This window comes from Vombatus ursinus, unplaced genomic scaffold (assembly GCF_900497805.2).
Source record: "Vombatus ursinus unplaced genomic scaffold, bare-nosed wombat genome assembly UNPS02007284.1, whole genome shotgun sequence".
Taxonomy (NCBI): Eukaryota; Metazoa; Chordata; class Mammalia; order Diprotodontia; family Vombatidae; genus Vombatus; species Vombatus ursinus.
In genome coordinates, this window is record NW_020947062.1 from 28,386,108 (window position 1) to 28,632,585 (window position 246,478).

A 246,478-nucleotide genomic window follows, 5' to 3' on the forward strand; every position below is an offset into this window, starting at 1 on the left:
GAGGCAAAAATATCATGAATCCATTGAGGTGGTTGTTGGACTGGATATTGATGAGAAAACATTAACACGGGAGCATTTATAGGTTACATACAGGTACTGGAGACTATATAGACCCTAGGGAGAGACCTTTAACTATTACCTTATATCATGGTTCTGTGGTGGAAAAAAATTCTTGCCTCCTTGGATTTGATTTGATAACACCCAAAGAACTAATAGAACATCTAGAAGCCAAAGAGTTGTTCCAGTTCCCAGAAGTAATATTTAAATTTTTCTCTCCAACCACAATTATTATCAGCACACCGAATTCCAAATTTAATCCCTTATTTTCAGAAATGACACTATTACTACACACAGATCACAAGTTTGAAAGTGACAGAACACAATTTCAGAGCTGGGCTTTAAATGCAACAAGACACTATGGTTATTAAATGGAGTTTACTGGATTAGGGGACCTCCACCTGGTGCTGAGGCTGTTTGGTTCTATACTCAGATACAGGTCTTTGTGAAAAATATGCCAAACACTGTTGAATCTCTGCACAATGAAAAAATTATAGCAGGTACTCATACAATAGTTGGTACACTGATATACTCAAGCCTGAAGGAAGGAAAGTACCTTTGGAAGGCAGTATCCAATGAAGTTTATTCTCGAATCTTAAAAATGAAGAGAGTTCTACTAGTCTCAAGATGAAGAATGACAGTGATGGTGATGATGAGCTTGCATTTGTTAAGCCTGAATGTGATGAGTCTAAAAATGACCCCACTGAGGAGACCTCAAGCCACTCTGTATTGAAAATGTATTTATGTACCTCTGGAAAGGTTTTTCTTTTTCCCTAAAATAAAATACCTATGTAGTGACCTTGAGATGTTAAAAATGCTAATTGCTGATGAAGTAACACTAGGAAGTGATAGTTCTTCTGTCATGATTAACATTTTAAAAAATTTATTTATTTTTAGTTTTCAACATTCACTTTCATAAGCTTTTGAGTTTTTAATTTTCTCTCCCTCCCTCTCCTATCCCTCCCCAACTCAGTGTGCAATCTGATATAGGTTCTCTCTATATATTCATATTAAACATATTTTCACATTAGTCATGTTATAAAGTATTAGAACCAATTGAAGGAACCACTAGAAAAAAGAAACAAAACAAAACAACAAAAGAAAAAAAGAGATCAAATAGTATGCTTCAATCTGCAATCAGACTGCATAGTTCTTTCTCTGGATGTGGATAGCATTTTCCATCATGAGTCTTTTGGAGTGGTCTTAGATCCTGGCATTGCTGAGAAGAGCCAAGTCTATGAAAGTTAGTCATTGCACAATGTAGCTGTTACTGTACACAGTAACAATGTTCTTCTGGTTCTGCTCACTTCGCTCAGCATCAGTTCACGTAAGTCTTTCCAGGTTTTTCTGAAGTCTGCCTGTTCATCATTTCTTACAGCACAATAGTATTCCATTACATTCATATATCACAACTTGTTCAGCCATTGCCCAATTGATGGACATCCCCTCAATTTCCAATTCTTGGCCACCACAAAAAGAGCTGCTATAAATATTTTTGTACATGTGGGTCCTTTTCCAATTTTTATGATCTCTTTGGTATATAGCCTAGAAGTGGTATTGCTGGGCCAAAGAGTATGCACAGTTTTATAGCCCTTTGGGCATAGTTTCAAATTGCTCTCCAGAATGATTGGATCAGTTCACAACTCCACCAACAATGCATTAGTGTTTCAATTTTCCCACATCTTCTCTAACATTTATCCTTTTCCTGTTTTGTCATGTTAGCCAATCTGATAGATGTGATATGGTACCTCAGAGTTGTTTTGATTTGCATTTCTCTAGTTGCCCCTGTTTGATTGATTCTTGATGTTTCATAGAGTCATTAACTTCCACTTGCCCAATTCTAATTTTTAACCAATTGTTTTCTTCAATTAGATTTTGTACTTCCTTTTCCATTTGGCCCATTTTACTTTTTAAAGAGTTCTTCTCTTCAGTGAGTTTTTGTGCCTCCTTTTCTATTTTGCCAGTTCTACTTTTTAAGGAGTTGTTTTCTTCAGTGTACTTCCATTTGGCCAATTGTATTTTTTTATGGACTTGTTTTCTTTTTTTTCTTTTCTTTTCTTTTTTTTTTAGGCAATTGGAGTTAAGTGACTTGCCCAGGGTCAACTAGGTATACTGTAAATGTGCATAAGGCCTGGCAGGCTCACTGGCTCATCCCAGTTACCTGTTACATAAGTATATATAGAAAAAACTATAAAGAGAATAAATACAAAATAGTTAGGGAGAGAAGGTACTAGCATCGGGGAATGAAATGTTTTTAAAGGAAAAGATGGGATATGATGTAGGGGAAGGGAAATTTGACCCTGTCAGGTTGTTGGTGGATGGGCAAGCATTGCACAGAAAAGAAAGGCAAGGAAAAAGACAGCTGTATAATTAGAGCTTATAAACAGATTTCAGGCTCTTTCTGAACAACAGAGAGCTGGATGATCTGAGAAGGAAGAATCTGCTTGCCATCCTAAGAATGAGAGGATAGAGTCACAGTTAAGACATCATCTAGAGAAAAGAGAGAAGCATAGTAGTAGTTGATATTACCCTGCTCAGCAATTTGAAGCAGCTTTTTTTTTTAACCTGATAACAACAATAGAGAGGTCTGTTTTCTTCCAGGAGCACTATAAGACATAGAGAACTTTCCAAGACTTATGAAATAGAGAACAATCACCTAATTCTGGCAATTCATGTGAACACAAATGATACTGCCAGAAGGGACTTGAAAAGTACTGCCAACAATTGGGAAGACTTGGGCAAAAAACTTAAGACCATAGGAATACAAATTATTTTTCCTCTTTGTTGCCCATTGAAAGCAAGGGATGTAGAAGAGAAAAATTAATTTTGGAAATGAACAGCCAGAAAGAAGGCAGTATGTGAGAATGGGATTTGGACTTCAGAATTGTGACTTAAAATTTAAGTATGACAAATGCCTGGCCAGAGATGGAGTTCCTCTAACAAAGGCAATTAAGAATGTATTTGTTTGGTGTTTTATCAATCCAATAAAAAGGACTTTAGAGTAAAAAGAACAATAGCTCTGGCATATAATTATAATGGAATATTATTGTGCTAAAAGAAATGACAAGCAGGGGGCAGGTACATGGCACAGTGGATAGAGCACTGGCCCTGAAGTCAAGAGGACCTGAGCCCAAATTCGGCCTCAGATACATAAAACTCACTAACTGTGTGACTCTGGGCAAGTCACTTAACCCCAATTGCCTCACCAAAAAAAAGAAAGAAAGAAAGAAAGAAAGAAATAACAAGCAGGATGATTTCAGAAAAACCTATAAAGACTTACATGAACTGATACAAAGTGAAGTGAGCAGAATGAGGTGAACACTGTACATAGTAACAGCAATATTATACAATATTGCTGTTACTATATACAACTGTGAATGACTTAGCTATTCTCAATAATACAATGATCCAAGACAATCTCAAAGGAGTCATGATGAAAAATGCTATCCTCCTGCAGAGAAAGAACTAATATTGTCTGAATACAGACTGAAGCATTCTATTTTTCTCTTTCTTTCTTCCTTTCTTCCTTCCTTCCTTCCTTCTTTCCTTTCTTGTTCAAGCTTTCTTTCTTAAAATGGAAATGTTTTTCATGATTGAACATCATATATCAGATTATTTCAGATCTGTATCAGAAAGAGGTGGGGAGAGGAGGAAGGAAAGGATAGAATTTTGAACTCAAAACTTAGAAAAAGCAAATATTAAATATTATTTTTAGAAAATAAATTTTTACAAAAATGTATAATTGGGGAAAATATAAAATACTATTTTTTAAAAATGGTAAGGAAAAAATAAAGAAAAGAAAAAGAATAGCTACCTATGTATGTTTCTCAAGGTAACTAGCATAGAGCAGTGGTTCCCATTTAGTGAGTCACAGACCCCCTTGGAGGTCTGTGATGATGGACGAAGGCATTTGTGCTAAAAATTCTTTAACAGTACTGTTAGTAAAATAATTGCCCAATTATGTTACAGATATATTTTTCCTCTGTGACAATAAGCATGTGCATATTTAAAGCATTATAGGTTTGTTTTTACAGCAATTAAAAATCATTATGATTATGTACACAGCTATTTCAGTGTTCATGTAGTAATTACATGAAACTCTACTTCTGAGTAAGCTCAACATATTCTTGTATTTTTTTCAACTAGTCATCAAATTGTCTCCAAACCACATTTGTATTTGTGAATGTAGGACTCTACATTGAATGTAGAGTCCTACGTTCAAATGTAAAACAATTCCTAATGGATGATCAAATGCCTGTGGGTAGCTTCTTTTGTGTTTTGTTCACTGCAACAAAGGAATTCCTTCATTTCCCTCTGTTATTCTATAATTGTACCTCAATCACTGCATAATCATGCAATCAAGAGGTTACAAATGTTTGTGTTTTTGCAATCCAGATTCAGACTGTCTGAAAACCATGATCATGTGGATTACAAGCCATCTTGATGCCGTTATGGACCATCATAAACGTTCTACAGGAACAAATCTTATATTGTCTCTGTTGCAGTATTAAGGTTGTTTTCCAATTTAAACAGCCTCTGCTTATGTTACTATTCTTGTGTTGGGTAGATTTTTAAGTTAATTGATTGACAATGGTCAAACAAAATTTAATGAAGTTTCTGTGAGATTATAGCCAGTGCGCCAGTGATAAAAGAGAATATCACATCTGAAGAGATTCTTTCCTTACAAAAGGTACTTTATATATAAACATTGTTTAACAACAACAACAAAACAATATGCAATTGGACTTGTCATTAGCCAATAGAAAAGTAAATATTCTGTATTGAAACTAACTGTTCATTTTAACTGATTGGTTAGTTGACTGAAAATTAAAAATGAATTTCCATCTCTCAGCAAGAGAGCTTATAAAATTTTCCTACTACATATTCAAATTACTGAGTGTTTTTACTGTATTCTTGTTTTAAATCAAAATTCAGAAATAAACTTGATGTGGAACCAAATTTAAGACTGTCTAGTATTGAGCCAAATGTTGAAACCTTTGTATAAATAAAAAAATTCTAATATCAAAATTAAGTTTATATATGATTGTTATGTTAAACATCTTTGAAGTTATAACTTATTTAATTTAAAATGTTATTTGTCTACATTAAAATTAGCAAAATAAAAGAATTTAACATGAAGTCTTACAAATAATAATGAGGCCTGTCTGGACTACTTATTTTAATTCTTATAGAATGTCCCACTAAATATTAATAAATGTTTGATAATTAACTGTATTATAATCATAACATTTAGAACAATAATTATTATATAAACATATTATAACTAGAATTGTATAATTATGTATTTATAATTTTGATAATTATACATAGAATAAAATTATGTGCTGTTATTATAACTATATAATATAAACATTAATTTGTAGTTTGGGGGCAACAGTTATCATTGTAGTTATTACATGCCCTTAATGAATAATTATCAAATTATATTATAAAATGTATTTTACAAAAATGTTTCATAATACTTTATGAATATTATGAGTAGTACATTAAATTATTCTGGTTACCCACAATATTTTTTTGTTGTTGTTGAAAGGAGTTTGTAGAATAACAAAAAAGTTAGGAACTATTGCCATGGAGAATAACTAAAAAGAAAGAAAAATAGCAGCTGAGACCCAGAACTTCACAGGACACATAATCAAAGAAAGGAGTCAGTAGGGCTTCAAATATCTATCTATATACAAGTGCCCAGAGTTTAAGCAATAAACAAGAAAAACAAGAGTTCCTAATGTAGGAGACAAATCTGGCCTTATAGATACCACTGAGATGTAGCCCTGGAAGGGTCTACCTTTTCCAAAATAAGCAAAGGGAAATAATTCCAATGAGGAGAAAAAATGGAATTTGACTAAAAAGACTGATGTGGATGCTTTATGTAGGACATGTGTGTGTGTGTGTGTGTGTGTGTGTGTGTGTGTGTGTGTATAGTCCATGTATGTGTGTTCATATAGGTTTGTCTATATGTGGCCCGGTGGGAGACATGAATAGAATACTCTAGTCTCCTTTACCTACCCTCTCCAAAGGAGACTTTGATTCCTACAAGGTGGAGAACAAAAGCTAAAGCCAAAAGATTGGTGTTGAATGCAGCTGACCTTACCTAATCCCAGAGCTGAGAACAAATTAAACCAGTTAAAAGAGAATTATCAAAACCAATTAAAAAAAGAAAAGAGATCATTCTGATCAGATGTCACCACTCCCCCAGTCTCCCCCATTCTTCTCTCTGTAGTTTTGGTTGTTATACAAAACAACTTACAAAACTACTTCTCAAGGCTGTGTCTCTCATGAGACTACCTCCCTGTTGAAATATATTTAACCCTTCCCCCCCATACCCCTCTTGGGTACTCCTGCACCCTGAGCTGCATGGTGGTCCCAGATTGCAATTTCCTTGCTTCTGTTAGAAGACCTTAGTTTTTGCTATTTTGGCAATCTTCTTTATTTCAGTTTGATATATCTGGTGTCAGAAGTGGGATTTGAAGACTCCTGTCCAACTGCTGCTTTCAAACCCAGATGCCCAGTTCCATCAGGGACCCCTTGTGTTCCATTCCAGATTCAACTCAGCAGTTTGGCCTGAGTAAGTGAGTCTCTCAAATTTTCTGAACTCCCATCTCTTTTTGGTCAAGTTCTTGATTCTTTAACTAAGGATTTGTTAAAATACCCATGGACAATTTTGGGTCCATTCCAACAGATACCCTTGGAAAAGCATGACTTTTGTAATTATTGACCATATGCTGCCACTCCATTGGGTCCCTCTAAAAGGATGATTGCAATGATCCAAGATAATTCCAAAAGACTCATGATGGAAAATGCTATACACGTCCAGAGAAAGAACTATGGAGTCTGGATGCAGATTGAAGGATACTATTTTCACTTTTTTTTTTTGCTTTTTTTTTGTCTTTCATGGTTTTTCTCTTTTGTTGTTTCTGCATTCACAACATGACTAATGTGGAAGCACATTTAACATGATTGCACATGTATAATCTATATCAGATTGCTTGCTGTCTTGGGGAGGGAGGAGGTGAGACAGGGAAGGAGAAAAATTTGAAACTCAAAATTTTATTAAAATAAATGTTAAAAAAACAAATAAAATAAAAATAAAAATTGAATGTTGAAAACTATCTTTACATGTAATTGGAAAAAATAAAATACTATATACAAATAAATAAACAAATAAAAGAATGGCTGCCAGGCATGTAATTTTATTTTTGTTTGTCTTTGTGGAGTGCCACTTGTGTGCTCTGTGTGTGTGTGTGTGTGTGTGTGTGTGCGCACAACCCACCTATTCCAGAATTCCTAGGAAGGGAGATTTCTGGAACACCAGACAATTGCAATAGCAGATGGTCTCAGAAATCAGACAGCTTAACACAAAACAAACCAAAAAAACTGAGTTCAAATCCAGCCTCAGACCAACACTTGACACTAGCTGTGTGACCTTGGGCAAATCACTTAACCCCAAATGTCTAAAAAAAAAAAAGAAACCAGACAGCTTCATGAGACATCTGAGCCCTAAGATATGATGGACTGATGAAATAGACAGGAATGGGTTACCCTTTTCTTTCACTTCTTTCCTATGTGCCAAAGGAACTGCCCGCAAGTGCTCCTGTCAATGCAACAGTCACTTCAATGTCTCCCTTGGTCCGCAACTGAATTCTTGACCAAGAGGAGCGAATGTTGAATGCAGCTGACTTGCCTGATCCCCAGGCTTTGAGCTATCTGTAGGTGATCTAAACTAGTTAAAAGAGAACTATCAAAAACAATTTAAAAAAGAAAAGTGCTTTTTTGACCAGATATCACTACTCCCAGCCTCCCCAAGTCTTCTCTGTTGATTTTCAGTTATTAAGCAAAACAGCTTACACAACTGCTTCTCATAGTTGTGCATCCCATGAGACTCTCTCCCTGTAGAACTATATTTAACCCTACCCCTCCTCCATTTTCTCCCTCTTGGGCACTCCTGCACTCTGAGCTGCATGGTGGCCCCAGATTGCAATTCTCCCAGATTGCAATGCCTCTGTTAAAAGACCCTAGTTGCTGTTTCCCTTGCTGTTTTGGCAGTCTTCTTTATTTGAGCTTAACTACTCTGCTGTCCTCAGAGAAGGGATACTGGTCTAGAATTATATCTGTCTAACTCTCTAAATATTGTTAGTCTAGGGGAAATAATTTTTAGGTTCAAACTATGTCCATGATAACTATCCCTTAATGGGGAAGGAGTACTCCAAGGTATATAGTCAAAGGCTTGACTTCCCTTCCCACCAAATGCCAGTTACTCAAAAACCACCCACAGTGAATAGCAAATAAACCCATTTATTCAAGTTGATAGCAAACAGATACCAAAGTTATAGATTTGATAATACACATAGTGAATGAGATCTTCCTCTGGTAGCAAGATACCTCAGCTCAACCAAGAGAATCCCAGATCTCACCCAAAGGAAATCTCCCAGTCTCTAGTATGGTAAGCAGGGGATAGTGTCATGATCAAGGCCCTGGCTCCTCTACATGTTAGCTTCTTTCCAGTCTTGCTGTCCCCCAGGGATCCTTCCTTGAAGAGGATCTGGAAACATATGTGTTTACTCCTGGAGCTCGAAACCTGAAGAACAAGAGTTCTCCTCTCCAAACTCTCGCCAATTTCACCACCCTCCCATACAGGCACAAAGCATTAAGTTATTCATCTCACCAATGAGAAGAGTCTTGTGCAAATAGGCTTGGTTATACTTCCTGATGATGGAATAAAGGCCAGGGAACAAAGGTCACAATTAAGAGGTTAGCACAGTAGTACAAAAATAGTGTTGAGGAGAGATACAGCTCAAAATGAGAAGAAAGAAAAAAAGCCAGTCCTTGAGAAATGTTATCTTTTTAAGCAGAATTTTTAGGCTTTCTCATTACTAAAAACTTTGTAGCTATTTGAGTCCGTGCCATTTCTGCTTTAAATTTCTGCAGATAAGGAAGGAAGGGGAGAAAACTCGAAGGGTAGCAGATTTAAATTACTGAGGATCAGTAAATCCAAGGCAGAGCTGCCAATGTAATCTGGCTGGGAGCTCAAGAGTCACATATTTTTACTAGATACTTGTCTATATCTATATCTATATCTAAAGATATGTGTATCTTTATCTACATATGTATCACCTACGTTCCCCCATATCCCCCTTTCAAAGAATTTTTTAAAAAGAGAAAGGAGACAATGATATAGCAAAAATAATCAATACATTGATATGACATTATATGCAATATTCCATTCCTATGGACCACTACCTCCGTAATGGAATAAGGGCAGGTATCATCTCTTACATTTTCTTTGTAGAGCCACATATTTAACTGAGATTAGAGGTGTATTAAACATAAAGAATAATCCTGAAGACCAGATTTACATGAGCCAATAAAAACCCTAGAGGTGACTGAACAAGCAAGCAAGAGACTTTCCCATATTCCAGAACACCCAGTGACAAAACCAGTGCTAGTCCTGAAAGGAAAGCCATGCTTCTGTGAGGGGAGGAGGAGTGAACTGCTGTACAAGGGAAAACTGTGCCCCTGAGCTGGAGTAAAGTACTAAGGAAGCTCCTTCTGCCCACATGAAGGGAAGAGAGTATTGAGTTCCCTGGGCATGTATAAGCAGCTCAAGGCTCAGGAAAATATTGACTTCTCTGCCCTATTTGCCAGTGCCATCTGGTGGTTATGAACAAATAAAACTTGAGCAAGGTAAATTCACAACAGTAAGGAAGTAAAGAGAATGGTGAGGAATACTAAATACAATTATACCAGAAAAACAGAATTCTAAGAAAGTTAATGTGTATCTACGATGATATAAAATACCCAGACCAACAAAGCAAGGAAAATAGCTTCTAAACAAATCAATCTCAAAAAAAAAAGAAATTGAGCAAAATAAAAACAAACAGCGATTGTAAGAGAGCCAAAATCCTGGGCCAGATGAATTTTCAAGTGAATGAATAAAATGAATGAAAATGCACTCTTTTAAAATGATTATTGTGTGCAAAGCAATGTGCTAAGCACGAAGGATACAAAAAGAAAAGTGAGACAGCCCTCATCCTTTTAAGGCTAGACATTCCATACAGGCTAGACAATCCATACAGACCATTTAGATGCAGGGCAAATGAAAAGACCCATTGGCAAGTTAGATGGTAACACATCTTCATTAGTGCCATTTTAATTGATAAAAGTGTATATGTTTCTGATGTGGAATCATTTGACAATGCCAAGGACTTTGGTGGTAAGAACTTTCTTTTCTGGGTCTTCAGTTAGCTATGCCTACAGAGGAAATAGGCGCCATAGCTCCTACAGAGTCATTAGCCAGGCTTTTTCTCCACAGGGCTTTCTCCCTTGGATGAGGGCTATGGATATTAGACTGAAAGTTGTAGCCTGGGGGGTTGCCACTTCTCTCCAGGTCCTTGGGTGCATAGTCCTAGGCTTCCTCCACAAAGATCTGAATTCAAAATAAATATTTAGAGTAATTAATGCCAATGCTACAAAAGTCATCCTAATAAGTAATGACAGAAGGCATCCTACCAAACTTTCTTGTATGCGATGACTGTATCCAAACCAAGGAAAGACAAAATATAAAGAACCATAGGTTGTTTTGTTAATGAATAATGATACAAAATTTGACATAAAATCATTCTTCCGAAGAGACTACAGAGATGTATGCTGTTGTGGTTGTTCTGTCATTTCAGTTGTATCTGACTCTTCATAACCCTTTTTGGGGCTTCCTTGGCAAAGACATTAGAGTGGTTTGCCATTTCCCTCTCCAACTCATTTTACTGATGAGGAAACCAAGGCAAATAGGGTTAAGTGACTTGCCCAGGATCCTTCAGTCAGTTGTTATCTTTTGTTCTGGAAGAGGACCAAAATGACATCACTATTTTGAGGTCAAGGTACAATGTGTCTGACTGTGGCTGATTAGACCAACATAAGCTCAGAAGACTCTACCACAAATCAGGCACCAATAGTCCATATGAAGATTTGGAGTGGAGATGTCTCTAAATTTGCACATCACATGTTTCCTTTGAGCTACTACAATTCTGTTTTGTTCGTAGAGTACAGCACTTTCTTTGATGTAAGTACACCACCTGGGCAGTCTTGTGCGAGTGTCTCCCATGTCTCACAATCAATTCCAAAGTTCTTCAGAGAGACCTTCAGAGTGTCTTTTTATTGCTTTTTCTGATCTACAAGTGAGCTTTGGCCTTGTGTGAGTTCTCCATAAAATAGTCTTTTAGGCAAACATATGTTTGGCATTCAAACAACATGGCCAGCCCATCAGAGTTGCACTCTGCAATAGTGTTTAAATGCTTGACAGCTAGAGAAAGGACCTCAGTGTCAGCTACCTTATCTTGCTAGGTGATCTTCAGAATCTTCCTAAGACAATTCAAATGGAAGCAATTCAGTTTCCTGGCACTGTGCTTGTATAGCATCCAGGTTTCACAGGCATACAACAAAGAGGTCATCACAACAGTATTGTAGATCTTCAGTTTGGTAAGCAGTCTAATAGTTCTTCCCTCCCACACTTTCCTTTGGTGTTTTCCAAACACTGAGCTAGCTCTGTCAATGCATGCCTCAACCTCATCATGTATGTGTAGATCCCTAGAAAGATATACTGTCAAAGCAAGTGAACTTATGTGTAGCATTCAAAATTTCTCCATTTGCTGTAACTGATGATTCCATGTATGGATGATGTGGTGGCTGGTGGAGAACTTCTGTCTTCTTGGTGTTAATTGTTAGGCCAAAATTAGCACAAGCAGCAGAGAAGTGATCCATACTTTGTTGCATCTCAGCCTTGGAGGCTACATTGAGTGCACAATCATCTGAGAACAAAAAGTCATGTACCAGCTCTTCCTCCACTTTAGTCTTGGCTTGTAGCCTTTTCAAGTTAAATAATTTGCCATCAGTGTGGTAGTTGACCTTGATGTCATTTTCATCCTTGTTGAAGGCATGCAACAACATGGCTGAAAATATCATGCTAAAAAGCATGGAAGCAAGCACATGTCCCTGCTTCACTCCGTTGGTGACTGTTTGCCCTGAGTCACACAGCTAGTATCTGAGGCTGAATTTGAACTCAGGTCTTCCTGACTCCAGGCCCAGCACTCCATCCATTGAGTACCTAGTTGCCCACAGAAATATATCCAGAAAATAATTCACATGTCCAAGTTGGATATGATCATATTAGGATATAAGGATGGTCCAACACTAGGAAAACAATAAGTATAATTAGTCACATAAGTAAAATAACAAAAACTGCATGATTATTTTAATAGATAATATGTTTGATAAAATATAGTATTCATCCATTTTTTAAAAATATGTAAATGATAGAGACATACAAGGGCTCTGCGATAATGTGATCAAAAGCACATATTTAAAACCAAGAGTTAACATGTTTGTAATGAAGAAATACTAGACATTTTCCTAAGATTAAACCCCAACTATCATTTGAAATAGTTCTAGAAGTACTAGTGTCAAGTCTTGAAATGAATCAAAGCCATGAGTTGAGGAATAAAGCATTTTCATTGAGATAACAGAGTAGCAAACCAGCTACCCTAGGGGATGTCCCATGAGTGCAGAGTGCAATGAATTTCCCAACCAAGAGATCCATGAAAGGTTCTTTATACTTTTTTGGAGGGAAAAGGGAGGAGGTAATATGAGGCAGCAAAGGCTGGTCATGAGATTGCGGTTGTTCTTGGCAATCCAAGCAAGTGAAACCAATTCATTCTGGACGTTTTGCTCTTCATTCCATGAATCTCACTGGAAGGGAGCAAGGACATTAGAAACTGAGATCCAGCTTAAGCTAGGTTCTTTTACAAGGTAAAATCTCTTGGTGGAGACTTAGCATCCGGTTCAGCTCAGCCTAATTGACATTATCTTAGGGGTAGGAATGTAAGGACACTACTGGAATTCATGACATTGCTAGGATGATTAAGGGACATGGCATGTGGCATGTAATATTACATTTGGTATTAACAATTTCTGTCATTATGTTAACAATTGTTCTGTCAACTAGCAATAGCAATAATACAAAAGAACAAAATTAAAGGTATAAACAACAGCAAGGAGGAGATGGAATTACCCTTATTTGCAGATGGTATGCTGGTGTACATAAAAAACCTCAGAATTTACCCAAATAACTGACCAAAATAATAATAAATAACTATCATTTGTGTGGTAGCTTCAGGTTTGCAAAGCACTTTATATACATTATCTATATACATTGATCCTTACAACAACTTTTTAAGGTAGGTACTTTTATTATCTACATTTTACAGATGAAGACACTAAGATCTAGAAAGATGATAAATCAATTTAAACTCAGATCTTCTTGATGCCATATCCACTGTTTTATCAACCCTGCTACCTAGAAAGCAACAAGGTGGCTCAGTGGATAGAACAATGTGCCTAGAGTCAAGAAGATCCGAGTTCAAATCCAGCTACGGACACTTACTAGCCCACAAACACTTACTAGCCATGTGACCCTGAGTAAGCCAATTAACCTCTATTTGCTTCAATCCATTGGAGAATGAAATGGCAGATCACTCAATTATCTTTGCCAAGAAAACCCCATAGACAATCTTGGCATGCTAGGGTCTAAGTGATCACAAATAGTTGGATATGACTGATCAACAACAACAACCTAGTAAAGTGGCAGGATACAAAATAAATTCACAACAATCATCAATAATTTTATATAGTAATGATTAAAAAGAGAAAAAACCAACAAGAACAATTCCATTCAAAGTAACCACAAATGTCATAAAATATTTGAGTTAACATATCAATACATATGTAAGTTATGCCTAAACAAAATCAATCAATCAACAAGTATTTATTAAGCATCTATTATGTGCTAGGTGCTGGGGATATAAAGGCAAAAAAGAAGTAGGCCCTACCATCATATTATGTTGGAGGAAACAACATGTAAGAGAACTGTACAAAAACAAGATTATATAAATCAAATACAAGGTATTTTTTGAGAGGAGGCATCATAATGGAGAAGTATCTGGAAAAGCTTCCTATAGAAAGTAATGTTTGAATTCAGCTTTAAGGGAAACAAGGAAGGTGAGAAAGGAATATATTCTAGGCAAGAGAGACAGTTTGTGCAAAAGCACAAAAATGAAAGAATGTTGTGTATGAGAAAGACTAAAAAAGGCCAGTTTGACTGGATCAAAGAGTCCATGAAACAGTAATAAGCCTGGAAATGTAGCTGACAGCAAGATTGTGAAGGGTTTACATGTCAAACAGAGGCGTTTAGAGGGGTTGCTGCAGGTAATAGTCATTGGACATTGTTAAGCTGGGGAGTGATCAGATCTGTGCTTTAGGAATATCATTTTGGCAACTGTGTGAAAGATAGATTATAGAGAAGAGAACAATTAGAAGTTTATTTCAATAATTTAGGCAAGAAGTTACGAGGGCCTGAACTAGAGTGGTAGGCATTTGAGTGGAGAAAAAGAGACAGGAGAGATATTGTTGAAGTAAAATCAACAAGACTTGGTAACTACATGGATACGTGGGGTGAGGGGGAATGAGGATTTCAGCACGACTCCAAGGTCCCAAAACTGGGTGTCAAGAAGGATGGTGGAATCCCCAGTGGGAAAGCAAGGAGGGGGGTAGAAATGGGTTGTGAAAACAGAAAGGTAAGTTCCATTTAAAATAGCTAAAATTGAAAAGAAAAACTTTTGCAGAAATAAAATCAATACAGTTAAAATAAAAAGAGATAAAATGAAAAATGCTATCCACCTCAGAGAAAGAATTGATGGAGTTTTAAAGCAGATCAAATCATACTGTTTCTTTATTTTTTTTATTTTGTTTCTTTTTTCTTTTTTTTCTTTCTTTTTTTTTCTTTATTTTATTCATGTTCCACCCCCCCCACCCCGTGGGCTGTCTGTGTTTTGTTTTTTTTTTTCACAACATGACTAATATGGAAATGTTTTGCATGGCTGCATATGTATAATCTAAATAAAATTGCTTGCTGTCGCAGAAAAGGGAATGGGAGGAAGGTAAGGAAAGAATTTGGAACTCAAAAATTTTTTAAAATGAATGTTAAAAAAATTTTTTTACATGTAATTAGAAAAAAAATTAAATAAAGAAACACTTAAATGGGGGGGGATCTTTGTAGCAACTTTATATATTAAATGTCTGATTCCAAAATATAAAAGGGAATGGATTCAAATATATATAAAACAAGAATATTTCTTCAATAATCAAATAGTCAAAGGATATAAACAGACAGTTCTCAAAAGAAAAAATGCAAACTATTAGCATCCGTATGAAAAATGCTCCACCGCAAGAGAAATGCAAATTAAAACAACACTAATCTTCCATCTCATACCCAATCTGATGACTGGCAAAGATAACAAAAAAGGAAAATGAAAATTGTAGGAAGGGATACAAGACAACAGGCAAACCATCATGCTGATGGTTGAACCTTGAGTTTGTACCGGTATTCAAGAAAAAAATTTGGAATTCTACCCAAAAAGTCATGAAATTGTATATCTTCCAGTTGCAATGCTACTAAGCATATATCCCCCAGAGAGATCAAAGACAGGAGGAAAAACTCACATGCACAAAAACATTCAAAGTAATTTTGTTATGGCAAACAGCTGGAAACTAAGAGGATGTCCATCAATTGTGGAACGACTAAATAAATGATGGCATCTAAATGTAATGAAATATTACTGCTCTGTAAGAAATGATGAATATGATGGGTTTAGAGAAACCTAGGAAATCTACATTAACCAATACAGATTGGAGTGAGCAGAACCAAGAGAATAATTTATACAATGACTACAATAGTGTAAAGAAAAATAATTTTGAAAGACTTAAGAACTCTGATAGATACAATAACCATCATGACTCCAAAAGACTAATCATGAAATACGTTTCTCACAATTTTTGTATTCTGAAATGGCTCCTCCTCTTTTTATAAAATTCTTTAAGAAAACCAAGTCTTTCACACGTTGGCTTTGACTGATTCAAAGAAGTTTACAGGCTCTGTTTCCACCTAGTTCTGACATTCTTTTAATCAAGAAGTATTCTTACCTAACAAAGGTAATTACTTTTAAGTGAAGTGATATAATAAATGGAAACCCACCTTTACACAGTTGTGGCCAATGTGTGGATTTGTTACACTTGACTTGTTACAAAGGAGGGCTGGTGTTGAGAGTGAGTAGGGGAGTGGTAATGATGTCCCCTTTTCCTTCTCAAAAAAAATTAGAAGAAAGACAGGATCATCAAGAAGCATTTTTTAAATGCATAGAAAAGAATGATGCTCAGAGGGAGACAGTCAAGCAAGACAGCTTTGGAACTAATTCCTATATTTGCCCTTCCAGCTCAGGTTAAAGTAAAGACCTGTGTTATTCTAAGATTTACAGAAAATTGACGCTCAGGAAGCTAGTACAAGCATGAGCTTTATTAGTATGTGGGTGCAGCAAGCAGGCAAAACCCAAAATATATACACACATGTGTGCACAAACACATATACGCACACATATACATACACACATGTACACACACACTATGGCAATAGAAACAGAAATCTGGCAACAGAGGACCCATAATTCACTTGAGGGAGGGAGACTGGTACAGTGGCAAAGATTGGTGAGAGTATACACTTCTCCAAGTGGGGTCTGGGCAGGGAAGTTTTATACCTTAAAGATGGGCTTGGTTGAGAACAAGTAATCAATGCCGAATGTAGGAAGAAGCATTCCTAATCAGACCCATATGTGCCCATATGTGGTAAGGAAATTCCTCTGCTCACTTATCAATACCAAATGGGAGGGAGAATTTCCTAATCAGAACCAAAAATTGAGTGATGATTTGAGTTATTAATCAGAGATCCCAGGTATGAGAGTTGGCTTGCAGCCACTGAAGTAGGCCAGGATCACCTTGTTTAATCAGGAGCATGAATTATTTACATGTTTGACAAAGGGTCTGAATGAGTCAGGACAGTAGAAAGTACAAGCTATCTGTTATTGCTTATATTTTTATGGTCATTAGGACCACATAGCCTAAGTGACCACATATTGGACTTATATCATTTATAACTACAATATCAAGCAGCACGCTTTTAAAATCAAAATTATCATAATAATGTGTTGAATTTGCTATTTTTTTTAAATAAGCTGCATATAGTAGAGATTTTTTGGTTTCACATATAATCCTTTTTTTTTTCTGTTTTGTGTGTATGTGTGTGTGTATGGAAATATACCTGTTAGGTGGTTTGTCAAGTTCAAATTTTTTTTAAATTAAAATCCTGAAAAAAAGAAAGAATAGATTATGAGAAAAGATAATTAGACCTGTTTTAGACATGCTGAGTATGAGATGCCTATAGGATATTAGTTGGAAATATCCAGTGAGTAGTTGGTTATGTCAGACTGGAGCTCTGGAGATACATCCACACACATGTATTTACATTGTTGTGGTCATTGTACATATACATACATACATACATATATACCTGTGTGTATACATATATATGGATTGTGTGTGTGTATATATACATACATGCACATATATACGTGTGTGTGTATGTAAGAGAGAGAGAGAGAGATCTGGAAGTCATCTACATTTAGATGATAATTAAATCCATAGCAGCTGTTGAAGTCACTGAGAGAGATTGTAAAGAGAGAGCAGAGTGCCCAGGACAGACCTTTAGGATGTCCATAGTTGGGGAGTGGAATACGGATGATGATATCTGAAAGGAAACTGAGGAGAATCAGAATATTTCTATTTGTGTCTGACATTATGCTGTTTTCCACCAAGCCCCAAAAGACAGAAGCTTCCCAAATGAAATTCACAGCCCTCCAAATGTTTGTTCTAACAATCCTCACTAGAAAAACAAGTAATTGAAGAATGCGTATTGTTCTGGCTATTCTATATAGCTTAATAGACATAACAGATAGACAAGGATTTGGGTTCAAAACTGAACAGGGGGAAGAAAATATATTGTTTTCCTTTAGGGAAATTCTTTCAACAACACTGAATGATTCCCTGTGAAGCAAAACCACATCTGTTTGGCAATAATACTCTTCCACTGACGCTATAAAGCATTAAAGCATGGAACGTTGCAATCTCTAAATAATCAAAACTGCAGGGCCCCAAAGTTCCAAAGAGAGACTTAATGGTAACTGAAAGTAGATTGCAGCATATTAACAATAATGACTTACTTGTAAGAAGCATTGTAAAGCATACCATGCCAAGAGAGGTATGATCAAAAAAGAGGACAGAAAGGTTGAGGTCTGTATTGGAGTACACATAATATTAAAAAACATAACGGAAAGCCAACAACATGACTCTCTATTGAGAATTTCTAGGAAGATATGGGATGTTCTAAGGTACCTAGATGGCACAGTGGATAGAGTGTCAGGCCTAGAGTCCATTAGACTCATCTTCTCCAGTTCAAATCTGGCCTCAGACACTTACTAACTGTCTGTTGTTGGGCAAGTCACGTAACTGTTTGCCTCAGTTTCCTCATCTGTAAAATAAGCTGGAGAATAGCAAACCATTTCAGTATATTGGCCAAGAAAACCTCAAATGTAGTCACAAAGAGTCGGACACAACTGAAAAAATGACTGAACAACAACAAATGGGATGTTCAATGTAGTGCCCACATTGAAAAAGATCACAGCTCCACTGAAATGTTAAAAGTATGCCCAGCAATATATGTTATTTCCTTTTCTTATAATTATAAATCACTCCTTCAAGAACAATAAAAACTACATTTTCCTGCAATTCATTGTAGTTCTTTTCATAGAGCATTATTGGTCCCTATGCATTGGTAATGGTGTTCTGTACATAGTAATGGCTATTTAATAAATACTTTATAATGGTGTCAATAATAATGAAGTACACTTCTTGCACATACCCATATTTTTGTCTTTTTTCAAATTATTTCCTCTGTCTAGAATGCCAGTCCCATGATGATCCTATTCATTCTTCAAGTCCCAGGTCAAAAATTTCTTCCTATATGAATCCTTCCCTAATCACATCCCCGTTCTCCCAAAGCTAAATACCTTGGAATTAGTGGGTTCCTTCAGCTTCACTGCCCATGCCAACAAAATTCCCAAATGTTGAAATTTCTTCCTGTGAAATATCTTATGAGTTCTAAAGAAGTTGTAAAAAATAAGCAGAAATTTTTATTTCTACTGTGTTAAAATCAATATACAGATCTTTTGTTTAGGGGTTAGCAACTGGTAAACTTTAAAAATTTATAGACTCATTTACAATCTCCATTTGTATGTTTCTTTTTTGTTTTACCCATTTCTTTTCTTATGTTCTTCTTATATTCAAATGGGTCTGTATTTGATTATTCCATCAAACAATGCATGTCTCTCTACCCATCCTTGCTATCCATCTAGTATGACTCTTGCACATGTCAATACAGAAAAAAAAAAAGAATTCTTCAATCTGCACTCAGAGTTCATCAGTTCTCTCTCTGGATATAGAAAGGGTTCTTTGAGTTCTTTGAAATTGTCTTAGATCATTGTATGGATAGAGAAATAGAGTCTTTCGACTTTGTTTCTATAGAATGAAGAAACCTAGTAGTTATAGACAAGGATTTATTTAACAATGCATGTGGTTGCAGAAACAAACTGTTTCCAAGGCTCTTGGACTCCAAGGACTGACCATTGGCTTCAACGCAGCTAATACACAATTTGGAAGGAATGAAAAACAGAAAAAACAGGAGTATGAGGATTGAGACACGTGTTTGTATTTTTTTTATTGAAGAAGAGAATTGGGAGACACTGAGGTGGGAAAAAGAGGAGAAGTTTTGTGACATTTTTAAGTTAGGTGACAGTTGGGAGGGGCAATAATCTTGTGACTTCTCCAAAATCAGGTGACAACCAAGAAGTCGAAACTTAATTTCACAAAATGGTGGATAAGGACAAAATGGAGTCACTAATGCTATTTTAATGTAATATTCCATTCTATATCCTAGGGGTCTTGACCCTTATGATCACTTATTTAAATGCTTCATCTATTAGGGATTTCTAGGCTGAGTGATAGTCTACCTTATGGGGCATCAAAGGGGTGAGGTGAGAAGTACAAAAAGTACAAGTGATGAGGTATGGGAGGGACCTGAACCTCTAAGAAGGGTCCTTGAGTTTTCCCACAAATTTCTGGAACCCAGCCTCTGAACCCAGATTCCCGGTGTTCGAGTGAGGCACCCTGCCCATCCTAGTCAATAATCCTTTTAACTGCTCTTTCACTGTGGCTCTCTGGCAACTTCACTGTTTCCACTGTCTGCATCTGGCCCACCCCAGCCCACTTTGATTATTCAATCAGCTTACTTGCCACTCCTAGATCCCATGCAGATCTTCCCACAGTCTTTCTTGAGTTAAGTTGCCAGACTCATTAGGAGTCTGGCCTGATTTTATTAGTATTACAATAAACTCCCTACTTGGACTGAAAGAAGTCTTGAGTGGCTGAATTCTTTCAAGTCAGAGCCGTGCCCTATACCCTTGCATTTCAGGGTTTCCATAAGCCCTAGACCACAGCACAGGCAGAGTCATAATCTCATATATCCCATAAGGAGAAAAACTTTGTTAAATAGTCTCTACAAGTACACAAAGTCAGGCTACAGGTCAAACTACTTAGAAGACTCACCATGGACTAATTTGAGAAAAAAGATTTACATGTCATGGTCAACCTAAAATAAAGAACACTACCAAAGCAGCAAAAACTAGGATCTATAATGGAGGCAAAGGGATCATGATATGATCTGGGGCCACCATGAAGCACCAGAGGACTGGAGTGCCCCAGATGGCTGGAGTGGAGGGCAGGGTTAAATACATTTCTCATTAGAAAGTCCATAGAGAAGGCAGAGGGATACTCTGGAGTGGCAGCAACAGGGAAGGTCAAATAAAGTTTGTTTTACAAAATAATCAGAACTAGGGGGGCTCCTTCTTTCTTCAACTGATTTCAATAGCCCTCCTTTTAACTGGTTTCAATTGCCCTCAGGCAATTTGCAGCTCTGGGATCAGGCGAGGTCAGTTCATAGCTGCATTTAAGATCACCAAGGTAACCAAGAGACATAGAAAACATAAACACCATGAAACAAAAAACTAAAGTAATATAACAGCAATCATCAATATTAAATAACATCAAGTCTCCTTATAACCTGGTAACCCATTCCAATGTTCATTTAATCAGCATATTTCATTGTGAGTCCAAAATGTCCCAGATAGTTGTCTGGTCCCTGGAAACATCTTCCCTTGGACATTCTGGAAAAGGTCTCATTCTCAGGGCAGCTCTGAAGGGAGCTCCTCCTAATAGATCTATTTCTCTGGTTCCAAGTCATTTGCAGAGATTCCTAGGAAATCCTGCCAAAATCTGCCAGTAATAAGACTCAATACAATTTAGTACAATCTTTAAAGAAGACAGCTAAGTAGCTTAGGGGACAGAGCACTGGACTGAGTCAGGCTCAGAATTAACCAGGTAGGAAAATTTCCTGTTCAGAAAGGAAAATAGTACAACAGGGAAAGTGAACCAAAGGATCCTATCTTAGCCTACACCAACGTTGTCCCCTCAACTTTTCCCAGGCACAGATATCCACTTGCAGAAGTTCTCAGTTTGCACTCCCTTTGGGCAGCATATGGCATTCCCTTTGAATGGTAGATTATTGGCTTCATGATAATTCAGACAATCATATCTGAAATAAAAACCTTGAACAATATAAAATTATGGTCCCAAGAGATTTTGATTGCATTCATTTTGTTTGTGCAAAACCTTTTTTAATTTCATGTAATCAGAATAATCTGTTTTACTTCCTGTGATCTTCTCTATCTCTTTTTGGTCATAAACTCTTTCCTTATTCATAAATCTAACAGATAAAATTTTGTATGCTTCCCTAATCTGTTTATGATATCACTCTTTATGTTTAAATCATGTCCTCATTTTGACCTTGTGAGATGTTGTTCTATACCTCATTTCTGCCAAACTACTTTCTAGTTTTCCCAGCAGTTTTTGTCAAATAGTAAGCTCTTGTCCCAAGAGCTTGAATTTTGGAGTTTATCAAACACTAAGTTATTGGGGTCATTTATAACTGCATATTGTGTAAGTAATCTATTCCACTGATCCATTACTTTATTCTTAATCACTACCAGATTGCTTTGATGATTGTCACTTTGTAACATAGTTTGAAATCTGGTATTGCTAGGCCAACTTCTCTTATATTTTTAACTAATTTCCCTGATATTCTTAACCTTTTGTTCTTCCAAATGAATTTGTTATTATTTTTTCCTAGCTCTACAAAATAATTCTTTGGTAGTTTGATTGGTATGGCACAGAGCAAGTGAATTAATGCAGAATTGTCATTTTTTATTATGTTAACTTGGTGTACCCATCTACAATTAAGATTTCTCCAATTATTTGGATCTGTCTTTATTTGTGTGAAGAGTATTTTGTAATCATGATCATATAGTTCCTGGGTTTGTCTTGGCAAGTCAAAGTCTTTAGTGACTTGGGCCCCCTTGCAAGGTAGTCAGTTCAAACCTTAATAGAAGGACTGTTACATTAATAACAGATTAAAATAATCAATTTTAAAGGGTATGTAGTCTCACTTACACCCAGCAGGCATTGGGAATCAAGGTACATGTTAGGGGTTCTGTCTTTCCCACCTGCTCAAGGCTACAAGGGCTCATTTTAGCTATGCAAAACCTGGATTTGTCTGTTTTCCTAACCCCACCGCTTCCTCTACTTGCCCCTTATAGCTAAAGTCTCTCAGACAATTCAAAGTCACTCCATCTCATGAGAATAAGGAGTCACAAGATTGTCCTTCTGGTAACTGCCTAAGGCCCACTTGGGCAAGGATGAAGATAAAGATATAAAATCAAATTAAAGTACTACTATCCTGCTGTAGGATCTTGATCTGTGGACATAGAATATAGACACCTGGAAGGACTTTGAGAGGCCAGGTGTATTGAACATACCCAATTCCCAGACTCCCTTTACATACTCCAAGCTGACATGGACAGGACCATTCAATGGCAGTACAAATGTGGGATGAACAAAATTATATCAACAATGAGTCCTTTGAAGACAAATAGATGCTCCTAGAGCTATACGTTTTAAGGAAAGGGCTAGACCAGTCATACTTCACTGTCTGGCCTTTATCACCATTCTTCAACTGCTTTCTTTTTTTGCCCCAGTGCTCCTTCTCCCATTGTTTAGTTCTTCCCAGAACCTCCATATTGAGTAAGGGCCCAGAGTAGTTATCCTTCATTCTCTGGACTTCACCACCATGCCCCTAGTGGGTACTCCCCCCACTCCCTTTTCAGTTCCTTTTATTTTTTATCTCCCCTTGCCTGGGGGGCAAGGACTATCTTTCTTTCACTCATACTTGGATCCTTAGAACTTAGCTCAGAGGTTGCCACATAATAAGTTGCTTAATAAATGATCCTTGACTTGACTGCCATAAAGTCAAGGGAAGAAGAGGGAATATAGAAAAGCCTCAGACAGACAGCTAGCTAGCTGTACAATCTACTCTTCACTTGTACAGTGATCATCAACAATTTAAGAACCCAGATTGAGAACTTGGCCTCTGCCTTATGAAGGAATAGGAGTGTCTTTTGTCCCAACTTCACTGAGATCAGAGGCCATTTCCACACATTACTGTACTATACGGTACTGTACTGTAGGACCCCCTTGTTACATTGGGAGCTTATGAAAGGCGGATAACTAAAGGAGTGATGATGACAATCAACTTCATTGTAGGGCTAGTGACCTCCAGTTTGCACTGGAGCATTGTCATCTGTTCCTTAAAAGATATCGGCCATAATGCAGATCAAAAGAGTAGTGAATACACCTCTCCCCCATTCATACCCACTTTGGCAGCACAAGCAGGAAGCATACGTGCTTGGACTGTAAGAAGAATTTCTGCATTTCCTGCTTGGGCCAAGTAGGAAACAGTGCTCACCTCTACTATCTCTGCCAGTGTTTCCTCACCACAACCTTTCATCAAGAAGAACTGATGAAAATGAAGGCTAATTGCCATGTGCCACAGAACCAAGAAGAAGTAAAATGCCTGGAGAATGTAGCAAGCACTCTTACGGAGGATGAAATGTAGTGCAGTCTATTGACTCTGAGGACAACTTTGTGCTAGTTTATTGTATGAATGTGGAAGACATTGAGACCCTCACTGTATGGCAGCTCAAAGAGATTGTGGCTCAGGATTTTGTGAATTGCAAAGGCTGCTGTGAGAAGTGGGAGCTGATGGAGAGGGTGACCCAGCTGTACAGGGAGTAGAAGGTCCTCTAGCATTTGGTGTCTGGAGATGCAGATCAAAATGGGGAGCCAGCACCATCTAGTACAGAGGAAAATATATGTAAGATTTGCATGGACTCACCTATCAGCTGTGTCCTATTGGAGTGTTGCCACATGGTCACTTGAACCAAGTGTGGGAAACTGATGAATGAGTGCCCCATCTGCCACCAGTATGTGATCCAAGCTGTGCATATCTTCAGATCCTGATGGCTGGAACTAGGTACCTCCTTGCCTTATGGGGCAGATCGGTTCTCTCGTGGATTGACTGAGAGATTTGCAAAGTATCACCTCAAGGCCATGGCCAGCAAAAACAGGAAGAAACCTTGGGAGCTTCCTGCTTGTCTATCAGTCACGCCCTTTTCACCACAACATTTTCCACCTCAGTGTTGGGATCTGATAGGGTTCCCTTCAGGGATAGGGAACCTGTAGCCTCAAGGCCACATGTGGCCTTCTAGGTTCTGGGTGTGACTTTTTGACTGAGTCCAAGTTTTACAGAACAAATCCTTTTATTAAGGGGATTTGCTCTACAAAGTTTGTGTTCAGTCAAAGGGTTGCACTTGAGGACCTAAAAGGCCACATGTGACCTCAAGGCCACATTTCCTCACCCATGCTAGCCAATGGGAACTTAATTAGCTCAGCTTGGGCAGAAATCAAATGGGCTCAGTCCCTATTTCATATGATCATTTGGTAAAAATAAATTTGTGATAAACACAAACTTCCTAGCATTCAGAACATATTGGAATGCTTTTTTCTCCCTTCAATACAAACCATAGTTTTTAAGGATCTTTCTCTGCAAAATTATCTCTGAGTATCTATTGTAATTCATCCTTCTGTGGAGACAACTCAGTGCTGATTTTTTTATCATTTAGAAATCCTGGGGTTTTTTCCATTTATACACATGGCTGTTTTTTCTGTCTGGTTTCTTGGGTTTAATTCAGTTACTGGTAATTTTCTCTCTCCTCACGTCTTTCTTTGACTTCTTCAGCTCAAAAGGCATCAATTATTCTCAAGGGTGAGTAACTGGCTATCAATGCTCTCACTAAACCTAAAAGGATGGGGTGGTATTAAACAAAAGCCATGATGTCTTTTTCTGTCCCATCTGTCATGTTGTGGGGAGGCAGGGGGAGGCCCTGTGACCATGGGATCCAACTATCCCCCATGGATTTTGGCTGGCTCCTGTTTTGTCGTTGAGCCCCTTGTTTGGCGCCTTAGACTAACAAGAAAACAGAATTTTTATGCCAGTGAATCTTTTGCTCATTGAAAAGAAATCTTTGAAGGTTGTTGAGAAATCTCAACATAAGAGTTGATTACTTGAGTGTGTGATGGGAAGGTATTTGTCCTTATAAAGGCATACCTGATTAAGCAGGTGATTTTTTTATCCAGGGAAATCCCAATCTGTTAATTTTTTATTTTTACAGAGATTGGGGGTCTAAGACCATGTGTGTCACCCAAGTGAGAAATTACCTCCTGCTTCCCTCCCCACATCCCTCCCTAAAAAGCAGAATTGACCAAGTAGAAAAAGAGGTACAAAAGCTCACTGAAGAAAATAATTCCCTAAAAATTAGAATTGGGCAAGCAGAAGCTAATGACTTGATAAGACACCAAGAAACAATAAAACAAAATCAAAAGAATGAAAAAAAAAAACAGAAGAAAATGTGAAATATCTCATTGGAAAAACAACTGACCTAGAAAATAGATTAAGGTAATTTAAGAATTATTTGACATTTTTTCTCTGAGGCTATACCTTTACTTGTGGGGTCACTATCCTCTTCATGGTTTACACTCTGAGTGTCTCTCAAACCAAGGTATTTCCACATAGTTTTCCTTACCTTGTTCATCTTATCCATCTCAGTATCTATGTGGGAGGTAGGGGTGCTGTGCTTGGGTCAAGCTCCAAAACTGAATGCAGTGGACAAAGCCTCCCTGGTCTTGTCTATAGTAAGCCATACTAAGTCCTTCCTTCAAGAGAATCTAGGGTTGCTCCTGTTCTGGGCTCTGCCTGAGATCTCCCCCTATTTTAGGCGCCACTTGGGGTCCTTTGTCCCTGCTGCTGGCTTAGAAGCTACTCCCATGCTAGGTTCCTGCCACTAGACTTAAGGGAGTGCTCCGACTGGATTTTGGCTATGGCCTTTCTCCCACAAGTAGCCTCAGCCTACTAATACTGAACTGGACTGCCCCCAAAACCCCAGTGCTTCTCTCTCCCTTCCTCCTTCCTTCTCTCTCTCCCTCTCTCTCTCTCTGTTTCTCTCTCTCTCTCTCTCTCTCTTTCACCCTGTCTCTATTTCACTCCCATCAGGAGGGATAGGGCTGCATTTGGATATTGTGTGACTCAGTGTCTCAATGAACCAACCCAGAAACTTCCAAAATTGCTCTCCTAAAGCTACAGACTTTAGGGAAGGTTCAGGCTGGGAGCTTCCAACTTCATGTAGAGATGATTCTCCATCTGTACTTTGCTCTCTACTTGTCCTGGAGGCTTGTCTCTCACTTTTGCAGGAATCTAGGGGTTCATTTGTGTTATTTTGAGTTGGGTTAGGGAATATGGAAATGATTCTTTCTATATACTATTAGAGTGGTGAATTTCTAAGCCCCAGTGCACTGTTTGTAGAGAATTTGGAATATTCTGTGTCCTAGACCTTCCCACAATCCTCTAGACTGACATTTAAAAATATGTAATATTTAATTTTGTAAGAGAATTTTAACAATACTTCCAGATACCTAAATAGGGGAAGAAGAATAAGAATTTATATAGCACCTACTATGTTCCAGGCACTGTGGAAAATATTTTTTATAAATATTATCTCATTTTACAAATATTGTCTCATGACAACCCTACAAGGTAGGTGCTAGTATTATCCCCATTTTCTAGTTAAGAAAACTGAAGCAAACAGAGGTTAAGTGGCTTGCCTTGGGTCACTAGTATGTCTGTATGACTAATGTATTTGAGGCTGGATTTAAACTCAGGACTTCCTGACTCTAGTCCTTGGGCTCGATCCACTCTGCCACTATCTGCCTTACTTCTAAAGCCAGTTTCTAAAATTTAATATTAGCTATAATCCAACAGCAGTTGAAACTCTAGTGGAATGAGGTGCAATTTCAGTCAATAACTATATTGTTAAGTGCATTCTTTTCTTGTAATAATATTATACTGCTTGGTATTTATATACATATACATACTTATTTAGAGCAATAAAATGCAAATTGAGGCAAAATACTTGCATATTTGAAAATTTGTTTATTTAAAATGTTTAAAAATCTAATTAACTGTCTAGTTTCCAAATGAACATATTGGATTTCTCCCAATAACTTTCTAGTATTCTAAATATTTGTCGTAATTCAACATCAAATGGAACTCTGTAGCAGGACTTATGTCTTATTTCCAAATATTAATATTTTACTCCATTAATTTGAAACAGGTATTTAGCTATTTATTGCATCATAAAACAATTGGAGCTAACTAAGTGTACTTTGGAGAATGTATTATACATAAGTAGATGATTTCTAGCTAGCTGTCTAGCTTCCCAATAGTAATATTGAATTTCTCCAGCTGTTTTCTGTATTCCAGCTATTTTCAACAATCCAACACCAGTTGGAGCTTTCAAAATGGTCTTAGCACAATGTCGTTATATAAGTATATGGTCCTGAACTATCTTATTTCCTAGTAATAATTTTTAATTGATTATTCAATAATAGCTCTAAATAACTTGTACTACCTAGTTATTTAGGGAAACACAAAATGAATTAGAATAAAATATTTCAATATTTAAAAATTATGATATTTAAGTTATATACAGGATTTCTAGATAGTTGTAAAGCTTTCTAATGCTAATATATATTTTATTCTACTAGGTTTCCAGTATTTTAGCTTTTTGTAGTGATCTGAAATCACTTGTAACTTTCTAATGGGAATAGGTACAATGTAATAAGAAAACTGTATTTAAACAAGATATCATGTTTCCAACTTATAATATTTTAATAGTACTTTATTTTTCCCCAGTTACATATCAAGACAATTTTTAGCATTCATTTTTACAAAACTTTGAATTCTAAATTTTTCTCCCTCCCTTCCCCTCTTCCAAAAATAGTAGGCCCTTTGATAGAAGTTATACATATGCTATCATGTAAAACATAGTTACATATTAGTCACAGTTGTGAAAGAAGAAACAGATTAAAAGGAGGGAAAAACCATAAAAAAGAATAAAGTAAGTGGAAAAAATATGCTTTGATCTGCATTAAGAGTCCATCAGTTCTTTATCTGGAAGTGGATAGCACTTTCAATCATGAGTCCTTTGGAATTGTCTTGGATCATTGTGTGACTGAGAAGAGCTGAGTCATTCATAGTTGGTCATCACACAGTGTTGCTGATACTGGGTACAATGTTTTCCTGGTTCTGCTCATTTCACTTTAAATCAGTTTGTACAAGTCTTTCCAGGTTTTCCTGAAATCTGCCTGTTCATCATTTCTTATTGCACAGTAATAGTATTCCATTACATTCATATACCACACCTTGTTCAGCCATTCCCCAACTGATGGACATCCCTTCAGTTTCCAATTTTTTGCCACCACAAAAAGGGCTGCTATAAATATTTTTGCACATGTAGGTCCTTTTCCCTTTTTTAATGATCTCTTTGGGATATAGACCTAGTAGTGGTATTGCTGGCTCAAAGGGTATGCACAGTTTGATTGCCCTTTGGGCATAATTCCAAATTGTTCTCCAGAATGGTTGGATCAGTTCACAACTCCACCAACAGTGTCCCAATTTTCCCACATCCTCTCCAACATTTATCATTTTCCTTTTCTATCATATTAGCTGATCTGATAGGTATGAGATGATACTTCAGAGTTGTTTTTATTTGCATTTCTCTAATAAAAAGTGATTTAGAGTACTTCTTCATATGTCTATAGATAGTTTTGATTTCCTCATCTGAAAACTGCCAGTTCATGTCTTTTGACCATTGATCAATTGGAGGAATGGTTTGTATTCTTATAAACTTGACTCAGTTCTCTATATATTTGTGATATATTGCTGTAATCACCTTGCTAGTATTTTGTTCAAAATTTTTGCATCGATATTCATTAGGAAAATTGTTCTATAATTTTCTTTCTCTGTTTTAGCTCTTCCTGGTTTAGGTATCAGCACCATATTTGTGTCATAAAAGGAGTTTGGTAGGATTTCTTCTTTGCCTATTTTTCCCGATAGTTTATATAGTATTGGAATTAATTGTTCTTTAAATGTTTGGTAGAATTCATTTGTGAACCCATTTGGCCCTGGGGATTTTTTGGGGGTAGTTCATAAATTGCTTGTTCAATTCCTTTTTCTAAGATACAGTTATTTAGGCATTCTGTTTCCTGATCTACTAATCTGGGTAATTTATATTTTTGTAAATATTCATAGATTTCACTCAGATTGTAAGATTTAATGGTATATAATTGGGCGAAACATTTCCTAATGATTGCTTTAATTTCTTCTCCTTTGGTGGTGATTTCATCCTTTTCATTTTTGATGTTGGATATTTGGTTTTCTTCTTTCTTTTAAATTAACCAATGGCTTATCTATCTTATTGGTTTTTTAATAAAACCAGCTCCTAGATTTATTTATTAGCTCAATAGTTTTTTACTTTCAATTTTATTACTCTCACCTTTGATTTTCAGGATTTCCAATTGCTTAATTGGGGATTTTTAATTTGTTCTTTTTCTAGGTTTTTTTTTTTTAGTTCCATGCCCAATTCATTGATCTGTTCTTTTCCTATTTCGTTGATGTAAGAATTTAGAGAATTAAATTTTCCCCTAAGTACTGGTTTGGCTGCATCCCATAAATTTTAGTATGTTGTATCATTGTTGTCATTTTTTTGTTTTGTTTTTTCAGTGATGTAATTGGAGTTAAGTGACTTGCCCAGAGTCACACAGTTAGTGAGGATCACAGGTCTGAGTCCTCCTGACTTCAGGATCAGTGCTCTATCCACTTCATTACCTAGCTGCCCCAAAATGTAAGTGGGGTTTCTTTTTCTTTTTTTTTTGGCTAGGCAATTGGGGTTAAGTGACTTGCCCAGGGTCACACAGCTAGTAAGTGTCACGTATCTGAGGCCAAATTTAAAGTCAGGTTCTCCTGACTCCAGGGCTGGTGCTCTATCCACTGAGCCACCTAGCTACCCCACATTGTTGTCATTCTTGAAATTGTTGATTGTTTCTATGATTTGTTCTTTTAGGATTAGATTACTAGTTTCCAATTAATTTTTTTTGGTCTAGGCAACTGGATTAAGTGACTTGCCCAGGGTCACACAGCTAGTAAGTGTTATGTGTCTGAGGCCGGATTTAAACTCAGGTCCTCCTGAATCCAGGGCTGGTGCTCTATCCACTGCACCACCTAGCTGCCCCTCCAATTAATGTTTAATCTATCTTTCCACTACCCTTTGTCGAATGTCACTTTTATTGCTTTATGATCTGAAAAGTAAACATTTAATATTTCTGCCTTTCTACATCTGAATTTGAGGTTTTTATGACTTAATACATGGTCAATTTTTGTGTAGGTGCTATGTGCTGCTGAGAAAAAGGTATATTCCTTTCTGTTCCCATCCAATTTTCTCCAAAGGTTTGCTATATCTGACTTCTCTAATATTCTATTTACTTCTTTTGTTGTTGTTGTTGTTGAATTTATAGAATTCTGCGAGGGTGCAGTTGAGGTCCTCCACTAGTATAGTTTTGCTGTCTATTTCTTCCAGTAATTCACTTAACTTCTTTAAAAATTTGGATGCTACAAAAGACTCATGATGGCTCCACTGGAGGCTAGAGTGGTCTGACAGATTACCTGGTGCTGAGCCAGGGTCCTACTGCTGGTATCTGGGGCGTGCTGAGGTTGGTAGGGTGTTTCTGTGTTTCCCTGGGGCTACACTGAACCACTCGGCACTCTGGCTGCTGGAGGTTGCCTATTTGCCTGGGGTTACGCTGCAGTAGTGGTTCTCATAGCTGGATTCTGCCCATTCCCTTGTCTGGGCTGAGGCAGGTGGTGGGTTCTGGTGTTGGTGTTTACCTGCTCTAGATCTCTAACTGGTTTGCTGAGGTGGGGGCTTGCTGCTGGCTTGTTGGGAGACTTCCTGTGCTGGACTGCACTCCCCTTTTACCCGAGTAACATATATGACCTTTCCTTCTGATCTTCCAAGTTTCTTGGGCTCAAAGATTGTTTCATTCCATCTTTTTTGCCGGTTTTTCTGTTCTAGGATTTATTTTGGAGCACTATTTTATGGTTGTTTGGAGGTGAATGGGGGAGAGTTACAACAATTTACTGCATATTTTGCCATCTTGGCTCTTGGAAGTCCTCCAACTTATAACATTTCAATTTGTTGCCTTGAATTAGAACTAGCCAGCTCTTTAGATTACAAAACAAGGGGCAGCTGGGTGGCGCAGTGGATAGAACACTGGTCTGGAGGACCTGAGTCCAAATCTAGCCTCAGACTAAATACTTGACACTGGGCAAGTCACTTAACTTAACCCCAATTGCCTAAAAAGAGAGAGAAAGAGGAAAGAGAGAGAGAGAGATTACAAAACAAATTGAGAGCAAGTTAGTTAAACATTTAGCTATATATAATAATTAGGTTCTTAACATGATTTCTAGATCTCTGTCTAGGTTCCTAATGATGTTGGTTTTCTATGTTTTCATCATTCCACCTATTTTCAACAATCCAAAATCAACTGGGACTCTCTAATTGGTATAGTGCCATTGAATAACTTTATTGAAGTGTCTTGTTTGATAATAATAGTATTTTAACCTCACAATGAGAAAGACATCTTTCTATATGCAGAAATACGAACTAAGTACTATAAGCCCCTTTTACATTTAACAAAGGAATTGTACTCCATGTATGTGTATACTTTCTAATTATTTATCTGGCTATCTAATGATAATACTGAGTTACTATATCTAGGTTTCCAATATTCTAGTTATTTTTAGCAATCCAACATCAGTTGGAATATTATAATGGACTAAGTGCAAAGGCATTGTAAGAGACTATTGTACTTAATTGTCTTATTACCAGGCAATAATATTTTACTGAATTACTTTGAAATAGAGGTATCTCACTATTTAGTGAAATACAAATTAAGTAGATTTTTGATACACATTATTCTAAAGACAAATACATGATTTCTAATTAGTTACCTCATTCCCCAATTGCAATATCAGGCTTCTCCATCTTGGTTTCCAGGATTCTAGCTATTTGCACCAATCCAACATACTAGGGGTTGGCAAACTATGGCTAATAAGCCAAATCCAACCTACCACTTGCTCTTATACATCCACAAAATTAGAATGGTTTTTCATCTTTACAGTTGTATTGTATTTTAAAATGTAAAAAATTTCTTAACTCATAGGCAATGAAAAAACAGATAGCAGGCCAGTTTGGGCCCTCACACCATAGTTTACCAATTCCTGCAATATACAATATAGGGTTGAAAAATTCCTGGTCAGACCAGGGGTGGAGCTAAGATGGTGGAGGGAAAGCAGTGACTGTCTTGAGCTCTCCCCCCCAAACCCCTCCAAATACCTAAAAAAATGACTCTAAACAAATTCTAAAGCAGCAGAACCCACAAAAAGACAGAGTGAAACAAATTTCCAGCCAAAGACACCCTGGATTGTTGATCGGAAAGGTATATCGCACTGGGCGGGGAGAGGAACCCAGTTTAGCGTGGGCCCACAGGCCGCAGCAACCCTGGAGCAGGCCTCAGAGGACTGAATCACGGGCAGTTGTGGTGGTTTCCAGACTTCTCAACCCCCGAACACCAAAGACAACTTAGAAGATCATTGGGAAAAGTCTGTGACTGCAGTGAGAGAGGAGCTAGGTCTCAGCCTCAAGTCTTGAGTGCAACCCAGGGCCATGGCTTTTTCCTGAGCTTCTGGCCCGCAGACTGAGGGGGAATCAAGTGGCTGATCAGAAGGGGATTGCAGCAATCTCTTTGCCAGTGCTGAGGCAGGAATCTTTTGCTTTGCCCATGCTTGGATCTGGGTCACAGTTCTGAGGGGCGGTCCTGGGGTGAGGAGGAATGCTGGTGTGGTGGAGCTTGTTGTGGCAGTGGAGAGAAAACACCTCGCCCCTTATCATACCACGTTGGAAGAACTGAAAATTTACAGGTCCCTAGAAGTACCTCTGAAAACATCTGTACAAACCCCCGAAGCTTGGGACAGTACATTCTACACATTGGAAGCAGACTTTTACCTTAACAAAGAGTTTAAAACTCAAGTAATTGGCTGAGATCATGAGTAAGCAACACAAAAAGAGTCAGACTATAGAATCTTACTTTGGTGACAAAGAAGATCAAAACATACAATCAGAAGAAGACAACAAAGCCAAAGCTCCTACATCCAAAGCCTCCAAGAAAAATATGAATCAGTCCCAGGTCTTGGAAGAGCTCAAAAGGGATTTTGAGAAGCAAGTAAGAGAAGTAGAGGATAAACTGAGAGTGATGCAAGAAAATCATGAAAAACAAGTCAACAGCTTACTAAAGGAGACCCAAAAAAATACTGAAGAAAATAACACCTTAAAAAATAGCCTAACCCAAATGTCAAAAGAGGGCCAAAAAGCCAATGAGGAGAAGAATGCCCTAAAAAGCAAAATTAGCCAAATAGAAAAGGATGTCCAAAAGGTTACTGAAGAAAATACTTCCTTAAAAATTAGAATAGAGCAATTGGAAGCTAGTGACTTTATGAGAAATCACCACACTGTAAAACAAATTCAAAAGAATGAAAAATTAGAAAACAATGTGAAATATCTCATTGGAAAAACAACTGACTTGGAAAATAGATCCAGGAGAAAGAATTTAAAAATTAGTGGACTATCTGAAAGCCATGATCAAAAAAAGAGCCTAGACATTATCTTTCAAGAAATTATCAGGGAAAACTGTCCTGATATTTTAGAACCAGAGGGCAAAATAGAAATTGAAAGAATCCACCGATCTCCTCCTGAAAGAGATCCCCAAAGGAAAACTCCTAGGAATATTGTAGCCAAATTCCAGAGTTCCCAGGTCAAGGAGAAAATATTACAAGCAGCCAGAAAGAAACAATTCAAGTATTGTGGAAACACAAGCAGGATAACACAAGATTTAGCTGCTTCTCCATTAAGGGACTGCAGGGCATGGAATATAATATTCCGGAGAGCAAAGGAGAGAGGATTACAACCAAGAATCACCTACCCAGCAAAACTGAGTATAATCCTGCAGGGGAAAAAATGATCATTCAGTGAAATAGAGGACTTTCAAGCATTCTTGATGAAAAGGCCAGAGTTGAATAGAAAATTTGATTTTCAAACACAAGACTCGAGTGGAACATGAAGAGGTAAACAGGAAAGAGAAAATCATAAGAGACTTATTAATGTTGAACTGTTTACATTCCTGCATGGAAATATGATATTTGTAACTCATGAGACCTTTGTTAGTATTAGGGTAGTTGGAGGGGAAAAAATTATATGTATGTATATATAGATATAGATAGATAGATAAAGGGCACAGGGTGAGTTGAAAACGAAGGGGTCATATCTGGAGAATAAAATTAAGGGGTGAGAGAGGAATATACTAGGAGAAGGAGAAAGGGAGAGGTAGAATGGGGTAAATTATCCCACAAAAAAAAAAACAGAAAAGAAAAGGCTCTTACAGTGGAGGGGAAACAGGAGAAGGTAAGAGGGAATGAGTGGATCTTATTCTCATAGGATTTGAGTTAAGGAGGGAATAACATACACACTCAATTGGGTGTGGAAATCTGTCTTACCCTACAGGAAAATGGGGGGTGAAGGGGACAAGAGAGTAGGGAAATGATAGAGAGGAGGGCAGATTGGGAAAGGGGGTAATCAGAAGCAAATACTTCTGAGGAGGGACAGGGTCAAAAGAAAGAATAGAATAAATGGGTGGGCAGGATAGGATTAAGGGAAATAGAGTTAGTTTTTCACAGAATGTCTACTATGGAAGTGTTTTGCATAACTGCACATATATAACCTATATTTAGTTGCTTGCCTTATCAATGAGGGTGGGTGGGGAGGGAGAAAGGGAGAAAATTTGGAACCCAAAGTTTTAAAAACACATGTTTAAAAAAAATGTTTTCACATGCAAATGGGAAACAAGAAATACACGAAATGAGGTGTAGAAATCCATCCTGCCCTACAGGAAAACTGAAGGGGAAGGGGATAAGAGAAGGGGGGGAGAGATAGAAGGGAAGGCAGACCAGGGGAAAGGGTATTTAGAATGCATGCCATCTTGGGGTGGGAGGAGGGGTGAGATGGGGTGAAAATTTGGAACTCAAAATCAAAAAAAAAAAAGAAAAAAAAGAAAAGGGATGGGTATAAGTTGACTTTGATGTAATGATTAAAAAAAAAAACTAATCAAGCGGGTTAAATAGATCCAGGTAAGTGGATTAATCTGATCTAACTAAGAAAATGTACTAAGAGAAAAGGAAAGGAAGAGGCGGGCAAGGTGAAATTATATTACAGGAAAAGGCACAAAAACCTATTACAACGGAGGGAAATAAGAGAGGGAGATGGGCATTGTTTGAACATTACTCTCATCAGATTTGGCTCAAGAAGGGAATAACATAATCAGTTAGATACTAATATTGATAGACTTAACCCTTCTCAGCAATACAAGGATCTAAGACATCTCCAAAGGCCTCATGATAGAAAATGCTTTCCACATCCAAAGAAAGAACTATGGAGTTTGAATGCAGATCGAAGCATACTATTTGCCATTTTTTTTCTTCTGTTGTGTTTTGTTTCCTCTTTTTGGTGGTTCCTCCTATTGGCTCTAATTCTTACTTACAACATGACTAATGTGAAAATATGCTTAATAGGAATGTATATGTATAGCCTATATCAGATTAAATGCCATCTTGGGAGGGAAGTGGGGAGGGAGGGGGAAAAATTTAAAACTCAAAAGCTTATGAAAGTGATTGTTGATAAATCAAAATAAATTAATTAAAAAAGAAATGAAAAAAAAAAATTCCTGGTCAGAAATGGAGTATACCCAACAAAAGCTGACAACATTGTATTTTGAAAATCTAATCATAAGGGCTTTAAACTAAAAAGGATAAAAGAAAAAGAAGATTGCCTGTGTATCTTCCCAGTGTTAGATACTATAGCCACCAAAAAAGGAAGAACAACTGAGACATTAACAAGAGAAAAAATCCAAGAAAGGAATCAGTAGTAAAAAGCCATGGCCTCATATTCATATACAAATGCTCAAAGTGTAGGCAACCAAAAACAAAACAAAACAAAATAAAACTAGAGGTCCTAACTGAAGGGGCCAATTTGACCTCATAGGCATCACTGAGACATGATGGATTTCAATCCAATACATGACTGGATTAATGCTCTGGATGGGTACACTGTGAGGACTGGCCTATTCCTAGGCCCTAGATGACAGAAGTCACTTCGTGTTTGATCACTGACTGACCAGCCCATGTACTAGGAAGCTCCTATGTACTCAATATTGGTTTAGTCAACTTCATTTAGGCAAAGAATGCAAATCTCTCCTGATTATAATCAGCTTAGCAAACTTCATCTAATCCATGTATTCAATATTAAAAATAAAAAACTTTCCTAACCATAATGCCCTTGTGGTCAATAAGGGGAGGGGGGAAGTCACAGGCTAGACCACTCACTTATTAGCCTTCCCTAAAGTCCCCCTCCTATTTAGTCCCTGTTAATTTGTCCAGGAACAACAACCAGATGCAATTGCAGGGTCCCAGAAATATGGGTTCTGAAGTGCATTGCACTGTATGCCTGAGATACCATTCACTTGTCTGCCCATGAGACTGTAGGGTTGAGGAGCCATACACTTGAGTGGTTGTGAGTAATAAACTACCTGACTCATGATCCTTTGAGGACTCATGTTCTTTCTCAGTCACTTACTCACCATCTCTCCGAAATATTTTATTCAAAAGAAAAAGAATAGCTAAAGGGAATGGAGAGGGGAGAGAGAAATAGTATTGTATATTAAGAAGTTATATAAAATTGGGAGAGCATGGAATAGTTTGTTTGTCAGATCTATAAATAAGGGAAGAATTTAGGACCAAAGAAAATATAGAGAGCATTACAAAATGTAAAATAGAAAATTTTGATATATAAAATTTAAAAGTTTTTGCACAAACAAAACCAATGCAACCAAAATTAAAAGGAAAGCAGAAAATTCAGGGGGAAAGTGTCTTTGTATAAGAATCTCTGATAAAGGCCTCATTTCTCAAATATATAGAAAACTGAGTCAAATTTATAAAAATACACATCATTCCTCAATTGATAAATGCTCAAAGGATATGAACAGGCAGTTTTCAGATGAAGAAATCAAAGTTATCTAATCATATAAAAATGCTCTAAATCACTATTGATCAGAAAAATGCAAATTAAAACAACTCTGAAGTACCACGTCACACCTATCAGATAGGCTAATATGACAGAAAAGGAAAATGATAAATGTTGGAAGGGATATGGGAAAACTGGGATACCAAGCCATAGTAGATGGAGCTGTGAACTGATCCAACCATTCTGTTTTGTTTTGTTTTTTAGGCAATTGGGGTTAAGTGACTTGCCCAGGGTCACACAGCTAGTAAGTATCAACTGTTTGGCTCTATTTGAACTGAGCTCCTCTTGACTTCAGGGCCGGTGCTCTATCCACTGTGCCACCTAGCTGTCCCTGATCCAACCATTCTGGAGAGCAATTTGGAACTATGCCCAAAAGGCTATAAAACTATTTGATCCAGGATTACCACTTCTAGGTCTATATCCCAAAGATAGCAAAAAAAGAGGGGTGGGACCTATTTGTACAAAAATATTTATAACAGCTCTTTTGGGGATACTAAGATTTGGAAATCAAAGGGATGCCCATCAATTGAGGAATGGTTGAACAAGTTGTGGTATATGAATGTAATGGAATACTATTACACTATAAGAAATAACAAGCAGGCCGATTTCAGAAAAACCTGGAAAGACTTACATGAACTGATGCAAAGTGAACAGAACCAGTAGGATGTTGTACACAGCAACAGCAATATTGTAGGATGAAGAACTGTGAATGACGTAGCTCTTCTCAACAACTGCAATGTTTCAAGACAATCCCAAAGGACTAATGAAGAAGGATACCATCTCCCTCCAGAGAAAGAACTGATATTATTTGAATATAGGCTGAAGCGTACTATTTTTCACTTCCTTTCTTTCATCCTTTTTTCTTTTATTCCAGTCTTCTTTTACAAAATGACTAATCTGAAAATGTTTGACATGATTGCACATATGTAACCTATATCTGATTGCTTACCATTTGGGGGGAGGGGGAAGGAGAAAAGGACGGATAGAATTTGGAACTCAAAACTTTAAACAAAAAATATTTAAAAATTGTTTGAACATGTAATTGGAAAAAATAAAATATTATATATGTATATATGTACACATATATATTTTAAAGAAGTAGAGAAGTTATATGAGTAAATCCAAGAACCGGAGGTAGGAAGTATGATAGAGAGTATTTGGGTGAATGTTAACAGAGAGAGAAATTGAAGTGATTTAGTCATTAGAATATACTACAGATCATCTGGACAGAAAGAAGAAATAAATAAGGAGTTTGGGAAAGAGATCACAAGCCTGGTACAGAAGCATGATATAGTAGTGATGGGGGACCTCATTTATTGAGACAACTGCTAAAAGGTTTTTTTTTTCTGTGCTAAAAGCAGATCAGCTAATAGCTTCTTCACTTGCCTTAATGATAATTTTATCCTTCAAAAGGTGGAGAAAACAGAAGAGAGAAAGTCTATTCTTGATCTGATTCTAATTAACAGGAAGGAACTGGTTGCTTGGGGTGGAAATGATAGAACTCCTGAGGGGAAATGACCAAACTCTCTCAGAGTTTGGGAGAGAGGAAAGGAAACCTGGGAGTGGTCTGACATTCACCCTAAATTTCAGAAAGCAGATTTTCAAGAAGTTTAGAGGAAAGATAGGCAGGATGCCATGGACTAAAACACTTTGGAGGAGTCAGCTCAGGAGAGATGAGAGATGCTCAGTAATGAAATTCTAAAGACATAAAGGGAAACAATTCCAGGGAGGAAGAAAAAAAGGGATTTCCTGAAGATAGCAATCTGGACATATAAAAACTGACCAAACAGAATATGAAAGCAAGAGCAAGTAAGAGAAGATAAATGTAAGACCTTGGCCCAGTACCATAAAAATAGTGTTAGGAATGCTGACGTTTAGAATGAGCTAGGGGCAAGTGGTTGAAACTAATAATAAAGCTTCAAAATCAAGTCCAAGAAAAAGGAGTTTTATTTTTAGCTATAGTAGGGATAAAAGAAGGATCAAAGAAGGAACAAGACCCTGATTTGGAGCTGATGATATATTGTGATAACTGGAAAGAAAGAGAAAACAAAGCTGTTTAACTCTCATTTTGTTTCTGCTTTACATTTGAAATGACAGAACAAAAATGACTAAAAGAGCTGATACCCAGGACAAGGAAGAAGGCAGTAAGTGAATAGCTACGTATCCTTGCTATCAAATAAAAAATTTTTGAGCACAATCAAAAAAGTTGAGAGACCACTGATCTAAACTGGCATGGGGCCTTTGGAAATTATAAAAACAATTATTTCTGTGTTTTTGAAGAGACTCTGGCCTCTTGTAGTGGGAATGAATATATTATTTTTAGGATGAGGAGTTGCTCGGTTTGCTTTAAGCTTCCATTTTGTGTCCCCTAAGAACAGTAAACAGAGAAGAAACATTTGCTAATATTGTTAGCTTTGATTGATAGTTTCCTTTCATCATAAGCTTAGGTAACCACTCACCAATCAGAATGTAGATATAACTTATAAAAGCTCTTAGCCAGAACCATAAAAAAGAAAAAATTGGAGGATCATACTCCTGCATTCCTTGTCCTTGGAAATGCAAGTATCCTGTGTGTTTATTTGAGAACAATGCTGATTCATGGAGACTTGCCAAGAGGCCAAACTGGAGGAGACACATAGTTTATGACTGGGGAAAGAAGGAACCTTGTCATGAGGACAAGACACACCAGGATATTTTAAAAATCAAGTTGGTGTTTTGATCTTAGAGGTTTTGATGTTTTCATTGTTGAATAGGCAATTTAATTTTTTATTTCATGCACTAATAAATGTAAGTTTTATTAGTGTATAGTCAGTGCTAATAGGCATATGCAACAGTAAATCAGTTTTACACATGCCCTCCACCATTTCCCAAAATCTGAACTAAAAGCTCTATCTGTTGACAAAAAAGATTCCTGAATTCTAGGCTTAAATTCCTTTTTCCTCTTATCCCTCCATTCCACAAACATTAATTAAGTTCCTCTGACAACATATACAAAGCTAGAGCATGAATCTTACCAGAACCTTTATTAAAGTGATAAAAATGTCATCCAAATGCACAGTGAAGAGGGAATCAAGTCGTTTCTCAGGTAGTCTCAAGGGAGATGTTTTCAGGGATTTAGATCTCATATGGGTTGTGGAAATATAAAGCTAAAGCTTTAATTGTTTTGTGAAATATTGAGGAATTACATTTTGGTTAATGTCCTTTGGTATCACCTGAATGAAAAACCTTATCAAGCTTAATCAATGCTAATGAGACAATGTCTTTCTCTGAAGTCCTTTGGCTTCATCTTGAATCAAAGGCCTAAGTTTTTAAAGGAAAATTTAATCAAGTTCAAGAATCTGATTCCCTGGAACTAAGATTAAAATGTGTCTTGTTTATGGTGACAGGGATGTGCTGATAAATGTTTAACAACAAGCTCTCCAAAAAAAAAAAATTGTGCTTGTGACACTTTTAAATTTAATTTGTATGTAATCTGGGGCATATGGGCACTTCCACTTCATGTAACATGGAAGCTCCCTCGAGGGGCCCTTGGAGCATGTCCAGACTGCCTAACATTGAAGCTACTACATTCCTTACCATGAGGGTGAAGGTAGCCTCCTTTGATTGGCTGCCTTCATTTTTAAAGCTGGCAAGATTGCCATCTTTCTGACTTTCTTTGGGCCACTCTTATCTGCTGTGTCCAGAGGGTAAAGATCACGTATGGCCCACAGCATAGGCAACATGAATCGAACCAGTGACAGGAAGAAGACTTTCCTTCCCCTCCTTCCTCTTTTAACTCAGCTCAAAGAAATGGACCTGGAGGTATTGATTTCTGTTCTATGTTGTTTGTCTGCCTCAGTTTCAGATGTTGGAGGTGATCCCCATGGGACTAGGAACAAGAGCCACGACAACTTTGGAGCCAGGATTGCAAGCACGGTGGTGCAGTCAGCCAGATCTGCAAAGAAGCCCAGGACTCCAGTCTGAGCGGAGCTTTGGATTTAGAACTGGGACTGTGCTCTGTGGGAATCTAACTCAACTGTTACCCTAATCCCCTTCCTCTCCCTGGAGACTGAGCTGGAAAGCGGGGTGTGGGAGGGTGGATTATGTCTCCCAATTGTTAGGGTAAATTTTTATGTATGTGATTATACTTTTTTCAAGTAAATATTCTTTTATAAAAGTGAATCCAATTGTTAATAACTAATAGACTTGTGATGCAGAGAAAGGAAAGTCCTTCCTTTGGGTCGTTAGTGGAGACTAGACTATTTGCAAAGAGCCTACACACCTCCTCGTCCCCCTTAATGGTATCAGAAAACGCTGGGGGGAAAGTGAAAGGTAACACACCTGACTTAAGGCTTTGGGGGCCAGAGTAGTCTGTGTTATATGTATAATTGATATTTTCTCCAGCACTTTCCTAGGTCTAAACCAGGGGTTTGGCAAACTACTACCAAGGACAAATTCTGCTGCCACAGCCTAGCCTGCTAGCTAAGAATTTTTACATGTTTAAATACAATAAAGCTTTAATTTAAGTGGTATTTTATTTTTTCCAATTACGTTTAGAAAATTTTTAACATTCATTTTTTAAAAATGTTGAGTTCTGAATTTTCTCCTTCCTTTCCTCCCCTCCCCTTCCCTAAAACAGTAGGCAATTTTCTATAGGGTATATATGTACCATCATGTAAAACATATTTCCATATTAGTCGTGCTGTAAAACAAGAAACAGACCAAAGAGGGGGGAACAGGAAAAAAAAGTGAAAATAATATGCTTCTAGCTGCACTCTAATAGTTCTTTCTCTGGATGTGGATAGGATTTTTCATCATGAGTCCTTTGGAAATGACTTGGATCATTGTATTTCCCAAGCTACATTTTTGCAACCAAAGGGTTGCAGTCTAGAGCCACAATGATCCTCAGAAGCTGTCTGGACCAGTTCCCTCATTTTACAGATGATTAAACTTAGGTAAAATAATAATCATACTAGCTAACTGTGATATGGCGCTTTAAATTTTGCAACCAAAAAAAAAAACCACCCTGGAAATTTAGGGAGTGTCCACCTATTGGGAAATGCCTAAAAGAATTATGGTGTATGAATGTAATGGAAATAAGAAATGACAAAATGGACAGTGTCTGGAAATGGAGACAACCACGGTGAACTAATTCAGACTTAAGTGAGCAGAGCCAGAACAATTTATATAATGACAGCATTATAAAGAAAAAAATAATTTTGAAAGACTTTGAAACTGATCAATGTAAAAAACACGATTCCAGAGGAGCAGAGACAAACCACATGGCTTGATTTGGACTTAAAATGCAAATAAGACGTGTATTTTTACTCGCGGCCAATGTGGAAATTCGTTTTGTCTATCTATATTCTTGGCAAGGTTTTCTTTCCCTTTTTTCTTTTTATTCAATAGGGGAAAGTGGGAAGGAAAGAATGAATGCTTGTTAACGGAAAAAAGAGAATATTATTATTCCAAACTAGGGTTGGAAGGAGCCCTCATTTTAGACATGAAGTAAACTAGGTCTAGAGAAGTTTCACAGTGGATTAAGCATCCGGGATGGAATTTGAACCTAGGTCCTCTTCCCATACAGTGAATTACGATTTTCTTTTTCCCAATTTCTCAAGTATGTTTATCAGGTGGGAAATCACCCTCTCCCTCTCCCGTTTTGCTGCAAACATTCTCAAACTTCACGACACTTCACGCGCTGGGGCTGGGAGGCTGCAGCCACAGCCTCCCCTTGTAAGCTCAAAGAGCACTGTGGTTGCGGGGGACCGAGAAGCGACCAAAGCGAAGGAAAACCACTTCCAACAGGCAGCACTACGAAGCCGGACTCCACCCACCCGCAGAGGTTAGCCGCCCCCTTCGGACAGTTTCTTCCAGCCCCGCCCCAAGAGAAGGGGGCGGAGCGGGGCGGGAAGCGCCCCGCGTCTCTTTCGTACGTAATCAGTCACGTGCCTCTTCTCAGTGCTTACCCAGAATCTACCCTCCCCCCTTTCCGGAAGTCTCCAAAGTCTGGCCGAGCTCCTCCCACTTCGGTCGACGTCAAACTCGGTATCTACCACTGCTCCACTCCCACCTCTTGCCTCAGGGGAGGGGCTCTTTTTCATCGTGCTTCTGTTTGGCGTCTCTAGCTCCCCGTGGGTGAGAAGGAGGGTCAGTGATTAAATTATCTATAAGGCTGCTAGTGGTCTGAGTGGCTTAAGTGGTGGAGAGAAGTTGTTGGAGCCCAAGCCCTACTCTTTCTCCTCTCCCCCCCTCCTCACGGAATTGCTCTGGTTAGTTCCGCCGGGACTCACGGCGGCCCCGCCCCCCTCTCCCTTGTCATTGATGTTGTTGTTCTTGTCAGTGCCGGAGCCGCGACAGCAGCCGGGAGCCCGAGCCAGAACCGCCTGGGCAGCGCGGCGGCTGCGGGGGCGGGAGAAGAAGGATCCGGGTGCCGGCGGTCGGCGGCGGGTCTGGATGGCTCTGTGTGGGCAAGCGGCGGGCGCTTCGTCGCTGCCCAGCGAGCTCATCGTGCACATTTTCTCCTTCCTGCCGGCGCCCGACAGGCTGCGGGCCTCGGCCTCCTGCTCACACTGGCGCGAGTGCCTCTTCTACCCGGCGCTCTGGCCCCAGCTCCGCCTCAGCCTCCGCGTCTCGCCGGCCGAGCGTCCCCGACTCGACTTCCTCATGCGCAAGTGCGGCTGGTTCGTACGGGAGCTGCGCGTCGAGTTCGCCGCGGAGAACTACCTGAGCAGCGGCGGCGGGGGAGCTGCTGGAGGCGGCGGCGGCGGCGGGGGTGGAGGCGGCGGCGGAGGCGGCGCGGGGAGCGAGCCGGTGGCTGGCGCCGGCGGGGAGGAGGCTGAGGCTGTGCAACTCTCCACCGGCTGGCTGGACGTGCTGCGCACCTACCTGGAGCTGGTGCTGTGCGTCCTGAGCAGCATCCGGAACAACAGGTAAGGGTCCCTCCTTGTCTTCCCACCCCCAGCCTTGGGGAGCCCCGGGACACCCTCGTGCCCGGCTCACTTCCCGGCCCCACGCCGTCCGGCCCCCTCACCCCCACCTCCGGGCGGCCTCTTTCTGCGCTGCCCCTTTTGGCAGAAGCTGGGCTGGGGGTTCCTCCAAAGCCGCGGACTTCTCCCAGCGACGGCGGGGTGGAGAAGGGGCGCACCGACCGCAAGCCCACTCCAGAACATTTATATGCAGGGCCGGGGGGGAAGTCTCCCCACTTCCCCGTAACTCCAAACCTCCAACCGGGGGACGGCGCCAGCCTGGGCTTTTAGCTTTTAAATGAGGGCTCTCCAAGACTGTTTACTTTTCGGCCGGACTAGGGAGGGATGGACGGGCTGACAGGTGGTGGTGTCCCTCGTTTTGCAGATGGGGAAGTTGAGGCACAGAAGATGGGAGGGAGAGGCCCACAACCAGGGGGAGGCTTGGGAGAAGCAGGGAATATTACTGGAGTCTCCAGATTCTCAGCTCCTGCACTGCGCAATTGCTGGAGGGAAGGTGGGGGTGGGGGTGGGGGAGGCCAGAGGTGTCTACAGGTGTCTCCTGGAAATGAGGTGTCGAATTGGATTAAGTGTTGGACTTGGAATTTGGAAGACCGACTTAACTGTGTGACCTTAGGTTGCTTAATCTTAGTCTCAGTTTCCTTATCTGTAAAAAAAAAAGGGGGGGGGGGGGGATAATGATAGCCCCTACTTCACAGAGTTATAAGGATAAATAAGATAATTTTATGTAAATGTGGGGTTAACAAGTCAGTTTTTGGCTCTTTGGACCAAACCTGAAAAAGGATACTTTTGTGGGAAAAGCGAAGGATGGGAAGGAATTAAGGGCATGATGTACGTACCAATTTCGTCTTACCTCATCCCCATTTGTTTCATCTAGAAGTTGTGTCGGGGGCAGGTTGATGGGCCAGATGTTAGTACAGGAGTGAGTTGGTAACTGGCCTGATTTAGGACACACCTTCACCTCCCCTGCCCCCAGCATCTCTGAAATCCCTTCCATATATAAGTTGCCCAGTCTAAAGTTAGGCAATGGGAACACTAGGGGTTGGGAAAAGTTCGTGTTTGATACTAAGACATTCATACCTTCCTGTCAAGGGTCAATCTCTAGGTAAAGAGCTCTGATTTAAATTCAGGTCATGCTTGGCCATGGCCTTAACATCTCTCCAAGTATGTCCATGCCAGAAAAAACAACTTAAAAGCATAGGTTCAGGGCACAATTATAAAGATACACTTTTTAAAAAATTATTATTTCATTCAATCTCTCTCCTCTCCCCTTGAAATAAAGAACAGAAAAAAAAACTTTTTAAAGCCATGGTAAAAATGAGTGACTCATTTTGTATCTTGAGTTTATCCCTGTCAGAGGTGGGTGGCATTCATCATCATTAGTTTTCTTGGAACTGTGGTTCTGATCAGAGTCGTTCAGAGTTTTGTCTTTAAGGTGTTGCAGAAATTATTCTTCTGATTCTTCTCACTTCACTCTGTCAGTGCATGCAAACCTTTCCAGGTTTTTTATGTCTTAAAGTTCGGTAGTAATCCATTATATTCATATACCATAATTTGTTCATCCATTCCCTAATTGATGGGCAAGCCCCCCCCCCCCCTTTTTCCAGTTCTTTGAAGCTGTTAAAAAGAGCTGCTACAAATATTTTTGCACATATGAATCCTTTTTTCTCTTTCTTTGGTCTCTGGGTTATATTGGCCTAGTAGTGATATCACTGTGTCAAAGAACATTATGCTTAGTTTATCAATTTTGGGGGCATAGTTCCAAATTGCTTTCCGGAATGGCTGGACAATTTCATAGCTCTACCGAACAGTGCATTAATGTGCCAGTTTTTTAGAAGCTCTCTGGCCCTCCCCGCAACATTTATGTATTTTCCTTTTTCCTTTTTTTTTTTTTAAATCAACTTTGCCAATCAGAACAGTGTAAGATGGGGACTCAGTTACTTTACTGTGCATTTCTCTCATTTTTAGTGATTTAGAACATTTTTTCATGGCTATTTGTAGCTTGGATTTCTTCCTTTGAAAACTTCCTGTTCATATACTTTTGATAATTTATTAATTGGAGAATGGCTGTTACTCTCACAAATTTGAATCCATTCCTTATATATCTTAGAAATGAGACCTTTTGTCAGTGAAACTTATGGCAAAGATTTTTTCCCCCAGTTAACTGTTTACCCTCTAATCTTAGCCACATTCATCATACAACAATGTTTTAAAAAAAACTTTTTATTTTTCTCAGTTGATGAAAATCCTCCTTCTCTCCCTCTTACTCCTCCCGTTTTCCCCCTCCCCAGATGAAAAAGAGAAAACCAAAGTGATGATAAACCTTTAATCCCATCTCTTTCCCCTTTTTTTGAGTAGTTTGGGAAATGGAAAAGCCATACCCATGTCCCACTATCAGATAGCATCGTCTTTTATACAGATGTACCCCATTAGTTGTACACAGGTTTCATATCACCTATTTAATTTTGTTATAGAGCTGATCTCATCTGCTTCTAAGCTTTCTGCTAGCTTACTTTTGTTTTTTAAATGTAATGCATATAGGCATTATTTTCTACTAGTAGTATTGATTTTTGAAATAAATTGAAATGGGCAGAATGAAATACATCTAAAAAGCAAAATTTTTAATTCTTTATTTTTAAAGTGTGGATCAAAAACCACAAAAAATAAAGGAAGGAATTTTATATTTAAGCTTTACTCTTTGAAAGTATCGTGAAATGTTATTCACTTAATAGTCAACTTTATTGGCAGATATGGTTTAAATTAAGCTGTTTATTTTATAGCTTTGGTATTTATATTTAATCACTTGAAATGCTGACTTCAGATCAGCTTCAGAGCCAAAACATTATATCTCAAAACTTCTCTTATTAAAATCTTTGTTTTGGTTTTTAAACAGGAAGTAAAATTCATTAGTAACCAGTGGTAGGAGCAAACTGTACAGAATTCTTTACACTTGAGTTAGTTTTATGGCATTTTAAAATAGATCACTGACCCAGTGGAAGGCAAAAAAAGGAAAAAGATCAGATTATAAACTTTGAGGTTTCAAGAATTTCTCTTGAACTCTCTATACAACGCAGATTGTTACTTTTTGTGCCAGTTATTTTCATCTCTTAGAGGCAAAGTGTTAAAACTTGAAGGACACTATTCTTCACAAAGGATAATTTACTTTTTTGGCTTTGTTTTCTGGTTTTCAGACAGACAGTGCCTGACTTATCCCATTTGTATTTAGTTAAATAAATGTCTTACTGAATTCCTTTCCTCTGTATACTTGGCCAGCTAAAGGAGTGGGGCATGGGGATCTGGGCCTTACTGGGTTACCAGAAATATGTTACCCAAGTTGCTGGGTTTCTTGTGGAAGTTAGGGATTCCCTTCCGGTTGAATAGCAAGGATTGAAATATAGTACTGTTTCAGCTATGTTATGGATTAACTAGCTTGGGAATCTACCATTTAGAAGGGCATTGAGGTACAGTTGAAAGATAATTGAACTTAAATTCCAAAGATTTGAAGTTAAGACTCCAAATGGTTTTCATAAACTCTACTTTGATTTATTTGTGTCATTTATGTCATTTATAGAGAGAATAACAAAACAGTGCTCAGTATTCTCTCCACAGGATAGCCTTCCTTGTTATCAGATTGTTGACTTTATTAAGACCATATGCTATGTTTTTTAGAACATTACATCTTGTGATTCCTTTTAGTAGAGGTTAAGATTAGGAGTTATTTCTGACTGTTTTTATTAAATCAGACAAAAGCATAACTGGTAAAGCGGAGAGATCAGAGAGCCTTTTACTTCATATTATTTTCTCTGTGATATGATTGAATCCAAAAAACCTTCAAGGGTTATTTTTGTTAAGGTTTCATAATAAACTAGGATAGGAAAAACTTTTTCGTGTGGGATTTCCATTGAAATTGTAGGTGATGACTTGGAGATATTTGCTATCTTCATATTAAACATTTATTTTGCTGAATGATTTTTCTTCACTATTGTGTACTCAAAAATAAGTGTTTTGCCCTTTCAATACTTCTTTAAAGAAATATGTTTAAGGATTAAATGTCTTGGAAGAATAAGGACTGGCCTATCCATGCAAAAAGGAAGATGTTACCTAGGGAAAGAGAGAGGTTAATAACTCCCAACAGCAGAGAATCTGTGAATATAATCAGTTAAAATTGATAAACCAATTATTTTTCCTTCAAGGTAGCATAAAGGAGATCATCTCATAGTGGAAAGAGAGATCTCTTGAAATCTACCCTCTTGACAGCCTCTGTTTTAGAGGGACCACAGACACGATACTGGTCTGCTACATAAATGAGAAACTGTCTTTTGGTCCTTTTGAGAATCTAAACTAGGCAGCTGGAGTAGTTCAAGAATAATAGGCAAATACCATAGGAATGATTTTACATATATACACATTTGTGTCTAATGGTAGCCATCCTTAGGGTGGAAGGGGAGGAGGGAAGAAAAAAAAGGAAAAAAAGAGTTACATGATCACTATATATTTAAAAAGAATAGCAAGTTGTACATAATAAATTTGCAGTTTCATGTGTGATCATCTTTTTTCTTTTCTGTGTTATGGAAATGTTTGTTTTATTTCTTAAGTTCAGAATAAAATAAATAATAAAAATGGAGAAAAAAGAATATATGTTATGAGGGTGGAATTTACTGAAAGACCATCAGTTTATATGTAATGTTAATAAACAATTATTTTTCCTGAGTAGCAACTGAATTTAAGTTGCTGGGAATTCTCTTGGGCTTCAGTTGAAAGCAAAATTAAATAATTTAATAATTGCACTATTAACTGAATAATGAAATATTATTTAATGCAGTTGATAGTGTAATCCCAACATAAAAATGTAAATTAAAGAAATTCTATATCTTAACTTTTCCACATTTTGAATTTTCATCCATACAGCTGTCCAAGTGAGATTTTAATGTAATTTTAAATGTGTCCATATATATATTCACATATATATTAAAATCTCATATAAGTATTTCTGCTTAGACCTAACCTCTGGATCTAGGGAGTTGGTGCTTTTTCTTAAGGAAAGTAACCAAACCAAGAAAAAAATGGGGGAAAGACACTTAGCTAAGGCCAGTAAGGAATATTATTTTAGGACAACAAAAATTTTGCTGACGTTATTGTTAGTGAATGAGATACCAGGTACCACTACCAAAGGCTGAGTGAACTTAAAACACACTTAATACTTAGATCAACATTGACATTAATTTCCTAATAGTTGTTGTTCAGTTATTTCCGTCATGTCCAACTCTTCATCAACCCATTTGGGTTTTTTTTTTTGGCAGATACTTGAGTGGTTTGCCATTTTCTTCTCCAGCTCATTTTACAGATGAGAAAACTGAGGCAAACAGGGTCATGTGACTTGCCCAGGGTCACACAGCCTATAGATATGAAGTCAGATTCTAATTTAAGAGGAAGATGAGTCTTCCTGACTCCAGGCCCAGCACTTTATCCAGTGCCCCACCTAGCTGGTCCATTCCTAGTAGTAATTTGTCCTAAAAGTTTTATAAACACTGTATTTCAGCTTATATTCTTCCGCAGTAGAAAAGTAATGGGAAGCCTTTCCTCTGTTTCCTCTGTTATTTCCTATTCATCCTGTATAAGAATGAGTCAAGGGATGGCCCCATCAATTAAAAAAAAAAATCATACTGGGAGGGGAAGACCCTTAGGGTTGCTGGCCAAAAGAGAAACAGTTACTGTTGACATTCACTTTGAGCCAGGAGGGCCTATGCACTGAATGGGCATTGCTTCACTCAAAGAGAACTTGAAAAGACCTTAGCTTAAAAAGGCCAGGGTTTCCCACTATATCCTGGGCCATCTGCAGTCATCCTAATCCATATCTGGCCACTGGACCCAGTGGGTCTGGAGGAGAAAGTGAGGCTGGTGACTTTGCACAGTCCTTCCTCAAATCAAGTTCAGTTGCAAGTCATGTCATCATCTCCCTAATGTCATGGTCCTCTTCCAGGATGAAGGACAAACCACAACAATCCTGTATATAGCTTGCTTTGTATATATTTGTTGTCTCCTGATTAGATTACAAACTCCTTGAGGGCAGACTATTTTTGCCTCTTTATAATCCTAACACTTAGCACAATACCTAACTAGTAGTAATGCCTTAAGTACCCTATAAATTCTTGAGGTAAATTTAAAGTTTTTTGAAATATTAAATATTCTATTCCCTGTGTACTTTAACCACCCACCAATAGGGACCTCATTTGTCTTCAAGATCTCAAAATTCAAATTATTTTCTCTGACTTGCTATCCTTCTGTCTATGCAAATACCCCTGAACCTGTTCTTAGCTTTCATCAAGATCCCTACTTTATGCAAATTTTTAATGCTACGATCTTTATTATTGCCTATTCTAGTGATATATGTATGTGTCAGCAATCCCTTGCTGGTTTGTAAAGCTCTATAAGGTCTGGTACTGTTGTTTTAATCTTTTTTAATCACCTCATTCTTTTCATGATCGGTGTTTAATAAATGTTGAAATTTAAATAATATTAAAATCCTATCTCTACCTTACTTATTAGCACATAGCTGTATTTTATGGAGGTGAAGTTATTAGAATTGAAATACCTCAGTGTTTCTTTTAGATCTTCAGAAGTCTCAGCAGAGACTTATCACCTCATCCATCCTTTCTATCTGGAGAAAGAAGTGGTTTTCATCCTTGCCAAGGCTAATAATACTTTCATCTTCATCCCTTCCAATTCCATCATGTTCACTTCCTTTGTGACCCTCATATATCACTTATCTATCTTCGTGCTCTCCCTTTATACTAGGGTCTTCCTCCTCTAGCAATAAACATACTCATAGAGTAGATCTATAAACATACTTACTGAGGTCTCATTTCACCCTACCCCTTAACTCTAAGTGCCCTCCCATCTTTTTCTTGCTTTTCATTGTCAGACTTCCAGAAAAAGTAGCCTATAATTGCTCCTTCTACTTAACACCCACTCACTCCTCAGCTCTTTGCAATCTCGCTTCAGTTTCTGCCCCCAAATTGAAATGATTCTTTTAATCACATCCCCTAATGATTTTCTAAGCCCTCATCTTTCTTGACCTCTTTTCCGACATTTTATGCTCTTGACCACCCTAATCTTCCTAATACTGTCTTCATCTTCCATAACATGTATTTACATAGTCTTCTTCTTTCTCTCTTTGATTGGCTCTTCTTCCTTTTTCCATTCCCTTTAATTCAGACATTCTTTAGGGTTTTTTCCTTGGCATTCTCACTTCAGTATTCTCTTAACAATCTCATTGACATCCAAAACTTCAACTATTAAATTCTACGCTGGTGATTCCCAAATCTGTGTCTTCTGTCCTGAACATTCTTCTGAGTTTTAGAGCCACATTTCCAACAACCCCCTGAAATACACACCTGGGTATCAGCAAAATACTGGTACCCGAGGCTTAATGTATTCAAACTAAACTTATGTCATCTGTGTTTTCTGTTGTTGGCACAAATATTCTTCCTTTTACCTAAGCTGAAAATCTTGGAGTTATCTTTACTGACTCTTTTAACCCATCTCTTGCCTGTTATTTCCATGACTTACCACATCATTTGTTAATTCCACTTATCTCTCATATTTAATTCTGTTCTTACTGCTTCCACTTTAGTTTAGTTTCATGTCTGACCTAGTGCAATATTTCCCTCGACTGGTCTCTCCTCTCTTATTTCTCTTCAATTTATCTTGTAAACTACAAGATTAATCTTCCTAATTCAACTGCTGATAACATCATTTTCCTCCTCAAAAAATCATTAGCGGCTTCCCATTGCATAAAGACTACTAGACTTCTTATATTGGCATTTTAGGTCCTCTACAACATCCTGATTCTAATCTGCCATTTCTCTTTTGACACACTTTCCCTTCCCGTATCTTAAAATCAAGTCAAATAGGCCTATTTGCATTTTTGCTAGAATATGTCTCACTTTCTTGCCTCATTGTCCCTGTTCATAATTTTCCATAATCATTCCTAGATTGCCATCCCTGTTTAAATGTCACCCATCCTTGAGGGTCCGGATCAAATACCATCTTTTCTTTCTCTATTTCTTTCTTTTTCAGAACATAAAAAGTTTAATTTAGCATCAGTCAGCTAATGGGCAGTTGCCATATGGATAGGAATGGAGAAGAGTAAATAGTCAATAAATATTAAGCCAGGCACTGTGCTAAGTGCTGGGGATAAAAATATGAAGAAAGATAGTCCCTGCCCTCAAGGAGTTTACAGTCTAATACAGAGGAGACAACACTAAAGGAAGCTGAAAAAAAGAAGGAAGGGGAGGTACCTAGAGGCATCTTTAGTTCAGAAAACTGTCCCAAAGCAGTGTAGCCAGGTGAGAAAGGTATCTTGAGCAAAAGTCTCCTTAAATGGGGGTTTTGAGTTCATGGCCCCACCCTCCAATCAGAGAGGCAGAGGGAGTGGATGAGGTGTAGTATCAAGGCTGATGAAATCTTACAGGATGATGAGGTTATCCAAATAATGAGCTTTTTGGGGCTTGTTAGAAAAGTGAGTCAGAGAAGGAAGACAGACAGAAAGACACACACACATACACACACATGTGTGGTTTTGAATAGCCGCAGGACCAGCTATGTGTGTACTTTTCTCTCCTTTGACAACCTCCTCCTCTCTGTATAGATTTCTACTTATGGATCTTAATTATGTGAAATAATTTCTCCTAACTTTCCTTCCATTCCCCTCTGGTGTATTCATCTTCCCTCAACATAATAGCACCACTGCCAGCCTTGGAATTAGATTCTCTCTCTGACCATGATGATGATAGGTTTCAGTGGAGGCATATGAATCATCTCCCTATATTTGAATGTAAAAAATTTATCCTTGTTTAGTCCCTTACTGTTTTTCATCCAGGTTTACCTTTTGTTGTTTCTTTTAACTCCTGTGTTTGAACTTCAGCATTGTTATGCAGCTCTGATCTTTTCATCAGGAATGCTTAGAAGTTCACTATTTCATTAAAGATCCATTTTTTTCCCCCTGTAGCATTATACTCAGTTTTACTGGATAAGTTATTCTTGGCAGTAAGCCTGTATGTTTGGTCTTCAGGAATATGTTCTAAGTTCTCCACTCATATAGAAGTAACTGCTAAATCACAAGTAATATTTGGTATTTGTATTCTTTCTTTCTGGCTGCATGAAATGTTTTTCCTTTGGCTAGAAGCTCTGGATTTTGACTATCATATGCTTGGGAGTTTTCATTTGGAGGTTTCTTTCAGGAAATGAGCAGTGGATTCTTCTTCTTCTTCTTCTTCTTCTTATTATTATTTTGGTGAGGCAGTTGGGGTTAAGTGACTTGCCTAGGGTCACACAGCTAGTATCAAGTGTCTAAGGCTGGATTTGAACTCAGGTCTTTCTAACTCCATGGCCAGTGTTCTGTCCACTGCGCCACCAGCTGCCCCTAGTAGAGTCTTTCTGTTTCTACTTTACCCTCTGATTCTAAGAGATCTGGACAATTTTCTTTTTAAGATTTCTTGAAATACGATGTCTAAGCTGTTTTTTTTTGTTTGGTCATGTCATTCAGTTAGTCCTATGATTCTTAATTTATTTCTCCTTAATCTATTTTCCAGGTCACTTCTTTTTACTATGAGATCTTACATTTTCTTATATATTTTTTCACTCTTAATCCTCATAGATTATCCACTTCCTTCAGTGTAGGAACATGACACTTTGTATCACTTGTATTCCTGGCCCAATGCGTCATATTTATTAGGAACTCAGATTTTTGAAAGAAATGTAAAGAGGATGGCAGCAAGGCAAGGTGTAAGAAGATGAATATAAGAATATGGCACAGAATTGTAAAAATGGTGTTAGGAATGCTAATGAGGTGAGAAATCTAGGGGCAATAAAAAGAGTTTTCTTTTTTAATGTATTGCAAGAAAAAAGGTTTGTTTGATGTGGGTGAGAGATGGTACCTAACAAAAGAAAGAAAGCACAGTTGTTCAGCTCTGATTTTGTTAAGTTTTCTTTGCAGAAGAGAGTAAATATCCTTTGCGTTGAAACTGACAGAACATAAATGACTTAATGTGTTTGATAACCAAAATAATAAGACAACAGTAGAAAACACTCAGCTGCCCTTGATGATTTCATGTCACCTGGTTTAGATGAACTGCATCCTTGGCTCAGTGATATTTGAAAGATCATGAAAAAGAGGAGAGGTACCACAAGATTAGAGAAGAGAAAGTGTTGACCTTATTTTCAAAAAAGGAAATAGTCTGCAAACTCTAAGCCCATTAGCTTAACTTTGATTCCTGGGAAAATTCTAGGACAGATCAATTAAAGCAATGGATACTAAACTACAAAAAAGAGAAGCAATGATTACAAAAAGCTAGCAGGGGTTCATGAAGATCAGGTCATGGCAGACTGACCTCATTTCCTTTTTGTGATAAGATGAATAAACTAGTAGTAGATGAGGGGGAAGCTATGGATATGGTTTACCTAAATTTAGCAGAGCATTTGATAAAATACTACACACTATTCTTACAGAGATGATGGAGAGATTAGGTGATAACACAGCCATATGGATTCATAACTAATTGGATAGTGGGATAATTAGGCTATTGTTCATTGTCTGGGTGACAGGAAGTCTCTAATAGATCTCCTAGAGATCTGTGGTTGGCCTTTTTATCAGTGACTTAGAGAAAGGCCTAGATGTTCTGTCTATCAAATTTGCAGATGACACAAAGCTGGGAAGGAGCACTAACACAGTGGTTAACTGAGCCAGGATCCAAAAGGATCTTAACAGTCTATAGCATTCATTGGGATGAATCTGTTAAGATGAAATTCAAAAGAGTTAAATGTAGAGTCTTACACTTGAGTATAAAAAAATCATCCTTATTGTTGTGGTTGTTGTGGTTTGTCCTTTTTGAAAAGGATCATGACATTAGGGAGATGATGACATGACTTGCAATTGAATTGGATTTGAGTGACAGATGAAGCATGGATAAATAGCAGCTCTTCTGAAAAACTGGAGGTTTTAATAGACTTTAAGTTCAGTATGAGTCAAGTATGTTGTGGCAGCCAAAAAAGCTAGTGTGATCTTGGCCAACTTTAAGAGGAGCATAACTTATAGGAATAGGGAGGTGGTAAACTGTACTTCGACCTCAGCAGAATTCACCTGGAGTGTTGAGTTCACTTTTAACTAGGCACATAATTAAAGAAGAACATCAATAACCTGGAGAGTAGAGGACAGTGAAGATAGTAAAGGGCCTTGAATCTATGTCATATTAAGATTAGTTGAAAGAACTAGGGATGTTTTAGCCTGGAGAAGAGAAGATTCAGGAGATGAATGAGTTGTCTTCAATTATTTGAAAGGATGTCATGAAGAGGAATGTTTAGATTTGTTCTGTTTGGTACACTCGAGGGTAAAATGAGGGGCAGTGAATGAAAGTAGCAAAGAGTAGGGCAGCTCATTGGCCCAGTGGATAGAGTGCCAGCCCTGAAGTCAGGAAGATTCATCTTTCTGAGTTCAAATCTGACCTCAGACACTTACTAGACGTGTGACTGTAGACAACTGTTTGCCTCAGTTCCTCATTTGTAAAATGAGCTGGAAGAAAACTGCAAACCACTCAAGTATCTTTGCTAAGAAAACCCCAAATGGGGTCACAAAGACTAAGACACGACTGAACAACAATCAAAAGCAAAGAGGTAAATTTTAGTTTCGTGTGTTGGGAAAAGCTTCCTAATGATTAGAGCCATCCATAAGTGGCCTATCTCCTCTGTCTTTTAAAGCTCTTCATAGCTCTCATAAAGTATGAGGAAGGGAATAAAGTGCAAGAAGACTGAAAAGGCCCCTTCCTACCTTTACAGTCTTCTTTTACCTTATTCCCTATCTCGTACTTTAAGATCCAGTGACTATGGCAGCCTCCTTGTTGTCCCTCACAAAAGATACTTCATTTCCCTACTTGTGCATTTCCACTGCCTGTTCTCATGTCTGGAATTCTCTCCCTCCTCATTTCTGCCTCTTGCCTTCCCTGGCATTTCTTCAGATCTCAAACTAAAATCCCACCTTCTGCAAGAAACCTTTCTAGGAGGCAGCTAGGTGGCGCAGTGGATAGAGCACCAGTCTTGAAGTCAGGAGGACCCAAGTTCAAATCTGGCCTCAGACTAAACACTTGACACTTACTAGCTTTGTGACCCAGGGCAAGTCACTTGACCCCAATTGCCTTAAAAAAAAAAAAAAAGCCTTTCCTAGGTCTTGTTAATGCTTCCCTCTGAGAGTATTTTTAATTTATCCAATCTGTATGTTATTTGTACAGAGTTGTTTGTATCTTGTCTCCTCTCATTAGATTGTGGGCTTCTTGTGGGTAGGGGACTGTTTTTTCCTTTGTAATATCCCCTCACTTAATATAGGTAGTAGTAGGTACTTAATAGATGATTCTTGACTTGAGAGAGTTCGTTGCCTTACCTTTGAGGTCTTCCGAGCATATGCTGGATCTCCAATTTTCAGGTATGTCATTTTAGGATTAACTTTTTATTTTTTTCTTTTTGCCATCCAAGAAGTGCATTGAAAGCAATTTCTTTCACTGTTTTATTGCCCTAGCTTCTCTTTTATGATCTCTCTTTAGGGGCAAACCTACATAATGGATTTCAGCAATTCTAGGGACAGGCATTCTGATAGGCTATCTCTAAGAGCTTATTATGTCCCCTAATAGATTATAAATTCCAGGAGAGCCGGTATGATTTCTTATTAATTCTCCCTTAGCACCTAGCTTTTTACATAGTAGGTAGTAGGCCCCCAATAAATCTTGAATGGTTGGTTTCTTAAATTATTTGTGGGCATCATTTCTTATTGTGTCAACAATATCACAAATTTGTAGGGCCTTTTTTTTTTTTTAAATGGAGGGAATGCTTTTTGGTCAAGTATAGTGGTTTTACAAGATAAATTTTTTACTTCATGCCTTTTAAGCCAAGGATCTGGAAATTCTTCAGCTAAGAACATGTGGTAAGTTTTCTATTTTGGTGGATCCATGATTCTTATCACTATGGTTAGTGCTTTCTTCGGCACTATAGATTACACCTCTCCATGCTTTCTCATTGTGTAAAATCATGTTTAATTTTTATCCATGTCTTTCTCTAAATCTTTAATGGGGTAGTCCCTCCAATGCAATGAAAGATTGACTTTAATTATTTTAGTATCTTCAGGGTACAGGTCATGCCTTTGGGCTCTTTCTTGCTATGTTGACTAGCTATATACATATATACATGTACACATACATACATAGATATAGATATATAGTCTCCTGAGGCACAGGCATCATGATATAAAGGATAGTAGTTAGCCTCCTGAGTCAGGAAGACTTTGGGTTCAAGTTCTATCTCTTGATCATTACTACCTCTGTAACATGTCACATCTGACCATTTCTCTCTATTCCAAACCTTATGTCAGGTCCTCATCACTTCTCCCCTGGATTATTGTGCCAACCTCCCAATTGGTCTCATTATGTCAAATCTTTCACTATCCCCAACACAGCTGCCAGACTGATTTTCCTTACTTAATAAATTCCAGTGGCTCCCTTTTCCCTCTAGGATAAAATGTAAACCTTTTAGCTCACAACCCGGTCCTAACATATTTCCAGCCTACCTTTTTTTAACCTCTTAATCGTTCAACTCCTATGACCTACTCCATTGCACCTCAGCTACACACAAGGATGGTCATTCCCTTGCTCACCCACAAGTTTCCCTCTTCTCATGTTCAGAGTCTCAGAATTTCTTTTATCTTTATCTTTTATCATTTCTTATGCCTTCCTTTCTCTTCCTAAACTAGGGGTTCTTAACCTGGGGGATTACATCTTTATTTCTTAATAATTGGTTTTCTTTGTAATCTTATGTATTTTATGTTGTGCATTTGAAAACATTGTTCTGAGAAGGAATCCTTAGGGTTTTATCATGCCTAAAGGTTCCGTGACGCAAAAAAAACTGCTTTAAGCCTATACCTTATCCCACTGTGACTTCCAGTCCTACCATCTCTCACTGAGCCCTCACTTTAGCAAGATAATTCTACTTCTCTCTAATTGATTCCCTATCCCACTCACCATAGCAGTTGTCCCAAACCTTTTCATCTCTCCTCAAGCCTCACATGCCATTCTCTCCTGCCATCCTTTCTACTAAGGACCTTACCTCCTGTTTTACCAAAAAAAATTGAGGCCTTTACTGAGACTTCCCTCTTCTCCTTCATTTCATATCTATTTGATATCTTCTTATTTACTCCAGTGTCTGATGAGGTAGCCTTTAACCCCTTTATGTATATCTTTGATCCCGGGTCTTCCCACTTTCTTCAGCAGATTGCCCCCACCATCATCTTGAGCTCTTTTTCTAATCTTAAGTCTCTCCCATCCTTAAAAAAAACACTCACTGTATTAGACTTCCAACCGAATCACTCAGCTGAAATTAGACTTCCCCCAAAGTTAACCAAAAAAAAAATCAATATTTTTACATCACCATAATTTCTCCCAATATTCCTCTATGCTCAGAGAGCCATCCCATATAACAAATAATATTTTAAAGACAAAAAAGAAAAGGAAAAAATCAATATGACTGATTAATCAATATTCACTAATTAACACATCAAAAAAGTTTGAAAATGTCACAGTGCTGAACCTCTGGCTTCTACAAAAGAGTAGGGAAATCTTCTCGTATCCTTTCTTTTAAGCCATGCTTTTTCTTTTTAATTTTGCACATTTCACTTCCTTTACATATTTTTGTGGTTCTTTTTGTTTACATGGTTGTAGTCATTATGTATATTTCTTGACTCTACTTACTTCACTCTGTAGTGGTTCATATATAGATGTTTCCATGATTCTCTGTGTTCATCATAGTTATCATTTCTTACTGCACAGTAACATTCATGTGCCATAATTTGTTTAGCCATTCCCCAGTTAATGGGCATCTGCTTTATTTCCAGTTCTTTACTATCACCATTTCCTGCCCTTATTGATCTTTACCAGTGAAACCTCTTTATTTTTATTTCTCTTATTAATGATGTTAAAGTTCTTTCATATATTTATTAGTAGTTTGCAGTTCTTTTGAGAGCTGTTCATATTGTTTGACCACCTATCTATTGAAAAATGGTTTTAGGGGTGTGTGTGTGTATATCTGTTAATTGTTTATATATCTTGAATACCAGACTGTTGTCAACTAATCAGTTTCTTGCCTTGATCCTCACTCATGTTATGCCCAATAACTCTTTAGATGTCCCCTGATACTTGGTCCTGAGCCCTCTTACTTTCTCTTTCTACATTTTCTCACTGGGTGATCTCATCAACTCTCATGGGTTCAATTATCGTCTCTCTGAAGATGGTTCCCAGACCTATTTATCCAGACCTAGTCTCTCTCCTGAGCTCCAGTTCCACTTCACTTACTATCTGTTGGACATTCTTAACTTGCTGTCCTTATAGGGATCTCAAACACAACATGTCCAAAGCAGAGCTTATTATTTAGGTGGCGTAGTGGATATAGACTTAGACTTGGAGTCAGGAAGACCTGAGTTTGAATCCTGCCTCATATTTACTAGTTCTATGACCCTGGGCAAATCACTTAACCTCAGTTTGCCTCAATTTCCTCATTTATAAAATGGAGATAATGAATAGCACCTGCCTTCCCCAGTTGTTTGAGAATCAAATGAGATCTTGCTAAAACACTTTGCAAATCTTAAATTGTTATATAAAACCTAATTGTTACTTTTTTTCTCTTTCAGACATCTATTATTGCTGTCTAATAATATAGATTTGCAACTTTGGTATCATCCTTGATTCTTTTTTCTCTCACTCCAACATATGTAACGATTTGTCAAATTTTATAATTTTTTTAAATCTTGTGCATATATTCTCCTAGTTCTATTCAAACAGCCACCATACCAGTTCAGACTCTGTCCATTTCCTCAGTCTCCTAATTAGTCTGCCTGCTGGAAATCTTTCTCCACTCCTTTTTGTCCTCAAACTGCTGCCAAAGACTAAATTGCAGATCTGACCCCTTTCCCAGTAAACACCAATGGGTTCCTCTTACCTCGAATCAAATATAAACACCTCTGTTTAGCGTTTAGAGTGATCCACAATCTGGCCCCTTCTCATTTTTTAGCCTTTTAAATATATTAATCTTCCTGTTAGTCTTCAAGATTCCAGTCATACTAGTCTACTCGCTGTTCTTCACACGTGACTCTCCATCTCTTCTATTTCTGTGCCTTTGCAGTGGCTGTCCCCCATGCCTAGAATGCTCTCCTTCCCAGCCTTCTACTCTTAATTCCTGTCATCCTTTGGAATTCAACTCAGTTGCCACCTCCAGCAGGCATAGTTCCCATTCCTATTGCTACTAGTGCCTTCCATCTATTCTGCATTTTTCTTATGTATTGATTTATGTATGTTGTTTTTCTTCCCCCCCCATTAGAATGTAAATTCTTTTGAGAGTAGGAATTATTTCTTTGCATCCCTAGCCTTTAGCACAGTGCTTGGCATATAGTAAGCAGTTAATAAATGTTTATTGATTGCCTCCTGTTGAACATTGTGTGACCTTGGGCAAGTCACTTAATCCCAATTGCCTCACACACACAAAAAAACAAAACAAAACAAAACAAAAAAAAACCCAAATAAAGAAATATTTTGGTAGTTTAATTGGCATGGTGCTGAATAAGTAAATTAATTTAGGTATTATTTTTTATTACAATGGGTTCTCCTACCCATGAGCAATTACTATTTCTCTAGTTACTTAGGTCTGTCTCTGAGTGAAGTGTTTTATAATTGTGTTCATATAGTTTTTGTGTATGTCTTGACAGGTAGAATCCCAAGTATTTTATAATGTCTGTGGTTATTTGAAATGAAATTTTTCTTTCTGTCTTCTCCTTCTGAATTTTATTGGTAATATAGTTGTCCCTTCCACATCACAGGGATAAAAATTTTTTGCCTTCCCTTTGTACCACAGTAGAACTCTGATTTTTTTCTTTTTCTTTTATGTCAGCTGTACCTTATTGTAAAATTTGGGTTAAGTATTTGGCCATAGGCTCTGCGTTATCTGCTGGCCTCCTGCCTGTCTTCTGCAGCTTCCTCAAAACTCCCTAAAAATTCTCATGTTCCTGGTATAAATCCAGCCTGGTCATAAGGGCATGATCTCTATAATATGTTTATGCTGTAGTCTCCTTGCTGATATTTAAAAATTTTGCATCAATATTCTTAGGAGAAATTAGTCTATAGTTTTCTTTCTCTCTTTTGTTTGTCCTTCATTTAGGTATGGAGATCATGTATGTGTCATAGAAGGAATTTGGTAGGATCTCTTCTTTACCTATTTTTTTAAACAGTATATGTAATATTTTTTAATATTTAAACTTTTTTAAATGTTTGGTAGAATTCACTTGTAAATCCCTCTCATCCTGGAGTTTTTTTCTTTGGGAGTTCATTTATGGCTTGTTCATTTTTTTCTAACATAAGGTTATTTAAATATTTTATTTCCTGTTCTGTTAAATTGGACACTTTATATTTTTGTAAATATGTATCATTTTCATTTAGATTATTAGTTTTTGGCATATAGTTGGGCAAAATAGCTCCTAATTGCTTTTATTTCATTTTCATTGGTTGTGAATTGACCTTTTTAATTTAACACTAGTAGTAATTTGATTCTCTCTCTTTTTTTAAATCAAATTAGCTAATGGTTTATCTATTTGTTATTGTTGGGTTTGTAAAAAAAATTCCCCTTTTTATTAATTCAACAATATTTTTAATTTTCAGTTTTGTTAAGCCCTCCTTTGATTTTTCAGAATTTGCATTTGAGTGATTTGGAGTTTTTAATTTGTTGGTTTTCTAATTTTTGTTGTTGTTGCATGCCAGATTTTGTTGATCAACTTTTTCTCTCTTTTATTAATGAAAAGAGTTTAGAGATATAAATTTCCCTCTTAAGTACTACTTTGGCTGCATCCCACAAATTTTGGTATGTTGCCTCATTGTTATCATTATCTTGGAAATTGTTTCTGTGATGTGTTCTTTGATTTATACATTGTTTAGGATTAAGTTATTTAGTTTCCATTTAAGTTTTCATCTTTGCTTCAAAGGCCCTTTATTGAATATAATTTTTATTGCATTATGGTTGGTAAAAGATGCTTTTTTTGCCCTATTCCAATTGTGTGTGTATGTGTGTGTGAGAAGGTATCATGCACAGTTGAAATAGGTGTATTCCTTTCTGTTCTCACTTAATATTCTTCAGAGGTCTAAAATATCCTAACTTTTCTAAAATTCTATTAATCTCCTTAAATTCTTGTTTATTTTTTGGTTCAGTTTATCTAGGTCTGAGAGGGGTAAATTGAGAGGTTCCCCCCCCACTATTATAGTTTTACTGTCTTCATGTAAATCACTTAATTTTTCCTTACGCCATTTGGTGCATATATGCTCAGTATTGGTATTAATTCAGTTTATATGGTACTTTTTAGCAAAACGGAGTTTCCCTGATTATCTCCTTTAATTAGGTCTGTTTTTACTTTTCCTTTGAAATCATGATTACTACCTCTGTCTTTTATTTCAGCTGAAACATAATAGATTCTACTCCAGCCCTTCTCTGTATCTTTGTTTCAAACCTGTTTCTTGTAAACAACATATGGTTAGATTCTGTTTTCTAATCTATTCTGCTTTCCTCTTCTGGATGAGTTCATTCCGTTTGCATTCAGTTATGATTGATGTGTTATTTCCTAACATCCTATTCTCTTACATTTATCCTCTACTCCTTTTTTTTTTTTCCCTCTGTCCCCTCTTTGAGTCTGTTTTGCTCCTGATTAATATTTCCCTTAATCTGTTTCTGGTTGGGAGTTTCAGCAGACTGCTGCGTGACTCAGCCACTGTTGGCCTGCTGGAAGCCTCTGCAGGTTCAGAGCATTTGAACTGCTGATTTGGCTCCCCCTTGTTCTTAAGATTTTATGCTCCACTCCCAGGATTAGAGAAACAAGATTTCCTGGAAGTTGTTCTCAAGGCAACTGCTCCTCTTGCCCTGGAACTGTGACCCAGCGCTGGGTGGTAGGAGATAGAACTTTCAAATGGCTCCTTTTCTTGTACCCAGTGTTTGTTCAGGAATTCCCTCAGATCCCCTTTCTGGTGTTCTGTCTTGGCTGTCTCAGTCCCTGGGTGCTAGAATACTTCCTGTTACTGCTGCCATGTGCTGCACTCCTGGCTAGGCACCCCCCATCTCTACCACCTCCCCAATCCTGGCGTACGCAGACCTCCCTGTCCATCTCTGAAGCTACCTTGGGCTGGAAAAATGATTTGCTATGATTTTTTTTTTTCCCAATCATAATTTGAACTGGTGCGTTCTCTAAATTTTTGTTGAGATATAGGGGAGAGCTAGCTTCTATTGCTTCCTCTCTCTCATCTTGGCTGTGCCCCCTCCCCCCTGTACTATTTCACTTGGTGATCTCATCAGCTCTTAATGTTCCAGTGGCCTATTGGACATCTCAGACTGGATTTCCTGTAGACCTTCTAAACTCAACATGTCCAAAACTAAACTCATAATCTCCCTTCCCCCTCCCCCTAAACCTTCTGCCTTTCCAAACTTCCCTATTACTGTCAAGGGCACCTCTATCCTCCCAGTCACCAGACTCACAACCTATTTTTCAGCCTTGACTCCTCATTATTTCTCACCTCCCTAGCTTCATATCCGATCTGTTTCCAAGGCCTGTTGATTTCACCTTTTGCAACATCTCTCAAATATACTCTTTTCTCCTCTTACACTGCCACAACCCTGGTGCAGGCCCTCATCTCCTTACACCTGGACTTTTGCAGTAGCTGCCTCAAGTCTCTTAGTCTCTTCCCCACTCAGGCCATCATCCTCTACTCAGATACCAATGTGATTTTCCTACAGCACAGGTCTGATGTGTCACCCCCTATTCAATAAACTCCATTGGCTCCCTGTGACCTCTCAAATAAAAATCCTCTGTTTGGTATGCAAAGCTTTTCATAACTTAACCCTGTTCCTGGCACCCCTCCAGCCTGCTTCACCTTTTCTGACCATTCCCTTCATTCTCTTTGATCCATTGACAATGACCTCCTTGGTATTGCTTGAACAAGACACCCCATTTTTCAGCTCTGGACATTTTCACTTGCTGACTCCTGTGTCTGGAATGCCCTCCCTCCTCATCTGCATTTTTTAACTATTTTTAATTTGTAACACACCATGTAGATATTCCTTACTTTCTTCACCCACTCCATCCAGCTACATTTATACTTAGCCCATCTTTGTCTTTTCTGGTCTAAACCACCCTGTCTTCTTTTTCAGACATGGTTACTACCTTCTTCACCTTGCTGGTCAAAAAATTGCTGAGGAATGAGGAAAACCCAGGTTGGCACAACACTAACAAAGATAGTAATATCTTAACACAGAAATACCATAACATACTTTTTACTAGTAAAAGTTTTCTCCATGAAATATGGGGGAGTATGAAGAGGGGTTAGGAAGAGCAAAGAATGTTTTTATTAATTCCCCTACGTTATATCCGGATAAGAACTTCTTTTCTGTCACGATATCAGTTGTGAATAAGGAAGAGTCTTCTAACCATTTGCCTCCCTGGACACATAATTAAATATTTTGCAAAAATCCATATGCACACATACATATAACAGATTAAGAATGTCCATTTCCTAATAAGGTCAGACAGAATCAGACCTGGATAATAAGAAATAAGATAAAAGAAGCACGAAACCTTTTGTTCATATAATTCTCCTACTCAAAAAAATCTTTAGTGAATCCCTGTTGGGTCTAAAGTTTTCAGCTTGGCTTTTTTTTTTTCCCCCTAAAGGGTTTTAGTTTGAGGACAAAATTAGCTTCTAGTTTTCTGAAAAGAAATGTCAGTTAACTTTGCCCAAATAAAACACAGCTCTATAGCAATTCTTAATTCTAGCCACTCATAAAGGATTCTGAGTAAGAGTGTGCAGATGGTATAATCCATCAGAACTCCTAGAAAAATAACTTTAGAAAACATTTCCCCAATAACTGAGTCAATAGTGTCATTTTAGAAAAGCATATTTGTTGGGTATTTTCCATTTGTAAGCTATTAAAGGATAGAGATACTGACACAGGGACCCTTAAAGTATGACTTCATTGATCCATTTTATAGTTTCTGGTTTGTGGTTTCTCTGACCCTTATTTTTAAAATATGGATATGTTTGGCTTTTATGAGTTTTGTGATTGCAAGTGCCATCTGCCCTCTGGAGAATATAATTGAATCAGTCTTGCTCATATAGGGCATGTACATGCACACACATTTATGTTGATAATTAAAGCCTGTTTGCCGTGTTAGGGTCTTTGTATATTGGAAGCTTATTTCTGTTCCATTATAGAATCTGAACTAGTATCTCTATGTAGAATCATGAGGGAGAAAAATACTATAAGCACATCCTAAAATTATCCTTTTGGCTCTCCTGAATACCCTGAAGAGATTCATGACCCTATCAATTGGCTGTCAGTGTTGTTTCTTTTCCGTTCACCCCTAAAACTAGCTAACTTCATAGATAAATGCCGGTCTGGGTCTGGATAGCCCCATAAAGGATCAGAAAGACACCGTTTCTTTCCACTACTTCAACTTCTGGCTTGCCTGCTTGGCTGGGATGTAAACGCTTCCATCAGTTCCTTCCATTGGTCCCCTTGCCTGAACTTAGAGGAAACCTTCCTGAGGCTGAACTCTAGTGATGTTAACCCTGCTTGCTAAACTCATTCAGCAATGATTAACAGGCTTCCACCAGGTCATACCCTTCCTATCCTAGTGATCTTGAACTTCTGGCTGTCATTATACAAACTCCATTCGAGGAATGGAAGGGCTAGTGTCACTGAATCATAGAGCAAATTGAGAGGACTAAGATCTTAGGCAAGATATATGAAGACTAGAAAGGCAGGAGGGGCCAGGTTATAAAGGACTTTGAACACCAGAGGATTTTGTATACGATCTTGGAGGTAATAGGAAGCCACTGAAATTTTTTTAATAGGAGATAACATGGTCATACGTGTGTCCTTTTTTGGGAGTCTGGGGGAGATCAACTTGATATCTAAGTGGAGGATGAACTGGAGTAGAGAAAGTTATGCAGCTGGGAGGCCAACCAGTAGACTCTTGCAAATAGTCCTAGTCATAGAGTGATGATAGATTAGTTATCACACAGTACATCTTCACATCTTGTGAAGGTAGAAATGACAGGATTTGGCAGTAGATCCGGATAGGTAGAATGAGTAAGAGTGAGAGATTGAGGATGACATCTGTGTTTTCAAGCCTTGACAGTAATAAGGAGATCTGGAATTTGGGGGAGATGGAGGGAGAAGGGGAGTTCAGTTTTGGACTTGTTGAGTTTAAGATGTTTACAGACAACCAGTTTGAGATATCCTGTATACAGTTGGAGCTTTGAGACTGGAAAGGTCATCAGTCAGCAAAGAAGTGAGGGATAGATAAAAAGATAGAATAATCCATGTACAGATGATAATTGAATCCATGGGAGTTGATGAGATTACCAAGAGAAATAGTCTAGAGGAAGAATAGAAGAAATGGAAAACTGGAAAACCATCTTTGGAGCTGCTATACTGCAGCCTCTCATCCCCCATCCCCATCTCCAGAATATACAGTAAAAAATATCCCTTTATTTAAAAAAAAATTGTACACCTAAGTTTGGGTAGGGGCTTTCTTGTTCCCCTCTCTAGTTTACCACCTAATCACTTATTTGGAAAGGCTTTGCTCCCAAATGAAGGAACTGAAATGGGTAACAGAAAGTGATCAAATATCCTCATTTTTTAATCTCCTTGAATCCTGAGATTATTTCTTTGTCCAATTTAAATACACGTCATACAGGTTCTTATAACACCTAAAATAATTTCGATACTCAAAGTCTTTGGGAATTGGGGGGAGGTGGGTTAGAAGGGAGGAAGGAGCAAGAAGTTGTCAGGGAAGCTAAACAAATATGATTTGGACAGAGCTCTCCAAGTGCCAGTGGAAGCTGAAAATATTAACAAATTATTCCTATACATTTGAAATTATAGCTATTGATAATTAAAACAGCAAACCTTAAAAATTTCATTTTTATTTTCCAAAAAAAGTTATGAACAAATCATCACATGCTACATTGTATATAACAAGCAGTTTTGAACTGGAAAAAAAGAAAAGGGATGTTGTGGAGAAGTTATGGTGCTGCACTGTCCAGTGGAACTTCAGATATCAACATACCTTTTGAAATAATTTTGATGTTTTTGGTTTTGTTTTGTATTTTCATTCACAATCTCAGTATAGGCCATTTGGGGAGATGAGAGTTTGGTTGTTTTAAATATTTTAAAAGAAACAAGCTTTTTTCATTTTACCAAAATGAATTTTCTTCTAGATTTTCCAGTATTCCATATGGAAAGGGGATTAAATTTGGTAAGCATACTTTGGTAGTTTGTAAAACTTAAGGTAGGTGAAACAAAACACCTCATTCGTTAGTCTTTCTAATATCTCGTCGGAACAAATTTGCAATGATTTGCAACTGAAATTATAGGAAAATGCAAGATTGTTATCATCTGTAATATTTCAATCCTCAAACCTAATTTTTCTTGTTAGGAAACTATCCGTTCTGGTCTTCTGGACAGTGAAATTTTTCCTCTTGGACTAAAAAAATGAACTGAAGGATCTGTGTTGTAAAAATTCCTATGTCTAAAGCAATTCAGATTATAATTTTTTTTTTCCTTTTAGGAACCTCCAGAAGTTTAGTCTTTTTGGAGACATAAGTATTCTACAACAGCAAGGAAGTTTATCAAATATATACCTCAGCAAGGTGGACCCAGATGGCAAAAAAATTAAGCAGTAAGTTAAACAATTTAATTCAATTCTATATTTGTTAAGCACCTACTATGTATAAAACACTGCTTATAGAGAGATTCAAGGTTTAGATAAGGCACAGTCCTTTGCCCTTATGGAACTGCCTGCATAATATGAGATAGGATGCACCTGAAAATAATTACCATACACAATGTACATAAGAGGCAAGGAAAATGTTATGTGCTATATGAAGTGGGAAAGCCATTAGGGAGTGAGAGCATTAATGCCACCTCTTTATGAAACTTACCCTAGAGTGGGACCTTAAAGGATAGATAGAAATTCAGTAATGTGCTAGCACAATGCCAGGCACATAGTAGGTGCTTAATAAATGCTTGCTGACTAACTGAACAAGTCAGGGAAAGGAAGCATTTAGAATAGATGTTGGAAAGTGTTAACAATGGCATGGAGGCAAGAAAGTTCAGTTCGCTTGTCAGGAATGTTGAATATTCCAGTTAGGCAGGAATGTACAACTGGAACGTAGAATAGAGGAAGTAGTGATAAAGCTGAAAAAATTCATAGTGCAGTAGGTGGATTCAAAACTAGTTGATTGTCCTGACCCAAGGAGCTGTCATTAATCAGTGGATGCGAACTTAGAGGGGGATCTCTATTGGCATACCTTTGGGATCAATCCCTGTACTCCTTAGCATTTTTATCAGTGACTTGAATGCAGTCGTAGAAGGCAAGCTTGTCAGATTTGCAGATTGCAAAAATCTGGGAGAGATTTGAGTGACAGAATCACTTAAAATTCCAAAAAGAACTCAATAGTTTAGCATGATCAGCTGAATAAAATTATGATAGAATTTAATAGGAATAAATGTGATGTTGAATAAAATATGATAAAATTTAATAGGGATAAATGTGATGTTATATTCTTGGGTACAAAGGAATCTAGCCTGATCTGATGTTTCTAATAATGTCAGTGCTTAGGGTAACCTAATTGTTGGTTAGGGAAATTTATAAACTCCTTATCCTTATTCTTAGCATTGTTATCTTGAAGAGGATGCTTTTCATAGAAAATAGCAATAGTTTGCTTTTCTAGAGGACTTTAAGCACTTTCCTTACAACCACCCTCTGAAGTACTTGATTCACATTAACTGCTGTTTTACAGAGAAAGAAACTAAGGATCAGAAAGGTTATGTGAATTACCTAGGATCACATAAACTAATAAGTGCTGAACTAACAATTAAACCCAGGCCTTTTAACTCTTAAGACTAATACTCTTTCTACACTGTGGTGCCTGTCTTCCAACTTCAACAAACATTTGTTAAGCAGTGCATGCATGGCACTCTTAAGTGCTGGGGAAGATTGTATGAGACATAGTCCCCTGCTGTCATGGAGCTTATAATCTAGTATACAATTATAAAGCAGATGGGTCAGATCAATCTCATTTGATTTATTACTCTCTGCATGTTTAACCAAATAATTTTATACATAAACAATGTTAAATATTGCTATGGTAGAATCTATAACTGAAAATCTTAGCATAAGTTGGAAATATATTTCTGAGCAACAAAATTCTTAAGAGAACAATATGGCATAAGCAAAAAAAAATGAGCTATTTATGTTGGTCATACATTATTTGTATACATAAAAATCTGAGTTTTTTACCTTTTTTTTTCTGTCTTCCTTTCCCCATCATACTATTCTTTAGAAAATGGAGCATATTGATTATGGAAATTGTTTCTTTGTATCACAGTTTCACTATGTATTAGCCAATGAAAAATACAAACTGTGGGTCTCAAAACTTGGCCATTGAAAGGCTGAAGTTTGTCGCATTTCTACTGCCAACAGAGCTAAGGTAGAATAGAACATGTTGATACTAGTTGTTTAATAATTTAGTCATTATGTTATAGCCACTGATTTTTGTGTGTGCAGAAAGTAACCAGTCCATTTAAACATAAGAACTAACCTTGTTGTAGTGAGTTAATTTTGTTTGGCCTATTAAATTAAAGACTTTAATTTCCCTTTGAGTGTTGATTTCATTTCATCCCTACCAATCATAATTGAACACTTGTCTATCCATTGCAAAAGACAGCCGTTTTGTTCTTCAGGAATATACTTGTTTCTGTTTTTCGTCTCCTTTCTACATTGACCAAAGTATACCTGTAACTGACCCATCACTTTTACAACTGTGTATAAAGATCACTTCCCAATTTTTCAATATACAAAATAGTTGTGGCCTATTGTAAGGATAGAAAACAAACAAATCTTTTGTAAATACCCATTGTGTATCACTGGTATGACCACATTCATTCCTCCATGGTTTTGGTAAGAGGCAGAAAATTAGAAAAGAAAAGAATTAGAATCTGAGTTTAATATTTTTTATTTCAGGTTCTTCTTGGCCTCACAAAAATCCAGTGGTCCTAACTATCATCACACATTGTCCAGTTATTTCATTTCTGATTGTTTCCTCCTGGCCCCTTTTATTTAAACTGCAAAAAGTTTATAAGAGCCAAAAAAACTATGGGAAGGAATCAGGGAAGCAAAGTAGATAATATTATTAGAAAGAAAGACTAGTGTACCTTTCACAGAATATTTATTGTTCATTTATCTAATGGTAACCTGCCTAGCAACCAACTTTTCAGAACCCAGCTGAGTACCAGAAAAGGAACAAAAAAAAAGTCTTAAATAAAATACCCCAAAATAGTTGTCACAAAGTTCATGTACTAATAGAGTCTTATTTCATTTCGTGCAATTAGATTTAGAACTGTAAGGAACCATGATAATCATATAGTTCAACCTACCATTTTTCTAGATGAGAGGAGACTAAGGCCAAGAGAGGTTTAATTCATTCAGGTAGCATGTAGCAGAGCTGGGTGTCAAACATATGTCCTCTCCAAATCCATTGTTCTTTTATACCAGAGACTCTTTGACATTCATTCAACAGACATTTATTGAGTCCCTAATAGGTACAAACAAAATTCATTTAGTAAGCATTTGGTAAGTTCCTACTATGTGCCAGGACAAGCTTCATTGCTTGATTTTTTTTTTTTTTAGCAGACAAAAAATTAGAGTAGGTATGATACGAGTCAAATACATGGACAGCAAGAAATGACAATTGACAGGCTAACAAAAGATGATACAGTAGAACTTTAAAAAGCAGACTCTAGAATTCAAAAAGTGTAATAAACTCGGTACGGTTAGTGTAGGTACAAAATAGCCATACGTATCTCAGTAGCCCCTGAGAACATCACTGAATTACAATACCGTACAACAATTATTGTTTATAATTATGACCCTGAGTCACTCAGAAAGGACTAAATGATGTTCTCTATGCTCTATGGAAAGAGACAGCAGACTTGATGTCAGAACTGAGTTCAGTTATCAACCCTGACACTTAATATCTGTGTGACCATAGACAAGTAGTATGGAATGAGGGAGTTGGATTAGATGGCTTAAGTCCCTTCCAGCTCTAACATTCTATAATTCTATCAGTTTTAGAGGTAAGATAGACATAAGGTGGATGTGATACATTTTAGAAAGATCTCAAACCAAAATGGCTAAAATAAAAGGTTTGGACACTTGAAGTAATCATCAGTTATCTGGAAAATACTTGTATGAACTTGAATGAAACATCTCATTCCCTAATAGTGATGGTTAGATAAAGTGGTCCTATACATAAGAGATCTTTTATCAGTTATTATGAAGGTATGTTAGCCCAGAATGTTCTTTGGAAAAAAAGTTTTAAGGAGTTTTTTTAAAATTGAGGATACTTCTGCAGTACATAAGCTTCCAAAGTAGGATAATGTAGTATTGTTAAAATAAATTATTAAATGTTATTTCTCAATTTATATTTTTTTAGAACGTAGTATAAATTTTTTCAGAATTTCCTAGTTTCCTTCCACTAGACAGAACTTAAATCCAGTATTAGGGCAAAAGGAAAAATAAGCCTTAATTTTTTCACTTTATTTAAATTATTTCTGCACGCCATATAGGAAAAAAGGAAGAAAGTCTGAACAGAATATATATTGCAAGCCAAACTAAAGCACTCAGAATATCGAAATTTTAAATCTTTGCATTATTAAAAGAGGCCATGATATGTTATGGACATGGTCCAATAGAATAAAAGCAGTGCTTTATTTTGTATTATATGCCCAAGTATTACATTTGAAAGATTCTTGGGAAAAACAAAAAGAACCATTTATTTTTTTCCTCCATCTTTCATGAGAATTTCCTAGCAAAGGAGTTCTAATGGTCAGCATATACCATGCAGCTTTAAAAGCAAAAGTGTGGCTAGGCGTGATAGTACACACTTGTAATCCTAGCTGAGCAGATTGAGGCTAGCAGGTCCTTTGAGCTCAGGATTTCTGAACTGCAGTGGGCTATGCCAATCGAGTATCCACACTAAGTTTTGGCATCAATTTGATGAGCTCCTGGGAGCTGGGGGCCACCAGGTTGCCTGAAGGAGGGGTGAACTGAACTGATTTGGTAGGGTCAGAGCTCCTGTGCCAATCATTAACTGTGGGATTGGGTCCATGAGTAGCACCCTCTACTTCCACTCTAGGCAGATGAGGAGACTCTTTTTTAAGGAAAAAAAAAAGTCCTTGAATTTACTGGGTAATTTTGTCTTTTGTTAGCCTTTTGATACTATCAAAACTATTATTTATTTTTCAGGCTGCCCTCCCCTGTACCAGTAGAATGAATAAAATTGCTCTTTCCTACTATACTGGTATAAAATGTTACTTTCTCAGGGTGAGTTTCCAAATGTCTATTTCCAAATCATTTCCAAATAAAGTATACTGCATCGTAATCATTAATCTTCCATATAGAGGTTAACAATGGATTGTAGTAACATCACTTATATGTTGAATAGATGTTCATTACCTAAACAAGAAAAAATGGATCTCAACCTTGCATACTGTTTGGTAACTATTTTCTAGAAAAGCAATGTTTAAGGGATTAGAGTCAAGTGTTAATGAAATTATTGTGGTTTATGTTTTGCTTACAGAATTCAGCAGCTGTTTGAAGAAATATTGGGTAATAGCAGGCAACTGAAATGGCTGTCTTGTGGGTTTATGTTGGAAATAGTAACCCCCACATCACTGTCATCTCTGTCAAACCCCATTGCCAACACCATGGAACACCTGAGTTTACTGGATAACAACATCACTGGTAACACCACTCTTATCACCGCAGTTGAATTGGAGCGCTTTGTGAATCTGCGCTCACTCGCCTTGGATTTCTGTGATTTTACAGCTGACATGGCAAGAGTCTTGGCTGACAACAACCATGTGCCTTTGCATCGACTGTCTCTCATAGTACATAATATTTCTTTGATGAACAAGTCTCTGGACAACATGCCAGAAGATGAAAATTGGAAGGCCCTAACACGAAACAGCACTAGCCTTCGGGTTTATATAATGGCTTTTGATATCAAAAGTGATGACATGCTTAAGATTCTTAAACCCAGTATACCACTAGAGAGGATTCATTTTGATAGCTACATCACTTGTGTTTCAGGGGCTGTTGTTGACCTCATATCCAGGCAGTATGACAAGTTCCTCACTCATTTTATATTAATGAATGATGTGATAGATACATCTGGTTTTCCAGATCTTAGTGACAACAGGAATGAAGATCCTTTGGTTTTATTAGCATGGAGGTGCACGAGGCTCTCCCTTTTGGCAGTTCATGGTAGGTATTCCTTTGCAGCAATGACTATCTTTGGCTATGTAATAAAAAGATCCATTTTATTATACTTGGAAAATATCATACCAATAAGTGACTATTATTGTTGATCTTTACACTGTCAAATGTGGAATAATTTTTTAAGAATCTCTAAATAAGGATATTTCTGCTTCTTATTTGCCTACAGTTTCATACTCCTGTCAGCTTAATAATGGTTTTACCAGTTTTGCCTATGTAATTTTCTGTTTGGTCAAGTCTCATGACAGGGTGATATTCAGAATTGAAGCCTTTTAAAAGAGGGATATGTTAGATTCAAATGAAAAATGCTTTCACTATATCAAGACAGAAATTTTTAAAAATTAATTTATTTTTAGTTTTTAGCATTCATTTGCACAAGATTGAGTTCCAAATTTTCTCCCCATCTTGCCCCTCTCCCCACCTCAAAATGGCATGCATTCTGAATACCCCTTCCCCTAATCTGCCCTCCCTTCTATTCCCCCTGCTCCTTCTCTTATCTCCTTCCCTTTCTATTTTCCTGTAGGGCAGGATAGATTTCTAGACCTCATTGCTTATATATCTTATTTCCCAGTTGCATATAAAAACAATTTTTAACATTTGTTTTTAAAGCTTTGGGTTACAAATTCTCTCCCTTCCTCCCTCCCCACCCACCCTCATTGAGATGGCAAGCAACTCAATACAGTTTATACATGTGTAGTCATGCAAAACACTTCGATGGTAGTCATGCTGTGAAAAACAAACTGTTATTTCCCTTTATCCTATCCCATCCCTTGTTTAATTTATTCTCTCTTTTGACCCTGTCCCTCCTCAGAAGTGTTTGCTTCTGATTACCCCCTCCCCCAATCTGCCCTCCCTTCTATCGCTCCCCCTCTCTTATCTCCTTGCGCCCTATTTTCCTGTAGGGTAAGATAGATTTCCATACCCAATTGAGTGTGTATGTTATTCTCTCCTTAAGCCAAATCCAATGAGAATTCCCCTCACTGTAAAAGCTTTTTCTTAAGACAAAAATTTTTAAGCAACTAACTTGTCATAATGATTATATTTTCATTTAGAGCTTCTATTTTTGTAATAAAAAGCTATCTTGGGGCAGCTAGGTGGCGCAGTGGATAGAGCACCGGCCCTGAAGTCAGGAGTTCAAATCTGGTCTCAGACCAAACACTTGACACTTACTAGCTGTGTGACCCTAGGCAAGTCACTTAACCCCAATTGCCTAAAAAATAAAAAAATAAAAAAAATAAAAAGCTATCTCTAACTTTCCTGAAGACTAATCTTGGTATAATTTGTATGTTGCTTTGGTGGTAGATGATGGTATGCAGATAATGGGCAGTTTTGCGCACAATTTTTGGGGAATTTGTGGATTTAAAATTTTTTTCCCCCAGAAGTCTATAAAATTACATTGGTTCCACCCCTATTTATCAACAGGATAGTGATAGTTCCTTCCTAACTTTTCTTGTCTTTATACCTTTTACTCTTGTTTCCCCACCAATTTACTTAAAATCAAAGTAAATTGAGAAATTCAGATTGTGGAGACTGTACAGTATTCCCTGAGGCCTTACAAAATCAGGGCTAGAAGTCAGTGAACTAAACCATGAGCACACAATCCACAAACTTACTACAATCTTACATGCAAACAGATTCCTTTAAAAACTGACAAGTTGGTATAAAGGAAAAGAGAATTTATATTAATTTCTCTGCCTTATCTTTCAGATAATAAATAATAAAACAAATTTACTGTCAGAAGAGATGATAGTTGCATTGACCAACTGGTACCTGTTTTTTTCTTTTTTTCCTTTAATGTCAGCAACCCTCATTTAAATAGATATATTCGGTTTAAAATTTTGGTCAGGGGCAGCTGGGTGGCCCAGTGGATAGAACTCTGGCCTTGGAGTCAGAGTTAAAATCCAGCCTCAGACATTTGACACTTACTAGCTGTGTGACCCAGGGCAATTTGCTGTGTTGAATTTACATATTTTTCTTGAATTTTTGTCTTGTGATTTGCCAGGCGCCATCAAAGAATGCAACCAAAATCAGACCAAGGTAGCCGAGATGGGAGTTTGGATACCTAGAAATAGAGTAAATGCTGTGTGTAATTAACAACACATAATTGTATCATAGTATTCAGTAATTACCCAATAATCCTTTTCATAAGGCATTCTTTACTTTTTGAGAAATTTCATCCCTTAAAAGTCCCTTGCCATTCCTGTATACCAAAATTATGAGATGACACTTAAAAATTTAATGTTATTTTAAAAAATAAGTTAATTGGTCAATGGTAAGCTTCTAGTTTTTTTTAATTACTAGTTAATTTTAAAACTCTGAAAAACAAGTTTTTTTTAGTTACTAGTTAATTTTAAAACTTTGAAAAATATTCACTAGACCCACTCTTTGCCAAGGCATATTTTATAGATCTTATAAAAACATTGGATTCAGAGAATAATTAAGCTAGAGGAGATCCAGCCCATTTCTTCATGGTTTGTCTAGTCTAGAATTGCTTGGTATGCTAGATACCCATGTAGTAGGCTCTTCACTTTTGTAGCCCCTTCTCTGAGAATTGTTGGTTACCTCTTTTCCCCACTCCCATGGGGGTTGCTGCCATAATCTAAGAAAAGGGGTTGCCAGTTTTAAAGCCACGTGTTTAGGTTTACTGATACCTACTGTAGTTTTTTTTTTTTTTGCCAAAGAAACATCCAAAAAACATTAACTTAATTCAGTAACCTGTTTTAGTGGGGTAGAGTGGAGTCTTCCCCCATTAATTCAGTTTCTTGAGCACCTACTATCAACATCATGGTGTTTTCAGATTCTTTTATTAGGTATAAAGGCAACCTTGTTTGTTTTAATTTAAGATCATTTTTTATATCTTTGCAGGTAACAAAATACCAGTTCCTTTTGCCTTTCTTTTAAATATATTCAAGTGGGGCAGCTAGGTGGCACAGTGGATAGAGTATTGGCCCTGAAGTCAGGAGGATCTGAGTTCAAATCCGTCCTCAGACCAAACACTTGACACTTACTAGCTGTGTGACCCTGGGCAAGTCACTTAACCCCAATTGCCTAAAAATAAAAAAATAAATAAATATAGTCAGAAAAGAAAAGGTGTCAGACTGGTATGTGTCATGTAATTTTAAAGGTTCTCAGAAGGAGTTGAACAAGGAAGACGTAGAAACCTTGTTGAGTAGACATAATGAAAAGGAAGGAAATCACAATGCTCGGTCTCTTGTGTTTTTAAGGTTACACAGTGTGGGCTCACAACCTCATTGCCATTGCACGTCTTCGTGGCTCTGACCTTAAAGTGCTTGAAGTCACCGAGGAAAGCATTGATTTTGATCAAGGTGAACTGGCTGATCAGGATGTGGATCCCGTGCATAACCTTATTGAGCAGGTATCGCTAGGCCTGGGCCGACCTTGGCATGCTGTTATGGACATCGAATCTCTCAGTGTCTTCACTGAACCAAATCGTCATTTTTATAGAGAAATGCAAAGCTTCAGCGAAGGCATCTAGCTTTTTTTTATTTACAATTCCTGTGGTTACATATGCAAGTAGGGTCTTATTATGTTTTTCAGTAGTGTGAATTAACCCCTTTGTGCTGTGTTTAATCAGTATTAGCTATATAGAATTATATATGTATATTCTACTTCTTGATCAAAGAACGTAGTCGGGTATTGGTTTAGAAGTTGAAAGTGGCAATATGTAGGGCTTTCACGGTTAATGAACTTGTACACAAAACCTTAAAGAGGTACAACCGAGGGTTGTCTGAGGTTGCTGGCTAACTTTATTTTTCACTGAATGACTGCATTTCCATTTTTTTTCTTTTTTTTAATCTATTGTGAGTCAGAGTTCTGTGCTCTGGAGCCAAAATTTTTTTATACACACATATAGATATATCCAAAGCCTGGTGGGTTTGTATGCAATGCATTGTAGTCATGCATTCTGATAGCATGTCATTGATTTTTTTGAAATTTCAAAGGGGAGAAAAAGAATTTGATCCTAAATGAGTTTCCTTTAACAGAAAAGCAAAGTCTTTATTAAGTTGCATCATATGTCAAAGTTGATATTGGTCATTGCCATTCTAATTTTTTGTGATGTGAAACAGTAAGCTAAACACCAATTTGTCTTTTTTAAAAAGTTACTTGCAGAAACATAAACTCAAATTATTGGATTTTTTTTTTTCTTTGCTCTTTTTGGTTTAATTTTGCTCCTCATCCAATGACGTTGTTCATTTAAAGTAAAAGTTAGCTTTTAGCCCAGATTTCAAATAGATGGAAAAGGAATATACAATCCACGGTCAGAAACTCTTTAAAGAAAAAATCACAACAGATATAAATACGTATGCTTGCAAATAAACATTGGTCGTGAAATTCCTCACAAGTCACTGGATTTTTCTCTGTCAGCGCCTGTGTCAGCTGCCAAAGAATAGCTTAAAAACGAAGTGCCCACATGCTGGCAGGGGTGGGCCAATTCGGCCAGCCAGACACTGCTAGATTGTAATATATAAGGTCGAATTTCGACCTGTGGTACACAGCTGTGCTGTGGCTCAGTCAGCAACCTCAGAACTCTTAAAACATGCACCTGTTTCACTGTGAATAGTGAATGTAAAGTAAGGAAAGGAAAAACTAAAGCTTGTTCTATCACAGGTATGAGCTGCTATGATGCATGAAGAACATTCCATGAAGTATGTTTTAAAATCTTGTTATATCTGAGAGGCTTTAAAAGCCTATTTAACTGTTTCAGGGCAACCGCGGTACAGACGTGGTCTCTGTGAGACTTCCACCTGACCCAAGTTTTAAGTGGTACGAATGTTGTGCATTTAATGTTAAAGGACAGTCTGCAATAATAAAGTAAGTAGCCAACGTGGGTGCCCAGCAGTGCTGAGACCTGGCTGCTCTATTGTAAGCTTTGGAAAACACAATTTATGCAACAGATGTCCAGATATGATTCTATTTATGGAAAATTTATATGTGTTTTGCAAATAGTTTTACCATCTTATATTAAAATGACCTTTTGACAGGTGTGCGCTGTTTTGTCTCCAGTGAGCACATACCATGCGGATTTTATATGTACATCAGTAGAGTGAATCCACTGGCACAGTGTGTGTATATGCCAGATGTGGTGAGATTTTATCTGATAAATGTGATCAAATTAAAAATAACTCCTGACAGAAACTGTAAGGAAACCAGCTGAATGTTTGACCTGATGACTGATGTTGTATGGTTTATGTTAAATGTATATTCTTTTAAGTAATGAATAAAGCATTAAAAATTGATCATTGTTAAACATTTTATTGTATCAGCATGAGAACTTTTAGTGTTAAATTTCAACATACTTCATAAATTGTGTATAATCCTCTGTTAGCTCTCATTGTATTCTGATGCGACAAAGCTCAAATTCTAAATTTTATCATAAATGGTCTTTCTGTTAGGCTGGTTATTTTTGTAAGTTAAATTTTTTTTTTAAAAAATCAAACTTTAGCAAAAATTCCAAGATTAAATGCAAAAGATTAGATTGCTTATTAGCACAAACCCTAGTGTATTATGCATTTGATATGCCTTATTGATACAATAAAACTTAAATTGTAGATTACAGTAAACTTGATTTTTAGAAATTCTCGCACCTGTAGCATATGCTGGATTCAAAAACAGTGTGCTTCAGAGAAGTGTGTAGTATTCTTATCAGTGTCCCACTGTTAAATAGATTATAAACATCTATGTTGCTTCAGTTTGACATTTTATGTTCTTGGTGGTTGGAATGACAAAAAAAAGCATTTATGGTAGCTTTGGTGCCTCTAAGAAAAACTCTGACAAAATAAATAGTTGTCACGACTGTTACTACTAATCTGTTTTCAGAACACATTTAACTTTGTTTAATAAAATGGGGTAGGTGGGTAGGCGTGCTTAAAATATGTGAGTCTCAAATACTAAAATAGTCACTAGAATTAAGAAAGATATTTGGAAGAAATCTCATGATAAAAATGCTCTTTAACACGTGCGATTTAGCTGTGTCTGAACTCTATAATAGTGTAGTCTTAATAGTGCCCACATTGATGGATCACATTAACAAGTTCTTGCAGTTCAAAATCATCTTTAATAAATTTATTGAATATTTAAATTCCAAATAATTTTATTTAAGGTAAAACAGGGAATTAAAATCTGTTCAGGTCTTAGAATGCTAATCCTTTGAAATTACAGCTCTTCTTACTGTATTCTTTATACTTTATTCTTATACTTTAGAATCTCTGCAAATGTTTTCATTCTTTTCCTCCAAACACCTTTGTGATTAAGGAAGATGGGGAAATGCTTATATGCTTTACATTTGACAAGCAAATGCAAAGATTTGATTTGCTCAATGAATTAGTTTATACTAGACCAATAATTTGCTTCTTTCCCCATAAAGTGGTGGTTCTTAGCTTCACTGTAGGTGAGTCAAAAGAAGTTAATACCAAATATGAAAAATATATGGACTTTGCTCAGATTGTTGGTTATAGAATCAGATGAAAAGAAAGTGGGAGTTATGGATGTTAATGTTCTACCTATTCTCTGTAAGACAAAACTATAATAAAAAGAAATAATGGCACTATGAGCCATATTGCCCTGGATCCACAATTATGGTGGTGGTGGTGGTTGTTCAGTCGTTTTTCAGTCGTGTCTGATTCTTTGTAACTCCATTTGGGGTTTTCTTGGCAAAGATACTGGAGTGGTTAGTCATTTCCTTTTCTAGCTCATTTTACAGATGAGGAAACTGAGGCAAACAGGATTAAGTGACTTGCACAGGGTCACTCAGTAAGTGTCTGAGGCCAGGTTTGAACTCAGGAAGATGAATCTTCCTGACTTCCAGGCCCAGCACTCTATCCACTGTGCCACCTAGCTTCCCAAATTATGGTTGTGTAAGTTCATAATCCTGAATAAGATTCAAATGTCACAAAAGCAAGTAGAAAAAAATCAAACTAGTCAGATTCAGAGATTAAATGCAAAAGACTAGACTGGCTAGCACAAACCAGATGTGTTATGCATTGGATATACCTTGTTGATACTGATGGCTTCAGCCAATTACAGAGTAGTATATAAATAAGGGAGAGGAAGGGAAGGAGCATTTAATACATGCCAGGCACAGATCTAAGCACTTTTTACAAATATTATCTCATGTAATCTTCACAAGAGTCTTGTGAGGTAGATACTGTTACCATCTCCTTTTTACAGTTGTGGAAACTGAGGCAAACAGGTAAAGTGACTTACCCTGGATCAGTAAGTGTCCGAGGCTAGATTTGAACTCAGGTCTTCCTAACTCCAGGCCCAGCTTTTCTATCCACTACATCACACGGAGCTGCTTCTGGTTGACCACTGAAGGATGATACAGGAGCCAAAGATCTAGAGGCTAGCCATTAAAGGGTTAAATGAATTGTGCATTAGTTGTATTCTACCTTATTCAATTTTTCAGTGGAGGTATGGGATCTAACATATTCCAGTTATTTCCATTTGTTTCATAAATAATGGCAGCTACATTATTATCTGTAGTTTTCAGTATTAAAATAACCTTACTTTAAGTGCATTTGAGGGACTTCAGCTAACCTAGGAGACAACCAAGGACTCAAAAATAGGGGTTTACTTGCTTGGGCAATGTCCAGCACCTCCCTTTTGTGGGAGCCAGAGTCCCTAAACTCATGCTGGGAGGTGGGGGAGGAGTGAAACCAAGAGAGGTGGATGGCATTTTTTTGTGTAGGCCTTCAATATGCCCCTTCCCCTTTGCCTCTTCCAGTTTCTATTGACAGATAACAGTCCAATTATTGCATTCCACCCCCCCCCATATGTCTGGAAGCAGAGAAAGAGATGGAAAATTGCCAGTGGGGCAGATGTCTAGGGCCACTTGCTGTTTAGTGCTTCTACCACCAAGCCCTATGGTCTAAGCTGAAAACAGATCCTGGAATGGAAGTGAGATCAAAGGGAGCAGAAGCAGGGACTGAGTTGCCAGCCGTAGTGAAGCCTCAATGGCTAAGATGGAGCCAGGAGACTGATAACAGCCCTTCTAGGACCTGCAAGTGCAATTAAGACAAATTGGGGACTTCTTCCCAGTCTAGGAATGATTGCTATTTGGGAACTCTTCTGTTAAACTCTGCAAACAGTGGAGAAATTGGCGAGGTGCTCTAACCACTAAAGTTTCACAGTGGTTGCCAGTCTTTCCCACTTTATCTGCCTCTGTTCACTATCCAGTATAGCTCCAACTGTCGCTGCCTCTCCTCACTATAGTCTTTCCACCAAATGCTTTGTTTTCTTCATCCTAGGATCCTCTGCCAGTGCAGGTCTCTCAGACAATGAAGGGCTGCAGCTGCTTAGCAAGCAAAGTGGGCAGTGGCCCCTTTCTGCCTGCTCCCTAGCAACTCTCTCGCCATCTCTGCTCTCAACCTCATGGAAAGAAGGGGGATAGAGTAGTGTGGACTAGGTAGTTTTTTACTAAAAACTAGAAAAAAGGCCTTTCACCTTCCCAAACAGATGAGATGCCTTGCTGAAAGCCACTACATTCACATAATCCTCTGGAAAAAAAAAAATAGATGTCACAAAAACCATGCCCTAAAGTTCACATACTCAGGAAGAAAGCGTTTAAAGGAAGCATATAAGTAAGAAGTCTTATTCAGAGGCTCTGTGCCAAGGATTCTTTAACTTGGGGTCCATAATATGGTTTTTTAAAAAAATTTTGGTAACTATTTCAATATAATTGATTTAGTTTGTAATCCTATGTATTTTCACTTGTGAATAAGAAACTTTAAATATATATATATCTCATTAAATATTTACCAATTACATGAAAATATTTTTAACAGTTTTTAAAATATTGAATTTCAAATTCTCCCCCTCCCTGTCTGATTAAAAAAAAAAAATTCTGAAGGGAGTTCATAGGCTTTACCGGATGGCCAGAGGAGGCCACCTCACACACACTCTCTTGCTCTTTTACTGTGTATTTTAAGACTCAGCTGTAATGAACTTGGTTATCTGCTCTTATTTCACATCAGTAGAAGCAGCAAATTTTGGGGGGGGCGGGGTAGGGTTAGGCAATGGGGTTAGATGACTTGCCCAGGGTCACAAGCTAGTATGTGTCAAGTGTCTGAGGCTGGATTTGAACTCAGGGTCTCCTGACTCCAGGGTAGTTTTTCTATCCACTGCACCACCTAGCTGCTTCTAGAAGCAGCAGATTTAGAGGAATGCTACCAGCTAAAGTACTAAAAGTAGGAAGAAGTGATTGCTGACATCAAGATGACAAAAATTATAAAAAGCAGCACTCCCAAAGCCTCAGTATAGGGACACACATTCCTTCAACAACCCGGAGGACACTGTTGTATAAAAAAACTCATATATCTCTTTCCTGTTGACCATAATTCTTCATGTAATCCATTCAGTGGGTAAATTATATTTTTAATGTATTTTTGTAGTAAAAACATGCGAACTTCTTGTATCACAAAGCAGCACATATTCATTAACCTCTCAGTGAAAGAACTTGTCCTTTAACTACTTTGATGTAGTGTATTTAATTTATTGATGATACAGCTACAGTTATACCTGGAAAAAGTAAACAAATTTATAATATCAAGTATATTATTTTATCATAATGAAGTAGAAAGAGCCATAGGTTGAATCATTATACTTTTCTAGTCCCCACTGGCACTAATTAACTTTGTCACTAATTGGAAAAAGCACTAAACCTCTTTGCCTCAATTTGTTCTAATAATAACAGCCCTCTCTGCCCTCTGGGTTGTTTAGAGAAGAATGAAATGAAATAATGAGAAAAACTTTGAAAAGTTAAAGTAGTGCATAATTTTTGTTATTGTTACAATTTTTAAAAGTGTTTAGTAAATCTATTGGGTCAACTGGAAAAATACAACGGAATCTAGAAATAAGTATAAATGCAATTTATACTTATTTCTAGAAATTACTGATATACCAAATTCAAAATCTCACCTTTTATCATGTTTTCAAAGGATTCTTCAAGGTATTGGGACTTCTACCATTATTTTCTGTTACCATCACCACTTTTCCTATATCTCTTTGACATAATTCCTAATTGAATTTCTAATTGGAAAAAAAAAACAATTTGTGAATCATCTGACAATTTTGTTAACACAGACGGCTGACTTGATATTTTTTTCTTTGAATTGATAGACTCAAATGATTGTTGTGACATCATGGGCTACTTTTTCCACTTATCAGAATGATTTCATGCTACTTTGAATGCATAAACTGATTGTGGCATTTCCTGTTAACACTATGAACACTATAATGTGTTATTAAAATTGTTCCATCTTCTAGTTCCCTTCTCTCTATTCACATGACTATTGCAGTAGCCTTCTAATTAGGCTTCCTTACCCCATCCACCCACCAGTGATTTTGCTAAAGTGCAGGTCTGACCCTGTGATCCCCTTACACAATTAACTCCATGGCTGTCTGTTGACTACAGGGTTAAATATAAGATCCTCAGAGTGGGACCAGACCATGATTAGCGCCTGTATTTGCATCCAGGGTAAGATTGGGAGACCACTCGTAAAGAAAAATAATCACCAACAATAAACATTTCAGGTAGACTCTAATCAACTATTTCAAAATCCTTCCTGTGTTAAAAGGTTTTCCAGGGAACTGTTGATACTATGTGATAAACACCAACATGTCAGATCTATATAGCTATATATATAGAGCTATAGGCAGCTAGGTGGCACAGTGAATAGGCACAATGCCTGGAGTCAGGAAGACCTGAATTCAAATCTGGCCTCAGACACTTAGTAGCTGTGTGACCCTGGGCAAGTCACTTATCCTCTCTTTACCTCAGTTTACTCATCTGTAAAATAGAGATCATCATAATAGCACCTACCCCTTCATCCCTAGTTATTAACGAGGATCAAATGAGATAATATTTGTAAAGTGCTTACCATGGTGCCTGCACAGTAGGTGTTTAATATACTTGTTTACTTTCTTCCTCTATGTTTTCCTTTATACAACCACTCAAACTATCTTCCTCTGTTAAAAAAAAAATGAATAAGGAACAAAGAGTGAAGAGAACACACCTAGAAAGCAATGAACTTGGGTTATAGCCCTGAATGTGTTACTCCTCCACTTATCTGACTTGAACCTCCCTGAATCAATTCCCTTCTTTACAAAATGAGGCAAATGACATCAGGTCTACCTAACTGCATTGATATTGGGAGGGGAAAAATAGCACTTTGGAAAGTCTAATGCAGGAGAGTTTGGATAAAGAGAAGAGCTACACAGGGGTAGCAGGTAGCCAAGTTTTATACTAGTAGCTCAAAAGGGAAAGAGAATAGATACTAACAGGGAACAGGCTTGGTATGTGGTCCCATTGCCCTCAGCTAAGGGCACCATACAGCAGAGTGGGTGACTTCCAGATGTGCTTTGCTGAAAGTTTAGACAAAGTCAATGCCACTAATAGAGGAGTTCCCTGTTATGCATAGGAATACAGCCAGAACCACTGAAATGAGATATTTCCTAGATTTTCCAATAAAGACTGGAGAATGATGGGCAGGGACATAAGGAACTTAACTGTGCCATCCAGCATGAACCTGAAGGTGGAGTGGGTGCCCAGTCTCTGGGTTTAGCACACATATACCCTGAAAAGGCTGGGGCCATATGTAAGTTAAATCTGTGTTCACTGTTCACAAAATCTCTGTTCTATTCAACAAATATTTATTAAATACCTGACGTGCCAGGCACTCTCCTAGGTGCCAAGAATAAAGATAATTAACAGTACCTGCATTCAAGGAACTTACATTCTACTGAGGAAGATAGAATGTGTACGCAGATAAGTGTAGTAGTGGGAATTTAATCTCATGGAACACGTGGGAGAATGGGGGCCTATGGGGTAATTTCATGAAGGGCACAATGAGTTGCCCGGCCAATTTGGGGGAAATGATCACCTTTAAAGGACTTTTTGCTTTGGGATGGTGCAACCAATCCTGGATGGTCATTTGTTCCTTCAGATGGGCACTAGATGATCACCCCCTTATCTGGGTTGAGCTACCTTTTGTCCTAAGGGCTTATCTCTGTTAGGTTTAAGGAAGAGAAAGGATTGGGGCAGGCTGCATCAAAGCTAAGTCAAAAGGATTGACTAGACCACAGGCCCACTCAGTGGACCCTAAAATGGGAGTGACATGCCACTGTTCTTCTTTCCTTGAAGCTTTCTGTGTAGGAAGTAGTTTCCTCCCTAGCTTTCCCTTGAGGTTGGTGGGAGATGGTGGTAACCTTTCCCCCATCTTAGCAACATAATGGCTTCTGGCGTGTTGCCAGTAAAGCTTGGCTTAGCTAGGTAGGCTAGTACCTTCAGGCCTCTGGCTGCCTCTGCTGTTTTGTGTTTCTTTGCCTGATCCTAGGTGTCCAAATAGAAATCCTGATAAATATGTCCAATCTTGAAAGCAGTCTTGTGAATGCAAGAGGTCAGGAGATCCTGGGTCCTCAATTGATGCTCTCTGTACCGCGGGAGGTCCCCTATGTACATGTACTACACTTCTTGGAGGAGATGACCACTGACTAAAGGATGAGCCCAACCCCTAACCTGGATTACCAGAAAGCATAGACATGGAAGGAGTTGTTTGGACATTGCTAAGCTAAGGTGAAATTTAAAATACCCATTTGGCTATAGCACAAACTGATTCGTGTTTAGATGTTTAAGCCTCAATTTCCTGGGAAAGAATGAGTAATTATAAGTTAGTTGTGTCTTATATTGAGTCAATCTGTGAGTCTGTGTTTTGCGTTTCTTTTACGTGGAAGAACAAATAGCTGTCCTATACCTGATTTATACGGCGTACTGATGAGTAGGAGCCTTTCAGATCCTTGCTTTTGGTTAGACCCTAGATATGAGCTCAAGTCTTAAGTAATTCACTCTGAGGATCCATGTTGGGAATATAAATAGCCAAGAGTGTAAGAATGAGCCTAACCCTCTCATTAAAGGCCAGACTTCCCTAAGACTGAACCCAATCCACTGCTGTACCTGCCTTGGTCCAAAGCAGAGGTGACCTATAAGTGTAGAGAGGGAAGACAAAGTATCCCAGCCCCCTGGGACCCAATAGCATATCACATAAGTGAACACAAAAACTGCATTGTAATCAAGGGAGCTAACACAACCAAACTGGCATCTTCCAAGAAAGGCTTCATGTAAGAAGCTTGAGGCTTGTCATGCCTCCTTTTTATAAAAGGAAACACATCAGGTACAGTAAGAGATTGAATTATCTATCTTCCCTCCCCTAACCATGTCTTCAAAAAGTACTATATGTATATATTATGAAATATTGAGGATAAGTGAAAATGTTGCTCTAGTTTGGCACCTGAGAAGTCCAAAAAGAACATCTTAAAATATTTTGAGAAATATTTCCAAAAATCTCTTTTAAAAGTCTTCTCAAATATTTTAAAATGATTCATTAGTGGCTCTGCTAGCATAAGAAAAATATCCATTCCCAGACAAGTCTTATTTTTCAAGGAAGGACAGATTAAAAAAACCTTTTTTTGCTCTCACAAAACATTTTTGTGAGAACACTGTGATTGAATATGCTTCATTTTTTTTATAAATCTTGGTTTAATATATAACACTTTGAAGGTCTGTTTCAGGTTATTTCAATACTTGAATATCACAGGTGTAATGGGAAGAATGTATTTACTAAAGTACCAAAACCCACAAAATTCTGTTTTTAAGGCAATAGGATTTTAAGGAAGAGGTATTGTTTACTGCCCCTCACCAATTTTCCTTCCTAATCCTGAAAAAACTTGCGACTCAAAATACCATGTTTCTGGAAGTACCACCTTCTGTTGTTTGGAGTCTTCACAACCCTATCTTGGCAAAATATAGGAGTAGTTTGCCATTTCCTCCTTCAGCTCATTTTATAGTGAGTAATTGAGGCAAACAGAGTTAAGTGACTTACCAGGGTCACACAGTTAGGAAGTCAAATTTGAACTCAGTCTTCCTGAGTTCAGATCTGGCCCTCTATCCATTGCACCACCTAGCTGCCACCTCCTACAAGTGGCCTTTTTAAATTCTACCAGTTATTAGTACTTGGCCTTCAGGTTCCTTTCCTCCCCCAAATCACTTTCTATTAATTTTTTAAATATCCTGTGTTTACATATCTGTGTACTGTGTTGTTTCCCACCCTGTAGAAACTAAGCTCCTTGAGGGCAGGCATTGTTTTGCTTTTATCTTTGTGTTCACAGTACTCGGCACATAGAGCTTAATAAATACTTGTCGAATCAAGGTGTATCAATCTTTGTACATCCCCTTCTTTACATAATCCTGAGTTTCTGAGCTCCCAGCCCGCGTGGCATTGCTATGGAGATGAGAGACTCAAGTAGATGCTGTCCCAGAGTTCACCAGTGTGGTAACATCTTTTTGAATATAACTTTATGGGACTCTTTAGAGGATTGTGGAGAAAGAGAAGCCAGAAGGACGGATTTCAGAGTCCGGTCTTCCATCCAGTCTTTGGATGCTTGGTTCCCTGTCCCTTCTTTCTGAGACTTGCATGGGCTGCTGAGAGGTGCCAGGGAGCCTGACAAGAGCAGAGAGTAACAGTTGCCCAGAGAACACATGCGCCGTGCCAGGCGAGGGAGCAACTAGCTGCTTTCCGTTAACTGCCAAACTCTTCTGACTTCTACCCTCCTCTCCCAGGGAGGGATTAAAGTGATGTATGCTGATTCTGACTCTGGAGCTGCTGGTTTCTTGCTGTTCAAGGAATTGTTCCCCACCCGCACCCCACCCCCATTGCTTCCCTTCATTGCCATCATTTTATTTCTATTTATAGACAATATTTATTAAACACTTTCCATGTGCCAGGCACTGTGCTAAGCATTGGGAATGCTAACATAAGCAAGTAGGACGGTCCCTGCTTTCAAGGAGTTCTCATTCTAATGATAGAAGACAACAGATAAAGAGGAGCTGGAAAGGAAAAACTCTTAAGATATAGGGGATGTCCTAGAAGTAATATGGAGGACTGCTTTCAGGCAAGATAAGGTTACCTGTCAGAGCCCAGTGTCCCAGAGTTGGAGTCCAAGTTTCTGCTGGGAGGGAAATAAAGATGATGGCCAGAGTTTGGGTAGCGTGGTATGGAGATGGCCAGGAAGTGGCCTGGTTTCCAGGTTGTTGTTCATTCATGTCTAAGTCTTTGTGACTGCATTTGGGGTTTTCTTGGCAAAGATACTGAAGTGGTTTGCCATTTGCTTCTCCAGCTCATTTTACAGATGAAGAAACTGAGGCAAACAGGGTTAAGTGACTTGCCCAGGTTCACATAGCTAGTAAGGGTCTGAGGCCAGATTTGAACTTAAGAAGATGAGTCTTTCTGACTCCAGGTCCAGCACTCTATCCACTGTGCCACCTAGCTGCCCAATAAGGCTAAAGCTCACCTTTATATAAAAGAAAATCCTAGTGGCTGCTAAATCCTTGTGTAATGTGATAAATGTTCCTAGCATATGATTTGGATCCTTGTAGAGGTAATAGGAGACATACCCTCACAGCAGAGAGGTGAGGGGAGGAAGAGCAGATAATGACTATTTGGAAATCCCCTAGGACAAGTTTTCATAAACAGAAAGAATAGCAATAAGTTACATAATCCTAAACCTAATAGAGATAAGTCCTTAAGGGCAAAAGGTAGCCCAGCTCAGAAAAGGGGGTGATCATCTACCTGCCCATCACCACACATAAGAACCCAATCTAGTGCCCCAGGAGCCCAGAACCAGGGACCCCCTTGATGGAAGGGAACCTGAAGTCTCCTAGACTGAAGTGGTCCATGCTGTGACATGAGAGACATGCAATCACCTTTTAGTCCTTGCAAGGAGCCACTCTGGCTTGTATACCCCTGAAGACCTCACTTCCTTCCCCCAGGTGCTGTGCTGGGGAGATGGAGATGGAAATACAAATGAGAAGAGAGGAATGATGTAAACCAGGAACAGTTTACTTTCACCTGGGAAGGGAAGCCCATTATACTTTGATCATCCTTCCCCAGGTTGACCTAGACTTTCTCTCAGACTGCAACATTATGTGGGGCAGAGACCTGATGGAGACCTCCCTTCCTGATGGCACTGAAGTGTATGCCACTACATTGATAGCATAATGTTGACTGGGTCAGAGGAGGCCATGGTGGCAGATAACCTGGCTCACAAGGTGGCCCGTAAAGAGGGACAAAGACTAAGAAATCAACCCTGCTCATTCAAATTTTGAGGGAATACAGTGGGTTGAAAGAAAAATCTGGAGGATTCCAGGTACATAATCTACTGACATTTGTTTCCCCAATCTAAGAAGGAAGCCCAGAGACTTATTGGACTCTTCGGGTATTGGAAAACCCACATTTCCCACCTGGGTATCCTGATGGCCCCTATTTACTGAGTCACTTGCAAGTTTCTTTCAAGTGAGGCCCCCTGAATAACATAAAGCATGCTGTCCAGCAGTCTCATCCCTCAGGCCCTACAACCTTATGCTTCTAGAGGTCTCTGTCCACAACAAACAGGCTAGGTGGAGCCTTTGGCAGGAACCAGGAGGTGGCCAAAATAAGCAACTGTTAGGCTTTCTGAAGCCTACTCTAGAACATCTACGCACTATACTGCCCTTGAAAAGCAGTTGCTTGTCTGGTGTTGGGCCCTAGTTTCCACTGACCAAATGACTCCGGCTCATACAATCACTCTTTGTCCAGAATTGCCCATTTTGGGTTTGGTGATGCAAGATAAACTAAGAACAAGAAGGGTTGAGCATAGCTGGCTTCTGTTGCTAAATGGAAAGGGTACATTAGAAATCATAATTATCTGGCTTCCTCTGATGTTGGCTATGCCAGAGAACAGACCCTAGACCTGCCGCCTCTACTGGCTCAAAGGGCACCCACCTATAAGGACCTGGCTCCTGAGAAACACCATTTTTCCTGGGTGACTGATGACTCCATTTACTGTGAGAGAGAAGCATACACAAATGGACTTCAGTGGCCATTAATCTGGAATGGCAATCTGGGATACCCTAGGGAATTAGGGTTCTGGCAAGTCTGGGCTACATGGCTGGTATGTAAATCTTGGGGCAGAGAAGATCTTTAATTCCTGGGAGGTAACCACGGGTTTGGCGAACTGGTCTGGGGCCTAAAGAGCCCAAGACTAGATTATCAAAGGCTCTCCTTTTTGGGATCAGGACCAATGGAAGAATTTTACTAATGCCTCCCACTGCAGTTATTTATGGGGCCTGTCAGCACCTGTCAGACATCATATGCTAAACTACTAGGTTGGCACTATTACAAGAACAGCAGAGGTTGAGGAATGAGTTGTGCCAATTTGGACCTTGGAGGGGTGGTGCCATATTATGCTTGGCACGAGACCATATGATCCCCCCAAAGACAAGGTATTCCTGCCCAGTTGGACCCTTGTACCAGTCAAAGCACCCATCTCACCCAAGTGGTCCTTAACCTGTCCCTAGCTGGCAAAATGGTACTCTCCCATCTCAGGACAAGAGGTTTGCCCCAGCTAAACAACAACTGCACCATCATACATCTGACTTCCCAAGTCATTTCTAACCTCCCAGTGATAAATCTGTACCATCCTGGGAAGGGGATGGGCTCTCTGGTTCAGTGGTTTCTAAGATCCCAGTGTCCAGGAAGACTAACTGATAACAGTAGACTGTTTTTGGACACAGTTCTAGTTAACCTTCTTCGGCCCTTATTCCTCCCTCAGCACAATTACCTTGGCCTCAGGATTCTTGTCTCCTCTGAGGGCTGGTGCAGCTCAGGTACCCCTCAACTGGCAGGCTTCCTTTTCTCTGGGATGGTTCAGACAACTCCTTCCCAGATAGGGTTTGGGGGATGAAAGGATACTATTATTGGAAGGTGTCTTGATTTCTAACAGCATGGGAGAGTCACAACTGTTATGTACCTATGGTGTTGCTCAGTCATTTCCAATTCTTCGTGACCTCATTTGGGGTTTTCTTGGCAAAGATAGCGTAGTGCTTTGCCATTTCCTTCTCCATTTCTTTTTACAAATGGGGAAACAGAGGCAAACAGACGTTAAGTGACTTGCCCAGAGTCACACAGCTAGGAAGTGTCTGAGGCCAGATTTGAACTCTGGTTTTTCAGATTTCAGGCCCAGCACGCTATCCACTGTGTCACCTAGTTGCTCTCATAACTGTAGCAGGTGTGTATTTGCTTGGAAGAAAGGGGATTCCTTAGCTGACTTGGTGCCAATTTTGAGTCATGGGTTAGGGGTTGGTTCTTATTTAGCCCCTGTGGAAAAAGGGCAGTTCCGCCAAAGAGGCTTCTAAGGCGGCAAGATGTGCCATTCACCTGATGTAGCTCTCAGGGGAGATTTTGGCAGATGGGTCAGAGAATACCGAGTGGTGTACAGGAAGAGCCTCAGTATCAGCTTAGTTCCTGAAATACTTTATAAGCAAGAGGTTTATGAACCTCTTAGCCACTTTGCTACAGATGACCCTGCTGCATAATGGATTGTCAACTGTGCTGAAAGTGTCTGTGCTGTGGCCTTGATATTCCCCATCCATTTCCTAAGGCTGATAAAACTTGCAAGTGGCCCTAGCCATTTGATGCTGCACAAGGCTGTCCTGGGATCCTTGTTTTGCTTAAAAAGCAAAACAAAAAACCCTTCATTGCCTCAGAACCACAAAATTTCAGAGTTGGGAGGAACCTCAGTTTCTGTTTAGTCCAACCCACACCTGAAAGAATTTAAAATTTATCTAACTGATGCAATTAAATCTGCTTAGAGACCATCAGGAAGGGGAAAATCCACTGCTTTCGGGAGGCTTATTTCAGTCTTGGATAGCTCTGTTAGTTTTTCTTCACACCAAACTTAAATTTTCCTCTTTGCAACCTTCACCTGTTCACTCATCCTTCTTCTGCCCTTTGGGGCCAAGAAAATACCTTTTTTTTTTTTGCTGAGGCAATCAAGGTTAAGTGACTTGTCCAGGGTCACACAGCTAGTAAGCGACAAGTGGCTGAGGCCGGATTTGAAATTAGGTCTTCCTGACTCCAAGGCCAAAGCTCTATCCACTGCCCCCGAAAATGCCTTTTTTACATGTAGTTCTTCAAATATCTAGAAACTGATGTAATGTCCAGCTTCCTTTCAGGTTAAACATTCCGAGTTCCTCCGTCAACTGATTTGTCTATGACATGATGTTGAGTTTCCTCACCATTCCGACTGGCCTTCTCTGGACATTCTCCAGTTTATAAATGTCCTTCCTAAAAAAGGTCCTAAGAATTGTCCACCATCCAACATCCACCATCAATGGTCCAAAAGGGCAGAGTACACCATGACTCTCAGTCCAGAATAGGATTATGGCAGCTTTTTTGGCTGCCCTACCAGCTTAGTCAATACTGTTTAACTCCTGTCCACCTTGCAGTTCACTAAAGACCCCAGTCTTTTTCAGGTGAACTGCCACACTTTACCCATATTATAAATGAAGTTGATCTTTTTGAACCCAAGTGTAAGACTTTATATTTATCCCCATTATATTTCTTCTTATTTGACTCAACTAAATGGTTCTAGCATGTTGGTATATTTTTGAGCCCTGAATTTTACCCAGTATACTTGACTGGACCCAAGAACTACAGAGTTGGAAGGGATCATAGATGGAGATAGGTGCATAAATCATTCTCATCCAGATTTTATAGAAAAAAGAAAATAGGCATATGTATCAGTAGTTAATGATAGTATGGGGAAAGGGTACTGGATATGGAGTCAGAAGTCCTGGGTTCAAATCTCCAACTAACTCAGTGTTTGTATGATCTTGAGCAAATCACTTAACCTGCTGGCCCTCAGTTCCCTCATTTACAAAATGACTGAGGTTGCAGGTGGACTAGATGACCTCTAAGCTCAAACCTATGGTTCTATGACCTTTGCCGCTTCCTTCTCCAGTTCATCTTATAGATGAGGAACTGAGGCAGACAGGGGAAGTGACTGAAAACAGATTAGAACTCAGGAAGATGAGTCTTTCTGTCACCTAGCCGCAGTTATCTAACCAGCAGCTAAAATGTGAATACTCTTCCAACGAGCGGTCACCAGACTGCTTGAAGAATTCCAGTGGCTCACTACTCCAGAAGACTGCCTATTTCATTTGGGGGCATTTCTTCTCTATATGGAATCAAAGTCTGTCCCTCTGGAACTTCCACTGATCCTTGTTCTTCCCAAATATCATTGTATTGTGTGCAGAAATGAGGGTAAAATCAGAGCTCAGGCTAATAGACATTTTAGAAAGAACATGAAACATCTATCTGCCTTCGTTCAACAAAAATCAGGAGCTTACCATGTAGAGAGAGCACTGTGCTAGGTGCTAAGGAAATACATAAAGTTTTATTTAACATGAGATTAGTTCCTACCCTCATGGAGTTCACAGTGTTAACATCTTAGAGTTGGAAGAGATGTTAGAAGTCATTTAGTCCAATCCTCTCTTGAAATATGCAACTCCTCAGATCTCACATACTTCAGTTCTATTCTTTTTTGAAATGTGAACAATTTCAATTTGAACAGATTATGTAATTTTATTATTTTGGGTCACTTAAGTTTACATGCAAAGAGTATTTCTGATATTATACCAGAATTATAATAACCTCTGTGATGAGCCCTGTTCAGGATTAAAACTACCTAATGCAGTCACAATTAAATCATATAATCTCTCATTATTAATATTTTCAATGCCAAACAAATCTTTTAAACCAACTGAAATTTATTATTTTAGGGTAAACATCAAGTTACTTTCATCTTTGTCTTATAACCATAATGAATAAAGCCTCGGCAAAGCAGAAATGGCTTTAGCAATTTCAAATGTTTCCCAGAGCTGAACTGATCACTTAAAACTTGCATATTATTTAGTTTAGATTATGGTGGCCTGCTTAACCAAGTTAAAATGCAAAATTTCAAATGTATATAAGGAGTATTTATACAACGGGAAATTATGTATTCATAAAACTCAGTTAAATCATCTTTATTTACAAAACCTTACATCGAAAATTATTTCATCAAGCTTCAATTTGAGGAACAGTAAAACCAGTGAAGTAACAGTAGTTATTTAAACTAAGAGAGATGATTAAAAAATACATCATAAATTACTTTTGGTGAAACAAAAAAAAAAACTGTCAAGTTTCTTGCTGTGGCTCTCGATGATCAGCGGCAGGCTCATTTGAAGGCTGAATCAACCCTGAAGATTGCTCATTTCTACTTTCAGGATGTGGAGGTGGGGGGAAAAATCCATCTCTTGAGAGAAGATAGTGAGGAAAGGGCCTGGGTGGATAGACACTTCTCACTGTTTAAAGAGATTGGTAGATCTATTTTAGCTTTAAATATCTCCACTTCATCATAAACGAAAAATGTCACTGGTTTACAGTATCCCAATACATATTTATTTCAATGACCATAAAGCTCTAAGTCTCTCTGACACCAAAATCATTACACTTTGATGACATGCCTTGCCCATGGCAGGAGCACTGTTTGTGTCACTGAATTGGATTGATTTAACAAATGATTTTCTGAAACAATGGAAATGACAATTAATCTTATACACAATTATAAAAGCACAGCCATAATTTTAGATCCAACTACAGTTCTTCCCTAAGCAAAAATGTAATATTTTGATACATAGACAAGTAAGGGATAGTTAGGCATAAACATAAAACTCAGTCAAAATTTGTTTTACAAATAAGATTTTCCCCCCACATGGCTGTCAATCACACAAGGCATCCAATGTCTGTCATGTGCTTTACTTAGATCAGAGACTCCCTTTCCTGGTCTTGCATCACCCCCAAACAATCTTTAATTATCTTAATACTGTTAAGAAATTCTCCAAACAAAACTGATCTTACTTAACACCTTGGAATTGTGATTTATACTGTGCAAATTTAGAGTCATGAATGGCAATGTCAGGGAGAATATATGAAAGTCACTTCACAGTATTTTTTTTTAAGGCAATCCAGGTTAAGTGACTTTCCCACGGTCACACAGATAATAAGTGTGCCTATGAACTCAGTCAGGCCTTCCTGAGTTCAGGGCTAGTGCTCTATCCACTGTGTCACCTAGCTGTCCCCACTTTGTACTACTTTTAAAAATATTCTTCATCTAAGTTAGACCCACTAAACATGCATGTCCCTTAAGGCTCTGTCCTGTGGGTTTTTCCTCTTCCTTTTCTATGCTATCTCACTTAGTGATCTCATCAGCTCCCATGTTTGTAGCAATCATGTCTATGCTGATTATTCCCAGATTTCTATATCCACTGTTAATTTCTCTTGGACATCTCAAATCCATCATGTCCAAAATGGAAGTCATTATCTTTCCCCTCCAAGCCTATATCCTTGTTCCAAACTTCCCTGTTTCTGCTGAGGGTACCACCATCCTCCCAGTCACCCAGGCTTGCAATCTAAGGAGCAGGTGTGATCATTGCGTGTGCGTGCACGCACACACACACACACATACACTCTCTCTCACTCTCTGTCTCTTTCTCTCACAACCCCATTCAATAAAAACTCCCCTGGCTCCCTATTACCTCCACGATCAAAGTCAAAGTTCTCTGCTTGGCACTTAAAGCCCTTCAGGAACCTGGCCCTAATTACTGTTTAGTTCTTATCTCCCCACTCACCTGTGCTTTTGCACTGGCTGTCTCCCCATGCCTGTAATCCTAGCCTTTCTTGCCTCCACCCCCTTGGTTCTCTGGCTTCCTTCTTCAGGAGGCCTGTCTTGGTCTCACTCCCTTCCTACTTCTCAGTACATTCCCTCTGAGACTAGCTTTTACATATAGATTAGCAAGATGTCTACCCCATTAGAATGTGAGTTCCTTGTTGTATCCCAGCATTTAGTACAGTGTCTGGCACATAAGTGCTTAATACATCTTTGTTGACTGGCTGACAAAAGTACTTCAGTGAAATTTAGCAAATTATTTAGTCCAAAACATGACCCAATAAACCTTCCAGTTTGGTCTTAAAAACAATCTGTTAATCATTCTCATTAAACAATGCATTTTAAATGTCAAAATACAAATTATATTTATTTTCTATAGTTGCCAAAATAATCAGTGTCGCTCAGGTAAGCAATTCACTAAGACATTTTCAGTTTCAAACCAAAAGTATTACTGTAAAAGCAAATGATCAATTAATCAGTCTGGTATTGATTAAGCACTAGTATACAAATACAGAGAACAAAAAAATCACTACCCTCAAGGAGTTTATATTCTAATAGGGAGTCAACAAGTAAATATGCAAGGATCTATGAAATAAATACAAAGAATAAAAACAAATAAACAAACTACAAAGTATACACAAATCCCAGCATTAAAGTGAAGTTAGGGAAAAACGGTAACAAATTCTAACCATATTATTTCATGAACTATGGAACCATGCCCTGCACACAGTGGATGTTTAACAAATATGTGCTGAATATTGAAAAAATGGACATATGCTTTTCTCTCCAAAACCAACATAAATTAAAAAAAGTTACATACTTGATAACTGAGGAGGTGGTGGGCCAGGGAAATTACTTGCTGGAAAGTAGCCTCTAGGAGGTCCATACATACTTCCTGGAGGAGGGGGTATAATGGGAAGTCTTCTTCTTATTTTTGATCCTCTGGGATCCACTGGCAACAAAGGACCTCGGACTAAAGGAAGAGGTGGTGGAACGAAGCCTGGGCCAGCTACTTCACTTTGAGGTGTGAGAGATGGGTCAGGCATATTTAAATTCTGTTAAGAACAACAAATGACAAACAACTACAGTGAAGAAAAATCTTTTTCATAAAATCTTTGGTCTAGAAGGGACCACAAAGTTTGCCTATTCTTTTTCCTCGCTCTCCGTCCACTCTCACTTGGTGACTTCATCGGTTTCTATGGGTTAAATTAGCATCTCCATGCAGATAACACCCAGGTCTGTCTATATCCTTAATCTTTTTCCTTAACTCCCGTACTAAATTACTTTCTGCCTATTGGATCTTTTGAACTCCATGTTCCACCCTGTTCCCAACTTGCCATTTTCTGTTGAGGACACCACCATCCTAGTATTACAGGTGTGCAGCTTTGGCATTAACCCTGACTCCTTACTTTCCCTCACCTCACATATCCAATCAGTTTTCAAATCTTGTTTCTACCTTCACATCTCTTGCACATGTTTAGTTCTCTCTCCTCACACAGCCCAAACCCAAGCCCCTTTGATTAATTACTGCAATAATTAATAATTGCAATAAATTATTGCTATTACTTCGTTTCCCCACTGTAAGTCTCATCCCTCTCCAATCCATCCTCCAAAGAGCTGCCAAAGTGATTTTCCTAAAGTGAGCATCTGCTCACATCACTCTCCTAACTCTATAAACTCTACAAGTTCCCTATTGATTCTAGAATCAACATTATTCCATCTTCATCTCATCCTTTAAAAATGTCTGCTTTGTGTATGTTTTATAATGTATGTAATTATTAGTACAGTAGAAAATGCATATAATTTATAAATGTACTCATATTCAGAATGAATGTTCAAAATTGTGCTTCCTGATAAGGGCGCATAATTTAAAAAAAAAATTGGGAAGCAAGGCTCTAAGACATCCTGGGTAGATGTCTATGTTATTCTAAAATATCTCCTGAGAAGATTTCACAACTTTTCTTGATAACGTACTGTGTAGCTCTTTCTTGGCTTTCACGAATACTTCATTAACTAAACAGAAAATAGCTTTAGTCAACAAAGTGATATATAACCTAAAAAGAGAACATATAATTACAATGCAAGAGCACCAAGAAACAACTCTAAAAAGCATTCTTTTGTAGAGAGTATACTTGGAAACTGCAAGGTCTTTATGGCTGCATTTCCAACATGACCAAAACCAAGATTACCAATTTTTAAATAACACATTTAAATAATAATAATAATATCATTAAACCATAATACATTTATTATATTATAATATTGAACAATAAAAGTAAATGAAATAATATATGTAATATACAGTATTAGACAATAATACGTTTAAAACATGCATAATAAAACATGCATAATAAAAAGGAAGTTCACTTAACTAATAACATAGCCCAAACCCCAAATCTATAAGTAGAAAATTCCTAAGACAGATCAGACGATACCAACCAAGTTGTAATTTTAAGTAGGAAGTACTTTATAAATTCTTCCAAACAGAAGTAGATTTTAAGAGATTAATGGGATTCTGAATTTTAGGATAAAACTACATTTTCAGTACTTACACCAAAATCATCTTTGGTATCATTCCTGCTGGATTCCATTTCTGAGGATACTACATCATCTAGATATAGTTAAACAATGATAAACACATTTTAGCTTTTAATCATTATTTTCATATTCCTCTCAAAAGGATAAATTCACAAAATGCAATTTTATCCTCCTATTACCCAGGTCTGCATATGCCAACTTGGTAGGACACATTTTGTAATGAAATGAAAAATTTTCAAGCACAGTAGGGGGGAAAAGCCCCCAAAACTCTAGCTGTGTGCAGTGGGTGTGGGTGGCAGTGACTCTTCCAGCTATCCCCAGGTAATCCTGCTACTAAAGAGTCAAGGAAAGATCTATAATGTTGGTGGGCAGCTTCTCTTACCTCTCAAACCTTTCTTCCTCCTACACTGTGTACTACAGATTAGCAACTAAGAATGTGGGAATTCTTGCTGAAAAAAAAAATATATCTACTAATGGATATAATCCCCTATGACTCAGAGCTCTTTCTGACATGCCCTATTATTTCAAGGCTGAATTCAAATTTCACTTTTAAAAGCATTATGAATCATCCAATTATAACTTGAAACTGTGGAAATTATGCTGGTGGAGAAGTAAGAAGTCACTTTTACCTAAAATGACAGATAATCATGTAAGTCAGCACAGTGAGTCTACAGTTTAATAATCAGAGTTCTACTTGTAAGAATGAGATCATGCTAATAAACTGTTCCTCCTTCTATTCATATTTCCATGGTATTTTCTGATTTCTACAGAAACCTCACTGTGCCTACAGTGTGTAGGCCTACACCTACACACCTACACAGTGGTGTGCCTACACCAGCATATTTCTGGGCAAACTAAAGAAAGCAATGACCACAAAGAGCAAAGGCTGTCTCAGGAGGGAAGGGGGAAGGGCCGGCACTGCGGAGGGGAGGGAGAGAGCTGATGGAATGACAAGAGTCAACAGCTGGTGATTCACTGAGAAATCTATATGCTCACAGGGGAAAACATACTGCCTCAAGAATTCAAGCAGACTAGATACAGCTGTGGCTAACATTGAACCCTTGCACTTACAAACATGCTTCTCTCAGCACTCAAGATCATTTTTTTCCCCTAAAACAAAAATAAGAAATCTTCCAGACAAAATAAATTTTCTGGTAGGAAAAAATAAACACACACTTAACTGAGGTAAACTTTTTTATTATCAAGGACTACTCTCTTGCCTCAGGGTGGCGCAGGGTTCTTGAAGACTATGCCGGCAGAGAGCAGTATCTGTCAGGTTCTGCCATGCTGGCAAGGCTTCAAGGCTGATGCCAGCAACAGACTACATCTGCTTTCCAAGAACCAACCCAGCTAATGAGAGGAAAGATAAGCAAGCACTAGTGGGCTGACCATGGTAAACCTTGAAATGAAGAAATGTACAAAATGGTTTACATGCAGCCTCCTTCTGTTGTAGAGATGGTGGCATTCTAAATCCAAGATCCTTGTCCAGTGACCAAGATGTGTATGTACTACTGGAGGACCTGAACTGTACTAACCCTGACATTTCTGCTATAAATGAAACTAGAAGATAAAAGGAGGTTACAACTAGAAACAAAAATGGAAAGATTCTCATTGGAGAGTCTGGTAAAAAGTTGGCAGAACTGATTTTATTATGTATCCAAACATCCAAACAAAAGAATGCAATTTCATGGGGCATTTGGTTGCCTTGTATTGCCATGCTCATGATAAGCATTTGCAAAAAGTACACCACGAAAATAACTGTAGGGGCAAATAGGTGGCATAGTGGACAGAGCACCAGCCCTGGAGTGAGGAGGACTTGAGTTCAAATCCGACCTCAGACACCTGACACTTAACTAGCTGTGTGACCCTAAGCAAGTCACTTAACCCCATTGCCTAGACAAAAAAAAAAAAAAAGAAAGAAAGAAAGAAAATAACTGTAGCTTATGCATCAACATCTATATGCAGGAAATAAATAAATTTAAGAATTTGATGTGCTTGTCCAAATTAAATAGATACTTTGATACTTGGTAATTTCAATGCAAAGGTGGGTACAGGAAAGAGTGGCAAAAATATGTTGAAAAATATGATTCAGGAATAAAAAAGAAAGGTCAAATACTTATGAATTATAGAGAAGCCTCATGCTTATGTAACTTTCCCAAATTACTCCCATATTTGCAGAATGGGTCCCCAGATGGTAGCTGCTCCCTTGAAGTTCAATAAGTGTGCTCTGTGGGTCCCTAACACTACTATTTCATGAACCCCCATCAAAATGCTCCCCATTATCAATTGGTGGACTCAATGAGCTCTTACCAAATGTATTTACTAAAATGACAATAGTGAGAACAGTTGGTCAAAATATTTCCCCCATAAACCTGGGGTATATTCTCCCACAAATACCCAAAGCATCCATGGGAAGAGTGGGCTCAAATTTCAAGTAGAATGATAGTGAGGCATACATGCAGTGTACATGTGTGGCAAACACAGCTCAAAACTCCTAGTACTATAGGTCCTAGAAATCTTTTTCTCTTAGAATATTCACACAGCTCACCTGGGATGCAATACTTCTTCCAGATAGATTACTTGGCTGGGTTCCCAGTTTCTGCTCTTCTTAGCTTGATTCTTAAGTGCCAGCATTGGCTCTCTCGAGTCCATAGCTAGCTCTCTTCTATGCTGCCAAGAGGCCTGTTCCTCAAGACTGCTTTCATTCCTTAAGACTATGTTTCTGTATCCATGTCTCCCTCAGTGGTACAATTTCTCTTATACAAAGGTAAAAAAAGGGCTTCCAGTGACCAACAGCAGTGAGGTACCACACTGACCCATGTATTCTTCACACATGTGCCTTACTACCCTTGTACTTGAAGACTGAGCTCACTCTTCCTATGTGTAAAGAGAGAAACTACACCTCTGTTCTGGAGAAATGCTTTGTGCCAAATGATCGTGTTATATCACCTTATGGTAAACGGGGGAACGAGAACTGGACTTTTGATTTTATTGATAGGGAACATCCAGGTGAGGAAATTCCCTCTCCCAATGCTGTTTGGCATCAACTCTGTAACTTGTGGTCTTGGAGAGCCTTCTAGAGCACTAAGAAGTTAAGTGATTTGAGCAGGATCACACATCCAGTATGTGTCAGAGATGGGTCTTGAACGCAAGTCTTCATGGCTCCAAGGTCAGCTTTCTATCCACTTCTGCCTCCTACCTTAGGTAAATAACTTTTCTAAAAGATAATTAAGTGAAGTCTAGCTGACTGATATTCACACGAAACACATGGGCCTTCAGAGTGACAATATTAGAAACCTCAATCCCTCAGCATTAAGCCTAGAATGTCAAATGAAACAGTCACATGACCCGGTGGGGCCCCAAGCCACAGAGTGTGAATGAAAAGTGGGAGAAAGGAACCTGGGAGGGTGCTGTACTTTCATTGTAATGTGAGAATAACTGATGCTCTAGGAATTCCCTTCAACAAAAGAATAAAGTTATATTTGTACAGACATGATGCAGGATTACCTGGGCAGCTTTCCTATTTCCCAACCTGTACCCTGCTCCAATCTTCTATATAATTTATAACAGAGTGAGAATCAAATAGCTTATTTCATAGCCCAAAGCACTAGTCTAAGCAAAGCTTCCTTTTCTGGAGTTAGGATCGCAGTTTAGTGCGTTATTTAAATTTCAAAAGCTTCTGAGAATCTAACTAAAAGTAAAGAAAAAGTAAATTAAAAAGACTGACAACAAAGCAAGTAATGAGGCAGAACAGAGCTGTCAATAGAGGGAGATGACAACAAAGCCAGTACAGTAACACTCCATTCATTCAGAGGTCAGAATTCCAGCAACCTCCAACTGCTGGAAGATAGCCCTGAAGCCAAACCAAGAGAAAAAGGCCTCTGGGCTTCCGAAACAGTGTTCACAGTCTCAGCACTCATACCAAGTCTTTTCCTCCTGAGGAGCTTAACAGCTTCCCTGACTCTCAGTTAACCTAACATTGCTTACAAGATTAGTTATCTGGTTTTCCAGGCCACAGAAAAATTAGAAACAAAAAACTGTAAGAGCCGAGAGAAGAAAATGAGAGGATGTTACAGGCAAACACAAAGACAAAAATAGGATAGTGGCCAGCTGACTTCAAAAGAGATCAAAAAAGCTATCTGGTATAATAGAGCATATTCATAAAATTAAACTACATTCAGTATGCAGTTTTAAGTAGGAAAAAAAAGCATATTGGCATTTTAGAAAACTCTTCATACTCAAGCTTCAATTACCTGAATAATTAATATGAAACACCTCATTCCCCTAAGATGCTGCTAACAATAATGTATTTCAATCATATGAATACTGTAGGAATTACCGAGCTTTATTCATTCAATTTATTTATTGAGTAATAACTACATGAGATCTAGTGAAAGAGCATGAAACTTGAAGTAAAAAAATCCTAAGTTCCAATCACAATTCCTAACACAGACACTAGCTGCATGATTAGGTCAAATCAGTTAACCTCTTGAGTCTCAGTTTCTCATATGCAAAATGGGGCTAATAATACCTTAGAATACTTGCTTCACAGGGTTTCTGTAATGATCATTTAAGAATACATATGTATTAGCCTTTGACCCAGCAATGGCACTTCTAGGGCTATATCCCAGAGAGATCATACAAATGGAAAAAGGACCCACATGTACAAAAATATTTATAGCAGCTCTTTCTGTGGTGGCAAAAGAATTGGAAATTGAGAGGATGCCCATCAACTGGGGAATGGCTGAGCAAGTTGTGGTATATGAATGTAATGGAATACTATTGTGCTATAAGAAATGGTGACCAGGCAGACTTCAGAAAAACCTAGAAAGACTTGTATAGTCTGATGCTGACTGAAGCAAGCAGAACCAGAAGAATGTTGTACACAATAACAGCCACGTTGTGCGATGACTAATATTGATAAATGTAACCCTTCTCAGCAATACAAGGATCTAAGACATCTCCAAAGGCCTCGTGATGGAAAATGTTATCCACAAAGAAGAAAGAACTATGGAGTTTGAATGCAGATCGAAGCATATGATTTGCTATTTTTTTCTTCTCTTGTGTTTTGTTTCCTCTTTCTCGTGGTTCCTCCTACGGATTCTAATTCTTACTTACAACATCACTTATGTGAAAATATGTTTAATAGGAATGTATATGTATAGTCTATATCAGATTGTGTGCCGTCTTGGGGAGGGAGGTGGGGAGGGAAGGGGAGAAAAATCTTAAACTCAAAAGCTTATGGAAGTGATTGTTGATAATTCAAAATAAATTAATTAAAAAAAAGAATACATATGTATAATATAAATGCCATATAAATATCAGTCCTTATATACACAGCAATCTTTGACCAATCAATCAACAAGCATTTATTAGGCACTTATAAGGTAGGCACTATGCTAAAACAAAAGTAAAACACCCCCCATTCTCAAAGAGCTTACATTCCAACGAGAGAGACAACATTCACACACACAGATATATAGGACATACTCAAAATAGACACAAGGCAACTGTGGATGAGAAGTCACTAGCAGCTGGGTTGGCCAGGAAAGCCCTACTGCAGAAGGTGACAGTTAAAAGACACTGGGATGGGAGATGAAGCTCATAAGTGAGCAATCGCAAGCAGACCAGTCTGGCTGAACCAAAAAGCATGAGGAGAGGAGTAATACGGAAAAATGGAGAGGTAGGAAGGGGTCAGGTTGTAGAGAGTATTAAGTGCCAGGACATATTAAATTTGATCCCAAAGGTAACAGGGAACCACTGGAGTATATTGGAGGCGTGGATGGTCAGACCTGCCCTTTTGGAAAATTACTCTGGCTGCCACATGGAAGATGGATTAGAATGATTAAGAGTTGAGAAAGGGAGAACAATTAGGAAGTTGTACAGGATCACTACCTACCAAAGCTTCTCTCTACCCTATACATAGGTTAGGCTACTTTTGGGGGTTTTTTCTCCCCCAAGGCAACAAAGCTCTCTGGGACTCAGACTTAAGGCCTGCCTCCACTACAACTTCTTGGTGGCCTTTGGCCATACTGAGTTGGATTCCTGGCTTCCTAAGGGCATTAAACAGCCCAATCATGTGAAGTCAGAGTCCTTCAGAATTAGTGGAATATGTCCCAAACATCAGAACACTCTGACCTCTGGACTTGATGCATTTTCCTGTGTTTTTCAGTATGGAGACAAGGGGAAGTTCCCTTAATTCAGATAAGTGCTACAGAATCCTCGTGGAATATCCTTTCTTTCCCCTATGGCTAAGTAAATCTCCTTTTGTTAAATGAATGACCTCATTTCGTTCCAATACTTAACCTAAACTAACAGGGGGCCTGCCTGAGTCAAAGCATCCCTGAGAAAGGATATTGCAATAGTTCAAGTGAGAGGTGATGATGGCTTGTATAAGACTCTGATTATATGAGTAGAAAGAAGAAGAGATGTGTGACAGATGTTGTAGAAGTAAAAATGATAACTGAATGCATATGTAGCACTAGAGCTGTCCTCACTTCTGCCCATGAGGGTGCAAGTGCCCCTCAAGGACACCCCACACCACAACAGTAGCCCAGACAGTCACTGCTCCTGTCACTACTGCCCACAAGAGACAAACAACCCTTGGGAGCCTATACACCAAGTTATTACTGCAGGCATTAAGGGAAGAAGTCTATGTGGAGTAGAGACCAGATGGCCAATGACCTTCTCATCTGTCTTAATCAGTGGAAATTACTCCCAATCACTATTCCATCCAGACTCATCCCCCAAAGGCTAGCAAAAGCTTACTTCCTCTTACACTGCCCATCTCTATAATACTGAATCTCATACTAATGAAGAAAAGACACACACTATCCTCTACTCCAACTCACATCTGCTTACTCTCCATCACTACTGATCTCAGTATTTCCCCCAAAATGTCCCACTTCAGAAATGCCCTGTATCTGGAACTCCTGTATCATAATTAAGAAACTTTGTTTCACTTTAGAACTCTTCCTTCTTCTATGTTCTAGCCCTCAGTATGATTTTGCCCCTCCTTACTGACATTGCATCCCAGACCTTCTTTTCCAGTACTGGTAGCGCCTTCTCTCATACCACTCCCTCGACCCCCCACTCCCAATTGGTGGTCCTGGTGCAGGAGGCTGGACTACTCCTTGCTCCCTAGTGCCTTTTCCAAACTTTCTGTCATTTTACTCTCAATAACCTTTCCCCTAAGGTTCACCCTATGCAATTTATCATCCAATACAGATGCTAGTATTTATCTCAGGACACTTTATTCTACCCTTGGCAATGAATTCAGTGACTGACCTACAATATTTCTCTTCACCCAACATCCTGAGCTCACTCTAGGGGATTTCAAGATACATGTTCTTTTGTTCCTTCAAATGTCTCAATCTACTCAACTCTCAAGACTTCTCCTCCACTACACTTCAGCTACACCCAAAGACAGCTGACCTTGCTACCACTCACAAATGCTCCAATTCCATGATCAAGAACTCTAAAGTTCCTTTATCCAATCACAATCTCTTATCATTCTCTTTTTCTGCCACATGCCTCCCAAATTTATTTTGTATTCCCTGCGATCTGCAATCTCTCTTCCCTTTAGTATTTTTTGTCCTGTCATTACCCCTGTTCTGATTCTACTCTCCTCCCATCCCAAACTCAATCCCTTAATGAACCAGTTCAAACTTTTAATTCTCTCCTGCTCTCAAATACCTCTCTTGTCCTAATGCTGCTTATACCTCACCAAATCTCAACACTGGATTATGTCCACTATCAACTACTCATATGCTGTTGAATAGAGCTAGACAAAGTCTTGCAACTATCCTGACTGGATACACTAAAAATTTATGTTATCTAGTCTCAACTTGGTCCTCAATCAGCAAGAAAATTATTTTACTGATCTCTTATTAATAGGAAGATAGGAAGGAAGGATTTATTAAGTGCCTACTATGTGCCAGGCACTGTGCTAAACACTTTACAAATATTATCTTATTTGATTCTCACAACACTGTGTGAAACTGAAAATTAATTTTTAATTCTATTTTGTTAAGACTCAAGCTAGATTTAATATTCCCCCTGGCTGTACCTTGAAAGTTTCCTCAGGTAACCTCAAGTCATTTGGGTCACATTCTATCCTTGTAACTTGTACCTCCACCCTAATCTAGTAATTTGTACCTCTCCCCTGTAACTTCACCTACCACCCACATGCGGCAGAAAACTTAATTAAAATTTAGCTGATTCAATCAAAGTTATTATAGCCACTCCCAAATTCCTATCACATGTCTTATTTTTTAGTTAAGAGAGTCTCAGAAGGGGAAGTCTACAAAGGGTGATATCAAAACCAATTTGAGGGGGCATGGAAAAAGTCATGAACGTGGTTTGTAATACTTTCACACAGAAATTTCCCACAAAGAATAAGCTGAGAGGGGCAGCTAGGTGGCGCAGTGGATAGAGCACCCGCCCTGAAGTCAGGAGGACCTGAGTTCAAAGAAGGCCTCAGACCAAACACCTGACATGTACTAGCTATGTGACCCTGGGCAAGTCACTTAACTCCAATTGCCTAAAAAAAAAAAATGATAAGCTGAGAGCCTAAAAACCTCCTGAGTCTAACCAACACTTGACTGACTAGATAAGTGGAATGATACAGTAGCCATTGGTACCAGCTGTGAATATAATAAGTTCACTTGCAAAATCTCAAAGGAAAGATTTTGAATACTGTTTCATAAAACAGAAGGGAAAATCTAGTTTAAGGAAAGCTTAAGAAGAAATTCATCTAATGCAAAGTTATTCTGAGGGCTTTTAATGGTGAAACTAGAAGCACAACAGACAAAAGACTGAAAATTTGCAGAGATTTTTATAAATTATAATAAAATTTTTATTTTTATAGAAATTCTTTTCACTATTGAAGAAAGAGAATCCACCACAGTTGGACTCACAGTCCCAGATGTCCTTATACAGGAAGTAGAAATGGCAAAAAAAATGGCAAAACTGGGAAAAGTAAATGGAATAAACCAAGTACATACAAAGAATTCCATGCTAAAGGCAACACAATTTTGAGGGAATTTGAAGGAAATCAATTTCCACAACATTTGCAGGAAGATATCAAAGGTATAGAAAAAACCCTCAGATGTTAACATATGAATAAAAACACATTCAATAACTACTGAGCCATATGCCTACTTTCCCATACTTTTATGAGAATAATTTATCTAATAATCTACACTGAAGCATTAGAAGGAAACAACCAGGCTCTCACAAGTGCCATTACACAGCGGACTACCTCTTTACCATCACACATCTGACAGGTATATAATGCAACTGTAATATAAGCCCACCATATTTATAGTTTGTTGACTATGAAAAATTATTTGCTTTGGTGAAGCAAAATGCTACTGCCATAAAGGCTCTACTTTAACATCATGCACACTTCAAAACTACAAAATGTCTTTACAGGTGACAGACAACAAAGGTCACAGAATCATAGATTTAGAGATGTAAGAGACATTATAGGCCTCATTTTACCAATGAGGAAATTGAGGCACAGAAGGATTAGGTGACTTGCCCAGGATCACACAGCTAATTTAAGATTTGATTTGTGCCCAAGTCTTTCTGATTTTGAGTCCAGTGCCCTATCAATATGACACCTTTCAACTTGATATCAAATGAGATATGAATCAGGAAAAGTGTTAAGAGGACATCTATCACACAGTCCAAATCAAGGAGGGATTCTTTACATATGGTGAGGTCTTCTAGATGTTTCTATTTGTGGATGACATTATATAAATGAGATACATAATCACTCAAAAGTTTTTGGTCTAAGAGAAAGAATGCTTTTCAGATTATATATATCTTGGAAAGTTACTGCAATGAACAATCAATTGGAACCAGAAATGAAGAGAGAAGCAGGCTGTACTGCCTTTAAGAAATTGCAAAGGGCGGAGCCAAGATGGTGGAGTAAAAGCTGTGACTTGCTTGAGCTCTCCCCCAAACCCCTCCAAATACCTATAAAAAATGGCTCTAAACAAATTCTAAAGCAGCAGAACCCACAAAAAGACAGAGTGAAACAAATTTACAACCTAAGACATCCTGGATGGTTGATTGAAAACGTTTATCGCACTGGGTGGGGACAGGAATGCAGTTTGGCATGGGCGTGCAGGCCGCAGCGAACCTGGAGCAGGCCTCAGAGGACTGAATCACAGGCAGCTGTGGTAGTTTCCAGACTTCTCAACCCACGAACGCCAAAGACAACTTAGAAGATCAGTGGGAAAACTGTGTCTGTGGTGAGAGAGAGAAGCGCACTCCCAGCCCCAGTCCCCATGCTGCTTCCAGAGCTTCTTGCCCACAGACTGAGGGGGAATCGAGTGGCTGATCAGAGGATGATTGCAGGGATCTCTGCTGGTGCAGGATTCTCTTGCTTTGCCCATGCTTGGATCTGAGTCATAGTTCTGGGTGACGGTCCTGGGGCAAAGAAGAGTGCTGGCATGGTGGAGCTTGTAGTGGTGGTGGAGAGGAAATCCTCCTCATGGTTGCAAGACAGAAAAGAGTACTTGTGATCACTCATAGACCAGAGCACAGGCCAGGAAAGGAGTAAACACCTCGCCCTTGATCATAGCACCTTGGAAGAACTGAAAATTTACAGGTCCCTAGAAGTATCTCTGAAAACAGCTGCACAAAACCCCTGAAGCTTGGGACAGTACATTCTCCACACTATTATAACTCAAGTAATTGCCTGAGATCATGAACAAGCAGCGCAAAAAGAGTCACACCACAGAATCTTACTTTGGTGACAAAGAAGATCAAAACACACAACCAGAAGAAAACAACAAAGTCAAAGCTCCTACATCCAAAGCCTCCAAGAAAAATATGAATTGGTCCCAGGCCATGGAAGAGCTCAAAAAGGATTTTAAGAAGCAAGTAAGAGAAGTAGAACAAAAACTGAGAGTGATGTAAGAAAATCATGGAAAACAAGTCAACAGCTTGCTAACAGAGACCCAAAAAAATACTGAACAAAATAACACCTTAAAAAATAGCCTAACCCAAATGGCAAAAGAGGGCCAAAAAGCCAATGAGGAGAAGAATGTCCTAAAAAGCAAAATTGGCCAAATGGAAAAGGAAGTCCAAAAGATTACTGAAGAAAATACTTCCTTAAAAATTAGAATGGAGCAATTGGAAGCTAGTGACTTTATGAGAAATCAAGACACTGTAAAACAAATCCAAAAGAATGAAAAATTAGAAAACAATGTGAAATATCTCATTGGGAAAACAACTGACCTGGAAAATAGGTCCAGGAGAGAGAATTTAAAAATTATTAGACTATTTGAAAGCCATGATCAAAAAAAGAGCCTAGACATCATCTTTCAAGAAATTATCAGGTTAAACTGCCCTGATATTTTAGAATCAGAGAGCAAAATAGAAATTGAAAGAACCCACAGATCACCTCCTGAAAGAGATCCCCGAAGGAAAACTCCTAGGAATATTGTAGCCAAATTCCAGAGTTCCCAGGTCAAGGAGAAAATATTGCAAGCAGCCAGAAAGAAACAATTCAAGTATTGTGGAAACACAATCAGGATAACACAAGATTTAGCAGCTTCTACATTAAGGGACTAGAGGGCATGGAATATAATATTCCAGAGAGCAAAGGAGAGAGGATTACAACCAAGAATCACCTACTCAGCAAAACTGAGTATAATCCTTCAGGGGAAAAAATGGTCATTCAGTGCAATATGGGACTTTCAAGCATTCTTGATGAAAAGACCAGAGCTGAATAGAAAATCTGACTTTGAAATACAAGACTCAAGTGAAACATGAAGAGGTAAATAGGAAAGAGAAATTATAAGAGATTTATTAGGGTTGAACTGTTTATATTCTGGCATGGAAAGATGGTATTTGTAACTCATGAGACCTTTGTCAGTATTAGGATAGTTGGAAGGTAAAAATTGTATGTATATACATGTAGATAGATAGATAGATAGATAGATTGATAGAGGGCACAGGGTGAGTTGAAGATGAAGGGCTGATATCTGGAGAAGAAAATTAAGGAGTGAGAGAGGATTATACTGGGAGGAGAAAGAGAGAGGTAGAATGGGGTAAATTATCTCACATAAAACAGACAAGAAAAGGCTTTTATGGAGGTGAAACGGGGGAAGGTTAGAGGGAATGAGTGAATCTTATTCTCATCAGATTTGGCTTAAGGAGGGAATAACATACACACTCAATTGGGTATGGAAATCTGTCTTATCCTACAGGAAAACAGGGGGAAGGGGGGAAGGGGACAAGAGAACAGGGGGATGATAGAGGGAAAGGCAGATTGGGGGAGGGGGTAATCAGAAGCAAATACTTCTGAGGAGGGACAGAGTCAAAAGAGAGAATAGAATAAATGGGGGATGAGACAGGATGAAGGGAAATATACTTAAATTTTTTACAACATGACTACTATGGAAGTGTTTTGCAAGACTACACATGTATAACCTGTATTGGGTTGCTTGCCTTTTCAATGAGGGTGGGTGGGAAGGGAGGAAGGGAGAAAATTTGAAATCCAAAGTTTTAAAACCCATGTTAAAAAAAAATTGTTTTCACATGCAACTGGGAAATAAGAAATACAGGGAATGGTGTATAGAAACCTATCATGCCCTACAGGAAAACAGAAGGAGAAGGGGATAAGAGAAGAGGGGGAGAGAAGGGAGGGCAGATTAGGGGAAGGGGTATACAGAATTCATGCCATCTTGGGGTAGGGGGAGGGATGAGATGGGGAGAAAATTTGGAACTCAAAATCTTGTGGAAGTGAATGTTGAAAACTAAAAATAAATTAAAAAAAGAGACAAAAAAATTTTTTTAAAAAGGAGGTATAGAAGTTTGTTTAGATTAATGGGAATGGGAGAACAAGGGAGGGATCATTTGGAGGAAAAGAAAGGGATCTTTAGAGGGGTGCATGAGAGAATATGTCAAAGGGGGTATAGAAGGGTGTTCAGATTTATGGGAATGGGAGGATAAGGGAGGGATCCTGGAAGGGGGGGGTATGTTAAGTAATAGGAGGGGAAGGTAGTGGGTAGAAGTAAAGTAGAGGAGTTAGGAGGGGTAGGAAAGAAGAGATATGCACAAACATAAAAACAAAGATCAGAAGTAGAATTTGTTAGGGAAAGTATATGTCTATGTATGTATGTATGTATGTATGTGTATATATGTATGTCCATCTCCAGAGAAAGAACTGGTACAGCCTAATGCATATCAAAGATACTTTTTCTTTATTTTTCTTAGATTTTTTTTGTCTGTGTTTTCTTTCACAGAATGACTTACATGGAAACGTGTTTTGCATGACTACATATGTATAGCCTATGTCAAATTGCTTGCCTTCTCAATGGTGGGGGTGGGGGGAGGGAAAGAATTTGAAACTCAAAATTCGAAGGAAAAAAGGAATTTTAAAATTGTTCTTACATGTAATTGGGAAAAAATAAAATATTAAATAAGATTTTAAAAAAGAAAAAAAAAGAAATTGCAAAGGTTCTGTTGAGGACCCCAAGTTTCTATGTGAAACAAAAAGTTATCTTTTTTTTAATTCTAATTTTTTGTTATTTTGAATTTATTAAATACCAACAAACATGAACGTTTTCATGTACAAAGAGCAGAAAAGGAAGAATGAATATGTAATAGGAATCACCATTACATACAGCTTTTTTTAAAGTACAGGAATACTCTTCTCTTTTTTGAGAGGCAGAGGTTCTGGAGCTGGTCTGAGAGACAGGGTTGGAGGGAAGACTGGGAAGCAATAATCCTGTAACCTCTCTGCATCTGCTGAAGAGAAGGTGCTCCTTCATGAGAGAAGGTGTCCCTCCAGGTCAATAATTTCTACAAGTATTGCATGTTCTGCATGTGTGAGTGAATATGTGCATGAGAGAGAGAGACAGAGAGAGAGAGAGAGAGAGAGAACAAATACGTTGCAAGGAAGAGAAAGATAGGGAAAAGAGCAAAAACCTATGGATGCTGAATCACATACCAAGAGTCAGTACGTATGGGTTAAAATCAAGGACTACAAATAGTCTATAAATCAGGGACTGTTCTAATGTATATAGAAAGATTTATTTTCAGTTTTCTCTGAATTTGCCAGGAATCAATCAAAAAACAGTAAGACTAATCATGGCTCCTAACTTTATTATGACCCTTGCTTGCAAATCCTGTTGAAGAAAAAAAAATCTTCAATACTCAATACATCAAAATGGGCAAAATACTGGAAAAAAAAAAGGGTAAAATGTTCTCAACCTATTAAACTTTGAAAATTACAAATACAACCTCTATATTGATTTATAATGGCTTAAACTATTATGAAACAGAAGCATAAACTTACACTATCAATGAGAGAAAACATATTACAATACTGTTCTCCTTACAAAGGCTATGATTGATTTACTTCTTGGAATTTGAGTACTTAACTATAATGCCTCTCCTCTTTTGACTGCTCATGATGTCAATGTAGATTTTTTGGGGGAAATTTGAAGAAGCATATTTTTAATAAAATTTTTTTCCATGCAAGTGTGCTTCATATAACAGCTTCATCCCTAAAGTATTATGTCCAAATTGTTGAAAATAGATTTTTTTTTCACAGACTTTTGTAGTTGGAAAAGATCTTAAAACATTACCTAGTCTACACTCCTAATTTTACAGTTGAGGGAGCTAAGGCAGAGAGGTTGATCTGTCCAAAGTATCAAAATGTCAGAACAAGGACCAAACACCAAAGGGACTTGACTCCCCATAGTGTTCTTTACACTTCAGAACATGGTAACCTCAAATGAATTATAGGGACTCAACTATTTCAAAGAATGCTGTTTTAAACCTTTTGGTTAAGTAAAGGATACTAGTGTCATGTGAACAATCACAATTTATCTGGCTTTACTGATTTTTTTCCTCCCTTTTGTACCAGTACCTTCTAATGAGGTATAGAGTCCATGCCAATTGCTTCTTAGACTCTCAGTTGGCCAACTTTACATACCTGAATGAGGAATAATCATTCTACGATCTCTATCCCATGGAGGTGACAGAGATCCAGTGTCTGAAGGTGCTCTGTGGGGATCAGATAATTCTCCTCTCTCACTGGCATTCTGATACTCCAGAGGATGCCCTGGTCCTCTTGAGCCTAAACAGAGAAATAAATGAAATAATATTTTATGTAAACACAAAGAATTAATTTCATTGAATTTAAACAGTGGACTTCACTGGGAGGGTATACCAAATAAATAAATTTTGAGTTGTTAGGACAACTAGGAAAAAAATTTACAAAATACAGAAACTTGTGTCTATAAACTAATTTTCAGGGTGCTATTTTGTGCTATTTTTTTTAAGGCTACTTAAGCAAAATCAATGAACACATTCAAGTTATAAAGCAATCTGAAAGGTTAAAAAAATGAAATTACAAAGTAAGGTTTCTATAAAAATAAAATATTCTCTAAGATATGAATATAAAAGTAGTGAGACCAGTTTTGAAAAGTTTGCCAACCTTGGGAGGCCACACAACATACTCTGTAAGTTAATGCTGTCATTGCTTAAAATATTTTTGGAATCCCTCTTTAGGAGGAGCCGTGTGTGCCACACAAGAAAATCACAGAAGCACAGGATTAAAATTCATCTCTTTATAGTTAGTCATATATTTTTCTCTTCCCTCCCCACAAAAAATACTACCAAGCTTTAATACCCACCTTATTCACCAGGCTTGATTCCAAATGACTTTTGGTTGTTTCCAAAAATCAAATCCATCCTCAACAATTTGAAGACATTTAAAAGAAAACATTTCACTCAAAGGCAGCGCTGCTGGAATAAAGGTAGTACCTCCTACACTAACTACTATAAACAAGTTAGTACTCTTTTGGTATGCTTATAAAAGCATAATCAAATATTTTGGTAAAAACTTAATCTATTTAATCTCAAAGTCTAGAGGAAAAAATTCAGATGAAATGTTTTACATTCTAACACATATGCTGAGTGGTAGGTTAGTATAGTAGCTAGAGGGTCAAGAAGTCAAGACCTAGCTCCTGCTTCTGATTCATACTAACTTGGCAAGGCAAGTTAGTGACCTAGGGAACTTTCTCAGACTAAGGTATTAGAGTTCACTGTCCCAGTGAAGTTCCAAGGGAGGAGTGGGAAAGGGGGTGGGTGAGGACATCAGTTGAGGAATGATTAAATAAATTACGGCATGTGAATGTAATACAGTATCATTTTACTTTAAGAAATGATGAAAGGGGTGATTTCAGAGAAACCTGAGATTTTCATAAACTGATACAGAGTGAAGCAAAACTAACTGGGAAAACAATTTATACAACAAATAACAATGTAAAAAAAAACAACTTTGAAAGAGTTAAGAATTGTAATTAATGTTATTACCACCCTCCATTCTAAAGTATTAAAGTTGTGCTGCCAGAGATGTGCTAGATGAGTATTTACACCTCAAAAATTGCAAGCACTACAAATCAGGGCTTGATTTATTGTTTAGTTGATTGTGTAGACTTTAAAAAGTGATGGAAAAAAGGTTAATAATGCTGATTACACTTAAAAGTGTAGCCCACATACATTTCCCAGAGAGCTGTTACTGAACATTTCCAGTACACTACTGCACGTCAGAAGTAGTCCTGACAGAGAGGGAGACATTATACTCAAGATGCAGAATAAGACATCTATTTTTGGCTAAGACCAATGTGGAAATTTATTGTGCTTGACTATGCATATCTGTTCCAATTGGTAGGGGTGGAGGTGAGGTCAAGGTAGGGGAGAGAGACAGGGAGCCAGAGATAGCATTTCTTTAAAAGAATGAGAAGAGAAGGGAAGTCACAAGGAATTCCAGACAAATAGGAGTTGAATATGGTATAAACTTAGAAAGAAAAGTATGCTCTTTATAGTAGAGATTCAATTTCATGTATACTCTCCTCCTTCTGTTCTATAATGTATATGGAAATATTAATTTTATTTCTTGTTTGTTAAAAAATTAAAAAAACAAATGAGAACTGTATTTTATCAGTCTTTTCTGAATCTAGATATAAATCATGTAAACATAAATCACATAAATATTTTTGTTTTTTAATAATATGCATTATTATACTCACAGTTTTTCTAATACTGAACCAATCTGCTATGTATTCCTAGTATAAATCCAACTTGGTCATAATGTATAATCTTTTAAATGTTTTTATAATCTCTTTACTAACATACATTCAATATTTTTACACTAATATTCACTAGACATATTAGCCTATAATTGTTTCTCCTTAGTTTAGCTATCAGAATCATATTTGTCTCACAAAAGGAATCTGAAGGCATCCTTTCTTTCCTTCATTTTGTAAAAAATTTATGTAATATTATAATTAATGGTTCTCTGAATGTTTGATAGAATTTATTTGTAAATCCATCTGGGCTTTAGGGTTGTTCACTTTCTTTTTCTGAAATTGAGTTACTTGAATCTTCTATTTCTTCTTCTGTTAATACGGGCATTTTATATTTTTGTAACTATTCATCTATTTATTTTATAAGTTTTATTGGCATGTAAATGGGCAAAATAATTTCTAATAATTTCCTTTATTCTGTCTTCAGTTGTGAATTTTCTTTTTTTTTCTTATTGGATTAGCTACTGGTCTATCTATTGTATTAATAGTTTAAAAAAAAAAGCTCTTAAGTTCTATTTTTGATCTTTTGAGGGTTTTTTTTTGTATTTTATCTCCTCTTTGATTTTCATATTTTCTTTTTTTATGATATACTGATTTTTTCAATTTTTGCTGCATGTCTCATTCATTGATTTGTTCCAGTGTCTTCTGTTAGTAGTTTAGAATTAATTAGTTAAGTCTCTAAAAAGTTAAAACTAAAAAGCTGAAATGTTGTTTAAATATTAATTTTAGCTATTTATGTATAAGAAAAGATTATTAAATACACAAACAAGCAAATATTTCTACAGCAATCAAGTATTAAGTGACTACTATATGCCAGGAATTAAATGAATCCTATCCTTATTAAAACATATATCCCAAATCCTTACCTTTATCAAAACAAACAAAAAAAGGACAAAAATGAAATAGGTAATAAGACAAAGTAAAAGGAAGGGAAGACACTTTATTAGTTCTTTAGATGGAAACCAAGAATAGAAATGTTATGTTTAGAAGCATTTTAAAGGTCAATTGATAAGAACCAAAAATTTATGGGCTTTAGTCCTTTTCAATCTTACCTATAATTTCTGTGGTCATTATAACACCTAATAACAAAAAATCACACAGGTAATCTTTAGAATTTGTATCATAAATGCTATTTAAGGAGGAGAGAAATCAAAGGTATTTATTGATTTTTTCATTCTAAATATTCAGCTGATTACAGGCAGTCCACAATTTACAGTCAGTCAACTTCCAGTGATCTGCATTCATGGCATTCAACCAATCGTACCCATGTTAATACGTACAGTACTTACATTAGACAAAGTAACATATTCCAGAGGCAGTCTGCCTTCTGATAGGCTTCGTGTAAAAATACTCCCTGGTCTACCAGTTTCGGCCAAGGAGACTCATAGTCCCTCCCCATCCCCTGCACAGACCAAGTAAGGTTATTCTGATGCATTTTAAAGGCATGTATACACTGTGCAATATCAGGGTACAAAATAAAGCTATTAGTGTTGATGGCATGGCAATTCAAGAAAGCAGATGTTTTCAAGGCACACACACATCAAAACACAAAAAGCAAAACAAAATAAAATGAAAAACCCCACAACCAAACCACAGTTTATTTTCTAACACTTACGCTTATCATAGGGGACCCAAAGACACATACTTGGGTCAGTTCTTTATAAAACAATCAAATGGCTTTAAATCATCCCTAAACACTCCTTAAAGATGTCTGTCAAAAATCTCTTAAAGGAAAGTCTTTTGACTTCCATGATCCTAATGAAGGTTTACCCTCATCTCATTTGTTGACAATAAAAATAAAGCAATAACTATGAAGAGGGTAAGAACTCTATATATTAGACTATGATATATTAAAAGCAAATTTGTGTTTCCCTGTTTAATAATATTCTAGAATGCTTTATACTACTATAGAGCATATAGCATTTATAACTGACTAAATTGTGGTAAAAAAATATGGCTAAAAATAGTTGTGTGGTCATTTCCATAAAAAGTTGAGACTCAAGCCTCTTGATAAGTAGTATAACCTTTTCATATAACCTTGTTTTTATGGTTAAATAAGATTTTATGGAAAATAAGATTCAACTCATGTCAGTCAGACTTAATGGCCCTTTCCCCAGGAATATAACCCACTGTAAATTATAGGACTGCCTGTACTTTCCAAATATTTATATTACAGTTCATTTTTCAGATAAGTTGAGATAAACAAAGGAATGGAAAAATCCAGAGTAATAAATGTTTAAGCAATATACCTCTTCCTCCTCCCCCTGGAAGCAAAGGTGAAAGTCTGAGTGGACCCTCCAACAGAGTTGGAGGGGAGAGAAAAGCTCTCATTTCTGGTGAAGGCAGACCCATTGGTGAGGGTCCATATGGGGAATGCTCTGGAATAATTAAAACAACATATTTAAATTCAATTTCATTAACTACACCGGATACAGGTAGAATCTCATTTTAATGAGTACCATTTAAAATATTTATTTCATATAATAAGAATATTTTCATGTCCTACTCTAAGGGCACTGCTTTGTTAATATGGATAGAATTATCTTGAATGAAAAATCCCATGTACAAAAGGTATTCTCATATTCCTGTCCATTTAACGATGAATCTATTTAATAGGTATTGTCATTTTAGGTAAATTATTTAAATACCTGTTTAATAGGGTATTAGTGACGTTTTAGAGTTTTATTAAAAAAAAAATTTAATGACCTTGTTTCTTAGCTGTTGGTGTAGCTCCAACTACTGGAAACTGTAAAACAAGAGGGCTCAGTTCTGTTGAAAAGACAAGCTGTGAAAAGCTATAAACTGTTTGAGGGAGATTTCAGGTTTTGTAGGGCAATGAATTAACTGAAGCACCAGGACCTATTCTGCATTACATGGGTTGGTGATAGAGCACTGACTGGGAGAGAGGTTCTAGGAAGACCTAGATTCAAATCCCATTTTTGATACTACTTGTGTAACAAAATGAGCAAGTCATTAAACTTCTCTCAGCCTCAGCTTTTTTCATCTGAAAATTGGATATAATACTTGTATGACCCACCTCAAAAGGTTTTTAAGGGTTCATATGTGATGATGTATATAAAGCACTTTGCAAACAAAATCCCATATAAACATTGACTCCTAATATTATTATTACCAGTTTAGCTGGTAATTCATAAAATAACTTGCAGTTAGCTTTACTTAATGGTAACTAGCCAAGTTTATAAACCCTACTGGCTCTTGGAATTATTTTTTAACAAAAAGAAAAAGGGAAAAACAACAATACTCTAAAACATCACAAATACCACAGTTTAAAAAGCACATCAAATTGCATTAGCAATATCTCATATTATATTCAAATGCAGTTAAAAGCAGAAGGGCAAAGCAGTTATTTACCCTCTTAAGGACCACTGCTTTAGAAGCAAAGCATTCTCCCTTTTTTAAAAACACCTTTCACTGCCAAGCTACAAATTTGTTGCAAATATGGGGTAATCCTAATGTATTATATCAACAAATACTAACAAACAACAATAGTGCAATGTAATTTTACTAAATACTATTTTAACGAAATTTAGATTTTGATGTATTTTCAAGCTTGTTAAAATGAAGTTTAGCCTATAAGAAAATAGGTTTCTTTTCATTTCCTTGGGTATTAATAATTTTAATTCAACAAAAATTATAAGAAAGACATGATTTAGAATATTTTGAGATTATATAATCTATCACAAGAAATAATATACATTGGATAAATAAGAGAGTAATACATAATGAACACAATTATAAAATGAATTCCTAAACTGCCATTATCCCTAGAAATAAAAACATTCCAAAACAGACTTAATAAATAATTAGTCATAATGATATATCTTTTCAATATTTTCAATTACTTTCCAGGAGCTTAAGGCATAAAATTACATCCTCTTGCAAAATCCCTTTGAGATTCAGAGAGCAAATACTATTATTATGGATGGTGAAACTATGCCTAAAGACTCATATACAGAGATAATGAGAGTGCTAAGAGTAGAACCCTGGCTCTTGAGTTTATAGCCTTTATGAATAACTATATCATATTTATGCTAATATTATCCAATTAACTTTACAAAGTAAAATATGTTGAAAAGTGAAGGAAAAAAGCAGTACCTCTGCCAAAGGATCTATTTGGAACATCAAGGGCATAAGGATCTTTTTCTAAGAGGTCACATTTAAATTCTAATTCAGTTAACCTGCAAAGAAAGAAGAAACATCTCTTAGTTATCCATTAAACTGAGAACACCCATAATTTCAAGACAAATGCCACTGCCCAGTACTTAATCTTTCCCTTCCACAATCACAGCACTTTAGGGAAGGAACAGCTCCTCTGAAGTAACTCTAGACACCATGTGCTGTTTCCTTTCCCTGCCTTGTACTTCTTTCTTCCACTTTCAGGGTGGAGGAAGAGAACCAGGCAGATTCAGGTCTACTGCAATCAGCATCAGCCATAAATGTGGTCTGATTTTCAGGGTGAAAGAAATCTTCTAAGACATCCAAAGCAAGAATTCACTTTACAAATGAGAAAAATGAAATGCAGGGAAAGGAATTGATTTATCTGGACCACAAAACTAGGCAAAACTAGGATTAGAAACCAATTCTGCCAATGTCTAATCCCATATTCAAATGTTCTTGATTTCTTCAAAGAATCATGCTTTGAATTTAAACATTTCAACATTCAACAAGGATTTCCACATTATGGTCAAGCTCATTTATACCACATTTACAATTTGAATTAGAATTTGTGGTTGAGATGAAAAGCTTTTTCAAGGTCACAATGTCCTATTTTTGTGATGCTCATCATTCCAGTTAATATTTTATCAGGATCATAATAAGAATTGTCAATATCTGAAAATAAGTATTATACAGAATTAGGATTTTTTTTCTCCAATTCTGAAAGTTTCCCCTGTTTTCTTGAGGGTTCTCCATTTCCCAAACATTACTTTGAGGGTTTCTTGGAGCTTGTACTGATGTAACCATGGACAAGTCAGAAATAATATCTTGGGACTGGATGTCTTCAAAATCTTTTGAGAAACCACTATAACCTGGAATGAATTTCCATTCACCATGTTCTTTGGTTGAATGACAAAAGCTATCTGATCATAGTAGGAGGTCAAGAGAAGCCTGTCCTATATTCTGAGCATTTATTGTTTGCCAAGTTCCATCCTGGATCATTTCTTCTTGAATCTGCCTTACAGTATTTGCTATAAGAACTGAGTGACACAGAACAGGTTCAACAACCATGTGGCACAACTGAAGCTTTACCAGAGACATGTCTAAAAGTGACTGCCACTAAAGATATATGAGAGAAAAGCCTTAAAATCAGTCAGGATTCCTTCAACATCTTCTTCACCATCAAAACATTTTCTCTATTCTTTTTCCAAACATTGGGTCCTGTAGCTGCCTCAGCTGCTGTTTTGGCTTTGTGCTCTAATTCAGGGGCCCCAGTTTACTCACAGCTTGAGCTCCAAAACCCACTCTAGCTGACTCCTCACAATGCTCCCCCTTATTATGATTTCAAACAAATATATACACAAGTATATACAAATATATACATATGTGGGGGCAGCTAAGTGGCACAGTGGATAGAGCACTGGCCCTGGATTCAGGAGGACCTGAGTTCAAATCCGGCCTCAGACACATAACATTTACTAGCTATGTGACCCTGGGCAAGTCACTTAACCCCACTGTCTAACCCCACCCTTGCCCCCCTCAAAAGAAAAACAAATGTATACATATGTGCATATATATGAATACACCTATATGCATGTGTGTATACACGCCTACACACACATATACACACACACACACCCCCTGGGCATTATATCAACTAAAGCCTGCATGTGTGCACATGTACATGTGTGCGTGCATGCACACACACGTACACACATGCCCCAAGTTTCAGGCTCAGCTGTTGCTTGATAACTTCTAAGTTTTGTCATTTTCAAGTGACACAAAGTTAGGTGTTATTAATCAAAAAAAAAAAACTGTCTAAATATAACAAGAAAAGTACTTACTTTTGTCTGTTATGTGCATTTTCTTTTTTTAAGTCATTAAGGTGTCTTTCAGCAGCTCGGGCTGACAGCTTGTAAAAAGAAAAAAAAATTTAAATCAACACATTAAATGTATTGGAGAGAGTGCTGAACTTGGAAACAGGAAGACCTAGGTTCACTTCCTGCCTCTGGTGCTTACTAGCTATGTAACGATGGTCAAAACACTTAATCTCTCTGAGCCTCATCTGTAAAATGGAGGCAAATATACCTGTAGTATCTATCTCACAGGATTGTTGTAAGGCTCAAATGCAATATTTTATGTAAAACACTTTGTACACTTTAAAGTGCAATATAAATGTTATTATTAATATTATATTTAATTGTAAAAAATACAATATAGTCACACATTTTATGATGAAGGCAGAATTACATTCCTCTTTTGCTTTTTTGGCTAAGCAATGGGGTTAAGTGACTTGCCCAGGGTCACACAGCTTGTAAGTATTAAGTGTCTGAGGCCACATTTGAACTCAGGTCCTCCTGAATCCAAGGCCAGTGCTCTATCCACTGCGCCACCTGGCGGCCTCACCTAGACAGTTTTAATGTGATATTTCTTGTCCTTCATACCTGGAATTCTCTCCTTTCTCATTTTCACCTCTTGGCTTCTCTGGCTTCCTTCAATTTCTACAGGAAGCCTTTCCTAGGTCTTTAATGCTAATGCCTTCCCTACATTGATTATCTCCACTTTACTATATATATATATACATTGTTTGTACATAGTTTCTTTGCATATTGTCTCCACTAAAGACCATAAGCATCTTGAGCAGGAATTTTCTTTTGCCTTTCTTTGTATCCTACAGCTTAGCACAGTGCCAGCCCCCTAATAAACACTTAATAAATGGTTGTTGACTTGATCTGACTCTTTAAAAAAAGTTTAATTTATAGTGTCATCCTGGTAAATGAAGAAGTAACTGATCCTTCTAAAAAGAATCATCAATCATTAAAAAAAAATTTTTATTAAAAAAAATTTTTTATAACTTCAAAATAAGCTGTATATTTTTTTGGGAAAAGGTATGCTTTCTCACAGGATTACAGGCATGACATTACAAAATGATAAAATTATTTTGGGGACAAATATGTCTTTCAGAATTTAAAACTTACCCAATTATCATGAGCTTTTTTCTCATGAGCAGTGATCTGAAAAAAAGAAAAGAATTCAGAAGTAACTGAACGGAAATTTTTTTCTTTTAGTTAAAAAAATTTGAATTTGTCAATATGATTTATAATACATACATTAGAACTTTCACTTACAAAGGACATTCTCTATAAAAAAATTTTCTTTCTCACAAAATAATTATAAAATGCTACTTTCTACTATATTGCTGAGTAAAAAATTATGCCCGTGTCTGACAATGAAAAGTCATCAGCCTGAAATTAGGGATAACAATTCAATAAACACAATGATGACACCACACTCGTATTTTTGTGATGATGTGTATTACACTGACCCTTCCCATTCTGGGATTTTCCCTAGAGAGGTAAAGGACACAATAATTTTGAAGATATTCTATGCTAGAACCATAAGCATCTTTATAATATTCCTTGTCATGACCAACCAGGCCAGGAAAGGGTTCCCTGGTAGAAGTGCCTAAACTATACTATCCCAAGACAGAAATACTAATTCAGTCAATTCAGAAAAAAAGTCTTCCCTCCTCCCATGTATACCTGGCTTTCATAAGAACGAATAGTCCTTTCCAATTCTTCTTCAAGATCCTTGGCTCGTTCTCTGTGGTAAACATATAATCACAATTACTAAAAAATTAAGAAACAGCAAAATAAACTATTTGAACTAAAAATGTCCATAGCATCAGGAGTCCTATAACTATTCATATAAGAAATAAACAAAAAATGTCTTACATGAAGTAATTACTTTCTAGAAATTTTAAATTAAAATTATCTTTCCCTATTGAGTCCATTTTATCATTATTTGAAAATTTAAGGTATGACTATAGATCCACTAAATCAAATCCTTATTCAAACGCAGTTTTCTGGTTATTAGAAGCATGACAGATGAAAATGACTGTCAAGAATTATATTTTTTAAAAATTCCAGAGAACCTATTAGCCTCAGGGTAGCATATGCAAATTTGAGGAAAGAAATAACCCCATTTTCTAAACATCAACTATTAAGAGAAGATACTTCTTAAAATGGAAATGTGATGCCTTCTTCTCTGTACTATTTCACTTGGTGATCTCATCAACTCCCATGGATTCAATTATCACTTCTATGTTGACGGTTCTCAGAATGACTTACCCAACTCTAACATCTCTGCTGATCTCCAGTCTCACATTTCCAACCGCCTATTGGAAATCTCAAATCGGATGTCCTGTTGACATCTTTAATTCAACATGTCCAAAACTGAACTCATCATCTTTCTTCCTATACCTTCTCTACTTCCTAAGTTCCCTATTTCTGTTGAGGGTACCACCAGCCTCCCAGTCAATCAAGCTCCCAACCTACATGTTATCCCTGACTCCTTACTTTTTCTCACCCTACTGTCCAATCTGTTGGCAAGTCCTTTCTATTTTTCCTCACCACCCTGGTACAAGCCTTCTTCCCACCTCATGCCTGGTCCACCTACTGCAATAGTCTTCTGTTTAGTCTCTCTCTACTCCAGTCCATCCCGTATACGCAGTTGTCAACCTGATCTTCCCAAAGCACAAGTCTGACCATGTTGCCTTCCTACTCACTTCAGTGGCTCCCTATCACCCCCAGAATCAAATTTAAATCCTTTGTTTGACATTCAAAGCCCTTTTGTGGACCAAAAAAAAATCTTAATACTAATATAAAAAAGATTAGTCTCTGGAGATCATTCACAAAGGAACAGAGGAAGAAACTTAAAATTATATAACTTTAGGACTTTCTCCCCCTTTACATATATACAGATCACAGAAACTCAAGGTAACCAATCAAAATTTTGTTCAGTTGTATTATAAAGCTTATATTTAACTTGTAGTTTTCTTTAGGTGAGATACTAAATAAACAGCAACAAAAAGCAAAACTAAGGTCTGTCAGTACCTGTAAGAATTAAGCTCTTCAGAAGCATGACTAATCTTTTCTCCTGCTTTGGAAAGTTTCTCCTCTTTCTGTAAGCGGTCTTTTTCTTCCACAGTCAACTTCCTTAAAACAAAAATACCTTTGTTTTTATCAATGTTTCATCAACCCCTCTACCCAAAAAAAAAAATCATTTCCTCGAAGTCTTATTTGTGTAAATACTACCTAGCGTGGAACTGGTCATAACCTCAAACTATAGAACTGGTTGTTGCAAAAACTTTCGAATTTACCATTGTAAAGAGTTTTCTCTTTAAGCTGCTGTAAAAAGGCTATTTAAAAAAGAGTTCTGAAGCTATGGTTGGTCTTAAAACTTTGCATCCTAAAGAAGCATGTATTTACAGAACAGTCATCAATTTATGAACAGTTTATGTTCTAAAAGTTTGTTTGTAAGTTGGTAAATCCCCATGTTAGATCACAAATACTATTTATAAATGTACCCAAAGTGTAGTACTTATCATCATCATCATCATTATTATTATTACAACGATATACAAACAACATTTATAGCATTATTTCTATGGAAAAAAGCAATCTAGTTCTACCTAGGACTGTTTCACCCTTCCCTCAACTTAATGAACATTAAAAAATTTTTTTAACTTTGGTAATCATAAACTCAAATTCTATAATTTGTAATGAACTTAAAACAATAAAAAAATCCTTAAGCTATATATATGAAGCATTATTTTATGTCCAAAAAATCCATATAGCCTCCTTAAAACAAACCTAAATGTAAGTTTGTTCCTTTGTCTGGGCTCATACCTTCTCTGTGTACAGCAGTATAGATGAGGAAAGAATGTCATTAGGTAGACTGCTATACTTTTAAAGTTATCTACAGGGCTACTTCTGTCAAATCCTAGTAAAACAATGCCAAGGCAACTCTCCAAGACTCTCTAAGGTGCAGAGTTACTATGGATCTGTGATGGTAGAAGGGGCTTCCTCACTGGGAGTTTGCTATACCAAGAAAATCACAGACCACCACCTCACCTCACCCCGGCCAAATTTTTTTTAATTTTTATATATATGTGTGTGTATAGATATATATGTATCTGCATACAAACATAATATGTCATATACATATACACACATACAAACAGTCTCCAACTTAAATACTTAAGTTTTTGAAAATTCCTCACAGAAGCCTTTCTTCGGGACTACAGCTGGACTTGACCAGCCTCTGCAGTACCCACTCGGCTCTCCAAACATCTCCAACCACTGGGTTCTCAACATTACTCCTACATTATGGGTTAAATAAATTTTTGTGGGACTAGAATGAGAATCTAAGTATAATTTCTAACAAAGTTTCTATGGAAAGAAATATAGTAATACAAAAATACAAATGAACTTCTGGAATACAACCTATATTCCTAAATTGGGGGCTATCATCTCCATATAGCACTATAGAATCAAATTACATATGCTAAAAGTTTGACATTCAAAAATTTCTTAAGATTTCACTTGCCAATAATAAAAAGTAGGAAGGTAAAATCTTATTAGTACCTATGAAGTTTCATTTCATTTTCTTGATACAATTCAGTCATTACTTTAAGTTTTTGTTGAAGCTTTTGCACCTCACTCTCAAAATATGCATTTTCAGTCTGCAAAGACACTTGCTCAGTCTGAAGAACCTCAATTTGACCTGTGGAATTTGTCAAGGACAAAAGTCAAAACCTAAAGACTTGATACTGTGAACCAAATAACATTTCACAAAGAAAAAAAACCTAGTAACCTAAAATATTTAAAAGCAATGGAGGTAATGCCCTCTCCTCTCTATGGAGACAAATATCTAGAAAAAGGTGTACCCACTTAAAATAAACCAAAGAAAAGAGAGTGCTCAAAAATACAACCAAAAGGTGCAGGCACAATATGGAAAACACCAAAGCTGTTGGAATATTTTCTGTAAAGACTGTCCACAACTAGCTCTTCACCATCTCAAACCTTTCTGAGACCAGAAGGGCTCTACTTACATTACTTTTAACCACTATTTCACAAATTGCAGTGAAGGATAATGAAGAAAAGCCCTAAGGAAGTCTTTGAGATAGGAGTTTCAGAAGCAAATTTGATGTTGCCTACCTTTATTCAGTTATTTAAAAAAATTTTTCCATTTAAAAATTCTGAAAAATATCAACTAAAATGTGCACTTCTGTGGTCACAACAGAACAAAGAGTTGTATAATGAAAATGTGAATCTGTTTTATGGACAGCTTGCTTTTCTTTTAAAACACATAATAAATTCAAAATGTTCCTTTCAAAGATGTTCTGCTTCTCTGGGATCACTTCTGGCCTTTCTGCTGTTCTTTCTTATGAATTTAAAAAAAAAAAAAAAAGCAGAAGTTTCAATTACATTTTTTTCTTTCTTCTTTCTTTGAAACCCCATTCCTAGCTCTTCTTTCCATTCCTCACTCCCCAGGCCCATTAAGAAACAAAACTTTTGTAATAAATATGCATAGTCAAGCAAAACAAATCTTCACAATAGCTACATTCAAAAAAGTCTGTTTCATTCAGCACCTTTGAGTGCACCACCTTTCTGTCAGTGGGGAGCATGCTTCCTCACCGGCCCTCTATAATCAATGTACTGATCAGTGTTTTTTTTTGGGTTTGTTTGTTTTTTGGTGAGGCAATTGGGGTTAAGTGACTTGCCCAGAGTCATACAGCTAGTGAGTGTTACATGTCTGAGGCCAAATTTGAACTCATGTCCTCCTGACTCCAAGGCCAGTGCTCTATCCACTGCGCCACCGAGCTGCCCCCAGAATTCTTAAGTACAAATGTTGTTATAAAAATTGTTCTCCTGGTTCTGCTCACTTCATTCTGCATCAGTTCATTCAAGACTTTCCAGATTTTTCTGAAAAAGTCCCTTTAATCATTTCCCATGGCACAATAATATTCCATTACATTCATATGCCATAACTTTTTCAGCCATTACTCAATTTATGGGCACATTCTTTGTTCCTAGTTTTCTGCCAATACAAAAAGAATTGATATATTTTTGTTCTTGTGGGTCCTTTTCCTCTTTGTTTGATCTCCTCAGAGTACAGGCAAAGTAATGGCACTGTTTGGTCACAGGGTAAGCCCAATTCAGTGACTTGCTGGGCGAAGTACCAAACCGCTTTCTACCAAGACAATTCACAATTCACAGCTCCAGTAATGGTACATCACTACACCTATAGAAATTGTCATTTTTCCTTTTTGTAACTTTTGCTGATCTGATAGGTGTGAGGTAGAACTTCAGAATTATTTTAATTTTTATTCCTCTAGTGATTTGCAAGAACATTTTTTCATATTTGTCAATAGTCCAGATTTCTTTCTTTGAAAACTGCCTTCTCCTATCTTTGACCATATATTTATTAAAGAATGGCTCTTGTTTTGATAAATTTGAATCAATTCCTTAGATATCTTGGATATCAGATCTTTATCAGAGAAACCTGCTCCAAGGAATGAGGAGTATGAAGAATTCAGAGATGCAAAGGAAGATTTCTATGAAATGATGCAGAATAAACAAAGCAGAACCAGAACAATAAAAAAATAATTATACAATGTGAATAAAAACACTAAAAGGCAACAAAATCATGTCAAATATAATGGGTAGTGCTGGTTTCACATTATAAAGTACATATTTCCATTCTGTTAACAAACAGTAAACTACAAAAAATAGAAAGTAACATCACTTGCAATCACTCTATTAAACGGTTTTGTTTAAATGTTTTTCCCTCTATGGGAAGGTACTTAGGATAACAGAACATAGAATAATAGATCTAGACCTGGAAGAGACTTCAGAGGAAACCTAGATCAATCCCCTTTATTTTACAGTTAAGTTATCCAAGGTCACAGGAAATAATCAACAGAATCCAAGTCCCACAGGTAAGAGGGCTAGCCTCATAGCCAGGAACACTTGAGTTCAAGTTTTGCCTCGACACATTCTGGCATCTAGGGAACTCTATAATTCTATTACGTCACAGAGAAAGTGCTGACTTACATAAGTAAAAGGAATTTCCTCATCAGGGAGTTTCCTATATTAATGAAATCACAGGTTTAATTCCCACCCCTTTTCCTAACCCTAAGGAAAGTACTACACAAGGAGAGATTTCTTTGTTGGGAAGTGACATGTTTCAAAACAAAATGTTATTAAAACAATTTTAAATGAAATGAATCTAATGACCTTTTCTTGGTTAAGATTCTCCTCAACCTCGTGGTAGCTTTTGATGCTGTTGATCATCCCTTCCTCCAAATATTTTCTCTTCTCTGAGCTTCTGTGGCACAGCTCTCTCCTCACTCTTTCTAAAGCTCCTATGATGGATGATCCCCCATCCCCCATCCAGCATGGCTATCTTCCAAGGCTCGACCTATGCCCTCTTTTCTTTCTATACTCTTTCCCTTGATGATCTCATCCACTTCCCTAAGTCCAACTGAAATCTTGAAAAAAGAGTGGCAATGTAAAGAATCAACATGGCTTCATCAAAAACAGATCATCACAGATTAAGCTTCATTCCTTTTCTGACAGGGTTATTATTGTCATATAAGCGAAATTCCAAAGCTTAAATTACTTAAGATTTTAGATAAGCATTGGTAAAAGTCTCCCAAGATATTCTTATGGAAAAGTCATAGAGATGTGGGCAAGATGATACTACAATTAAATGAATTCACAACTGAATGAATGTTCAATTCCAAAGGATTAATGGTTAGATGTCAATGTGGAAAAAGGTTTCCAGCAGATGGCCCCAGGTATCTGTGACTTGGTGCTATGCTGTCTAGAATTTTTTTTTTTTTTTTTTTGGTGAGGCAATCTGGGTTAAGTGATTTGCCCAGGGTCACTCAGTTAGTAAGTGTCAAGTGTCTGAGGCCAGATTTGATCTCAGGTCCTCCTGACTCCAAGGCCAGAGCTCTATCCACTGTGCCACCTAGCTGCCCCTACTGTCTAGAATTTTTAACAATGCCTCTGATGAAAAGGCATAGGCAAGATGCTTATCAAATTTGCAGATGACACAAACCTAGGAAGCATAGCTAATATGTCAGATGACAAAATCCAGAATCCAAAAAAGACTTAACAGTCTATGATACTTAGATTAATCTAATAAAATGAAATATAATAGAGATAAATCAGCTTCATAAATACTAGATGAGGGAATCATTGATAAGGAGCAATTTATCTGAAAAAAATCTGGTGGTTTTAGTGGACTGCAAGATTAATATGAGTCAGCAGTATGGTATGGTAGCTGAGCAAACCAATATGATATTGGGCTGCATAGAAAGAAACATAACTTTCAGGACCACTGAGGGCATTCTATATTTTTCCACAGTTGTACCGTATCTTAAGTATTGTGTTTGGTTTGAGGGTGTCACATTATAGGAAGTACACTGATAGGCTGGAGAATATGCAGAGGAGGACAACCAGGGAAGTGAAGGGTATCAAATTTATGCCATATGAGAATTGGTTGAAGAAAGGCATAACCAGGAGCAATGGGTAGTTGCAAAGGTGACACTTAAGCTTGACATAAGGAAGTTTCTAACAATTATAACTATTTAAAACTGGAATGGGCTACCTTCAGAGTAGTAAGTTCCTTCTTACTCAAAGTCTTTAAATGAAAGCTGGATGAACACTTGTCAAGTACGTAGGGAATAGGGATTAGACCTGTGATTTCATTGGTATAGGAACTTACTCCACCACAGCAGCTCAGCACCTTATCTGCAACTTACTCTTGAGAGCTGCTAATTGGTCTCCCTGCCTCCAATTTCTCCCTTTTCCAAAACATTTTCCACTTAGCTATCAAAATCATCTTCTTAGGTACACATCTTACAATGTTATTTCCCTGATCAAAACTTTTCAGTTACTCCCTATTGCCTCTAGGATAAAATTCAAACTCTTCAGCCTGGCTTTAAAGATACTCCATAATCTAACTCCGAAGTCAATTTGTCTCATCATCACATCACTTCCCTCCATGTACCCTATATTTGAGTCAAACTAGTTGTTCCCTGAACTTAATATTCTATCTTCCATCATCCTGCTGTGTCACAGGCCATACACAGCCCATGCCTGGGAAACACACCCTCCCGACCCCACCTTTCACAGTTAATCTTTCTCTTCATTCATGGTTAAGCTCAGATGTCACCTACTCTGTGAAGTCTCCTCTGACTTTTAAAATTTTAAAGAAAGTTGGTCCATGTTTGTCAGCTTTGTGAAATAAAAAAGACTATGAAAGTTTTAAATAGGACTAGTGAACATTCAGTTTCAATATTAAATTACTCCAGTGTACATTTATGAGTCAAAAGTATGGTAGGAATGTATACAAAATGAGGCAACACTTCTCTTATAGATCTACGCTGAATAGGCAGCTTGATGGAGAGTGACAGACTCCAAGTCAGGAAAATCACTGATTTGAGGATTCAACTCCTCTAACATTTGCTAACTACATGATCATAAAGCTACTTAACTTGTTCACCTTCAGTTTCCTCATTTGGAAAAAGTTGTTAAAGCTCTATATAAATGTCAGTAATTATTATTAGTTTGTAATTAATTACAAATGGAAGGCACTGTGTCACTTTTGCTTGTGGACAAATTAAAATTTATGTCACTAGGTTATATATTTAATTATGTATTGAAAAGGTTTCTTTAAAAATCCATTTTTGAGCATGTTTAACCTACAATTGTATTTAATATACCACAGCATAATTTGGACATATCTAGTTAAAATGTTACATTGTTTGAATATAAATGAGAGAACTTTAAAAAATCTTCACAAAACAATCAGAAATAACCTTAACATATTTCTTCAAAATTGAAAAGCTCAAAAGTAATAAGATTACAATTACCCCCTAAAAGTTGGAATCAATCTTGACATTATGTTTGTATGGAGACAAACAATGACTTTTAAAAACAAATGTCTGTAAATAAACGTAAATGGATTACCTTTAAGCTCTTCCTTTATTTTATCTTCATCAGACAATTGAGAATATATATGATTCCTTTCTGCTTCCAGGGTTTTTAAACAAGCATTCAACTTTTTAAAGTGTAAAATATTTTTAAAATAAAAAAAGGAACATTTATCATTATAAATATTTATACCCATAATATTATTTACTCACACAATTTCCTCTCTCATTTTTTCCAAGTATTTTACCACTTCATGGATCTAGAAGGATGACTATAAAGAAATATTTCTTGGCCAATTAACCCTGGTGTTCTCAAGCTGCCAGGGTTATAAGCAACAGAAACTCACCCAAAGAAAAGCCCCTGAAGAGTCAATAAAGAGCAGCTGAAGGTGTACATACAGCGGCTAAGTAACCTCTTTACTTTCAGCAAAAAAGTTTTAATCAAACACAATTTATACTTCTTGAAAAGCTTTTTACAAAGACTTCATAGATTATCAGTACTGTAGCATCTGAAAAAGCAGATTACTAATGGGGAAGTGAAGATAACATGAAAAAAAATGCATCCTGTACTTATTACAAAAGACCAGGGCAGAAGATGGAGAATAAGAGGAGGAAAAAGTGAATTGTGTAAAGGAAGAAATATACTGTGCAAATATAAACAAATGAAGTGACAAAATAGTTCTGAAACAAACCTGGGAATTTGTTATAAAAAATGTTAAAAGCTGAAAGTAAGGATTTATGAAATTGAAACATTTCAGAGATCCTTCAATGATAAAAAATCTATTAATACAAACCTGATCAATTCTTAAATGTGTTTGTATTGTTACATTTTATGGAATTAAAATGGATACAGCTGTCTAGCTTTCTGTTTATCCCTTTCACGTGCTGTTTATATCATTAGGCAATACATACCTTAGCAGCATAAATCAGTTTTTTCACTGTCTGTTTTTGATGATCATCTACAGTAATTAATAAGAACAGACATAAAACAATAAATCAAGTAAATAGTACACTGCCATGACACTTTTAGCCAATTTATTGTTATAAATTTGCTACACTGGGGCTTTACTATAATATTTCCAGCTATAATGAAGAATTTGGTATAAGAGAGGTCTGCCTTGTACCTGTTCTTTGGAACATATCAACAAAAATGCCAGAATGTCCCATTATAACATTTCATACAGTTCCACAGCATGGCAGGAGTTGGGGTGCAAAAGGAAAATTATAAGCGAGGTCTCTGTTTATTACTAATTTCCTTAACTCTTCTTGGCATCCTATAATATCAAAATATCAACTGAATTGCAGTGTGAATTAAAATAAGATTTAGAAAATAGTTCTTTTTTCTCATATAAATGATTTTGTAATGGGTTAAATGGAGGACAAATGATCCAGAAATAGCATTAAGTATGTTTAGTTTAGAGTGATATTTTTTCAATATGTAAGTGCTAACATGAAAAATACAAGTTTTAGAAAAACAACATTTGCTACTCCTTTACACTCTTCTTTCCACCCCCAACCAAAAAGGAAAAGATATGTAGCATTAAAGTCAGGAATCTTAATTTAAGAATGTAGTGAAAGGAGCTTCAGCATATTAAAATAATTCTGACTTCTCTAGATCTCAACCAAGAATAGCAGTAACAGTATAAAGTCTCCCTAAAATCAGAGTATTAAGCTATAAATGCTGCAAAGAAAAAATTTTTGATCTACTTACTCAAGACACATGTGATTTTCCTGGTTTTATTAGTGGGCATTACACATATCAAAATTATTGTACACAAACAAAAACCCACTTAAATTTTTTAGCAAAAAGGTAAGCTTCAGAAGTTAACTTCAAAATACCTAAATGGTCTCCAACCGCTGAGTCACTGTTTATTTCAGCTTCACAATGATTATCATTGACATTATCTTCCCCCAGTCCAGTAGCCCAATCTTTCATCTTCAGCAAGCATTCCGTCAGAGACTTGAGATTTACCAAAAAGGAAAAAATAAAGGTGATTTTGATTATCATATTAATAAGATTTCGAATTATCCTTTATTTTCATTGTGTGTACTCTAGCAATTAATACATTATATTTTTAGTACTCATCTATACCATTAAAATATATGTAAGCATTAGACTGAACAAATAAACTTTCAACAAAACAGTATATTTCACAGCCATTAAATTAGTTTTACTAACCAAAATTAATTTTTCCAAACCACATGCTGCCACCCCATCCTCCTAGGTATGTGACCACAAAGTAATGAAACAAAAAATTCTTATGTGATTTTGGGGGGAAAGGTAGTCATAGAAAAAGTGATCACAGAAGCAACATCTTGCAACATGTTTGAATTTGCTGCTCAAGTACTTTCAAGATTAACCAGTTTTGTACTAGCAGCTATTGGAAATAAAAATGAAGACTATATTTTGCTTCACATTAAAATTCTCTAAAAGTTAGAACAAAGAATATTTTTAAAAATCTGTAACTGAGACTACTGGGAGTTTTAAAAAGGCTTGTGAGGATGAAATAAACTGAAAGATGAGAATTCTAATGAGCACAAAAATAAAGTTAGGATGCACATAAAGGATGAGGAATGAGATAGTGCTCAAATCATCCACAGGACTTATTAAAATGTTGCAAAATTCAGACATGATTTATTTAAATGAGACAAGTAAAGGTGAGAGATTAAAACTTAGATTTTAAAAATAGCCTCATTTGAACAGAAAACCTGAATATAAGGAAAGTTTCTGCAGACTACCACATTTTTACAGTGATTAACAAAAAACAATGAGGTCTTTGTTCTAACCTTCTGGGGGAAGCTAGATAAAATAACTCATTTCTGAGGAAAATGTAATAAAACATTGTATGTTCAATATAACTCACTTCAATATTCAAAATGTAATGAAATATGATATATTCAATATGACCCAGAAACAAACTTTCTGCTCTGGAATTTCCCCAAATGCTAAAAAACAAGCAAATAAAAAGAAACCAGAAATCAGAAAAAAGCTGACTAATTTCTCTGACTTTAGTCAATGAAGGCTTATTATATAGAAATTCCTCAAGATTCCTTGAAAAGCCCTACGTAAAGAAAAGCCAATTGTGGCTAAATAATCAGTCATTTCACTATGAAAATGATCTAAAATTCAGTGTGCTATCTGTATGGAACAACAACAAAAATCTTTTTGGTCCTAGTTTTGACTTTTTTTTTTTTTTAAACCAAAAACTATATCATAAAACCTGGTTCCAGATTACTTCTGGTTATTTCCAAAAATCAAATCTATTCTCAGAGGATGAAGAATATTGAAAACAACGTGCTACAGACACTAAAGAGTTCCCCAAATGTTAACAAGAACAGCATTTTGGAATAATTTATTTAGCCCGGGAAAGTGTCTATTACTCCTTGCTACTTCAGCTGTGATTCCCACTCAATCAAGCCATCTCACCATCTGCCTGTTGCTGCTAACCTAGGCTCCTTCCCCCTTGGACCTGCAACCCTCCACATGTACCTGGGACCCAGACCTCCACAACCTGTTCTTCTTGAATCAATGCCTTTCAGAGGAAGTTAACTGACTCACTCATCTTTGGAGCTCCTGTCCTAGGACCCTAGAATGGTAATTGAATATGTGCAAACTAAGCCTACTTAGCCCACCATATCTACTGGCTGGCCCAAAACACCAGGCCATACTTCATTTTCACATCCTATCCTACCACTGGCCCTGGCTATCTCCCCATCTGTGTACTGTCACTGACCTAGCATCCTCCACAGTGGACCTGAGACCTAGATCGCTATATCTATCTTCTTGAATCCAGGCACCAGTCCCTAGGGAAGTCAATCCACTAATTTTTGGAGCCCTACCCATCCCAGGGCCCTACACAGTTAATTGGTGACTAAGTCAATAAGGTAGCCCACTCTCTCTATTCACTGGCCCGAGATACCAGATCATACTTCAGCTTTACATCTCATCCAGTTATCTTGCCTCCTACCTCACCACATATTACCCTCCACCTGATACAAAACCCTCTCCATATTCCTAGAACAAAAAGCTAGTTCTATTGCTGAGTCAAAATGCAGTCTATTGACATTTGGAGTACAATTCCAAATTACTTTCAAGAAAGACCTAACCAAAAGTGCAGTAGTCAACATTTGCCTGTTTTCCCAGGGCTGATCTAACAATAGTCATTTACTCTTTTTGTCATCTTTGCCAATTTGATGGGGGTGAAATAGAACCTTAGGATTGTTTTAATTTGTATTTCTTTCTTTTGGGGGGGGGGGCTAGGCAATGAGGTTAAGTGACTTGCCCAGGGTCACACAGCTAGTAAGAGTTGTGTTTCTGAGGCCGTATTTGAAACTCAGGTCCTCCTGACTCCAGGGCCAGTTCTCTATCCACCTAGCTGCCCCTTAATTTGTATTTCTAATTATTACAAATTTAAAGCATTATTTTTTATTTGACTGTTGAGAGCTTATATTTGAGAACTGCCTATTCATATCCTTTGATGGTTTATCTATTAGGTAATGGTTCTTCTTACGCATCTGAATCAGTTCCTTATATATTAGACTTTTATCAGAAAAAGCTGCTACAGAGTTTTCCCCAGTAAATTGTTTTCCTGCTAATTTTAACAGCATTGATTTTATTTGTGGAAAAGTCTTTAATTGTATATAATCAAAATTGTCCATTGTGCCTTTTTTGTGATTCTCTCTATCCTTTGTTGAGGAATTCTTCCCCAACTCATAACTGCAAAAAAGAATCTTCTCTGCTCTTCTAATGTGTTTATGATAGGTCTTTCTATGTATCCATTTGGAGCTCATTTTGCAAGTGGTTAGAGGTTTAGGGCTAAACATAATACTTGCCAGACTGCTTTCCAAGTTTCCCGGCAGTTTTTGTCCAACAGCAAACTCCTACCACACTGCAGGGTCTTTGGGTTTACTGAACACTATGCTACAATGTTAACTTGTTCCAGTGACTTTTTTTTTTCTATTTTTAAACTAGAACCAAATAGGTTGATGATTACAGCTTTAAAGTATCTGGCATCTGGTACTGCTAGGCCTCCATCCCTATAACCTTTTTTCATTATTTCTCTTGAGATTCCTGGCCTTTTGCTCCTCCCGATGAATTCTTTAAAATTATTTTTTCTATTTCTGTAAAAGTAATCCTTTGGTAGCTTGATTGGTATGGCAATGACTAGCTTAGGTACTAGTGTCACATTTATTATATTGCCTTGATCTACCCAGAATTTAGGTCAGTCTTTATTTTATAGTTGCATTCATATAGTTCCTGTGTGTGTCTTGGTGGGTAGGTAGACTCCAAATATTTCATATATTCTACAGTTATTTTGAACAGAATTTCTCTATTTTTTTCTGCGTACCTTTTCTGGTGGTAATGTACAGAAAAGCTGAAGATTTAATAGATTTCTGCTATTTTGTTGAAATTTTTCAATTGTTTCAATTAATTTCTAGTTGAATCTAGAATTCTCTGACAAGAACTTTATATCATCTGCAAAAAGCAACAGTTGTTTCCTCTTCATCCATTGCCTATTGTCTCAATTTCCAGCTCTTGTCTTATTGCTATAGGTAGCACTTCTAGCACTATATCAAATAATAGCTGTGATGATAGACATTCTTGCCTTTATTAAACCTCTGTTCATACTAAAAAAGGTCTCTAGCATTTCTCTAAATATATAACATTGACTATGGGTTTTAGATAAACACCATTTACTTTGTTAAGGAAAAATCTCATTTATTCTTATGATTTCTAATTTTTTAATAGAATGTGGAGTTCTACATATCAAAAGCTTTTCCCAGCATTTACTGATACAATCATATTACTGATACTATTACTAATACATCAATATAATTTTCCTTGTACTGAAACTATTTATGTCCCAGATATAAATTCAACTTTAATACATCAAGATAGCCTTTGTCCTAATATTTTATTTAATATTTTTGCATCAATATTCATTAGGCAGTATTGGTCTACAATTGTCTTCTGCTTTGTCTTTCCCTGCTTTAGGGACCAAGACCTATACCAAAGGTGGTTATTTAAGACTCTTTTCCTATTTTTTTAAAACAGTTTACATAGCCTTATAATTAATTGTTCTTTGAATGTTTGATGGAATTCATTTGAAAAACTATCTGGTTTTGGGTTTGTTTGTTTTTTTAATTTATGACTCATTTTTTCCTCCAGAAATTAAATTATTTTTTCTGTTAATCTGAGCATTTTATATATATGACATGTATATATATATCATATATCATATATATCATTTCATCTAAGTAATTCATTTTGTTGGCATGTAATTGGGCAAAATAATTTCTGACACTATCTTTTTTTCCCCCCATATTAGTCCTGATGTGGAAGAAGAAACAGACCAAAAGGAAAAAAAACACAAAACGGTTATCAAAAAAAAAAGCCAATCCCTCTTTTTGTCTTATTTTAATCCCTCTATGAATTTTGAAAACATTGGGGTTCTGGAGTGATATTTGTTCCCCCCTCTATTATAATTAAATATTTCCTCTTTCCAATTGCTTTAACCTTTTGAGTTCTTTTGATACTTCTATTTGCATTTCAAAGATTCTACTGAGGGGCAGCTAGGTGGCAGAGTGGATAGAGCACTGGCTCTGGATCTAGGAGGACCTGAGTTCAAATCCAGCCTCAGACACGTAACACTTACCAGCTGTGTGACCTTGGGCAAGTCACTTAACCCCAATGCCCAACCAAAAAAAAAAAAAAGATTCTATGCAGCTCTGGTCTTTTCATCAAGGTTGTCTGGAAATTCTCTATTTCATTAAAGGTTCATTGTTTCCTCTAATGAAATTACAACTCAATTTTTCCAGCTCTCAGTTCAAAAGCTCTATCTTTTGCACATATTCTAAACTTTCCTGTTCTTCAGTGTGGTAGCTGCTAAGTTTTATATGGTCTTTCTGGTTCCTTGGTATTTGAATTCTTTCATTCTGGCAGCTTGCAGTATTTTATCTTTAACCTGGAAGCTCTGAATTTTGACTCTATATACGTGAAGGTTTCTTTCAAGAGGTAATTGGTGGATTATATTTTTACTTTCCCTTATGGTTCTTTATGATTTCTTGAAATATGATACCCAGACTTTTTTTTGGTTATGGTTTTTTGGAAGTCCAATAATTCTTAGATTACCTCTCCATGACCCGTTTTCTAGGTAGGTTGCTTTTAATAGGAGATACTTACCTTTTCTTCTATTTTTTCAGTCTTTTGATTTTAATGTTTTTTGTTGTCACTTATTTCTGTTTGATCTATTCTCATTTTCAGGAAGTCCTATTATTTGATTTTTGGTTTTCTTTTCTTTATTTTTTTTTTAAGTCCTATTATTTGAGCAAGATTTTGCACCTCCTATTTATTCTTCTAATTCTTGGCTCCTGGTTGGAAAACTATGAGATTGGGAACTGAAAGGCATATCAGCTCTGCACTTGCCTCAAAAAGCTCCTCTGCCTAGGTCCCCTCTCCTTAGTGTCTCTAAGTGTCCCCTTTTCTGTAGGTTTTCTTTATTTCTTAAGCATTATTTCGTCTGGCCCTCTTTTGTTTAATTTTTCTGGATTATATGTGAAAGAACTGAACTGTTTTGCACCTTTTTTTTTAACTATACCTTCTTGATCAGAAGTCACCCACTTCTCTATTCTTCAAATTTATCACTCCTTATGGCACAATAATATTCCAGCACACTTATGTATCACAATTTCTTTAGCCACTCTCTGACTAGCAACTATTTTGCTTCCATTTCTTTGCTACTATACAAAAAGTGCTGCTATAAATATTTTGGAGTATATGAGACCTCTCTATCTTTGACATTTCTGGAATACATGCCCAGCAACTGGATAGTCTGAATATTCCACTGCTGCATCTCACTCTAAAAAACACTTTGCAGAAAGCCAGATGATACTTTAATTTGCTAAAATGAATATGTATCCTCATGGTAGTAAGTTTCATCTAGTTTACACAAAAAAATTCTAAGTAAGAATCAGGAAAATTTACAATTATATAGCTTACTAAATGCATGTTGAATGAAATGAATGCTGAAGAAAGTAAAACATTCACCTGAAACCAAAAACAGAGACCAAAACTCAAATCCAAAATGACTTACCTTGATTTGACTTTCTTTATTAGTTATAACTTGCTCCATATTTGCTTTAGAAGTTTCAAACATTTTTTTCTGTTCATTAAGTTCATTCAATCGTTCATTCCATCCTTCAGATTCTTGTAAAAGCTAGAATCCCCACAAAGTAATTAGTATATTTTCCACTTACATATGTAGACAAGTAAATAAATAAATAAATGTAACATTTATTTGACACCTACTACCTGTACTTTGCCTGGGGACAGGAATGCACATTAAGTGTTTTCATTTGTTTGGGTTTTTTTTTTTAATGTTCCCTGTCTTTAAGAAGTTTACAAACTAATTAGGAAAATAGCACATATGTATACATTTTAAGTTACATTAAACATTTGTTTGTCATACGATAAATGACAATATAGAACAATCATAAATTTAAAGATGGAAAAGTTTTTAGAAGCTGTCCCAGTCAGAGCACATATGGAATATTAGGGAATAGGGCATCCAAGTAGAAATATCTATCAGAGCTATATGGATGAATGCTCAGAAAAGAGGTAAGAAATGGGGCTGGTCTTTCTGTGGTAGCAAAGAATTGGAAATTGAGGGGATGTCCATCAATTGAGCAATAGCTGACCAAGTTGTGGTACAGGATGGTGATAGAATATGATTGTATTACAAGAAATGACAAACAGGATACTTTCAGAAAACCTGAGACCTTTATAAGCTTATACAGAGTGAAGTGAGCAGAACCAGGAGACCTCTGTACACAGTAACAGCAATATTGTAAGATGATCAACTGTGGAAGACCTAGTTACTCTGTTCAATACAATGATCCAAGATAATTCCAAAGGATCCATGATGAAAAATGCCAGAGAGAACTGATGAAATCTGAGTATAAATTGAAGCATACTTTTTTTGTACTTTGTTTATATTTATTTTTTATTCTTTTTTGCAACATAGATAATATGGAAATGTTTTACATGATTTCACATTTATAACTGATATCATATTACTTGCCTTCTTAATGGGTATGGGAGGGGCAAGGAGAAAGAGACTCTGGAAATCAAAATTTTTTTTAAAAGAATGTAAAAAAAGGAATGAATAAAAGGGGAAAGAAGAACGAAAGGAAAAGAAATGGGGCTGGACATTTGGGAGTCATCTATCTTTTCCCTAAAACATGCCTCTATCTCTAATTTCTGTTTCTGTTGAGACAGCCACTATCTTTCTAGCCATCTAGACTTTGATTCTTCATTCCCTCTCATTCCAGACTTCCATTTCTTTGCCACACGGCAGTCATTGTCTCTGAAATATCCCTAGTTTCCATTACCAACTTTCCACTTTTAGTCATGCTCAGATAGGAGAACTCTTTCAACTCAAGTATTCTCTAATCCAAGAAGCATTTATGAAGCATCTGCTATTTGCAAGGTCCTATGTTAGAAGCTGGGAACACAATGATAAAAGAAAATACAATTCCTGCCCTCAAGAAGCTTACATTCTACTGGGGAGATGCAACATATAAATTAGATAAACATACACAATAGTCAGAGAAGGGAGAACTAACCACTTCCATAGGAGGTGGCATAGGAACTGAGACTTGAAGGAAACCTATATTCTAAGAGGCAAGGGCAAAAGGGAATTCACTGCAGGCATGGGTCAGCCTGTACAAAAGAAAGGAGACAGGAGATGAAATGTTGAGTTCAGGGAACAGAAGGCAGACTAGTTTGGCTGGAACACAGAATGCATGAAGGGAGGGGCAGCGAGGTGGAGCAGTAGATAGAGCACCAGACCTGAAGTCAGGAGAACCCAAGTTCAAATCCGGCCTCAGACCAAACACTTGATACTTGCTAGCTGTGTGACCCTGGGCAAGTCACTTAACCCCAACTGCCTAAAAAAAAAAAAAATGCATGAAGGGAAGACTATAAGCTTGAAAAGCTAATCTAGAACCATATTGTAAAAGGCTTTACATGCCAAGCTGATGAGTTTGTATTTTAAAAGGAACCACTGGAGACTGTGTAAATAAGGGGAGTAAAACAGTGAGATCAGTGCTTTAAAAATGGCACTTTGGCAAATGTCAAGGATAGATTTTAAAAGGGAGAAACTTAAAGCAGGTTGATAAATTAGGAGGCTATTTCCATACTCCAGGTGATAAGTGATAAGTAGCGAAAGGAGGGTGATAGCCTTGTGAGAGAAGAGGAGGGGTGCAAGAAATTCTGACAAGGTAGAATTGACCAAACTTGGCAATTGATTAGATATGGGGGATAAATGAAAGTAAGGAGTTAAAGATATGACTTCAATGTTGTAAAACTGTTGTCCTCAAAAGAAATAGAAGTCTGGAGAAGGGCTAGGTTTGAGGTATGAAGATAATGATCTCTGTTCTGGACATGCTACATTTGACTTTCAGACATCTAAATGTACTTCCTTCAGGTTAGCACACGGGGGATAGGTACAAAGATACGCCAAGATGAGGATAACTTCTTAAGAAACACAGATAATACAGTGACACCTTTCCCACATCTTAGAGTCTATCTACAGGGATCAGTCAAGATGCATTTATTAAGCCCTTACTGTGTGCCAAGCATTGTGAAGAAACACAAGTCTCTACTCTCAAGGAGGATACATTTTATGAGGGGAAACAATTACAGATACAAAATAAATACACTGTAATTTCAGGGGAAGAGGGGACTAGTAGCTGGGAATGGGAAAAGGACTCATGTAGGAGGTGGTGCTTGAGCTCAGATTTAAAGGAAGTCAGGGATTCTAAGAGCCAGGAGCAGAGGTGGGAAGGGTATAGATTCCAGGCTTGAAGGACAGCCCCCCCCAGAGGTGACAGCATGTATGTGAGGTTTGCAGGTAGGCCAATTTGACTGGATCATAATGTAGGTGGATGGAATCATGCTGAAGCTCAACCAGGAAAGCCTTTAAATAACAAGATGAGCCTGTAATTGATCATAGAGGCAACAGAGAGGCACTAGGGCTTCTTGAGTAGGGGGAAAATAGAGTCAGACCTATGTTTTCTAGGCAGCCATGGAAGGTGGATTAAAAACAGGAATAATGGAGGCAGAGTCCAATTAGGAAGTGACTGCTATTGTCCAGGTAAGAGGTTATGAAGGATTGAGCTATCAAAATGGAGAGAACGGCACAGATGTAAGAGATGTTGGGGAAGTCAAGTTGAGGAGACTTGGTAACTGAGTGGATATAGGGAGTGAAGATGATGCTGACATTGTAAACCTGGGTGACTAGAAGAAGAGGGATAACCTTGAGAGAAATTGGAAAAAAAAAAGTAGATTTTGTGGAAAAAGAAATGAGTTCTGTTTCAGAGATGCCGAGTTTGAGATGCCTACGATACATTCACTTTGAAATGTCTAATTAGCAATTGGTGCTATCAGACTACAACTGAAGAAGTGGAGTAGGGCTCTCTTCTCACACACAATACACCAGATATGCCACCTCCTTTTGCACTGGCCATCCTACATGCTTGGAATGCATTCCCTTCTCACCAATGTGTCATACTTCCCCCTCTTCTTAAAGACAAAATTTAAGTACCACTTTTTACTTGAAGCCTTCCCTGATTCCCCAAAATGTAGTGAGTGCCATTCTTCTCCAACTATCTTCTACTTTCTATTTATTCACTTCATATTTATAGTGTATGCCATTTCACACATACTTATTGGTTCCCCATTACAATTTAAGCTTCTTGTAAGTAGGTATTGTTTTGTTCTTTGTAATTATATCTCCAGGACTTCACACAGTGCTTGGCACAAAGTAGGTAATTTAAAAATGCTCATTTTCTTGGTTGGCTGTGGATAGAGTGGGGACAATACCAAAGATTTTAAGAGGTAGAGCAAGGAAGAACAGGGGGCTGAGGGTTAATGAAGATGAAGATGCTGATGAACCAGAAGGCCAAGATGCTTGAGGGGAAATAACTTTGTATTTTAAAATCCTTAAGTATGAGGTGGAAAGGAAGACTATGAGCCAGGTATTGAATTCCTTGAGAAGGGTAGACCTGGAGTTAAATATACCACAACAACAAGGATCTGGACGGCATGAACACATCTGGGAAGCACTTGCAAAAAGTGGCAGCAAAGAGGGCACCTGGAACTGGCAATGGAGAGCAAGAAGAAGAATAATTACTCCCCCTCCTTCCCCAGTGTGCTGGTGACATGACAAAAATAGTCTTTCACATTGGAAAGCTGTCCACAGTTGGATGAGTGGAAGAGGACTTTATTAACAATGAAGGTAAAGTTCCATAGGGCATAATGTAATTAATAGGAGGGAAAAAAAAATATGTAGGTTGTAGAAGGGATGGACTAGGGGCAGCTAGGTGGCGCAATGGATAGAGCTCCAGACTTGAAGTCCAGAGGACCCGAGTTCAAATCCAGCCTCAGACACTTGACACTCACTACCTGTGTGACCCTGGGCAAGTCACTTAACCCCAACTGCCTCACCAAAACAAAACCAAAAAAAAAAAAAAAAAAGGGATGGACTAAATAGGTCAAGTAGGGAGGGTGAGGTAGCAGATAAAATGGATTTTCACCTCAGCAGATTTCAACTCTGAATCATAGGGACAAAGGGAGCAAGAAGTAGAAGTTCCTGTCCCAAGACAGGAAAAGGGCCCACTGATGAGGTGCCCATTTTATGGCTCTGTAACTCTAAGGCATTACTAGGCACTGTGTCCATGCATGGATGGAAGTTTCAGCTGCCACAGCCTGTCACTCCTAACACTGAGGGATTGGGGTGTAGGGTTTGCACAGAAGAAGCAGCACCCATAGGAAGAATGAACAGCTCCATCTATGACAAGGGATGAGGCACATATAAAAGATACCCCACAGACAGGTTAAGAATTTGGCACCTGATTGCTAAGTCCCTGGAAGCACAGGCCCTTTAATACCTTTTCTGCTCTAAAGCTCAAGATCTCTGATGGATGTGGATCCCTATCAGGCCTATTACTAGATTAATAGCAGACTACTATTATTTAGATTACTTTTATTTCTAAAGGATGAAGGTCACTAGGGTGGGAAAGAGCATGTAAAAGTGAAACTGACTATACAACAAAGTCTTCACCTACTTTACATGTTTAGTGAGGGTCAAGCTTGCTTATTTTCAACAAAAAGGAACATACAGAAGGTTCTATACTGTCACATTCATGTGCCACTTATTGGGAACACAGAACCCACACTAACCTTGCTACAATTAATAGACACAGAAAAGGAAATATAGTGATTATAAAAAAAATGTAATGTTACCATGTAGAACCAACCTATCATCAGCTCTGGCACAAGCTCGAGCTAGCCATTCACATGGATGGGACATCTGGAATTTGAGTGCTCTTAAATCAGTGAACTATACAAACCTGTTTTTGGCTTTCCTGAAGATGGGAATTTTCTTCCAATGCATCTTCTATTGATGTTTTAAGTCGTTCTGCATTCAGCTGAAATACTTTTAGGGTTGTTTTGGCCTACACAAAATAGAAAATGTTGTATCAGCAACTATGAATAAATAAAACAACTAGTGAAATAAAATAAACATTATAGAATCAAAAGATTATAGAGTTAGATGAGAAAAATACTTATAGATTTAAATATACCTATAGATTATTATTATCAAAAATACCTACAGATTTAGTGTTGGAAATTAGAAGCCATCTAATCCATTCCCTTCATTATATACTGATAAGGAAACTGAGAGCCTGAGAGGTTAAGTGACCTGCTCACACAAGTAGGAGAATGGTAGAACCTAGTGTTTAAACCCAGGTGACTTTCAGTTAAGGTGGTTGAGTGAAAAAGAGCAGAACAGCTCAGCTTTCACACAAGTACTCTAGCATAGGAAGAAAAAAAAAAGCACCAGACTGAATCAAGATATCTAAAGAGAAACTATTGTAAACCCAGATGTGCATAAGGGGACAGTTAGAAGCCTACAGATACTAAGGAAAGGGTCCATCAGAAAAGCTGAGTGAGTGTAGCCCAACAAAGTCCTCCAATGCAGACCCAAAAACCTTCCATGGATAGTTGAGGCCTGAAGAAAGGAGGAAGACTAGAGAGCTCCAATGAGGAAGGTCCAACACAATCAGAACCCAAAATACCTAAGTGGTTCCAAGAGTTTGCAGCACACTGATCTGTGCCAATGATAGCATTTAAGAATATAGCTCTCTGGGGGCTGCTAGGTGGTGCAGTGGATAAAGCATGGGCTCTGGAGTCAGGAGGACCTGAGTTCAAATCCAGCCTCAGACACATAACTCTTACTAGCTCTGTGACTCTGAGCAAGTCATTTAACCCCAACTGCCTCACCAAAAACAGAAAAAAAAAAAGAATACAGATCTCTGTACCAAGAAGATAAGAGTGGACATGAAATCTGCCAGCACCCTGAGCACAGATGCCAGTCAATGGAAGCAAAAGCCAGAGGCAGGAACCTAGACAACATAGGTTAAAAACAAACAGGGCCCCACCATCCAAGTTAAGTCTGGCAATATGTATCAACAGAAGAAAATCAAGAAATGAAGAAGGAAATAATTACACAACAACTACAAGTAAAGTCTCAGACTTAAAAACAAAACAAAACACCAGCCTAGTCATAAAGACTAGAAGAATTCCTGGAAAAAATGAAGCAAGAGACCAAAAAGGAAATGATAAATGAAAAGAAAGCCAACCCTAGAGGAAAGAAATGAAAAGACAATAAACAGCTTACTACAGGGGCTCCAAAGCCTTACCCAAATAAGAGACTCCCTGAATAACGGAATGGATCAAACAGAAAGGATTTACTCCCACTGAGACAACAGGACACATTATAACAAAATCAAAAGATGGAAGGGAAAAAAAATCTAAGTTACATCCTAAGCAAAACAACTGATCCAGAAACCAGGTTGGAGAGAGATTATTTGAAAGTTACTGGATTGCCTGAAATCCATGACTTTCCCTATCCCTAAAAAAGACTGTATCCCATATTTCAAGAAATGTTAAATGAAAGCTACGCAGATCTATTCCAATCAGAAGCCAAGTTAAAATAGAAAGAATCCACAGGCTGCCTCCTCAGACTTTCAGCTGGAAAAATAAGAGGAAGATTTCATTGGTACAGCTACAGAAAAACATAATTTCAGTTTTAGAAAAAGTCAGTCATGCCGATATTAGCTGATTTTTACAGAGAGTTAATAGCATGTCTTTGTTTATTCTTTGTTCTCAAAGAGGACCAAGATGCCATGACTTACAAGTGAACTGGATTTAAGTGACAGAGGGCTATGCAAATTCACCAGCCTCACTCTCTCCTCCAGAGTCATATGGGTCCAGGGGCAAGATATAAATCAGGACAACTGGAGATGGCCCCAGATGCAATGGGAGATCTTGGCCTTTTTAAGCTAAGGTCTTTCCCAGGTATCAGTTTGTCTGAGGCAACATCCATTCAGTATTAAGGCTAGGTAAGAAATGAGGACAAGAATGGCCTCTTTTACCTAGTCAAAAAAAAAAAAAACTTGGGAGGGGAAGACCCTCAGGGTTTCTGGCCAAAACAGAAACAAGTGCTATTTATACTCACTCTGAGCCATCAGGACCCAAACAATGACCAAGAGAGGCTTGGGCTGGGACCTACTGTTGGTCAATCAATGAGAGCCAGAGTGATGTGGGTTTAAGGCATGATCCTTAAGAAATAAATCTAGCCAGTAAATCCCCAAAAAACCTGGGAGGTTTCAGCAATCAAAATTTATATTCCTTTAGGCAAAGCACCTGCAGGTAAGGATATGATACCTATGTGGACAGAGAAAGGGAGGGAGAAAGGGAAGGAAGGAAAGAAAGAAGAAGGTACATTGACCAACTGGAACTGGCCAACTGGGTCCCCACTGGGGCAGCTACTCCTACTCACAGATTGTTGTTTGTTCTCCTTTCTCAAAAAGGACCATGACATCAGGAAGGTGATGCCATGACTTGCAAGAAAATGAGATTTAAGTGAGGGAAGGCTGTGCATAGTCAACAGCCTCACTCTCCCCTCTGGAGCCATCTGGGTCAGTAACAAGACACAGATAAGGACAACAGATGGCCCCCACGTCACAGGGTAAAGCAAAGACAAATGTATATAAACAATCACCGGAGAAGCAGCAAGATCAACAGCTAACAGAAATTTGGAAGTTAAGAATAGAGTCATGATCACCCTTGCTCTAGGGACAGAGGCTCATTTGGTGATATACTTGAGCCTCTACCAAAAGTTCCCAAGTTATTTAACATTTTTATGTGCCCCACAACTATTCCTCAAACCCCATACATAGCTGAGTTCAGGATATCTGGATTCTAGTCCCAGCTCTGTCACTAATTAGCTGGCTCTATATCCTGGGGCAAGGCATCAAATTTATCTCAATTCAATCCAACCTTTATCTCAAACTTTCATCTGGGGAAGTCAGAGGAAGATTCACAAAAGAGGTGGCTCCTACATTAAAGCTTGAAGAAAAGAAAGAACGTTGGAAAATGGAGATGGGGAGGAGAAAAGAGAAGTTTATTCCAACACAGAGGGTGATGTAAGCAAAGGTACAAAGATAGGAAAGGGAACTTTCCATTTTGATTGGAATGTATGGAACGTGAAGTAAAATAATATAAAATAAAACTAGACAGGTATTTAAAACCAAGTTGTAGAAGGTTGTGAATATTTGTATCACGAATTTATATTTTACTTGATAACCTGCTTTCTTATCTATAAAAATAACAGGCCTATGCTAAACCTTTAAGATTTCTTCCAGCTCTAAAATTCTATGTTTCTGTATCTTGTTCTTAATGATACTTTTAAAATGCTACATTAAATTTACATTAAATTAAATTAAAATTATCTGTATATTTTACAAAATGACTATCCAATTCAACTTACTTCAGCTACTTGTGATTTGATAGATTTTGATTCATCTTCGAGTGATTGTATCCGTTTTTTAATGTCAGCCATCTAGAAAGACAGTGCTAATAATTATTTAAGTGCTTTTTTTATCCACTTAGTAACATCTGTTATAAAACATGATTACATATTTATAGCCAAGATAGTTTTAGTTTATAATTACGAGCTGCACAAAAAATGTAACACTATTTTATAACTATTTTATCATATAACTATTTTACTATTTTATATAACTATTTTATCATATAACTATTTTACTATTTTATACTTTTGCAGTAATATAAATAGTAAACATCAAAGCAGCATTTAAAATAACATCTTTTGCCTAAACCTTGATATTTTACCAAATTATAGCTGAATGGATTCATGATATTTAATAAAAGGTCATAATTTCAAAAGTTCATTAAGCAGTCACTCACAAACATATCACTGTGCCATTTCCTAAACTAATTATCAAGGGGGAATAAAAAAGAAGGAAAAAACCCCAGAAACTTAAAGCATTTTCATCTTTGCTCTTTGTACAATAAAAACTGCCTACTATATATATGAGTATTTAGGTTAAATGTAACCTAGTTCTTTTAATGTATTTTTAAAAGCTACAAAGTTTAAATCACCCCAGATTGCTTCTCCCTTTTCATTTCTCCATATAGAAAAGTCTTACCAACTCATCTTGTTCTGATTGTTTAGATTTCTCCTCTTTCAAGTCTGTTTCTAGAGAATGTATTTCATCCATAAGCATAGAGTTTGCTTTGTTCAGCTTTTCATATGCAGCCTAAAAAAAAGTAAATTTTGTAAAGTAATATTAAGCGTTTTTGGTTAGGGTTAATCTCATATATATCTATATTAAATTTTTTGCATGTGTATCAATAATTTAAATCAGCTTATTTGCTATGATTAATAATACTATTAAACTTTGATTAAATAATACTATGTCTTCCAAGACAATACAAAAGAAAAAATGAGTAGGACATTCATTTAAAAATGGCAATTAAATAAAAAATGAACACATCAATCAGAAAATTATAGGTGTACTTCAAAATAGTTTTAAAGACATCTTGCTCTATGTAAGGCAAAAGATTATAATTTTCTCTCACCTTTTATTATTTAAAATTATCATTAGGTACTAGATTATTACAATTGATTTACAGATGATGAAATAAACATACCTCCAATATCTGTTCTCCTTCAAACAACTTGTCCCCCCCAACCAAAAAAAAAGAATCAAAAAATAATTTAATAGATACCAAAATAAAAGTAAAACAAATAAACATTTTAATTCTGCTTAAAAATAAAAAAAGGAAACTTGTTTGTATACAACTTTCCTATTTTTTCTATATTGGTTTCTTTTTATATGCTAAATCTTCAGCTATTATAAAATTGTATTATACCTGAAAATGTTTTCATCAAGAATGTCAATAATTTCAACCTAATTAGAAAAGGGCTGGCTTGTTTGATAATATGGCTGAATCTGCATGTAACCATTGTTACTGATGCTCATGAATGGCAAGAAAATTAGTATAAAAATACTAAAACTTAAAGATTTCCCATAATATTCAGTTGAAAATGAAAAATAACCAATATGTGCGATTAGAGCCTGTAAACCCAACATCTCCCAAAGTAACTGTTTTTATTTGGCCCATAAATTATGGTGCTACTGAGCCAACTTCTTGTTTACCTATAAAAACTATCTCTAACTGGTCAAAGTAGAAACAGAAGAACTAATCCTACGCAGCAGAGTGGGTGAGAAGAGATAATCAAGAAACAGAAAATAAGACAACTATGCTGAAGAAAATGAACTGTTTGTTTCTTTTTGAAACTTCTGGCCCATCTATCCCTCTCTATTTTCCTCAACCATTGTCCTGGCTTCATTTCCCTCCATTTACAGTATTAATCTTAAGATTTGTCATTTCACCTCCACAATCACTTGACACCTTGTCATTATGCCCTACTAATTCTCAATCCTGAGTCACTCCTATCTATTATCTATTTGATCTCTTCTCTTCTACTGATTGCCATGCCAAGCCCAGCTGAAAGAAATAAGAAAACTTTGCTGACTGAATTCCACATAAAGTCATAATATCTAATCTCATCTAATATCAGATCTCAACAACGCAGACGAACCCCTTTATTCATCTGAGTCCCAATCATACTATTGACAGAAGCTTATTTTAAACTTCATACACAAAGTCCACAACTACATCCCCAATCCAATCTCTCTCTGAAGATGATTTTGCTTCCTACTTTACTGAACAGATTGAAGCCCTCTTCTCTTTGCTTATCTCCCATTCTCCACACTTCAAAATTGCTCTACTTATTCACTTCTCCTTTGCTTCAGGTCTCAGTGGCAACCCTCCTTTCTAGTCAAGAAGTGTACTTTACTATTCATTATATCTCTTATCTTCAGTCTTTTTCTCTCAATAATTCCTTCCTCATTACCTATAAACATATTCAAGTCACTGCTTTCCTTAAAAAGCTAAAAAACTAAACAAAAAAAAGGACACACCCTTTCTCGACCCTATTATACTCTCAATATATCCTATATTTCAAACCCCATTCCCATTCACTGCCAGAACTTCAGGAAAAAGTCCATACTTAGTGTCTATACTTTCCATTCCACAATTATACTAAAATCGTTCTCTTCAAGATCACCTAAAACCTCTTGATTACCCTCCTTACACTCTTCTAGCCTACTATTATAGCCTCCTGACCAGTTTCCCTGTTCTAAGTTTCTCTCCTTTCTAAACCATTCTTTACTCAGCTGGCAAAATATTCTTCCCAATACACAAATGCACTGTATTACTCTCCTATTCAAAAACTTTCTGGGTCTCCCTACTGCCTACCAGATAAAATACAAACTCCTTGCATTTAAAGCCCTCTGCAATCTGTCTCCAGATTTCCAGAATTCAAATCCAAGTCTGACAGCTACAAATCCAGTGCTTTTACTATTTAGACTTAAGCCCAAATCATCAAGAATCTTTTGATGCTAACACAGTAGCTGGGAACTACGAGGGCTAAGAAAGTCTATAGGTTATAAGGAAAAAGAAGTGACCTATTTCCATCTGTTAGTTTAGAAGAAACAAAAGACTCCTTCATTTTCCCAATATTTATCTTATACACATCCATCCAAACAACAGAAACACAATATCAAGACTCTCTCTCAGCTTGGCTGAATTTAAAAGTGCTTTCCTAAAAAATTTAGATACAAAACTTTTTTCCAAATCTAACTTACTCCAAGGAACTTGAATATGAAGTGATGGTGGAAGAGCTGGCAAATGAATAATAATTCACTGCTATCACCTATTCTCTCTTTTGAAAATGATTATCTCGTAATGGAATACTATTGTACTATAAGAAATGATGAGCAGGCAGACTTCAGAAAAATCTGGAAAGACTTACATGAACTGATACTGAGTGAAATGAGAAGAACTAGGAGAACAGTATACACAGTGACAGCCACATTGTGAGATGACTGACTTTCACAGACTTAGCTCTTCTTAGCAATGCAAGGATCTAAGACATCACCAAAGGTGTCTCGATGGAAAGTGCTATCCACATCCAGAAAAAAAAAACCATGGAGTCTGAATGCAGATGAAAGCATACTATTTGCTCTGCTTTTCTTTTGTTGTTTTATTTCTTCTTTCTCGTGGTTCCTCCCATTCGTTCTAATTCTTCTATACATCATAACTAATGTAAAAATATGCTTAATATGAATAGATGAGTAGAGCCTATATCAGATTACATGTCATCTTGGGGAGGGAGGAAGAGAGGGAAGGGGAGAAAATCTAAAACTCAAAATCTTATGGAAGTGAATGTTGAAAACTAAAAATAAATAAATTATTTTAAAAAATAAAGTAAAAAAAGGAAAATATCTCTTCTTCACGATGTCAGGTACTCTACTCCGCAAAAAGATGGCAAGCATAGTAGACTACTGGACTGGAAACAGGTGATCCCCTTGGCTGTATTACGTTCTACTATATAACAAGGTCTGGTCAATGGGGAAAGACAAAAGGCCAAAAAGTAACACAACTATCTTGCCAACAAGTTCTCAAATGAAGGTTCCTATCTCCAAAGTGTTTTCAGCTTCTTCCTTGTGTTCTATTTGCTCTGTGTGTGTTTTGTTTCTGAGGAAGCCCTAACTGGCCAACAAACAAAATAATTAATACTTCTTTTCTTAAAGAAGAAAGTATGCCTATCTTCTCTAAAGGATGGTCTTTTCTTAGCTTTAATAATGGTATTAATTTTTTAAAAATAAGACCCTTTCCCAGTTTCCTTAAATCACCTGACTACTTCACCTTTTCCTTCTGTTCTTACCTCCAGATTGGGTATTTCTGATGACTCTCTCTCAAAGTTTCCATCCTTTAAAGATGATTCTAGATATTCATACTGCAATCAAACAACACACTATGTCAGCGGCTCTCAAACATGGTTTTGGTGACTATATGAAAACCAGGGAAAATATACCCTGATTACAGACTGGCAAAGCCTAGAAATTACTTTACAGGCATATAAATTTGATCAGAAACAATGGCAAACTCCTGCCTGTGAATTTTCACTGGCAAATCAATCAATCAACAAACATTTTTATGCACCTATTGTGTGCCAAGCACTGTGCTAGATATTAGGGATATAAATACAATGCATCAAGAAATGTCAACTCACAAAGAGCTGTAAGAATATTCAGAATAAACATAAAAGAGAATAAATACAAAGTAGTTAAACAGAAGGTAGTTTGAGAGGGAAGGTATTAACAGTTGAGGGGATTCAGAAAAGTCTTCACGTAGAAGGCAGTGCTTGAGTTGGACCTTGAAGAAAGAAAGGGATTCGATAAGGTGTAGGTAACAAGATAGCACATTTCAGGCATGAGGGGCTACCAGTACAATGATGGGAGATGGAGCGCTACACATAAGAAACGGGATGGCAGAGTTTGGGAGGATCAGAGTTTGGTGGGATCCCAGAACACAGGAGTTTGAGTCTCCAATGAGACTAGAAAGCAATGCTGAAATCAAGAGGAATTTATATTTTATTCTAGAGACAATATACTACTACTTAAGTTGAATTAATAGAAGAGTCACAGGATCAGATCTACACTTAAGGAAAATCAGTTTGTAGGATGGATTAGAGCAAAGTGAGACTTGGGGCAAGAAGGCTAATTAGGAAGTTATTACATCAATCTAGATGAGAGATGATGAGGGCCTGAACCAAGATAGTAAATACAGGCATAGAGAGAAGGGCTGGATGTGAAAGGTGTTATAGAGACAAAAGATAAGATATGGCCATTGATTAGACAGAAGGGGTGAGAGATAGGGAGAAATTAAAGGTTGGGAAACTGAGAGGGTGGTGCTATCAGAAATAGAGAAGTATAGCAGATGGATGAGTTTAGAAGGAAAGATGAATTCAATTTTTGGCATGCTGAGTTTGAAATGTTTCTGCGATATCCAGTTTGAAATGTCCAAAATACAATTGGTAATGTGGGACTAAAACTCAGGGGAAAAGTGAGGTTGAATATACAGATCTGTGAGTTACCTGCATAAAAATGAGAATTAAAACCACAGGAACAGATGAGGTCACCAAGATGAGAGAGTATAGAACAATCTTAAAGAACACCCACAATAAAGGAGAATTATATGGATGATGAACCAGCAAGAGAGAATGAGGAGCAGTCACAAACGTAGGAGAACCAGGAGAGACGAATGTCAAAAAACCCAGAGAAGAGAAAGTATCCAAGAGGAAAGAATGGTTAACAGTATCAATTGCAGCAGAGAGGTCAAGAAGGATGAAGACTGAGAAAAGACTGTCATATATGACATTTAAGGGATCAATGGTAACTTTGAGATTTGAGATCAGAGAACAGTATAGAGGTGAAATAGCTAAAGGGATGGGACTGGAAAGGAAGGAAAGTCAAGTTAGAGCTCGGCTAATAGCCTGAGAAAGTACTAAGGGCTAGGGAGACTCAATGAGGGAGGAGAATAGGCTTAAGAGGGGTGAACCGGCTTAGGGAAAAATAAAATAAGAGGTGGTTATGGTCAGATAAAGCAATGTCAGAGTTCCTAACTAAGGAAATAAAACATTTGTGGGTAAAGGTGAAATCAAGTGTGTGCAAATGACAGCAAAGCATATCCTTTATCCCTAGCAAAATTTATCAAAGTCTATGTCTCAAAGAGACTTGCGACTACAAATCTTAGTGCCATTTCCCAATAAACATAGGGAAGGATATAATCCTAAGAGCAAGACCATCAAAAAGTATAAGTCATATACAAAAATATGCTCTATTAGTGTCCATTTACCTCAAGTTTGAAGAGATCATCAGTGATCTGACAATCATATGTTATCATGTAATTACAGGTCTAGTGCCTATCCCTAATATTTTTTTACAATGACATATATTGTTACACTGACAATATAACAATAACATACATAAAAAAATTTATATCTTACTTTACCATTTACAAAGTACTTAACGTACATAGATCTTATTTGATCTTGCCTATGGGCAAATATTAATATGCCAATTTTGAAGAAAAGAGGCTCAGGCTCAGAAAGGTTGTGACTTACCCAAAGTTATGTAGCTAGTAAATAGTGGAGCAAAGATTCAAAATCATAGAATTTTAGAAGCCATGTAGTCTAACCCATGCCTCCATAGGAATCCCTTCTGTAAACATCCTCAGGTAATACTCATCCAGCTTTTACCTAACGGCCTCAGGGAAGGAAAACTCATCATTCTATTTTTTGGAAATTGTAGTTATTAGGAAGTTCTTCCTCATATCATGTCTAAATTTGTCTCTCTATAAACTTCTCCCCATTGCTCCTAATTCTATCGGCTAGGGCCAAATAAAACAAGTCTAATACTTCTACATGATGGCACTTCAAATACTTGAAAGAAAGCACAGTCCCCTTTCAAAGTCTTCTCTAGGTTAAACATTCCTATTTCCTCTTTTTTCCTAATATTTATATAGTGCTTTAAGGTTTGCAAAGTGCTTTACAAATATCATCCTGTTTTAACCTAACAACAACCCTGGGAGGTTCTATTATTATCTCCATTTTATAGAGAAGAAAACTGAGACAGACAAAGATTAAGTAACTTGCCCAGGGTCATACAGCTAGTAAGCGTGTGAAACCAAATTAGAACTCAGGTCTTCCTGACTACAGGCCCAACACTCTATCCACTGCACCACCTCAGTGTCTAACATGATGTGGTCCCTAGGGCCCTCACCATTCTGGGTCGTACTCCACACTAGATACTCTTCAGCTTCTCAATATCCTTTTTAAAATGTGGCTCTCAGGGAAGAATATCATGTTCCAGATATAGTCTGATCAGGGGAGTGTACAGAATGGGGATTACAACCCTTACTGTGCCTCTCTTAAGAGAGCCCAGATCCCGTGAGTTACTTCAGCTGCTATGCTGCACTACTAACTTGCACTAAGTGTACAGCCCACTGAAACCCTCACAGATTGTTGTCTATCCATGCTAAAAACCATCCAACACTTGGGAAGTTGAATTTTTTGTAGCTAAGTGAAGGACTTTCCATTTATCTGTACTAAATTCATCTTATTCAGTTTAGCTGCTTGTTCTGGTACGTTGAAATCTTCTTAGATCCTGTCATTTAAGTTGTCAGCTACACCTCCTCACTTTTGTGTCATCTACAAATGTGATAAGCACACCATCTATGCCTTTATCCAAGTACTGGTAAAATATTATACAGCAAAGGGTCAAAGACAAATCCACTCTAGGCCACTCTTAGTCCAAGATGGCATTAAACCAATGATTACCAGACATTTGCGCCTCTCGATTTTATTGGCAAAATCTGTATAAAACTCAAACTTCCTGAGTCCTAGAGACCAGTGTGTTCTATTACAACACTGTGGAATTATTTTTAATTAAAATCCAAAACATTCAACTATCAAAACAAATGAATAGTGTAAAAATCTCAGAAGAATAAGAAGCATAAAAACAAGGAGATGAAAAGAAATAAAACTATTGGCAAGCAGGATAGAGAAAGGACAATGAAACGTTTATTACACTACACTGTAATTTAACAGAACAACTCACTAACTGTAGTAATTCACTGGAAAATGTAAAAGCAGTAGTAAGAGTGTTTTGTGAAAAAGAGAAGATAATGAGATCATCCCAGTTCCTCCGGGAAAAAGTAGTGGAAAGAATGTAGAACTACACGGCCTGGATTCAAGTTCCATTCTGTTATTGGTTTACTGTCTTGGTTAAGTCACTTAATATTTGGGACTTTGCTTTCTCATATATATGACCAGAATAATAATATCCACACTACCTGCTTCACAAGGTAATTACCAAGATCAAATGAGATGAGATGTGAATATATTTTTAAAGGAAAAAAGTATTATAAAAATGTAACATACTGTGACTATGAGGAACTGTATCTTTTAAAGAAAACTGCAAACTAAGCAGAAACTTAGAAGCAAAACCATATTCTCGAAGTTGGATAAAGTTTCTACTTAAAAGTCTTTTCAAGTAAAACTATAAGTTTAACATGAGTATTGACAATTTAAGAAACATGCTTACCTCTTTTTTACAAAAGCTAAATTTTTTAAGAAGCTCACATTTTTCTTCCACTAGTTCAGTAATTTTTTTAGCAAGCTGTTTTTCCCTTCCTAAAAAAAACAACCAATATTGTCACATTTAAATTATTATAATGAAAGGGATGAAAAATTTCAAAGTACAATGAAAAGATCTAAAATAGAAAAAAAATAGCCTACCTACATAAAGTCGGCTTTTAACCTGAAATAAATGTTTTAACAAAGAAATTACATTACAATGCATTTTAAAACTATATACTCTAGCAAGTCTAACATATTAAACTTCTAATACTTGTATTACAAATAGCAGTGACCCCTCACTATATTAGAACAATGAATTCTGACTGACCAGACAAAAGAACAAAAAACCAATTTTTTTTTACTCTTTCCTCTCACTGAAATACCACAAAACCAGAAGTTTTCTTGGGAAAATAAATATAACAATACAGGCTGGGCTGGTATGAATATCAATATGTGAAGAAAAATGTCAAGAATATATAGAACAGCCAACATATAGAATAATAAACAATAATTACAGAATATTTTGGCAAGATAAAAGAAGAAAAATTCAAAAGAAAGTCAAAAGGTAGAAAGAGAATTAAGGTTTTATCACTACTATAGAACAATCTTACAACAAATTCTCAAAAATTTGTAATTTATTTTTTTAAATTGTGCCTGGCTCTTTTCTTTAGTGTTAATCACCTTCAAGTTCAATTTTGAGTGCCTGGTCTAACTATAACCTTACTTTGTACTAAAAATAAAAAATATGCTAGCATACAGTATATATCATTTTAGTACAGTGTGTGTTCTGGTTACTTACCGAATAAAAACCTCTGCACAAAAAAAGGAGAATTGTAAAAAAGCCAACTGTAAATGCACATATCACTATTTCCCAGGGAAATCCATATAGATCAGTACCTGATCTCATATCTTCAGGCAATGCTGCTACAACCTTCAACACAAAAAGAAATTAAATGATCAATGGAAATTTGTTACTGTCAAGTCAACAAGCATTACTAAGCACCTACGATGTAGAAGAGACAACATGCAAACAACTGCGTACAAACAAGATATATCCATGATAAATTGTAGATAATCAACAGAAGAAAGGCACTACTAGTATTATGGGAGACTGGGAAAGGCTTCTTGTAGCAGGTGGGATTTTGGCTAGGATTTTAAGGAAGCCTGAAGACACAGACGAAGATTTCACATGGGGCACAGCCAGGAAATCAGAATGTCAAGAAGAGCAAGGAGGCCAGTGTCACTGGACTGCAGAGTAAATGAAGAAGAGTAAGATGTAAGAAAACTGGAAAGGTAAAAAGGAGCCAGGTTATTAAGGGCTTTAAAAGTCAAAGGATTTTAAATTTGATCTTGGGGGCAAGAGGGAGCCAGTGGAGTTTTAAAGGGCTGACACGGTCAGATACGACTTTAGGAAGATCAATTTGACAGGTGAATGGAAGAGTTGGGAAAGACTTCCAGCAAGGAAACCTACCAGGAGGGTAGTAGTTCAGGTGTAAAGTAATGAGTGCTTGCAATAGAGTGGTGGCAATGTTAGAGAAGTAGACAGGACGTGGGTATGTGTGTGTGTGTATGAGAGAGAGAGAGAGAGAGAGAGAGAGAGAGACAGAGGGAGGGAGGTCTAAGAAAACACTTAGGTTGCAAAACCTCAACAGTAACAGAAAAGTCAGGAAGGGGTGGACCTTGGGGGAAAGATAATTAGTTCAGTTTCGAACATACTGAGCTTAAGACATCTATGGGATAAGACATCCAGTTTGAAATGTCCAGCAGGCAGTTAGAAAAGAGGTTAGGGCTGAATAAATATATGTCAAAATTATCAGCAGAGATGAAAACTGAATCTATCAGAGCTGATGAGATCTACAGGCAAAATACTGTAGGTCTTTTTAAAAAAAAAAATGCTAAGTCTGACCCAAAGACCCCAGCTTCTGGGATAAGAACTCACTATTTGACAAAAACTGCTGGGAAAACTGGAAAAGAATATGGCAAAAACTAGACATAGACCAAAATCTCACACCATATGCCAAAATAAAGTCAAAATGGATTCATGATTTAGATATAAAGGCTGATACTATAAGCAAATGGGAGAGCAAGGAATAGTTTGCTTGTCAGATTTATGGAGAACAGAAGGATTTGTGACCAAACAGGGGATAGAGAACATTATCACAAACAAAGCCAATGCCACCAAGATTAGGAGGGAAGCAGAAAACTGGGAAAGAATTTTTACAGCCAATGTCTCTGATAAGGGCCTCATTTCCAAAATACATAGAGAACTAAGTCAAATTTATAAGAATACAAGTCATTCCCCAATTGATCAAAGGATATGAACAGGCAGTTCTCAGATGAAGAAATTAAAACTATATATAGTCATACAAAAAAATGCTCTAAATCACTATTAATTAGAGAAATGCAAATCAAAACAACTCTGAGGTACATCACACCTATCAGATTGGCCTACATGACAAAACAAGTAAATGATAAGTGTTGGAGAAGATGTGGGAAAATTGGAACACTAATGCATTGCTGGTGGAGTTGTGAAATGATCCAAACATTTTGGAGAACAATTTGGAACTATGCCCAAAGGGCTATAAAAATGTGCATACCGTTTGACCTAGCAATAGCACTTCTAGGGCTGTATCCCAAAGGGATCATAAAAATGGGAAAAGGAGGGGTAGCTAGGTGGCTCAGTAGATAAGAGCACCAGCCCTGGAGTCAGGGGGACCTAAGTTCAAATCCAACCTCAGACACTTAACACTTATGAGCTATGTGACCCTGGGCAAGTCACTTAACCCCACTGCCTAGCCCCCCCACCAAAAAAAAAAGTGTAAAAAAAAAATGGGAAAAGGACCCACACATACAAAAATATTTATAGTAGTTCTTTCTGTGGTGGCAAAGAATTGGAAATTGAGGGGATGCCCATCAATTGGGGAATGGCTAAACAAGTTGTGGTATATGAACGTCATAGAATACTATTGTGCTATAAGAAATGATGAGCAAGCAGACCTCAGAAAAACCTGGAAAGACTTGTATGGACTGATGTCAACTGAAGTGAGCAGAACCAGGAGAATGTTGTACACAGTAACAGCCACATTTTGAGATAACTAACTTTGACAGACTTAGCTCTTCTCAGCAATGCAAGGATCTAAGACACCCCCAAAAGTCTCATGATGGAAAATGCTATCCACATCCAAAGAAAGAACTATGGAGTTTGAATGCAGATCAAAGCACACTATTTGCCATTTTTTCTTCTGTTTTGTTTTGTTTCCTCTTTCTTTGGTTCCTCCTATTGGTTCTGTTTCTGTTTTACAACATGACTAACGTGAAAAAATGTTTAATAGGAATATATATGTATAGCCTATATGAGATTACACACTGTCTTGGGAAAGGAGGTGGGGAAGGAAAGGGGGGAAAATTTAAAACCCATAAGCTTATGGAGGTGATTGTTGATAAATCAAAATAAATTAATTAAATTTAATTAATTAAAATAAAAAAATTTTTAAATGCTAAGTCTGGCAAAAAACCTAATAATCAAATGTTATCTCTTTAGAAAGCAGTACAACTAAAAATTCAAGGTATAATTCTTAAAGTTTTCACACCAAATATCTATGAGTACAGTATCATGATAGGTTGGGTTTTTTTGTTTTTTAGCTCTGTGGTATTTTGTTGAGATCTTAGAACTGGAAAGGGCCTCAAAGGTCATTAAGCTGAACTCTAAAAAGGAGGGATTGTTTCATTTTTTGGTCTTTTTTTCTCCAGCACCTAACACAGAGCCAGACACATAGCAGTCACTTTAAAAAAAATTGTTTTTAAATAAAAAAAAAAATTAAGCAACATGTTGAATTTTTTTTTTAAAGCAAGCTGTATCTAACACCTTTACAGTTTTAAATGCAAGACTATCCACTCAGATTGGTCAAAGATGTCACAATTAGAAAAACAACTTAATGTTTAAAAAACTTAAAAAAAAAAACAAAACTGTCATCCTTCAATACTTTCTGCCCCATTTTCTGCCACTGTCACTGAAGAAGTGAAAAGGACCAAACAGGACCATTTTGCATTTTTCTCTATTTCCAGTGTTGCCATGACAAAAGAATTCACCAAATGGCTGGCCTAGTGGTGATGAGCTGCTGTGTATTTAGCAAATTATGTTACCTCTGTGGGTAACATATTTAAAGGAGTAGCTGAAGGAACTGGGGATGTTTATTTTGGAGATTTGAAGTGGGGGGCAGGATAATTGTTTGTTTTCAAGTATTTGCAAAAGTGTCAGATTTAAGAGGGATTATACTTACTCTGAAAGAAACAGGGGGTATGGAAGTCGAAAAAAGGCAGATTGAGGCTTTTTGTATGTGATCATGGACCCCTTTGGCAGTATGGTGAAACCTATGGACACCTTCCCAGAATAGTATTTTTAACTAATTGAAGGAAATGGTAAATTTTAGTTAACAGATAGATGAAATAAAGCTGTAATTTTTTCTCAACTTCATAGCATGAAACATCCTCTGAAATATACCAACAGACCCCCTTCTAGAGGTCCATGTATCCCAAGAACCCCTCCTGGAAGGGAAAAGTATACCTAACAAAGAAAGATATGGGATGCCTTGTTTCACCCTCATTGGAGGTCTTTGAGCATTAAGTCACAGTTAATTGCAGAGGTCACATTAGATATAGTTGTGGCATGATTCTCAATTTTATAAATTGGAGGCCAGAAGTGACCTCAGAGGTCCATTCCAACACCATTTTACAGATAAGGAAAGTAAGGCAAGAAACGTTTAGTGATTTGCCCAAAGTTATACAAGTAGAAAATATCACAGCCAGAATCTGACCTGAGGTCCTCTGGCTGCAAAACCAGCACTCGTCCACTATACAACACTACCTCATCTGAGGCAGTGGGTTTTACTAACAGTTCTTTTCTTGGATTTTTGTATACTGTGGATTTCTCACCATCTCTACTCTTCCATTTTATCTTCCGGGGTTTCTACAATAGTGGATATATTTGGGCAATTTTCCCCCCTACCTCCTTCTTTTTGGTTTAAAAAAATATTCTCTTAAATTTTTAAGACTCTGGGAAAATGTATTTTTATCAACCCTTGCCAGGTCTATTCCATCATAATGAAGAACCTATCATTCTTCTATTTTAAGTTGTAGTCCAGAAATCCAATTCCTGTTTTCAGATACCATCTTTTTACCCAGCTACCTGGTTAAATCTGCCCCCTCATCCAATGTTTCCAGAAATAGCTCAAGCTCAACATGTCTAAAACTGAACTCGATATCTTTCCCCCTAAACTATGCCCCACCTCCAAACCTCCCTAGTTTTGTTAAAGCCAATCCTTTCAGTATCTTGGGTTTGTAATATGGATGTTATCCTTGATTCTTCCCTTTCCCTTACACTATATATTCAAACAGTTGACACATATTGCCAACATCTCTCACATCCACCCCTTCACCATTTGTTCAGATCCTCATCAACTCTTTATTTTTTATTTTTTGGTTTTGGGGGTTTTTTTAGCTTTTTTTGGTGAGGCAATCAGGGTTAAGTGACTTGCCCAGGGTCACACAGCTAGTAAGTGTTAAGTGTGTGAGGCCACATTTGAACTCAGGTCCTCCTGACTCCAAGGCTGGAGCTCTATCCACTGTGCCATCCAGCTGCCCCTCCTCACCAGCTCTTGCCTAGATTATTGCAATAGCTTCCTAATTGGCCTCCCAGTTTTAAATCTCTCACTACTGCAGTACATTCTAAACACTGATGCCAAAGTAATTTTTTTTAAGTGTAGAGCTGATCACATGACTCCCTTACTCAACCAATTCCAGTGGCTTCTATTATTTTTAGAATTAAACAAACTTTTCTATGTAGCTTTTAAAGCCTTTTATAACCTGGCCTCAACCTATTTTTCCAGAGTCAGTGGACATTAATTATACTTCCACACTGTGATTCAGCCAAAATGATTAGCAACTTCAAAATCATTCTCTACTCTTAACAATCCCTCACTTTCCATAAGCCAATCAGCTGCCCAGTTCTATTAATTCTACCTTCACGTCTTTCATGTCCCTATCCTCTCCACTCACAAGACTACTTGAGCCCCCATCATTGCTCACCTACACAATCTCAGTAACCTCCTAATTGATCATCCTGTCACTAGTTTCACACCTTATTTCAAACCATCCTCCACACAGTTGCCAAACTAATGCTACTAAAGCACAAGTCAGACCATGTCCCTTCCCCACTTAAAAAACTTCAGTAGCTTCCTACTGCCTCTAGTATAAAATGAAAATAATAGCACCTACCTTACATAATTGTCATGAGAATCAAATGAGTTAACATATGTAAAACTGTTTGCAAACTTTAAATGGCTAGACAGAAGCTAGCCATTATTATTATTATTATTATATACATACTTTACACTATAAAGAACTGTGTTTTTTGGGACTCTTTAGTACAAGGCGATGGTGGGGGGTCCCCACCCCGCCCTGGTCCTGGGTTGACAATACTGGATGCTCCCCAGAGTAGAGACCTTTCTAGAATTGAGGATGTGGACAAATACAACAAATGCATCCCAGTTGATATGCAGAGGCACTGTATCGGTCTATTACTAGAAAAAAGCTTCTGCTCTCACTCCTTCTAACTATAACTCTCTTTTTCTCTGAAACTTTCAGTGAAGGGTAAGAGGGTTTGCCCCAAAGTATGGGAAGGGGCAGCAGGAGTGACCCTGGCAATCTTGTCCCTGGCACAGAAGCACAAAAGGGCAACTGTCAGGATCCAGAAGGGGCAGCATCAGGCAAAGAAACTCCCACAGCAACACCCTCTCTATGGCATAAAGCAACATTATTAGAGTCAAGGAGTAGCAGAGCTCAGCCAGTACGGGGGCAGCCCCAGCACAGTGACAGTGCTCAGACACCACTGCGGGGAGGGAAGGAGGAATTGCTAGACCCTGGCACAGGATAGCCTGTGCCTGGCCCTGGCAGCATGGGCAATATGTGGCTCCAGCAGAATGAGGGGAAAAGACAGCAGTAGTAGGTAGTATTATATAGGCCCAGCAGAGAGAGGTAACAGAGTAGACAACAATGCTGGCCCCAGTGGAAGCAGACTCAGCAGTGACAGATCTCAGTGGCAGCAGAGTGGACACCAGCATAAGCAGCAACAAAGGCAGACCCAGAATAAGCGTTTGCTTACTGTAATTTGCAGATAAGGAGGTCCCTTCATAATGCTGTCAGTAGTCACTGGATAAATACTTTCTAGGGAGAGTGTGGAGGACCACAGGTGGTGCTGCTGGGAAGTGGCTTGCATTCCAGCAACTAAGGGAGGTGAAACTATCTATTTAACCTCCATGGAAAAAGGTGACCAGTATCTCAGCAGAAGCCTGAAGGATCAAAGATTTGGCATTCCTCCTCTTCTCCCCATATAATGGGTCTCCCAAGGAGAGGCAGATCTTGGCTGGTGGGCCAGGGAACATTGAGGGCACAGTCATAGTGGGCAATTCTCTGTATTAAGTCTAGCACCAGGACAAGACTCACATAAGAAGGTAATGACTTCTTGACTACTTTACCACAGATCATCCTGACCCATGCTGAGAATGAGTAATCTCACCAGAAATATCATATCTGTGCTGTGGTCCTGCTGCTTCTGTTGCTCATCACCACCTGACACTTTAGACTTCAAAGATGCATCTCACACCACATGGACTTGACTGTTCAAATTTGAGACTCAGTTCTTACAAAGGAGAGAGATAAGGCCTGGGAATTTTGGTTACTGCTCTCCTTCATATTCTATTGTTTATTTTGGGAGGAAGGTGGGGAGGGGGACATGGAAGACTGCATTATTTTTGTTTTAGTTTTTCTCTTCTTCCTCCCAAACCTATGTCAGGCTTCTTGCATCCCCCCCAGATGAGGGTCGTCTAGTAATGATCCTAAGGGCATTTAAGTGGTGGAAAATCTACTAGAAGACCTTTAGGGCCTTGCCACCAAAGGGTGGGATATAATAGGTGCAATATCCTAAGGCCATTATTCCCTCCTCTCCCTATGGCCTAAGCCAGTTTTTCTTTGGACGATATTAAAACTGTTCTAGGTACTTAATTGGTCCTACAGACTAAGCTCAAACAACTGATGTCATTTTCTGATTACGTAAGTACAAAACTGCCAGGCTTTTGAAACGAATACCAACGTGGCCAACATCAGAAGGGATGCAATGCCCAAATGACCAATGTAGCATACTTGCTAAATATACTTTTCCTGCTCTATCTACAAGGGTCTCATTTCATTTCAATTCTGAACCTGAAGCACCAATCCTGGCCCACAACATAAGAATAGTTGGGAAATAGGTACTCTAAAACATTATTTATAGGACCGCACTGGTACAAACACTTTTTTAAAAGTAACACGGAACTATGTAACAACTGTCACTTTGTAATATGCAGTGGGTACAGAGCCAGACTTAGATCCCAGACCACAGATCTGGTGCCAGAAGGGCCTTCAGAGGCCGTCTCGTCCAACCACCCTCGTGCCAGCACCTAACAGTGTGTCTGGCAAATACTAAGCGCTGAGGAAATGTCTACTGAATTGAATTTTACAGATGAGGAAACTGGGGTCCAGAAAGTTAAGTGACTTTCCCAAGGTTACACAGGTAGCGTCAGAGAGACGAATTTGAATATAAATACTGTAAAAGCAGAGCCCATCTTGCCTCTGAAACTTACTAGCAGAATGACCCTGGGCAAGTCACTTAACCTGTTTCCTGGTCTTCGAAATGGGCCAGTTGGCCTCTGCGCTGGATGTACGATCCTAGAGGAGCCACAATCATTCATTTACCCGGGCAGAAGAGATATACTTCCACAGGACGATGGCATAGATGGTGACTGGAAGGCTCTCCACTCCATACCCGCGGGACCCAGGGCGCCCCCGGCCCCAGCTTCCCGCGACCCCCGGCCTTCACACCGCCCCGCCTCCGGCCCCGGCCCGGCCCCGGCCTCAGCTCGAGCTCACGTTGCGCAGCTTCTCCAGAACTATCCCGTGGTAAAGCTGAGCGGTGGCGCTGGGTCCGTCCACGACTCCGAAGGCCAGCCCGAAGCTCCCTCCGGTAGCCATGGTCCCGAGCTACGCCAGCAACGGCAGCAACCGCAACGACCTCCACTCGGGACTGCTGGCCCAGATCCGAGGGCTGGCACCTAGGCAACGGAGTACCACCACTGGCCGAGCCGGCGGGGGGGGGAGGCGACATCGGTTCCCCCAGTCAAAAACTCGAACCCTTCCCATTACTGCGCCCAGCTTACCTTGCTGGCCATTCCAAGTCTAAACTAACGAACCTTCGCTGTCGGAGTCCGGAGCCATTTCCGCAATCCACATTTAATTCACGCTCCGCCCCACCACCACCCCTGTTTTTGGTTTCGACCAAATAGCTAGGGACACTGCGCGGAACATGGGGAGGGGCCGAGAGCTGAAGGTTAGTCTCCTGCTTTCTACCTAAAAAGAGCCGGAAGATTGCAGTGAGAAAAGCACCTTTAACTCTACGGGTAAGGTGTAAACGGCGAAGGGATCATAGATTTTGCCCAAGCCCTCCTACTCTTTCAATTGGCCACTTAGCTCTTTGAAGATGGGAGAAGAAAATAGGAGTGGGGGGTGGAGGGGGCGGAGCATAATTTGGTTGATTCTGCTTTAAGGAGAAAGCGCCTGGAGGTTGCCGCAGCCGGGTGTTGCCCCGCCCACAGTGGCGTAGGGACTACAACCCCCACAATTCATCCGACCTCGGGAAAGGCTCTGGTGGCGCAGGCGTAGATGTGAGCTGCTCCTTCCGCTTAGAGCCGTCAGACTCGGACTGGGCTGGCTGCATTAAGCAGAGTAGCAACTTCTCCCAGCACACCTGGATAGCCCTCCCACCGCCACCTGCTGTGTATCCGCTCTTAACCCCTACCACGACCGCACCGTACCCCTCCCTTCTTCTCTCTGGCGACTTAGGGGACCAATCCAGTGAACGAGACTCCTACGTAAAACAATCAACCAACAAACATTTATGAGAGCCAGTTATGTGCCAGGAACTGGCAATGGTAGGAAGCAAAAAGTGAAACATGTTTTTATTGGTTAGAATGAAGAAATTAAATGGTTAGAATGCCAAGCGTGCCAGGCCTTTGGACTCTTGGCAGGAAGTTAAGGTAACTTTGGCCAGGACAAAGTTTAACCTCTCACCATAAAAGAAAGCAAAAGCCGAGAGGTCAAGTCAAACAATACACAGGACTTGCAAGAGCCCGAGTTACCTGGCTAATTTAAAAATGTTTTTGTTGTGGGAAACTGAGTTATCTAGGAATCACCAAAGTGCTTGGCCAACGTTAAAAGTTGAGTACAAGATGTACTCTTTGAGAAGGAAAAGATAAAAGAAACAATGAGGCCAAAGATAAATGATTTTTAAACTCAATTTTTGTACCTACATTTAAGTTTCTTGAATAAATTACTCTAGGTGGAATTTGATTATTAAGATTTATAGTTGTATTCTTTTAAGAATATTCATATTGATACTTAATCATTTACTGTTCTCATAGTTACTGAAATGAGAGCTCTCCCTTAAGGGCCCCTAAAACTTGAAAGGTCTGTTTCATTCAATAAGCATCTACGAAGTTTTAGCCAGCATTTATTAAATTCAAGACCCTAAGTTTTGGGTAAGAGGTGGCCTACCAATGCTGAAAAAAATGCATTGTTTCTAAGAGTCCACAATTGGAGATGTATCTATCAGGTTTAGGTAGAATTGTCTTGTTAATAGTATCCCATGTTCATCCTGGTTTCTTTCTTTCTTAATTCTTCATCCAGGTTGTACCTGCTAACACTGGATGTCCCCCAAGGCTCTGTCCTGGGTTCTCTTCTCTTTTGCCTTGGTACTATTTTTTGATGATCTCATGGTCTCACAGATTCAATTATCATGTCTATCATAATTGATTCTCAGATTTATTTATTCAGTCCTAACCTCTCTTCTGATCCAGCTGCCTACTGGACATTTCAAAAGGAATGTCATTTTAAACTCAACATACCTCAAAGCAAACGAATTATCTTTCCCCTCTATGCCTTCTCCCCTTCCAAAATTCCCTATTACTGTTGACGGTAGCACTTTCCTGCTATTCATCCAATCAAAACCTGGGTGTCATCCTCCATTCCTCATTCTCTCTTACCTGTCCACCCCCATATCCAATCTGTTGCCAAGTCTTGTTGATTCTACCTTTGCAATATCACACACACACACACACACACATCCCTTTCCTCTAACAGTGTCACCATCATCTTGGTGGTACTCAACATCTCACACCTGGACTATAGCAATAGCCTTCGAAGTTGATGTCTCTCCCTCCTCTGGCCAATTCTCTCTCCCTCCCTCCCTTCCTTCCCTCTCTCCTCTCCCTTCTCTCTTTCCTCTCCCTTCTCTCTTTCCTCTCCCTCTGTCCACCCTTACCTGTGGGTGCTCTTCCCAAAGGAATATAAGTTTTGATAGCTAAAACCTCAGAAAAATATCTTGCAGTTTATGGGCTAGATTTTTTTCTTAAGGACTATGCCTTAAACCCAAATCACTCTGGCTTTTATTGATTGGCCAACAGTAGGCCCTAGCCTCACTTGGTCATTGCTTGGGTTCTTATGGCTCAGAGTGAATATAAATAGCAATTGTTTCTGTTTTGGCCAGAAACCCTGAAGTATTCCCCTCCCAGATCAGTTTTTTTTTGTTGTTGTTGCTGCTGTTGTTGTTTTTGTTTTGTTTTGTTTTTTGTTTTTTGATTAGTTAAAAGAAGCCATTCTTGGCCTCATTTCTTACCTAGCCTTAATCACTAAATGGGCGTTGCCTATATCAAATTGAGACCTGGGAAGGACCTTGGCTTAAAAAGGCCAAGGTCTCCCACTGCATCCAGGGCCGTCTTCAGTTGTCCTGATCTATATATCTTGCCACTGGACCCAGATGGCTCTGGAGGAGAGAGTGAGGCTGGTGACTTTCCTCAGCCCCCCCTCACTTAAATCCAATTCACTTGCAAGGCAGGACATCACCATCCCAATGCCATTGCTCCTCTTTAAGAAAGAAGGACAAACAAGTCCATCCTCCACTCAGCTATCAAAGTTATCTTCCTATAAGCAGAGATCTAACCTTGTCAATAACAGTGGCTCCCTACTCAATTAGTAGCCTTAGTTTGGTTTTTAAAGCCCTTCACAATCTGCAAGATCTTTCCAGTTTTCTTTTACCTTAATCTTCATGCACTTATTCAGTGATCCAGTGACACATACAAAACACTCCCATCTCCTGACTGTGTATTTTCTCTAGCTGCCCCTCATCCCTGGAATTCTCTCTCTTTTTACCCTTACCTCCTGGATTTCTTGGCTTCCTTCAAGTCTCAATTAAAAAGGCTTCTGCAAGAAGCTTTTCCTGGTTTTCCCCCTGCATCCCCCCATGCCACTGCCTTCCCTCAGGGATTACCCACATTTGTCCTGTCTATATCTTGTTTGTAAATAGTTTTTTGTAGGTTTTCTCTCCAGTATTAGACAGTGAGCTTTTTAAAGGCAGAAACTTTTTCCCTCTCTTTGTATCTCCATTACTTAGCACAGTGCCAGACACATAACAAATACTTAATGCTTGTTGGCTCTTAAACAACTCCTCTCCAACACTTAAAAAATGGTTTTAATGAACCTTACCAACCTACTTTCAGACTACTTGCCTGTGTCATTAATGTCATCTCTGCAAATGTCTTCTCCCATGACAACTAACATATATTTCCCAAATGCCCTAGACTAACCCAAAAGATTTATAGAATCTCAGATCTCACAAAATGTTTCCCAAAATAAACTCAGTCTAGTTTAAGAACATAGGGTCTATGACCTGGGAGGGGCTCCTGTCCAACCTCCTCATTTTACAGATGAACAAACAAGCCAGAGAAATCAAGTTACTTGCCCAAGGTCACGAAGGTAAGAGATGAGTAGTAAAGCTGGGCTTTGAACCCAGATCCCTTCATTTTAATTCCAGCACTCTGCACAAAGCAATGGGTTGTTTTTTGTTTGTTTGTTTGTTTCAGTTTTTTTTCCAAAAGAATATTAAAATTGTTTCCTTAGTTTAATAAAAGTGAGGCCTATGTTTTCCCGAATTCACACTGAAATCTTGCAGTCTAACACATAAGACTGTGAAATATAATCACTTGTTTCAAATATAAGTAGCAATTGAGTAACAATTCTCCTTTCATAATAGATAATTGTACAAAACACCGTGCATTAAAATTTAAGTTGTGAAATCAGCTTATGAAAAAGTCACAGAAAGAAAAAAGAACAATATATAAAGCAAACTGGCTAATTCTAATCCATCCTTTCTTCATAACATTAAAACTTAAGGTTGTCTATAACTTGAGAAGATTCCAGAACAATTTGCACATATGTTGGTGCTTTCAGTTGCAGGGTAATTCTGCCAAGATGGGCTATTTTCAGGGGCCTCCTCAGTCATTTGAATCTCTTAAGGTCTTGTTTAAACCCAACACAAACAGGTTCTGTTACCCTAAGACAGCTCATTTATCTCAATAACTTGCAACCTAACTACTTTTCAACATGAATAGTTGTAATATAGATTAGAAAAGAAAAAAAAGAAGTCTAAAATCTACCCAGGGACACGTGCATGGCAAAACTGACATATTATTGCCACATAACAAGAGCTAAGTGGTCGGATACCGAACCAAGCCTCTCTTTTCAGTTTACTTACCTCTTCTGCTAAATCCTCCATATGCATTTTGAAAAGATTCTAGCATATCCCAGGAGTCTGCTGTAGTTCTAGTGAGCACTAATAAGCCTAATATTTCTTTCAGAAGTTCCCTGAGTCAGAGACATCCTGTACACTTGTATCTAAAAAGGAGAGAGATCCTGTTTTGACACTTGTGTGGTAAAGGGGTGCCACAGGTAGAGTCACGACTACCAACCCAACATCTGATTTCATGGTCAGCTTTTCTCCTTAAACTGAAATTTTTTTTAAACACATGTGTATTTAAAAACTTAACCTTCTTTCTATTTTTAAACTAAAGAACAGAAAATGTTAAGTTTTCTCATATTGTGGCCATTAATTTGTGAATGCTTAAAGTTATGTTAATTCTTTTTTAATTCTTAAAGTTATGTTAATTCTTTTTTAATTCTTGCTATAGGATGATTTTTTTCCTTCACCTCCTATACCTCTACTTCTTAATCAAATGAAGTCTATTATTTTTCTGTTACTAAGTGCATTTCATTTTTTTCTTCATTCCAAATTAGAAAGCATTATTTTTTGCTATTTAAATTTAAGCATCAAACTCCTTAGGCAGTTTATAAAATGTTTGCAATATGCATTTCTTTTGACAAAGTCTTAGGGTTAGAAGAAAATGAAACACAGAAGACATTTAATTAATTTTTGCCGAATTGAATGCACTCAATAGGTTTGTCACTTCAGGGTCGAGAATTTCAAAAATTCCATCTTTTTATAAATGACGAGACTGAGTCACATAGAAAATTAAGAGATTTGTCCATAGTCACAGACAGTAAACATTGAAACCAGGATTTAAGCTTAGGTCAAGTCAATGAGTTAACAAGCATCTATTAAGTGCCTACTATGTGCTAGACACTACGCTAAGCTCTAGTCTCTTGATTGTGGTTCCAACATGCTTTCCACTAGACCAGCAGTTTTCAAAGTGTATTCTGGGGCTCCCTGGGGTGCCCAAGATCCTTTCAAGGGGTCCACAAGGTCAAAACTATTTTCATAATAATGACAAAGGCTTATTTGCCTATTAAAATATTTTAATCTTTTCCAACCACATATCTGGTGAGACCAGATTTTCTCCATATTCTTCAGTCAAAACAACTTATCACAACAGATTGAATGCAGAAGATATGAGAATCTAGCTGTCTTCTATTTAGCCAGACATTAAAGAGATTTACAAAAATACATAAAACAATGCTGTTCTCACATTTCTTTGTTTTGGAAAATATAGTTATTTTTCTTTAAAAATGTTAACGTTCTATGGTTTTATTATTGTTATTTTAAAACTAATTAATAAATATTTTAAATTGTATTAGTTTTAATTTCTAACATAAGAAATATCAATAGATATAATCCTCATAAACAAAAGCTCTTTGAGACCTTAATTTTTAAAAGTGTCAAGGGATCTTGTGACCAAAAAGCTTGAGAACAACTGCACTAGACTAACCTGCTTCTGGTATCATACTGAAAGCTTAGTTAGTAATTAATGGACACTCTGACCTGCCTCAAGTGGGGCCCCATCACAAATCTCTTAAACACAAGTCATATTTAACTAATTGAGCTACATAATGGTTGCAAGAACTATCCTTGGAAGAAAACCAAACAATTGCTGAGCTACCTGTTCTTTCTCAGAATTCTGATGATGTAACAGTTCTCAGAATTTATTTAATCTAGAGTTACTGGTTGAACCAGATCTGGGCAATTTCCACTCTTTGCTGAATACATAAATGCAGCATTCAAGTTAAAATGCAAAGAAGAATGTTTTAAAATTTATAGATATTCTTTGAACTATAAAGTGACTAAAAAGTAATATAGAAGCCTGCTTATTTTAATTACTTATCTCTTGAAAATGATCTTTTTTCAGGAGGTTTGAATCAAGGATGAACATATTCCCTCCTTGCCCCATTCTTTCCTTCTAAAACTCCTAGTTATACCTTCCTATGTCCAGGAAGATGTGTGAAGATATTGAAGCCATCCTAATCTAAGTGATCTTCAGGTAATCCTTCAATTCATATTATTAACTGTCTCTGCTTATCTTTCCAAAATGTCCAAATGTAGACATTCTGGATATATCTGAACTTAACAAATATTATGTCCACATGCATATATATTTTTTGTTCATGAATATATTTATACATATATATTTATATGTATGCATATGTATACACATACACACACACACACACACACACACACACACACACATGAAATTTCAGCCCTTTAAGGAGTCTTTTCCACCAACTGGCCAACTGTTTGTTGTTGTTGTTTATTTTTTAAAAATAAAAGCTTACAGAAATCTTGACTAATAAACAAAGAAAGTAGTTTTTATTCTACAACAGTAATCCCAAATGCCCAATTCTTTCACACAATAAAACTAAAGTTCTGTACAAGGCCTAACAGAATTACCAGAGAATTAAAGCAATTAGTACCTGGAATATTTGGGCAAAAAAATTTCACACATCAATTATATGGAAAAATTGCACATGCAAAGCTTATGCTTTGCATAAGCAGCCTTGATTGGAAGCTCAATAATGACAAAAATATATTAGTTATTAGAGCAGGGATTATCTTATTTTCCTATTTGTGTCCCCAGTGCTTTGCATATAGTAAGAACCTAATAAATGCTTTATTCATTCATCTATCCATTCATTAAGGAACACAAAACTTTAAATACTTAATATCCAAACAAAATGTTTCAAATCTAGGATCTACATATTATTTTCTTTTTTAGGTTAAGAAATGGTGATACAAGATGATGAATGTGGAAATATGTTTTATATGATTGCACATGTATAATCTATATCAGATTGCTTGCTGTCTTGGAGAGGAGGAGGGAGAGGGAAGGAGGCAGAAAAAAATTTGGAACTCAAAATCAAAAAATGAATGTTGAAAATTGTTTTTACATGTAATTGGAAAAAAATACTATTAAATAAAAAGATAAAAATGGTGATAGCTTCTTTATCATCAAAGTACTGCACTAATTTGGACATATTAAAAATAATATTTCACATTCAATATATAACATCACTGCACCTAACATTACTAGCCAATAATAGCATTAATAAATTATAATGCCTACAACAACTTGAGAAATCCCTAAGTAACTGCCCCCCATAATATGAATGATAAAGGTAACTCAATCAGCTAGTGTGTTCTTCCACTAAATGGCCCTAGGAAGCTATACTTTTAGAATTTTTATGGTTGCACATCATCAGACAGGCTGATAATTTTTTGGCCAGCACACCTTATGAAACTACCTAATGATGTGAAATGGGGTTTCAATCTGCATTGCTTGAAGAAATGCTCCCACCATCAAAACTGAGGACCACTTGACATATTTCAGTACGTCCACTCTGTTTGTAGTTGATCTGTCTTCTCTTTTGTTGTCAAGATATCATTGGTTATTTCTTTTGCTATGTGGATGCCTTTCAATAGCAACCCACCCTTCCCTCTCCAACTATTTGCTTCTAATCTACTGTAGGCTAGGGAAACAGACTGTTAAGCTTGTTAAAATTATGTCCAAAATGAGAATAAAGAGACCAAGAAAATATCTTGTGAACTTCTTCACCTGTTGCACTGGGAATACCATACAGATAGTCCTAGCACTACTGCAATGAATTACTTACTGCTGGTTTTGTACCTTAAGGTATCTTCAAGTTCACTGTGCTGCAGTAGATCCTGCACCCCTTTATAGTATACGCCTGGGCCCAGGCTTAAATGTTGCTCTATCCATCTCCTAATGAATTTCCTCATTGTAGGTAGATTCCATTCCCTTATGAATAAATGAATGAATGAATGAATAAACTATTTATTAAGCGCTTACTATGTGCAAAGCATTGTGCTGAACTCTAGAAATCCAAATATAAAAGTCAGTCCCTGTTCTGAAGAAATTCACATTCTAATGGGGAGGGGGGGGACACAACAGGAATGAAAGGTTCCAGCTACTGCAAGTCATATGGAAAGGGTTTCCACCTACCAAGAAAGACATAATCTCTGGATTCAGCCCTCCATCCCAATCCAGACAGAGATTCCTCTCAAACTATAGCAGTCCTCAATACTCAGGAAAACTACCAACATGCAATTTACTCTTTGCCCAAGTCTTGAACTGGATACTATCCAGATGAGTCTGACACCAACTGTTTATCTGAAGATGCCTTTTTGGAGCTCATTTCCTTAATTCTCCATTGCTCCTGCTTTCCAAGTCATCAGAGAGTCTGATTAATTCCTCTATGAGAAGCAGAGAGCCTCACATTTCCAATTTGTTAACAGTCTCCAATAAGTGCCAAAGGGTTTGGTCACATTATTCCTTTACGCCTTTTGGCTTTTCGTTCTTCTCAACCATATATCCCCAAGTGAAACTGTAGAAATTTATTTGAAATTGCTTTACAATGATGGCATGCCATTCATCGTGGCATAGCTAATGTGAAACCCGCTTGAGCCCCTCATTGCTCAAAGAAGGCCAAAAACCTGTACTAGCCAATCAAGAGGACAATTTGAGCCCTTCTGGACTGACATATCAATAATCCTTTGCAATGCTCTCTCAGTAGTGAACCCAAAATCCTCCTGCTGTATCAACCACCACAAGATCAGATTAAATTTGCACAAACATGCTGAGTCAGGGGTACTTCCTTGCTTTATGGAAACTGTAATCTTGGCTGACAAAAGGCCAGACATCCTGAATCAGGGGCATTTGTCTCATGGCTTTATAATCTGTGCAGCCTAACCCCAAAGTGAGCTCAGTTCCGACTGCAGCTCCACATGTATGCCTGCCAGCTTGAGAGAAATAAACATGCATACAACCTAATTCTGTTTGTCTTTCTTAGCTCTAACTCTGGAGGTTGACACTAAACAAATTTGTTTCAGAGAAGTATACAAAGACTTATATGGACTAATGCAGAATGAAGTAAACAGAACTAAGTAAATAATATACACAATGACCATAATACACCATAATATAAATGAAATAATATACCATAATATAAGTGGAAATAACACCTCTTTCCCCCCCCCCAAAAAAAAGGAAGGAAGGAAAAAAATAAAGGCAGAAAGAAAAAAGGAAGGGAAAGAGGAAGGGAAGAAAGAAGGATAAGAAACTGGACACTTTAATCAGAATAACTAAGCTTGGCCCCAAAGAAGGGGAAATGCTTTTCCCCTTCTTTGCAGAGGTGAGGATTATGTATAAAGAAAATTACATATACTGTCAGGTTCAGTCAATGAGTTGCTTAGTTTTGCTGAATTGCTTTTTTTTTCCCTTTGTTATAAGAGAAGGTTCACTAGGTAGAAGAAGTGGAAAGATATATTCAGAAATGAGGGTGAACCAGAAACAAAAGATATCAATAAACATTGAAATTCTTTTAAAAAACCATTATGGCATCAACCCTCAAAAGTCTTCAAACTATATTCAGTATCCTATGGTATGTTTGATGGCTGCTGTCTAGCAATTTGGCTTCAATCCTTGGCATCATTTGGAGATGATTGAGAAGAGAAATGTGAGCAAACCTGGAAAAATGGTAATGGTGTAAGGTCACTTGCCTCACCTGTACACTGGCATACAATTTAGCAGATCCGTGAAAATATTTTGTGCTGTATGATGATGCCAGGTATAACATAACTTTTTAAAATGATGTCCTGGTTATTAATATCAAGCTAAGCATAAAACTTGCTCATTAAAGTCATTTGCCACAGTCACAGAGAAGGTTTTGTAAAGATGCAAGACACATCCTTTGAAGAATTATCAAAGGGCAATGGAAATAGGCATGAAAGGAATGAGTAAACTGCAACACATTACAAATGAGGAAATGCACAGAAGTGGAGGAAAGGATGTCATCACAGAAATGTATGACTGCTCAAAAAACCTTTGATATATAAGTAACACTTGTTTATATTCATTAAAAATACTAAAAAGCACAGAGATAAAATAACATTTCCTTACCATGATAAGATGTTCTGATCTAAAGCCAAAAGCTATCAAAGAGAAACATCCATAACTTTCCCAATAAGATAAAGTATTGAGAAATTTGTAGGAAATTTCTAGGAATAGACCTTTTATAAGATGGTTTGTGAACATATAGAAAAGGAAGTGCTGATTGCAAAGAGTCAATATGGCTTCATCAAAAACAGGCCATGACAAATTAACCTTATTTCCTTTTTGGACAAGATTATTAAACTGGTAAATTACCAAATTCTGTATCTGTCTAGATTTTAGCAAAGTATTTATTAAAATATCTAATGTTTTCCTTGTGGAAAACAGTGAGATGTAGACTAGATATAATCCAATGACACAGATCTGGAATTGGTTCAAAAAATAATCATTAATGGTTCAAGGTCAATATAACAGGAAGTCTCTAGTGAAAGACCCAGGAATCTCTGCTGGGTCCTATGCTGTGTAAATATCTTTATCAGTGATTTGGATAAAAGCATAGATGGCATGCTTGTGCAAATGGCACTAAGCTGGGAGGGATAATGAATGAATACAGTCATAGAAACAGGATCCAAAAATATCCTGACAGGCTTTGGCATTGGATTTAATCTAATAAGATGAAATTCAGTAGGGGAAAATGTAAAGTTTTACATTGGAGTTCAATTTGACAAGTATTTAATTGAGGAGGTGTGGTTAGACAGCAATTTGTCTAAAAAAAGATCTGGGGATTTTAGTAGATTACAAATTCAATATGGAAGAGTAATAAGATGTGGCAGCCAAAAAAACTAATGCAATCTTAAGCCACATTATTTCCAGAAATAAGAAGGTGATAGTTCCTCTGTATTTTGACTTGATCAGACTACAAATAGATAACTGTATTCAATTCTAGGTAGGATAGTTGTCAAAAGATGTTACAGAAAAGGACAACCATGTTGATGAAGGTCCTTGACTTGAGAGCATATGCGATGAGTTGAAAAAACTAGATATGTTTAGTCTGGAGAAAAGAAGATTCAGGAAAGACATGATAACTGTCCTTTACCATTTGAAGGACTGTCATATGGAAGAGAGATTATCATGTTTGGCCCCAGATGGCAGAACCAGGAACAATGGATGGAAGTTTCAAAGAGGCAAATTTCGGCTTGATGTCAGGAAAAAAATCCCTAATAATTGTTGTGGTTCAGTCACATCTAACTCTTTGTGTTTTCTTGGCAAAAATACTGGAGTGGTTTGTCATTTCCTTCTCCAGATCATTTTATAGATGAGCAACTAAGACAAATAGGATTAAGGGACTTGCCCAGGGTCACATAGCTAGTGTCTGAGGCAAGATTTAAACTCAGGAAAATGAGTCTTCCTGACTTCAAGCCCAGCACTCTATTCACTGTACCACCTAATAATTAGAGCTGCCCAAGTATAGAATGATCTGCTTTTGGGAGGTGATGGGTTTGCCTTCATTGAAGGTGTTCAGGAACAGGCTGAATGACCATTTGTCATTTATGCTATTGTGAGAGTTCCTTTTGGGTATGGGTTAGATTGAAGCCCTTTCCAACTCTAACATTCTATGATTCTGTGATTATGAACTTAAAACGATGAAGTTTCATCTCACATCATGAACACTGATGGAAAAAAAAGATGGGAATAATTAATGATGGAGGAGTTATGAGAAGACAGGCTCTCTTGGTAGAACTGTGAAGTGATCCATTTTGGATTTCAATTTGTAATTATGCAAGTATCAACTAAGCTGTCCATACACCTTGACCCAGCAATCCCAGTATAATAGCATGAGTCATTCTACTAGACTGGTGTGAGCAGGTCACTCAGTTGCAGACTTGGCTCCTCAGCAGACGCTGCTGCAGACTTCTTTGTTGTCTTATTTTAAGAAATTGCCACAGCCACCCCAGCCTTCAGCAACCACCACCCTGATCAATCAGCAGCCATCAACACTGAGGCAAGACCCTCTACCAGCAAAAAGATTATGATTTGCTAAAGGTGCAGATGATGGTTAGCATTTTTTAGCAATAAATATTTTAAGTTAAGGTATATATTTTATATCTTTTTTAGACATAATATATGTATATATCTTTTTTAGACATAATACTATTGTATACTTAATACAGTATAGTATAAATATAACTTTTATATTTACTAGGAAACCAAAAATTTGTGTGATGCACTTTATTGTGATATTTGTTTTATTGCAGTAGTCTGGAACTGAACCTACAATATTTCTGAGGTATGCCTGTATCTGCAAAAAGGAGGAAAGTATTGATATAAGTGTTTGTGAATCTACTCCAGAAGGTCCTAAAGTAACCTCTCAAATGTGCAATTTCTAGCAAGAGATTACAGTTTTTGGTGATTGCTGACTCCCTATTTCCCATAAGGTATCAACATTCACATTTCTGAGTTTCGTGCCATTTTCTAGGAATGTACCACCGTGAAAATTGAGAATTGACTATATATAACATATGTACATATATATGTGTGTATACACAATAATTTAAAGAAAAGCCATATTTTAAAATACCAAAATTTCAGGTCAATATGAAATATTGACTTTAGAAGACTGATGATGAAACATACCTTCCTTTTCCCAGAAGAAAGGGGCAGTCTACAGATGCAGAATGTGTTATGTTCTTTTAGTATGGTCAATGTATAAGTTATTTTTCTTAACTGTACAAACTACACCTTATAACCACTAGGAAAGACTAATATATACATGTAGGCAGCAGCAGCAGAAACAAGCAGTTCTCAGAGACACAGACAATCAATAAATTATAGGCACAGGAAACAAAAAAGCAGGTCGCCCAAATTTTAGTACTTCTTAACAGAAGTAAATCGAACAGTTGCTTCAAGTTCCTGGCTGCTCACAAGCCAATGGAATGAGCCAGGCCATGGTGAACTGCTAAATTCAGGGGTGGGGAACCTGTCACCTCGAGGCCACATGTGGCCTTCTGTTCTGTGAAGTTTGGATTCAATCAGAGGGCCGCACCCAAGGGTCTAGAAGACCACATATGGCCTTGAGGTCGCAGACTCCCCACCCTTAGATGAGTAGGGCAGCACCAACTACAATGACTTGTTCATTATGATCATCATGTAGATCACCCAGGCTTACCATCTGCCCTGCTCTCTATGCCTGTTTGACCTCTAGGCCTCGAACCACGCTGATACTATATACTAAGAACACCCCACCCCACCCCCCAGCCCAGTATTTCCACACCCTGCACCTGTCCCCTCCTGTATATATTGCCTCACTATTCGAATGTAAGCTCCTTGAGGCAAGGAACTTGCTTTTTAGTTTCTATCTTAGCTCTTACCATAGTACTTGGCACATAATAAACACTTAATATATGCTTTTCATTCATTCATTGTTATAAGAAAGTGTTGTAATAGGTGGGTATTAATGGGAAATGACTAGATTTTTTAAAAAAAGGAGTATCAATAAAACTTTTTCTAAAAAAAGTAATAAACTTATGACCAGAAACATCACAAAAAAGAAAAATGATTATATATTAACAAATAGAAAATTACTAATGTGGTAGCATTATGAACAAGCGTTCATTCAGCTTCTGCTCTGTGCCAGGTGCTGGAGATACAAAGACAAGAGTGAAATAGTCCCTCTCATTGGGGAGCTTACAGTCTATCTGAGGTAGACAGCATGTACATATAGAGGAATATACAAAATTTATAAAAATTGATACAAAGTGTCCAAATGAAGGCACCAGTGTTTGGGAGATCAGGAAGGGCTTCCTATAGATCAGGCCTGCACAACTTATGGCCCCCAGGCTGCTTAGGGTCCTTAGGCTACTTGTGGCATGCCAAAGGATTTCTGATGGGCCAGGGAAAAATGTAGAGGAAAACATCCTTTGTATGTAGAGGAAAACATCCTTTGTATGTAGAGGAAATCCTTTGGCAGGCTGCAGGTTGTGCAGACGTGGTGTAAAAAATGGTACTTAGGGGGCAGTTAGGTGGCACAGTAGAAAGAGAACTGACTCTGGAGTCAGGAGAACCTGAGTCCAAATATGACCTCAGATGCTAGCTTTGTGACTCTGGGCAAGTCACTTAACCCTGATTGTGTGTGTGTGTGTGTTTGTGAGAGAGAGAGAGAGAGAGAGAGAGAGAGAGAGAGAGAGGAGAAGAAGGAGGAGGAGGAGGAGGAAGAGGAGGAGGAGAAGAAACTTAATTAAGCCTTGAAGGAAATTTAGGGTTATGAGAGACATAAGTGAGTAGGAGATGCCTTCCATGCATAGGAGATAGCTAGTACAAAAGACTAGAGCTGAAGAATATAGTTATCCCTACCACATCTCAGGGGTTAGGGGTGTGGTACTTCCAGGATCTGGAAAATCCACCTAAAATTTCTTGGTCCTCCCTTCTTACCAAAGAAGAAGTCTGAATTTTTTCTTTTTCTTTTATGGGGTGTTTACAATACCTTATTGTAAAATTTGGATTAAGTATTTGGTCATATTTTAACTTCAAGAAAGAAATTGTGTATATTTATAGTATTAAAAGATAAAATATGTTGATATTCAATACTACACATATTTTTATGCATTTCTGAGTTTCTAAACTTTTTCTGTGTTGTCTGCTGGCCATTGGGTGTTGTTGGTGGCTTTCGCAAAACTCCCAAAAAATTCCCATTTAATATTTTTTGGTGAGGCAGTTGGGGTTAAGTGACTTGCCCACAGTCACACAGCTAGTAAGTTATCAAGTGATCAAGTGTTTGAGGCCTGATTTGAACTCAGGTCCTCCTGACTCCAGAGCCAGTGCTCTATCCATTGCACCACCTAGCTACTCTCCTCCCGTCCCCTCCCCCCCCAGCCCCATTTAATTTCTTATGCTAACCTGTGATATACCAAAACTGTGATGGGGAAAGTTGTGATGTGGAAGGGATAACTATAGAGTGTTATTTATGTATGAGGAACAATAAGATGTCAGTTGGACTGTTAGTATATGTGGAAATGTACAATATATAACAAATTCTCCTCCTAGTGCCTTCCTCTATAGGGCAAAAACTGGACCTTCAGGGCACTTCACTTTGCATTGCTGCCCTGCCTAGTTTCAGCTCTAGGGAACAAGATGCCTCTCCTAAGATAGTTAGTCACACTCCCCCCCACCATGCTGCGAACTGAAGCCTTGATTGACTTCATTTCCCTCAACTTCCTCTCCCCTCTGTTTAAAGAGGTAGAGTTTGGAATACCAAACTCCTCCCAATGCCTTCCCTTTATAGAGGGTAGAACTAAAAACCTTGAAAGCCTCTATTTTAATGATAAATAAAACTTAAAGATCGTTAAAAAGAAACTATAAACAAACTATCAGCTACTCTGATCCAAGATGAGAGAGTGGGAAACCAATTACAAATATCAAAAATGAAAAAGGAGAATTCACAATACATGAAGAAAATATAAAGGAAGTTATTAGAAAAAAAAATTACCCAGTTATATAGCAGCAAAAATGACAAATGAAATGTATGAATTTTTTTAAAAATATAACATGTCCTGATTATCGAATAAGAAATACTGAATTTGGAGTACCCAATCTCATAAAAAAGAGATTGAACAAGCCATAAATGAATTCCCAAGGTGTGTGTGGGGAGCCTCAGGACTATATGTCTTATAAATATAACGTGTAATCCGGCACATACACAGACTCCATCAGCTTGTTTGGTTGATGCTACCTTTCCATATAGAAGATGCTAAGGAGATTGCTGGTGGTGTAGGAGAGAGTATGCTCTGGAAGTATTGGGAAAATGTTTGTATATTAGTTCTTATTATATCTTTGAAACAAATATCTCTTTGTAAAAGTTAATTGGTGTTAAATGGTTAGATTTAACTGGAGTACTGCTTATTGGCCCCTAACCATGGGTAGAACACAATAGGAGGGGACTAGAGCCAATGTCGGTAGAGAAGTACTCACAAATCCCTCAGGAAACACTGAGGGGACAATGTAACTGGCCTTGCCCTGGGTAAAAAGATCAGAGCATAAAATAAAGAATATAGTACTCTCGTGGTACCCACATACCCTTTTTCTTTCTCTGACCTGGCTCACTTACCCCAAACTGTATTCATACTGGCTGGTCTGAGTTGGGTCAGTTGCAGCTCCATGGCTGTAACTTACTCAAAAGGTCCTAGGGATAACATTAGTTTTGAGGAAATATACATCGACCCTCATGACTCTAAGTTCTGAGCCTCCACCTATGTGCTTCCGATTTATATAAATCAGCCACAATAAGATCACTAACTCTTAAACATGAAACATTTACTAAACTAGAAGTCAAAAGCAAAACTAATCTTGGGATACATTATTAGATAGCAAATAGAAAACAAAAGCAAGAATAATCAAAATATAATAGTCTTCTAATAAGTCAGTCATACTTTTCTACCAGTGCATGTACATATATAAAACCTAGCAGTGAATGAAAGGAGTAGGGAAAGCCATATGCCTGGAACAAATTACAACTCTGGACTGCAGGTCTGGATATCATCAATGGACTCTCTAGGGAAGTCTGCAGTATGTGTCATCAATCCTTCTTCTGAGACTCTATGCTCACTGCTAGATGAAGCTTTGTCTTGAGCCACTGATGGGTGCATTATTAAGCTCTAAGCTTGGTTTTCACAGCTACCTGGGTATGCTCTAGGCAATAGGTATCTAGGCACTGAGACAGCATGACACTTTCAATAAAAAGCAACTCCCTTTAATTCTGGGATCTGCAAAGCTAATTAGGTCTTACTTGCTATAGGCTTTGAGGAGGTTTCCCTTCTCAAGACATAGAAAGGAAGTAAGGCTTTGAGACATCACCCCTCACTCAAGTTGTAGAAGGCACTAGAGACAAGGCAGCCTTTCTCCCAGCCAGCTCTTCACCTATAGCGGAAGATCTCTTTTTCTCCAATTATCTCTTTCTGCTAATCCTATCAGTTCATTAAATCAAAAGCAGAACCTAGAGTCATCTGGCCTTAGCTTCCTTCAGCCTCTCAGTTTTGTCTCACCTCTGTAGGTTTCTTTGTTCTGCCTTTTGATGTCTCAGCTTCTATAAGCAGCTTCTCTTATTAGCTTCTCTGATCTCTCTCCTATACCCAGATTCTTCAGTTTCTGACTTCGGGTCTTCTGACCTCTGGCTCCTGAACCTCAAATCAGGGCTCTCTCATGTATAGTGACCCATCTCAAACTTAGATTGAGAAAACCCAAATCCATATACAATAGTCACATTATCAAAACAGTTCTTTGATTCAGGATTTCCTAGCAATAACCTTAAGTTCTTTAAAATGTTCACATTCAAATGAGTTTCTTGCAAATGATTCATGGTAAACATCTCTACCATCAGTCAGTACCTTTCCCTCAACGGAACTGCTTTCTCTCAAGTCCTTTCAGAAATTTTATTTGAGGGGCAGCTTTTCTCTCAAGTTTTCTCAATATACTCTGTGTTTCTTCTCAAGCTAATTGTCTCTTTGTTTCACACAGATACTATACCCTTTCAGCAAATGATATGTCCACACAATAAAGAGGAAGTACCTGACATCTCAGCAGAAAAGGATATGGCAAACTACTCCAGTATCTTTGCCAAGAAAACTCCATGGACAGTATAGTCCACGTGGTCACAAAGAATCAGACACAACTGAATGACAGAACATCAATTTGACATCTTCCTCATAGTAAACATTTACAGTCCCTGAAAATCAGAAATCCAGATAGCTGAGGTTGTGCAAACAGCATATAACCATTAATATTTTAAATATTTTACATAATATATTTCAATACAAAATAACTTTTTCTCATTCAAAACTATATATATATATACACAATTATAAAGTTAAAAATAAGCATTTTCATTCATGAGAATCTCTCTATATATCTACAACTATATAGTCAAAAGTAATTATTCTTATTTATAACCATATATAGCTTATAAACAACCAAATTTATAACACATATATAACAATCCTCTATATGTTCCCAAAAAATATAAACCACAATAAGCTCCAAATAGACACCTAACCTAGATATAAAAGGTCATCTCATAAACAAATGAAAGAAGATGCTTAGGACATACCTTTCTCAATTATAAACAGGAGAAAAGTTCTTGACCAAACAAGTGAGAGATGCACATAAAAGATAAAACTGAAGACTTCTTGCACAAACAAAATCAATGTAGTTAGAATTCAAAGGGTAAGAGCACTGGCCCTGAAGTCAGGAGGACCTGAGTTCAAATGTGGCCTCAGACCAAACACTTGACACTTACTAGCTATGTGACCTTGGGCAAGTCACTTAACCTCAATTGCCTAAAAAAATTTTAAAAAATTAAAAAAAATAGAATTCAAAGGGAAAGTTACCTGGGGGTGGAGGAGGGGGGGAACCCTTGCAACAAATTTCTCTGATAAAGAAATTATAACCAACATATAGGGGGAATTGGTTCAAATACAGCAAAGAGCAAATGTAATTTCTCATTAGATAAATGTTAAAAGGATCTTAATGAGCAATTTTCAGAAGAAGAAACACAGGCTATCAATAATATATGAAAAAAATACTCCAAATCAGCAATAATAAAAGACCATCAAAAAGATCGTAATTTTTGGAGGGGCTAAAGGACAGGAGTCACATTAATGCATTGTTGAGGGAGATGTAAATAAGACCAATCATTCTAGAAAGCAATTTGGAGCTCAAAAAAAGTCACTAAACTGTGACTTTCAACCAGCAATACCACCACTAGACTTATACCCCCAAAAAATGGCAAAGAAAGAGGGAAAGGATCCATATGTACAAAACTGTTTGTGGTAATACTTTCTATTGTAACAAACAATTAGAAACAAAGTGAATGCCCATCAATTAGGGAATGGTTGAACAAATTAGGCAATGTAAGTGTAATGAAATATTTCATTTCATTTCATTTCAGGTGCAGAATGAGATACACATTTTCAGAAGTAGCCCATGTTTGGTTTGGCTTTGTTTTATAATACTAATTTGTTACAAGAGACATTTCTACTTGAGAGGCAAAGTATTTGCAAGGGGGAATATTGATAGGTAATGATAGTGATGACCACAAAAAGAAAAAAATAAGGATAATAAAAGCAATAAAGCATTTAAAAATATACGAAAGAAAGCAGAAGAAACATTAGAGGAAGACATAAAAAAGCAGGGCGATTTTGTTACTGTCATGTTAAATTTAACATACATACTGATAGATTATATGGCTATACTTCAGGGAAAAAATAAGGTAGGAGTCAACCCAACTTCAATCCAACCAGTCTGATATTATGGAATTTTCTACTAAATCAGCCAATCATCCTCACTACAGTTAATGAAATTAACAAATGCTATATGCCCTGATATCTTTATCAAGTGACAATACCTCTTTCTGTTGCAGCATTAAGTCAATTGAAGGTATAAAATAGGTGTGAATAATTCCTGGACACCTCTATTGGATCAATCAATCAAAGGCATAAGCTAGTACTGGAAAAAAATCCTTAATTTGGAGGAGTAAAATACTTAGACCCACCAGATGAAATGAGACAAAGTAGTACAAGTATATTGGTATCATTTGAAGAAAAATAACTAATTGGCCAGCCTAATGGTAGAGCAGTTGCAGACAAGCCCCTGAGAGGGAACTGCTTGTAAGCAGAAGACAGAGTCTGTCTTCTACCTTACTCCCCTCCCACTTACCAGAAGACTTTGAAAACTTTGAAAAGTCAGAAGATTTGGTCTTCCCCTAATCAAAGGTAAGAATGTCTCATAGTGTCTGGATTAGAACCGAGGACATACCAAAGACATGGCAAGGTTATTAACTCTCAGAGTCCTGCAGTTAGCTACACACACCTCAGAGGGACATGAGCTCTGCAGGACAAAGGACTTCCATCTAACAAGTAACTATGAATTACATTTTTGCTATACATGCTCTCTAGATTTGAATTAATTCTCCCATGGACTCTGAATGCAATTGTGGGGGGAAATGCTGTTGTACTTAGGTTTTTGCCACACCTTTTTAGTAAGTATTCCTTTGTAAAAGCTAATTGATGGTCATTCATATTGGGGAGATATCAATTGTTTAAGTTATACTGGGGAACACATTAGATATGGACTTGTGAGTAATAGCACTAAAAAGTCAACCCCAGCCCTTCAAGTTTACTCCTAGAGCCCTGAAAGGAGAAATAGTATCCAACCTGACAACGCAAGTGGAAATTGGTAGAGTGAACCCAGAATTGTGCTACATGAGACAATAGAAGATCAAAGGTTCATATACAATCCTCTTTCTCTGTTCTTCCTTGTATGAAATGTTCAAGTCTGTTGATGTTTAAACTCATAATTTAAAAAGAAAATTTAAGTTAAAAACTCTATATATTGGATTAGGGGAATGTATTTCATATGGCCATTGGTGAATTTTGGGGAAAGTCTGTTGTATTGCCCAAAGAAAACGTATTGCTAAATTTAATTTTTTTTAATTTAAAAGTTCAAATAAATTTAAACATCTTTAAATAAGGCAGAAAGAAGAGCTATAAAAAGAAGAAACAAGAACTCAGGTTATAGATTTTGTGGTTAGTATAAGAGCAAATTAGCTTCAGTAGGCCCTTAAGATGTTATTGTAGGGTTAGTTATTAGACCTATGGAGGTAACTCCCAAATGAGGAAACACCCTATACCAATGCAGGTCAACACCTCTGCAATTTATAGTCTTAGACAGTTGCCCAGAACATTGGGAGGTTAAATGATTTGCACAAGGTCTTCTTGGCTTTGACTCTGAATCTCTATGTTATGCTGCCTCTTTTGAGAGTATCACTGCACAATAGAATAATTGATGCTCTTAATGAAAATCCTGGGTCATTAAAAAAGATGAATTTGCAGTATATCCTTCTTGAAAGTAGAGGATATATCATATATATCTTAAATATATATGTGCCATATATATTTTTCTACAAAATGGTTAAATTTTAAAAGCTTTAAAAGCTTAAAGAGACAAATCTTTCATTTCTTTGTATATCTCATTCCCTGAAAATGCTAGGAGAATTCATTGACAATGACATTTTGTTTTATGTTAATCTGAAAGTGCTTTAATAAGTAATTTTTATTTTTCCAAAGTTAAAAATCTGTTTTAAATGACTGATTTTGAAACCCACAAATTACAGATTAAGGACATGGGATTTCATTCTTTTCCTAAAATGTTTTGACAAAAATGAATTTAAAACAATTTATTTTAAACTTATATGTAAAATAGCTTAAAGTGGCTAAAAAGTGGTTTACTAATTCATATGCTCTTTTGATTATCTCTTTGACAACAGGGGAGGCCAGATAAACAAAAGAAATACTAAATGATTGAAGTTTAACATCAACTTGGTTAGAATTTAGATAGTTGCTTTTGTATCTGATCATTACACTACATAATCTTTGAGGGCAGAATATTCATTTACATATCAATAACAATGTTCATTCCATATTTTGTATTCCTTCTATGCTAACTCATTTACTTTATTTTATTTTCATTGCAAAAAGACACCTATGTTCAGTTCAACAACTCATGATGAAAAGCGAAAAATAAGTTTAACATAAACCATGCAATTAGAAATCACACTGTGACCCAGAAAAATTGAGTATAATCCTTCAGGTAAAAAAATGGATATTCAGTGAAATAGAGGACTTTCAAGCATTCTTGATGAAAAGTTCAGAGCTGAATAGAAAATTTGACTTTCAAATACAAGACTCAAGAGAAGCATGAAAAGGTAAACAGGAAAGAGAAATCATAAAGGACTTATTAAAGTTGAACTGTTTATATTCCTACATGGAAAGATGATATTTGTAACTCATGAGACCTTTCTCAGTATTAGGGTAGTTGGAGGGGAAAAAAAAAAATATATATATATATATATATAGATATATGTATATAGACAGAGGGCACAGGGTGAGTTGAAGGTGAAAGGGTAATATCTAAAATATAAAACGAAGGGGTAAGAAGATTATACTAGGAGGAGGAGAAAGGGAGAGGTAGAATGGGGTAAATTATCTCACATAAAACAGACAAGAAAAAGCTTTTACAGTGGAGGGGAAGAGGGGGAATGAGTGAATCTTACTCTCATCAGATTTGGCTTAAGGAGGGAATAACATGCACACTCAATTGGGTATGGAAATCTATCTTATCCTACAGGAAAATAGGGGGGAAGGGGATGATAGAAGGAAGGGCAGATTGGGGGAGGAGGTAATCAGACGCAAACACTTATGAGGAGGGACGGGGTCAAAAGAGAGAATAGAATAAATGGGGGATAAGATAGGATGAAGGGAAATATACTTAGTTTTTCAGACATGGCTATTATCAAAGTGTTTTGCATGACTACACATGTATAACCTGTATCAAGTTGCTTGCCTTCTCAATGAGGATGGGTGGGGAGGGAGGAAGGGAGAGAATTTGGAACCTAAAGTTTTCAAAACAAATGTTAAACATTGTTTTTACATGCAACTGGGAAATAAGATATACAGGCAATGGGGTATAGAAATCTATCTTGCCCTATGGGAAAATAGAAGGGGAAGGGGATAAGAGAAGGGGTAGGGTTGATAGAAGAGAGGGCAAATTGGGGGAAGGGTTATTCAGAATGCATGCCATCTTGGGGTGAGGGGAGGGGAGAGATGGAGAGAAAATTTGGAATTCAAAATCTTGTGGAAGTGAATGTTAAAAACTAAAAATAAATTAATTAATCAAAAAAAACCACATTGTGAGAAATTTTTTCTTTAGTGATATAGATATGAAAAAAGGAATATTTACCTTTTTTGGAGAAATCAGGAGGTCATACATTTTAAGCTGAAGTAAATATTCAAGTATCTGAGACTGATGCGCATCTTCTGCTAATTATTAGGAAAGAAAAGATGTTTACATTTCAAATTATACTGCTTGTGGATTTGTTTTTCTTCTCTAGTTGCTTCATAGAATAGAAAATAATTCTTGCTGTTTGGGGGAATGTTGTTTTAAAGTGATGAGCTATTTGATGAGAGTTTCTTGTTTAAAAAAACATTTTCCTGAGAACTATGGATTTTGACCTGAGCAGGTGCAAGAAAGATTGATATTATTTTTCATTGTTAGTTATTGTGTAGAAATGATTCAATTTTGTGATACCCTTCCTCATTAAATATTGTAGTTAACTTAATTTTAGTGACTATCTATGAAGAGATAAGGAGAATTTTGTTCAATTTTTGTTTCTATCATCACTTTCTACCCTTCAGTTTTTTTGTTTTTGTTTTCCAGGTAAGTTCCATTTTGTACCTCTCTAATTACTGGGCCATTTCATAAAGAATAATAATAATAAAAAAGAATAGACTCTTGTAAGTCAACCTCTGTCTACCTCTGTTTTATCATCTGTAAAATGGGGATAGCAATAACACTTCCCGTTATTGCAATGATTTAAATGAGATAATATTTTAAATCATCTTACAAACCTTAAAGCACCACATAAATGCTAGCTATTAATATTATTATTATTATTATAATTCATTACAGAGGTTGTATCTTCTATTGCCCCTTCACACCTTTTTCCACCTGGGAAAAACTATAATTCCCATGAGCCCCTTACCAATAAGGAGTTTACACCAGAAACAGAATATGTCTACTCCATTTAGGACTGGCCTAGCTAAGTTCCAAATGACTCATCTCCAGTAGATTCCCCATTTGGTGATGAATTCTTTGGTGATGGTAACATAGGAAAAGAGAAAAATGCAAAATAGTCCTCAGTTCAGTGTAGCCCCTTCCTTCTGGTGTGACAACAACAGAGTGGAAGAAAGGGGTCTGAGGCTAAGAATCACAGTGTTTAGTTAATCTATAATAACTTAGCTATTAAAATTCTAAATGTGACATCTTTGTCTAGTGACCAAGAGTGGAAATACTGTTGAAGGAACATATTGATCTTGATATTCTTGCTATTTTGCATTTTTCTCAAAGCATTTCTGAAAATGGGAGTATATCAAAATGTGCTTTTAAAAAAAACTTAGCTCCACACTGGAAGTAGACCCCTACCTTAACAAAGAGTTTAAAACTCAAGTAATTGGCTGGGATCATGAACAAACAAAGGCACAAAAAGAGACCATAGAATCTTTCTTCGGTAACAAAGAAGATCAAAACATACAACCAGAAGAAGACAATAAAGTCAAAGCTCCTATAACCAAAACCTCCAAGAAAAATATGAATCAGTCCCAGGCCATGGAAGAACTCAAAAAGGAGTTTCAGAAACAAGTAAGAGAAGTAGAGGAAAACTGGGAAGAGAATGAAAATGATGCATGAAAATCATGAAAAACAAGTCAACAGCTTCTAAAGGAGGCCCAAAAAAATACTGAAGAAATTAACATCTTAAAAAATATCCTAACCCAAATGGCAAAAGAGGGCCAAAAAGTCAAAGAGGAGAAGAATGCCCTAAAAAGCAAAATTGGCCAAATGGAAAAGGAAGTCCAAAAACTTACTGAAGAAAATACTTCCTTAAAAATTAAAATGGAGCAATTGAAAACTAGTGACTTTATGAGAAATCAAGACACTGTAAAACAAATCCAAAAGAATGAAAAATTAGAAAACAATGTAAAATATCTCCTTGGAGAAAAAACTGACCTGGAAAATAAATGCAGGAGAGAGAATTTTAAAATTACTGGACTATCTGAAAGCCATGATCAAAAAAAGAGCCTAGACATCATCTTTCAAGAAATTATCAAGAAAAACTGCCCTGATGTTTTAGAACCAGAGGGCAAAAAAGAAGTTGAAAGAATCCACCGATCTCCTCCTGAAAGAGATCCCCAAAGGAAAACTCCTAGCAATATTGTAGCCAAATTCCAGAGTTCCTAGGTCAAGGAGAAAATATTGCAAGCAGCCAGAAAGAAACAATTCAAGTATTGTGAAAACACAATCAGGATAACACAAGATTTAGCAGCTTCTACATTAAGGGACCAGAGGGCATGGAATATAATATTCCAGAGAGCAAAGGAGATAGAATTACAATCAAGAATCACCTACCCAGCAAAACTGAATATAATCCTTCAGGGGAAAAAATGGTCAGTCAGTGAAATAGGGGACTTTCAAGTATTCTTGATGAAAAGACCAGAGCTGAATAGAAAATTTGACTTTCAAATACAAGACTCAAGTGAAACATGAAGAGGTAAACAGGACAGAGAAATCATAAGAGACTTATTAAGGTTGAACTGTTTATATTCTGCATGGAAAGATGATATTTGTAACTCATGAGACCTTTCACAGTATTAGGGTAGTTGGAGGGGAAAAATTATATGTATAGATAGATAGATAGATAGATAGAGGGCACAAGGTGAGTTGAAGATGAAGGAGTGATATTTGGAGAATAAAATTAAGGATGATTATACTGGAAGAAGGAGAATGGGAGAGGTAGAATGGGGTAAATTATCTAACATAAAACAGAAGACAAGAAAAGTCTTTCACAGTGGAGGGGAAACGGGAAAGTAAGAGGGAATGAGTGAATCTTATTCTCATAGGATTTGGCTTAAGGAGGGAATAACATACACACTCAATTGGATATGGAAATCGATCTTACCCTACAGGAAAATAGGGGGAGAAGGGGATAAGAGAGCAGGAGAGGACAGATTGAGGGAGGGGGTAATCAGAAGCAAAAACTTCTGAGGAGGGATAGGGTCAAAAGAGAAAATAGAATAAATGGGGGGAATAGGATGAAGGGAAATATACTTAGTTTTTCACATGACCACTATAACCTGTATCAAGTTGCTTGCCTTTTCAGTCAAGGTGGGTGAGGAGGGAGGAAGGGAGAAAATTTGGAATCCAAAGTTTTAAAAACACATGATTAAAAAAAAATTGTTTTCACATGCAACCGGGAAATAAGAAATACAGGAAATGGGGTATAGGAATCTATGCTGCCCTACAGGTAAATAGAAGGGGAAGGGTATAAGAGAAGGGGAGGGGAGAGATAGAACGGAGGGCAGATTGGGGGAAGGGGTAGGGAGAGGGATGAGACGGGGAGAAAATTTAGAACTCAAAATCTTGTGGAAGTGAATGTTGAAAACTAAAAATAAATAAATTAAAAAAAAAACTTAGAAGCATGAAATCAGGAAGACCTGGGTTAAAATCCTGTCTTACAGACTAAGTCTGTGATCCTGTGTAAGTTTATGACTCAGTTTCCTCATTTGTAAAATGGGGATAGGGTAGACTTGATGGCCTTTCAAATATCTTTGAGCTTCTAATATAGCATCCTATGTTCCTATTATTACCCAAAAAATGTAACCAACAAAATATTAATAACCATTGATCCATATGTCTACTTTCTCATCTCTACAAAATCTTTATGGTAATAATCTACACAGACACTGAGTTTATCCCTGACGGAGGTGTGAGAAGGGAACAGGTAGGTTTTAGCAAATTACATCCTATAGTAGACCACATCTTTACAGTTAAACAATTCAACAACAGCAAAAAAATGTAAAGCATACAAGATTCTACTTTGCTGACTACAAAAAAGCAAAAAATCTCCTGTGATATAGTATCTTCCATACTTATACTAAAATCAAAGAACATTCCTTTAAAAATGTTATAGAGATAACTTTGTTTAATCACACACCTATGATCAAGATCAACTGAGGCATAAAACAGGATAATATAAGTTTTCCAAAGCTATTTGCCACTATCATGGAACACATCCAGTGTAGCATCCAAATCAAAGAGAACTGCCTTCCCAAAGATGATGAATACTCCTGTCTGTGGATGACTTTGTGCTGATTACATCAAGCATCAGAATACTGCAGAGCCTCTTAGAAGAGGTTCACAATCACTTTAAAGAGCTCGACCTAATTATACACACAGGAAAAACCAAGTGAATGCTGAATTCCTATTAGTTCAGACTATGACATTCAATTGAATGAACAACTCACAGAGATAATCCATCAGGAAAGAGAGCATAAATTAACATTCATCTGAACCCAGATTTAAGCAGGAGAAAGTGAGTGGGTTGGATTGCCTTCAAGAAATTGCAAAGCTTCTATATAATGACCCGAAAAATACTCCCAGAAACAAAGGCCCATCTTTTTAATGACAGTATTTGACTTACAGTATAGTATGGCCACAAGACATGGAACACTGAGATTCCAAAAAATGGAAAATGGGTGTGAACAGGTTAATAAACATAGCCAATGAGGAACTTCAAAGAAGAACAGAAGCAAAAAATATGAGAGAAATGTACAATAGAACCAAAGATGGGCTGGTCACATAGTAATGGAGAGTGATTACAGGTGCATAGCTTGAGTAAGTACTCCACTAGCATCCTTGTGATATCAGGAGAAAGCAAGAAAGGCCTCCAATATATTTAGTGGATTCCCCTGGAGTGAATTTATAGAAGGACATAAACAAGAATTGCACAGGATTGGGAGGTGTGGATCGGCTGTGATCTGTATCACTGAAAGGTAAGGGAAAGGAAAAAGAATTTATTAAGCACCTACCACAAATATTACCTCATTTGATCCTCACAAGAACCCTGTGAGGTAAGTGCTACTATTATACCCATTTTACAATTGAGGAAACTGAGAAAAAAACAGAGGTTAAGTGGCTTCCCCAGAGTCACACAGCTAGTCAGTGCATGAGGCTAGATTTGAACTCAGGTTTTCCTGACTTCAGGCCTAGCACTCTATTCATTGTATCACCTCTTGGAGGGAATATACAAATTGGTGAGATTATATCCATTGATAGTACTTGAGTATTCTTCTATTGATGTTTTATCATCTGATGAGTGAGTGAGTGATGGAGTATCAGTCTCTGAAGAACTGAAGTTGAAGATCACCCAAAGAGTAATGGAGACAATAAATGGTGGATGTGAGCAGTCTAAAATACATTACAAAGAAATGAATAGTAAAAGTGCCCTTAAAGATGCTATCAGAGAACTATGACTGGGAAAAAATTATTAATCAGCTATATAGCAAGAGCGAGAGATAATTGAAGGATTACCCTCATACTCCACTGGTGTTCACACAATGTCAAGAGATTGAAAGGAAGGGCTCCCAGTACATTAGGAGAAACCTCTGTGGTGTGTTTAAAGGATGTGGACAAGAATGATATAGGATGGGTTATCATGAATGGTATTGCCATTGGGAACATTCATATAGATGAAATGACAGGTTCACTAAGTAATGAAGAGCTACCTAACATGCGATTTAATAGTTTCCTAAGTGATTGATATTATTTATGCTTCTCAATGCTCCTGTGAGGCAGCATACCATAACAATTAGAAAGCTGAACTTTGGGTCAAAAAGACCTGGTTAAACCTTACCTCTGACGCATAATATCTATCTGATCTTGGGCAAGTCACATTATGTAATTCCTCTGTATTTAAAATGCTACCTATATTTTTTATGATGGTGGAAATCCCTGAATATCTTGACATCTAAATATGGAAAGATTAAAATCATTATTTAGAGCCTCTTTATTTTTTAAGAGCTAACTTTAAATTATGGGCAGCTAGGTGGTGCAGTGGATAGAGTATCAGGGCCTGGAGTCAGGAAGATTCATCTTCCTGAGTTAAATTTGGCCTCAGACACTTACTAGCTATGTGACCCTAGGCAAGTCACTTAACACTGTTTGCCTCAGTTTCCTCATCTGTAAAATGAGCTGGAGAAGGAAATGGCAAACCACTCCAGTATCTTTGCCAAGAAAACCCCAAATGGGGTCACAAAGAATCAAATATGACTGAAACAACTGAATGACAATTTAAATCAGTATTGTTTTCAGTTTATCTCTCAAATATCAAAGGCTTAAATAAGTTAAATCACAGAATTTAATTTCTGTTTGAACTTCCTTATGATCTCATACATTTAAAGAAATGCTTAATGACTAAAATTCCTTTTCTGTAAGACTACATACTATTACATATAGTAAAACTATAGAATATACTATTATTTACTTTTGGAACTCTTGGACATCAAGAATATTTTCATTGATTCAAAATACAATCTGTTCTTTGTTTCTTTAAAAGAAATTGTTCCCACAAAGCATACACTATGAGGGAATGACAAAGGGAATTATAATCTATATATCTGAAGAAGTATGTGGAGGTTTTTTTGCGTAGAGGCAGCTGTTGGAACATTGTCTAATAAGGAGCCTCCCACTACAAATGAAGGTCAGCACCTGGTCTTAGGATGTTGCCTGGGCAATGAAATTTTGAGTAGTTTTGCCCAGAGTTATGTAGCCAACACATGTCAGAGGAAGGTCCTGAATCCCAGTCTTCTGACTAAGAGCTTGGTTCTCTGTCCACTACTTCATAAAGCCTCTCTGAGTGGAAGACTTTATTTATTTACTACATAACCTTTGCTTTAAGGAATTGTCTCACTTGGTAAATTCCTCAAATGCATGTCTTGCTGGTAGACTCTAGCTATCTAACTCATTAGGATTCTTGCCAGTACTTTAACTATGATCTCCATATGCTCAATACCTGGTTTTCTTAACTAAACATCATATTCAGGAGACTCTTGATCATGTCAGGGAGTATTAGCGTGTTGTCTACCAAAAGAAAACTGATTTAGTTCTTGATAATTATTGATACACGTGCAGTTTAGCTTCATTAGCACCCATAGTCAGGAGGGAAAAGTATCTTCTAAGAATTATGCAAAACATACTGGCTTTTCTTGGAAAAAAATGAATATTGTAAGATCATAGATGGAAAGTGGAAAGGGACCTCAGAAGCCATCTAGTTCAATCTCCTCATTTGGCAGTTCAGAAAACTGAGGTTAAGTGACTTGAGCAAGGCACACAACTAGTGACAAGTTTCACTAATTCACTTTCTCTTTTTCAGGTTTTCTATCAAAATGATGAACCTCAACATTATTTAAATTGTTGTTTGAGTTCATTATTCAACATATTAATGTACCTGGAGTTTGAAATTACAAGTAGTTTTGAATACCATTTATACAAGGTATCATTTCAATAATCTGCAGACTTTTCGCTCAAGAGAAGAAGAAGGCATTCTTTTCTTTCATAACTACTTTTTTTTTATAGAATAATATGTGCCAGAAATCTGAATAGTTGTTCTGGATCAACTAATAATAATAATAATAGCTTGAATTTGCATAGCACTTTACAAATACCATCTCATTTGATCCTCACTACAACCATAGGAAGTAGGTGTTATCTCTGTCATACAGTATGGGAAAAAACTGAGGCAGACAGAGATTAAAGGATTTTCTAGAGTCATACAGCTAGGAAGTGTTGGAGGCAGGCTTTGAACTCAGGTCTTCCTAACTCCAGACCAAAAGCTGCCTCTATATTTTCTATTTCTGATTCTGAAAATGAGTCCTGATTATCTTGGTGAATGTAAATAGCATCATTAGCTTCAGTGTGAGAAAAGCCATCTATTTTATTACCTTTAGCACTGTTTCTCTCAGGAGTGGAAGACGGAGATTTTTCTACTTGTTGCCACTGGGATTCCTCTTTATATTTCATTTTAGAGTCTGAAAATGAAAAAGAAAAGATATTTTTCTGTTACTCATTAGGGAATGGGATAAACCTATATTAGTCCTCTCTAGATAAAGTTTATTAGCCAGGTGGTAGAGCTTTTGCTTCTGACAGTTTCCTTGTGCTCTTGACTCATATTCAGATTGGGGACCATCAAGAAAAACAAATGAAGCATAGGAGACATTCCCTCATCCTCGCCTACTCCTACGTCTTTCTAGTTGGGGAAGCATAATTAAATTAATGCAGCCATCGCTACTGGGAAAAGTGTGTCTATTTCTCTATGGCTGCATTCATCATTCCTATAAATTTCCAAAGCCAAATATTCCTCCCCTAAAATATACTGTTTCTTCCTATTAGAATGTAAGCTCCTTGAGTGTAGGGGCTATCTTTGATTTTTGTATCTCTTACACTTAGCATAGTACTTGGCATATAGTAGGCATTTAATAAATGCTTTTTTATTCATTCATTTGAAACATTCATAAAATGATTACAGAAGAAAGGAAACTCCAATATTTTAAATGTCACTTTTGTCCCTCAATTTTTTTTATATCATTAAGCTCTAAACTAAGTGATACGGTAGATACAGTTCTAGGCCTGGTGTCAGGAAAACCTGAGTTCAATTCCAGCCCTAGACACTACCTGTATGACTGTGGGAAAGTCACTTAACTTTGGTCTGCCTCGGTTTCCTCAATTGTAAAATGAGGATAATAATAGCACCTGCCTCCCAGAGTTGTTATGAGGATTTAATGAAATGACAATACTTGTAAAGTGTTTTACAAGCAATCATAAACCCTAGAGTAAGTTAAAATACAAAAGGGAGATGATAAATGATGTTTATGTTTCTTGGGAAACTACAGATTCCTGGATTTTTTCTCTCTAATATTTTAGAAAATAAAAGTTTCCAAATATTTTCATACCAACCTGACTGACTGTCTTTGGTTTTTGACCTGACCTCCTCGTTTTCTGTGATTTGACTTTTATCTGATAATTCTTCTGTTTTATCAGTTGCTAGTGATTCATCTTGATCCCAAAATTTTTTGGAAGATGATGACTTGATTTCCTTGGGAATATTGTAGGAGTTCCAAGAGTTATCAGCATTATCTAACATTTCCAAATAAAGTGAAGTATCAGAACCTCCTGGCTCCTGCAAAACCCTTTTCTTGTCTGTTTGATCTTTAACTTCCCCAGTTTCGTCAATTTCTCTTTCTTCATTATTATCAAAGTCAAAATCACTTGATGAAAGATTTTCATTGTCATTTCCTCCAGTACTGCCTTCTGTTTGTTGCTTATCTGTTTTCACTTGCTCTTTTACACCATATGCAAAGTACAGCAAATCCAGCCAACTTGGCTGAAGAACTGGGTAATCATTTGTCTTGGGCTCCTCTACTTCTGATGGTTTTTCTGTATGTGGAACTATGGGTTCTTGATCAGATGGAATAGTGATGGGAAGGTCTTGTAGCAGTGATGTATTTTCTAGTAGTGAAGTATTTTCTTTGGATGATAACTTAAATCCTGGATCCCCTTGGCCAAAACCAAAATATCCTATAAAGTCGTCATCAAGCCAGGCAGTTGTCTGAGCATCAGGCACTTCTTCAAACTCAGATTCTGGTGCAGGCTCTCCTAATGGGTGAGGATCAACCTCTGATGTAGGTTCTAACTCATGCTTTTCTAGAGGATGGTCAATGTTCAACTTCTTTAAGTCATTCTCATCACTTACAGCTATTTTTCTACTGACAAATGAACTTTGCTGTGGTGGTTCAGCAACTGATTCAGAAGTCTCTTCTTCAACTTCACTTCCCAGACCAAACCATCCTGAAACCCAAGAAGATGATGGAGGATCCACTTGGGCAACATGACTTGGAGATTCTTGATTGGCAGCACTCTCTGTTAAACTCTCAGGTTCTACTTTTCCCCAGACTCCTGGTTCATCTATACTTCTGGTATTTTCTAGACCCTCTGTTGTTGGGGATTGGTTATCTAACTCACCATTTTCAGGAGTGAAGTAAATTTCAAGTGTTCTCTGGAATTCACTTCCATCTGTATTAGATTCTTGGTCTTTTTCTTCTACATCTGAATAGTCAGTTATTTCATTATCATTGTATAACTCTTCCTTTTCAAACTCATAATTTATTTCATGAAGACAAATGAAGTCAGATTCCTAAAGAATGATATAGTTTTATATTACTGGGGAAAATGTACTAAATAACCGAAATCAATTCACAGATGAATATCTTTCTTGTTCTTAAATGTTTCCACAGCCTTCCTCAGAATATATGCCATAGGTATCACTTGCTTACTGTTAGCAAATTATTTTCTGTAGATAATATGAGGTACATAAAATTGAGACCAAGTTTCACGTTCTGGTCATTATGCATGTAATCTATGTAATAGGCTCTTACAAACTTGAAAATAATCTGTGAAATTATCCCCCAGACTTTGCATTTCCAGGCTAAATAATTCTATTTTTAAAATAGGTCCTTATGGACCTTTTTTTCTTCTTACCCTTGTTGTTCTTTAAACAACTGCACATTTTCTAAATAGTGTACCTTTTAACTAAATGAGCATTCTAGAAAGAACTATAGACACATTTACCAAGAAATTCTTTTCAAATACTTGCATTTTTAAAATAAGATATTTTAAAATGTTATTTAGCTTCTGAAAAATTGACCATTTTAGGCGGATACAATAACCAGAAAATATATCAATCCCACATGGGAGTTTGGTCCAATATTTAGCCATATTTCCATAGTTATATTCATAACTGGAGGCACCTAGAGTTCTTAAGTGGATTTCAGCAGTCTTATAAATCATTGTCCATTAAAAAAAGTCCTGGGAGAATAAAAGTCTTATTTCTCTGTGATCTCTTGTTAACGCTTATCTTTTCCTCTATTTCTTTTAATGGGTCTTCCAACTTAATCTCTGTGGCTATTGCATATTATTTTGGGAGGTGAGGGCTGGGGAAAGGGGATTATTCTCTTCATCTGCAGTTTATCCTGGGACTCTCTTATTTCAAATAAGTATTTCTTCTATGTATTAGGCATTTGACATTGGTTAAAAAATAGAGAGAGGTTGATCATTGGGAAAGATTAAGTACACAGAATATAGAAACAAATCTATCTAGTAGCCCAATGTTCAACCAACCCAAAGACCACAGCTACTGAGATAAGAACTCACTATTTGACAAAAATTGCAAGGGAAACTGGAAAAGCAGTCTGGCAGAAATTAGGTATTGACCAATGTCTTACAATAAGATAAACTCCCAATAGATAACATAACTTAGATTTACAGGGTCATTCATGAACAAATTAGAGGAGCAAGGAAGAAATACATAGGCAAAACATGTAGCAAATATAATTCACAGTCCTAAATCTGTTACCCATCTGGAACATTTTTCCTCTTCCATTGTGACCACTATAAAACTGCCTGTGTTAGCTGCTATTTGAATAGAAAGCTATTATAAAGCTATACACTGCTGGGTTGGACCATTCTTTGCACTCTGTTCTACCTCTTTCAAGATTAGGGGTGGGGTGGGAGGGAAGGTTTTCATTTCTTCATATCCCCAAGATCTATATGAGTTTTTTGAGATCCAAACTCAGATGAGTAAGAGAAATTAAATCTGTCTTTCAAAATTATTTTCCTTCTTCCTCACTGCTACTCTTTGACCTCTATTCTATGACATAGAGTTAGAAAATTCTTTTCAACAAATTTCAATTAATTTCAGCTTGGGAGCAAGCCTGAATCAGGTGGAGCATCATGATTACCTTTGACCTATCTGCCTACCAGCAACAAGGTTTCTTTGCCCCCACACAGATTTACTTGGTCATGTCACTCTTCTGCTTAAAACCTTTCACTGGCTTTCTATGGACCATTTAGTAGTGTGGGGGAGGGAAAGGAAAGAAGTATTTATACAGAGCCTACTATGTGCCAAGCACTGTGCTAAATGTTTTTGACAAATATTTCATTTGAGTAAAATTTAATTTAGTAAAACTAAAACTATTGCCTGGTATACAAAATCCTCCATGATCTGGCACCATATCGCCTTTCCTTCCTTATTTCATACCACTCCCCACACCTATTTAACCAAACTCTACCATTCTCTGTGACTCATACAAATCTTACACTTTCCTTTTGATGTGCCATTGTTAAAAATGTTCCTTATACCTCACAATCCTATTTCCTTTACTGCTGTCCTCCTTGGCTATTGTATTCCTATTCACCCTTTAAAGTCTCATGTAAATACCTCCTTTCCGGGAAGCCTTTCCTGCTTTTTTCCAATCAATAATGAAATTTCTCCTCTCAGACTTCATATAATACTATGCTTGTATCTATGAATTTATCATTTATTGTTATGTCATAGTTATTTGTATATTAATCAGATCCCTCTACTAGATTGTAAATTTCATGAGAGCATAGATTTTGTCTTGTTTAAACAGATCTTCCCAGAACTGAATATATTAAGGCATACAGCAGGCACTTCATAAATTTTGTTGAACTGTTGAATTGGAAGGCAGAACTCATTTGGGAAAATCAAAGTTATTATTGTACAGTCACTCCTCTCTATTTATCATGCACCCCCCCCAATTAATAGAACCACCTTCCTGTCTACAAAAGTATTAACAACACATCCTACAAAGAAAATTCCCTACTTGAATTACCAAATTCAACCCTGCCTGAGAGAAAATTAATTCAGCAGCTGTTCATGATCTACAAAGCTATTGACATAAAGGAGTGTGTACTTCAGAGATATTTTTATGTGTATTTGCTGCTGGTCTTACTACATGTCTTAAATTACACTCCCTTCTGTAGCTATACTATACATGTAATACCGAGTATAATGTTTTAAGTCTGCAAAATACTTCGCAAATATAATCTCATTTTATCCTCACAACAATCCTGAAAGGTAGGTGCTATTATTATCCCTATTTTACAGATGAGGAAACTGAAGCAGACAGAGGTTAAACAACTTGCTTCCAGGGTCACACAGCTTGGAAGTATCTGAGATTAGAGTGGAATTAAGGTTTTCTGGACTCCAGGTCCAAAACTCTATCTGCTACCACCTGTCCCAGCTGCCTACATGTAGGACATCCATATAAAATCCAATTCTTACATGGAAGGCATTTATAAAATCACTGGTATTCCATCATATTCAAATACCACAACTTAGTCAATCATTCTTCAACTGATGGGCAACTTAGTTTCTAGTTCTTTGCCACCACAGACACACACAAAAATTGCTACACATACTTTTGAACCCATAGGACCTTTTCCTATTTCTTTGATGGCTTTTTGATATAGGACTAGATATAGGTATAGATGAATTAAAAAATATTCACTGCTCAGTAACTTTTTGTGTATGATTTCAAATTACTTTTCAGAATGGTTTTACTTATTCACAGGTCAACCAACAGTACATCAATGTCCCTGTTTTCCCATATTCCTCTATTTTCCTTTTTTGTTATCTTTGTCAATATGATGGGTGTGAGGTTAAAAGATTTATATGAACTAATGCACAATGAACTAAGCAAAACCAGAAGAAAAATTTACACTACAACATCAATATTATAAAAATGAACAATTTTGAGGGCTTTTATAACCTGATGAAGAATGAAATGAGCAGAACTAAGAAAAGAATTTATACAATAACAACAATGTAAAGACAAACACCTTTGAAATCTGTAATGCACTATGATCAATACAATGACCATTCACGATTCCAAAGTATCAATAGTAAAACATACTATGGAGACATATTTAGGATACAGAATGAAACATATATTAATAGATATATAAATATATATTATATACAAAAAAACTATATATTTGCATATAGACATTGAGGGAATTTGTTTTCCTTGATTCTGTATATTGTCACAAGGAATATGTATGAGTAGCAAGCAAAATCTAACTGCTTAATCATAAAGAAGCAAAATTCATAATTCGGTTCAGACATATGATAGTTCTGTGCTCATAGTTGAAAAAGACAAATACCTTCAAGCCAAGCAGGCAAATAATCATTAATGCAAGTTCCAAGGTAGAGTGTTCAGGACTCTAACCTTCTCTTGCTTATAATCAACACAGATAAAACTCTCAAAAGATCACCTAGGGGCAACTAGGTGGCGCAGTGAATAGAGTACCAGCCCTGGAGTCAGGAGGACCTGAGTTCAAATCTGACCTCAGACAGATAACATTTACTTGTTGTGTGACCCTGGGCAAGTCACTTAACCTCATTGCCTAGCGGGGAAAAAAAAGATCGTCTGGATTTTATTTAGGTGACTGACTATTTTGCTTACAAAACTGTAGCCTGTTGAGAGGTCCTTGCATAAGAAATGGTTGCTTGGTTATATTATCTTAGTGGTGGGAGTTTGTATGTAGATTACCTGGCATAAATAAGAATTATATTAAAGTTTCCATTATCTGTCATGATCAAAGAATGGGATATTCTGAGGAGTATTAATAATAATTGCTAACACATACAGCTCTTTGTAGTTTGCAAAATGTTTTACAAATATTATCTCATTTGATTCTCACAACAATTTTGGGAAGCAGGTGGTGTTATTATTATTCCCATTTTACAGATGAAGAAACTAAGGTAGAAGAAGTAACTGTGACTTGCCTTGGGTTTGAACTCAGATCTTCCTGATTCTAAGTCCAACACTCTATCTACTGTGCAATTGACTTCATAATTAACCAGATATAGCAACAAGGTACCAAAAACATTCTGGGTAGTCATTTCCCATAATGCTAAAATGATTTGGGAAGTGCTGGCACTCACAAGGGAGGAGTTAAAGGGGTTTGGGATTATATAGTCACAAGAGCCAAGTGCTAGCAATGGCAGAAACAGTAGTTGCCAGCTAAGTACTCAGGAGTTCTGCTGAGAGATTATGGTGGCTGAGAGCTGGAATAAATGCAGAGAATGTCAGAGCAAGATCCTAGAGGGACGCAGGTAATAAACAAGACAGAATTTTTTCTTCACCTAGGTCCTCAATTCTATTCATGCTATTGAGATGTCACAGCTTTCTACCAAAAGTGAATTCCTTTACCAATAGGGACCAGATTCAAGTCCCCTTTCTGTCCTTGACTTGCCTTTTATTAATCCTAATCTATTTAAGTAGAAGTTGTTAGCTTGATGCTTGCAGGGAACTGATTACCAGAGTCACAAATGAGCCAAATTCAAATAAGCCATTTGGAGGGAAGTGTATGTATGTGTCAGGGTGAGGGGTGGGGATGGGGTCCTGAGTTATTTTTGAGTCATTATTGAAAAGCCTTCAAGATTAAGCAAAGTCCAGTTGCAGCCCAGAGCTGCATATTTAAAGCCATGGGTTATTTATATGTAATCTAGGCTGGTTTGGGTGTGCCTAGAGTGGGGGCAGTCGCCTTTGATTGGTTGCCAGCATCTTTAAAACTGGTTAGCTTGAGTTTCACTCTCTTTCTGCTGAGCTCTTTTCTGCAACTCTTATGTGATCTGCTATATCCGGAGGGTGAAGATTCTAGTTCACCCATAACAAAGACACCATGAACTGAGATAGTGAGTAGGGAAGCAAAGTCCTTCTTCCACCCCTTCTTGTGCTCTGGCTTCTGGGCCTAGGGGTACTTGTTTATGTTTTGTGTTGTTTCTCCTCCTCAGTTTCAGGTGCCAGGTGTGATCTCCACAGAACACTGGACTTCAAGCCATGGCACCCTTGGAGCCAGTATTGCCAACTGAATGATGCAGCCAGCCAGCCTGGCATGGAAGCCCTGAGAAGCCAGGGTGCCTGGGATTCAAACCCAGGTGGAGAATTTGGACTTAGAACTGGGACTGTATGGAAATGAGCTAAACTGTCCTCCTTCCCCTCCCCAGAGGAAGAGGTGGTGATACAAAGGTGGGAGGGTGGAGAGAAGGATTATGCCTGGGAGAGAGAGGTGTCTGGGTGTTTCTGCAAATGGCTCTAGCCCCCACCAATGGTGTTTCCCCTCAAATAGAGGGGGTGTTCCCCTGCACCCCAATCCCATTTAGCCACCAATAGTCGGGCTGACTTTTTCACAGAAATATTTACTTCAAGATATCAGACAAACTAATTCTCCTATGACATGGGAGGCATAATCCTCCTCCCCACTTTGTACCACCTCAGCCTCTGGGACGGCGAAGGAGATTATTCAGTCATTTTTTTTGCAGTTGTGTCCAATTCTTTGTGACCCCATTTGGGGTTTTCTTGGCAAAGATACTGGAGCGGTTTGCCATTTCCCTCTCCAGCTCATTTTATAGATGAGAAAACTGAGGCAAAACAGGGTTAGGTAACTTGCACAAGGTCACACAGCTAGTAAGTGAGGCCAGATTTGAACTCAGGAAGATAAGTTCCTGACTCCAAGTCCTGGCACTCTATCCACTGCAAAATCTCGCTGCCCTCATTTTCAGGAACTATTGTTATTTTAATGGAACTTGTCTTTAAATGTGGTACCAGAAATCTACATTATTAAATAACTTATTTTTATAACCAAGAAACTTTTTGATATATATATATATATACACACACACACACATATGTATATATGTGTATATAATATGTGTGTATATGTATGTATACATATATATGTATGTACACACACACACACACACACACACACACACTAATCTTCAGCTCTCCAGAGCACAACTGAGAAGAAGTAAGCAAAAATAATTAGTCAATACCGAAGGACCTACGGAAGGTAGATGCTGTGTTAGGCTTTAAGGTTCACATAAATCTGCAGGACCTCCTTCAATTTCTAGGGTTTGCCAAGTATTACTGCTACTTCCTTTTACATTTTGCCACTCTGACTGTACCCCTCACAAACTTGTTAAAGAAATAATAAAATTTTAAGTAGTCTGCTGCTCCCAAGTAAGCCAATGCACACCCATTCCCCAACCTGGCCTACTCTGTCAATTACTTTAGAGAAAGATCCATCTAACATGGCAGGAAGGATAGTGGGAAAAGAGGAGTTTATGATCAGGACCCTTGATGTCAACTGGAAAATTTATGCCATGGAAGACCAAATCTAGGAATCTTCAGAGAATGTTAATGTTCTTGCATTGATGGAAAATCCAGGGAATGAAATCTGGAGCCCCAAGGAACTATACTAATTAGATATACTAATAGTAAAGATGGTATCTCTCTCCAAATTCTAGCTGGTCATTTCCTGTAAAATGGATGGGAGAACAGGGATGGCACGACTCTCTTGTCTTTCCAGTAGAAGTTGCACAGAGGTACACAGAGGTACATAGCTTGTTCAGCAAGCTATCTTCTTCCCAAACATTTCCTAGCTTCAAGCACAAATGACAGACTCCTGGGCTCCTGACAGCTGATTTTTGCCCTGTCCTCCTATTTCTCCCAGTCTACTGGGAGCAGTCTATCTGCTCTGTTCCTCTTACTCTAACCTGGTTAATATTTTGATGTGACCCCCTCAGTTTAGATGTTGTCCTGACTCCTTCCATTCTCCACATCTGTAGATCTCTCTTCCCAATCACCTAAGTACAGTACCCTGTAATGTCTCCAGTAACTGGCCCTTTGCTTCCTGCCACCTATAAGAGGATGTCACATCACTCTGAATTTTGGCAAAAGTGAAGTTTCCAAATACAGAGACATATTTTAATTCCTCCACTTAACCCAGATAACTTCCACTAACTGCAGTGAGAGTTTTAGATGAAAGATCTATTAGATAAAAATAAGAATTTGGTTGTGACAAACCAGAAGTTTTTTTTCTTAAATACAAAGCACACAACAGGAAGAAGCGTTATTCAGATAGAGAGGAAAACTGTTTTGTTTTGTTTATTGTCTGTTTGATTGTCTAAAATGATACAATACTCAAATGACTCCTAAATGAAGGTCTTATTTCAAGTACTCTACATAATGAGTAGTTGGGAGTTTCCCCAGGCTCTGTCAGAGGCCCTCTTCTCTTCTCCCTCTATTCTATTTCATTTGGTGATCTCATCAGCTCCCATGGGTTTATTATTTGTATGCACAAGACTCTCAGATCTATTTGTGTAGCCCTAACCTCTCTCCCAGTCTCCAGTCTCAAATCCTCAATTGCCTATTAAACTTTTCTAACAAAATATCCCATAGACATTTTAAACTCAGTATGACCAAAACTGCACTCATTATCTGTTCCCCCAAAGCTAATCCTCTTCATAACTTCCCTGTTACTGCCAAGGGTACCACCATTCTCCCAGTTTCCCAGGCTCACAACCTGTCATTCTCAACTCACCCTCACTCTCCATTTCTAATCAGTGGTCAAATCCTGTCCTTTCCTATCTATCCCATCCTTTCCAATGACACTGCAGCCATTGTAATGCAAGCCTTTATCATATCACACCTGGGCTATTATAATAAGCCTGCTGATCAACTCACTTGTCACAAATTTCTACCCTCTCCAATTCATCCTATTTTCAGCTGTCAAACTAATATTACTAAAATGCAGGTCTGTTTCACACAAATAAAGTCAGATCTAAATAACTGGAAAAATATCAGCTGCTTATGGGTAGGCTGAGCTAATATAATAAAAATGACAATTCTTCCTAAATTAATATACTTATTCAGTGCCATACCAATCAAATTACCAAAAATTATTTTATAGAGTTAGAAAAAATAATAATAACATTCATCTGGAAGACTAAAAGGTCCAGAATATCAAGGGAACCAATGAAAAGAAATGCAAGGGAAGGTGACCTAGCTGTATCAGATCTTAAATTATATTATAAAGCAGCAATCACCAAAACCACTTGGTACTGGTTAAGAAATAGAATGGTGGATCAGTGGAATAGGTTAGGTATGCAAGACACAATAGTCAATGACTACAGTAATGTACTATTTGATAAATCCCCAAACCCCAGCTTCTGGTATAAGAACTCACTATTTAACAAAAACTGTGGGGAAAACTGGAAAATAGTATGGCAGAAACTAGACATAGACCAATATCTTACACCTTATACCAAGATTAAGTCAAAATGGGTACAAGATTTAGATATAAAGACTGATACCATAAGCAAACTAGGAGAGCAAAGAATAGTTTACCTATCTGATCTATGGAAAAGGGAAGAATTTATAACCAAACAAGGGATAGAGAACATTATGAAATGAAAAATGGATGACTTTGATTACATTAAATTAAAAAGTTTTTGCACAAACAAAGCTAATGCAACCAAGATTAGAAGGGAAGTAGAAAGCTGGGAAACAATTTTTACAGCCAATGTTTCTGATAAAGTCCTTATTTCTCAACTATATAGAGAATTGAGTCAAATTTATAAGAATACAAGTTATTCCCCAATTGATAAATGGTTAAAGGATATGAATAGGCAGTTTTCAGAGGAAGAAATTAAAGTTATCTACAGTCATATGAAAAAATGCTCTAAATCATTATTGATTAGAGAAATGCAAATCAAAACAACTCTGGGGTACCACATCACACCTATCAGATTGGCTAACATGACAAAATAGGAAAATGATAAATATTGGAGAAGATGTGGGAAAATTGGAACACTAATACATTGTTGGTGGAGTTGTGAACTTATCCAACCATTCTGGAGAGCAATTTGGAACTATGCTCAAAAGGCTATAAAACTGTGCATAGCCTTTGACCCAGCAATACCATTTCCAGGTCCCAAAGAGATCATAAAAATGGGGAAAGGACACACATGCACAAAAATATTTATAGGAGCTCTTTTTGTGGTGGCAAAGAGTTGGAGATTGAGGGGATGCCCATCAATTGGAGAATGGCTGAATAAGTTGTGGTATATGAATGTAATGGAATATTATTGTGCTATAAGAAATAATGAGCAGGTAGACTTCAGAAAAACCTGGAAAGACTTACATGAACTGATACAGAGTGAAATGAGCAGAACCAGGAGAACATTGTACACAGTAACAGCCAACTTGTGTGATAGACTTGGCTCTTCTCAGCAATGCAAAGATCTAAGACAACTCCAAAAGACTCACTATGGAAAATGCTATCCACATCCAGAAAAAGAACTATGGAGTCTGAATCCAGATCAAAACATAATATTTGCTTTCCTTTACTTTTGTTGTTTTCTTTAATTTCTTCTCTCTTACGGTTCCTTTCATTAGTTCTAATTCTTCTATACATCATGACTAATGTGAAAATATGCTTAATATGAATGTATAAGTAGGGCCTATATCAGATTTCATGCTGTCTTGGGGACGGAGGGAAGGGGAGAAAATTTAAAACTTAAAATCTTATGGAAGTGAATGTTGAAAACTAAAAATAAATTAATTAATTATTTAAAAAATAAAATAAAATGCAAGTCTGATCATATCATCCCATATTCAATCATCTACAATTGTTCCCTGTTACCTCCAGAATCAAATATAAAATTTCCTGTTTGGTTTTCAGAACTCTACATAACCATTCTATCTTTCCTGCTTCTTCTACTTTACTCCACTCAATGTACTCTGTGATCCTGTGACAATGACCTCCTTGGTGTTTCTCATAAGCACATGATGTTCCATGTCCTCACTCTGAACATTTTTACTGTCTGTCCCCTGTGTCTAGAACATTCTCCATCCTCATTTCTACTTCCTAGAGCTTCTGGCTTCCTTCAAGTCTCAGCTAAAGTTGAACCTTCTGCAAAAAGCCTTTCCCAATCCTTAGTCTTAGTGCCTTCCCTCTGATATTACTATATGTATCTGTATCTGTATCTGTATCTGTATATATATATATATGGGTGTAAAATACGGTTTATATATATATATGCATATATATATATATACACATATACTTACCTAATTTGTACATAATTTTTTGCATGTTTGCCTCTCCCACTAGACTGTGACTATTTTTGCATTTCTTTGTATCCTCAGTGCTTAGCACAGTGTCTGGAACATAGTAGGTATTTAAAAAATCCTAGTTGACCAGCTTGAAAAGCACACAACTAATAAGAATTGAAAAACATGCCATAAGAATGCTATGATCTAAGAATAATTTTAAGATTAATTAGGGAGAATGGAGGTTTGTACTTACTTTAGTTGGCACTTTAACTTCTTCAGAAATGAATACCTCCTCAACTTGGATTGCATCTTTTGGAAAATATCCAAAATCCTTTCCTTTCTATAAAATGAAGAAAAATAATTTTTTAATTTTTTTTTTAATTTTTTAAAAAATTTCCCTTAAAGCAATGAAGATTATTGTCCCTTATTTTCTCCCATGCCCACAATTTTTAAATAATTGTTTTTTGGGGGGGGCAGCTAAGTGGCACAGTGGATAAATCTCTGGCCTTGAAGTGAGGAGGACCTGAGTTCAAACCCAGCCTCAGACACATGACACTTACTAGCTGTGTGACCCTAGGCAAGTCACTTAACCCTATTGCGTAGCCAAAAAAAAAAAAAGAATTTTTTTTTACCCACAGAGTTTTAATCCTATCAAATTGTTTCCAAAATGGATTGGCCTCAATATCCCTGAGAAAAAGTCAAACCAGACAGATAGATAGATACACACATATATACATATGCACACATATATATAAGCAATTCACACTTATAAGCTACTGAGAAGTTCACATACCAACTCAAAAACACAGTGTTCAAGTTGTCAAAAAAAAAATTCTGTATTCTGTATTATAAGCAGAAGCCTACCAGAAACAATTGCTATTAATTTATAACCAATCTAAATCTAAGCCCTATCCTACTTATAAAAACATCCAAACTGAGTTTCCTCATGCCCTCAGACATTTGTCTAACAGATAATTTTGAGGTCTCCATTTATAGGATTCTTAAACAAAGTATATTTCACAACCAAAATTTAGCAAAGGTACAGTTCAGTTAGGTAATAGTTCAGTTTAACAGCTGGCTTTTTCTAACAGAACAATAGTATTTAATTTTCAGCTCACACCTGGAGAATCATTTTCCTAAAACATTTAATCTCTCTTTGACCACTTCCTTCAAGGCTGCTCCTTTTCAGCAGATCAAAGGTGAACCCAAGAGATCTTTTACTCTGATCATTACCCTAATCTGGTCAAAGAATAGAGAAAGAATCTACTCCTGTTAGGTCAATCAGTTAAGAGCCCCTTGCCGTGGTCTGGTCACAGCCCTATATGCTTCAAGGGAACAGTCATTCCTGGGCTAATCAGAGAGAGGGGAGCAGTTAGTTAATAGAGAATTGTTAGTTAAAGAAAGACTGATAAAGTTTCTCTTTCAGACTAAAATAATTTTTAAAATGCTTTCTTAATATTTCTAAAGAAGACAATGAGAAGGAAGATAGAGGACAGTTTGTTGCTTGTACAATGTGAATGAGAAAATATCCAGATGTTAAACTGTCTTTGTTTAAAATATAGAAGTCTGAAGAGATAGGCAATTTGTATTAAATTGTATTCCCTTCCGTGCCATCCCTCATTCCTACCACAATGTGCTCTATGCACAACAAAGGCAAATTCATAAATACAGGGTTGCCACAGCAGTCACCTGGCTTAGATATAGCACAGATGTGAATGTGACACTCCCAGAATTCAGGGTGTAAATAACAGGTAATCTGAGCAAAGGATGAGACAGGAGAGCCATATCTGAGAGAACTAGTCTATGTCCTTGATCCATCCCAAACTAAGGAAAAGAGGACCAGTCTGCACAAGTTTGTGCAGGGATCTGACTCCTCCCAGGTTAGTTCAAATGAAACTTTCTGGGAGACTGGGATCCCTCTCAGCTTCTTTCACACAGTTGCCTTAGTCTATTTCCTGCCCCAAGATTAAAAGAACCTACTGCATTTTGGTCCTCTGACACCAGCAATGGTACCAGCTACAGTTACTTTAATTCCAGTGAAGTGACAGCATGTGGTATTGTGCCTAAATTAAGCTATCAGTAGATCATTTTACTTAGGTTCTTATACTTTCTAATAAATTTGGCACCTTTAGCACATGATAAGTCTAAAAACACTATTCTTTTCCCCTTGGCTCTTCAGGCAGGCCCAGATCTGCCCTTTTGCGACCCCATTTGGGGTTTTCTTGGCAAAGATACTAGAGTGACTTGCCATTTCCTTCTCCTGCTCATTTTGCAGACGAGGAAACTAGATAAACAGGCTTAAGTGACTTGCCCAGGGTCACACTGCTAGTAAGTATCTTAGGCCAGATTTGAACTCAGGAAGATGAATCTTCCTGACTCCATGCCCTGGCACTATCCACTGTACCACTAAGCTGCAATATTAGCTCCAAATAGTACATGAGCTCAATATAAAAAGGATCATAGAATTATAAATCTAGCACTGAAAAGGGATCTTAGAGTTCATCTAAGAGAAGCCAGATAGTACAGTAGATAAAGAACTGGGCTTGGAGTTAGGAAGACCTGAGTTCAAATTCTGACTCCCTTACTAGCTGTATGATCCTGGTTAAATCACTTAACCTGTGTCTGCCTCAATTTCCTCATCTGCAAAATGGAGATAATAAATAGCAACTACTTCCAAGGGTTGTGAGGGATATCCCTTGTTGTGAGGGATAAGTGAGGATAATATTTGTTAAAGTTCTTTGTAAACTTTAAAGTTATATACAAGTGCAAAGTATTGTTATTATTAGCCAAACTACTTTATTTTAAATGTAACACAAGATAGTTCTATGGAACAACAGGATTCTGTCTAGTCTTTCCCAAATCCCTCCATCCCTTCAAGTAAAAGGGAGGGGGGCAGGAGTAGGAAGCAGAGCCTCTGGGACCAGTGTTCACACCATCAGCAATCCAACCTCTTTGGGCTCACAGAACCTCTGATGAGCTCTGACTTCAAGGTTAAAGATTCTGCTTGAGAGAGTGATCAGGTCATCACAAAACTAAATTGTTAACTCGATAGCCCAAAGGGAGATGTTTTAACAGGACCCTAGTATAGGTAATCTATGAAATACAAAACAAAAAACCTTTAGGGGCAACCCCCCTGTATATACCAGGATCTCAAGTAACAACTTGCCTGAAAAACAGAAAGGAACAGATTATTTTATAAAACAGTCAGACTTACAAATGACCATCACAGGGATATAGAACAATCAGACACTCTGCTCAGTTAGGACTCTGCTCAATTCAGTGATCAGTCATGAGTGAAGAAGGCTTTAGGTGAAGAATGAATCTACCTCTCAGTAGAAACGAGGCACACTAGATATTTGGAATGAAAGTTGCTGCCTACGTGCCGATTTGTTTTGACTGACTTTACTTAGAAGGAAGAGGCTAGAATTAGTAGGAAATGTTAGTGATTTTTTTTTTTAATCGTCATATATCTTTTTTTTTTTTTGAGAGACAGTGCAAATTCTGAAGGAGATGGAATCAAGACGAGAACAGCAGCCAAAACTTTCTGGTGTGTAAATCAGATGTTCAAGCTAAGCAAAATGGTATATACAGTCCTTGAGATAAAGAAGCAGAGTTTCAGTTTTAAACAGTGGCCATGGTGCTAACACTACACATATTGAGTGAGGAAAGGACATATAATTAGCTATTCTGTCATACTTATATAACTTGGTGATAAGATTATTAGTCAATATTTTTGGACCAAGAGACAATGATACAGAGTTACATATACCTGTTTTCCTCTGAAGGCATTAATCATTAATTTATTCATGTTAATGACTCAGGAAAGCAGTCCAAAGCAATGAGGCTTTTGTGAACTTCAATCTACCTGGACTTTGGGCCTAATAGAAGTTGTTTATCCTATGAAAAATACTCTTCTCTATTTCCTAGGCAATGATTCTTTCACTAGAAATCTTCTATAGTAACAAATGCATTCTCTTTTGACAGAAAGTACACCTTTGAATCTAATGTATAGTTCCATTCTTTCCCACAAGTGCCCAATTTTGTTCAGATTTTCAGATGTGTTTGAAGGCTTTGTTAATATCTACAAAGTGCTTTCATAACTTTAGATGAAAGCTCTTTTAGAAGTGCAAAACATATTTTACTTATCTTAATCATATCCCATCCTAGATATCCAAACATTGGTTTTGAATTCAGTGTTGAACAAGATACTTACACTTCCTGCCCACAAATCTTCTCTTTCTCCTGAAAGTTTGGCATAAACAGATATCTCTTCTCCCGTTTTGAAGTTCAAGTACTGGCAGTCAGGTCCTCTGTAATCTCTTAGGGCTACTGCTCTGCTTATTAAAGCTATATAAACATTTAAAGAAAATAAATATTTTAAAAACTAATATTTCAAAATGTTCTACCTCTAGTCTCTTCTCCCTCCAAGCCATCCTTCATATCACTTGACAGATTAATTTTCTTCTTTCCTCCATTTTTCTTTTTTTGGAATCAATTGGGGTTAAGTGACTTGCCCAGGGTCACACAGCTAGTAAGTATCTGAGGCCAGATTTGAACTGAGGTCCATCAGGATTCCAGGGCAGGTGCTCTATCTACTACGCTATGTAGCTGCCCCCAGATTAATTTTCAAAACACCAATTTCATCAAATTATTTCCCTATTTAAAAATCTCCAATGGTTCCCTACTTCATGTCCAACTTTTTCTCTCACTACTATCCAACAATCTTTTTACTGTCCTCTGATCACATTATGTTCATTGATGGTTAGTATAATCCTGGGCTGTTCTCCCTGCCTGTGCCAAGACTTCAGAAGACAGATGATAAAGCATATTATTCATCTTCTGATAGAAAGTTGGTTGGTGGACCCAAGGTATAGGATAAGGATGTGGATATGGTGATTGTGATGATTTGTTTTGCTTGAGAATGCTTAGTTTTTACAAAGATTGTGTTTTCCTAATTTTTATTTGTGGGGAAAGGGGTTTGGGAAGGAGGATAGAGTTGCAAAAAAAAGAGAGAGAGAGAAGAAATAAGAGATCATTGAAACATCTTAAAAAATATTCAAGGGGTGCTAGGTGGAGCAGTGGATAGAGTACTGGCCCTGGAGTCAAAGAAGACTTGAGTTCAAATTTGACCTCTGACACTTGACACTTCCTAGCTGTGTGACCTTGGGCAAGTCACTTAACCCCATTGCCTACAAAAAAAAAAAGAAAAGAAAAAATATTCAGACAAAATATAAGAAAGTTCAGAGGGAAACAAACAAAACAGCTTTGAAAGTAACATGCTCAATTTATCATATGATTGTTAAAAAGCATTCTGTACAAAAATTTGTAATTTCAGTTACAATTTATTTTTTGTGCTTTACTTTTCATGTGCAAGTTTCCGTTTTTTGGTGTTTGATAAATTAAGAATAAAAAAAAAAGTTAAGAAAGTAGAGTTTGTATAATGGAAAGACCTCTGGATTTGGGGCCAAAGAGATGGAGTTAAAATCCCAGTTCTATTTACTATACGTGTGTCCTATATGCTTAACCTATATACTTCTCACTTAACCTATATGCATCTCAAGTTCCACATCTGTAAAATGAGACTATGGACCCTTCTAGCTCAAAATCTGAACATCATGGTTTTATGGAAATATTTAGAGTCAGAAGAATCCATTTAGAAAATCCCAGCTGTATGAAGTAGAGAAAATTTCTCCTTTTATGTGAAATTTCCTCACTCTTGAAATGAAGGGGTTTAACTAGATGAATTTAAAAATTTTTTCCAATAATTTTGACAAATCCTATTAAAAGTCCTTTGAGGTACAGCTAAGTCCTTGCTCAACTACTATACTACAAAAAAATCTTTCTCCATTTCTATGGTTTTAATGGGGCATTGTTCACATTGTAGTATCAATTATTTCATATGTATTAGGTCTTGCCCCCTAATCTATATAAGCAACTTCGAGGGCAAGAAATATGTTTTAAATTTCTCTCCTATTCCCTTCAGCCCACAAGATAACCTCCAAAAAATTTATTGAATGAGTAATTTACCAAATGTCTAAGATTAATCCCTTCAACACAAACATAATGTATGGCATGTGTATATATACAGTAATCATTGAAATGCATATATTAAAATCATTGAAATGATTTCACACTTACAGTAGTGTTGTTCCCTAGTGAAAAATTGATTTAAAAAGAACACTAATTAAATTTAAATATCACATAAAATTACACAAATTGGAATGTCTTCTTTATTGTTGGTCTAAACCAGAGGTTTCAAACACAAGGCCCATGGGCAACACCCAAGTGCGGCCCAAACCAGATTAAAATGGAATTGGGAAATATTTAACAAAATAAATAAAAATTCAATAGAATGTAGATAGTGTTAACATGTGATTTTCTAAGTCAATATGCAGCCAAAGGATCCTTACATATGGTTTAGTGGTTGCATTTCTATTTAAATTTGACATTACTGTCTAAATTATGACACCATAGACATGAAAATGTGAGAAAAAAAGAAATTTGAGACAGGAGATTAATTACAGATGAGCAAATGACTGATAAATCTTGTTCCTCATTTTAGCTTACTCTTTAGAAGGAGGATTAATAAAAGTACTTTTTCAAAAGTTTAGAAATAAAGGTTACATATCAGACAGACAATAATTACTTATATGAAGCCATTCTAATCAATTAGGCTACAATTATATCACATAATGGTAGGAGACCTGGGTTCAAGAGAATAACTCAAATTATGTTGATCATGGGCAGTTATTTAACCACTCAGAATATCAGGTCCCAGGTCTGTAAAATGGGACCATACCTCAAAGAGTTGTTGTGAGCATGAAATGGTAAATGTAAATAGAGTAGCTTGCAAATTATAGAGCCCTACATCGTCAACTTAAAGGCAGATGTAATAACCAAAATTTTTTTTGTAATAGATTTAGAAAGAAAATCTAACTTGCATTGCTCATATACATAAACAAAATCATGAGAGAAGCCTTTGGTATCAGTTAAAGGTTTGCATAAGGAATACATGAAAAATTAATAATGAACCTCTGAGGGTAATGGATGCTAAAATTTATGCATACATACATACATACATACATACATACATACATACACACACACAATAGTATAAGTCATGGTGGCTCAAATATATTTTTTAAATTGTTGGAGAAGTAATGAGACCCAGAACATGGTTGAAAATTAAAATAAAGCTTTTGTTGTATAAATCAGTAAGAGCACAGACACAAAGTAGTTTAATGTCTTTATGTACTCCAATAAAGTGGTGAATAAGTGGCAAAATAAAATGGTAAATAATCAAGTACTTTTTAAAATGCTAACAAATTTGATTGTAATGATTGGAAAGACCTCTATATCATCTGAATTTATACCAGACTTTGACTCTTTGAACATTTCTATGAGGTAGTGCCACAGAATACTTCCCTTCTAATATTTTTCACAGACAATCTACAAAGTTAACCTTTATAACTTCATCTTTTCCCCAATGGTATATTAATATTTATACCAAATGTTTTAATTTTAATATTTATGCTATGTATTTATGTTGCTATTTGCAATCATTTCAGAGCTAAGATGTAAAGGGAAAAAAAATCAAACTTACTTTCACATTCCAAATCTCCGCACTTTTTAAACTCTGCCAGCAGTTTTGTACTCTCCAAGCTCTTTATCAAGGAAATGACTAGAAGGAAAATTCTGTGAACTCCAAACTGTTCCATGACAAAACAGAAAGTGGTAATTCAAAAAACATTCAAAATTTATTATTCTCATGAAAATACTACCTCCTAAACAAGAGATGCATTTTTCACTTGCTATAACAAAAAGTTTTTAAAAAAAAACCTTTGGTGAATTTATTTCCTTCTGTTTGCCAGCTTAGCTCACTTGATAAATGCGCTCTTTCTCAATCTGCATTGACAGCTATTAGATAACACACCAGTATTTAATTATTAACAGATTTGTTTACTTTGACTGCTATTTTTTATAAAGGCAGCCCATATAAATCTGTTTCATTTAAAGCTACATTGCTTTCAGCATGGATTTCTTTGAATGAATAGCAACAAAATCTCTTCCTGTTAGTCTTCAGAAAAGTCAATCAATGAGCATTAATTGATTACTTACATGAGTATAATGCTGCTGTTAGTTGTACGTTGGATATACAGAGTCAGTAACAACTCGTCTAAAGAAAATGATCCATTTTTCTGACTATCACAGGAAAAGCTGTTAAAAAAATTATAAGAAGTAATTTTTAATTATATTGGAAGGTATATTATTCCTACTTAATCTAAACAAAAAAAATCAACTCAATTAGACTTTAATTTCATGCTACAGTGGCTAAAACGTGGCAAGAAAAAAAAGTTGGAAAAACATTAAATCTGTGGAACTAAATAGAGGTAAAGTGTCATGTTTCAATATCTGGGAAATGCTTTAAAAGGCCCTCTTTTCTTGCAAGATTTCAATACATTTGCTCAGGTTCTCACATATGAAATCAAAGTTTGAGGGATATCTCCGTTAGTGTCTGAGAGAAGTAGCTCATAAAGCCACAGTCCCCTCTAGTGTCTAAAACAGAACAAAACGACAACCACCACAAAAATGACAACTATAATATTACAAAAACTAGGCAAGTTTTGTTTTGGGGTAAAAAGCTAGCGTGCTGAAGTTATCCTATTACATGTACAACCCTCAAAGGACCAATCCCTGACAAAGAGAAGTAACCCCAAACACCACCTCCAAGCCTATCCACCCCCTGCTAAGGAAGGGGCCTACAGGCTGTCAGAAGTTTTTCAGAGTCTGCAGTAAACAAAAGAAGGGGTGTGTCTTAAACAGGCAAGCTACTTTTCTCCCCAGAATGAAAAAGTAAACAACTTGGTTGTGAATTCTAGGGAATTGTAGTCCTGGAAAGAAAAAATTATGTTTCCAAGCTTGGGAAAGTCTAATATAGGCTCTGAGCTAGGGCTAGCAGTGCTTTTTGACTAATCTGAAACAGAAAGAAGAGAGGCATGGAAATCAGAGAGGAAAATTAGCCACTTTGCATTGTAGCTCTGAGCTAGGGCTAGCAGTGCTTTTTGACTCATCTGAAACAGAAAGAAGAGAGGCATGGAAATCAAAGAGGAAAATTAGCCACTTTGCATTAGTAGCAGCTCCAGGGGAAACAACTGTTGGTAGCTAAATTGCAGAGTGGATTTTGATTGCTGGACTTGAAGTTAGGAAGACCTGAGTTCAAATTCAGCCTCAGATACTAGCTGAATGATTCTAAGTAAATCACTAAACCTCTCTCAGTCTCATTTTCTCCCTCTGTAAAAAGGGTTAAAAATAGCATCTACCTCATAGTGTTGGGAAGATCAAGTGAATAATATATGTAAGGCACTTTGCAAACCTTAAAACTCTATATAAATGCTAGCTATTACTATTACATACCAGGGAGCTAAAAGGTGTAGTGGCTGGGCCTGGAGTCAGAACAGACTTGAGTTCAAATAGTTGTGTGACCCTGAGCAAGCCACTTAATCTGTTTTTCTCAACTATAAAATGAGGATAATAATACCACCTACCTCTCAGGGTTGTTTAGAGAATCAAATGAGATAATATTTGTGAAGTACTTAATACAGTACCTGGCACATAGTAGGTGCTTAACAAATATTTATTGGTTGATTGTTCTTTAAGTGTAAATATAACTCCTGATTTAATTTGTGTCTTTGAAGACATCTTGCCCTTTACATAAAACTATTATCAATCATAACTGTTTTGTGACACATAACACATAATACAACATTATGTGACACATAACATAAGAAGGGGGAAAGAGAGTAAAATGGAGGAAGCCAGTGTCTAGTTTGGCATATATGGGGGGTGGGGGGGTGGTGAAGTCAAGGGATTAAAACCCTGTCCAGATAGCCAGGATTTAATCTTGGATTGGTTGACTGAAAGAGAATCTTATGGTTTTGGTTATTAATCATTTTAAGTGTCTAAATGGCAGAAAAAGACTATCCAAGTCATTTCAGGCCTGGTGTGTAGATTAGAACTAGTGTGTCTCTGGGGAAAATTCCAGCTATCCAAAATAGAATGGAATAACAGTATGGACTAATTAAGGATACCCCACTGGAAGGGAAAGGCTGAATCTTGTCTCACAGTGAAACCAACTGGTTCTAAGTGTGAGCTAGTCTGGAATAAATTTTTTCCCACTTGGGATTTTAGATAATAATAATGATGGCTAATATTTATATAATGCTTTAAGGTTTGTAAAGCACTTTACAAATTGTTGACCAGTGAAAATCAGTTTGGCTAGTATGGTCAAATACCCCTAGAATGCAAGTATGCAAAAGCTAATAAACCCAGAACCTGGGCATTATTGCAAAGTACCACTGCATCCTTATTGCATATCCTTGTTAGAGAAAAGTAAACCTTCTTTGGTTAACTGTTCAATGATTGTGAGTGTCTCATTTTGTCACAATATCTAACATGAACTGAAGATGCTAGCATTGTCTACCCCTAACAATAACCAAACAAGGGATAAAGAGGATCACAAAAGACAAAATGGACAATTTTAATTAAAATACTAAAAAATGTTGCACAAGCAAAACTAACATAGTTAAAATTAGAAGGGAAATAGATTAACTTGGGAAAAAAATTTGTGCAGCAAGTTTCTCTGATTATATCCAAGACATATAAGGATGATTCAAATTGATAAGACTAAGAGCTCTGCCCCAATAGATAAATGATCAAAGGATATAGGCAGTTTTTAAAGGAAGAAATCCAAGCTATCCCAAATCAATAATAATTAGAGAAATGTAAATTAAAGCAATTCTGAGCTTCCATCCCATTCCCATCAGATTGGCAAAGGTGACAAGAGAGGAAATAAACACATGTTGGAAAGGCTTTGGGGAAAAAAAGCAAAATAATGCATTGTTGGTGAAGTTGTCTAGCCATTCTGGAAAGCAATTTGGAATTATGCCCCAAAAGTCACTGACCTATTCATGCTCTTTGATTTAGCAATACCATTGCTAGGTCTACATCCCAAAAATATCAAAGAAAGAGGAAAAAGACCCATATTTACAAAAAATATTTATTTTAGCTCTTTTCATAGCTGCTCCAAACTGGTCATTGAGGTCCACCATTGAGGAATGGACAAATTATGGTACGTGAATTTAATGGAATGTTATTGTGCTGTTAGAAATGACAAAATGTACAGTTTTAGAGGAAAGTAGAAGACTACTATAAACAGAAGTAAAGTGAACAGAACTAGGACAGTTTACATAATAAAGGCATTATAAAGAAAAAGAACTTTAAATGACTTCAGAATTCTGATCATTGCAATGATAAACCAACATGCCAGAGGACTACAGATGAAGCACACTTCTACCAGAGAGGTAATGGACTTAAAATGCTGAATGAGACATATTTTTGAAACATGACCAGTGTGGGAATTTGTTTTGCTGCACTATGCATATTTATGTGAGGGTTTTATTTTTATTGTTCCTGAGGGAAGATAGGGGAATGGGAGAGATATATAATAAATATGTAAAATAAATAAACAAACCAAAGTAAAATGCAAAACAATTTATTTACAGACATTACTCAATGAAATTCTGAAACTTGAGGTGGTCATTCATTTTTAACTGACAATGTTTTGATTTAGTGATAAAACATTAGATAAAAATAGCTCCCTTATGTGTATGAGTGTATATGTGTATATTTATAGATATCTACATCTATATCTACATCTATTTATCTATATCTCCATGCTTAATTGTAACCTTCTTTAGGGTGGTGGGGGTGGGGAGAGGAAAAATAAAGTGAAAGTGCACAACAGAGAACAAAAGGAAACCAACAAGGAAGCAAAGAAAAACTGGGCAGCTTTGAAAACAATGTATAGTATTTATTATATAGATTTTCTCGAAATGGAAACTTACTGTTTTATGTGGAATCCTCTCTTATGGTCTACTGTGTACATGGCCATTTTTTTCCCTTTTTTTCATTTTGTATTTAAGTTTAAAATAAAAAAATTTACAAAAAAAAAGAGATGACAATAGCTCCCTCTAACCCCAACATCCCAGGGTTGGGGGAAAAATAATTATCTTATCTTGTATTTCACACACACACACACAAAACTGAGGTTATTTTCTCTATCAATCATTCAATCAACAAACATTTATTAAACACCTTCTACGTTCCAGGCATTATGCTGAACACTCCGCCCTTAAGGAGCTTCCAATCTAATGGGAGGAAGACATGATGTACACAAATGTATACAAAGCAAGCCATATAAAGGATAAATAGGAAATAACAGAAAGAAGGTACCAGAATTTTTTTGAATTTTTAAAATTTTTATTTTCAGTTCCAAGTTCTCTCCCTCTTTCCACCCTTCCCCCACCCATTGAAAAGGCAAGAAATATAATACCCATCATACATATGAAATCATGCAAAACATATTTCCACATTAGCAATGTTGCAGAAAAAAAGCAAGAAAAATAAAGAAAGAGAAAAATAATATGCTTCAGTCTGTACTGACAGTCCATTGGTTCTCTAGCTGGAGATGGGTGCCACTGGACCCAGATAGCTCTGGAGGAGAGAGTGAGGCTGGTGAACTTGCACAGCCCTGCCTCACTTAAATCCAATTCACTTGCAAGTCATGGCATCTTCTTCCTGATGTCATGGTTCTCTTTGAGAATGAAGGACAAACAACAAACTGTGAGTAGTCTGAGCTACATCCCTGGGGACCCAACTAGCCAGTTCCAGTTGGGCAACTCAGCTCCTCCCTCCCTCCTTCCTTCCTTCCTTTTTTCCTCCCTCCTTTCCTTCCTTCTCCCCTTCCCTGAATGTAAATTTTGATGGCTAAAACCTAGTAAGATATCTTGGGGTTTACTGGCTAGATTTCTTTCTTAAACACCATGCCTTAAACCCAAATCACTCTGGCCATCAGTGATTGGCCAATACTGGGTCCCAGCCCAAGCACTACTTAGTGGTCATTGTTTGGGCCCAGATAACTCACAGTGAATGTAAATTGTAAATGTTTCAGTTTTGGCCAGAAACCTAGAGGGTCTTCCCCTCCCAGATTGTTTTTTTTTTATTAGGTAAAAAGGGGCCATTCCTCAGTTCATTGCTTAACTAGCCTTAATCACCGAATGGGCATTGCCTCAAAGTGAGAACTCAGACCTTGACATAAAAAGGCCAAGGTCTCCCACTGCATCCAGGGCCATCTCCAGTCATCCTGATCTATATCTTGCCACTGGACCCAGATGGCTCTAGAAGACAAACCCTGCACAGCCCTCCTTCACTTAAATCCCATTCACTTGAAAGTCATGGCATCATCTTCCTGATGTCATGGTCCTCTTCAAGAATGAAGGACAAACAACAGCTGGGGGTGGACAGTATTTTTCATCATGAGTCCTATGGAATTGTTGTGGATCAGTATATTGATCAGAGTTACTTAGTCTTTCATAGATATCATGACAATACTACTGCTTCTGTGTGCATTGTTCTACTTGCTTCACTTTGCAATAGTTCATAGAATTCCTTTCAAGGTTTTTCTGAAACTATCCATTTCTCCATAGAAAAGACACTAGAATTAAGAGGGGTTGGGAAAAGTTTCCTGTAAAAGATAGGATTTTAGTTGGGACTTAAAGGAAGCCAGGGAAGACAGTAGGTGGAGTTGAGGAGGGAAAGCATTCCAGGCATGGATAGGGGGCAGCCAGAGAAAGAAATGGAGTGTGGCACAACAGCCAGGAGGCCCTTGTTGCTGGATTAAGGAATAAAGTATAAGAAGACTGGTAGGAGAGGGCTAAATTAGGAAAGGTTTTGAATGATAGATTATTTTGCGTTTGCCACTGGAGGCAATAAGAGATCACTGAAGTTTGAGTAGAGGAGTGACATGGCTGAATCTGTGCTTTAGGAAAATTACTTTGGTGGCTAACTGGAGAATGGATTGAAGTGGGGAGAGACTTTTGATAGAATTTTTTCCCCAATTATATGTAAAGACAATTTTTAGCGTTCATTTTTACAAAATTTTGAGCTCCAAATTTTTCTCCTTCCCTCCTTCCCCTCCCCTCTTCCTAAAACAGTAAGCAATTTGATATAGGTTATTTATGTACAATCATGTAAAACATTTCCATAGTCAAGGAAAAAGAAGTGGGGAGAGACTTAAGGCAGGCAGACCAACCAACTGAAATAGTCTAAGTATGAGGTAATGGGGGCTTGCACTATAATGGTGAAAGTGTTAGTTAGAGAAGAGAAAGGGCCAACATAGGAGAGATGTTACAGAAGTGGAATAGGTAGGCCTTGGCAACAGCTTGGATATGGGGGATGATAGATTGGGAGCCCAAGGGACTAGGAGAATGCTATATAGTAATACAGTAATAGAGGAGGTAGGAAAGGTGGTGGGTTTAGGGGGAAAGAGAACAACTTCTGTTTTGGCCATATTAAGTTTAATATATCTACTGGACATCCAGTTTGAGATGTCTGAAAGCAGCTGGAGATGCAAGATTGGAAGTCAGCAGAGGTGTTGGGGCAGGAAAGGCAGATTTGAGAATCATCAGCACAGAGAAGGTATTTAAACCTATCTATGGTCGCAGATGAGATCACCAGGTGAAGTAGTGTAGTGAGAGAAAAGAAGAGGGCCCAGGACAGACCCTGAGGAACAGGGTTGTGTTCTGGATGGTGTGTGACCTGGATGAGGATCCAACAAAGGAGACTGAGGAGTGGTCAGATAGGAAGGAGAAGGACCAGGACAGAGTGATATCCTGAAAACGTAGAAAAAAAGAGAACACCATGGAAGAAAGCACTATCAACTGTCAAAGGCTGCAGAGAAGTTGAGGAGAATGAGGCTTGAGAAGAGGACATTGTATCTGACAACTAAGAGATCACTGGTGACTTTGCAGAGAGCAGTTTTGGTGGAATGATAAGGTCAGAAGCCAGGTTGTAACAGGGGTGGGGAACCTGCAGCCTAGGTCCTCAGATGTGGCTTTTTGACTGAGTCCAAGAACAAATCCTTTTAAAATTAAGGGGATTTGTACTGTGAAGTTTGAATTCAGTCAAAGGGCCACACCTGACGACCTAGAGGGCTACATGTAGCCTGGAGGCTGCATGTTTCCCAACTCTGAAGCAAGAGTAAGAGAACTGAAAGTGAAGTAGATGGTCTTTTCAAGGAGTTTATCTACAAAGGGCAGAAGAGATGCAAGATGATCTTTAGTGTGGTTGGAAGTATCTGGTGTTATCTGGAAGTATCTCATTTTTAGGTAGTAGGGAATGAGCTAGTAGACAGGGAGACTTAGAGGAATGGTAGCTAGGGAAAAATATTTTGTTTGGGGAAGTCACAGGGATAATGAAGTGGAACCGTAAGCGAGTCAGCTCACATGCCCTTTCAAGAAGCAATTTATTTCTTTCCATTTCTCAGATACTAGAGATCCTCTCCATTCATACAGCAACCACCCTACTTCAAGCCCTCAACACCTGTTACCTTGATTACTGAAATGGCCTAATTGAATTCTCTGCTTCAAATCCCTCCACAAAGCTACGATTTTTGTGTAAAATATAAATCTGGTCATGTCACCAACACATGCACACACATTTAAAGCCCTTCACAATATTTTCAGTCTTGCACATAACTCCTTTCCACTCCTTCTAGCCGTACTGGTCTATTTCTTCACACAACACTCCATCCACAGTCTGAGCCTTTGCAATTGCTGTCTCCCCTGCTTGAAATGCTCTTCCTCCCATACTTCAACTCTCAGAATCTCTGACTCCCCTGAAGATTCAGCTCAAACTACACCTTTTTCAGGAAGCCTTTCCCAGTTCCTCCAGCTTTCCCCTTGGAAGTTATTTTTCCACCTACATTGTATCTTGTACATACCTATTTAACATATGTTGTCTACTCCATATAAGCTCCTTAAGAGCAGGGACTGTTTTTGCTTTTTATCTTGTATCTATTCTTAGCACTTAGCACAATGCTTTGCACATAGTTAAGTACTTAAAAATGTCTTTTGATTGATTGATTGATTTATAGAATAAAAGCTCTGAAGGCAAGGACTTTTTCATTTCCTTTTGTATTTGTAGCTTATCACAGTTCCCATATCCATTAGCATGGAGAAGAGGGGAAGAGGTAAGGAAAGGGATATGAAGCTGTGATTAATATGGCAGGGCTGGATGGCAAGAATGTTGGTGTGAATGGCTGGAAGCATGGTCTGGGACCAGCAAAATCTACTAATTCACCAACTAGGACAGCTAAACTCCAGGGAGAGAGTCCCAAAACTGAGAGATTAAGTACCTAAGGTCACACAGTACAATACAAAAAATTATTAAGTGACTACTATTTAGCACAGTGCTAAGCACTAGTAAGTGCTTAATAAATGTTTATTGATTGCCAGGCATTGTGCTCTGCACTGGGATACAAATGAGAAAAGGAGACAGTCTCTACCACCAAGGAACTTACAATCTAATAGGGGAAGACAACATACAAAAGGCTAATCCAAAGATTATAACTGATGGGAAATGAAGAGTTCCCTTGGTTTCAGAGTCCTTTTTATTTGTAGGATTTAGGAGGAATTTTTTCCTCTGCCCACCAAGCAGAGGAGCAGAAGCTTCTGAGGGTTCTAATAAGGTGTGAGTACCAAAGCTAAAGCTCTCTCCATGATAATGAGCTTACTGATGACGAGCTTTTCTGGAGTGAGAGAGGGGATAGGTTTGTGTTTGTCATGGTCATGATGGAGTAGAATTTTCCAAAGAAACAACTCATTAACTTGACAAATTTATTTGAGCCAACAAGCAGAGGCATGAAGACTCTTTCTAGAAAATGTGCATTTTAAATTTACCTTCAGGAGTTATACTATATTCTCCCATATTTTTTTAACTCAGTGGTGACTTTAATAGTGGAAATTGAAGAAAAAGCTTCCAAACAAGGAGAGCTATTCAGAAGTGGAATGGGTTGCTTAGGAGGTAGTGGTTCTCAAGCAATGATTAGATCAGGCATTTTATAGTTTCTTTGCCTAGAAAAGGTTGGACTGCCGAGGTCCCTTATACCTCTGATATTCTGTGAAATAGTGACTAAATAGTATTAGTAATATACTGTTGACTTGGTTTGAATTATGTGACCTCAAAGGCCTATGACAAATTGTGTTTCTTATAAAAATAGCTAGCATTTATATTGCACCTACTATGTGTCAGGCATTGTGTTAAGCACTTTACAAATATCTTCTCATTTGATCCTCATAAAAACCCTGGGAGTTAGGATGCCATTATCTCCATTTTATAGTTGAGGAAACAGGCTAGCAGAGGTAAGTGACTTATTTGCTCAAGGTTACAAAACCAGAAAACATCTAAGCCTGGCTTCCTAACTCCAGGTCCAGCATTCTCTCTACTGCACTGTGTGAGATTTTTTAATTGATTAATCTGCAAGAAAAATCACTGAGGCAGACCTCTGAGTCAATGACACTTTATGAAAGGGTGCATGGTCCCCTCTAATGGAGTGGACCTCAGATCTTCCTCATGATCTGAGATACCCCCTTCCCCAGGGGGGGCCTTATTTTCATAAGGTTTGATACCAAGTTGGATAGGGGCTACACAAAACACAGGACCGCCTTGGTTGATAAATCTTGTTTTGAGGACCAAAAATTATGTATCAGCCAAAAAAGTGGCATATCAGTGGTGGGGATTTGGGTTGGGCAAAGCATGGGGTATTTCCACTGACTAAGGTGATCATAGTCCTAAGATGATCACCTGCTCATGTTGGACAAGAGAGAGTGGTCCAGAGGTACAAAAATAAGTTGGGGGACTTTCCATGCAGTTGAGTCACCTCTACCATGCTGAATTTGGTCACCATAACAAGGAATAACAAGAGTGGAGGGCTTCTAGTTAGCTTCCTATGATTAAGCAAGTGAACTTACAATCAGCAGTTCATAGCTCTGTGGCCTAATATACAGAACTTATAATCACTATCCCTATGGAATCACATCAAACTGATTAATATTGATCAGAATAGAGGTCCAAATGAATCATTTCTCACATCTGCCTACAGCAGTTCTGACAAAAGAACATTGATAATCATTGTTTCCAACCAGCAGGCCATGGATCCCTAGACGGCTATGGAATTTCAAGGGTCCCCAAATCCATTATTACCCAGTGGTTGTCTTCTGTAGACAGAAGCAATGTCTAATATATGTGTATTACTTTTCAAATATATGTACAGATGCTCCTGTGATTAATAAAGTTGTTACTGAATTCATAGTACTGTCATCATGTATTTTCTCAGTTAATAGACACTACCAACAATTGACTTTTATATAGTACTTTTAAGGTTTGTTTAAGTGTCCTTCATACATAATCTCATATGATCCACAACCCTCTAAGGCAGGAGCTATTATTACCTTCATTTTATGAGGAAACAGACTGGAAGAGGCAAAGTAACTCACCCAGTGTCACTCAGCTACTGGTCTGTGATTATACTTGAACTCATATCATCCTGACTCCAATTCCTGTATTCTAGCCATCAAGCCATGCCACTTCTCTAATAGGATACTATCATATAGGGTTCTGCAAAATTTTTACAGTAAAATGGAGATCCTTAGAATTTAAAAAGTTGGGAACCAATAGGCTAGACTATGTTTGACTTTTATGTATCATTAAAAATTACAAACATAACAGAAGAATGGAATCTAGGGGCAACTAGGTGGCGCAGTGGATAGAACACCAGCCCTGAATTCAAACCTGGCCTCAGACCAAACACTTGTCACTTACCAGCTGTGTGACCCTGGGCAAGTCACTTAACCCCAACTGCCTTTAAAAAAAAAAAGAAAAAGAAAAGAGAAATGGAATCTATTTGCAGACGAACAGCATCTTACACTTAGCCTCCACTTAGCGAACAGAAAGAGCCAAGCAAAGAATTAACTGGTAATAGAATAATGTTATGGAATCCAATAGAGAAGAGTGCAACTAGGGAAGCTGTTTCAAATGCTCCAAAGGTTATTAAACTATTATATGCTAAGTGCTGGCGACACAAATACAAAGAATCAATTAACCTCTACTCTAAAGGAGTTAATATGAAAGGGAGACAAGTACAGATAGAAGTATATAAAGTGAATAAATATAAAGTAGCTAAATAAAAAGGAACCTGGGAGAGAGGGTATTAGCAGTTACAGGGAAATCAGGAAAGATTTCATGTAGGATTTGGCATTTGATCTGTATCCTGAAGGAACAGAGGAATTCTATGAAGTGAAGAAGTGCATTCTAGGCATGGTGGACTGACAATACCAAGGCACAAAGACAGGAATAGAGTATTGTGAGGAACAGAGAAAAGGCCTGCTTGACTGGATTCCAAAGTGTAAAAAAGGCCTGCTTGACTGGATTCCAAAGTGTATGAAGGGGAGTAATGTACAATGAGGCTGAAAATATGGGTTGGGAATACGTTGTGAGGATACTGAAAAGCAAATGTTTAAATTTTATGCTACAGGCCATTGGAAAACACTTTGAATGTTTCCTCATCTTTAAAATTAGGGTATTGGACTTGATGGCCTCCCTTCCTGCTATAAATGAGAAAATCTTTTTGGGAGGATGATAGAGGTTGGAGTGGTGAGACAGACACAAGTTAAACTGTTGCATGCGACATGATGAAAGACTGAACTAAAGTGGTAGCTTTATGAGTAGAGTCAGATGTGGTAGATATTTTGGAGGTAGATAAAAGATCTGGCAACTGATTAAGACGAGTTAAAGGTCACTAAATTTGATAATTTATTGGTGACTCAACAAGTTTTAGAATGGTAGGAGTAGAAGCCAGATGAAAGGGGGCAAAATTTGTATGTTATCTGCATAGTTTTAGATAGTCATAGCCTGGACTTGAAGCTTCCTAGACTGAAACATTGTGCCAGCTTGCACCTTCAAATACAGTTAGGTATAAAAGTTTGGCTGTTTATCCTAGTCTTTATCACACAATCAACTATATTTATTCCCCTAGTGATAGAGAATGTGTCAGGTAAGATATGCATGATGAGGACTTTCTCATAACAACTACATATAGGTGATACCTCTCAAAACCCAGTTAGGCTAATACTGTCAAAAAGTCCTACAGTATAGATTGTTATTCCCTACTTTGCAATGTAGCTTCTAATGCTGCTCTATTTGTCTGTAACTGACATGAAGTAGGTTTTGATCTGGCTACTCATTCATAATACGATTTAAAAATATCAACTCAAGATTTTATATACACATCTCATCTGATCCTTAGGTAACAGTTTTATGGACAAGGGAATTGAACCCCAGAAAGATTAATGGGCCAGGTCAGATTTATCAAAGTTCTAAATGAGAGTAGTCAAGTCCCTTAACCTTAAGTCTCAGTTCCCTCACCTATGAAATAGGATGCCTATCCTAAGGATCAGAGGTCACAATGGGAACTGGCTTCTAAAAAATTTATAAACATAAAGGTTACTCTTCGTTTAACAGTGGGGATGAACTCCAAGGACATGTTCTGAAAATCAAGTGCTAGCTAGAATTCTGAAGGTTCTGTTTTTGGTAACCTAAGGGTGGGTGGGTTATATATTATAGATCATAATCAATTATAGATTGTTGGTCTGGAATCTAGCCTCTCATGCAATGCAGAACTTTATTCTAAACATTAACTGGATTTGGAGTCTGAGAACCCAGGGTTCAAATGGCTACACTTTCTATAACCTGACGGCAAAACCACTGAGCCTCAGGTTCTTTCATCTGCACAATGGGGGGGGGGGGGTTTAGACATGAAGACTTCTAAGACTTCCCTTACAGTTCCAGTCTAATACAGTTAACCGATAGTATTCCAGCCTCTGCTTGAATACTGTCACTGGTTTACTGCCTTCACACTGCTAGAATGTAACCTCCTTTAAAGGATTGTTTCATTATATTGTATCCCCAGGGCTATCGATGTAACTTGGCACACAGGTGCTTAATGACTACTTCTCTGCCAAGTCCCTAAGCAGAAAAATCCAAATACTCTTTAGCTAGCTATTCATTTATAAATGAAAATAATCTGAAGACCATCAGTCTCATCTTAATCTTCTCCTGACCATTTCCTTCAAGAGTCTTTGGCATGCATGACAATTCACAGATCTTTTCAGATGGATAGCCCTGCTCAGATACATTGGATTACATTCAAATACCATCTTAAAATACTTCCAAAAGCAAACACAACACTCCAAATTCAACCTGATGGGAAATTAAGGCTTTCTTAAAAAACATTTTCTGCAAAGTGACTACATTGGAAACACCTTGAAAAATAACCAATTACCATTAGTACCAAAGTACATGAATCACGTCTATCCTAGTATTACTTTCAACTGTCACTATTTTAATATAGGGAAGACACCTAATTCTTTTTTAGTAATTATGTAGCTACGTTGAAAATTCAGTGACATCTTGCTTTATGAAAGAATTCAATGAAAAGTATATTAAGAATTTAGCCTATTTGAAATTCATTCCAGTCACTGTTAAGACCAAATTAAAAAGCATGATAATTATTTTTGTTCTATATATTAAATATAATAATTTGAACTTAAATAACTCAATTCAAAGTTAAGACCCAGATGCAAACAAAACACAGCAAACCATACACAAAACCACGAAATACAGTCAGAGCAATTTATCTTAATGCACTTCACTCTTTGAGGTTATTTTTATGGCCCCTGTTAATTTTATCATTTTAATTTCTTTTGAAAGATGTCCATTTCTTTAATATGGTTGCTAATCTTATAAAAACCAACAATTATACAACCAGAATTAGAAACCAAAGAGATGAAAATGTACAGTGCTAATTAACATTTCTATGGTAGCCTAGTTTTGCTTTAGTGATTTGAACCATGTTAGGTCTGGCTTCCAATAAATAACATGGAATGAACTGTTAAAATAGCTAATTGTGTAAATGGTTCTAAGTGTTAAACTCTATAAACCATTAAAAGAGAAAAGTTAATACAAATACTAGTCACATTAAGTCTAAGTCACATTTATTTGCACATGAACAGTATTGACCAACAGATACTAGGATCATACAAAATTATAAAATACAATTTGATCATCACTGTGTATTACCTTGTTTTGCATACATATTCAAGTCTAGATCTGAGTTCCCCTCATTTCGTAAACCTTCATACAACATGAAGAAAATTCTCAATACATATTGGCATTTGTCTTAGCTACAGCCAACACAGCCCAGTCATATCAAATCTCCAAGGTTACATCTTAGATCACCATTTATCCAAAAAACAAGGTTAGAGACTACTTTTGGTTCCTTCCCTCAGGGGGATAAAGAAATAAATTTTTTCCTCTAAGAGGTATAAATTTATATGTATCACTAGAGGCAAGTGATGCTACTACCATGCTCAGGAAGACAAAAGTCAACCAAGTAACAATTAGCAGTATAATGTACCTAAGGACACCTCATATTTGGTTTGAGGATCAGAAACAACAAAAAAGCTTGTTAAAATAAAAAGGGGGACAAAGAAAAGAGAAAATTACTTAAAAGAATGAGGAGAATGAACTACTTTCTTCCTCAAATTTTTATCTTGGGTAGGTTTAGTCAAACCAAAAATAACCACCTAAGGGGGTAGGTTAAAGTTAACAGTTATTCATGTAAATAAAAATGGGGAAGAAAAAAATGTTCCCCTAAGCACCTCCAGTTGATAGTGGGTAGCAGTTTGAAACTGATTCTGAGGAGATTACACAAGTGTCAACCAGGACATCTCAAAAAAAAAAAAAAATCTTTAATATACATTTATTTCTACAAAAACAATGTATGATACAGAATTAGAAGTGAACACACCAACTTAAAGATTTACCTAGTAAAATATACAGATTCTTAATGTAGAGCATGGGATATTTAAAAAAGATGACAAGGGTTGTTAATCTTTTTTATTTTTTTTTTTACATGTTTTTTTGGAACCTCACATAATTTTGATAAATAACTTTTACAAAATTATGTAAAAAGTACAAGAATGTCTGGTAAACAAAGTCTGCATTTTTCCAAAAAGAATTTTACAACATGCAATTCTTAAGGCAGCATTCTCCTTAAAAGGAAAGGTATCCTTTCACACATCAAGAAATCTTCTGCTGCAAATAGGCTAAGGAAGCCTGGCTTCTTCCATTAACGCCTTTTGTCTTTCCTGTCTGATTTACGGTCTCTTTCACTTCTTGAAGATCTTTTGCCTGACCGACTACTTTCTGATATGGACCTTTTTCTGTCAGACCGAGAACTCTTATCCTTCGATCCTTTTGTATCTCTGCTACTACCTTTTGAAGACTTGTGATTGTGACTTCTTTCTAGTCCTGACGTATCCCTCCGCTTCCGATCCACACTCCTCCTGCGCTTTCTATCCCTGTTATGTCCCCGACCTCGGCTTCGACTCCTACTCTCACTGCTACTAGTGCTGCTACTACTGCTGTCTCTGCTGCTGCTTCCACTTGTGCTAGTGCTGCTACTGGAACTACTCCGACTGCTGCTGCTGCCGCTGCTGGAGCTGCTGCCACTACTGCTACTGGTTGAACTACTACTTGAGGTGCTACTGCTACTGCTATGACTTCTACTCTTGCTAGTTTTGTTTCTGGCTCGACCCCTGCTTCTGCTCCTTGTTTTGGTTTTGGTTTTTCTCTCTGTAGGCATTGTCAAGACTGGCTCTATTTGGACCTCAGGAAGTTTGACAGGCTCTATAGCAAACTCTTTCCTCTCGGTCAGATGCCTTGGGTCCTGCATGACCTGAGGTGGTGGCTCTATAAGTGTTAAGGGCAAAGTCTCAGACTGAGGCAAGGACTGGGGCTGGAGCTGGAGTGAGGGCAAGGGATGAGACTGGAACTGGGGTTGGGACTGGGGCTGGGACTGAACCACAAACTCTAGTTGGGACTCAGGTTCTCTCTCTTGTTTCTCTTCAGATTCATTTTCAATTTCTGGAACATTAGCATTCTCCTTCACAGGAGAAATAGGCTTATACTCTTTGTTTGGCTGAGCCTCACTTTCCAACTCTGGTCCTACTTCTTTGCTATTCTCATTTTCTGAAGGCCCTACACTTTCAACTTGATTAGTTTCCATTTCCTCCGGCTCTGTATCTACATTTTTGACACTTTCTCCCTCCTCTTTCATATCCATAATTTCTTCAGGCTGACTATCCTGTTGCTTCTCTTTTTCCCTCACCTCATTCTCCTCCTCCATTTTAACCTCCATTTCCTTTTTATGCTCCTCCTCCTGTTCTTTCTCTGTATCACTATGAACTGCACCTACTTCTTTTTCCTCTTCCTCTCCTGCATCCTCTATTTCTACATCATTGTGCTGATTACCTGTCTCCTCCATCTCTTCCTCACGCTGAGCCACCTTACCCTCTTCTTGCTCCGCCTTCTGTTCTTCATTATGCACCACCTGAGGTTCTTTTTCCTTCATTGATTGTCTTCTAGGCCTAGCCTCCATTTTATTTATTTGTTCTGCAAACTCATTGCGTCTACCTTCAAACATAGCTGAAGGACAAAAAAAGTATTTAAGTGTAAATTTAACACTTATGAACAATTTAAACTACAATTTTACTTCATTTTTTGAATAACTTTCATAAATTTCCTTCACTTATTTTTAAAGGGGGGAACACAGCATAGGGGATACAGAACTGACCCTGGAGTAGAAAGACCAGGGTTTACATCATGTATCTGACACACCCTGGCTTCGTGACCCTGGGTAAGTCACTTAACCTTTAAGTGCCCCAGATAACCCTCTGGGACTAAACAGCACTGGCAGAAGGAATTCCGCCCCTGGGAGTTCCCTACACCAGTGAAAATGCAAATTGAGAAGGAAAAAAAGGTATGTATGTGTATATACTGATATGCAGACATAAGTATATATCTTTATACACATTTTTCTGGGGGGAAAGAGAGTCAAAAGATGGTAACAGATTGTATGGCAAACAATTATATCGATGAACACAAAGGAAAAGAGCTACTAAAATCAAATTAGCAACACAGGCAAAATTAACACCACATAATCCAAATGCAGGGAAAAAAACTCTTTTGCTATACAATTTTATGTTAGATATGATAAAGGACACAGCTTCTATTTAACTGAACTAGTTCTGTGACAACACATATCGTGCTGTAATTGTTCTGTTCCCAAGGATACACAAGTCACTTAATCATCACCTTGGCAGAGTCTACATTTCCATAAGTACCTCTTCCAATCTGTCTGCTCACTCCCCCCCAACCCAGCTTCATTAGCATTCACAGGACCTGGCTACTGGTGATGAATATCAAGCAAAAAGATATGCATATACACAGCTCGTAAAACATCAAGTTAAAACATCAAATTTCGGGTAAAATTCCATATTAAATAAATGCACTTCCATTCCCAAACTCATTGTCACTTTTGGTACTTTTGGATTTATGAATAACAAATCAGTTACTAAAGTAAACAAAATTCTCCAATGAGAAACTTTCAAGCAGATTCTCCATGAACACCTACCGTTCATTTTTCTCTGTGACTCTTCTATCAGCTTTTGAGTAGCTGGGCACATTCTTCCAGGAATGTAGAACAAATGGGGCTTTGTCTTAGTTCTTATATATTTAATTATCTTGGAATTATGTTCATTCCATTCTTCTTGCTAAAGAAAGGGAAGGTAAACACCAGTATTTGTGAAAACATCTAAGAATTCTGAGATCAGCATATTTCTCTGACAATACTCACCAACTGAGCAAGTTCAACCTTTTGTTCCAAAAGCCGCAGTTCTGTCTGTTTAGCACGCCTTTCTTCAAAAAGTTCTCTCCTTTCATTTTCAACTTGTTTTCTCTCTTCTTCTGCTTGCACTTCAAGTTTCTGTTCAATTTCTTGACGCCTCTTTTGCTAAAAATGAAGAATTTGTTTTTATTTTACAATGATACAAAGAACTATGAAGGTTTCTGTTTCAACCAACTGTGACAAGTTAATTTTAAGTAGCTGAAATGTGACATTTGGACCATACAAGTAAATTCACAAAACTTACCCATGGCCACTAACATAGTTTTAAGTTCCTCAATTCTCTATTATTGAACAGGACACACTCGGAATTGGGAACATTCTCATGTAAATCATGATTAACTATTTAATAGAAACTTTTCACCCTCAAAGCCATTTCTTCTTTGGATGTCAAAAAGCACTTGGTTTTGCAATTCCAATAAAATACACATTAATAAAGGATACCTACGTTTTCATTTCATTTCCTTACTAGATTGACAAAAACTACAGAATTTGAGAGTTGGAAGAGATCTCAGAGGTCATCTAGTCCAACAACTATCTGAAGTAGAATCTTCTCTATCACATCCCCAAGGCCACTCAGCCTCTCCCAGAAGACCTCCAGTAAGAAGGGACCCACTCCATTTGTGGACAGCTCCTTTTGTTAAGAAATTTTCCCTTGGGGCAATGGATAGAGCACCAGCCCTGAAGTCAGGAGGACCTGAGTCCAAATCCAGCCTCAGACCAAACACTTGACACTAGCTGTGTGACCCTGGGCAAGTCACTTATCCCCAATTACCTAAGGAAAAAAAAAAAAAAAAAAAAGAAATTTTCCCCTAATCTTTCTTTCCTCTCTGCAGCTTCAACCTAGTTCTGCTTCCACAAAAAAATTACCTGGGGAGGTCAGTGTCTTCCTTTGCTATCACTGAGACCTGGGACCAGACAATGTGAAAAAGCAACCACTAATCTACGAGACCCAAAAGGCCAAAACCGTAAGCACCTCCCCAAATCAGGTATTTTTCTAAATGGCTCCTGGAAAATTCAGACTAGTCTCAGAGTGAGAAGACCCAAGAACATTAGTCCAATTCTTTCTAATTTTTCTTACCTATAAAAGGGGGTGTTTATAACAGCAGCACCTACCCTCAGAGTGGTTGTGAGGATTAAATACAATAATACAAGTATTTTGCAAATCCTAAATCACTATAGAAACCGAGGCAGAGAGGCAGTCTCAAGACTCACGCCAGTCTCAAGAGTGAGGAGAACCTGGGCTCAGTGTCCCAGAAAACTGTAAGACTAAATGAAAAAGTAGGTGTCGTTATACATTGGTAGAAATACTTGCTTTATTTTATTGCAAGTTCTCTATTGCAATGAAATCATGGGTCTGGTCCAAAATATGTTTATTGTTTATATGGACTATGGTCTCATCTATAACATTTCGATGGTATATAAAGCTCTACTAGTTGATGCTAATTACTATCCTCCAACAAGCAGTATTTAGCAAAGAATTTCTCCAGGAATCATTCTGTGGTTTAAACAAACTTATTCTAAAGGTCAGAAATAAATTTCTTAAAAATTTGTTTCTCTTAGATTTTTGCTTACTACTGTACCCACGTAATGTCAGAAATAACTGACATCACTGCATCTTCACAGAAGAATATGACAAAAATTTTCACAGGTCAGTTCAACTGACACTGTAGTCAGTTTTCAGTTTCATCTTAAATTTGCCACAAAAGTGCTTTTCAATTAAAAGGTAATAAGAATCATGTTCCAAATATTTTGCAATAAATAAATGATTATATTGACAGCTTACACAAGACAAAATAACTAAAGCAAGAATTGTATACATACCCTTTCCGTAGCTACAGTGGATTCTTGTTTAAATTTCTGAAGGGTACCCATTAACAAGCCAAATATACGTCGATTCCTAAAAGCCAGAAATCATAATAAAATTTTAATTTAAATAGGATCACATTTATTAAATCCTCCTCCCAACTCAATCACACAAAAACAAAAAGCTAATTCTATCCCCTTGAAATAACTAGAAAGAACATGTGTATTCCTCAAAGGGAAAATGCCAAGATATTTTTTTCAAGGGGATTAATACTAAGTAACTTAATACCTCTGTTTTCCCTTTTCATCCATATTTTGATCCTGAATAAGGTCTCGACGTGTACGCTCTTTGGAGGTAGCTACAACTGAAGACTGCAACGCTGGCTATAAGAGAAAACAAAAACTTATCACAAATTGCAATAACGATACGTCCACTTACATAGCCATTAACATTTCTTTCCATCACGGTACCTTTTTAACATCATCATCCTCTGCGTCGCTTTCTTGGCGTGATTCTCTTCTTGTCCGACGCTCCCCTCCCAGCCTGATATTGAAGAAACAATTTAGGATGATCATTACTAAAACTGAGTTAAGTGAACATCAAAGGCCAACATTTACATATTGTTCAGCAATCGCACTAGAATACCATACCTAATCATGTCATCTCTCAATATTGATTTACCAAATGATGAAGTCTCCATATGCCTTTCTATTTCACCTCCATATGAGTACTCAAAACATCTATTCCACTTTTAACAGTGTAATGATAAAATTTTTTGTTGTTAACAATGTCAGCTTTTAAAAGAAACTTCTGAATCACTGTTTTAAATATTTTTATGTCTCCAAAAGAAAATAAAATTTTTGCCTATGCGCTATTCAATTTGTCTGAACTTATACAATGTTATATAACAACAACAAAAAAACCTTAATGACTGAATTAGAAATGACTAATGAGATAACATTTTCCCCTAGTTTATCTTTCTTATATAACCTCTGTCTGGCACAACACCTAAAACTGAATTAATGCTATTTAAAGGTAACTGTAATGTTTCAGTAATAAACATTAAAAGACTTAAAACATGGGGCAGCTAGGTGGCACAGTGCAGATCACCAGCCCTGGAGTCAGGAGGACCTGAGTTCAAATCTGGCCCCAGACACTTGACACTTACTAGCTGTGTGACCCTGGGCAAGTCACTTAACACCACTGCCTAGCAAAAACAAAACAAAAGAAAAGACTTAAAACAACAAAAAACAAAGGAAAGAAGTATTCCGGTTATCATATAAAAGTGAAGTGGGGAAAAAAATGCCTTGATAAACTCACGAACAATCATTACTATCTACAACTTACTTTTGATCACTCAGGCCCAGGCCCAAGGATCAGAAAACTTTAGGGAAGTAATAGAAACCCAAGTTAACAAACTCAAATAAACTAATACTGAGAATTCAATATTCAACAAAAGGGTAATGGAAATTAGGTATCACACTTGAAGCTAGGTTCTCATCCTGATAATAGTTCAACCAAGAAAGTAAAAAAGTGGGTAGGGGACAGAAGCATTTGGAAACATTTATGTTTTGTTTCTTTTTTAATATTTAAGTTTTTTCAGAAAGTAGGTAAATCAAGAGGTCTAGAATTCCTAAGGAATCCTGGCCAGAGGCTGTCTGTCTAGGTTCACTTAGACTCTTAAGTCTTAAAAGTAGCAAAGGGATCTTTGGAAACATATACCGGGCATGGGGAACCTGCAGGCCCAAGACCATGTGTGTGGCCCTTTGATTGAATCCAAACTTCACAGAACAAATCCCCTTAATAAAAGAATTTGTTCTGTAAAACTTGGGAAACAATCAAAAGGCTGAACGTGAGGATCTCGACAGCCACATGTGGCCTAGAGGCTGCAAGTTCCCCACCCCTGGTATATACTGTAGTCAATTCACCAAGTAATAACAACAGCTGCTATTAGTCAATTTACAAAGGCTTTACACACATTTCATTTGATCTTTAAAACAACTCTGATAATACCAAAATACTGAGCATCTATAACTGGTTGAAATTTATCTTGTGTCATATTTCAAGAAAATGGAATGTACAACTATTGCCACTAAACATACCTACTGACTGCCCCTTCGAGGTCTCTCTGTTTGGCTGGGGGTCCTCCTCCACTATCTGAGAATCCACGCCTAAAATGGAAAAAATATCAAGACTTTTGTCTGACAAAGATAAGTACACATGCCATTTTTTAAACAACGAATTTACAAATAATTAGTTGATAGATCACTTTTAAAACATCCTTAGAATGGCCATACCAGGAAAAAAAAAGCTAAGAAACTGCAATAAGTTCTTATATAAGGCGAAACATAAAATATACAATCCTAAAATGCTACATCTCTCCCCCACCAAAAGCTGATGGGAAAGAACCCACAAATCTTAAAATGACATTGCATTTCCTCTTAGCTATTTCCATTTCTCATCACACTTAATTTGTTATGTAACAGAACTTAAAGAACTAAATCTTATTAGTCCCAATACCACACACAAGACAGTTGCAAAATTCAAATACATTCAACTCTAAACTAATCTTTCACAGAAAAGAGGTCTAAAAAGTGCTCAAGGCACCTTCACTAATTAAGACATTTTAAGGGAATTTTATAGATGAGACTTAAAAGTATAAAGGATAGGGACTATATCAGTGATTTCATAAGTAAAGGGAATTCCCAAGTAAAGAAACTCCCTCTTATCAACGCTAGTTGGCTCTTTATCAGCAATTTATCCTCTTATAGAATTGTCTAGAGAGCAGAGGGGTTTAAGTAATTTGCCCAGGGTGACACAGCCAGCATGTGTCAGAAATGGGACTTGAATCAAAATCTTCCTGGTAATGAGGCTGGCTCTCTATCCACTAAGCCATGCGGCCTCTCAAAGTATAAAACCAGCCACAATTTTTTTTTACATCAGAATCCACTATTAATTTAAAACTTTAGCAGCTGCTATTTTTTTTTAAATTAAGAGTTCAGTTCAAGAGAAACGAATGGTGGTCCTTACCTTAGCAATAAACTACCACGACCCCTACCTCCACCAGGGCCTGAGAGGGCCAGCAATCGAGCTTGGATGGGTCTGTAAAGAGATTTAGGAATTGGTATATTGTGAAACAGCTCAAAATACAAGTAAATGAAAGAACCACCGAACCAGTTGGAAAAGAAAACAGATCTTAAAAGAGGAAAATGAAAACCTCTTAAACGTCTTCCGTAGAAGTTGGTGACTTCTAGCATAAATTTAGCCCGTTTAGTATTTTCTTACAGATGTTAATTAGAAAGATGAATGGGTTGGACACAACCTCAACCCCCCACTAATTCCATCGTCGGGGTGGCCTAGGCCAAGTCTGATTTACAAATTCACCACAATTAACATATTACTCCCCCCATTCATGGTTTATACAGGCCAAGGGTTGAGCTGCAATGTTCGAAATATCCTTTATACACAAAGGTTGAGCCGAAAAATACTAAAATCATCTTCATACATATATAGTGAGGCCAGAGACGAAAATAAGCCCCGGCCTCCAGTCTGCTGGGAGGAACAGGAAGCCAAAACGTGGTCTGAAGGCTCCACCGTGGCTCGCCCGGGCCGAGGAGTCCAGGGGGCCCCCGGGGGGCCCCCAGCCCGGGGCTAGGCCGAGGAATGAGGAAGGCCGTGGGCCTTTGTGGCGCGCTGGCCCGGGTCTGCAGCACATCGTGGGGAAGCCGGACCGGGTGCGGGAGGCAGGGGCACCGGGGCCCGGCCTTTCCGCAGACCTTTCCTGCTGCAGTTCCACCACGACCCGCGTTCCCCTCCCCGCAAGACCCACGAGACCAACGCAGGGCGGCGACGGGCCCCCCCCGGCCACCTCTGCCCAGGGGAAGGCCCCGCAGTCGCCCCCCGGAAAAGATCCGCTGCTCTTGCCCTCCCCCAGATGCAGGAGGCCCAGATTCGCCTCCTCCCCTGCCCCGACTTCGCCACGGCCCCGCGTCCTCATGGCGCCGACAGCCCTTTCGGGGAAGCTCACCTCACGTCATTAGGATCCCGGCCGGTGAGCTTCCGGATATTCTCGTCTACATTTTTTAAGCTCTCCTTGGCTTTTTCCAGCTGCTCCTGCAAAGTTCTCACTGCGACCGCCATCTTCTCCACCCGCGGCTGGTGCGGAGGCAGCTCTCAAGCCAGGTCGTCCCGCGTCGCGAGAGCAGGCCGGGAGTGATAGTTAGGATTAGCCAATCAGGGTGGGGGTTGCTCCGGTTGTCGACCACTCAGAGACCTGAGGGGCGGAACTGACTCGCTTACTGAATCTCGACCAATAAATAAAGGCACAAGGCGGCAACCTGCGGAGCCAATGGGGTAACTTCCTTTTGGGAATAGTGATGCGGCCAGAGTTCGGGGGGAGGCGGGGCTGGAGGGCTTTTATTTAATGGAGAGACGTATCTCCCTTCCCCTGTAGGGTTCAGGTTCTCCAGGCCCTTCTCCCTGTCTCCAGTAACATTTGGTGGGCGCGGGGCGGGGCGGTATTTTTATGCATTTAAAGGGAGGAAGGACAAGTTGCCTTTCTATTAAAATAATAGAATGGGAATGAAGGACGGGAGGAAGAATGGGATGGGGAAAAGAGTCTATACATGTGACTCAAACCTGCCTATCTCCCTCATCGCTCTCCTAAGCTTCATGCAGACCTTTATGTTTCAGCGGTGTGCCAGGCCATACAAGGAAAAGAAAAGGAAAGAAACAAAATACCTTCCCTCAAAGAATTTACACTCAATGGGAAGACTATCACAGATGTAAGTATAGCTCATATGGGGTATGATTGTGTCAATGCTCTGCCTTTGGCGTTAACTGGGGGACAGCCTCATCAGCCTTCATAACTTTCTGCTATTACTGTCTGCTCATTAAAATCGCAGGGTTCAAAAGTAGTCTAGTGGATATATTTCTGGAATATTATGAGAAATGACCAAAATTGCAGACTCACTAATTGGCCCTCACACTAGACTAAAATCAAGGAAATATCTTGTGCTGTGGGCTTCTCAATCTTGAACCAACCTATGGACTTAGACAAAATCATTGCTAATGGCTACATAATTTATTAGTAGTATAAAGTAACATGAATGTAAACCAAATCCACACCATTTGGCTCTAGTGTTTTGACTAGTTTCACTTTTTTTGACTGAATCAATCAGAAATATGTGAACCAGGCCTGTATAATACTGAATCAATCAAGGCCACTGAGTGAAAGACTTGGAACATGCCCTAAGCACTGATTATGAAAGGAACTATCTCAAAATTGGGGAAGAAAACATTCTGTCAGGATTCAAGAGGCTGAAGCAAGGATGGAGCAAAGAGAGTACTCAACTATGGCAGAGAAGTATTGAGAAGAGAATACATTGAGCAGAGAATATATTGAGTAGAATCCCTGAGTTATACAGACATTACAGAGAAGAGGATCCAGGCTGAGAGAAGTTCCAGGAAAGGATGAGATCTTTTCCCAACTTCCCTTACCAATTTCTGATTCTCCATAGACACTATATTATCTGCTATTTCTTACCCAAATATCACAATAAATTGAATTTTGCCTCAACCACAAAAATGGCAGTGATTAACTAGAGATAGATATAAATATGAGGTTTGGCAGCGTACCTAGCCTCTGCCTAAGATTTCAGTAACTTTTCCTGAGGCCTCAAAAAGATTATGACTGAATTCAGAACTTTTTACCTAAAGTAAACTCCCTAAAACGGAGCTAATTATTATAACAGTGTTACACGAAGATAAATATTCCAACAAAGTATATGTCTGCAATGAAGCTCACAGCTAAGGTCTCCTCTTTTTCATCTTTTCTATCCTAATTCCAGCTTGTGAAGGTGGGGAGTCACTAAAAAATAATAAAAATTTTTAAAAAAAGGATTAAAATTTAAAGTCTTGAGTGAAATTTTCCCAGCACTATGCTCTAGAAAAAAATGTGAAGAAAGAAACCACTGACTCTACTTCCACTCTCACCATTTGCTATAATTGCCAATTCAACATGATATCAACTCCTCCTACTCTCTGGTCTATATGCTTATCTACTTATCTCATTCTTGCCTCTCTGTTGCCCTAAAACTTAAGCAGACGTCTCTAGGGCACTAGAACCCCAAAACAAACTGAGCTCTCCTGGGTGCTTAGGAATAGTCTAGCCCTAGGATGCTATTATGACAGAAAGGTCCTCCAAATTCTCCATGATCTTAGATTTTCCAAAGGCTCTGTGAACCTAGAAAGGACCCCCAAATTCTCTATAATTCTGGGTCTTAGCAACCTGCGGCTACATAAGTTTATACAAAATATATACATATAATGACACTTCTGGCACTGGTCCAGGGTGATTATTTTCACCCACCAAGGGGTTCCTAGCTTTATATGTACAAGCCAAGTTCAGTGCTGAGATGATCCCAACCTCTAAAGAAACGGACTAGATTCTTTGTCTCAAACTTTCTAGCTCTTTGTACCTCGTGGGAAAATCACTTAAAGTTTTGGTTTGGTCTTTAAAAAAGAAGAGAATAAGGTTGGAGCCAAGATGGCATATTAGGTGCAGCAACCCAGCTTAGATCTCCCAATATTACCCTCCAAACAACTTTAAAATAATGCCCCAAATAAAATTTTGGAGCAGTAGAACCAACAAAAGGTCGAGGTGAGACATTACTCCAATTTTAGAAAACCTAAGTTGTTGACAGGAGAAGTCTATGACACTGTGGTAGAAGCCTGTCTGGAGCCCACACACATAGTGGTAGCAACAGCAGCTACAATAGTAGCAGCTTTGTGAGCTCTCAGCCTGGAGATATAAAGGGGGTTAGAGGACTGCTCAGAAAAGAGATTACAGGGACCCTTTGCTGGCACTGGGTACAGCTAGTGCTGATTGGCAACTCTATTTCTATATGAAGTTCTAGTTCACAGTCCCAGGGCAGAGAGGAATGTGGGAGTTCAGACACAATGGAACAGGGGGCTGGATCATATTGTTCCAAAGCAAAGAGGAACACTAGGCTTGTAACTGCAAGGTACCAGGGACCATTCCTGGGTAAAGATCAGAGCCCAGACCAGGGAAACAGTGACCACACCTTTCCCAGGTTCACACTAGCTTAGAAGCACCAAAAACTTGTAGCTCCCCAGAACTATCTCTAAAAACAGCAGCACCAAAAAAGCCTGAAACAAACTTCAGGGCCTCCCCACCCCCAGGTTAAACAGAGCTCAACTTCAACATAAATTTCAAAGTCAGGAAATAGGCTGGAAAAATGAGGAAATAACAACAAAAAAGATTTTTTTTTCTTTTTGGTAAGGCAATAGGGGTTAAGTGACTTGCCCATGGTCACATAGCTAGTAAGTGTCTGAGGCTGGATTTAAACTCAGGTCCTCCTGACTCCAAGGTCAGAGTTCCATCCACTGTGCCACCTAGCTGACCCAACAAAAAAGAATTTAACCATAAAAAGCTACTACAGAGGCAGGGAAAACCAAGACATAAACTCAGAAGAAGACAACAATGTGAAAACAGCTACCCAAAAAGCCTAAAAAAAATGCTAATTGCCCCATATCAACAAGAATTCCTGGAAGAGTGAAAAAAAGAGATAAGAGTGGTAGAGAGGGGGAAAGAAATGAAAGTGATCCATAAAAGTTATGAAAAGAGAATTAACAGTTTGGTAAAAGAGACACAAAAAAAATACTGAAGAAAATAACACCTTAAAAACCAGAATTGGCCAAATGGTAAAAAAAACAAAAAAAAACCATAAAAGTGCACTGAAGAGAAGACCTTCTTAAAAAGCAGAATTGGCCAAATGGAAAAAGAGGTACAAAATCTCAGTGAAGAAAATAATTCCTTGAGAATTAGATTTGGGCAAGTGGAAGCTAATGAGACATCAAGAAACAATAAAACAAAATTTTTTTAAAAATGAAAAAAACAAAAGGAAAATATGAAATATCTCATTGGAAAAGCAACTGACCTGGAAAATAGATCCAGGGGACATAATTAAAGAATTATTGGACTACTTGAAAGCCATGATAAAAGAAAGAGCCTAGACATTATATTTCAAGAAATTACCAAGGAAAACTGCCCTCATATCCTAGAACCAGAGAGTAAAATAGAAATTGAAAGAATCCACCAATCACTTCCTGAAAGAGATCACAGAATGAAAACTCCCAGCAATATTATAGCCAAATTCCAGAGCTCCCAGGGCAAGGAGAAAATACGTAAAGCAGCCACAATTCAAATATTGTGGAGCTACAGTTAGGATCACACAATATTTAACAACTTCCATATAAAAGGAGCAAAGGGACTGGAATATGACATTCTGGAGGGCAAAGGAGCTAGGATTACAACCAAGAATCACCTTCCTAGCAAAACTGATCATAATCCTTGGGGGGTGGAGTGTGTGTGTGTGTGTGTGTGTGTGTGTGTGTGTGTGTGTGTGTGTG

At 37.4% G+C, this 246,478-nt stretch overlaps 3 protein-coding genes, 1 long non-coding RNA gene and 2 pseudogenes across 28 annotated transcripts; 4 read left to right on the forward strand and 2 right to left on the reverse strand.

The window, feature by feature from the left end:
• LOC114033574 overlaps window positions 1-928 on the forward strand; it is a 7,493-nt pseudogene extending 6,565 nt beyond the window's left edge.
• Window positions 929-24,037: 23,109 nt separating this feature from the next.
• Window positions 24,038-24,531, forward strand: LOC114033575 (annotated as a pseudogene).
• Window positions 24,532-43,753: 19,222 nt separating this feature from the next.
• FBXO33 (F-box protein 33) lies at window positions 43,754-80,666 on the forward strand. Its single transcript, XM_027849335.1, has 4 exons — window positions 43,754-44,560; window positions 68,301-68,411; window positions 73,375-74,060; window positions 77,297-80,666. Exons 1-4 carry the CDS (start codon window positions 43,953-43,955, stop codon window positions 77,566-77,568), a joined length of 1,677 nt encoding a protein of 558 aa, XP_027705136.1. The 5' UTR covers window positions 43,754-43,952; the 3' UTR covers window positions 77,569-80,666.
• Window positions 80,667-94,713: 14,047 nt separating this feature from the next.
• MIA2 (MIA SH3 domain ER export factor 2) lies at window positions 94,714-218,272 on the reverse strand. Of its 24 annotated transcripts, none has more exons than XM_027849246.1 (30): window positions 218,143-218,272; window positions 214,753-214,886; window positions 210,793-210,879; window positions 199,795-199,966; window positions 197,718-197,804; window positions 190,126-190,205; window positions 158,583-158,714; window positions 157,943-157,964; window positions 157,749-157,837; window positions 153,527-153,598; window positions 150,382-150,408; window positions 149,877-149,987; window positions 149,195-149,266; window positions 145,710-145,814; window positions 140,390-140,512; window positions 134,136-134,256; window positions 133,209-133,255; window positions 132,334-132,424; window positions 126,934-127,072; window positions 125,401-125,502; window positions 124,048-124,108; window positions 123,484-123,519; window positions 122,350-122,417; window positions 120,446-120,528; window positions 118,579-118,707; window positions 117,382-117,408; window positions 114,172-114,315; window positions 99,224-99,282; window positions 97,492-97,726; window positions 94,714-95,307 (listed from the first exon to the last, which is right to left on the reverse strand). In XM_027849246.1, exons 1-30 carry the CDS (start codon window positions 218,255-218,257, stop codon window positions 95,141-95,143), a joined length of 2,937 nt encoding a protein of 978 aa, XP_027705047.1. In that variant the 5' UTR covers window positions 218,258-218,272; the 3' UTR covers window positions 94,714-95,140. The 24 variants fall into 24 exon arrangements, with proteins under 24 accessions (XP_027705047.1, XP_027705036.1, XP_027705035.1 ...); XM_027849235.1 differs by having other exon boundaries at window positions 190,126-190,202; window positions 198,730-199,966; XM_027849234.1 differs by having other exon boundaries at window positions 198,730-199,966.
• Window positions 167,161-174,289, forward strand: LOC114033629. 2 transcript variants are annotated; one of them, XR_003568002.1, is made up of 3 exons: window positions 167,161-167,271; window positions 173,344-173,475; window positions 174,211-174,289. It is a non-coding gene; the product is annotated as an uncharacterized LOC114033629 (long non-coding RNA). The 2 variants fall into 2 exon arrangements; XR_003568001.1 differs by lacking the exon at window positions 167,161-167,271 and adding an exon at window positions 171,603-171,690.
• Window positions 218,273-232,469: 14,197 nt separating the features above from the next.
• PNN (pinin, desmosome associated protein) lies at window positions 232,470-242,239 on the reverse strand. Its single transcript, XM_027849288.1, has 9 exons — window positions 242,073-242,239; window positions 241,076-241,147; window positions 240,148-240,216; window positions 238,516-238,588; window positions 238,334-238,428; window positions 238,063-238,138; window positions 236,191-236,346; window positions 235,969-236,107; window positions 232,470-234,980 (listed from the first exon to the last, which is right to left on the reverse strand). Exons 1-9 carry the CDS (start codon window positions 242,183-242,185, stop codon window positions 233,623-233,625), a joined length of 2,151 nt encoding a protein of 716 aa, XP_027705089.1. The 5' UTR covers window positions 242,186-242,239; the 3' UTR covers window positions 232,470-233,622.
• Between the last annotated feature and the right edge of the window lie 4,239 nt (window positions 242,240-246,478).

Bases quoted from the DNA above. Each gene is read 5' to 3' on its own strand.
- FBXO33 (XM_027849335.1), top strand. From the start codon at position 43,953: ATGTTGTTGTTCTTGTCAGTGCCGGAGCCGCGACAGCAGCCGGGAGCC. The intron at 44,561-68,300 runs GTAAGGGTCCCT...TTTTCCTTTTAG, and splicing joins AGCAGCATCCGGAACAACAG to GAACCTCCAGAAGTTTAGTC. The intron at 74,061-77,296 runs GTAGGTATTCCT...TGTGTTTTTAAG, and splicing joins CTCCCTTTTGGCAGTTCATG to GTTACACAGTGTGGGCTCAC.
- MIA2 (XM_027849234.1), bottom strand. From the start codon at position 218,257: ATGGAACAGTTTGGAGTTCACAGAATTTTCCTTCTAGTCATTTCCTTG. The intron at 190,206-197,717 runs GTAATAAAATAG...CCTAATAATTAG, and splicing joins TGAGAGAAACAGTGCTAAAG to CAGAAGATGCGCATCAGTCT. The intron at 123,520-124,047 runs GTATACATGGGA...TCTTTTTTTCAG, and splicing joins TTCGTTCTTATGAAAGCCAG to ATCACTGCTCATGAGAAAAA.
- PNN (XM_027849288.1), bottom strand. From the start codon at position 242,185: ATGGCGGTCGCAGTGAGAACTTTGCAGGAGCAGCTGGAAAAAGCCAAG. The intron at 241,148-242,072 runs GTGAGCTTCCCC...ATCTCTTTACAG, and splicing joins CGGGATCCTAATGACGTGAG to ACCCATCCAAGCTCGATTGC. The intron at 234,981-235,968 runs GTAGGTGTTCAT...TTTGTCCTTCAG, and splicing joins GTCACAGAGAAAAATGAACG to CTATGTTTGAAGGTAGACGC.